General features: G+C 40.8%; 6 protein-coding genes and 1 long non-coding RNA gene across 22 annotated transcripts in view; 5 read left to right on the top strand and 2 right to left on the bottom strand.

Annotated features, from left to right (window-relative positions):
- The window catches only part of BMPR2 (bone morphogenetic protein receptor type 2), a 104,144-nt gene extending 35,540 nt beyond the window's left edge, over positions 1–68,604 (top strand). For both annotated transcript variants that reach the window (XM_014249468.2, XM_088058721.1), the window contains exons 2-13: positions 15,730–15,903; positions 17,163–17,342; positions 43,484–43,594; positions 44,116–44,207; positions 46,231–46,461; positions 49,143–49,257; positions 50,860–51,020; positions 52,105–52,252; positions 53,195–53,331; positions 56,919–57,091; positions 58,175–59,436; positions 61,123–68,604. In XM_014249468.2, coding sequence (XP_014104943.1) covers positions 15,730–15,903; positions 17,163–17,342; positions 43,484–43,594; positions 44,116–44,207; positions 46,231–46,461; positions 49,143–49,257; positions 50,860–51,020; positions 52,105–52,252; positions 53,195–53,331; positions 56,919–57,091; positions 58,175–59,436; positions 61,123–61,373 — 3,035 coding nt within the window. In that variant the 3' untranslated portion in view covers positions 61,374–68,604. The remainder of the gene's footprint in view (positions 1–15,729; positions 15,904–17,162; positions 17,343–43,483; positions 43,595–44,115; positions 44,208–46,230; positions 46,462–49,142; positions 49,258–50,859; positions 51,021–52,104; positions 52,253–53,194; positions 53,332–56,918; positions 57,092–58,174; positions 59,437–61,122) is intronic.
- A 10,134-nt stretch (positions 68,605–78,738) lies between these two features.
- FAM117B (family with sequence similarity 117 member B) lies at positions 78,739–107,326 on the top strand. Its single transcript, XM_005520022.3, has 8 exons — positions 78,739–79,421; positions 86,285–86,433; positions 91,086–91,178; positions 91,708–91,821; positions 96,872–97,015; positions 98,013–98,238; positions 99,038–99,158; positions 101,397–107,326. Exons 1-8 carry the CDS (start codon positions 78,890–78,892, stop codon positions 101,713–101,715), a joined length of 1,698 nt encoding a protein of 565 aa, XP_005520079.3. The 5' UTR covers positions 78,739–78,889; the 3' UTR covers positions 101,716–107,326.
- Positions 107,327–126,664: 19,338 nt separating this feature from the next.
- Positions 126,665–136,452, bottom strand: WDR12 (WD repeat domain 12). The gene is made up of 13 exons (XM_005519894.3): positions 136,327–136,452; positions 136,151–136,245; positions 135,019–135,113; positions 134,259–134,365; positions 133,295–133,410; positions 132,749–132,903; positions 132,029–132,074; positions 131,748–131,833; positions 131,421–131,561; positions 131,201–131,306; positions 128,482–128,614; positions 127,851–127,923; positions 126,665–127,125 (listed from the first exon to the last, which is right to left on the bottom strand). The coding sequence occupies exons 1-13, from the start codon at positions 136,365–136,367 to the stop codon at positions 127,048–127,050; spliced, it is 1,272 nt and encodes a 423-aa protein (XP_005519951.1). The 5' UTR covers positions 136,368–136,452; the 3' UTR covers positions 126,665–127,047.
- Positions 136,453–136,506: 54 nt separating this feature from the next.
- CARF (calcium responsive transcription factor) lies at positions 136,507–173,182 on the top strand. Of its 11 annotated transcripts, XM_088059298.1 has the most exons (18): positions 136,507–136,595; positions 140,252–140,373; positions 141,943–142,164; positions 143,158–143,278; positions 145,881–146,010; positions 146,391–146,475; positions 150,377–150,566; positions 152,721–152,841; positions 153,721–153,864; positions 154,313–154,546; positions 154,905–155,067; positions 156,039–156,114; positions 159,711–159,841; positions 160,861–161,227; positions 161,697–162,400; positions 165,936–166,766; positions 168,600–168,653; positions 169,709–169,843. In XM_088059298.1, exons 1-15 carry the CDS (start codon positions 136,565–136,567, stop codon positions 161,813–161,815), a joined length of 2,256 nt encoding a protein of 751 aa, XP_087915424.1. In that variant the 5' UTR covers positions 136,507–136,564; the 3' UTR covers positions 161,816–162,400; positions 165,936–166,766; positions 168,600–168,653; positions 169,709–169,843. The 11 variants fall into 11 exon arrangements, with proteins under 11 accessions (XP_087915424.1, XP_014104834.1, XP_014104833.1 ...); XM_014249359.2 differs by lacking the exons at positions 136,507–136,595; positions 140,252–140,373 and having other exon boundaries at positions 141,948–142,164; positions 165,936–166,103; positions 166,724–166,766; XM_014249358.2 differs by lacking the exons at positions 136,507–136,595; positions 140,252–140,373 and having other exon boundaries at positions 141,948–142,164; positions 166,724–166,766.
- Positions 171,083–185,982, bottom strand: LOC106628047 (uncharacterized). The gene is made up of 3 exons (XR_015773178.1): positions 185,853–185,982; positions 174,541–174,593; positions 171,083–171,218 (listed from the first exon to the last, which is right to left on the bottom strand). It is a non-coding gene; the product is annotated as an uncharacterized LOC106628047 (long non-coding RNA).
- Positions 185,365–279,407, top strand: PLEKHM3 (pleckstrin homology domain containing M3). 5 transcript variants are annotated; one of them, XR_015773177.1, is made up of 10 exons: positions 185,365–185,457; positions 194,189–195,045; positions 201,426–202,364; positions 214,433–214,578; positions 219,257–219,450; positions 230,920–230,983; positions 247,608–247,765; positions 264,953–265,081; positions 277,063–277,243; positions 279,169–279,407. XR_015773177.1 is itself a non-coding variant. In XM_005519893.3 (8 exons), the coding sequence occupies exons 2-8, from the start codon at positions 194,388–194,390 to the stop codon at positions 257,884–257,886; spliced, it is 2,337 nt and encodes a 778-aa protein (XP_005519950.2). In that variant the 5' UTR covers positions 185,365–185,457; positions 194,189–194,387; the 3' UTR covers positions 257,887–264,113. The 5 variants fall into 5 exon arrangements, 3 of the variants coding, with proteins under 3 accessions (XP_005519950.2, XP_014104826.1, XP_087915421.1); XR_015773176.1 differs by lacking the exons at positions 264,953–265,081; positions 277,063–277,243; positions 279,169–279,407 and adding exons at positions 247,859–247,971; positions 248,355–248,396; XM_005519893.3 differs by lacking the exons at positions 264,953–265,081; positions 277,063–277,243; positions 279,169–279,407 and adding an exon at positions 257,709–264,113.
- A 395-nt stretch (positions 279,408–279,802) lies between these two features.
- FZD5 (frizzled class receptor 5) lies at positions 279,803–284,353 on the top strand. Its single transcript, XM_014249637.2, has one exon. The coding sequence runs from the start codon at positions 279,844–279,846 to the stop codon at positions 281,572–281,574; it is 1,731 nt and encodes a 576-aa protein (XP_014105112.1). The 5' UTR covers positions 279,803–279,843; the 3' UTR covers positions 281,575–284,353.
- Positions 284,354–287,388: the final 3,035 nt, after the last annotated feature.

Raw genomic sequence — 287,388 nt, 5'->3', positions numbered from 1 at the left:
TTACTCTCCCATCCCTCAGATTCTGGAGTTACGTATGTTATCCCATAAAATGAGAGAACAAATTGCTTCTCCTGAATAGGGACTTCAGTAAGAACTTTGTGGTAACAGGCAACATGATAGTAACCAGGATGGATTTTATCTTTATTTTAATGTTTTTGATATGTATGTGGATGAAAGCCTGAGTTGGATCATGTCTCAGTTTATTAATAATCAGAATAAAGACACAGTGAAATGACTCAGGGCAAAAAATACTGAAGTGTGAAGGCCAGGTCACAGGCTGAAGAATGCCAGAGACAGTCACAATGGAGCCATGTGTCATGTCAGCTTAATACATCTGTTAGTATGGGGGTTTTGCTGATACTTTTTTAATGGTTTAGAAAATAAACTAATTTCTTTGTTGTGTACTTACATTGTGGTAGAAATTAATATCCGCAGAAGCTTGGATAAAATTAGGTGAGAGTGATGGTGACTTGGCAGCTGCTCAGAGGAACTGTGCTGTATCTATAGAGTGACCTAGAAAAGGTGTAGTGGTGCTTAAGAGAGAAACTGGCATCTGCTATCAAATGCACCAGGGGAGAAGCAGGCACAAAAATGATAAGCAGATTGGAAAAAAAAAAAATCAGTGGGGGACTGAATGTGGTGGGACTTTGAAAGGTAAGGTACAATGAGGTTAAGCATCAAGGGGAGGAATAGCAAGAGAGAGAACCTTACTGCTTCAGGGGTGTAACAGGGAGGGGGAAAGGTACATAATAATGACTGCTGTGGTGGTGTAAAACCTATCTGGAACTTTAAATGTTGTGGGACAGATTCTGCACTCACTGTTTCAGTAGCTTTTAAAGTCCAAGTACTAGTGTTATAATGATGGCATTTTATGAGGAAGCTACTCAGTGTGTTCAGAGATTGCTGAATTTTATGGTACTTATCTTGTCTGTATTTTCAGTTACAAGTTAGTATTTTAGGAAAGCTTGATAATTGTCATGTCCTGTTAATATTTTTCTGTAGTGTTGAAAATACCCTGAAGCTTGATTCTCATGTACAGAAAAAAACCAATTATTTTTGTTTAGAACTTTATTTAAATTTGTAAATAAATTCCTCTTTTTTTTGATCCATGGAATGCTCCTTTTCCTCTGTAACTGGTGGTAACTGGTTTATTGTCAGATGGTAACAGTTGCACATTTCCTTTGTTGGAGTTTCTTAATTTTCCTTTGTTATTATTCTGCAAAGATGACTTGGCTGGGACTTTTGTGTTCTGCTCTCCTCTTCACAGAGAAGATTATTTGCCAATAATTATTAATTATATTTTTATATATTATTTGCCAATGTTTTCATTATTTTACTTTCAATTTAGCGTTGATACCTGTGTTGTACATCCTTATGGTCCCATGTTCTCAGAGAGCACTTACAACATACTAATTAAAGGCAGGGGGCCAGGGAGAAAGGATTAAGGAAGCTGAGCATGAGCTTCTTTTATATTTCCTCTGTGAGATCCAGCAGATTCTGTTGTTGGGATCTTCTTCACTTTAATTTCTGTTAGTGTTTTCTGGTCCCTGAATACTACAGTGACTGAGTAACATTAAATCCCACATCAATCAAAGTATTTCCTGTTTTCTCATCCTGGTTGTCCTCAATGATGTGGAACTGTGATTTAGAAAAAAAGGTGTAATGGAAAATATAGCTTTTAAAAATAAAGAAAACAAAGGCAGTGTGGATGAACTTGTGTTTAGACCTTCTTAGACACCTTTGTTTGGATGAATGGATAGGGAGGTGGATTTCAAGAGATTTTATGTAAGAGTGAAAAAAGCTTGCAAATCTGAGAGGTTTACCTTTCAGTATTATGGGATAGAGACAGCAAGCAAGATCTGGAGAGGAACCATGTTGTAAACAAAGAAGCTGAGGATAAAACTATGGTAAGCTGCTTTTCTTTAACTACTCTGCCTCGTTCAGACAGAGCATTTAAAAACTGAATGGCTGTTGTTTCATCTTATCTCTGACACAGGATGTTCAAAGACCTTTAAATCTCCAGAAGGTGAGGGAGAAAAGACAAACTAGAGAAGAAGCAAGTAGGAAGGAATAATCTATTTAATCTGAAAGCTTTCTGGAAAGCTGTGCTTTGAATAACTGGTGCATATTTATATTATTGAAGTTCCCCCTAGGCAGTCTGTCCTCTTTTGACTGGCTGTGAAATTCTGACTTTGGCTTCCTCTTCTGAGATATAGAAGCACTATCAATACCTACATACTGTGATCAAGATGATCCTGTTTTTCTCCCTGTACAGGAATCTTAGGATTTAATATAAAATTCCAAATTACAGAGACTAAAGCCAGTGATAGTCAAAGTTAATCATACATAGCAAAACAAAAAGAATGCCATGTCCATACTTCGGATAGAGCTACACAGCTGTACTCTGCTAACATTATTTTTTTTACCAACTACCTGAGGGATGAAGTAAGTTGGTTACTGGTGTCAGCAGAAGGCTAAAGACTCTTCCTTTTTTGTTGTTGTTGTTGTTTTTTTTGAAAGCAATGCTGTGAACAGATCAGTGTCTTTTTAAATATGCTGAGTTCTGCTGCTTTCCTGTTTGGTAGTAGCTCAGTCTCCACTAAGAACAATAATTCTTTCTCATAGCCTTAGGGGGAGAATTTGGGCATAACAAACTATTAGAGAACTATTTAATAACAAGGATTTTTATTTTATTGAGTGCTCTTGGAAGTTTCTATTTCACAGTTTTTTCCTGCATGTGAACTGAAAAGATACTTGACAATGTTTTGAAGGTAAGCCTGCAACTTCCAAATTGTTCCATTTTTTCTCTTTCCGTGATTTTATTCTAGCATGTGTAAGGTAATAAGGTCTCATGATAAGATGAATTTTGGCATTGGTTTAGTTTTTAGTGCGATTGGGGCAGAAGGCTGAAAAGTCAAACCTTCACTGCATGACATCCTTAGCTCTGAATGGCTAAGTGTTTAGTAAGCCCCCAGTTCTTCATTTTGTCAGGTTTTACTGTAAATGTAGTTTATAACAAGATTTTCTAAAACCTCATGCAATTCCTATTACATAAGTTCCATTTTTATATATAATAAACAAAATAATGAGTTATTGTCACATTATCCTTCTATACTCTTCTCTCTGACAACAATGGAGTATTCCTGAAAGCACTTTCCAAGTAAGCTAGCTGTCTACAGTCTATGATAATCAGCTGTAATGGCACATAGGCAGCTGGTTTGCTAATCCTTTGATTGCAGTATTAGTTTGTCTCAGAGATTCTAAAAACCTGTCTGATCCTGTAAATGTGTTTAGTGAATATTATGGAATAAATTATATCTTGCCTTAAGACTCTAAAACACATATTCAGGTTATGAGTTGTGTATTTTCTGGGTTTTTCCCTTTTCTGATACTTATGTTTAAAGGGGAAAAAAAGACATGTCTGTCCTAAAACTGCTTAGCAAAATATTGAACTTAAATTCATTTAACACTGGAAGGATTTGTATTTTAATCATCAGAAATTGTCCTTATCTGGCTTATCACCCTGTCAAGCAATTCAGGATCAGATCAGGATCTCTTATTTACAGAGAGATTGCAAGTAAGTTTTCCTTTATACAAATCTGTTAAGAACAGAAAACCTACTTTGTAGGTACATATGGATTACTTAAAATATGCAGTAATCTGTGCAACAATGTATTTTTTATTAAAAAAACATTAATATGTGTGCAAACATGAGTGGGTTTTTTTAATGTTACACTTTAATTTTCATAAATTAGAGCCAGTTTGCTAGGAAATAAGTACATGAGTTAATAAACCTGATCTGACTTTATGTAAAGCTGTTATTTAAGTGTTTCAAGTTATATTGTTTTGTCAAATATCTAGTTCAAAATAAAGAGAAACATGTATCAGTTCATGGAATCATAGGATTGTTAAGGTTGGAAAAGGCCTCTAAGGTTAAGGAGTCTAAGCATTAACCCAGCACCTCCTTGTTCACTGCTAAATTAATTATGTCCTCAGTCATAAGTGAAAATGTTCTTAGTAGAGGCTAATGAAGTGTTTGATCACAGTTTTGTTTCAAAAGACACCAACTAAGTAATATTTGTTCAGTGTCCCTGTAATAAAGATATGTAACACTTTGTGGTGTTGAAAGACTAAAGTCTTTCAAAAAAAGTGAAAAGAGAAGAAACCACCTCTTTACTGGTAAATTCTAGTATTGTAAAGCCTCTATGCTCTTGCGGTTTTTTTGGTTGTCATAATGAGATTTGGCATTGTTCCTTCCTAACTAGTCCCAAATGCCAAGATGGCGTTTGTGCTTATTTCCTGCCCTTTAAGTAGGTCTGAATCAGAAAAAGTTCAAACTGTTCTGAACTGAAATGCTGCTGATCTCATGTCTGTGGCAGAGAGCTGCAGTGTGTGTGGGGGAGTCCCCGCACAGCCTGGCTCTGCGCTCACCCCTGCAGCAGCTGCTTGGTGGATTAGGCTACCTTGGGACCTGCAGAACCTGATGTTTCCTACTCACACTTCTGCTGTGTTTTGTGAGATGTTTTAACCTGTGCTACCTGAGTATATGTATAGGGTGAGGAGGTCAGATGGGTCTTTTGAGCATAGCTCTAGCCATCATCCTCAGGTGTGCAGTGCAAAATGTTAAGCAAGTTGATTACATTCTTTTCCTCAAGCTTCTATTTTGGGAGTGCCCTTTTCCATGTTTCCTGTCATTAGCATCAACAAAGATAATTAAAAACAATCTTATAATGTTTAAAATTTTTTTTTGTTTCCTTGTCCCCAGAAGTTTGTTTCCTTGGTGTGATGTACCATACTTCAGTACGTGAAAGCCAGTCCTTGAAACAAGTGTGTTCAGTAACCTGGGCTTGTCTGCATGTACCAACCATGCCCTTTTTAACTGCATAAATTTAGAAATCAGAAGTTAATGAAGAGCTTGTCTTGACTAGACACCGATTTTTTATTTTTTTTCTGACTATACAAAGTCTGCAAAAGTTTGCCTCTGTTGCCTTCTTAGCCAGTTTCAGTTGGTTTTGGTACAACAAAGATTTAAATGGAAAAGAATAAATTCATAAAGAAAATGTATGAGTTGATTTTAAATAATTCATTGCTGTACCCATAAATTTCTAACGATTTAAACACTGTAACATCAAGAAATACATGAACAGTGACCTCTGTGTTCAATGGGCTGATAACCTTGAAGTCTAACAGAAGCAAAAGTCAATATTTTCTGGTTTTGACCAGTTCAACAAACACCATAAATACCTTTAGCTGACAATTCTTTCCATTCCTGCTCTCAGTTAAGGAACATAGAGTAGGAGTGTTTGAAGTAAAGTCCCAAGTTCCTGTAGCAGCCCACAATCTCTTACAGGTCCTTGATAGTTTGTCCTCTGCATGAGCGGCTTTCACTTTGCGCTGGCTGTGTTAAGGTGCCTGGGGAGCTGTTGTGTTGACCATGCTCTTGACTCAAGATAACAATGGTTTGTGGGGTATTCTGTGGCATACTAACAAATGTCTTGAAGAAAAAGATTTGAGATGTTTTTGAAATTAAACATATATTCTGTGAAGAATTCTGGAAAGGTGAGAAGCTTCAAACCCTCATGAAGCATGTCAGGGTAGAAGCTAGTTTCTGCCTTTTGCTGCTCTTGTCATTTTCTTCAGGGTTTAAGATTTCAAAGCCAAATAGATTATGCTTCTGTCTGAGGGCAAAATATGATTCTGGAGCTTAATTTCCTTGTAGCTTCAGGTTGAAGAATGTTTGCCAGTTTTTGAATGTTTCAGTATATTCACGGTAGTGTAAGCGTCCTGAAAATGTTTATAGGAAAATAATTTTGTAATATGCTGTAAGAGACAGGCTGTATGGGTTCTGTCTTTTCCCAGATTTAAGGTACTGAAAAGTTCTCCAGAAAGTGTTTCAGTAATATCTGCAGTCGAAATGGCATCCCTGCTAGGTAGGAAAGAGTGAGTACATTACATGTGTTTGGGGTTTACAAAGTAGCAGATCTTTTTCAGAGGGAATGTAAAGCAGACTCTGATACAAGCAATTTTGCTGTGGGAAGTCTGTTATATCTGAGTTTGGAGGATAAATACCACATCATTATTTTGCTTTACTGTTGCTTTAGTTGCAGAGTTTCCTGTGTTACTCCATGCAGATACTTTACTTTGACAGCCCAGATAAACAAAAGCCAGACACTCATACCCAGGAAAAAAACCCCTGAACTCCAGACTAGGGCAAAGATAAAGAATTCAGGCTTTTTCAGTTCCATGAATAGACACTGGCCACTGGAAAAGATTATGTGTGACTAAGGCTGTGGTGATTTCTGTTCTGACATAATTGCTAAACAGCAACATGAAATTACTTGTTTTTTCTTTGAATGGAGACAGAGTCATTTAGGAAGTGAAAAATATATTAAAAAAAAAAATTGAAAAATGCTAGACCTGTTTAAATCCTGTAATTTAGCCACTCTTTCAGATTAAATGTAGACTGGGATTTTTCCAGGAGACCTTGAGAAGTTGCATGTCTAAAATCTTGCTGAGTCAGTGAAGGCCAGCTACTCCCTTCCCTGTGCTTTTCCAGAAATCTGGGTTTAAATGATCTTTAGTGCATGTTGGACTAAGTGGAAGGTATACTTAAAACTAGCTTGCAAAATACTTCTCGTTGAAAATTTTTTTTGCTCTACATTGTGAGTCTTTGAGTAGATTCTATCTGAGGTAATTTGGCTATGTGTAAAGACTGGAATTCCTGTTTGCTCATGGAGTAAAATAAGCAAAAATCATTTAATCTTGAGACGAGAGGACAGTGCAAACTAGTCAATGTGATTTGAAACCACAAAGATGCTTTTTACCATGCTCATTCTCACAGAAAATCATCTTCAACTTCATTAATTTAATGGAAGCTCTAAGATTATTTTAAAATAAAGACAAGCATTTGGAGTTGAGGGTAATTTTTTTATGCTTTGTCCTCCACTAATGTATTTACTTTAGTAGATTATGTTCTCCTTTAAGTGTTAAACATATGCTATCATCTGACACTTTTATGGTATTTAATGGTTTAGTCATGTTTTATGCTAAGTTGCTTCTACTTTTGAGAATTTGAGATTAACAGCATTTTCAGAAGACTTTTTGTATGTGCTTGGACCCTTGTGTTTGTGTAGGACACACTGACTGGATTTTGCTTTAATATGAAATGAAAAGTTTTTGGAAATTGCTGTAAGCTGAAGTTTGATGACAAAGATGGGTGTTTTAAAGCTTAATGAAGTGCATGCTAAAATGCCACTACATCTTACTGTTTCTACAACATCAAGAAACCTGCTGTAGTCTCTTGCTATGAAGCATTTAACTGTTTAAATGCCAAGTTGTGTGATAAAATGCCATCAGTCCTGTGTAATTACTGAACTAAGGTACTGTTACAGTTTTTTAACATACCAGAGGGGTTTTTTCACAGCTAGAAGATGATACATTGAGGAATTTCATATTGGTCAGATTGATAACCTTTTTCCACTACCTTTTTCTTACGTGTCTTTTGTTTTAATTTTGTCTTGTTAAAAATCAATGGGAATTTAGCAGAGGGGGAAAAAGATGAAGGAAGAAACCTGCTGCACTAGGCAGACTTATACAATAGAAACAAATGTTCTAAGTGTGTACCTGCTGAACACAGCTATACAACAATGTTAAGGAGAATGCTGAATCACTGTGAGAAGTAGATTCTTTTTCTTGTTTAGTTGTATACATTGTGGAGGAGATATTGTAAGGTGGGGGAAGCTCTGGTTAGTGGCCCAGGTAGTCAGAGGCCAACTTGTTATGGCTGTGGTTGAGGCTTCGGGACACTTGAGTTCAATTCTGCAGTTTATCCTTCTCTGACCCTAATATCCTCATTACAGATTCAGCTCGAATCTCTCCGCATATCAGCTGAAAAATGCTCAACCTCTTGATGTAAAGCAGTATTAACTGTTCCAATTCACTTGACATTCTTGAATTTTGACCCAAAACACAGGTGTTGCTAGCTTTCTTGCCACCATGTCTTGTGCTCTTACTAGATGGATAAAGTTTTGCATCTGTGGTAATGTCTGGTTCGCATGAAGTTTGCACAGCAAGGTGGTCGGGTGGTCCTCAGAAACATTTAGAAAGCTGTACAAGTAAGGCAGTGACATGGTTTATTGGCAGTAAACTCAGGTGTTTTTTCATAAAATCTGGCAGTGTTTGGGAACTACATAATTCGTCAGCTGCTAGCAATAAATCTCTGCCATCTTGGTTCTTAGCTGTGTGGCTTCTCTTGCGTAAGCTGGGTTCTTCTAAGGCAAAACTTCCTTTGAGAGTAAATTTGGGTAAAAGGAGAACATGGCCTTCAGTACAGAATTCGAGTTGATGATTTACTTTTTGGCCTCTCCATACATTGCTATTTACATGAATTCCAATTAGTGAAATTCCTGGTATGGTCAGAGGTATAGAATACTAATGTAAGACCGCAAGGGGGGCATATGTTGGTAGCTGCGAGCCAGTGAGATTGTGCCAGCAGGGTCAGCCGGTCCCAGAGGAAGCCATGGACTGTGTACCGAAGCAGTCTGAGACAGCAGTGCCTGAGTGGAAAGAAAAATGTGAACCTTTTGCACAGCATGACTCAATACAGCTGCCACATGATCTGGCTCTGTTGCACTTATTTAGTGCTAGCAGACCACTGGTTCTTCAGAATAAAGCTGAAACATCAAGATACCTATGGACTGTTAAAGAAAACTCAACAGGAAAAGGCTCCACCAGTGTCTCCATTGCTGCTGGTAGCCTTGGTCAACCCACAACACTGTGTTAGAAAGTGAGCAAGGAAAGAAAACAGATTTCATATTTACTTGCTTGCTTGAAGGCTAGACTGAGGAGAGGGAAAGACCATGTACAGAAAAAAACCACTTGAATTTTCTAGTCTGTTTTGAGGGCAAAAGACCTTGTAGTGAGCATAAGTTATCTTGTCATCTGCATGTGCAGTCAATCACTTTGAAATGGGTAGCAGTACTAGCATTCATTTTAGTTTTGGCACTAGTTCTCAATCAAAGCTTGGCTCTGTGTAATTGCCAGCATTTGAAACTGTGATGTTAGTCAGCAAAAGCAGACAAAACCAAAATAACTTGCATCAACGAAGGCTAAGGACATGCAGTACTGTGAACAGATCATTCCAGATTTTAACACTGAGTATAAACTGTAAAGGGTTTATTGTCAAAATATATATTACAGTATATCTTGAGGTACGTATTTTGTCCTGTAAAATAGGTAATGATTATGATGGGTTTTATTTCCCCTCTTTTTCTTAGAAGGAGGGGAAAATATGTGAATTTACCACAGATGTAAATTTCTGAAGCATTTTTCTTTATTTTCCTGCCTCCTTCCCAGAAATTCTGCTGTATTGTGCAAATTTCCATTATTTCATCTTCATGTCTTTAAAATATTAATCCAGTGGTTGTGTTTTGGAGCCCATCTGGAGGACTTCTGATATGGAAGTTTGCTGTAAAGCAATAGGCTGTGCAGCCTGCCTGACCAAACATTCCCTGGCTTTGTGTTCCACTGTGCTGCTCCTGACCTCCTGCTCAGAAAGTCTTCAGGCCATTTCAGGTTGGTTTAGACCTTCCTTAGGCATGTTCTCATGCCTAATCCTTAGGCAGACAATTTATTTGTTTTTCTGAGCAGTCAGTGCAGAGCCCTGGTCAAACATTCTACAAAATAGAATACTGGAAGTAGAAATATGTGAAAGATTACCAGTAGTTTAGCTTTTTTCCTCCCACTCTAAGTTGCTATTGAGGATGGTCTGTCTTGGAGGAGCATGACTTCCTTCAAAAGACATCTGCTTGTGATATATTTTAATATAAATCAATACACATTTAGAAATAATTGTAATTAAAGCCTCTGAGGAGAAAAAGATAAGAAAAGCAACATTAGAGTTTTTGCTAAGTGATGATTTCTTCAAGATTCTGTTTCTCTCTACATCACAACAGAATTCAGCTATCAGAATTTGAAAAGATATACTCAGAGGAACTTCCTGATGTATACCTTCCTTATAATAGCATGTGTCTTCATAACACAAGCTGTCTTGAGGGCAAAGATGTTTTCCCCTATTGTGTAAATAAAGAGCTCCACAGAAAGCTGACAGGGCCAAAATAAAACAGATTTTGTGTCTATGGCTGTTCTGATGAAAATCTTTCTAATTGAAAGGACAAGTTACAGAAAAAAACCTCGATCTTTGAAAACAAATCTGTTGCAGCCTACTGAGATTCCCAGCTGAATGTGTAGTGGCCTGTATTTAAAGAAATCACTTTACAGGCAAACAAATGCTCAGAAACCTTTTTCTTTTTTTGTCTTTCTAAGTTGTCACCTATATGAACTTAAGTGCAATTGGAGTGATTACCAACATGGTACCCTGCGTGTGGTCTGTGATGCCAGAGGGTCTGTTCATGTAGATTGTGTGCAGGTTTGTCTTCAGACTGTTCTCATGTTCTTTCATTTGTGACTGTTGAGTCACAAAATGTTTTGCCTGGCATTAATCATAAAGTGACAAGTGTTTTCTTTATTATCTTTAATCCCAATGATTAGACCATGGAGTAGCATTTGAGTAACATTTGAGATTTTTTTTTTCCCCCCTCACTTTGCACTTGATGTGATTTCTATGTACTGCATTGAATAGATGCAAGGTCAGGAAGCATCAGTTAAGTACTAATGGAAGTGACTTCCGATGCTATTAGTGAAAACATGACTCATGTTCTAAGGATTTGCAGTTGGATTCCTGTAACTTTTGGTATTTCTCTTTCATTGTTTTCAGTAGTTGTTTTCCTAGAACACACAGTGATTGTGAAAGAATTACTATATTAAAAACAATAGTGACATTTTCATTTGTTTAAACTCATCCTAGCATGGATGAATTTTGTGTTAGTAACATACAGCATTTCTGACATAGTAGATGCACTTGTTATATTTTTCTGATCTTTGCTGTTCAGAAATATCTTTAGTGGGGAAAAAAGGCAAATACTCAAATAGTAAACATCTCAGGGTATTTTACGTAGTGAACAGACAGAATTCACTTATCAGTGTGAATCAGTTCTCTGTTTCTGAGCAGCTGGAAATAACATCATGATTACAGAGAGAAAATATTGAGAACATCTATATAGCATTTTTTCCGTGATAATGTTCAGATTCTCTTTGTTGACAGTAGAACTGACAAATTGTAGGATGGTAAATCACATAAAAACCTGAGCTGTATGCCAAAAGGGAATTTCTGAAGCCCTGGTCTTCTTTCTCAGGGCTGTATGGTGTTATGGGGATGAGCTCTGTGCCCCCAGACCACTGCAGCAGTAAGCATCAGCCACAGGACAGACTTGGGAAACAATGGGCAATTCCCAGTTCCTTTGTGATTCCAGGAGAGTAATTTATTGTAGTCTGTTTACCCATTTTCCACTTGGAATATGACAATAAGTTTTCACAGTTTGATTCAAGTAAAGTGTGTTACAAGCACGTGTGGTGATCAGACTCACCGGTAGTGGCATAGTGGCAGCCGGGCAGAAAGCTGAGGACATTTACTCTTTCTTAGATGACTGCTTGGAGCACCCATATTCCATTTGAATGCCGCTCATGTTTGTTTCTGAAACTGTGTATAAAATATAAAAGCGTTTTTTGGTATACATAGAGGTGTAAAATGTTGCTGGAGAGCAACAAAACTTATTTTGAGGTTTGGGGTTTTTTTCTGGTTTGAAAAGGTTTGGCATTGAAGAGCTTGTTGTGCTCCTGTTGGTTTTTCCCTTGGTAAAACTTGAGGGAATGGTGCCTTCCCCTCTTATCTTTGTTAGAAATCTCTGTAGGATGAGAGAACAGAAGTTGGAGTTCATTTTATTATTTCTATTGGATTATTTTGACATTGTTTGGACTGGTATGCAATACAAGAGGAATGGAAAATTGACATTTCATTACAATTCCTTCATAATTTGTTGTGCAAGTTTTACTTTCTGTCCTCTTCTGTCAGCCTATCTGTTGCTTCTACAGTTTCTCCAGTAGCAAATTTTTCAGTGATGTATGACATGTAGGCATTCACTTGCCATTTATTTATTTCAAAATCTCTCATGAAATTTCATTAAAGGATTAATTAGAAAAGATCTGAATGTCTAATGAGTTCTATGGGATGAAAAAACAGAGTTTACTCAGAAATTTGCCTTATAAAGGTAAATTCAGGGTTTTAAAGGATGACTTCAGCCATTCAGCAGACATCCTATAAATCTGTGCTGCCACTTACTTAAGTGCTAGGTCTTGGTTGTGTTTGTATGCTGGGACGTTTCATGTCTGGGCATGATAAACTGCATAGCTTGATCTGTAAATGGCTTCTGCATTTTGCTGATTTCAGAATACATTGTTAGTGCATGTTGGGTCTGTGAAATCTGTAAGGAAAAGAGCACTGTACAGTGAACTGCTCACAGCTCCCTAGTATCTGGTGAGCACACATGTCTGCAGGGACTTTGCCCTTCATGTTTCTGACAGGTAGCAAATGAACTGGATGTATTCAAATAGGGCAGTTCAGGAGCCTCAGTCTTCATAGGATAAGTTATTTATTTTAATTGCTCTTGTTGTTTAATGAAGATCTTAACATTAAGGTATTTCCTTCGGTCTATTTGGATCTATTTGAACTGAAGACAAACAAGAGAATCCAGTAGTTCTAGTCTTGCCTTACCATCTCACTTGCCTTGGAGACAAAAAAGAGCGAAGTAGCCCAGCTGAGAAATAATTTTTGTGTCTTGTTTGCTGCACATTGGGTACTTGGAGACATGCAAGAATTGCAGAATGGTTGAGGTTGAGAGGGACCTCTGAAGGTCATCTCGTCCAACTTGTTGCTGAGGCAGGGTCACCTGGAGCCAGCTGCCTGGCACCATATGTAGACAGTTTTTGAATATCTCCAAGGATGGAAAAGCAGCTTTGGAATTGTTTCTAGCTAAGCTGCTACAAAGAGTGTGAGTGGCTGCCCTCAAACATTGCAGGGACTCAGCTCCCACAGGACAGGGGATGTGTTTCCACTCTGAATGCACCCTGCATACCTATTGGCTTCCATGATGACTGAAAACTGACAAACATCATCCATTTGGAAATCCAAATGAGCAACAGTATTTTACTTTGAAGAGTAAGATTTCTGTTGAAATAGGTCAACTTTATAAAGAGGCACTCTGGCACTTTGGTGTGGTTTTTGTAGTAGTATTTTGTAGTACTTCTTTTGGGCAAAGTTTAAGGCATACAAGCATACTCACCTAGGCTAGAGGCTGCTTTCAAGACCTGACCTAGAAGTATTCCAGTACTAAAAGTTTTTAAATCTGACTAGTTTCCACTGCCTGGAAGAAAGAAATCCCAGAGCAGGAATGGACTGAAATCATGAGCAGTAACCCATCTATTCTGTTGTTCTGCAAGACGGTTTCTGTACATCTGAATGCCCTACCCAATTTTCTTCGGCATTACAACTTCAACAATGAACATACAGAGGCCACAGAGAAAAATAAAGTAGCTTTTGTTCCATGTCCCCTGTTCTCCAGATGTTCTGTTCCATGGGGGAAGGGGCAGGGGTCAGCAGAGTATTGCAGAGGGTACTGCTCCCACAGGGGCTGTGCTTCTCCAAGTTGTAATTGAAGCAGGAATGTGCAGTGATCAGCATGAAAACTCTAGTTGTTGGATGAGTAACCTTTATTTTTTGTCGGAAAAGTTTCCCACTGAGATAATCTGACATTAAATTGTGTCAAGTTAACTCGTATTTTTATTACTTTGCAAGAAAATTGATGGACACTCAGGTTGCTAGCTCTATGTTGTATTTTCTCATGCTTGCCTAATCCTTCCCTCCACAGGTATTCTTATAAATTTTAAATCAGAAAAGCCTTTGGTAGTTACTTTAACTTTCTGTAGTATATGTATGGTTGGACAGCATCTAGCATGACTCTTAATAACTTCTCTTTTTTTGAGTATCTTCTCATATTCTTACCTCTCAACCTTGATCCTAGGATTTTTATAGAAAGATTAAGAGACCTCAAAAGGAAGCAACTAAAGTTGCCTCAGTTGGTGGAGCACAGACATGATACATGTCATTATTTGTTTTCTGAGTCCAAGGCAAACTCAAAAGGTTTTGGTTTGTTTTGGTCGTTTTTCTTCTTCTCTTAGTTCATGGGTTCAAAGATTTTTTTTTTTGTTTAAACATATTGAGGTATTATTAAAGTAGACTTTCCTAGAATTACTTTTATTTTTAAATAAGGAAACCAGATTTGTGTGGCAGTTTCATAAATTCTGTTATTTTAAATTAACTTTTCACAAAGGCAATTTATGAAAGGGCTTATCTTGCAGCAGTTTGAGCATTTTGTAAACAACCAGATCTTGGATGGCCTTAGCCCCACTCAGATATCATATGCAATAGGTTTTAAAACCTTCCTACTGTCCCTCTGCAGATATGTCCTATTTCACAAGGCTGTATACTTTGGTCCCATTGTGTCTTGAAAATTGTAGTTCTGTGATAGTTTTTTCTTCTTTGAATTTTCAAAAAGTTAGTGAGATCCAGTTCCCTTACAGCAGTGGGGTCCTGTCCTTTTCATACATTGTTTCTTGGCCAGTCCCATGTCACGGAGCAGAGAATGCAGGACAGATGCTTCACGCCTGGCATACTCAGCTGTTCTGAGAATAAAACTGCAGCACGCAACTGGCAAGTTCTGCTGGAGGCAGCATGTGCTGGCTGTTAATGTGTGACCTTTTTGTACTCAGTAACTTGACTAGCTCTGCTCAGAGAGATTTAAAAAAAAAAAAAATGGATATGAAATTTAGGTGACTGACTTTCTGAATATCCAGTAAGTCACTGCTTCATAATAAATGTATTTATCACTGCAGAACTTACAGAAGTTAAGTGTTAATAGTGCACTGACCAGAGTTCAGAGAGGTGGGTGAGCAGCATGGACTGCCAGCCAGGTTCTTGGAGCGTGTGGGGCTGCAAGTGATTGGATTACAGTGGTTTAAGAAGTTCCTGTCTCCTCAGCTGAGAGTTTTACCGCCACTGAGCTGACACGCAGCTCAACTGATCGCACACGCTCTATCAGACCAGTAGAAAAATCAGCTAAGTTGTGCTATTTTAGTTGCTGCCACAGAATAAACTGGGAAAAACTGATAGAATGCTGGCCTGAATAGAGCAGCAATTTATGGTTGCCTCAGCATAAAAGAATTACAAATTTTTGACTCCTAATGAATAGTAATAACCTTAAAAGTGAGATGCATGTATCCCAGTCTCTTGTTTTTTCTTACCCCATATCCCGTGCTGGTGACACATGAAGTAGTGTTTTTGCAGTAAGTCTGCCTTGCTGAAACATGGCTTCTTTGGGGCCACTGCTGAAGAATGATCAAAGAAATAAACCATGTGTGAGGACATATTTTATACAGAACCTTTAATAATTTACAATTACATATGCTATAATTTTACTTTAAGTTCAAAATCTGTTTTTCCCAAAAGACCAATTTACTTCGTCTTACATGTTTTTGCTGCCAGTGCTTTGATGGGAGTTAAAGAACTGGATGAAATCTAGTTGTTGAAATACGTAGTACAAATTCTTACTGTGATTGGATGTTTGCTGAGCTGTACTTCTGAGTAGTATCTAAGTGCCTTGTAGTTACACATCTAGCTTTTTTTGAATGTATCTTTTCAGAAGACCTTAATCATCTTTTTATTAAAGTTAATATTTCATGCACAGAATCAAAAATTATTTTTTCTTTCTTTGGCTAAAGCTACACAGAGTGAGGAGCGGCTGTGTGCATTTAAAGACCCGTATCAGCAGGACCATGGAATCAGTGAGAGCCGAATCTCCCAGGAGAATGGCACAATTTTGTGCATGAAAGGTAGTACCTGCTATGGACTTTGGGAAAAAACACGAGAAGGAGACATACATCTTGTAAAACAAGGTATGTAACAATTCAGTTTAAGTGCAGTAGTTTTCTTATTTACTTCCTTTCTTTGTGATCTAGCAAGCTGATACAAAGCTGCACAACTGCAAAACTAGACTTCTTGCACACTGTACAAATGCATACTTTTAAACTTCCCATTTAACATTTTTAAGTGTGAACAGAAAGTTTGTTTGAAATGAATGACTTCTAAAAGACATCAATGCACAGCTGAAAAAAAAAATTTAAATTTCTTGTTACTTACAAGGTCCAGAGGAAGATGGCTTTCTTGAATTTCAGTTTATGTATCGATAAATTTAATAGTAAGTGTCGTATTAAGTAAAAAGTGTATATTCATATTGATTAGATGTTTGTTTACAAAGGAAATTGCAGCTATAGTTCACATATCTACTGTAATTCAGTGCTGTTCTGTGGGGAGGATGAAGATAGGAGGGGTGAAGGGAGTTGTTGCAGTTTCTGGAGGCATGTTTTGATGACCATTCTCAGGGACTCTGCTCTTTTTTTCTTGGATGCAAGTTAATGTAGTGTAAGGCTGAATGACAATGCAGCTGGTATTTACAAATAGCCTGTGGAGCTGTAGTCCATGATTGCTGTTTGATCTTGCAATCTGCTGAAGGGAGCAGCCTGACTGCTCACCTCTGCCTCTTTCCCTTCCAGGTATTTGTAGATAAGTGACATTTAACTGCTGTTGACCATACTTGGGAACAAACAGTTGCTGCAGGGACAAAGGACCTGGTATTAATCAGGCAATAAGTTGTGATCCTGTAGAAAAGTCCAGTGATGCTGACAATGAGGAAGGGCAGAATTTTGAAACTTATGTAAGAAGCACCAAGCTGTAGATGCAGTCCTGTGGCCTAAGGAAGGGACTAAGTCACAATTCATTTACACTGTGGACCAGAGAGTGGTGATATGGTCTGTGGTATCAGAGCGATGAGGAATGGCATACTTCTGCTTAGAAGGCTCAGGAATTCAGGTTTTATCATATTTAGGCAATAGCTAGACACTTCTGATGTTGGCCTTCATCCCTGCACACATTTTCTTCTCCTTGGCTATGGGGAGTTCTAAAAGAAATTCTTCAGGTTTTGGTTTAAAAGGTGGTAGTAAAGTCAGACAAGCAAGTTATGTTAACTGTTTTCACCCCAGTCTGTAATGTTTAATTAGGTAATGTATGGATTTATGTAGGTGTGTTTATCCAGTCGGTAGAACTAATTTTATGCTTAATTTAAAAAAAAAAATCTGTCATTTGCTTCTTTTTACAGGTTGCTGGTCTCATATAGGAGACCCACAGGAGTGTCACTTTGAAGAGTGTATAGTTACGACCACCCCTTCCTTGATTCAGAATGGAACATACCGCTTCTGCTGCTGTAGTACAGACTTGTGTAATGTCAACTTCACAGAAAACTTCCCTCCTCCTGACCCTACTGATACAACACCTTACAGTAAGTCAGATGTTTGTGTCTCTGTCATTTCATGGTATAAAGATTTTAGGGAAAGAGCCTTCTTTTGTGGTACTGTTAAATGTGAAACCTGTGACCTTTCTGTGTCACAGAGATGGCAAATAGCACAGAGCTTTCCCTTGGGTAGTTTGTTACTCTCATATTCCACATTGCTCCACAAAGAATGAGCTAAATGCTTACACAAGAGGATTGTTTGTATAGGCAACTTATGAATGCAGCTTATATTTTTCATAATGGTCTCTAATCTTGTGTGTTTTGGTATTTGGATGCCCAGCTTCATAAGCCTGTGGAGGTATGCAGAAGATTCATGACTTCTGTTGAGAACAGGCCAGTGGTTTCTTTAAAGCTACAGTACCTTTGGAAAGTTTGGCCTGTCTGGTCAGTCATGAATCACAGGTAGTTTTGAGTGGTAGAACCAGTCTTGTATCAGACTGCTGAAGTTCTCTCCAACAGCCTCTGAAATCTGACTTCTTTCTTTTGCATATCTCTGGTAAGGGCTAACATTGACATAAAGTTCAAAGAATACTAGTTTGAGTCATTTTCTGTTCAGTTGTTTATTATAAAATCAGCCTAACATACAGACCAAATCAAGGGATCAGACCCCTTAACCTGGTATGACAGAAGCAAGATCATAACTAGCAGGTGCACTCTTATATTGTTCCAAAAGTTAAGAACCTGTAAAGAAGTTGAGTTAGTGGCCTAATCTGAACATTTGGATAGCCTTTTCTAAATAGGAGTTGTGAAGGGGAAGTTGAATAAAGTTAGGTATGTAAATGCAGGCATAACTGTTCTGTATGTCAAGAGTTCTTTATCAGTGGAAAGTATTTTGTGAAATGAAGGTGTATAATTGGATAGCATTTACGGCTGTGGAATGCAAAAAGAAGTTTTTGTTTAGGAATGATAGTATTGAAATTAACTTCAGTGTGTAGATACTGATCACGGCTGCTTTCAAAAATGGCTCTAAGGCCTAATATTTGTAAGGAAGTTGGATCAAAATGAGGGTTTGGCATTAAAAACCAGCAGTCTTTAACTCGGAAAATGTGCACAGTATGAATGGGTAAAAAAAGTTGGTAGAACATGTTGCCTTTTGGTTGACAGTACTGTTTGTAGAACCAGTGAACAATCACCATTTGGAATCAGTGTCACTGTGCAGTGCAGAACAGACTCTGCTTGACTTTGGTAAAAGTCATCAGATTCGGCTTCCCAAATGTGACTGGAGTTAGTGTTGTGCAGGAAAATTAGACAGGAGGAAAACCAGGTGTAAGGGTAATTCCTTGTCTCTTTCTGTCCCCCCCAAAACAGGAAGACCAGGTTCTTACAAAATGATTTGTGCTTGTTCTTCTCAAAGGATAAAAATTACAAGCTGAATTAATTCAGTTGTTGAGTGATAAGATCTTCAAATAGTTTTAAATGGAATTTTTGATAGCGGAAGATCTATCTTAACTTGCAGAGTGGGTGGGTGTTGCGGCTGGGTCTGGGAGGCAGCTTTGTCTTATCTTAGGGGGCAGATCTCCAGGGATCTGTCAGAGGACTGGGCTTCCTCCACAGGTGGGGGAGAGAATTAAATCTGTAAAACAGTCCTTAATTCACCCAGCTGTAATTGAGTGCTGCAGCGTACATATCTACTGACTCCAAACAGTTTTGTGTTATTGTGTCACCTTCCATTTTCATAACAGGCAAATTTGGCTTTAGGCATAAGCACAAGCAAAGTAGGTTGCTTCAGAGCACAGTTGTCTGTCTGCTTTGACTGGGTTAAGAGATGGAGATGGGCCATTCCAGCAGCAAGGATGGCCTCATTTGCCACTTTGTGTTTTATTTATAAAGCTCTACCATTGCTGCATCCGACAGAGACGGGGGCTGCTCCTGGCTGTTCATATCCACCACTCTGCTAGCACTGTGTGGAGGTACAGGATACTTGAGAGAGCTGGAGGGGTGAAAAAGCAGGAAGGCTGCAGCACAGAGACCACTGTGATGTTACATTTCCAGTGGTGGAGTGTTCACGGTTTGTCAGCTCCTTCCAGAACCCATTCTGGTGCTGTAAGATTATATTTTGGCACATTAAGTACAGAATTTTTGGCTTTGGCAAGGTTTGAGTTTTTATAGAGTTGTTGGGAAGGTTTGTATTAGCTACTGGATACCTTTCTTGGGCACTCTTCCAGCCTTTCTGTTAGATTTGACAGAATGCTGTAAGGACATTAGCAAGGTTAGCTGCACAGGCTGTGGCAATCTGTGTTACCATACCTTTTAGATTATTAAATTGAACAGGTCACAGTCACATGGGAAATCTTCTGCAGAAGATTATTTCACTATAGCCTGTGAACCATAAGAGCGCTAGTTTTCATCTATATTTTTGATAAATAGTTCTTGAATGGCCCACAGTAAAGTATGAGAGCTCCTAGACCCATACTTAGTATCCTGGAAATTTTGAAGTGGAGGTGACTGGTGCACAAGTATGTGAAGCCTGATGAATTCAGCCAACAGTTAACTAAGTATTCATAAATGTTTTTCTTCTTATTTTGAGTAAAATCACACAGAATAAAAAGTTCCTGGAATGACAAGTAGAAATTCAGCTGTAGTTTAAAAACTAATGGAGCCTGAACACCATGCTGATGACCCTAATCAATTTAAAGCTTAATTTTTAAGGAAAATGGCAGTTGTTCTTTTAAAGATGCTTTCTTACAGCTATATGAAAGATCTGTGGAAACAGTAGAATACCGTTAGGCCCTTGAACTAAATCCATCCAGAAAAATAGTGGAGAATTATAAAAATTACTTCAACTTTAAATCTTTTAGCTACAATTTTTCTATGATGCTTAACAGCAGTGTGTTGAAAGATACAGCTAGACTATAAATGATTCAAGAAGACAAAATTAAGATCTAAACACATGTTAGATATATCAAATTATCATTGTCATAACATATAGCAATTAGAAAAATTAAGTGTAATATTTAAGATAATGTCAATATTGTTTTTAGGATGTCAAAACATTTATCTCGCAACTGTATCTGTGTAGAACAGAACAGCTTGCTTTTTCTTTTTTTAAATTCATGTTTGATTAGGGTGTAAATACATGTAGCCCAACCTGTCTTGTAACAAAATTTTTATGAAAATGAAAAATAACATTGAGGACAAGCAGGTTCTTGAAGCCTGAAATTTAATCCTTATTGCTTGTTAATGTGCAGCTGGTAATTTGAAACAATCGTACATCTGAGTAGTCATAATATTCATCTCTTCTATCTTAAAGATAATCCAGGCAGATTTGAGTAGCTGTTGGTTGCTAATCCCTCCAGGTAGAATTTTGCAAATGCTGTAGGATGGGTGATAGTCTAGAACCCACAGTCTTGGGAGGTATTAAAAAGGCAGAGATTAAGATAGCTGTTTCCTGATGCCAGGAGAAGTAGTGGTTGGAGAATGGTGTTTATTTCTGATTTCAGGATTTGCCTGTGGAGTTTGGAGCTACTCAAATGCAGAGTTTCAGAAGCAATCACTCATCCTTTATCTTTAACTCGCACTTTTGGGGGAAGATATACTTTCTTCTTCTGTGATAAATCACTCATGGAGAGATTCACCGTTTTTCCATTTCTTATTTTCACAAAAAATTGACCAAAAATATTCCATCTCAGCTTCAGCCAGTATATTCATATACCACGTAACCCTATCTAAAAAGTGCCAGCTGTGGCTTCCTGAGTCAGTGTTTTGAAATGTGTTCACTTTGTTAGCTTTGTCATATATTTAGTCAGACTTGCTAAATATCTGCCAGTTATGAGTACAGAATGCTTCCTAAATTCTGACACTGTTTTGAAGGCAAATTCAGTAGTTCCTCAATCATTCATAATAGCTAGTTAAATAGAAATTAAGTAGCTAAAGACTTAAATGATCTCCCTTGTTGGTCACAGATATATTTCTGTAATGAAACATTCATGTTAAGATAACATCAAGATGAAAGAGCAATTTTTAATTTTTTTTCCCCTCAAGGCTGCTTCCTGCTGCTGCAAATAAATTAATGTAGCAGCAAATGAGTGTGAAGAATGTATTTTTCTATGACAGGTGGTGTATTTGTGTGATATGTAGAAAAAACTCCTGGCAGCAACAGTTGAGCAGTTACTGATACATGCAGTTGAAAATTACATAGGGTTTTCATCTCATAACAGCAAATGGTGGCTGCAGTTTTTAGAGGATGTAGGGAACCTCTGTTGAATAAGAGCACTGAATTGTGGATAGAAAGAGACCACCTCACACAGTCAAGGGAATTATTTCTCACTCTGAAACACTGATGACGGGCTATCTTTCCAGTGTAACATTCTTGCCTCTCTTTGCCAGCCTTCTTGCTACCTATATAAAATAGGTATGTAAAAGTCTGTCTTGAAGTGCTCATGGAATTGTGTGGAAACCTTGACAAAAGCTACCATTAAAAAAAAAAAGAAGTCATTACTAATGTATGTGCCTGGGACTGGTTAATTATGATAGTAATGAGACAGTTTTCATTTAACTATTGTTTTTGAGAGGCAGCAGTTAGACTCATGTAGCTGTGGGCACGTGGCCCAATCTAACTCCCACTGAGGAGGAATTAGATCATGTCAGGCTTTTTTTGGAAAGCTGTGGCCCTGCTCACTCTCAGCTGTCTTGAATGGCTTTTTCTGAAGAACATCATCTGATATTAATTTATAACTGAAATACATTTGCTTCAGCTGGGTTCCAGCACCTGGTCAGCTAAGTTTGTAACGATGTTTAAGCTGGTCTTTGATTTCTGATCTGCCTAATCTAAAAAAAAACACTCTAAATAAGCTTTTTCCTTCATGTGTATTATTCTTTTTGTTTTCAGGTGATTTAGATATAAAGAGGAAATTGCAAACCTTTGCAAGGTGGCAAAAAGGTTTTAAAAGATGAAGGTGGAAGTGATCTACACTGATTTAGGATTGAAGCTTGTACCCTGGAAATGATTTGGAGTCAGGCACCTCTTCCTTCAGTGAGGGGACAAGGCATTGTGTGTTGTTAATGTACCTTCACTGTGTTATAAGGCTGGGGAGGAGATATTAAGACAGTGATTAAGGGCCTTAAGATCTCCTAAAAAAAGAAGTTTTCTTTGAGACAGCTAAGCATTTGATGCAAGAGGATGATACCGTGCCTCTGAGGAAGTTGCTTTAGGGCGCTGTAGAAAATGAAGATGCTGAGCTGCTAAAGGAGATACTGGTCAATGTGCAAGGAGATTTTTTCATGGAGATCGTATGTGGAGTAGCTGACAGAGGGGGAAAATTAACTGTAGGGCTTTTTTAAAAAGAATTCTTTAATATGCTGGCTTCATTATGAAATATTTGGATTTTTAGCCAGCTGTTGACAAAGCTGTATTTTCCTGAACCTTCAGTTGCCTTTCTGTCTTAAATTTAGTGCTTAGTGGGGCGTTTTTTGCTGTTTATTTGGTTACAGTAAGTTAATTAACTGCAAAGGGGGCTGTGACACGGGGTACACATTGCTACAAGTGCTTAGTGATAAGATTTTGGAAATGTGGGCTAATTAAGACTATATCTTGTGCCCTTGGAACTGAGGGAAAAGTGATGGTGTTGTGGATTAGTGCAGGGGAGAAAGAATAGAAGTGAAAGTTATTGAAGCAGTTGCAATAGAAGGTTATTTTGAAATCCAATTGAAAGCCTTAACTTCTGTAGAAGCAGTGGAATGTTTTGCAAGTCTCTCAAGATAACTGGTAATGCTTGTCAAGTAACTTCAGTTTCCCATTAAAACTGAATCTGTGAAAAGCAGAGTCTCTTAAAGATTGTTGGTAGCAGCACTTACTGTTTCAACTTCTAAGACATCATAGTCTCCTGAGATTAAATTTGAATCTTTACTGAATTTAAAAGTAAAGCTTTGATGTGAAATTGGAGTCTTGCATATGAAATGTTAGCTGTGAAGGCAAAACCTCCTTAGGCAGAAAGCTATATGTGTAAACTTTTTTCTGTTACAGAAACATTTAATCAGGAAGATGAAATTGAAGTGTTTTACTTGCACTGACATTTAAATGTTTTGGAAATGTTTTTAAATTTCTGCTATGCACCAAACCCACAAAATGCTGCAAACCATGTTAAAAGAGCAAACATGTTTGTTGGAAAAAGCAGAAACGTTTCAAATATTATTTTTACAAAAAAACCAATAACCCAAACCCTCTTTTTTTTTTTCCCTTTTACGAGTACATTCCTTATTGCTTTGTCACACTCCTGTTGGAGCACACTTGATAGGAAAGGTAACTGAAGGAATTAGTAGCGACCTGGAGGACCGAGAGCAAGGATCTTTGCAAAGTTCTCTTAAAAATGTGCAGGAATCTAAAAAGGGGTTTTTCTGGATGCAAGGTGGGATTTTTTCTGTATTGTGACACTGCAATACCGTGTGTTTGTGATGTGCTAGAGCTATATTTGTGCTGTGTTTCAGAGGGCTACATCTATTTTTCTTGAGTCCTTAGAGATTTCAATTCCTCAAGTACCTGTGAGCATAACTTTCAGCTTATTTGTTGAATACAATTGTCTGATCGGCATCTTTATCGTCCTTGAAGTAGCCTGCTTGTTTCTAGTACTCCACAGTGACTATTTTATTCACATTTAAGATCTACAATTAAGAAAGAAAATACTTTTTTTTTGTAATGTAATCACTGATTTTGCCACCTTCAGTATTAGTGAAAATTTGCATTTTAAGTTAACCAGTATCTGTAAAAAAGTGATTCACAGTCTTGTATCATGTGCAGTTCCTGAGGCACTAATTTGCATCTCAGCTGGAAATTACTTGCTTATGTTTTATGCACTTCTAAGAGTTTAAAGATCTGCAAATATCTTTGGGTAATACAAATATAGTAAAGATACTGTTTCCATTTGGTGGGAATGCTGACTACTGTCAGACCTTTATGTTGTTTAATAATACATTCAGTGTCATCATTAGCTGATACCTTTTGTGACTGTGCATTGGGGCTTTATTGTGAGCACCTTATAGACACAAGGTGCAAGTAGATAAGGCTCCCAAGAATGATACTCTTTCAGAATGCATTAGTGGAAAGCTGGACTTTATTTAAACAATAGAGGTTGCATATAAGGAATTGTTTTGCCTCAAGGCAAAGTGGAGAAGAGACAAGGGTGCTATACTTTTTATGTCTTTATTCACATTCTGCAATATGCAGTGTAATACATATATGCAATATCATCATTTTTCTAAACAAATCCTACACTGCTACTTAATGTAAATCACTTGAGAAATAGGTAGGAGCTCTTTGGATGGCAGATTGATGTACCAGTGCACTTCTGGGTGACATTATAGATCAACAGGCTTTCTGATGGTGATAGCCTTCAGTGACTATTCTTCAAATATTTTAAGACTGGGTAGACTTAAGCATTTCAGTGGGATTTTAGACTACAGCTCTGTGGAAGCATTTCTCCTTTAAAGGCTTGTGAATTTTGTTTAGGTGACTCTGCTCAACAAAGTATACTGACTGAATTAGCCAAGATAGTGTACATTGAAGTCATTGCCAAGCAAAATGGAAACACTGTTTATGTTTTGTGGATGTTCTGCTTGTCTATGTCCCTGTGCTTTTTCAAATGTTTATTTTCACGTTGGCTGTGTTCATCTCCTGCTTTCCCTTGTCTTGTCATGCTAGAGGCTCCTTGCAGTGAGCTGGAATGGCAGAAATGGCTGTGCACAGGCTGCTCGGCGGCTCCAGCTCCTGACAGAGGGCATTAGCTTCAAAATACTGCAGTTGTATCTCCCTTGGCAGCCTGGAGATGCTGGGCTTGCTGTGAGTGCTGTTTCCTGTAACCCACTTTGTTCTGCCATGTTACCCACAGAGCATTCCTCAGGATTTTTAGCATGGCTCTGCTCTGGTTTTCTTGAACAATTTTGCAGTGAATGGAGTTAAGATTAAAAAGCAAGAGCTCTGTGAAGTTTGGTTATAAAGCACTGCTAGGTGTTGCCAGCTACTACTAATAAATTCCTACCCTGTGCCCAGCACAGTAATAGTCTTTGTCCTCAGACTACTGGCATAGTAAGAGGCAGACTTGGGACTGGAGCTGTCAAGTGCAAAACAGAAGATCACTTATAAATACTGGGTTATTTGCTGTTTGGTGCTATTAGACTCATCTGTGTAGAACAGTGTTTACATCATAGAAAACCTTTCATGTTTTTTTTTTTTTTTTGCTTCTTATTTAGACATTTTCAGTAAGCCTCACTTGTTTCTGTCCTGTGTGCTAGTTTGCTGACAGAAATCTGATTCTCTGTCATGGTTTTGAGATGGATACAATTTAAAAAGAAAGCTTTAGGTTCTTGGCATTTGACTTACTCTTAGAATAGCCTGTTAGCCCAGCTTCTTTGCAGTCTTACCTGAGCTGCAGCTATAGCTCAGCACAGTACCTCAGAGGAGACTGAAAGTCCAGACAGACACTTAAAATATGTTGGCCCTTCAAAGTTGGTCATTAATTACATTTCCTTGTTGAGTTGTTTCTGATAATTTTTTTCTTTATCTGAAAAATAACGTGGTCCAGAAAATCCAATACACCACTTAACAGTGATTTCTGGCTCCGTTCCTTATGATACAGCATTCAGTGTCTCTTCAGAGAGGGTGCTGTCTGGAGGTAGAATGCTAATGACCTTTCAGTCTGGCACAATCCTAGGAGCTCTAGGGAAATAAAGCATTTGTTTTTTAACGGTGTGAGGTTGTTTATAAGGACACTTGAATTACTTTTAGGCAAAAGAGCTGGAATTATGTAGGTTAGCTGCCAGGTGGCTTCTGTAGAGCAGAGCAGGCTGTGAGTGGAGATGGCAGCATTGCCCCCAAATCAGGGAGCAGAGGCTGCAGGCAGCACCGTGCTTGAATCTGGCTTGCAGGTGCTGCAGCCAAAGCCTGAACTTGAGACTATGTGTGCTTATCTTTGTATATATGCACTAAGTGACTCTTCTTTGTGTGATTTGATTGCTTTCACAACTGTGCTGGTGGACCATCTTTTGTCAGGAGTATAAAAAAGGTTAGCAGCTATACTTGATAGAAGCTATGGATTGTCTCTTTCCCTTCATCCTTTCATCATATTAGACAAAATCTTTGCATGTGGATTCATATTAGGGATCAGTGTTTTAAATTAGTTTTCCTTACAAGGAAAGGCTCATGTCCTTCTTATTAAAAGAGTGACTGGAAAATTCAGCTAAGTGCCTTAAGTGTTTGGATTGTGAACTCGTGACTAACTCTGGAATTCTGAATGTGAAGTTTGGTAACTGGCCATCTAGCTCCTGACATATGTCATCCTGGCTATAGATATCTCCATTATTTCTGAAGAACTGAAGTGTCATGGTTGTTTTGAAGTTGCCTGAAGTGATCTTTTGGCTTTCTTGCTAACAGAACACACGTGCTTGAAAAACAGAGTTCATAGAGCATCCAGGGGAGCCAGTCCAACCCAGGAAGCACCGCATCAGTGTGCTCCTGGTCATGTTATCCCTGATTATACACCAACTGGAGGTTTTTCCAAAGCTGTAATTTTCAATATGGAATGACTCCTATTGTTGCAGTCCAAGTGGAAGATGATGGCAGTGTATTCACTAAAATCTTGGTGAAGATTCCTGTGAATATAATTGTACTTAAACAGGGATTCAAGTTGGTACCAAAAGTCTGTTTACATTTGAGTTGATTGTATGATGAAGAAAGCTTACAGTGGCTAATAGGTCAGACTGGGATGTGATGAGTTCCTGAGAAAGTTATAAGGAGACCTAAATGAAGTTATGAAGAATAGAGTTCCTCAGTCCATAACTAGGTTTGTATACCCATACTGAATATTTCTTTGTGTCTTTTTATCTCGGTATTTTGTGGTGTTAGTCTTCTTAGTCATGCTGCAGTTTTGTTCTCTTTCTGTGATAGCTTTGGAAATGTTCCTTCCTTCCTTAGTGTATTGAATTAGCTATCGTTGATGTATACTATCCACTATTACTATTTTTGCTGGTTTGTATTTAATAAATAAAATAAATGGTGAGGTGTTGCTATGGACACTAATACACGAGCATTAGAGTTGGTACACCAAGTGTTGTGTCTATTTTTGTGTGTGACAGAGACCTTTTTTCCCTTATTGCAATTCTCATTAGGACTGAATTTTGTGGTAGGAGATCTGATTTTTCATGTTAGCTGTTAGAGGTCTGCAGATTTTTGTTGTTGTTTTTTAGTATCCATGTTTTCAATATCAGAATAGATATTGATCTTTTGAAAAACTGAACATCAGATTTATTTAGACAGTCCATACATTTCTTTCCCAGAAGTCTTGGTTTGTTTTGTTTTTGGGATACTAAGATGTTTTATTCTGTAACACTTTTCTTAATTTCAAAGAAATCAATATATTAGTTAGCCTTAAAATATGATTTACTGAGTTTCACCCTGTTTCAGTTTATTTGTGTAGTATATTTCCATGCAGAATAAATTAGTGGAAAAACATTTGCTGTATAGATATGTCCTCAGGGGGAGAAGTTAGCAATTCAATCTTTAAGGGCAAGGAATGTACTGAAAGATGGAAGTATGAAGATTTTCTATCAACTTAGCCTTTTTTTTTTTTTTTAATTGTGCTTTAGCTTTTTTCTCTTATTTTGAAGTAGAAAGACAGATTAGTAATTTTCTTAGAGATGTGAGAAAAGACTTCTTTTCTAAGACATTGATATCAAGCTGCAGTGAGATAGGAGTTTGTGATCCAGTTCTTTTAAATTCCTTTGAAGATTCCAGTGAGGTAGACTCAAATGTTTAATCACTACAATTTTATGCATTTATTTGAAAGATTGAGCCTAAAAATACTGTGTATATGTTTCTTTGCATTATTATTTCCCAAAAGTTTCTGGAGTACCTGTGAATGATATTATGCAGCTTTTGACTTTGGCCTGGATTTTTGCCTTCTCTCAGACTGGTGGCATGAGGCTCATTTAGAATTGGCATGCAGGCCTGTAAGTATTTTCTGAGACTAGCAAAAAATTCCTTGTTTCAGACATTGATATTGACTTAAAACTATATATAGTTTGAGCAAGGGTGTAAGGTACCCTTGCATCCTGTGTGAAAATAGGAAAACTTGCTTAATGCTAGAAGGGGAAATACAAGTGTTGGAGCTGTAGCAGTGAAAGTGATTTTTTTTTCCCCCTGTGCCAAATAATTTTTTTTTAATCTTATTTCTTTTTATCTTTGAATCATGGTTCAGTGCCTTGTCTATTGATTTGTTCACAAATTGGGTGTGTCTGTCTGAAGGAATACACTGTGATCATTTTGCTTGATTGTAGTTCTGTTTCTCCTATTAAAGCATTAACCTGCTCTAAAAGCATGTAGAAATAGAACTTTAAACCCCAATAAATTAGTACTAGTGTTATAAAACAGAAGCACAGTTTTTATGTATGTATTCCTTTGACCTGGGGGGTTTTATTCTTTAAAAAAACTAAAACCAAAATAATACACACATAAAAACTTCAAAAAGAAGCAAAACCCAAATCCACCCCCTCCTCCCCAATAGAGAAACCAGACAAAATAACCCCCAAGCATGGAGAAAATACCCACATTCACACCAAAATGAACTCCTGACAGGGTAGGTACTCAAACTGCAGTAAATACAAATTGGTTGTATTTGAACTGTGGTTCTGTTTTTCTCCATTTCATTTTTCTCTGAGGATATAATTGCAGTGACTAAGGCAAAATGGATGATGCTGAGCCACAGTGAATTGCACTGAGCAGTGTTCTTCCTTTGGATTCAGGTCCAGACACTGTTGTTCCACAGTGCTATGGGAAAGCAGAGAGAACTTGCTGAAAACTTACTGCAATTAAGGCATGGAAAGCCAGAGAAATCAGTGACAGATGAACATTTGGAAAATGTTTTAACTGTCTTTTTGAGAAGTTTTTTTTTAAATTAGTCTGAATATGAGCTTCTCTGCCTTTGTGAGCAGATGGATCCTGCCCTTGTTACCTGCAGCGAGGCTGGGCCGCACCCCCACCGTGGGTTTGGGTGAGCAGAGCACTGAGACACTCCCAGCTGCAGAGCCATTCATAGCATCTCTGGAGCAAACTAAAACTGTGTGTGGGTGAAATAAGTACAGACTGCAGCCCAGCAGCATTACACATCTCTGAGCGCTGTGCCAGGTGTCTGGGGGTGCTGTCCCCAGGCCCTGCCAGCACTGTTCTGGCTGGCACAGGGAGACAGAGCCAAGGGAGGTGCAGGCTGTTCTTGCCCAGCTTTGGAGGGTTAAATGGGAGACTTCTGTCTGGCACTAAGAGAATAGTGAGCAGGAGCAGTGGGAGGGAATGCATCAAGGAAAAGGTTTGAAACTAATTTGAGGTTTCAGTGTGTAGCTCAGCTGCACTAACACTACTTTTTTTTTTTTTCATAATAGTCTTGGAGTGTTAGATACCTGTGCTGAAGACAATAATAATTAAAAATTGCTAATGGGGGGAAAATTCATGAATTGAGAATCCTTGATTTCACTGGATACTACAGAACAGACAAGTGAAATAAGGCACTAAAGATATCAGTCTGAACAGGTTCTCCCAACTCTGCTGAGCTTGTTCCTACACAGAGCTGGTATGTGAAATTATCTGTAGTAGACTACTCAGAGCAGGGAGTGAGCACAGTCCAACATTTAAGAAGACTCTGGCTGTGTAGTCACTGTGCCATGATTGCTGTGGAGCAGAAGTTTCCTGTTGTATAAGGGAACACAGCACAAAGTATTTGATTAGTTGAGATCATGTGTCACCTAAATGTTCATCAAGGACATGTTTATTTTATGCCTGCACACTTACATGTGAGTTTATGAGTTGGTAGGCGGACATAAACAGGTAAATTAAGAGCTTTTTCTCATTTTCTCTACCTGTATAAGAATTTAAATTGTCACTTTTTAGGCATTTATAATGCTTAAGCCAAACCTGATGAGTGGCCTAGCACATCTGATGGCAGAAGCATGACATGAATTTCTTCCAATGCCTTAAGGTCTTTGTAATCATTGTAATGGGTTATGTCTTATTCCCAAAAGTGCTATTGGCACAGTGCCAGCTCAGTTATGATAGAGCCCTTGAAATGAAATTGGAAGGCAAGCTTTTCCATTCTTTCTAGATGATTATGGAATGAAAACAGTTACCAGATAGGTGCAGGTTTTTCTGAGATGCAAATACATTCTTGCAAATGCCATCAGCTTACACCTGTAATGGAGCTATGTTTTGATTGTTTGGTAGAAATGTGGTCAAGTACTTGATAACTTCATATATTTTTGCAGTGAGCTGGGCTCCTGACAGACCTTTCCAGGTGTTGAAACATTTCAGGAAATGGTAGTTTAGAAAGAAAAATAGAAAGTGTGTTGTGTAAGTATCATGTAACTAATGGAACTCACTTGGATTTACTTTTTTAAAGAATAGACTTGGAACCAGAACTCTTGTCTAAAACAATAATAGGACAATATTTGCTCGGAGGCATAACTAGTGTGATTACCTGTGAGTTGTTAGAAGGAATAAGCAAGGAAAGCAAGGGGGAAAAAACCAAACTATGAAACCAGAGTTAAGGCTGAAAGCATGAAGTTGAATTGCAATCATAAATCCTCATTTTTGTCCTGGTTATACATTTTCACTTTGATGAAGCTTATGGAGTTGCATATTCCTAAATCTAGACTACTGATTGAGGGTGTCTTAAATTTTGAGTGACCAAACAAGGATGTGTTAAAAGGGTCTTCAGTGAAGTGTAGGAATGCTTTGATGGTGACCAGTTGGGAACCAGAAGAACCATTTGAAAATCTTGCCTGTGACTGCATATATTTTGTGATGTGTTAAAGTGGGAACACCTGTCAGAAAAGAGTCTGTCTCAAGTTTAGTTTTGATTTTTTGTTTTGCAAAAAAAGATTTCTACTTGCTTAATGGGACTTGAAGCTTTTGCCTTTCATTTAATAGGATTTCATGGTATGGTCAGGATTTGAGTAAATTAGATTGACAGAAGACTTCTTTATATTCATTTTTTTAAAAGGCTCCTTTTTCTATTCTAATTTCTACAGTATCTGTGTAAATAAGTGTCTTATGAAGGTATCAGTTTTAGATTTACAGTTTAATTGTACAGCATGATTAAAACAGCTGAAACCAATACTCAGGACTGTGACCAGTTCAGGGATTGATTTAGGAAAGTTTTTATTACATGGAAAATATGTTTAAAGTAGAAGAGTTACAGAAGCCATAGCATATGTAAGTGACATTCATCTAGCAATCATGCAGATTCCAACATCATTTGCGAGGAATTTCCATAGGATTATGAAATGTCCCCTCATGACCTATTCAGATTTGTGCTGAAATATTTACTCCTGGTTTGAAACAAGTTTGTTACTGTAGGGCAGACAGAACATGTTATACAAGTGAAGTCAGCTGTAACACGAATTGATAGCTTTGATGCCAGCCTTTGTACTTGATTGATGTATATTTATTTTGGCAGGGATGTTGCCTTAGATATGGTCCTTCCTCCCATCCCATGGGCTCCCCGTTGGCTTCCGCAGCCCGCTCCCAGCTCAGCACAGCCGTGGTTGTGCAGCACAGCTGTCGGGCACTGCTGGGCTGGAGCAGCACCTGGGAGTAGGAGGCTGGGGATGCCTGAGCTGGCACTTGTGCTGCAAGAGCTGAACATCAAACGATGTCTGTATTTCATCTGAAATCAAGTACTTAGATCTGTAGAGGGATTTTGCATAAGTGCAAACTAAGGATTACTATTTATCATTATTGCCTTTTTCATCTTCACGCTATTTTAAAGTAATCAGAATAACCTTTGAAGTTAGGGGAGGTACTGTTTTTCCCATTATATAACTAGCTAACATAAAGCACTAAGAAGCAAAGTAACCTACCTAAGATCAGGCTGTTCTGTCGGAGCCAGAAACACAATCTGAGTTTCTCTTTGTTTTATATTTGGAGTTCTGAAGTTTTTTTCTTTCCTTTAGGAAAAGAAAATGCTTTTGCACATATCTAACATGCACTTGTGTGCCCTCACATAAGATGCAGACTTTTTTTCTTTTTTTCTGTTTGAAGAAGGTCACTCCAGCTGGTGCCTTGGAAACAGAAGCTGTATGCTACAGGAGACTATTGATTTTGCTGGGGTGCTCATGAGGTTAAAACCTTTCTCCTCTCTGGGCCTCTCACTGTATCAGCTCTTGCCCTGCCAAGTGCTGGCCCTGCCACTGCCTCTCCTCCTCATGGGCCTTGTCAGGTTCCCACAGCCTGTTCTGTCCTTTATTTCCTTCTGCTTGAGGATGTCCCCAAATAGCTGCATCTCCTGTCTGTGAAGTATCTTTGTGAGAGAGGTTCTTCCTGCCCAGAAACCATCTGAACCTCCATTTAAGCAAGGACAGTAGAGGGAAACAGCCCTTGCTAAGGTGTCTCAGCTGGGAAGGAGAGGCGGCTTTCAGCAGGAACCAGGAGAGGTTCAGCTGCCCCGCCACCCTTCTCGGCTCTCTGGCACGGACACAGGGGCGAGCAGTGTCCTCAGTGATGGCTGTGCTGGATGGGACCCGGTGAGGAGCAGGAGTGAGACTCAGACACTCTTGATGCAGACTGAACGAGACTGGTCTTGAGGAAGAGAAGGGGAGATGCTGTTCACTGCATTCCTCAGACACCCTGGAGCGAGATAGGAGGGGGAATTCTGTCTGGTCCCAACTTCCCACTTCATCACTTGTTTCCTCCTAATAACCATTTCACCTGGGAAATACCTGTTAAGACCAACTAGTACAATGTTAGAGCATAGAGAAATGTAATGTTTATTTTCATCTTAAAATTACAGAAGACTTCTAAAATATTTTTGAAGTCCTAGAAAAACCATTTGCTGAAGTAAGAAATTATATGGCCACGTAGAGAAGATGATTGCGGAGAAGAAGAGATTAGGTAGGATTAATGGGAAAACGTGATGTGGACATTCATGTTATTCTCTCCTTCTAAACCATGATAGCAAGAGCTAGAGCAGATGTACCTTTTGGAGCACTACAGGCATTGTCTGAATTTGCATTAGCCAGACAAACATGATCTTTTACTAACTGGGAATGTTTCTAAAATATCAGACAGGTTTAACTCACAACTCTGTATTGTAGGACTGCAAATTTAAAATCACAAAACCTGTTCTGTACAAGAATGTATGCTATACAGAGTTGTACTAGAAATATAGAAATATGTTCTTGAATTAAAGAGCATAGGAAAAGTTAAGTTTTAGTACTAAAATACTTGCTACACTTGAGGATTACACTTGAGGATTACAATATTAAGCTGATTTAGGGTATTACATCTGAAATACTAGGACATAAACCAAACATGTAAGGAAAGATTTTGTCAGAACTCGTTCTTGCCCTGTTTGTATTGATCTTGGACTTCTACTTGAAACAGGCTGGCTGCCTAAAATTCTGCTGTAATTCAGATTTCATTGCATGCTTGGGGAAATGTTTTGGAATAAACACCCAGTACAATCATGTCCTTTAAATTAGTTCATTCTCCATTGCCTGTTGCTAAGGTTGACAAGAAAAAACAACTATTCCTGAAAGTCAGAGCGAGGTGTGCAGCTCTCCTGACAGGACACGAGTGCTCTGCATTCCTGCCCACGTGGGAGCAGCACCGCATCTCTGGGCCGTGGCTGTGAACAGAGGCACCGCCACTCCTTCAGGTGTGCCCAGCAGGAACTGCTGGGACAGGCCCAGACATCCCACACTGCTTGGGCTTGGCTCGCCTTCCCACCGAGGAAATGGCTGGCAAGGGGAGGCCCGGGTTTCTGTAGGAGCAAGGGGAGCGTGACTGACTGGTAGACAGCATTCCTGGGCTTCAGCACTCTTGAAGACATGAAAAATGCAGCACATGGGATCAGAGCTGCCTTTTGTGAAGGATCTGAGGGTTGGTTTTAGCTCACCCGTATAAAAACAGGCATTTCAGTGTTTTGATGTAATTTTTGGGCTCTATTTTTAGTGCCTGGGAACATTACAGACACGGAATATATAGCTATTGAGCCTGTTGGAATTAAAATAACTTCAAATATCTTTAAAGAGTTAGATTTCTGAAGCGCTCATTTTTTTCCATTGCAGCACATGTAGCTTTTGATCAAGTGCATTACAGAGGCTGGAAGTGTGCCATTATGTTAAAGCTGGTGTTACCATTTGTTTTAATAAGCAGGAAGTCCTTTTGGTCCAAGATGAATATAAGGGGATAGTGTAAATGTTGCTTTCAGCCTTTTTATTAAAAAACATTTTTCTGACTTTTATTTCAATACAAAAGATGTCCCAAATGTGTTGTTAAGTGCTCAAATTAGCTTTCTATTTAGCTTGAAGGTAAGGTTGAGGTGTACTCAAAACCAGTTTGACTATTGAAGCAAGATACTTCTTTTATCTCTCTAGTAATCAAATATTTATTGGTATATAGAGAACTTCAGAAAGAACAACCTAAATTTAGTTCTGTGTTAGGATTGCTATTTATTTTACATACATCATTATTATAAGGTTCTATTCAGTAGTGTTAGAAATATACTAAAGATGCCTGAACTCCCAGAAGAAAAGGCAGAAAGAGAGGTTTTGTTGGGTTTTTATGAACTCATTAATTTCTTCTGCACATATGTGTATAACTGCTAATTCACCTCTCTGTATCTAGTCATCAAATAAGGAGTAGTTAGGGATTTCATAACCCACTCTCCTGCCAAAGACATTACCACTCATGCTTCATTTTTGAGTTTCATGTATCACTGTAACCTTTAGCATTCAAAATTAACAAAAGAGACCAATCTGAACACCCCAGCCTGGCTCCAGATTTGGGTGCTTGGTGGCAGCCAGTACACCACAGAAGGACAGAGGAGGGGAGTTCTGCTGAAGGGATTCCACCTCTGGGATTGCCTGGCTGCAGGGACAGCAAGGGACCTCTTTTGGAGACAAAGCTCAAATCCAAATTGTGTTTTCCAGCAGCAGATTTTTGAAGCGCTATCTACCCACTGAAACTCTGCTATCATGGATGGCTGACTTCTAGATATACCAGGATTCCTCTGGAGCACATTATGGGAATTAAATTTTACAGCCTGAGCTATATGATGTTTTGAGGCATTCACTGAGAAGGCAGATGGGATCTGTGATGCATGAGTGCCAGGTTTTGATGTTACTGCAAGTCTCATGAGAGTCTGGTGTGTTCTGACAGTCCAGGTTCCAGACAGTGATGCGATTATATGAAAAGTGCATTAAAATTTTAGCTCTCCTGCTGTGGAGAAAAATATAAAAGATGTGTCATAAAGGGCATCTTACGACAATAAGTATATAAAATTTTACATAAAAAGTTAAAATCAGTCAAATATGATGATGCTGAGTGCAAAGTGGAAACATATTGGTGACTGTTTAAATCTTTTCATCAAACACTGGAATGATTAGAATCAAGTGCAAATTATCTGTTTCATCTAAGCCAATAGACTGGAAACCAGAGACTTGCTGTTAAGTCCAGGGAAAACATCCATTTTGAGTTATGAAAGAAAACTGCCTTAGGGTTATGGATTGGCAGGATTATTCTGTTAAGGAACGTTGCACCATCTCCCACAAAAAACACAGTCCCCATTGTGTTTTCCATCTGCATGTGCACTGTGCTCAGTCCTCTTCCATAGAAGTTGCCTTGCTAACTTCATTTTGCCTTCAAGTGCCTCCAAAAATTTTATGTGAAAGAGTGGTTCCCCTACCTTAACTTTGGTTTAAGTATTGAAGATGGTCACTTTGATAACATTTTGTAGTCCAACTACAAAATTTTGACATGGATCTTAATCTTATTAATAAATTGTCAAATGCTTACAGAAACACGCAACCCTACCTTTTATACATTGGTTCATGAAACAGAATTAGGGTAGTAGTTGTCTGAAAACATGGACCTGTAAAAGCTTAGGTCCGTAGCAGAAGTTGTTAAGAAATGCTATTTTTTCCTTTCATCATTCTCAAATATACATAGATTTAATAGAAAATTTGGAACAGCTCCTGCTGGAGTTCGCTGTAAATGTAGAACATAATTTAAAGGTATTCCAACCTTGTGGCTCTAACTTAACTAAAAATACAGGTTTAAGTGCTTTTAATTAAATTGGTGTAGATAGGATTCTTGATTTCATTGTATGACCTATGTTTCTGGTATCTAAAAGGCTACTAACTTTTTTTTTTTGTTAGAATTCTCTACATATTTTTTTTCCTTACATATTTTGTACCCTGCACTGAATGAATTTAGGATTTTATTTAATAAAATAGTTTGGGTTGTTCTGGCATAGTGTTTATCTCAGAGGTTTTCTTGTCATTTGCTCTAATGTGATGAAGACTGTATTCTCTCACTGAAGGACAGGGGATCAGGAATGAAGCAGTGGTCACTTGGTTGGAAAGAAACATCAATTACTGTCCTGAAAGGAGGAGAGGAAAAAAACCCTTATGAGGTGTTCTGGTTTGGTTGGAATGTGCTGCTAGAATGCAGAAAGGGATGCATATTTTACTAGTTGTGGAGGATTCTGAGGACATTTTTGATACAAGCTTTGTGTAGACAAAACAGATAAACAGATTATGATTGGGTTTGTGGGCCTTTGGAAAAGATTGCTAAATTGTATGCTTTTTCAAAGGACCGAGATCTTATCACTGTCATTAAAATTGTGCAGGGCTACCGTGAAAAGAAATGTGACTTTAAAAGCAAGTTGAATTAAATACATTTGAAAGGCCTCTTTCTGATCTGCAGAGCACATTTGCAGTTATCTGCAGCTGAAGGCCACATTGCTCCCACACTGCAGCCTTCCATCTCATGCTGCATTGGTGACACAACCAAAAGCTCTTTCTCTTCCTTTTGATCTCATCCTCGGTATCACTGAGATTCCTTAATGGAAGAGCAACTTCTGCACCAGATTGGCTATGAACATATTGAATCTATCACATCAAAGAAATAGTTGTAGGATGGCGTGAAGACTCTGCTTCTTTTTAAAGTTATCTGTATGGGCAGATCTTTTGAATCCCTGTGTAATTTTACTGACTTTGATCAGAATCCATACAGCTGTAGTTGTTTTGAAGAATCGGATGTTAACTGTTGTGTTGTGAAGGTTAAAGCATGGTGTGTCCCTTATTTGTTTAAGACTAATGTCACTACTTATGTGTCTTATAGCAAATTAAATAAATGATAATATTTTGGTATTTATCAGCTTTAAGATCACTTGGCTTTTGATACATAGCTACCAGAAAATCTGTGGGAACATAGGTAATTACTTTTAAAACTGATTTTGATTATATAGAATAATTATATGTTTGTCTAAAATGTTTTTATACAATGCTTCTCTAAACTTAAATACACACATATATTTTCTGGAATTATTTACTACTGTGTGGCAGATACACAGCTGTGAGTCATTTACATAAAGAGCAGGCAGATTTCAGAAAATGGAGTGAAAAGCTTTAATAGCAATATAGAGATCTGGTGGAAATTTCTGTGCAAATGCCCTTTATTATATGATCACCACCACATATATAGCATAATATATAAATATGTAGCATTGAAACAACATTCCAAAGCCCCAAGGTTTGATATTTAAATATTAGAAGGAAACAATGTCATTGCTTGCACAGATTCAAGGCCATATCCTTTTATGTGTTTGTGTTGGGATACAGCCTTCAATTACACAATCAAATTTTCCCCCTTGGGAGTCCTAGTTTTTCAGCTTGGTTAACACTTAGTGTCTTTTCTCACGGCTGTCTTAAGATGTCTCATCACAACAGTGACCTCCCTGGTGTCCCAGGGAGCTCTCTGGCCATGGTGGTGCAGCACCTTTGGTGTAGGGATAGAGAGAAGTTTTCTGGAGAGTTTTCAGCTTCCACGGGGAGGAGACCTTCCTTGACTTCATTTCCCATTCCATTTGCTTCATACCCGCTCATTTCAGTAATAGTATTGGGGAAACAAAGTGTTGAATGGTGAAGTAGGAAATAAGAGAATTCTGCCTGGGTTCCTCACAGTTCATCATCCAGACTGGAATATTTTACCTCCAAGAGCACAGACCTGGGTGCTTGAACTGATGCTGGGACGTTGCCGGTGCTGGGTTAGTTGGTGCTTTATCCAGAGCAGCCTCTCCTGTCTGCAGGTCCCACAGTATTTGCTGAAGGGGAAGGAAGAGAGAAGAATGGTGCGTCCCCTAACTAGCTCCCAGGAAGGAGTTCTGTATGTTTTCAGACTCATTTGCCGTTGGCTGTTGTTACCTGGCTTTGTCTGAGTTTTCTCTGATTTCTCACAACATTCTTTGGTCATAGGATAAATACTAATTTTGAAGTATGGAAACAGGAAGCCTATGAAAGAGGCTTTGATTTTTGAAAGTTAAATAAGAGAGAAATAAAAAGCTTTTTCAGCAGAGGCTCAGATTGAAATACTTTTGCATTAATTAATATTACAAGTTTATGTTTATAGTGGAAAAGTTACTTTGAAGAAAAAACATTGTCCTTCTTGATGCCATTAGCACTGGCAGTATTCTTTTCTGTGTCGTTCCTGGGGAAGGTTAGGAAGGCAGCAGTTTGACAACTTCCATGTGCAGCTTAATCCAAAAACCTGATTCATCAAAGATGTTGTATAAGTGCTTGGAAACTGTTGTGGCAGCAATGCCTGAGAAAAGGGAGAAAAATGCTTAATGTGGTAGAAGTGCCTGCAGGGAGTGTCCCAAGTGCAGGGCTGGGTTCAGCCAGATGACTCACTTCTAACTGAATACTAGAAGCATTCCTCTTCATGGTTTGCTCTGAAATACATTCCCAGTCATTTGTGTGTACCTTCTCCACACACAGGAGCTGTTGTACTCGGGTTTTTGGAACCTGAAAAGAAGCCCTTTATTGATGATGAGGTCAGGACGCTTCTGGGAATGGCGGCTTGTTGGTTACCAGCTGCTCCCCAACCAGAAGGAGGTTGTCCTGTTTTAATGAGTTGTGCTTTGTTTCTTTTTCTTACTTCAAAAAAAAAAAAAATGACACTGTTTGCTGTGATATTTCTTTGTCTTGGGATTGGTAGACTTGAGTAAACTGCTGACTACTATCAGGATTACTGGCAAAATGTTTCAAGACGGCGGTGTGTACATGCTAGGTGTCTTCCACATGGCATCTTTGCACTGCTGCTTGTAGAGTCAGTAGACCTGTGAGCAATGCTCTCCTACCCATTCAAGTGGGATAAGAAATTGGCTTTTAAGGTTGTTTGGGCCTTACAGCAGTTTCTGCTGGTATTAATTTTTTGTTGTGGCACATTTTGTTGCAGATCAGGGAGCCTAAGTTGAAGCTGGAAATAAAAGCCTCACTTCTACATAGCAGTGAAGCAAGCACCTTCACTAGCCTTCCTTTCAGTTACAGTAGCATAAATTACGCTCTGACAAGATCTTCTGTGTACAGCTGTAGATAGAATTTAGCTCAACAGCCAACTCCATAATCATTAGATTTTCTAGAGTCTGCAGCTAATTCTGCTCTTTATGGTATTGCTTTTTTTATGCAATACGTTGGTTTGGGAATAATACTGAGATACTGGCACTCCCAGTCTGAGATTTGAAAACACTGTTCTTAAATTAGTTGGTATTTGTCACTAAGTACCCAAATATTGGTAATGATTCCAAAAACTCAAATGAGATTGTTGTGTGGTTTTTAGGCATGTTTAAAGTCAGTTTGTACAATGACATGATGAAAAAATACTCAAGCTGTAGGGCACATGTCTGGTCCTCACAAATAAACTTGAAAAGCTGAGTCCACTGATATGAAGGAGGGATTGTTAACAGCTGAAGACCAACCAAGTCTCAGCTCAGTAAAATGTAATATCAGATCATAGCTTTCATAATGAATGTCCTAATCATGATGAATCATGGTTGTTTTGAACCAGACTGTAAGTTCATGGAAGAAAGCAAGAACAGAGGCTTGTACACATGTGCATTTTACATCCTTATTTTAAAAGTGCCTTGCTTAAAAGTAAGTGATTACTTTTATTGGCCTACACTGATGTGTCTTTTGGTGAGCTAGTTAAAACACATCTCCAGATAAAATCGAGAGAAATATGGCTCTTGCACGTATTTATATTAAAAACTTGAATTAATTACTTAGAAGTAGATAAAAGAGCAAATGTGAACATCTGCATAGGCCTTGAGAGGTTCTCTCTGTGTGGTTCTTAGCTAGGCATTTAAAAGTGAATATGGTGTAAAAAACTAAAGATTAAATCTATCCAGAGAAGGATTTACAAAATTAGGGAGTTAATAAGAGTTTTGTTAAGTTTTGGAAGGTTTTTAAACTGGGTTGATAAGTGTCATATCCTTTTGGTTTTGTTTAAGAAAGATTGATAATCTGACAACATTCAAAATTACTGTTTTATGAAGCAGATAGGGGGTTGACAGAAATAACACTTTTTGGGGGGAGGGAAGGATTGGAGCTGTCTGGGCCTTTTGTCATTGAGGGGGTTTTGTGCTTTCCTTTTAGAGTAGATTTACAAGCAAAAGATAGTAAAGCTGTCCTTGCTGGGAAATGACTGGCTGTCACACACAGCATTTTACTCATGCTGTTTTGAGCTGCATGTTATCACTCCATTGAGATGCTCACTTTACTAAGAAATTTGTATTTATTCTTAAATTTATAAATATTGCTCATCACCCTGACAGTAGTAACTTGCACTGTAGGACTGATTTGGCTGTTGGAATGTTGACAGTGTTGTTTTAAAATATTTATAAGAATTGAAAATTAGTTCAAGATAAGCCAGTCTAAAATTCTTATGAAACAACTCCACTTAAAAAGAAATTAAAACTTCTTTCCTTGTGAAGGTCAGGGCGGTCTGTGGAGTTACCTGCTGGCTGCAAAGCTACCCACTAAACAGAAGAAGCCCCCAGAGGGGATGGTCCATCAAGGATGGAGAGAGAAATGATCCTTTCTCTCTGCATGTTTTTCAGCTGCTGATGGGAAAGAAATGTTATCTTGAGATTTTCTGGTATCTCTTCAGCCTGCAGAATGTCACCATTCACAGGCTTCTGAGTGGAGTGTGCCAAGGGAGCCAGAGCTGTGGAGGAACGTGTTGCTCAGGATGGCCTTTGACAGCAAAATCCCATTCCAGGGCAGAGGGCCCTCCTGATGGAGGCATGTTGTTAAGCCTTTGATTATACAGAAAACTGAAGAAGAGCAGTCAGTCTCAGGCATCAGATATCATTTGGCAAACCGTGGTGGAAATGATTGCTGGTTATTTGGCGATGGGAAGGTGGCAAATGGCTGCACTCTAGTTGTGCAGTCAAGGAAAATACAGCTGGGATTACAACCAAAGGGGGTCAGTCTCTCAAAACCTGTTAGTCCTTGGTACATGCTAAGCACTGTCTTGAACTGATGCAAAACCCACCACATTTAATATGTATTTTAAAGGATAACCCAATAAAATGTAAATTCCATTCATAAAAATATGAAAGTCAAAACTACCATTCTTCTGCCAGCAATTACTCATCTGCTTACACTTGTGTCATGTTTCATATAGCTTTGTATGATGTAACAGTTTCCTTTATGATGTTGTGGGTTTCAATATATATGTATGTCTGTGTTTTGAATTCATAATTTAGATGACATCTATAATGTGTATCTTTTAATCTTCTCACTATGGAAGTCACAGCTCATATTCCACATTAGTGTTCTATGGCAGGAACTTATTTTCATTGTGAAAGTTATTTTACCAAAATCATTAGTGATGGTATTTCTTTTGACAGAACAAAATTAAATTTGATGGTATTGTGATCATCACAAGCTCTTTTTTATTTAAAGGGAGTATCAGATATGAGCTGCCTGTTGGTTTTGAAAGGTGATTTTTCACATACTTCTGTCACAGCTGAAATTGTCTCTGGCATTCTGTTGTACCAGCTTTTCATTATTTCCCCTTACCATTATGGTTATGTAAAAATGTCAGTTGTCACCTTTTAAATTTGCTTTTCCTTCTTATCTGTTTCTCTTGTGTTTGTCCATACTGGGAATTTGAAGTAGTGAATCATGTTGAATTTCTTTTAAATGAAATTCAAGAAAAGCAAATTTGTCAGTTTATTCAGCTAGAATAGACTGGGATAAATTGTATTTCAGTCTCACCTAAAAGTTTATCCAATGTTTAAGTCTTGTGTGCATTTTATATTTTGTGGTTTTAGCATAGTTAGGACTCATTACAGTCTTTAAAGGAGTACTTTTTGCAGTATATAAGACATGTTTAAACATAGTTCCCAAACTTGGTTTTGAAGCCAAAGTAAATGAGGTCTTGTAGCGCCACATTCCAGTGATTCTGACATCAGAGGAGTATCTGCACTAATAATTTTTTGTATTAAAGTGGCTGGATTTTTATATGCCTGCAAGAAGCAAGACTGGAGTATGACATGGAGAAGCATTTCAAGGTGCTAACAAATGTTTTCATGAAATCTTTTCTCCTTTCTGGCAAACTTAAAAACTCAACCAAGAAAACTTGATAAAACCTGATAACCAAGAAAAATAAGATACTCATTTTGACAAAAAGCCAAATGCTATTTACAACAGATTTAATAAAAGTAGTTTTATTTAATTTTGTTTAGTGTTTTATTCTTGTTTTGGGTTTTCTGCTTCAGTCTGTAGAGATACTTCTGTCTTTTTGTGTATTAAGAACTAAGAATTATACCAAAAATTACCTGAGCACCTGACACAAAACAAATCAAAAGTCCAAAGTATTTTGAAATATTTGCTTAAATGGACTTGTGTATGTTTTAGGTATTTGAGTGTGAAGCATTCAATTTTCATCATATTTGCAACCCGATTTGCAAGCTCATGAGATTCCTGGGAAAAACAACAAAAGAACCTTGTAAATGTGACAAACCTGATTCATACCAGGAAACTGGATTAAGGCACAGATAACAGAGGAAGGCTGCATCAACTTGGCCTTGTATGGCTGTGCTAAACTTTGCCAGATAGAAAGAAGAGTCATTTTCTGCAGTCAGTGCCTCTCACTACAAGGCAAGCGAAGGCTGGGAAAAGCTGTCAATGGTTTTGAGCTGATAGGCTCTTTTGCCATCCATAGATTTTGAGAGGAAAAGGAGTTCAGGGGGATGTTTGACAATCCAGAGTACAATTTTCTTATTGTTGTAATAACAATTACGTATTTTATAGTGTTGATTCTTTCAAATTTACAAGTTAAGAGTCCTCATTTTGTTTGCTTTCAGATTCTTCTCATTCTTTTCATCGAGATGAGACCATCGTTATTGCCCTGGCATCTGTGTCTGTACTGGCTGTTCTGATAGCTGCTCTGTTCTTTGGATACAGGATGCTTGCAGGTAGAGATTGATGATCTTTTTGGCTTTGCATTTTTCAACTGTTCATTTGGTTATTGCTCAAAGTTATACTTAAGTCTTCTGTTCTCCCCCGTCCCTGTTATACTCTTGTAAAAAATGTTGCTCCCCTTTGTCCTCTCTGACATTTTATGGTGATATCCCTCTCATAACAGTTTGGAGAGAGTGATGACTTCTCTAAGCTGGCATTTTGGGACCCGTTTTTCTTCCATAAATCCTCTGCTCAGCACAGCTTAAGTGAGGTGGTCAGCATGCCTTATAGTTACTGCCAGTGACTTTTGAATTATCAAAATAGTTGTGTAGTAGGTGTCCGTAGTTTGTAGCTTATCAGCACCTTCACTGCTCATTTTGCTGACTTTGAGAAGATTTTACAGGACTTCTTTTTACTTGTTGCATCCTTGCCTACAATATGTAATTCTTCCAGCTGCCAGGTAGGTTGCATTTTTTTCACTTGGAGCATGTCCAGAAAGGAAACTGGCTAATTTCCTCTTCACCCTCTTCCCCAGGAGACCGTAAACAAGGTTTGCACAGTATGAACATGATGGAGGCAGCAGCATCAGAGCCCTCATTGGATCTGGATAATCTAAAGCTGTTAGAGGTAAATATTCAACTCAGTTATTAACCTTTATTTTTACTCAATATAATAGTGTGGTCATATCCCAGGCATAGTTACAGAACTGAATGTATCCACGCTCATGTAATGCTTTTTTTTAAATCACAGTTTCAAGAAGAAATTGAAATAAAAAAGGGATTATTGCAGGTACGTTTTGTCAATTTTGTTAGTAATATTGTTGGTATTAGGTAGAAAGTGTTTTACCTTGAGAACAAAAAAAAGAAACACCGGGAGGTAGTGGGGGAAATTAGAGTGTGCTGTATTTCAGCATTGCATCAAAAGATCCATCTTTTTTACTTGACATTGCTTGCTTTTTAATGCAGTGTCCTACTATAGGAATTTGAAATTCTTTAGTAACACTCTTGGAAAATAGAATGTACTGCAGATAGGGCAGTATATTTCAGTAGTGGTGCATTTATGTGTAGTCATTCTTCAGTGTGGGGCCCTATCTAGCTCCATGGCAACTAGAGGCCAACCAGAACTTTCTGCTCAGCTTGGTGTTAGATGTATCATCACAAAACTGCAAAATGTCATGCTTCTAGTTGGTATGCTCGATGGAACATATGGAATTTTTAAAAGCTTTTAGCCAGGAAAAAAAATGAGTAGAATGACTGAGATGCAGACTGGTGCTATTCTTTTTCCTAGTACCAACCCCACCTAGAGATGCAGACTGCAGACATGGAGTGTGAGTTGCTCTAGGGGTGACAGCAGGCTGTTCAGCAAAGAACCTTGGGTGTCTTCTGCCACCCTAAAAGTACTTGATGCACAGTTTACAAGAGTCTAACAAGGGGTATTGTAGAGGTGCACGAAGCACCAGATGCAAGCACTTGTACTGATAATGCAGTCTTGGAGAAAACAGTGACTTTCTCCAAGTCTGAAAGTTGGTAGAGAGATCTGCTATGGTGCCTTCTGTCCTGCTTTTTGTATCTGAAGGAGCTGGCCCTCTACCCCCAGTCACAGGGTGTTGCAGGACAAATGTTTTAACCTGTGCTTGCCTTTTGACATCTCTGTGGGTAGATTACATTTCAGGTTTGTACCTTGAAATGACTTGCTGCTGCATTGCAACCCAGTGATATAAAAGAACTGAGAAACAGGAAGTCTTTCCATTAAATGATACTTTATTTTTTAAAACTTTCCTGTAAGATGATTTTATCATCTTTAGAATCGTTATTTTTGTTATGCCTTCTGTTTTCTCTTCCTCCTTCATTTGTAAGTATTTCAAAATGGCTAATGAAATCTTTACAGTTTCATGTATGAGGCTTCCTGAAAATTATTTTAATAGGGGCTTAAATTCTTATGTAGTTTGAATTTTTTGAGCTTTAGAAATTAGGGCTCTTCCTGGAGGTGTTTCTGCATTTTGGTTAAGAGTAGAGATCACATCTTTCTTCTGCAGTTACTATGGAGATGTGAAAGGCCATTCTTGAAGACAGTCTAACATAGTGGGGGCTAGATTAAAGACTCACAGGTAGTCAGGAATTAATTTCTTCCTTCTATTAAAATCTGTTTACCTCTCTTGGCATCTATTTTGCACTACAAATGTGTATTTTTGTTGCCACTGACCTGAAAGGTACAGCTTATAAACTGTCCTAAACCTTAATGTTTCACTTAATGTCTGTGATTTCTCAAGTGAAATTAAATTGATCACATAAAAACTATAAATCTTTAGTAGGCAAAAGTTAGTAAGAGAATTAGCAGCACAAAACATGTATTTTATTGATTCTGTATATATATAAAAGTACTGAATAGATTATTTATGCTATCTTTACTGGACATTCAGACTATAAATCAATTTAGTAAGACCTATGCTGGCTTATGCTGAGGTTTTCAGCTCCAGAATAGCCTCTATGAAAGCATTCTAATTCGGGTTTTCATTACTAAATACTATCTTCACTGTTCTTATGCTATAAGTCAGGGTGAAAGTTGAAATACAATTCTTGTAAGGGTGAAAACTTGGGTTTTGTCTTCATCTATTATTCTGTGAACTAATTATTTATGTTTGCATTTGCAGTTGATTGGCCGGGGACGATATGGAGCAGTGTATAAAGGTTCCCTAGATGAACGCCCAGTTGCTGTGAAAGTATTTTCTTTTGCTAATCGTCAGAACTTTGTCAATGAGAGGAACATTTACAGGATTCCACTGATGGAACATGATAACATCGCCCGCTTCATTGTGGGGGATGAGAGATTCACTGCAGACGGCCGGATGGAATATTTATTGGTGATGGAATATTACCCCAATGTAAGTGCTTCAAAGAAATCAATTGGGTTGGTTAAGAATCCTGAGAACAGCCAAGTGAAAAGGATGTACTTTAGGTTTTGGTGGTGCTTCTTGCACAGTAATGTAAAAATAATCCATATAAATGACAATTTTAATGGACCTTATTGTGCGTAACTGAAATACCCTTTTAGATTTCCTAGTTAGTGCTACCAGACATAGTTTTACAAATTCCTAGCTCTGGAGTACTTTTAGTCAGTTTTTAGAGGGTTTTTTAGTCAATTCTGTCCTTATTCAATGACAGAATCTGAAGAGTTGTTTTTACTTAAAAATATTACCTAATAAATTTAAAACTTCTTAATATTAAGACATTATTTCTGTCTTATGACCTCGCTCAATAGCTGTAAAAAGTGCAGATTTTTACAGTGAAATGTAATAGATACAAGATGTCAATCTAGTTTGTGGTACTATAAATCGTGGTGCTTTTTTTATCCTGTTAGCTTCTTTAAAGCCTTCTGTGGCATATACAGATGATGTAGGACATGTCTTAAGAAGGCAGCCTTACTTTCCAGAACCATATCTTCAACTCTCCTCAGCTAACTGAATGCTTGTATTTCTCAAATTCATGGATTGGTGTACTTAATGTTCTGTGTGTGTACACACATATACAGAAACAGAAACATTTAAAAAATATGCAGTATGAATGTGAATAGCTTTCCTCAAAAGTCATAAAATGTACATGGGGGTTATATATATGAAAAAGCAAAAAATGATGTCACAATTTATCTTGGGGAGATTTTTTTGCCGGTGTATGGAAAAGAACTTTAGTTACTCAGTTAAATATTTTCTTTTAACAAGCTTTTTGGTCTCAAGTAAGCAAACTCGTATTTCCTGCAGGCTGTGAAGGGGATGACTGAAGCCTGATATTTTATGGAGGCAGTAGGATAAAAGCTGCTTATTTGAATAGCAAAAAGGAGCATAAAAGTGCTAAGTAGCAGTAATGATGGCCTGTCTTAGGGGTTTTTAGGCTCTGTGTATATGCTTGTATTCAAAGTTAAATGCACCCATGTAAATACATACCTTAAACATAGGTATGTATTTACACATATGTACACTATATACAGACTTAAGGCAACAAAGCATAGATGTAAAAAGTGTCTTAACTGAAACTTTTACATGAGAACACACTCGATCATGTCAGCTTGTAAGACAGGCATCTAAGAAGAGATTGCAGAAACTAGAAGTGACCATGAAAAAGGTCAGTTGTGCCCATACCAGGTGGACAGTGGCAAGGCTTGTGATTCTGACAAAACTGGTGTATTTTCCTGTAATGAAATGAAAGTTAAGTAAAATCAAATGAGTATTCTACTCCTGGAAGGGCATAGCATAACTGTCTTCACAGGTGATCTGGTTTTGCTGTTTTCTTGAATGAAAGGATTTTCAGTTGAAATGCAATTTGACTGAAAATTGTGTCTTGTTGCTTAGGTAAGCAGGCTCTGTTAATGACTTGATTAAATGTACAGATGAAGCTTATGACATCATATTATCAGATTCCTTCCAATTGTGGTATTAAGAACAGCAAGATTAGTCTAAAATCAATCCACTGGTTGTTTGGAAGTCATTGGAAAAAGTGCACAGCAGGTGTAATTAATGCACAGTGTGATCTGTAATTCAGTGAGCAGATGTTCTGCTGTATGTGGAGTTAACAGCAGAAAAGGAAGCCTGCTGTGGCAGCCCTGCTAGAAGGGAATTGCAGTGTCACCCTGGAGCCATAAATCTGATTTCAGTAAGGACTAACCAATACAAGATGTGCAGGTGAACTGTTATCCCATGTAAAACATCATTCTCCCTCAAAATACTTTCCTTCGTGGAAATAAGAACACACAAACCAGGGCATTTTTACACAGAAAATTGTTCTTGGTGTTACTTCGGTGAAAGAAGACAGATAGGTTTGACCCAGGTTGTGTTTTTATCCAAACATGCCTTCAGACTGAAGGAAATAGGCAAGTAAAAGGAATGATATGTGTATTTATCAATCAACTTGCTGCTCTGATGAGACTCTGAGGTGTAGTAGGTCAGTATGGGGGTCACTTGTGATGACATAATAGCCACAGAATTATTGCCCCAGTAGTCAGACACTCTTGTCCCTTTAGAACAACATAAAAATTGTTCTAAATCACACATAGACTCTTTGATTGTTAAAATATCAGTTTTATCAAAAGTTATAGTCAGAACAAATATCCTCAATTTAGCATGTAACTCATGACTCTGAAAAGATAGTCTTAATTACAAATACATATACATATCTAAATCTTGACTAAAGCTTTCCCTGGTTATCGTTTTAACTTCACTAAAAGCATAAAATTACAGCCTTTAGCTAGCTTAAAAATTATCTGGTGGTGGGCAGGCTCTGCAGCAGAAAGATCATGAAGCTGGTTTAATACAGTGAATATTTCCCAGTCACATCATGACAACAGTCCTGTGGCCTCCAGTAGAATGGGCTGGAATCTCAACCCACTAAGCCAAGAAAAAAAAAAACCAAGCTGATGACATTTGGAGGCTAATAAGAGGGATTGTTCTTAAAAATCTGTAAACAACAAGAAAAAACATGAAATGCCTTTATTTCTCCAAAAGATTTTGAGTTATTCTACTGGACAATGATTTTAATCCATGTTTTTTGTCTTTTTTTGGGGGGCTCTTTTTAGGGTTCTTTGTGTAAATATTTGAGTCTCCACACAAGTGACTGGGTGAGCTCTTGTCGTTTGGCTCACTCTATAACTCGGGGCTTGGCATACCTGCACACGGAGCTGCCTCGAGGAGGTAAGGCCAGGAACGGATACAAAGATCTCCAGTATATTCTTATTTCTATCAGGTAGTAGATTCCAGCATTTCTTTTATCCTACTGTGATGAATGCAAATAGAGATTGCTCAGAACTTCTGATTAGTTCCCTCCTTCTGAACAGCCCTGTTCTGTGGGCTCTGTAACCCTTGTGTGAAAACAGAGTGCAAGGTGGGAGAGCCCCAGAGAGGGGCAGGAGGAGGCAGAGATGTGCAGTGCTGCTGTATCATGGCAACAGATTACTGAAGACCTGAAGCACTGGCTGCCTCTCCAGCAGAGGGCAAACAGATGAGGTGTTGTGTCTGTTTTTGCAGTTCAGAAACAAATCACCAAAGTAATTTTTAGTTTGTGTGTGAAATGTGTACTATAAAATTAAATCTTCTAACCCCACTGTAATTTTATTTATCACGTCTCTGGATTTTTGTCTGAGGGTTTGGGCTAGTTTTTGCTGTGTACAAACAATACTGCTGGACTTCTGGTACTTTATTAGAGTATTGGCTGTGACAGTATATTGATTTGGATCTTTCTGCATGCATGCTTCAGTCAATATTTCAGCAGCTAAAGTGTCGTAATTATAAAGTAGATATTCTGAGATCTGTGATCTCAGATTTGTGGTACAATATTCTGTATCAGGCTGCAGAATATGGCCGGGCACTGAAAGGTTAGGGTTTTGGCAGGAAATAAAAGGCTGGTTTCATTTTATCTACATTAAGGTGCTAATGTTTGGATTAAAATTTCAAACTGTGTATCTCAAATGTTAAGCATGAGCATTAGCAAAGAATGACAACTAAAGATACTATTAAAAGTGCTGAAAATACCCAAATCAGTATTCCTTTGTGCCACTGAAACTGCAGCTATCATCTTAACTTCATCATTTTGAGATGTGCAGACAGGTGTGCCCATTAGCAGCCAGAAAATGTGTAAGTGTTCCATCATAAAGGAGAGACAGTCACTGTCTGTGAATGCTAGGAAGGAATACATGGAATAGAATAAATTCCACAGTAAAACAAGCTCTGTACTGCTGGCTGCTTTACTAACAAAATAATAAAAACTAGGAACAAGCAAGATTATTCTTTGGAAAAGATCAGATCCCTTGCAAGATGAATATGTTCAGGCTCTGGAATAATATTGTCTGCATATCTTCTGAATAAGTGCCAGCAGTAATTCCAATTATAATGTAAATAATTGGTGCTGCATTTGACGCAGGAGTGTGGAAATGACAGAGAGCATTTGGAATGGTTATTAGGTTATAACGGCAGCAGATCTGTGTTTAAGTATACCGTGTCTTCACTGCCAAAATCATGCTGAAATATCCAGTGGGAGGAAGACTGTTGGTGAACATTAGAGCTGTATAAGGTGGTAGCCTAATATATCATATATATCCAGTGAAACTCTGGATGCCAGTCAGTTTTCTCTAGATAGCCTCCTCTGGAGCTCATTGTAAAAAAGCAAAAACGTTAGCTTCCTAAAAAATAAGTTGATTCTCTGTTTATAATAGCAGAGCAGACATAATGAGGTTCTCTCATTTTGCCAAACAGTAGAATTGCTCAAATAGTAACAAGCACTTCTGTGTGTCCAAATAGACCATTACAAACCTGCAATATCCCATCGTGACTTGAACAGCCGCAATGTACTGGTAAAGAATGATGGAACATGTGTAATCAGTGACTTTGGACTCTCCATGAAATTAACTGGGAACAGACTGGTACGACCAGGTGAGGAAGACAATGCAGCCATTAGTGAGGTAAGTACAAATGGTTGGATGAATGTTCAGGTGGTCCAGTTTCTGTAATGGGAAATGACTGCAGTATGGGTGAGAAGTGGCTGAAGCCTCCATAGAAAGAAACAGGTTTTGTTCTCAAAGTACTCATCACAAACCTGCCATTTTGAAAGGTGATAGATTGGCAGACTGAAGTTTCTGTGTGAGATGTGAGAAGACACAAGGTAGGTTTGGTTACCATCTTCTCTTGCATTATGTGGTACAGGTTCCTTCAGTCTTGTACTTGTAACTGAAGACCAAACATTCTTTGGTTTTGGTGTTAATTTTTCTGAAATGGTGACATACCACATTCTGCATCTTCTGCTTGACATCTAATCCACGCTACTGAAATACAGTGAGACTGTTTTAAACAAAGAATGCCTAATAGTTCAGTGTAGTTATTGTCTGTGCTTTTACAGAAAAACTTCATTTATCATTCAAAGAACATGCTACACAGTGTTAATCACCCTCCCTTAGAAAGCAAGTGCTAAATTGAAAATAGCTAGTGCAGGAGAGCTCAATCTAGATCTTCTCATACTGAACAGAGAAACTGCTGGTTAAAATGCAGGGATGGGGAATAATCCTTTGACGAAATTCTGTCCTACAAGTACTGATGACTAAGTGCTCTGATCTAAAACATGTCCTAGTGAAAATGAATAGGTATCTTCCAAGACTGTTAATAACCTTTGACTATAGAAGATGTATGGTGGCACCTTGCTTGTGACAGTCCAGGAATAGAGAACAAGTTTCCTATTCAGCAGGATCCTTTTCCATTATGATGCATACCTTGGTGTTTAACAGAATAATTTCAGGAAAAAGAAACACTTCTACTATATCATATTTCATATGAGAACATTAAGGGACGAAATAGTTTTGTTTTGGTACATACAAAAAAGTGACAGAGTAGGGAAAGGGTTTTGTTATGACTAGACGGGTAAGCTGAGTACATTGATTTGGAACAAGCTGTGCTTTCCTTGTAAAAAATACCAAGCAGAATAGGGCATTTAAGAACTCACTTGAATTTGGAAACCACTTCCTGATGTGAAGCTTTGATTTGATGTTTTCCCAGGTCGGTACGATCCGCTATATGGCCCCAGAAGTGCTTGAAGGAGCAGTGAACTTGAGGGACTGTGAATCTGCTTTGAAACAAGTAGATATGTATGCACTGGGCCTTATCTACTGGGAGATCTTCATGAGATGTACAGACCTCTTCCCAGGTAAGAAAAAGAACTGAGGAAAACCGTAATGTAGGAAGTGGCACCAGCAGCCAAAGCTACTTCAGAGCCTGAGCTCTTGGAAGTGGGGAAGGGAAGCAGTTTCCTCAATTGCTTCTGCCATTAAGTCGGTGCCATCTAGTGTTCGAGGTGGTGCTTGTCAGGACGGTGCATCTGAGGGCGAGGCGTGGTTCCTGCTGAAAGGCACCTGTTCAGTGCCACTTGAGTGTTATTATTGTTGTTGTTGTTATTATTGTCCAGAGTTTAAAAATGCTGGGAGTTGGGCTGGTGGCAAAGGCAGTGTTTTCAGTTCTGAGAACTGATAGAAGTGCCTGAAGTGTCTTTCAGACTTTTCATCATGAGAACATGCTGTGACTTAATAAAGCCTTTAGTTAGTTGTACTTTTATTTATGATAGGACGTTGAAAATTCCCTAAATTGAAAAATCCTCTCTACCCATAACATTAGCCAAAAGGAAGTAGACTTAAAATTTACACATGAGATTGTGCCACATCCACCATTTTCTTCTCAAGCTACAGCATGTAGAATGAATCTAAGATGCAGCATACTCTCTACAGTTCCCCAGCTGTACTTTATGTGCCGAGGCTTGTAATCTTGCTGGGCTTACTCCCGAACGAAATACATGAATATAATCAGGCAGTGGCATTTCACAGAAAGTAGGTGTCACCTTCAGGCTCCAAGACATTCCAAATGTGCCACCGAACCAGCAAAGTCTGAGGATGCTATCCTTTGAAAGGTTGCTGAACAGCACTTAATTCATTTGCAGTTAATTCCGCTTTTTTTGGAAGTTAGACTTTGGGGAAAGTGGGGAACATCTCGATAGACAGCAACTTTGATAATTTGATAATGCCTTTCATCAACTGAAAGCCTTTGCCTTTTAATCTATGATTGATTTTTTTTTTTCCTTTCTTTCTTTTGCTAACAGGGGAATCTGTGCCAGAGTACCAGATGGCTTTCCAGACTGAAGTCGGAAACCATCCCACTTTTGAAGATATGCAAGTCTTGGTGTCTAGAGAGAAGCAAAGACCAAAATTCCCAGAAGCATGGAAGGAGAACAGCCTGGTGAGAGAGAATATTTTCAAAGAAACAGTGATTTAACCAGCTTTAGGGTGTATTCATTTCTTAAAAGCAATTTTTTAGGTTTTGGGGTTTTTTTCTTCTTTGTTAGTATTTAAGGATTGGGAGCTGTGTCTCTGCCTGGAATTCTTAAATATTGAATTGAGTTTTTAAAAGTTATTGATGTGAAAACTAAATTTCTTTTAAGGACAAATACTACTGTTGTTGTTGTTGCATGCTGCAATGTGATATACAGAAGATAACCTGTTACATTAATTTTAGACACTATCTGTAGTATTATGCATGAAGTGCCCATGTGTTCTCTGTGTGCTGAATGAGAAACATGAAGCCATTTTTTGCCTTTTGACAACTTATAAACTAATAAAACTGAACTAAAATATCAACTGAAATAGCTGGCAAAAACATCAATATACTCTACCAAAACTAAAATTGGTAAACATTGTAATAAACTTTTTTGAACTTGTATAGTCCTCAGGACTTGCAGAGGCTAAAGCTCCTAACAATCATTTCATTATAACTACATAAAAATTTTTATATCACTTCATTTGACCTGCAGTTTTTATTTTCAAGACTATGAACATCATAATATTGTTTGTTGTTTTGAATGAGTGTTGCTATGGCTTAGTGCCTTGCTTCTGCAGGCCAGTAAGTTAGAGCAAGTCAGGTGAGAGTCTGTGCTTGCTTTCATCTGCAGCAAAGGTCAGGTAATGTGAATCCCCTTCGCTTAGAGGGGGCTGTTTGTCTTTTATTACAATCACAGTGCAATGCAAACAGTTACTGGGTTCCATCTGATACAGGGTAATACAGCTTAATTGCAGGGATGAAAATGGCATTTTCGACTGTCACTTAAAAAGATACTTCTTGTTATTCCCTTATTGAAATGACTCACATCTTCAGAGACTTTGGTGGTTGATAAGTTTGTAGCTACTGTGCAGACGAGGAGGAGCCCAGGGCTCACCTGTGCTGGTACTTGCAATTATGTAGGAGCCTGCTTTCAGAGAGGAGCATAGCCTGTAGTAAAACGTGTTGTAACCGAGCTGAGAGCTTCCAAGAGAGGTGATTTATTAAACACTTTTGGCCAGCCAGTTTCGGGGGCAAAGGGGGAAGAACTAAAAAGGAGAAATCAGCACCCAAAGTATAAGGGAAATCAAACAACAGCTGTTTTAACTATAGCCGTGTTGGCAAATGCATCATTGGAAGAACCAAGCTTGACAGCTGTTTCTGAAGACCGTTAAAACTGAAACAGTTCAAGGTTCGTTTTGTTTTGTTTTGTTGACGATCATTTTAAAAGTTAATTATGTTCTAGCAAGCTGATAGACTCCAGCATTATTAGATGATCTCCATATTTAAAGTGCCTAACATTCTTCGTGTTGCTGCTAATTTCTTTTTCTCAATAATAAAAATGGTGATGATAACTCCAGCTCTAAGAATTGATCTACACCATTGCTTTAAGAGAAAAGAATAATCACAGGTGTCAAACAACTTCTTCTATCCTATGCCAGTCTATGATAATATCTGAATGAGCACTCTAGGGCAGATAGTGTAGAAAATTAAGCTCCAGACAACCTCACTCTGGAGCCAGGTCCTATCCTCCTGCATCTAATGCATGGGATAAAAGACTTTTTCCCATTATTTAAAGCTCTGCTGACATGTTGGGTTGTAACACCTTCATGCAAAGTCACCGATGAAACAAATGAATTTGTCCTTTTCTTTTGTGAAATACAAATAAAAATGTTTTCTTTTTTAATCATAAAATTAAGGTACTCAGAAGATGTGGGATCCTGATTTGTGGTTGTCTGTGCAGTCTTGGTCTGCTTCTGGAACCATCTATGTTATGTGACAGACCTTGCAGCATTGTTTTTCACAGCATTGTTTTTCACAGTATAAAGAAATAGCCTGAGCAATTTGAAGGCTATAAACTGTGGTGACATGTTATGGTATTCTTGTCTCACTTGCCAAAGTGGGATCTATGCTTGACTTCAGAGGTCAGCACTGACGGATATTAACAGAATAATGGAGATTTCTGGTCCCTTCTATCTTTTTGATGAGTGCTAGTACTTGTAAATAGTTCATTTTAGCATAGTTGTCTTTGAACCTGAAATTAATAGAAAACACGTAATTGTGGTAAATGTGGTGCTAAGGAACTTGAGTTTTGATCACTCTCTATGCAGTCAGTACTGTGTTCCTTTAATGATCCTTAACACATCCAAAGGAGAGGATCTGCTGGGGGACAGACAGTACTAAATTAAACTCTGGTTGAATTTGCTGCTGGTGAAACCTTTAGGAGAGAGTCTTGCAAAGAGGCAAGGCAGGAGATTAGGGTGTCCACTGACTTAGTCTAAATTGTGATGAAATCAAGTCCTAAAAACTGAATGAAGGCATTTTGTTGTGGGAGAGAAAATGGATCCAGCACCCTACCTTGTCTTTATCCCTGAGGGTGCTTTTAGATGTCCCTCAGCTAAGGAGAGGGTATTGGCTTATCCCCTCTCTGATCTGCTGTGGGAGGGGAGATGGAATGTTTGCTTGTGTGGGAGGTCGTCCCCACCTGTACAGCCAGAGCTGCCTCACTGAGCAGCAGTGATTGCCAGATGCAAGCGATGCCAGGAGCCCACTCCGTGGGTGAGGAGCTCTTGGCTCATGCTCAGAGCTAGTCCTGGCTTCCACTGCCAGAAGGGCACAAGGCAGTTCTGGCACAGACAGTCAGCAGGACCCACTGAATGCATTAGTGCCCAGATGGGATTATACTCAGCCCTCAGTGCTGGAGAGGTTAAAGCTGGGCTGTAGATGTGAGTTGTGCTGGCAAACCAGCTCCTCTCCATGGGCATAGACTGGCAGCAGGGGCCCATAAATGTCTACCTGGCTTTTGTACTCCAGATGGAGTGGAAGAAGTGTTCAGTGCTTGTAATTTCAGTTGTTTCCTCTCCAGTTCCCTGAACATATGGCAGCATGTTTTGGAGGTCTTGAGCTCTAATCCTGACTGTACAGTTCGTCCCGCAGTGTGGTGCCAGGAACACGTGTGTGTTTCTGTTTCTACACCTGTAAAACAAGTGCAACAAAAATCTCCTCCCATGGAGCAGACAAATTCATTGATACTTGCGAGACATTTGGATGTCACTGTGGAACCAGAAGAAGACAAGGATGATGAAGTGAGCATGGCTGTTATTTGCATGCGGTGCAGGGGAGCGAGGTAGTGAACATTAGCAGAACTATGAGGATAACCATGGCAGCATTTCCAAAATATCAGCAATCCTACAAAGCTCTCATAAGGCAGGGAGAGTGAGCAGAGCACACATCCATCAGAGGGCTGGCTGAAGGCTATATGGACATTGGTGAATGTAGCTTTCCCTAAGTGTCTTCCCAGTTGGTGTGTGTGTGTGTGAGGTGTGATACTATTAGACTTGCATATTGCTATTATTAGGTTAAATTAGCTTTGGATGAAATTGTGTATCTTCTGTTTCTCTCTTTCACCAGCTTGTGACTGTTTTCAGGCATGCAGAATGTTGCCGTAAAACAGTAAACTAGAAGCACAATATAAAGGTAAAATAACTTAAAGGGGTTTTGTCTCCTGGCAGGCTGTGAGGTCACTTAAAGAAACAATTGAAGACTGTTGGGATCAAGATGCAGAAGCTCGACTGACAGCACAGTGTGCTGAGGAGAGAATGGCAGAACTCATGATGATTTGGGAGAGAAATAAATCAGTTAGTCCAACAGTCAACCCTATGTCAACTGCCATGCAAAATGAGAGGTAAGAAGAGAACACATTTGGGTTTAGTCAGCAGGAAATGCCCAACGCAGTGCTCAGCTCACTCCAGGACAGAAGCTACAGCTTGCTGCACCCATTAAGGGGTGTGTGTTACATGACCTACTCTGCATATGGGTATTGCATGACATAATCCCAACTGCTTGTGTTCTTAAGATCTCCTGCGTGTCCCCAGAGTTCAGGCACCTTTTACGTACACAACTGTATTTCTCACAGAGGAGCTTTTGAAACTGAGCTCAGGCAAACTGTCTCAGCAGGCTTGCCATGATATGAAGTGACAAAGTGAATTGTCTTTAAGTACACTTGTTAAATGATGCATAAAACTTCTGTTTAAAGTGTTCTGCTAAAAACTGAATTTGCAGTCGATATGAGTTCAGGAAATTGCCAAGTCTCAAACCTGTAATTTTTCAAAACTACAAAGAGTTTTGTAACAAACTGCAGGGCCATTGTTTAAGTCATTGTTACTCTGACCCCAGCAAGAGAAGTGATGCATGTTCTCTGCTCGTATGTGATCCAGAGGGAATGAGAATTTGCAGACTCAAAGTGCCTTTAATAGTATACTCTAGAAATCCAGTTTTGAGAAAAGAATAATGTTGCTGTATATGACAGTGTTTATTGTCATGAAAAAATATTATGTTTAAATAATAGAATATCTAAATTGTCAAAGTAGCAGTTTTCATGGTTCTTTAGGACCTTATGACATTTTCCCAGCATCACTTTCTTGATCTTGTCTTTTGGGTTTTTGTTGACCTTCTTCAGCATCACTTTTCTGCATCTAAAAAAGAACCTTATCAGTACTTTGCCAACTGGACAAGCAGCACATTGGACAAATAGTGGATTACTGTTCTCTTAGGAAATTAAATCCTTGATGAAATTTTGCCCTAGTAAAACAAATTTTCTTATCCTCAGCACTTTTCAGTGAAGTGGCTGGAATACATCAGTTTGTGCTGTATCTATCCTTAGTTTTAGCATGAAAAGAAAGATATTCAGCTCTCTTAAATGAGAGGCATTACAGTATGAGGTGATATTTACACATATGATCTTAATACCACTTATTTTTTCTTAAAGGAATCTGTCGCATCATAGACGCGTATCAAAGATAAGGCCATATCCCGATTATTCTTCCTCTTCCTACATTGAAGATTCAATCCACCACACCGACAGCATAGTGAAGAACATTTCTTCTGAACATTCAATGTCCACTACACCATTGACTTCAGGGGAAAAGAATAGAAATTCCATTAACTACGAGCGGCAACAAGCACAAGCTCGCATCCCCAGTCCTGAGACAAGCGTCACCAGTTTGTCCACCACTAATACAACTGGCCTCACTCCTAGCACTGGCATGACCACCATATCCGAAATGCCTTATTCGGATGAAACAAACTTACACACCACAAATGTCATGCAGCCAGGTGGGCCCACCCCTGTTTGTCTGCAGCTAACAGAGGAGGACTTGGAGACAAATAAATTGGATCCAAAAGAAGTGGATAAGAACCTGAAAGAAAGCTCTGATGAGAATCTGATGGAACATTCACTTAAGCAGTTTAGCGGGCCAGATCCACTCAGCAGCACTAGTTCCAGCCTGCTTTATCCACTGATAAAACTTGCAGTAGAGGTGACAGGACAGCAGGACTTCACACAAGCTACCAATGGTCAGGCGTGTTTGATTCCGGATGTCCCATCTGCTCAGGTCTATCCTCTGCCCAAGCAACAGAACCTTCCGAAGAGGCCTACCAGCCTCCCTCTAAACACCAAAAATTCAACAAAAGAGCCACGGTTAAAGTTTGGTGGTAAGCACAAATCAAATTTGAAGCAAGTGGAAACAGGCGTTGCCAAGATGAACACTATCAATGCTGCAGAACCTCATGTCGTGACAGTAACCATGAACGGAGTGGCTGGAAGGAGCCATGGTATGAACTCCCATGCTGGCACAAACCAGTATGTCAATGGCACGCTGCCCTCCGGCCAGACCGGCGGTTCGGTAGCACAGAGGGCCCAGGAAATGCTTCAGAACCAGTTCAGTGGGGAGGACAGTCGGCTGAATATCAATTCCAGTCCCGATGAGCACGAGCCCTTGCTGAGGCGGGAGCAGCAGGTTGGCCACGATGAAGGTGTTCTGGACCGCCTGGTGGACAGGAGGGAGCGACCACTGGATAACGGGCGAACAAACGCCAACAACAACAACAGCAATCCATGCGCAGACACAGCTGCAGCCAGTGTCCAGAATGTAGTGAGAAATCCTGGGCAGACCCAGACTAGAAGAGCACAGAGGCCTAATTCTCTGGACCTGTCAGCCACAAGTAGTTTGGATAGCAGTAGTATGCCGTGTAAGTGCCTGCAGGACTGATGTTTCCCTGACACCTTTCTACCTAATAACTGCATATATCTGCTTGAATAGAAATTATTTCCGTCTCTCCTGTCTCTCCTCAAAGCATAGTTATTAAATCTCATATAAATGTAATTTGTCTCAGCGTGATTTCAGCCTTTTTGATGAAGTCCTGTCTCCATAATTTCCCGTATATTAGATCACTATTGTCCCTCCACATACACAGAATAAATCTGTCTCTTTCTAACCCATCCATTCTGACTCTAGGTTAACTTCCATTATTCCTTGCAAATGCCTTTGGTAGCTGCAAAGCATATTGAAGAAGTGTCCCATTTTTTTTTCTGCAGGGGCACATTAGGTCTTCTTTTCCCTCATTCTTCTTTCCCTCATTCTCTAAAGAGTAGCTGTTTCTAAGATGCATTGATTAAAATTATTTATTATAATAACTACTTATATGCTTCATGATTTTAAAGCAACTAATTTTACTGTATTAGCCCAGCCTAAATGGAGGAGGCATTTTCTATTTTGCTGTCCTAGCTCCAATAATTAGAGCAGTTCTTCATCAGTTTGCCATGTGCATTTAACATTAAACCAAGTAATTAGAGAAGGAATTTATTTTAATAGTTTATTTCAGGATAACTTCCTCAAGGTTTTATGTCCAGAGGTCCAAGAGATTAAAATGGGGTTCACCCTTTTACGTTAAAAATGTAATCATGTAGTTATAGTTAAATTAGGTACATCCTCTAGATTTGAGCCTGTTTGAGCTATTGGAAAGACCTCCTGGTGTGCATTTTAAAGAAAATATATTTCCAGAAGTCACTGTAGTCTTGAAAGGTGCTTGCAAATCTCGTGACTGTGTTTAGGAAGATGCTGTGATAATAGTGGAGTAAAGTGGGATGCCAGGCATCTTTGGAAATAAAAGGTTTAAAACCAAGCGAGAACATATCTTTCAAGAAATGTAGTTGAATATTCAGCAATAGAATGCTTAAGCCTTCCTTTTAAGTAAGAATACTTAATTTTTGTCTTAACCTGTTGATGTGAGTTGAAATCTTACCGAAATAAAGAAAAAATATTATTGCAGTCACTTTCTTTAATTGAAGGTTAAGTTAAAAGAAGGGATTGTGTAAAATTTTTTAGCAATCAGATTTCTACTGTTGAAGTTTTATCATGGTTAAAGTTGGTTTTGCAATCCAGCATTCCAAATCCTGACTTAATATCTTAACAGAGAATGGACTATTTTGTTTTCAGGTGAAATGCTTTGCTAGGTGGAATAGGATTAGGGGACCTAATATTGCACTATTTAAATTTTAGCCTTCGCTGTCCTGTAGTAGCAATGTTCTTTTGTACCTCCCATTACAGGTAATGTAAGATACTATGATTGCAAAAGCCCCTCAAATGTCAAATGCTGATTCTCCTGTTTGATGCCATTGTGCGTTCCAGGTAACACAAATTACTTCACTGAAGTAATTTCTGACAGAAATCCAACCCTTTGTTTTAGTGGCAGCTGTTGTAGTTGATAGACCTGTCATGCCTCTGCCACACAGTTGCTTCTGTGTTTAAAGGTTTTATTCTTTTGTTCTGTTTCACATAAGTAGCAACCCCGGACTCCGATCTAATCTTACCTTCCTCATAATGCTATTTTCTGTTCTGTTCTTTTGTTTTGGTTTGTTTTTTTCTTTTCCTTCAGTGGGTGACTCTTCACAGGATGGCAAATCAGGCTCAGGAGAGAAGATCAAGAAACGCGTGAAAACTCCATACTCTCTCAAGCGGTGGCGTCCGTCAACGTGGGTCATTTCCACAGAGCCGCTGCACTGCGAGGTCAACAACAACGGCAGTGAGCAGGTAGTGCCCCCTAAATCCAGCACTGCTGTGTACCTTGCAGAGGGGGGCACTGCCACCACTATGGTCTCTAAGGACGCAGGGGTGAACTGCCTGTGAAACACTTCAAAAGCCGACAAATGACCTTTTTTTTGCATTATTTGAAACAAACGTGCAGAAGACATTTTAAAAAACTGCTTTCTCCTCCTGTCAGCAAAACCCCTACCAAGGACTCGCTTTAAATAGATTTCAGCTATGCAGAAAATTTTTAGCTTATGCTTCCATATTTTTTTATTTTGTTTTATTTTTTGAACGTTTTTGCACTTTTATTTAGTATCGCTAAAGTTAAGTCTGTCTGTTTTGACCACGGAATATATATATGTGTATCAAAGATGTGGTCTCAAAATATTTTTTTAAAAAAAAAGTAACAAAAAAAAGTATTGCTGATAATCAGTTTGGACCAGTTTCTTAAGGTCACTAAGATCATAAGCAGACTATAAGACAGGTTTGACTGCAGTGGTGTCTTGTAACCATGTTTTGATTTCTGTGCACAAGCTAGTCTGTATATTTCTATGTTACAAAGTGTATTCTCTTTTGAGCCCCTTATTTTCCTTGTGTCATGTTGAAATGTGCAATAGTCTATAGTTCACAGTAGGCTTTATTGAAAAGTGTGTTTCTGAAACTGCCACATGTTCCCATTTTTGTATTTGTTAATTTTTCCTTGACAGTTGAGCAGTCAGCCAGTCATGACAGTGAACTTTGCACATCGTAGCCAGCTTGAAGCAGCTGCCAATATCACATTGTGCTCAGAGGTGACAATGCATGGATTTTCCCCAACTTGAAAGGGCTTTAAAAAAGGAACAAAAAAAAAAAAAAAATCTGAGCTCCGTACCTTTCCTTTGATCCTCCCAAATCAAAATGTGTTTCCTTTATAGTAGTAGATGCCAGCCTGTGAAGTTGAGTAACAAAATGTTGAACAAATGTAAGGAAACAGTTCCAGCCATTTTTTCCATTTTATTTTGTGTGCAGTTGCACTCCCTGTATTTATGTAAAACCTTATTTAGATCACTAATGATGTACATTGAAAAATACATCTTATTCAGAAATATTAATGATTGTCATACTTAAAAGCTTGAGTGAAGATAGGTTGTGAACGTATTTTGTTTACACAGAGAAAAAAAATGATGAATCTTACTTGGCACAAAGCAGTTTTGTGATGAGTCACAAGTCTTTCCTGATTTACCTCCTTACGGACAGTATGGGGTAAAAATCAGCCTGATTACTTATGCAGGTAGGTGCATCCTAATTGATTGTTGTTGCCAAGTAGAGTTGAAACACTCGTCCTCCCTTCAGAGTTCTTAGAGGCCCTCATTCATCTTGTTAAAATTTATTGCATGCTTTTGAAATTCATGGGTGTTTGTGGGGGAAGGTTGGGGACTTTTTTCCCCCCCTGCTTAGTCCCTTCTTTCAGTTTGTATGCACATTGATTTTAGCTGTCAGTGAATGTGAATGTAATATGTATTGAGATAAATTGTTTTTTCACTATCTCAAGTAAACCTTTCCTTTTTTTGGAATTATTGGATTTAGTGGCTACTGAAAGAAAATTAATTTTTTTATTAGTTAGAACCTCCTTTCACCTAAGAAATAGCCTTCCACCTGAGAAACATTCTTTCCAATTGAAAACACTTCAGTAAAAACTATTTGGGTATAAAAAGGTGTAACACATCAGTCTGTGGTAACAAGCAAAGATTTATCACTTCATCTGAAAATGGGTGATGTTCAAAGAAAGAAAATCAATTCAGTCAGCCTGCCAGACTCCTGTGGCAGGATACTGGCAGCAAACAATTGCCTCCCCCAGCCTGTCTCCTTTCCTGACTGAAGCAGATGCTCTCTGCTTTTAAGCTCATTTGTTTCCTTGCCGTTTTACCATTTTTTTCCCCCTGAGGTAAACTTTGCCAACCCTGTTCTTCTCTATCTGTTGATACAACTAACCTAATACATGCCTTGCTTACATCTGGTTCTTGCTGTTCCCCAAAATCCCTTGCTTGTGCTTGATTGCTATGATTTTCTCTTGTAATGCTTCTTAACATTTCATAGATTCTCCTAGATATCTCCAAGAGATAGCACTATAAATCCAGACTTTTATTAAGTGTAGCTGTAGAAATACAAGCCACGAGGCACATTTTGAGCTCCCTGTGTTCTTTAAGCACCAGTTCAAATAGTACCTCTTGTCTCTGAGGCATTATTACGTTTTCCCTCTGTATAATACAGTTATATCTCTCCTTTTTAAAAATACAGCCTTCTTCTGGTTTGACTTTTAATTCACTCTCTGGCTTCCCATCTGCTGCAGTCTCACATCCCAGATGTTGAAAACCTGCCAATTGCTCAGCTGGGTTTCAAGACCTGAATCAGAATTTCTGGCATTCTGTTCATATTGCTCACTGTGGCTGTCTTCTCTTCTGGCCTCCTGTGAGTCTCCGTTTGGAGTGCACGGTGATGTTTTTTGGTGAGCACCTTATCGTGGTGTTGAGGATTCTTCACTCCTTTCCCAATGACTTTTGCTTTGCCTTGCATGTATCATCCATCAGCATTTCAGAATGTGGGCTGAAAACAATATTTAGGACTCTCACTAACAACTCAGACTGCTCTGGGGAGAGAAAAATTACTTCTCTGACTGCTGCTTCTTTCTGCTGAGACAGAATTGCACCAGTCTTTTAGCCTTTCTTTGCAGGCCATGCCTTTGTAAGAAATCCAGCCTTTTTGTGATCAATGCAATCAATTTTAATACCAGATGAAAATGTTGTTCTGCAGTTCTCCTTCAACATTCTTAAACAATACTTTATTTCTTTCCTTTGTCTATTTTTATTAGCTGCTGGAGGGCCTTTGGAATGAATTATAATTAGTAGCAATATTGGCTGTGCAATCTACCATGGATAAATACAATTTGTAACATGATAGAAAAACGTAGTTTATCATGAAATACCCTATAGGTTAAATAGATAAAAATCTATTATTTTTTAAAGGTCAGTCAAAGCAAACTCTTAAGTAGGTACCAAAATACTGTAATTTTGCCCAGCTAGATGAAATCAGACTAGGAGTTTGGTTTTAATGTTTAATTTAGTAATGCCATTTTTTTTTCTCACAGCACATAATCCATTGTCCATAGAATACTTTCTCTGTAAGTTAAATGATACTGAATTTTATCTCATGCCACAGGGAATCATTCTTAACCAAACAAAATACATTTAAGAAAAGGAATTTTATAAATCAAACACAGGGATAGTTGATACTGTACAATAAACAAAGAAGACAAATGTGATTTATTTCTGTGTGAGTTATGATTTTTCTAATTTTATTTGGTTTAAAAAAACAAATGAAAGTTGATAATTTTCTGTCAGTTTCTTGTGTATATTGCAGACAAGATAAAATATGGCAAAATTAAAATAGAATGGTGGTGTAAATACCTGTTAGTTGTGCCACTGACAAATAGGCAACAGTAGAATATTTGTTATGGTAATTTACAATGGATAATTCAAGTAAAATGATAGAGGAAACATTTTTTATGTTTTTATGTATGAGACAAAATGCAAAATTTTGCTGAGAATAGAAAATGGCTTACCAGTAGAAGCCAGGAGAGTTGCTTAGGGTAATGCATTGCCTCTTGTTCTGTCTCCTGTAATAGTGATACCAACAGAACATGGTTTTTAGAATGTGAGGTCTAACCCTTTGAACAGACATGCCTCATAGTCTTCTAAAATTGGTATTTTCAGGTCAGATTATCTGCAGCACTTCTCTGAATTTGTTTATACTGCTTTACAGCTTCATACACTAGCCAGTTCCTGTTACCAAGGCCTTTCTGGAAACTCCAAGATGCACTTACACTGCACAGCTAAATTAAAGGTATTCCTAATTTAAAAGAAAACCCATCAGATAGTATCAGAATATTTTCAGAAACAACATTTCCGTTCTTGTTTTGCTTTCTTAGTGGCACTTGTTTGTCTCTTGTTTTCATATAGAAAATTACCTTATTTTCAAAGGCAACACATTTTGATTTTTTTTCAGTGCACTGGGCACAAAACAATGCAAGATAGATGCTTGTTTTTCAGGCAATTTTCAGGAAATAAGCAACAAAAAAAGTCCACCTCATAAATATGTTCAGAAAGTTCATATCTTACTACCTGTCAGCTTTCTCTAAAAGAAATCTGGAATCCTACCTGCTTCAGAGAGGAGAATAGGGAAGTTCTTGAATTGTATGGAATAAATTATTGCCCCAAACTTAATAGTCATTAATTATTACTAAAATATATATAAGTATACACTGTATATGCCCTAGTCCCAGTATTCAGTGCATTTTGCTCTAATGATATTCCTTTTTTAAATGTTAAAAAAAATCCACTAATATAACATTACTGTGTCTAAGTTCAGATTACAATTTTCTTTAATGAAAAATACAAAAGTCTATAGCCATTTTGCCATTGAAATGTTACTGTGAACATTTTTTGCCTAATTAGGGAGAATGTTAAAATGGACATATTTAGTCTATACATTAGAAATTAATTATGCTGTAATTTTTACTTGTATAAAAATGATGGCTGGTCCCATTGCTGAAATAGGCTGGGTTTAAGCCATAAAAATAATAATTGCCAAGCACAGTAGCATATAAATGACCTGATGTCTAATTGGAGGATTTGTAGCAGCTCATCAAAGTAAATTGAAATTGGATTGACCAGTCTTTGAAAGTTGAATCATAGACTGGACAACTTAGTATTTTGCATAAATTTGGATTATTTGAACTTCCCTCTCTGATCTCCCAGTACTCATTTTAACAGGTAAATGTATTGAACTTCTTTTTAAAATGTGCTCACTATTTTTTGTTCAACCTCAAGCCTTTCTTCAGTGAAAAAACTATACATATTGCAGTGAAGCCAGATATATATATATATATTTTTACGTAAACTCTTTGTGTATTTAGATGCATATGTATGTTGTGTGTAAGTTCCAGGATTAAATTCTGTGAGTTACAGCATCAGATGGTAGCACTGGTAGAAAGTATGGGGTGGGGGGGAGGGTTTCATATGCCATTTAAAATTGTCTGTAGTGCATCACAGTAAAGCTGGGATCAGACTGTGACACGTAGTCCAGTAGTCCAAGATCTCCTGTGACAGACAGATGAAGTCACTGATTGTTTGGGTGGAATGGATTTATGAGAGAGAAACCTGGGCATGCACATGGCAAGCTTTATCTGAAGCTGAGTAATTTAAAATACCTCTCTCAAAGATCAAAAAATAACCCAAAACACTTAACACATGATAATTTTTACGAGGCTTTTTTATGTAGTAGCTATAGTTATATATGTGGTTGCCATTTAAACGTAGTATTTTAGTCCATTGAATCCAATTACATTTTAGGCTCCTATATTGTCATATGAAACTGTAGCTATAGAAATACATCCCTTTTTGATCTCACCCACCCCCCAAGTAGGTTCAGTTTTGACATGGAAGTGTAACAAATCAGATTTCTCATTTCGGGTTTCTTCTGTACTGAGTAAAATTGGAGGCAGAACTTCCATTTCTGCAATAACTCCTGCAAATCCAAATGGATGCCATGTTCAGCACCTGTGTTTCTGAGGGAATGCATGCCTCATCAGCACACACTGAGCGCTTGGAATCCAACAGGAGTCTGCCTTGGACTGTGGGCAAAAGAGTGTTGGGTTCTGCTGGCTCTGGTGTTAAAATGTTTCTGGGGAGGATTAGCTTTAGGAAAGCTGATGTGGAATGTGGGACTGCAGGGGCAGCCCTGGCTCCTGAGCTTTGCTGGGTGGTGCTGATGAGGGATTCAGGCTGTGGAGTTGGGTCAGCACAGGGCAGCTGTGGCTTTGTCAAGAAGTGGAACTGCATTGGGGGAGTAGGAGGGTTCAAGATAAATCCCCATTTACACCAAGGCCCTTTAATGTTTATCTGGGCTCCATGTAGGTCTGTGTTAACAGTGCGTTATTAATACAAATTACTTCTTCTGGCCATTTCTGTTTATTTCACTGTGGTTTAACATACACGTGTGCATAATAAGCAGGAACTGGTTGGAGTTATGCTAATTCATAGCGTAATCATCAGCTGTTTTTCAAAGCCTATTGCTGTTTCCATCAGCAATTGTTTGAATTTTCAAATCGTTCAGTTGGTTAACTTCAATGCATACACCATGCTTTCACAGCACAGGAAGGAAGGATTTCTTCCCAATCCTTGCAGGCTTCTGCAGATGTATCACTGGAGTGTGTCTGTCGAGGCGCAGCATCTCGCCTGGTAACTATTTTAAAGTAGAAATAATTAGCCTTATTTCCAAGGTCTCCCAAACCTCCACTTTTGTAGCCCATTCACTTGTTTTTAAGACAGCAAACGTGTGAGGTTTATTTCTAGAGCACTTGATTCACTTTTTTTTTGTGCTTCAGAACTGTATCATGAAGTTTCACACTTCAGTCTAGTTTATTCAGAAAATAGTCCATGTTTCTGGTCTTTGTAAGAAGTCACAAGAACAAACAGGCAAGTCCAAGTTATAGCTGACTCATTTGTCACTTTTGAATTTCCTGATTGGTGACTCTTCTCTCTCTTTCATACTGTTGAAACGTATTTAAAACGGTTTGTATGTATATGTTTCTTGTCTGCTTTTTGTCTCTAGAGGAAAGTGTGCTCTGTTCACATTTATATAAGCTGGAATCACATTTTACAATCGCTGTTAATTATTTTCCCCCAAAATGCAGTATAAGAGGAAAATAAATATGGCAAGAATGAATTCTAGGGTTTGGTCTTCTGTAAAGGCTAAAATAAGATGTGAAACTGCCATTTTCCTTATGAAAGACTGTAAAGAGAGCATTACTTTCTGAGCGAGCTTTTCTGGGGGAAGAGGGGGAGAAATCCTAGAATATGGAGTCTCATCAGAACCCTTTTGTTAACGGGTATTTTTGGTTTTCCTCTCAAATGACTGAGGAAATATCATGTATGAATTTATAAATAATTGCTTTCAGTTATTTCTTTTGTATAAGCTGCCCAATACCCTTGCTATGCTGTATAAGTTGTGTTTCATGGAACAGTGTGAGTATGAAATAAAAAGCTAATTTTTGGTTTTTAAACATCTGTGGATGCCACTATGAAAGCTGACATTGTTAAAGCCACTACAGAGTTTTCTATGAATACTTGTAAGAATTGCTTTGTTATATATAAACCTAAATAAAGAGATTGTATTGATACAGAGACATTGGATAAGAACATTTAAAAGGCTATTCTTTAGGCCTGAGAGAAAAGGCTTGCTGTAAAAATCGTGCATTATTCCATTTATTAAAGATCATATTAATGACAAAAAAGCATGGTCTTTTGTTGGTGGTTCATGTACTAACATGCTCCAGGAATGGGAGGAAGAGGAAACCCCCATTGCAGCTGTGTTGATTTGGTAGGAGGATGAGGAATTCCTTGATCACTAAGGGCTGAATAGGACTTCCAGACACTTTCAGCATGAGCAGGTCCCACCCTGCCTTGTTCCCAGGTGGTCCTGTGCATTAGGAATCATTGGGGTTTGCTGGAGTGGTGCGGTGCCTCTGCTTCCTTCTGCCCCTTTCTCCCTGGCCAGCCAGGTTGGGTGCTTGTGTTGGAACTGAACACGGTTTTACAGGCAGTGCAGAGCAGCAGGTCTTGCATGACCTCTTTTCACACTTTATCTGCTTTTTAAGTGTAAATGCAGAAAAAGAAAACAGAAGGAGGTATTAAACTAAATACTTTTCTCCTTCAGTTTTGGTTGGCACTTGGGGAGAGCACAGGATTGATGGCAACCAGGCATGTGGAGAACACAGCAAGCAACAACCTCTGCAGCTGGGACAGGAATTAGAAGAGCAGCCCCTTACCCTTTCCACACAAACTATTGCACTTTACCCTCCCCATGGAGAGGCGACATCCTGGCATTCTGAAAAGCAGAAGCTTTCCCAGCCAGGAGCTACTGTCCTATCCAGCAGAACTGAGAAAAAAATTGATTCAGTTATAGCAAAGGATGCTGCAAATTTCCACTGACTGACACTTTTCTACTGTACACAGATTGGTGGCATCCATCCTGCAGCTCGGTTGCTTTGTTGGTTTTGTCTCATCAATTATTGTTAATTTATTTTTCTGTATCCACAGTGATGATTTTTGCAAGCAAATAAGTGGTGCAAGTCTCTGGCCAAAGAACTAGCTCCAAAATTCAAAGAAAGAAGGGAGAAAGAATGAGGAGCTTCATTTCTTGCTGTCATAAATAAGGAGGAAGCAACAAACTGAGGCAAGTAGTGTATGATTGAGTATTTGCCTGTATGGCAAATCATCTCAGCCCCACAAGTGAACCTAGAAACCTTTGGCTATGGGAAGGGACTATGGCAGGCCTTGCTTTCCCTGGAAGCAGGAAGTACACTGGGAGCAGGGGCTGGCATTACAAAGGTAGCTGTGTCTCCAGAAGCAGTTCTCATTCTTGGCTTGTAAGACAGTAAGAGCAGCCAAGTCCTGCCCTACCCCAGCAGGTGTGGCTGAGCCATATCCTCAGGGCATCTGAGAAGCCTGACTCAGCCCTGCAGGAACAGAGTGTGAATGGTGAATTTTGCTGATAGATTTTTTTGGGTTGCATCAACTACTCGAGTTTAAGAAAGTCTCCTCATAATTTCGCTGTGTGACCTCATACACTCACCTCTGCCAGCTCTCCCCTGCAGAAATAACAACCACTTCTATTTGCTTTTTCTTTCCTAATGGGAAATGAAAGTAAAACAGCAATAATTACATTCCCCTTTGTTCCAGAGCAGTGATGCAGCTGCAGGACGTACTTCGTGGAACAGAGCCATGTCAGTCTTCCATTTGTTTCCATTCAGTTTTTTTTCCCCTATTTACTTCTTGCTAATTCTGATGTTATGGAAATTCTCCACGTGTGGGAGATTATAGACATCTGCTCACTGCCATGACCCAAAACACATTCTGCTGGATAAGAAGGTTAATTTTTCACAGGCAGGAAAACTCAACTATACCAAAATATTTGTATAAATTCAGCTTTCATGTTTACCTGAAACATTGTCATTCTCCATCCAGTGAAGAGTTGAAATGTTTTGATTCCTGGAATTTAAATGGCACACTTGGGTATTTTGCTTTTATGTCAGGGGATCTGCTTTCAGTTCTTAGTACCACAGGGAAAGTCTGTGAGAAATCCACAAATGGTGATCTGAGCTGAAGTCATGCTTTGGGGATCACTGATGCCTCTTTTACAAAGACAACAAATAAGGCTGCCTGAGGACAGCTGGTCTGTGGGAGGTGATTAAGGAAAGCAAGTCTGTGTTTACTATGCAGCGTCTGAGCAAATGGCATTTCTAGACAGGGCTCACATGAGCCCTGGAAAAATGTTAAGGATGTAGATATTGAGAAATGTTGCAAACAGCTGTTCCAGGTGCACTTCAATTCACAGGACAGGAGCTTTCCAGCACCCTCTATCATGGTCCATCAAGTCCTTTTGAGAACAAGGACATACAGTCAGTAGAGAGCAGGCAGGTGGTTTGGGCAGATAATGGACAAAAGCCATGGGCAGCACCTTAAGTACACTAGGTGGATTTGAGGAAGGAGAAATCATGTAGGGAGGCTAGGGAGGTTTGTTTCAGGCATCAGCAGCACTGTAGAGCTCAGCATTTGTCTTTGGCCCAATTTCTTTGTTGTTGCTGCCAAGTGCTAACAGGAAAGGATAGTGTAGGGCATTGTGATAAAGAGGGTACAGAGGTTGTACAGCTCGTTTTACCTGTGCCACTGCATGTAACAGACCTGCAAGCAGCTCCTAGGAAAGGTACAGGTCTGTTTGCTTTCCCCTGTCACCTATTACAGCCTTTGCATGGGAGAAGTTCATGCCACAAGCCATCAGATTTCCTAATCAGAGTGACTAGAAATACAGTTTTCATAGGGTACTTTCATGCATGTGGGACTGTGTGCATGGGGAGCAAAACTGGCTTGTGCTCTGTTCCTGGTTTTGTTCCTGACAGTCTGTGCTTTGCAGTGACTGGTATTTTGCCAGTCTGCTGTAATATTGAAATTATACCTGTATTCTCCATCTCTCCCTTTCTTTCCCTTTGTCCCCCTCCCCCTTTCCTCTTATTGGAAAGGTAATAATTGATCCCTGCAGATGTGTTGTAAAGAGTAACTTCTAGCACCTCCAGGTCTCTGGATTAGTTAAAAAATCAGATCTGGCACAAGTCACTGCAGCAGGGTATAGGTCTGACTAGCCCAGGAGGTAGGCATTGCTGATGCACACGTCAGCTGTACTGGTATAGACAATGTGTGTATGGGTGACCAGGGAATTTCCTGCAGGATTGGTCTCTGCTGAGGTGGAAATACTTTATTGGGAACCTATACTTCTGTTGCCATTCCAATAATTTTCTTGCAGTTCCACTAAGAATTCTGAATCAGGCCTCAGAAACGGCTGGCTTAAAATCACTATTATGCAGGCTAACTTTATTTGTTTGGTTCTGGAAAACCAGAATGCAATTAAAGCATGTGTTTGAGCTTCACCCTGTGATCATGAGGGATGGGAATGTGCTTTTAAGGCACAGACAAGAAGTTCCCATCTATTTACATAAGCTGTGAACTGAGACTGAAAGTGACACAAGAAGTATTTGCAGCCAGGCAGAAGCAAGCAACAGTGTCAAGAAGACTTGATCTGGGCACTGTGTCAACCCCAGCTCAGCAGCCTCAATGGGAAGGGCTCACAGATTGTCCTGTGGCAAACCAACAGGAGCCTCGGGAATCCTTCCCCTGTCCTGAGTTGAGGTGCAGGAGGCAGGCAGAGGAACTGGACTCTGCTGGGGAAGTAGGGGAGGGAAGCAGGAGGAAGGGCAGGGTTGTTTCAGGATGAGCCCCTGGTGGGATGCCAGCTGGAAGAGCTGTGGCTCCGTGCTGGCGTGTGGCAGAGCTGAGAACAGCTCTTGCAGGCTGAGTTCTTGCTCAGTATGCAGCCATGAGGCAGGTGGCCCTCCTCGGGGGAGGTGGGACAGCCCAGCACGCAGCTCGGGGTGGACCGCAAGAAGAGACACCCACCGGGCTCACCATGATGAAACACCAGCTTAGCCATGCCAGCCACAGCTGCTGGAGATGTCTGCCTGCTCCTGCTGAGCAGAATCAGCCTGACACCTTGTCTGAGCACTTGGCTGAAAAACAGCAGCAGGGCTTGGGGCTTTGCCCGCCTTCACTTTCTTCCTCTCCAAGATGACATCTTCTCTCTCTCTCAGTGATGGCTCTCTGGCTCTCCTGGAGGCAGCCAGGCTGAATGGGAGGTACATGAGGACAGGATGGTACCATGGAGACAAATTGATGTCTGGTTCAGATGTGACCAAACAAGTTAAAACCTCCCCTGCTGCCCTTGGCTGAGTGCAAGGGAGGATTCAGAACTCTGGTTGATCCATTCTTTCCCAGTAAGTGTCTTCCCAAATTGGAGAATCACATGCTCATGCTTCATCACACACTCTGCTCAAGTTAATTAGTTTAACTACAGAGCTAGTATGTGTCTGTGGAGAGAGAAAAAAAATAATTTTGTCACTGCCTCTCAGTGCATGAATAAGCCATGCCAGCATGCTTTCCACCAACTCTTTACCTTTTCTAAATGTTATATGAACAAGTAGAAGCAAAACAAGATTTTAGGCCTGAATCAGGAAGACTGAACTCTCTTCTCTGCTCTCTTAAGTCTCTGTAGTTACACGCCTATTCATCACACAGAATGTTTATCATCCTACAACATGGTCATAAAATCTACATTACTGAAATATTGTCACTTACCAAATAAATTTATAATGTCAACATTTGAAACAAATATTTTATAGTATGTAATTCCATTGTACTTATAGTACTGAAATTGTGCTGGTACCTTGCCAGAGCAGTGTTTAAGGTTTGTAAATGAAGAATTTCCTTCTGTAATTTGCACATGTTCTTCTAACATGAAGCTAGAAATATATTACATATCTAAACACAACACAAATATAGACAAATCTATTACATTTGCAAGCTTTGTAAATATGAGCTAAAAATTCTAAGTTTTTGAAAGATAAATTCCTTGCTTCCTAAAAGGTAGGAAAGTTTTATTATTAAATGGGAGGAATCATGTACAAATTATCACTCAGTATTTTGCAGGATGCCTGGGGGAGATTGTACTGTTTCTTGTTTAAGTGAGCTAGGCCACTTGTCCCAGTGTTACTGAAAAAAAAGATTCTGGAATGTGGTGGACAATGTGCTTTTCCTGCTGCCCTTTCTCCTCCCTCATCCCAATTCAAGAACAGTTTCAGGTCCCATTGCTGAAGAAAGTGGGACTCCAGTTGCTCCTTCAGCAGCTGGACACTCACCGCAGGGTTACTGCTCAGTGCTGCTGCTGACATTGAAGTCCAGCTCAGAAAGAAGGTCTGTATCTGTGGAAAAACATGTCACATGTAGATGAGCTTAGCACTGGCTTCTAAGGAAATTAACCTTGTGCTTCTTCCTGGTAATTAATTATGTGTGCCAGGAATGTGGAGTGGGAGCATCTCCCAAGCCTGCATGTAAGTGTTGCATTGAGAACTGAGATTCTTTGTCAAAAATGTGTTATCTTAATGCCAGTGAGGCACTGTAGCCTCTGAATGTTATTTCTATGACAACTTTTCTTGAAGATTGTACCTTATAAAATGTGACAGCAGTGCATTTTGCATTTTTCTTATTGCATGGAGTTTGATTTATGTCCAAGGTCCCATCTGTTGTTTTTTATTGTTTTAATCTTAATACCTTATTTCAATCTGTTTGCCTTCTCAAATCCCCACAGATATGCTGGAATATTAACTAGGCTCTTACAGGTTTTGTGTGAAGCAAATTCTATTATATTTGTCCTATTTTTTAAATGTATTTTTCTCCAGTTGATGTTCAACACCCACATAAACAGGCAAAACAAACTCACTCTGCAGGGGAGAGATGAGAAATGCAGTGAAATATCCTGAGGCATAATCTAATGTTTAGATTAGACTCCCAGAATCTGTAGTCTTTCAACCTTCAATATTGCTTACATTAACTGTAAGTAAAAAAAAAACCACAATTTCAGGCAGTAGATTGCTCCTCTACATGTGCTGCTTTGCATTTATTTAAGTTTAGAATAAGACAATAGTGTGTTTGAAGCTGCTTGAAGTACAGTCATTTTCTGTAAGATTTACTATAGTACAATTATTTTAACAGAACATTTTTCATATATATTACTGTGAGCAGTGAGCAGTACTACTCACACATTTTCAGCCTGTAGTACCAGAAAACTCCCTAAGTATTATCTGTTTTATTGGCTGTACAGTGGGATTTGGGCCTCTCAGTTTAGTTAAACCTCTCTGACCCTTGTTTCTCTGCTTTTCATTTGATGTTAGCAGTTGACCAGTTCCCTGTCTTGTTTACATCCCTGCTTTCAGCAGGTTCCAGATTTGTTCATGCAGCTCTGTGTGTTTGATCAGTCTGCCCTTGAGGGCATTTGATATGCTTCAGCCTTTGGATTGATTTGTTTGTATCTGCAGCATTTACCACACACTGTATTTTAAGTAAGAGACAACAGCTTGCACACAAGGGGCCGGCTGCCATACCTAGGCTTCATCTCCCAGCACTGAGTACAGAGCAGCACATTTTGGCAGGACTCTGGATGGGAGCCGAGGGCCTCCAAGCCAGTGGGATGTGGGAGTGCTTACCACCTCCTGGAGTGGCACTTTAGCCTGGTGTGTGAGCACATCAGTGTCTGCTGAGCTCCCAGGGCCAATGGGTTGTTAAAAATTCCGGGCAGAGAGGAGCTGGAGACATGGAGACGGACCCTGTGCACATGGGGAGCACGTGTGACTCCAGGGCATTTGGAGTCACTAAAGTGACTGTGGTGACTAAAGGCAGATTCACATGCTACTGGTAGAAGACTCACCATCTCTGTGGTGATGAGGAGTTTCGTTCCCATTTTTTGGACCTCTGTTGGCACAATTACATTCCATGTTATGGCCAGAGTAAGAGTGCCACAGAGTTGAAGAAACCCCAGCCTAGAGGTTCTGCATGAAACCATATGAAATGTGTTGTTCAGAGGTGGTCTGGACAGCATTTGGCAAAGTGTGCAGGCAGAAAGGAAAGTGACAGCTGAAAAAAATCCAGAGCCTGAGAGGTGTGAATTGCAAGGAGAGTCTGGGGGATCTGTTATCCCAGTTCCAAGTTATTTGGGGCTGGGGTTTTGTTTTGAGGATTTGGATTATTTTGCAATAGAAAAAGACTTTCAAAACTATTTTCAAGTTCATAATCCTGCTTTAGCTCTTTCCATTATTTCCATAAGGTGTAGGAGTAAGATCCTGTTGTAACACATTTGTTACAGTTTAAACAAATGAACGTGAGAAGTACACCGTGTTTGAGTAGGTCTGAGTACATGACTTTACATGTTGAGCTCTCACGTCTGCTGCGTGCAAAGCAACACAACTGATGGTGAGCAGTGCACATATATGCTTTGCTTTCTATTCTCACAGCTACTCTGTGTAGCAGTGTCATCTCTGCAGTGTGACAATAGTGTGGGAAGTACTATAATTGTCACAGGTATCTTCTGCAATCAAAGTCGTGACTTGGCTCCATAGCATGCAGCATGAAAATAAATACGAATCAGTACCTGTCATGTCTGGCCTCTTCAAAACAGTAACAGGAATAAGAATGCATTCAGAATATTTTGTGCTTTAGAAGTATCTTTATGGCACACTGCTTGCAAGTATTGGGAAATACTGCTCCCCAGTATTTCTGGTGAGGATAAACTGGGATGAAAGTCTGCTGCACAACTGTACAGGCGCTGGGAGTGGGTGCTGTGACAGCAGGAAGAACTGCGTCTTCTGCTCTGACTGAAAATTACAGCAAAGAAGTGAAACAAATGCTGCATAAATTAACCTTCTTTAGGATAACTGCACTGTTCTGGGCTGCTGTTGTGGTTTAACCTGTCAGGCAGCTGTGGGTAGCCCCACACAGCTGCTCTCTCTCTTGCTTTTTCCCAGTGGGTGTGGGAAGTGAACTGGGGGGGGAAAAAGTAAAATTTTTGGGTTGAGATACAGAGAGTTTAATAGGGTATATGATGATGATGATAATAGATATTAATATAGTAGATATTATAGAGATATAAAATATATCTATATTACATATAGATAACAATAGTAGAAGAATACAGAAAGCAAGTGATGCATACTGCAATTGCTCACCACCTGCCAACCAAAGCCCAGCCAGTCCCTGAGGCAGCCTCCAGCAAGCTGTCTCCCTCATTCACGTGCTGGGCTTGCTGCTGTGTGGTGCAAAACATCCCTTTGGCCCACCAGGGTCAGCTGTCCTGCCTGTGTTCCCCCAGCTTCTTGTGCCACTCAGCCTCCTTGCTGGTGGGACTGGGTGAGAAGCTGAAAAGTCCATGTTTCCCCTGGTGCTTTCTGCCAGCAATTCCAGGTCGGGCTGTTCTCTAGCTGTGGTGTTTTAGTTGGTGAAAATGTGGCTGTTATTTATTGACTGCATCCCTTGGGATCTGACAATGTTATCTTGCCATTTAGTTCCTAAAAACTTATTCTACTTGTCCATTGACCTTACTTTGTGTTATGGCAAAACTGCCTTTCGGAAGGATTCAGATTATTTTCTTTTCCTTGTCAAAAAATTTATTTTGTGTTGCCCCACAGATGAGTCACAGAAACTGCTGAAGGACAAAGCAGCAGACAGATTCCATTTATTTCTCTGGACATGCTGGGTTTTCTACCTCCTGGGTGTTTACCTGTGGAGAGCTTTAAAGCTAATGTCTCTTTTTCAATATATACATGGAGTCACTGAGGGAACTATGAGATCCCTTTATCTTCAATGACAGCAGTACACAGCTTATACTGTTCTCTGTCTCTCAGCGATTCCCAGTGAGGAGAGCGCTGTCTCCCAAATATTTCATTAATTATGGGTTATCTGAGATTTTGATGCCTTGCCACATTGTACCAGCAGTGTTTGTGGTGGCTGCAGGAAAATGACTGGGTAGTGTCCCTATGTGTAATTCATAAGGTAACAAGTAAACTGCTCAGTTGAGGGAAGGGATACAATAGGGCTAATACTGCCTTCCCTTGGCAGCCACTTTCAGGGGTAGCACAGGGTAATTCTTGAGACTGGGCACAGCCTCTTGCAGTAAGTTTTGATTGACCCATGCAGCTCTCCTTCAGGCCATATTACTAGCATTTATGATACCTGTGAGAGCATAATGCCTTTCAAAGTAAATGTAATTAATTCAGAATGCAAGAGCTTACTTCACAACAACATCATCTGTCCTGTTCTCTTTTCCCAGTCTGATTCCTCAGAAAAAGCTCTCAACTCTGACGAGTTTTACCCTTCAAGGCTTTAGCTAGGCCAGTATCGAGGCATCCTTAAGAAGGTCACACAGTCTTGCTTTTCAGGTTCATTTAACTTGCCAGCCACAAGGATGGAGCTCTTCAAAGGGGAATTACGGATTCTTAAGTGAAGTGGGCTTCAATCAGAAACGGCAAAGGAGAGAGGGAAAAAAACAAACCCAAGCACAACCAAGATGAGCGGAGAGCAGTATGTAAATTGCTGTCACACCATTAGTGTCATAGCAATGCTGTTCAATTGCAACATGCAAGTTGTAGAGCAGTGTTGAAAGAATTTGTGTAAGTTCTGTTAGCTCAGAAGGCATTTGCAATACAGAAGAAAGAATCAATAAACCTTTCTTGGGTTGAGGGTACTAACATGTGTTTGCCTTGTTTACCTACATGACCGAACACATGAACTAAGGCCTGTTTCCATGCACGTATTCACTGCTCTGATGTATAAATTTGCTTAAGAGGATACCAGCAGTTAACAAATATTATTAAAAGATTACAATGAAGATGCAACTAATCTGACCTAACGGAGGAGAGTAAACACAGCAGTTAAGGGAAAAGGGGGTCAAGTCTGCCTGGATATTGCCAGCGTCTCTGGTGCCATCATCAGTAACACCGAGCTGGTGGCAAAGCGATTGGATAAACCGCTGTGGAGCCCCGTGCCCTCCTGGAGAGCGCCACTGGCTAGGAATGATGGAGTGGGGATAATGGTCCTTTAGAGCGGGACCGAGAGGCGGGTGAGCGGCCGCCGGCTCGCAGCTCTGCCCGTGGTGGCGGCGGCCCGGCGTGAGGGGGAGCCGTGAGGGGGAGGCGGGAGCGCGCCCCGTTCCCGCCGGGGCTGTCCCGCCGCACGTGCCGGGGGCAGCGCGCGGCCCCGCCACCGCCCGCGTGCGGCTCTTTAAGCGCTGCCCCCGCCCCGCGCCCCCCCGCGCCCCCCGAGCGGGCTCGGCCACTCAGGCGCGCGCCCCGCAGCCAATGGGCGCTCCGTAGCTGCGCGAGCCGAGCGGCGCCGCGCCCAATGGGAGGGCGCGGTGGGCGGGGCGTGCGGCCGGGGCACTATTGTTGATGAGGCGCACGGCGGCTGCGGGCGCAGCGGCGCGGAGGGGACGGGACCGGGAACCAGAACCAGGACCAGGACGGGGCTGCGGCTGCCGCCGCCGCCGCCTGAGGCGTTGGACCTCGTGAGGTGCGGCCCGTGCCTCGCATTCTTCCCTCCCTTCCCCGCCTCAGGCCGCCTTCCGCGAGCCCCGGCTCCCGACGGACAATGTCCCACCAGCGCGTGAGGCGCGGCGGTTCCCCGACCCCCGCCACCTCCCTGGCGGGGGGAGGCGGCGCGGCGGCGGCGGGCGGCGGAGCAGCGGGAGCGAGCAGCCGCCTCCAGCCCATGCGGGCCACGGTGCCCTTCCAGCTCAAGCAGCAGCAGCAGCAACAACATGGCAGCCCCACGAGGAGCAGTGGCGGCCCGGGAGCGGGGCCCCCACGCGCGGCGCCCCCCGGCGCCGGCGGGCGCGGCGGCTCCGCCACGGCCCCGCCGGGGGGAGCGGGGAGCGGCGGCGGCGCCGCCTCCTCGCGGGGCAGCCCCACGCGTGGCCATGGCGGAGCCCGGGGCAGCCCCCCGCGGCACCACCACCTGCCGCCGCCGCCCCCGCCGCCGCCGGGCTGCGGGCCCTCGCCCTGCTCCTCGCCGGTACCTCCGCTGCCGGAGGGCAGGGTCCGGCACCACCACCGGCGGCAGTCGCCGGAGCCGGGCAGGAGCTCCCCAGAAAGGAAGAGTCCCAGCTCCCCTGTCTGCAAAGGTGAGCGCCGGGGGGTCCGGGCCAGCGGCAAAAGGCACGTTCCGGGCGGCCGGGTCAGGCGCGGGGTGCAGGGCTGGGGCCGGCGGTGCCTTCGAGCGCGCCGTGCCCCGGGGCAGAGGTAGGGACAGGGCTGTGCCCGGGCTGGTGCTCGCCCTGCCCCTTCTCTGGCCGGCGGCAGGGCTTGCCGGGTGTGTGTGCGTGGAAGGGCGCGTTGCTTTTGTTGCTGCTCTGTTGCGCCCTGGCTTTCAGGACAGGAACAGAGAGCCAAGCGTGCCATGTGGGGGTTGTGACCGCTTCTGTAGTACCGCGAGTACTGCCTCGGGTTGGCAGATGAAATGAGTTCAGGAGGGTAGGTGTACTTAAGGTGCTTGGGCACAAACTTGAGGTGAATTTGGTGTTTGGGGGCTGCTGTGAAGCCTTCACATCTCCCCTTTCTGCACACCTCGTGCCAGATGGTGTATGTGGTTGTGATCCAAACAGTGTCCCTAAGCTTGCAATTAAAGAACTAACTAGTGCTGTAGGCATGGCACATAGCTGTAGAACAAAAGTATTCAATATCTCTCTTAGTAGTTGCTTTCAATTCAACATGAGCCTTGCAGAAGAATGTGTGTGCTTGAAAGTGATGAATAGTTTGTGCCACAGCGAAGATAGAAAATAGCGTGGCGATAGCATACATTTTGTAACAAACTGCTTTTTAACTTTTTGAATAATTAAATCTTACTGAGAATGCTGGAATGTAAGTAAGATACGGCATTATCCTCCGGCTGAGGATAATAAAGGTTGACATATGTAAGTCCTTTTTCTTCTTGGGTTAAAAATTTACTCAAAAATGCATCAGTGAGGCTTTGTGTTCATGTCCTCAAATCTAGGAAAAAATGTTACTTTTAAGATATAAAAGCTTGCAGTTACTCATTTCCATGAAATTGCCTGTGGTAATCTAAAGAGTTAAGTTGACCAATATGCAGAAGTGTACATGCGGAAATTTAGGACTAGCCCTCCCTTTAACGCTTCTGCTTCTCCTAGTTCTCTTCCCCCTTTCTAAAATAATGATTGTAACCACACTACCACGTTGGGTTTTTTTCTCTTTTTTCAATCCTGGTTCTTGAGGAATGGTACTGCCAAATGAGACAGTCATAACCAGTTGGTACAAGATGACTGTGTGCCTCCTAGTCTGCTAGTGTAAGAGAAAGACTGATAAGGTTCTGAGTTAGATTTTCCACTTTCCAGATAAGAGTAATGAGGGTTTTATGAAGGCTGTACTATATTAAAGGCTTTGGATTGAGGAATGTGTGTATTCTTCATTTGAGATTCTTGTTAATCAGTAATCTGGGAGACTTTATACACATCACAAAATCCTGTCTTCTTCCTGTGAACTTCATGGAACTCTTGCCTAAGGTGCAATCTGCTGGCCTGGAGAATGAGGAAGGAAGAGCGTGGTTAGCCTTGAGGTCCAGGTTCAAATACTGTTGGTAAAGGCGTGCATCAGATCACTTAGAGTGGAAAAATTGCACTGTCTTTTAGTCACTGTAGAGCCTGCTGCAACCGTGCTGGCCTTTTTATTACTTTGAAGAAATAACATATAGAAGGAATCAAGTCATTTGATCACTCTACTGTGTTAAGATATTTCCACTAGCTTTTTACAAGAAACAGAAAACAGGAGAGTCGTGTCCATTTAATCACTTCCACGCGTTCCAGTTTCTGAGCAATACTTCTACTGGCCCCAAATGCAAGCTAAACATCTTAAATATTGCTTAACATTTGTATTGTGTAGTCCAGTGCTTGATAGAGCCTGAGTTAACTTGAGTTTTTTTCTTCATCTAAATGAGTAAACAGTGTTAACTGAGAACATGGAGGTGGAACTTATTTTGCTAACAAGGCAATGGTTGTGCAAACACACAGGACACTTGAGAGTATTGGTCAGAATCTCCTGCAGAATAACTTGGGTTTTTCTGTTTCTTGCTTTCAGTTAATGATGGCTTTTGTTCATTCTTACAGCTGCAGATGTATTTTTTTAGATAGAAATGAACCTTGAGGTTAGACAAATGATAGCTTTTTCTAAGCTTAGATACTGATTGTATCTATTCAGACTCAGTTTAATGTTTTTCATATTTTCTTTCATGGGAGACAGTTGAATAGTTTTGAACTTAGTTTTCATGAACCTGCTTTACACTTGGGAACCCAAACTTGTGAATTACAAATGTGACTTTTGTTGGTTTTGGGTGTGGTTTTTGGAGATTTTCTGATCTGAATTGCAATTAAATATTGGAAATACTCAACTGAATTTTGTATTGGCTATGGGATAATTACAAATAGAAGGTTCTGTCATACAACTTCCTATTTTCCATGCTTTTCTTGCCACTTATCTCCCTGCCTCTTAAATATGACCAGGAACCTAGATCTTGCTACCACCTGTTTTTCATCTTTTACTTTCCTTTTCTGCAGTCTCTAGCACTTACTTCCTAGAATTCAGCTTCCAATTGCCTGTTAATATGGTCTGCCCTTCCCATCACTGGTCTCATTTGTACAGTGCAATATCTGTCCTGCAATCTCCAGTTTGGGTTCAGTTTTCCCATATGCCTCTTCAGTGGTCTGCAGACCACCCATTAGAGGCCATTTTCTATGACCTACTAGTACACTGTTGCAACATGAGATAGAACATACACATTTCTCTATCTTCATTGGTTTTGCCTTGGTTTATTCACTGAGTAAAGATCTAATGGCATCTTGTTATTTGTGTTCTTATATAAAACACATCTTAGAGGAGTTGAACTGCTCAGCTGCAAGAATGTTACAGTGTACTAGGCTGAGTAAACAAGAAGGTCAAGACCAGAGCCATAGCAGTTGTTTATTTTTGGGTGCCTTGAGGTATTAAGAGAGTTCTCTACTGGGTGCTGGACTTTCTGGTATATTCCAGCTGACTGTATTGAACATCTAAACTCATTCTGAAAATTAAGGAGAAAAATTGGTTAGTTTTATTTGGAAGAAAACTTAATTGTTTTGTCTATAAAGGGTAATATTAAAGCCTACTTGTGTGAATGGAAATGATGAAAATATTATATGAAGTCTTAAAGAAGTCAAATGTGAACCTTTCCTTGGAGGTAGAGAAGAAGAAATGGAACTCCATTACACTCTTAAATTTCACCATGGATTTATTTATTTTAATAATCTGCTGAGTGACACAATAATAGCTGCAGACCTGTAAACCTTAACCAAAGTTTTGCAGTAGTTTTGAAAGATATTACTATAGGATAAGAGAGAAGGCTTTGTGTACCATTACATTCCTGCTCTGCTTACTTAAGCTGTTTAACAAGTTGTAGATGTAAAGAAGGTGAATTCATTTTTGCAGTAACTGTACATTTCTTGTGGCCAGCACTTCAGGGAAATTTATTTGGATTAAAAATATTTTCATTTACTAGAGTTAAGTAGCTTGAACATCTTGGTCTTTCTGAGGTTTGGTTTTATGAAACACCACTAATTTAGTCATTCTTCTACAGTGATGACAACTTTGAATTACCAGTGAATAGTTCTCTTTAAATTTATGTGAGGATGATAGGTAGGATTATCTTCCAAAGGGAGTATACACAGTTGGGTGGTGAGTCTGTTCCTAGTGCACTGAAAGGAAGGTGAAGCCCCAGAGATCAGTTGTAGTTTTGGAAAAGATCGTTGTGCCAGCTGTGTATGGGAGAGATCCCATGAATGTCCTTTGTGGGGGAAAGCCTGACCAAAACAGGACAAAAAGGTCAGCTGTATGCCTTGATGCCAGAGGAGCTAGTTGGGTCTCACCCCTTCTCACCACTTTGGATAGCCCACTTGTATAAAAAAAGCCTCAAGTGGAACTGTCAGGGAATTTTGTGAGTTCAGTGGAATCCTAGGCATTCTGCTGCTTGTTTTCTCACAGTATGTATTAGATGGTGTTACTCTGCTTTCTTTCATGCATTTTAGTTAGTTATTGGTAAGCATCTATATTTGTTCAGTTTTGCTCTTCAGTCCCGCTGCTACAGTGCCTGAACTTATCCTGCCTTTGGAGGTGCCTTTACTCCAAAGTGGTGTGTGTGATACCAGGTCACCTGTAGCAACTTCTGTTGGTCACCTGTGCAGCAATGACTGGTGAACATGTGGCGGATTGCTTGTTACTTCCCCACATTATGGACTTCATTGTTTTGTGTTGTGTATGTTCTCTTTGGTTTTGTTCTATTACTTTGCTTTGTTTGAGGCTGGATTGCAGAAAGACTTTCATTTCTAAATAAATTTATACTAGTGGTGGATGGATAGGGGGGTTGATATTTATCACAAATACTGGTTTAGAGAGATAATCAGGCCAATTAAAAAAGATCTAATATTTAAGAAGCGTCTATTTGATGAAACAGCTCCATTGTTTTTCATCAGCCACAGCTGTTGTAACTGTTATCTCTATGGAGGCAGATCTCTTGTTATGTAGGTCACATCAAGGAAAAATAGCAGCTGAATACTTGCTTCAAGTATTGTAGGGGAAAGTGCAATGAAAACATTGTATATGTTCCCATTGAAATGTTTTGAAACGGTAAGAATTGGGTAGTAGACTTTGCTAATTTGTATAAAGACAAGTTGTGAAGGTAGGAAAGTAAAAACATATCCAAACATCATTCCCCCATCTAAATATAAGTAATTTGAAAACAGAATTTCTTAAATTAATTTTTCAATGAGAGGAAAAGAGAGTATTTACAGGCTTTGTGCCTTGAAATGAACAGCTTCCCTTGAACTTAAATATTATACAGGCTCTTCATTCTCTCTGTTCACCAAAATAGTCTTTCTAGTTGTTTTTTGCTTTGTTTTGTTTTGTTTGTGGCAGAGAGGAGAGAGTAATAGATTCTGCTTCTCCAGTTTGGAAGCTCTCTGCTGCAGTGGCTTTGCAGATGATGTGGCTGACTACGTACACTTCCTGATTTATAATTTTTTTCACATCCTTTCTGTTTCCCTTTGGTAAGAAGAGAGAAGCTTCTTGAAGAGGAAGAATAATAACTGAGAAGAAAAACAGGGAGGATATGGCAGCTAATTCTAAGACAAATAACATGTTTGATTTAACTTTGGAAGCCAGCATAATTTTTAAGGAATGACATGTTGTATTAGCATGCCAAATTGTCCTGTAGTAGACACAAGGGGAATTGTTTTGAAATCATCTGATACAAACGAACCCTTCAGTGTGCTGTGTGGTGGTAGTAATAGTCAGAGATTTTCTTTGATACAGGAATCTTAAGTGCAAACTCTGAAATATATTTGCTGCGACACCCTGAGAGCAAATCTGCTATGAGCTCAGTAGTAAGGTTGTATCATTGTTGGTACTTGTAGAAATAATAAAGCAGATGAGGTTTCCTGACTGCTTTTTGTGAGTGTGGCTGATTATAGTGCTAATAGTTTCCCTGTAATCAAACCACATTTTTACTGTGTACATTTCTAATAAATTTGCATTAGGGTGTTTAGTGTAGAATGTCACTAGACTTAGGTTCTGTCCACTCAATTGAAATCTGTACCTAACAGGTTTTATTAGTATTTATCATATGCATTCTTAGTAGATTGCAACAGCTTAGAAATTGGATTTTGGACTTTTGGTTTCAGTGGTTTTATTTTCTGATTAGCAGTCAGACACAAATCAGGCACAATTTCCTTTGCCTGTAGATGAGTTTGTGTGTAACGCAAATTACTGTGTTATTGTTCCTTTAAGTGCAGAATTCATCCTAAGGCACAGCGAGAGAGGACATGACTGAGTTTTTCCAGTGCCCTTTTATAAAGCTTCCATCTGATTTCTGAATCATGTTTGCTGTGTTGTAGCCATGTATTTTAGGACTTTCTATTCATTATAGGTAAGATTAATGCACAATTCCTTCAAGTATAAAATTCCTTTTGTGGGGAGTAGATGAGATGGTAATAAACTTAGATCATTGTGATCGCAGGATTTGAGTTTTTCATCTCAAAATGTGTGAGCATGTATGTATATCTAAATCCTGTGTCTTTGCTGCTTATCAGTCTCCTAAATTTACCAACCTTAGCTGCTTTTTTGAGGAAACTTTCTTCGGTGTTTATTCTTCATAGCTTGTGGTGTAGTCTTTTACTGCTGTTTTACTTAAGACATTGACAGATAAGATAGATACAAATTTTTATTTTTAACAATATTCTTCTTCTCATATTCGTTCAATGGTTGTTATATTTAACCTTTGTTAGTAAGGATTCCTCTTAGTATCTAAATTGTTCTGAAATAGGATGCCAATATATACACTACAAATGAGGTGCAGAAGATACAGCACCAGGCAAACATGAATGTAGTTACTGAGCAGCCTGTAAAAGGAGGGAGATGTCTCAATTAGCTTGTTAAATGTAAATCATTACCTTATCAAAGTTAATTTCTGATTCTAAGTGTTATGCCATATGTCATGTGCTAGGTGATTAAAACATGCAGGTTTGTAGTGTTCCTTGAAGTAGGTAAAGGACTAGAGGGATGAACTGTAAGTTCAGTTATTAAACTGAAAAAGTTCCACACAGTTTTTCTTCCTTAACCTTTATTTGTATGTAAACATAGCTATTTTTATTTCTTCTACACCTTCATAATTTAAGAGTCAAATGACTGTTAGACTTTTAAAGGAGTAAACTGGTGCGTAAGCACTATTGCAACCATTGTGACATAAGGATGCTTTTAAGGAAACCATAAAAACAGGTTTTAAGCTTATTCAAACAGAATAGAGCCTGGAAAAGCAAACTTAATTTCCATATTAAAAGTATCTTGTGTACTTAATAACATAGTTCAAATTTGGTATGATTTCTTGTAGACTATTAAAATTAATAAGCTCTCTCTTGTTTGATTTCTTTGTAATCAAATGTTCTTGCTCTAACAGACAAATCAAGACCACCTTCATCAAGCCCTTCCAGTATTGTTCGCCGGACATCTTCACTGGATACGCTTGCTGCTCCATACCTTGCTGGGCAGTGGCCTCGGGATAATCATGGACAAGCTGCTCCCTGTATGAGAGACAAAGCCACACAGGTAGGACAGAGTTTTTTGTCTTTCCAGTACTTAAGTGTGAAGACAGGATTTAAATGTAAGAAGCTTTTCCCTTGAGAACATTCACTTTAGCTTTCTTGCTTACAAGTTCCTATTCACTCTCAGATTGCCAGAATCCTACCTTTGCTACTGCATGTAGTAATGCAATTATTTGCATTCCTTAAGTAAAGGCTGAGAACTGTAGTATCTTTTAGGTGTTCCACTTCCTTCTTGCCTCAGGAAAACACTAGTGCATTGTACATCTGTGTTCTTATTGTTCTTACAGTACACTAGATAGCACTGGAATTAAGTACTGTTTGCTTTAGATTTATACAGAGATGTATCTTAGTAGATGTAACTTAGTGATGTATCCTTATATGTATGTCTGTCTTCATCCTCTGTAAAAGCCCCATAATGTACACTTGAGTTTTATTCACCAAGTATAAAATTATATGCATTGAAGAATGCCTCATTGAACTGTGAATGATGTTGAAATCTAGCTCAACTGGAAAGTATTAAAAAAATACATTATTTGCCAATAAACATGAACTGCTTAACAAGATTTCACAAGCTTTAAAGGTTCAGTTACCTGTAAAAATGGAAGCAACAAACAATTGAATGAAGCTTGCGTTACCTGATGGTTGTTGTGGCATTCCCCTTTAAAGGGAGTGTTGTTATATGTTATCCTCTCTGTATGCAGAAGTGGTTCAAGATTAATTGTTCCTATGAAAATATCCTAGTGCTTCATTTCTCCTTCTGTAGGTGCAGTCTGGCAGTGGCTTTCTCTAATGTGTAGAGTGAAAGAAAGGGGCAAATATATCAGATTTAAATCCCTATTCCTGGAACATGGTTTCAGCAAGAAGTCTCTACTAATTCCAAAGACCATAAGCAGAATGCGTTTAGAAGAGGACCTTGTAGCATGACCTTAAGCATCATCCTTGTGCTTGAACCTCTGTTATGTTTGGTAACAGTAAAAAAAATATGTCCACATAGTTTTCAGTGTGTAAGAACATGTAGGGTGTTGAGCAGATGAAGTCTGCAGTGTTACTCTGGGGCCTTTTTGAGATTCATGGCCTTTTGTGGGACAGACCACAATTCAAAGAGCAGATCAGTAGAGAAGGAAGGTGTTTTGTAGGGAAATATGCTCATGTGGTTAAGGTGGAATTAGGAGCTGGTGAAGAAGAAAGGACAGCTGAGGAACAAGTTCCTGTGCAGGAAAATGAATTGGAAAAATGGTTAGCAGACAGAGTGAAATAAGTAAGCAAATTGAAGTAAGAGGAGGAGGATGAAGGAAGATATGTGATATCCAAGGAGCGGCTGTTCATGCCTAGCTATTAAAAGGCATCATTAAAGGGCAGAACTAAACCTGCATGTGTGTCATTTTTATTTTCATAAAAATAAATTTATTTTCATATTTTATTTCTTAGAATAATGCTTTTTTCCAAATAATTATATTTCTGTACTGCTGCCAGAGTATTTGCTATGTTCAGTTGATCTCATTCAGCCTAGTTTTGATATAATCTGAATCATGGTTGGGCTTTTATAATCTTGTATTTGCCAGATATTGTCCTTTTTGGCTTGCATTTTGCTTTTGGCTTTTTCTTCCAATTCTGACACATCTAACTGCTGTGATAGTGGGCTTTTGTAGAGGAAATGTACTTGAAAGGTTAATGGGAAGACTGGAAAGGGCATTAGATATTTCTGCAGAATGAGTACACTTACTGGTGATTTATGGTAGTGTATTTCTGAGAGAACTAGAATGATCTGCTTGCAGTTCCTAATTTAAAATTTATCAAACCAGTGGAAAATTTAGGGCTATGGACATACATATGTATGACCAAAGCTCATGTTGATGTGACACTGATGAGATATTATTGCTTTTAATCTTCCAGTGGGCCTGAGAGCAGCCACTGGAGCTAGGGACAAGTTTAAAATGTGACTTACAATGATTAGTTTCCCAAGATAATACAGGCTGCCCATTTGTATTGTTCAGCTTTTCTGAAGATGACATATTTGGATGAAGTTTCACTTGTGAGATACTCTGGTTCCAGTGTGTAATTTCAGATTTCACAAAGTCTGACATGAAATGTATGTGTTCTGATTCCAAGCCTTTAGAGAACAGGAATTGGATTTGCAAAGTTACAAAAGGTTTCAAGTTGAGTAAGCAGGGTGTCTTAATTGTGTGGAGTTATGTCACAGGGAGTAGAGTCATTCAGGAAGCAGACTGGGAAGAGACAGCAATTAGTGGCACACTTCAGCTTGCAGGTCTCTCGAGAGATGCCCATGGGTCAGAGCTGAGAGTTGTGTAAGAGACCCCAGGTCATGCAGAGACTCTCTCTATCAGACTCCTCCTGCAGCTGAGTATTTTGATGAAACCTGCCTATAAAATTAGACTGAATTATGTACATGAAGAATATTTGTTGGATGATGAATAGGTGTATTAATGAGCATTCAAGGGTCTGGCTAGAATTCATACCTGCACATGTTGTTTTAAGTGCTCATAAAACAGGTGTTAATAATCTTGTCTTTTTTGCTTGGAATGAAACATGTTTGTCTTACAAGTTAAAATGAGACAATTACATTGTAATTTTTTAATTCTTAAATAATTCATTTTGACTGGAAAGTTTTTGTCTCTTAGACTTTTTTTTCTGAAGCATTCTGCTGTCTGCAATAAATTTATTCTTAAACTGATTTCTTTGTAATTCTAGAAAGGGGGGAGGATGTTATGCATGGTAACAACTAATAAGCAAGTAGTAATACTTTAAGAACCTAGAGAAATATAAATCCCACTTTACCTATTGGTTATTTGGTCTATTTCTTGATAATAAGTATTATAAATAAAATTTGGGGAATAAATAGGAGACTTGCTAAAAAAGTGTTGCATTTCTGTTTTGATCTGAAAGGTTTTCTAACCATTTGTTTTGAGGATAAGCATCAAAGCAACTTTAGTGCTTTAAAATGAATCAAATATTAATTTATTAAATAATTATTGAATCTTGAGTCAAAGTCTTAAATATAAATTAAAGGGAAAAACTAATTAAGAGTGTTAATTATTCTCCTGTAGGCAAGTGCAATGGTTGTGCTGAGTTGGGAAGCTAGAATTAGTAGTTAAAGCTTACTGTTCCAGGAGCTAGAGGATAGGATGATACTCCTGATTGACATTTGAGAATTGACTAGACAAAATTGGTACGTGGGAACGGGGGTTATCAATTATTCTATCTTATGATAAAGATCAGTGAGTGCTTTTCTAGAGAAACAGATTGTAATGGATTCTGATTTTGCTATGAAATAGGAATTTCAAAGCAACCCTATTAACTATTATTCAGATTTATCCTAGTTAGTTTTTGATTTGGAATGATGAAGATTAAAAAGTACTGTTAATGAAGGTTTCATTTATATGAAACTTGTGTCTGTAACTGAAACTGGTGGGGTTACAACCTGTATATTTGGAGTTAAGGCTCCATATTCCCTGCAAAATAGGGATTAATACCACAAAAGACTTGAGTTTCTCTGATACAAGTGCAGCTGAGGTATGAAAGGTCAGCATGTGGCTTCTGCAAGCTGTTAGTCTCATGTGTAAGAACAACCAAGGCACACTGTATATGTGAAGACTTTGAGGCAATCAAAGTTCTTTTCTATAGGAGAAAGTGAGATATCCAAGAAAATGAGGTTAGCTTAGCTGTGTGCTAAGAACTGCATAGTGGCAAGAATAAATTTTAAGGAATTTGCTGTCTCTTTCAGTGTGTAAAATGCTTCCAGAAATTCTTCCCCTTGCTTCATAAGGTGTATTTCCTGCGACTGCTCAGAGATTCCTGATAGATGCTACTGTCTGTCTTCTTAGAGCCTTTACAGTTCACTGCTTTTGAAGACATTCCTGGAGGCGGCTAGGTGGAAATACAAACTGCTCATAAAGCTTGCAGCATTATCACAGGCTTGCCTGTGCATTTTCTTACCTGAAATACAGTGTGTCTGAACAATATGTTGCATTTCTCAGAACTCCCTCACCATAAGAAGTTCGTGAGTTTTTTTTTATTAAACACTAATGGTTCTCTTGGCTTACTGAAACCAGCTTAGTATTATCTGTGTTGCTTTCTGCTTGGTCTGGGTCAACTGTGAACCTGGAGCCCTTTGAGGAATTAATAAATTTATTACCTACTTTGCAATAGCTCTAGTGGTGCTTAAATGCCTTGCTTTCCATTTTCTCATTCTTGAGAGCAAGAACATGATTTTGAAGCTGTGCTGGTGCAGGCTTTCACAGTGCTTACACCAAGCTCCCCTTGCTAATTCTTCAGCAATAACAAGGTCAGCATCTGTGCAGGAAATGAAATGTACCATCTCCCCCCAGTTCTGCACCCTCACACTGGTTCTTCAGAGCTCTGTAGCAGCCCCTGGTACATCTGGCTGTGAGTAGTGCCTTATGCTCAGTCATTTGGAAGGGAACCAGCACATCCCTATATTACACTAGGTCTGAAAGTTGTGGGTTTGGTGTTTTTTTGTACTTCACCTTTGAGAAAGGCTTCTAGTTGGTTACTGTTCACTTTCAGTTCTGAATCTAGTGTATCTTAAATGTTCTCTTTCCTAATTTGTCTGAAAAATATTCTGCCAGAAAGTAGCAATTACCTTTTTTAATTAATCCTGTAATCATCTTCCTACAGACAGAAAGTGCCTGGGCTGAAGAATATTTAGAAAAGAAGAGAAGCTCACACAAACGTTCATCATCATGGGGCAGCAATGAACAACTAAAGGAGGTCAGAAATGCCATTACTTGAGATAATTTTGGAGTAAATGTTTTTTTTTGGTATGCATCAATACCATGATGCTTCAGGAAGACAGGAGTATTTTACTACTTTGTTTAATTGTACAGATGGTGGGTAAAAATATGAAATAGTTGTTCATTTGATATTGATTTAATATAACAATGCAGGTCAATTAATATTTATATTTAATATTTAAATATTTAAACGTGTGGGAAAGAAAATGTTAAATGCAGGTGACATTTTTTCATCAAAGAAGGAGATAACAGCAGTGACCTCACTACTTTCAACTTCATGTATTACAAGTTTTTTCACTAAATCCCCAGAGGTGTCTTCTGAGCATCAGCTGAACTGATAGCTAACTTACTAGGTCTGCAAGAACTTGAGTATAATCTAGTGCTGGCAATAATTATGAATGTTACGGTAGTAAATAATTTTAACTAAGTGATGGAATAAATGGATGAAATTACCTGTGTACCTGAATACACCTGTTGAAATCTGATGTGAATTTTTCTTTCATTAGATTGCAAAATTGCGTCAACAGCTGCAGAGAAGCAAACACAGCAGCAGGCACCATCGGGACAAGGAAAGACAGTCTCCTTTTCATGGCAACCATGCAGCCATTAACCACAGTCAGGTAAGGCTGTGTGCTTTTCAGCCATGTTGGGTATCTAATACTACCTGTAGGTCCTTTCAAGGCTGTGATTTGTCTTAGCGGGAACTTGGAAATACCACAGACTGCTAATTATGTCATAGCTATAGGTGAGTTCTATGAAGTAGAGCTCTTTTGGCTGCTTTAGTGAGTGGGGGCCCAGATCTTTTTGTTACTTGAGTGAGCTGGCTTTGAACTCCCACTTTCAAATAATTTCAGGTAATTAAATACATCCTTAAAGCAAGGTTTTTAAAGTGAATTCTGCAGGTTCCACAAAAGGATGACAGATAAAATTTAAAACTATAGACCATCATCTTCATTACATATTGCTGTAACAATTATGACTTTGCATGTAGACTATGGCATGGAGCAAACTGCTGGTAAAAATGTATGCTCAGATAAAAGGTAGTTCTGAGCACATTTTGTCTTGCCAAAGACTCCTCTAACACTGTGATGAGATTTAGAGATCTTACATGACAAAAGGCTGTTCCATGGAATTATTTAAGTGTTTACACACTTCATAACTTCATTCAGCCTTTTTAAGATTTTCTCTTTTTCCCCTGTCACCTGTTATGCCTTGAGACTTAAAGTAATAATCCCTTCTACAAAAACTGTGATGGTTAGGCCACCACATGTTCCGTGTGCAGTTTCAGTTTTATTTCAAGGCTTCTAATGAGGTCAGGTTGACAGAGGTGTAATATTTTTAGCTCAATTGATAGCAGGTGTAAAAAAATTATAGGCTTCTAGAAACACAGATCCTCTTTCAAGTGTATTTTTGTTGAATAACTTTAAGAAAACCAGTTGAAAAACTTGGTCATTCTTTCAAAGTCAGGTACCTTGAATGTGTTCTACTTCAAGAATGAAAATAAGAAAATAGTGTTTTGAATTTCTTTTGCTCTGTTCTTCTTATCTCCTACTTTGTATAAAACTCATTAGCACTTTTTGTCTCAGACCCTAACTTCTTATCCCTGCTGTAGGACATTTAATTAGGAATCATGACTTTTCAGGATTTGTGTGCCTCTTGAATTCAATTTGTCAGTAGTTTGAACTTGCTGCTACTGGAAATATTTAGGAAATTTTTTTTAGAATTACATTTTTTGACATAGGAATTTAAGCATTACTGAAATGTGGGTGCAGTATATTGTGCTGCTGGTTTAAGTGACTGCTTGAGTCGAAACAGTCCAAAATTCTGAATGAAGAAAGACAAATAAATGACCTAGGGGGTTCTGAGAAAGTTAATGAAAATCAACATACAAAATGTGTCAAACTGTTGGTTAAAAAAAGCAAACGAAAACAAAAACAGATCAATGTACTTGATTAAGGTGTTTCATCTGAATTTGTAGAACCTGAGGACATTTTCAGCCAAAGGTATACTGAGGACCTTTTGATGTAGGCCCTTTACTGCACTGGAAAATTACATGCATTTTAACAAGTTTGCTTGGCATTCTACAAACTTGTGAGTTTCTGAATGCAAAGGTATTACCACCTTAGCACAGATCATCTTAGTGAGTTTTAATTTCAAAAATGAACAACAATGCTGCTATTATGAAAAATATCTCCCCAAATTATGTATATAGCTTTTTAAGAATCATAATTATTTTGTTATTTTGCTTCTGGTATGGATGTCTTTACATTCTGCCCAAATTTATAGTATGTGAATAAAATATTATGCAATGGATAATTAGTTTTTGGGCTTGTGAAACAAACTATAAAATATAAATTGAAGCAAAGCAGCTTTTCCAGGATTGTGTTACAAAACAAAACATTGTTTTTCTTGGTGAATTTCGTGCCAGATGTGTCAAGCTACTTGTGAAGGGGAGAAGTTAAAGGAGGATTCAAAGAGTAAGTGAAGAGTTTAGATTAATGACGTTTAGCAGCTGTTCTTTAACTCAGAGTGAAAATCTGTAACTGTTGTCATCAAGGGCAAAGTTCCTGGGTTTTCTCATTCTTTTTTTGAGGACTGCTAAACTAGAATTTCTGGCAGTAGCTCTGTTCCTTCAGGATTTGTGGGAAGGACTATGTGGAAACCAGAATTTAGTAATTAGAATATTTTGAAATTTTTATATCACATTCCTAGCTTGAAGGAAACTTTTGTGTTTGTTGACTCTAAAGGGTAAAGATTTCCGAGCTGAAGGAGTTGGATTCCTGACAAGATGAGAAAAAGCATTAGGAAATTGTGTCAGTAGTTCCTTCACAGACACTGGGTAAACTCTGTTTAACATTTCGAAAATGACATGCTCTTCTAGTTAAATCTAGTTACATTTTAGTGAATTCATTTCCTACTTTTCTTCCTTACTTAAACTTTACCACAGTTCTTGAATTATAGAAAAAAATTCTGTGGTTCTTGCCAACTAAGCTTCTAATTTGTTTACTTGTGCTTCTTTCCAATAGGATTTTTGTGTGAAGAAAGAAACCCACACAATTTCTATAGAATAAGCTTGTTAGCTGTTCCTGACCCTCTGCTCACAATCAGGAAATAGTTGGGGAGGACCTTGATCAAGTCCTTGCTATTTTTTTTTCAGAGCAAATGAATGTTTTTTGTTTGTGTGTTTTTTTCATTATGCCAGAAATATTCCTTTCCATCTCAACTGAGAGAAGAGTTTGCAGAAAGGTCATAGCCTGCTCAGGTGATCTCAGGATGCTTCTGAGAACATTTTGAATTAATTGCATGGTACTATAAACAGGAGCCAAAACAATGGGATCTTTCTATATTCTCAGTGTTGGTATAATGGAGGTACTAGAATTGAGGCCAGAACTGAAACCAGTTGGAAGAACAAATGGATTATTTTTTTCCAACATGCTTTTTTCCTCAGTGCACTTGGCTGATACTACATCTTTATTTGACACTCTGAACCATCAAGGCCCCTGTGCCTTTCATTTTCCTGGGAACTATGCGTTCCTATTGTCTGACCAATTTATTTGTACTGAGATCAACTGCATGCACTTTACAGTGTTGGGGGTTTGGGTCTTTTTGGTGTCACTCTTACTACCTCAGTAGGTGGAACACTTCATTTTTAGAGTAGAGTTACCATGATCCATTCAACCTAGAGGCGGCTTGATGTAAAAGCATCACAAGTCCTGGGATCCTGTTTAAAGTTTTGTTACTTGTCAAAAATTGGAAAAGCTTAGAGCATTTTTCCTGAAAAGCATGTGAAAAATTTAGATTTGTCATCACCCCTTTTTCCTACCTTGTGAGTTTATGCCATACCTGTAAGTTTCAGAACTGAAAACTCTGTGCCAATGTGTTAATGTATGAGCACAGGAGTTATTATCCTGTGCTTGGCACCTTGCCTTGTGGTGAGCATTCCCAGGTATTCAGATGAGTGGTCAAAGGTTGGTAGCCTATTCCTGCATGACCTCTGTGAAGGCAGTATTTCTAATAAGAAGTCTCTTATTTTGAGGCTGATTGTTCTACCCATGTCACGATACCTCCTTATGTTTCCACTCTCTGGCACCCTGGGCTAAGAAATCATCCTCAGTCATGTAAAGAATATTCTTTTTCTTGCAAGTGAAACATGCTGTACTGAACTATATTGAACTCCCCTGAACCTACTGTGAGTTCTTCAAATAGTAGCATGAACCTAAGAGTTTTTGTGGTAAGCAATCACATTTAAAAGGTGAAGAGTTGCCACATTTTGCTAATGGCTGCTGAAATCTTTAAGTGTACTTGTGTACTACTTTTAACAAGCTCAGTTTGTTCTAAGAATGCATATATTGAATAACTGGGTGCATAAATAATCTTTAGAGCCTGAACTTGTGCTGATATATCTATATTGTGACTGAATATCAACCTGTATTAATTTACTGAATCGTTGATCCAAGGCTGTGCTTGGAACAGAATTAGCAGGGTTGCTCTCTCAGTCTTTTGTGTTCTTCTCCAGTGTTTTTTTTCATCTTTAGGCAAGACTTTAGAAACTCTTTACAAGTTTGGCCACTATGAGAATATTTAGTTTTTGTTGACAGAAACAGAGTAACAAGCATTTCCTGAACAGAAGCTTTCGTAGTTCTTGTGCATGTCTTTTTTGAGTTGTTTGGTTTTTTTATGGCTAATCTAATATTTCAGGAAAGCAGAACCAATATAATTCATGAGTTTTGCTGCTGCAGAGATTTGTGATTGTGACAAGAAGTCTCCATTATGTTCTGTGCTTAAAATATCTTGTTTACATTAATTTTTCTGAGGTGGGTTTTCTGCCAGACAAGCTTTTTGTGGTTTGAGAATGTACACAGGAAATTAAAATGCTTCGGTGTCTGTCTATGTAGTCTTGTTACTTAAAGGAAAAATTAAAATAAAAACTCCTCACAAAAATACATTTTGAAGACCAGATAATGCTGGCCCTTCAGTCAGTAGAGGAGTTGCTCTCAATCATAGCACACTAGGCCATAGCATCCAGAACTTTTACACGGGAATTCTACTGTGACTTAAGGGTGTTGTGCTGTTCTTTCAGTTGAACTAAATGTTTGCAGGAAGTATTACATTACATTACCTGTAGTACACCCCTGCTTAAGGAGTGCAGAATCTTCTCGTATTCTGGTACAGAGACTTTTAACATAGTGCAGTCTTGCATTTTGTGGAATAATTTTCCTTCTGCATGTGTCATGTTATTGCAGGTGGTCACAGATTTCCGTTAAAATACAGTTTTAATGTGGTTACAATCCAACAAGTGATGTGACATTGTGGTATAGCTCACTTTAGGAGAAATGTGAATGTATTTTAAAGGCTTCAAAATTACTTACATTTACATGTTTGCTGTTTCATTCATTGTAAAGCCATGTCAAGCCAGAGGCAGATCATATCAGGGGAGATTTTGAGACTAGGTTATATAGCTTTTCCTGCTAGAAATTTGATTTGAAACAAAATTCAGGATGTCTGTCTTCAGTTCAAGCATCCATTTGAACACAATCATTATGGTTTCGTGTTAATCCTTGACACTGAAGTGTAGATTTGTTCTGTTTCAAGGGTCACTTTTGGGTAGAAATAGTAACTTTGTTTTGTAGATAAATCTACATTGTTTTCTTATTGTCTCTGGTTCTTTAGGCTCCCATCCCAAAGAGTGCTCTTGTTCCTGTGATTCCTATTACCAAATCAACGGGGTCACGATTCCGAAACAGTGTAGAAGGATTGAATCAGGAGATTGAGATAATAATAAAGGAGACAGGAGACAAAGAGGAACAACTTGTTGTATGTATCTGCCACCAATTGCTCTATATAATTATTTTGGTTTTGCTTTGAGATCAAGTCATAAACTTTATTTTGCACCATTTTTAAATTTGTCTGGAATTGATTTTATTTATATTTGTATTGATTGTTTTCTCATAAATAAAAAGTCTCTTGGAAAGCAAAAGGAGTGGAAGAGTTTAAGCTTGAATCTAAACCTTGTCCTCTAAATAAGAAATCTCAGTAGAATGGGAAAAAGCAAAATGTCTGTTTTGAGTTTTTGTAGTAACTCTTTTTTGCTCATGCTGAACTGTCCCCATCCTAGGTGAACCATAATTTTCCCATTTTTAATGTTCAATTTATTTTAGTGGTTTTTAGAGGTAAATTTAGTAATAAGGTATCATAAATACAGGCTGTGAAGATGATTAAGGAAGCAGAATGTCTGGTGTGAAGAAAAGCTGAGAGAGATGGGAGTGTTCAGCCTTAAAGAGAGACAGCTCCAGGGATCTTATCAATGTGCATAAATATGTGCAGAAATGGAGGGAGCTGGTCTCTTCTCAGTAGTGCCCAGTGATGGTGCAAGGGACAGTGGGCATAAATTTAAAAATGTTAGGGTTTTGGTTTTGGTTTTTTTTTAATGTGTGAGGGTGTGCAAAATGCAGAGCAAGTTGCCCAGAGAAGTTGTGGAATCATTGTCTGTGGAGATATTAAAAACTGGACTAGACAGGGTCCTGGACACACTGTTCTACCTGAGTCCGCTTGAGCAGAGATGTTAAACTTGATAACTTCAAGAGGTTCCTTCCAGCCTCAGCAATTCTGTGACGATGTGAAATCTGTTTGTCCTTAGTTTCTGAGCCATTTTAGTTTCTGACATTTTAGTTTATTTTGGAGTTGCATGTAACAAATAAAATTTTCTACCTCAAATGGTTTTATGAAACCCAAAAAGACCTTCACCATTACTGCATTTAAAGAAATTGCTACCCAGACAGAGCAGCTGTGTGATACCTTTAATTTTTAACAGCCTCAAGATATTCCAGATGGGCACCGTGCTCCACCCCCATTGGTGCAGCGCAGCAGCAGCACTCGCAGCATTGATACCCAAACACCCGGTGGAGCAGACAAGGGCAGTAACAACAGCAGCCGCTCCCAGTCAGTATCTCCAACCTCATTTCTCACCATCTGTAATGAAGGCAGTGAGGAAAGTCCATGTTCTGCAGATGATCTGCTTGGTGATTCCAGAGATAAAGGTACCGTGTCACTTTAAAAGTTCAACAATGCTGAACTTACGTGATGTCCATAACTACATAGGTAAAATAGAGGGTTGCTCCCTGCGTAGAGAACTGGTAGAATGTGGGTTTTTTTGCATGTGTTCTGTTTTTTTCCAAATTGTTCTAAATACTGTGTGTGCACGTATTAATTAAAGCTGGATAGATGTGACTGAGGAATGTGCTTCCATAAAAGCTTTTCTTTTAAATAATAGATTATTTGAGTATTTTAAGCAGGTTGAAGAAGCAAGAATGTACAGTATCAGGTGAAACAGCATAGTAGTCCTGTTGCTTATGTCAGGTATTTTTTATGATCTTGGCCAAAATCTGCAATCTTGTGGCATTTCATACACACACCCATAAAAGTTTTTGTTCAGGGTTTATTTAATTATTGTTTATTTTTATCTGAAATCTTTTGACAGATCCTATGGGAATTTTATAGTTCAACATAAACCTATTTCATTTTTTTAAAGAATATGGCTTCTGACTATTTCTTTTGACAGCACAGAACCATAGACTTAGGTTTGCAGTTGCAAACTGAAAGTGTCCAGGAATGATCAGAGATTTCAGAGGAGCCTGAAAGTCTTATAAGGAGAAATAGAAAGAAGGAAAGGAATTGAGATAAGAAAGCTTATTTGCAAATGAAGGCTTTGAAGGCCAAAATGTTTTTGAATTTAATTGTTAATGAAGTGGCTTTAAATTCAGGGGGCATTTAAAGGTAGCTCTTGTGGCTTTTTTATAGTGTGTCACATATAAGTAATGAGAAACTCTGTTCCTGCAGAAAATGGGAATAATTCTCCCTTGCCAAAATACGCTACCTCGCCAAAACCCAACAACAGCTACATGTTCAAGCGTGAACCTCCTGAGGGCTGTGAAAAGGTGAAAGTCTTTGAGGAAAACTTGTAAGTTGATTTTTTCTACATAAGAAAAAATATCTAACAATCAGATTAATTATTGCTTTGTTGATTTTGTGTCAGATAGAAGTTATTAGTCCAGTTGCTAAAGCCATGCTAACAGCCTGATCTCTGTTTTTTGATGTGACTATATACTGGCATATCTGTATGTATTTCCTGAAATTTATATATTATAAACATATTTGTATTATATTATTTTTATATACATATCTGTATGTATACTGCTGGAATTTAATGTGAAAATGTTGACTGATGTTTTTTTAAAAACCAGCATAATTTGAGAGGAGTGTCTTACCTGGCATTTAGTGGGAGAACTCAAATAATCGGGTAATAACAGGCTGTAGTGCAGGTGCATCATCTGATGTATGTCGCAGATTTACAGGCACATCTACTACACAAGACCATATTCTTTTCAGCTCAATCCATGTAGTTGTGAACCTTCTAGTGACAGGAGTGAGCTTGACCCAGAGTATTTGATGCTTTGTTTATTCTGAATAAGATAACTTCTGTCATTTGGGAATATTCTGGGAGGTTATGTTTTATTATTATTTCAGAGGAGTTTTTATAGCCATATGTCACTTGTATGCAAGAATCTTAGCCTGCAGTTAAAACCTTCATCTCGTCACACAAGGAGTATAGATTGGTTACAATTCTCTTATGCCTCTACTATCTTAAGAGTGCCATCTAGTATACATGTTAGTTTAAAAAAAATGAGCTTGGCTGACCTGTGCAAATGGATTTTGAGAGGTCTCTACAGCTGTCCCATAGCAGTGTGGGAAGCGTTACAGTAACTGAAGTCACCTTTCTCTATTTTAGTGTGTAAACTGTGTTGCCAACAGATAGTTAGTATTCACTTGCTACAGGAACATGCTCTATTGCAGTTTGACTTATATTTGCCTTCCTTTTTGGAAGTCCTCTCTATGTAACTGTTCTGCTGTAGAGTGAAACAGGCTTCTACAGAAGTTTCGACCTGGCTATGGCAGTCCTCAGACACTTCAGTCTCATGAAAAACATCTTTTCTGTTACTTGAATTCCATGTGCAAGTGGAATAGATGAGTGCAACTATTTAAAGCTCAACCTTTGTTTAACATAATTTCTGTTTTATAATTCCCTACACAATTTTCATTTGGGAAAAAAATTTACAGGAGGGGTTGAATTTTCTGGACATTTGGGAGAATCGGCTAGCATGGAAATGTACCCTATTTCTTTAACAGAATTACTTTTTAGAATGAAGTATCTCTACAAGAATACACTGGAAGATTGGCTTGCTTGGCTTAGTGAAACAAAGAAGTGAACATAGCTCTTTTACAAACACAAGGAAGGGAGGAAGAGCTTATAGGCTAAAGGACAATGCTGGCAACAGCAAAAAGTGAATAAAAATTTCTGATGGCTATTTTCAAGCAGTAAAGAGACTTTAAAGCAAATTTCTATAGGTCCATCTTTGGCTAAAGTAGATTTACATTGCAGCATTAGAACACAGAAGTGAACACAGAAGGCATTCTGAAGCTATCCATGATTTTCATTCCAGCTCTGTTTTTCTTAAAGCATGTATTAGGCTGAGTTCTATGATGAGATGGCAAAACTGCAAGTCAGGATCTAAATATATGTTCCAAACTTCCTTCTCAGTTTATAAGTACTTGATCATGAAAACTACATTTTACTCTATGCATTGAGTTTTTTAGTAAGATTGGGGTCATCTTCTGAGGTGAGTCAGGGCACACTCATGTGGACATGCAAAGAAGGCAAAAGTATAGAAAAGGGGATTCCCTGATGATCATGAACCCCTTTGAGATATGCAATATTAGGATCATTGCTGTGCCAGCTTTCTTTTACAGGGCTTGCTGTATAAATAGTGTCTGTATGTGAGGCAGAACTGGTTGGGTTGTGAAAGTTTCTGGAGAACACTATTGAAAATACTTTCTCATATAATGAATGTGCTAACTCATGGATAGGGTTTATAATCAAGCATGAAGTTGGTTGGGTTCCTTAGGTTTGGAAACAACCTGCCCTAAGAACATGCTGCTGCCTTGCAGCACAGGGAAACAAGCAGTTTAAACCATCTTGTCATTTGCTGTATGCTGTGAGTGTCATTAAGGCATTATTGAGTAGCTGAAATACTTCAGATGGAAATCTCAACTTGTTTCTGATGATGTGTTCAGCAATACATCCCTGCCATTGGCAGAATTTGATTGTTCCATAAAACTATTGTGTGTATTTTATTTCTAGGCCAAAGCCATTGCATGAAATTCCGGCCTTCTATTGCCCTGACAAGAACAAAGTGAATTTCATTCCGAAAAGTGGCTCTGCTTTCTGTCTTGTCAGCATCCTCAAGCCACTTCTTCCTACACAGGATCTCACACTTAAGGGCACTACACACAGCCTGACTGTCTCCTCCAGCATGACGCCTGGTTTGTTACAGCCCATTTCTATGGCCTCCTTGACTACAAACACAGATCAAGACAGGATCTCTCGGGGAACAAGTACAGTAATACCACAGACCTCTCTGCTCCAGCAGTCAGGATGTATTGAGGAAGCTGAAGAATAATTTAGATTGTCTTGACATTTTTCTGGGCAACTACTGGGGAAAAATGGAACCAATTGACTGGACCTTTCTGATCACACACATGCATTGTTTTAACAATTATGGCACTGCCATAATCAAACTGTTTGTATAATTGACAGTTTGGTAGCACATTGAGAAGTTCAGGAGAATGCAGCAGCTGATAGGCTGTTGTACATTCTGCTTTTGAAGACTCTGGTTTTGTTTCTCTCCTGCTTTTTTTAAACACTGGTGAAAACAAAGACTGTCATAATCCTTATCCATTTAAAGGACCAGTTGTTGTGATGGTGTGTGTCCTCTGACTTTTTTTTCCCCATTAAAACAAGTCTCAAGACCAGCCAGCTGATCCCATTTACCATTGTGATCTGCAGAGGGAGGGGCAATCAGATGGTTTTGCAAGATGTCTTTTGTATGAAAATGTGTATTTTGTAACAAAATTTTGCCTTTTCTGGTTTGTAGCAGATGGTGTTTCCTGGTGATGATCCCCCTACCCTTTCTTTTCCTTTTTTTTTTTTTATTTTTCTTTTCTTTTTTTCCTTTGGTAGGGAAGGTTCTTTTATACTTGGCTGGCTTACAGCTGATGGGACCAAAGGATTGCTGGACTATTACAGCAGTCTTGAATTATGTGACCTTGCTGAACAGCCTCAGACCTAAACAAAGCAAGACAAGTTAATGCGTTTGAAACTTCTAAAACAGAAGAGTATGCAAAAACAGTGTTAGTATATTGTGTACTTTTTTTTTTATATAAAAAATTTGTGCTTCTGGTAAGTCACAATCTTAAAACTCCTTCCTTCACGGAATTCCTACTAGTGTTGGTTTATTGGCTGGAAAATCACATTTTAAAGCACTTGCCCTGGTATTGTTCTATTTGTCCACAGAATTTTTGTGCAGATGTAGGGAAAAAACATATTATCTTCTTACTCAGTATTCTTCCTTTCAGAAAATACTTGGTTCTTACAGGCTTGCTTAGGTCTTTATGAGTCAGCCTGAATCATTAATCACTCTTGGTACAAATTTGCTCTGACGTGACTCATCACTGTATTATAGACCGTGGCCACATAATACTGAAATACCTGTGCATGGTTCCCTCCCTTTTGTCCTAGTGGTGCTTGTGTGTCCGTTGAAGGTGATGGTTTGTCAGGCATGATATCTGTTATGCAGAAGTTTACAGCAGCAGATATGTTCTCTCTTTTTGACTAGCAGCTTAGGCTGGCATGTAAAACAGGATTTTTTTGATACTTGGTTTGTCCTGATAATGTGGCAGTTAACGGTTGCTTTGAAATTACAATAAAAGAAATGGGGGGGAAAGGCAACTGCAAACAGCAACTGTTCAGGAACTTCACTGAGGTTTCTCGTGTTCCTGGAGTGCATTACTTGGGTTTGAGTTCATAGAATTAAAGATATGCAGAAAACTGCAATGACCTGAATACCAGTGTTGTAGTCACTTACAAAACAAGTTGATCTTGTACCTCTTTAACAGATTCAGTAATTTCAAAGTTAGTGTCATTGTGGGCAGTGTCTGGGTCTGAATATTGGTCTGTTACACACAAACAGGTCTCACTGGCTTGCATATACACAACCTGTATTTACATAGCTTCCATGGATCAGTTGTATTCTCAGGTCTCCTCATAATGGCAACTATTTAAAGACGATACTGCAAATATAGCAGTCTTGTTCAGTGCTTAATATGATGAATTTGCTTGCAAACATTTCATTTGAGAGAACGAACCCCCTGCATATGTGTGCAGATAATAATCATAATTTTGATGCATATTTGCTGTTCCTTTAAATCCTTTATTAGTAACTACAATTGCATGTACTTTATTCAGCAAGTAAGTGTAAATCATACTAGAATGTGCAGGTTCTCTATTTATAGTATTCTGAAAACATAATGCAAAAAAAAAATCAATAAATTAAAATTGTACCAGGAGGTATGAAAAGTATTTCACCTATTAAATTAGCAAATAAGTGTAATTTGGTTTACTATCTATCTTCCCATGAAAATGGACAGGATTGTTTTGAAGTAACAGTTTTGATTTGCACCTGACATTATCAGTCATCTGGAGTTGTTGAGGAACAGAGTTTTAAAAATAAGCAGCTTTGTGCATCAAACTTGTGTAATTTTGCCAGTTGATAGTTCTTTTCTAAGCTTTGTGGATATTAATTTGTTTCTTCTGAAACACTACAGTGCAATTTGAAGTCTAAAATTAACTGCTTTAGATAGGTTTGTTTAAACCTGGTGTGACTGAATCCAGATCATATTCAGGTGAAGGAAGTGCTTTTAAGTCTGTTTTCTATTTCTGTAACGGTAGCATGTAAAGAACTTCATTGTTGCCAAACTGCCTAGTGCTTTATTAGGAGATCTTAACTGAATGGTTAAGAGCCATTAAGAAGGGCTAAAGTTAACAAATAGCCTTTATTACAGCCTTGACACTTAACTGACTTCACCAAAATGCATTCTGATGTTTGTTTTCATCACAGTGTGACTCTCCCAAACAGCAGTGGGCTTTCTTACCTTAGGACTTTCTTTTGCACCTGTTGTTGTAGTACTTCGAGTATCTCTCTGGTAGTTTACCTTGTATGTTGTTGGACAATGTACTGTACAAATTAGTGAGCTGCTCTGCTAAAAACCAAATGTAAATGTGTGAAGTTTTTGCTTTTTATAAAAAAAACTGCATTCAGGACAACATTCAGTCTTTTTTATATGCAGGACAACTCTACTATTGCTGTGGCAGCTCAAGTTTATTATGAATCCACACTAAAAACTCAGAGTTAAGAAAATATGACAGCTCTTGTTCTGAGACCAGCTTTGACGTGTGCAGACAAAAATTAGCCTTAAATTTTTTATGTGCTGTCTTGTGCCATCACATAGCTGTTAGCTAAAGTATTTAAATCTATTTGCAAATAGCTTTGAGAGTGCATGAAGCTTTTTAAAGATTCTTTTATGTATAGAGTGGGATGTTCATTTGTTGGGGGAGCTGGCCTGTGCATTACACAAGCACAGTTTTACTGAAAGAGTTCAAATTCTTTTGGCTTACTGAAAATCCTAACTATGCATAGACCTAGTCAGTTCCTTGATTGCCTACTTTGTAGCTTAAGAAAAAGTAAAGGTCTATTTTTATGCACAACTTGACACATTTGATATTCTTGTTTTCTTGATGTTCTGCACTTCTAGCCACACTGAAAGGCTAGTGGTTGTGTTCAACACTGGCAGTTGATCTTGAGATATACTAAATGATGTTTCTCCAGTTGTAAGTTCTACTTAAATCACAAGGAGGGAGTTCATTATAATGAAGTCCATGGTGACAATTGTGATTATTAGAATTGTTTTTTTTAAAAAAAAATAAAGGCAGAGGAGAAGAGGGGTCCTTTGGTAAAGTTTGACCTGCATCAGCTATTCTTTCCTTGCTTGGTGCCATAATCCTGTAGTATATAAGTACTTGGCAAAGTAACTGACAATGCTTAAGTACATATATCTTGGAAAGAAATTCTTGGTTTCAGGTACATATCCCAAGTGAGGGGAAAAAAGGAATGAAAATTAAATATTGCTTACTGTGGAAGTAAATGATTGTTGTGTTTGATTTACGTAAAGCAATAGCAGCTCTTATAAAGTATGTTTAGTCTCAGGGCTATTTTTTGATTTGTTCTAAAATACAATTTCCTGGAATTCAGACTCTGAGACTGTTGAAAAACACTGAGGCTGAGCTTTTTGGGAAGAAGGAAGCAAAGTCATATCCATTAACCTTTTCCTCTGCCTCAGGCTGAACTTCTTGTTGCTGATTAAGAGAATTCAGTAGTGCCACAGTAATTCCTTGGTGAATTCTGTGAAACCTTCTCTCTTTGCCATCTCTAAAATGCTGACTGATATCTTCACAGAAACCCAGTGATGTCCATATTTCCTTGCTAAATGTTTCCGTGCTGAGTACTTGACAGCTTCTTCATCAAACTGTGAGGGCAGCGGATGTGTAGGCAGTTGCCAGAGACTTGCAGTTAGAGAGATTGTTCCTGCAGGGTGACTTCTTGGGTCTTGATTTCCATTTGACTCATGGTGTGCGTGCACACATACAGTCTGGATAGGTCTGCTTCTTTTATCTGTGTACTTGGAGGCAAAGCTGGTATTTTTGAGAACCTTTTACTATTTTTTTCCTATGTACAGACTTGCAGAGCTGTTCCCTTCCAGAACTGATGCGTACTTAGAGGCATCTCTAAAGCAAAGATTGTGTGTTGGTCTTACTTGTCCTCATGAGATTAATATAAGCTGCAAAAAGGAAATAAAATCACCCAAACACTTGACAACATCAGGACTTTGCTTTCTCCATGTAATTCCGTAGTTCAGGTCTGTGCTCTTCATTAGATGACTTAGACCTGAGCCATGTTGATATATGTTAAACCAACAATGTTTGCTCTTAGGAAAGACAATAGAAGTTAAGCCCTTCATAACCTAGGGAGGTGAAAAGCACTGGGGAACAATTGGTTTTACTCTGATCAAAGAATTCTTGTGGAATTGTTTTTCTGAATATGGGTATACAGGAAAATGAAGTGACTAATCACTGCAAGATGTACCTGTGTATTTCCTTGATGTGAGTTTGTGAGCATTCAGAAACTCTGAAAATCAGTTCCGCTCTTAGTGTTCTGTTTATACAAAGAATTACTTAGATGCATTGTTTGGAAACTGTTACTTTGTAGGTCAAGTGGGGAGAGAATGTTAACCATTCACAAATTTTCAGTGAAATTCCAGTCCTGTACCCCAGCTGAACCACAATGGGCTCTTTCTGAATGCTTCAAACGTAAATGGAATCCTATTACTGCTTGCTTGGTTTCATTGCATGTCATCAGTAAATACTTAAGGTATGGTCTTTGTTTAATAGCTGTTCATTGGGATTTGTATTTGACTACAGAGACTTCTGTAGTGTTGACAGGTCTATCTGAATAGCAGAAGAGGACTTGGCCTGATAACACTGCAAATTAACATTTATTACACAAACTCTTCAAACAACTCCCTTTGGAAAATCTACTAAGCTAAAAAAAGAAAACAACCCCCTTCTGAACACATCATCCATCCTAATTGTCAATGTACTGATAGTTAAGAACATAGCTTGGCTTCATTCTAAGTTATTTCCTATCTTGAAATGTGCAATTTGAGAGGGCAGCAGTCAAGGGATGTTCAAAACTGCCATTAGATTTGCCTTTGTATGAAATTGGCTGACATGTTTTCCTCTGTTACACTGTGATAACTTGTGGAGATGTTCTTGCTTATGTTGTACTGATAGGTTACTTGTTGCATGTAAAGCAATTTTTGTAAGCAAGGGGAATTCCAGGGATGTTCTGCAAAAAAGGGCCTATTCCGAGGTGATGTACACTGTTGTAAAACTGGAGCAGCTCAACTAATTTCAGTGGAATTCTTGATTTACACTAGTCTTTTTGCTATGTGTAGTTATGCCAGTACAATTTTGCACAATGTTATTTGAATATTGCATTCTGATTTGTAAACTGTTTCTACTGAAAACAGTGAAAATTTTACAAACTGCAATAGCGGAATGTTTTGGCCTTTTTTTTTTTTTTTGTTTTTGCCTAAAATAAAAAGTTGTCACTTCAAGCTATGGGCTCATCTTGGATTTATTTTTAGTAGCAAGGGGTTTTTATGTTCTCACAGTCTGGAGGTCTGCCTGAGCATTTACCCTGAGGGTAGTGGGCATTTACTACGAATAAAATAAGTGCTTTTTAAACTCATTTGGAAAAAATTAATCAGGATGGAACTCTTTGTTTAATTCATACCCTTATTCCTCCAGTGCATCCTGCAGAATAGTCCTGAAAATTATGCCTTTCTCTGTCTTCATCTTCAGTAAGTTTAGTCAGTTCCTGAGGACACTACAATTCCATTAGGGGAAGGTGCATAAAGTCCTGGATTTTGGAAACAGAAGGATTCAGCATGTGTTGTCCTGGAGTGAAGGTATGAGAACAGGACTGAGAGAAAGCCCTGGATTCCTGGTAGGTTCATTCTGCTGTTTAGTAGAATGCAACTACTGAAGCCTTCCTGAGGAGGCACTTAGGTTGATTATTGAAATAGTCTCATGTTATATATCTGTTTGTTTATTCAAAACAAGCATCTTTCTTCATGAGCAGAATTTGGAGCCAAGACTTCTTTAAACTAGAAGTGGTAAACTAGATAAATTATTTGGTTTGGGGTTTTTTGCTAGCTCTTATATTAAATTTGGGTCTAATTTGTCTAAAGACTTGGAGCAATTCCCCTTCTGGAAAATCACTGTCAGCTATATTTCATTTCAGAATGGAGAGATAGATTTATTGGAAGCTTGAAGAATTGAAGGATTACCAATGTGTGTTCCTCAAGGCAGGACTAGCTTGTGATTTTCCAGTGGTGGAAAAGTTTGGGCCAAGAAATATGGCATCAGCATCCTGTTCCCAATATTGTGCATTTCACAGCCAGAGACCATGGGTCAATTTGCTTTCAAATAGGAAACTGCTTGGTTGAAATGCAAAAGAGGAATTCACAGCCAATGAAGTTTAGAGTATTTGATGCTTTCTCACATTTTAGTCTTTCTTACTTGTTCAGTTGTCTGTGGAGGCTTTCCTGTCTCCAGATGAACAGGATCTGATTCTTTATTAAATAGGCTGTGACTTCATTCTCCATTAAACTAGTTCTTCACCACTGATTGCAAATCTAGTATTTATGTTTTCATGCATGTAAGGATGATTTTAGTGTAAATATATCTGGTGTTCAACATACCTTCACACCTTGCATTACATATAGGAGCACTTCCAAAGACATCAAGATGCTGATGAAGATCATCTATGAAGACAAAGAGAATGGAAAGAGCATCTCTGTGGTGAGCAATGGCAGTCTTCCAACTCTTGATTCACAGTTTTCATTATAAGCAGTTATGTTCCTCAGTTAAATACCTGCTCTTTTTTTTTTCTTTCTTCAGGTTGTAAGAGATAATCAGGCAGGAGCCTGCTAGGAAGATTTCTCAGGTATCTCAGTTTTTCCTTGGTGTTAAATCTGACTGCATAGCAAACTACTATAGAAGTTGTAAGCCAAGGCTTCTTGTGTTTCGTCATATTTGTTTGTTGTCCTTTTCCTGGCTCTTCACTCATCAATTGGATATTGTATAAGATAGTCGTCCCACTCAGACTTCAAAACTTTTGAAGTACTGCTGTCTAACACTATTTCATCTGTATACAGCATTTACAGAAGCACTGTTCATTGCCAGACATGTCCTGGTTAAGTGCTGTGTAGTGCAGACATAAGTTAGAATAGGGTGGAGGAGATAATTTAGGTGAAGTTCTCCCATACTTGAAATAGGCTGGATTCATCACCACTGCACATACCATTTTTTCAAGTCTTACTCCTGCCAAACAAGCCTGATTCATCTCCTCCTGCACTGCCTGTTTACAGAACACTTGCTTCATGTAACCTGGGCCATGGCCTTTTAACTGATGCTTGCATTGACGTAGGAGCATGTCTGTGGTCAATAGCAATTTCACACTGTGGTGACATTGCTTGTAGTAAAGAAAAGATTCACTAGTAGATTGAAACCTCATTACTGCAAGCAAAGTAGAACACTGTTCATTAATTCCTACACTTATGAGCATGAGGATGTAACTGCTGTGATTAAGCTGTTGATTAAGAGACTGTTTGCTCAGTTTGTTGTGGCTGCCTTTTCCAACAACAGACGTGTAGCTGACCTCTGTAAACACTAATTTCACTGTTGATGGAAATGGCTGTTAGGGAGGTTTCTCTGTTTCCTGCCAGTGGGTGTCCACTGCAAGTAGCTGAACAGTGAGCACTGCCAGAATTAATCCGGCTGTGTGTGTCAGGCAGGCAGCACATAAGAATGTGTTCTCTTTGCCCTTCATATTTCCAAATCTCTGAAGTTAATTACAAGTTGGGCCAGAACCTGACCTACAACGTCTTGTGCTGGACAAATTAACAAAGAAGGTACATCCTGGCCTAGCCCAAATCTTTTGTGTGGCTTTTACAAGATTTTAATCATGTCTGAAAACTATTTTTCTGTATACAGAATTCATAAAAGTGCTGCTCAGCTGCAAGATGTAGTCAGGTGCTGTGTAGAAAGACAAAGGGCTACAGAAAAATTCGGTTTATGATGTGCAGTTTTGCAAAATTACCTGTATTTGCTGTAGTGAGTGCAATTAACATCAGCTGGGACACCACAAACTAGGCTGAGCAGCCAGATAATTGAGTTACTTCTCTCTTGGGATTAAGTTTTTGTTTCTATTTCCTGTTTAAATAGAGCCATTTGGTCTAGGGTTGTTCTGGGGCTTTTTTTAGACATTCTCAACCTTTTGTGAATTGTAGATATTTAATTCCTCATTAAGACTTGTTTTATAGCATATTCCTGCAGTTTCAATGGAACAATTTCCTTTCCTCACACAGAAAATTATCTTTTTGTGATGACTTTTGATTCAAGTTGTAAGCAATGTCTTCAGCCCATAAAGTTATTTTCAGGTTTTGGGGAGATGTTTGCTAGGTTCCAAAAATTTCTTGCAAGAGAACTGCAGGGAGCTGTCCTTGCTCCAAGAGTAGGATGGATGGCAACATTCTGCAGGTGTGTGACAGCTGTCATCCCAAATCACCCATATCCATCCACACAGTAAGAATGGGGAAGCAGCAGGTCCCTGAGCTCGAGTCAGAGGTTGATTCTGATCTTCAGCTGTGATCTCTGGATGGCATCAAATGCAGCCACTTGAAAAACATAGTTTCACAAGTTTTTCACAAGTGGGTTCAGTTGCATTGCTTGTTTAAAGCTGTATTGCCTACGTATCTCTTCTTTTCTTCCACAGCACTTTCAGTGGTTCCATAAATCTCTTTTTAGAGCCACAACCCCAGTCAAAACAGCTTTTAAAACCCACTGCTGTGCAGTCAGAAGTAACAGGATCAGAAATGCAAGAGCAGCTAGTCTGCATAAAAAAAAAAATCTTCGAACTCTATCCTGCAGTGTAATTCTCCATGGCCTTGGGCATACTGGAACCCACAGAGATTGATGCTGGTTTTGGTGCTGCAAGAATTTAATTGCAAGTTAAAGCAGAAGCATTTCATGGGCAAATTCATAAAAGGGCTACATCCTGGCCTAGTCTGGATGGGTGTTTCATGTGTTTCTTTGGCAATATCAAGATTTCAACCATGCCTTGTTTTTGGTGTTCTGCATCTGCGTTCTAACTGCAGAAGAAACAATGGAGAGCCTGTGCACAATCTCACCTTTGTTGCCAAAGAAGGTCCTGTGAAATTTCAGACAGCAGAACAATTCTAAGGCTTTCAAAGTGCCTAGAGAAGTTGTGGATGCCCCATTCCTTGAGCAGCCTTGTCTAGTGAAAGGTGTCCCTGCCCACTGCAGGGGAACAAGATGATCTTTAAGGTCCCTTCCAACCCAAGCTGTTATATGATTCTATGAAAAACCAAAATTCATGGCTTTCTCAGGGTTGGGAAATGATACCATGATCAGATACACTTTTATGTCCCAAATACAGTTTTGCTGTCTCAGGTGTGAGTCATAAGTATGTGATTTCCTTGAAGATAGAACAATTAAAAAGAATCCTTTGTATGCCCTGGAGTATTTTCCTGGAACTACTATTTGCCTGGCAGCCCCAGGGATTTTATTTTTAGAAGGTCACGGGATAAAAAATAATTAGTTAGATCTAGTTCCTCCCCTTTTTATCCTCTGTGATACATCATAAATCAAATCTTATCTGCATTGAACCATACCAGCTCAATAGGCTTTGAAACAGCTCCAAAATATCCCAAACCCAAGGTGTTAGAGACCAATTCTTTTAAAAGTCATAGTAGGATCCTTTAATGCTGTTCTTCTTGGAACTTAAATGTTCACCATCATGCCAGATGATGGTGTGTGTCTGTAGCAGGATGGTAAACCCTTTTATAATAATAAAATGAAATGAGTCTGTTTTAAACATCACTGTAATAAAATGCTGTCAATATCTGCCCACAGGATAACTACCTGAACATTAAGCAGTTCAGCTGCTGAATAGCCAGTGTCGTCTGGATTTGAAAGGAGACAGATCTGCAAAAAAACTGAGCTATGTTGGTATGTTTTGATATTATTCTAGACAGCTAGAAGAAAAGATAAGATAATGTTTGTTGTTAAATACAGTAAGACCTTTTTAAATAATCAAATATTTAAATTGACCTCAGGATGTAGCTATAGACAAATAAAAAAAAGTAACTGAAGTATGTTCTTGTCTCAACAAACTAGAAGCGCTGGCCTAACTTGAATTGATTGATCCATGCAATGGAATTGTAGATTGAGCTGCTTCACATGCTGAATGCAACTCAAAGAATGTTTCAGATCACCTAGAACTGGGGTTTTAATAAAGTACAAACTCGGCATTTCTTACAAAAAGTATTTCATAATCCAATAGAACACAATCTGCTTGAACGTTTTCTCCATCCTTCAACCTGAGTTCCATTACATGAGACTGGGTACAGCCACTGTCAAATGTTGTTTGATAGGAGTGTTTATGTTACTTTTTTCCCCTTCTCTTACTGGTACATTTTCTGGCAGTAGTGGGACTTAAAGCATACAAAGCAAAGAACAAATCCTCTCCCTGAGCCAAGAGTGTGGTACTGCTGGCTAACATTGTAGTGTAGTGTTTGCACTGAGAAGTGCCAATTGTGGTTGACCTCTGAAAGAGAGGAAAATGAATTTGTGGGAGCCTAAAAGATTTGTAGAACAAGAGGTCATATATTGCGTCATTTTTCCATTGCAAATTCAGATGTTACCACTTCTGCTAATAACTTTTTGGGAAGTAGTGAACTGGATGTCAACTACAAGATTAAGATGCTGTAAAATATGAGCTATTAGATCCAGCAGAAGGCACAGGCTACCCTGTGGTGACTCAGTTATTATGAATTAGTACTTATTCCAGTTGCTTGAATGTTGTCTTTCCTTTGAGCAGCCCCAATAGATACTATTAACTGCATCAGCTATTATCTGATTTTACTGTAGTGGAACACTACATATTTTACATTATAAAACATGCTTTACAAGACCTAGGATTATTGTGAGAATTAGAGATGGTGGTTCTTACTTTTTTTTGGTTGAAGTACTGATACATACTTGAGGAACACTAGAACTACATTTATTGAATACAAGACAATTACACCAAAATTTTAAAATGAGAAAATTTTTAGTGGATTTATTGGAAAGTCTACAAGAATTCAGTTTAATCTACTCAGTCCAAGCCAATTTCTGATTCTTATTTTCTTTGTCTAGCAAAAGCAACTCGGCTGAGTATTTTAAAATGTATGTTTAAAGAGTGTGCATTCAAACTATAAAATTCTGAACCCAATACTTAATGTATTTTCACTTTGCTGGCTAATCTCTTCAATGCTGAAAGAATCAGGACTTAGTTAGGGATCCAGATTCCCAGAATATTATCCTGATATATTGGGAACTGACTAATTGTATTCTTTCAATTTTCTAGTTGGCAAAACATAACAGAATTTTACTTCCTTCAGTTTTCTAGTTGTCTTCTCTCCTGCAAAACTTAGCAATGTGTAAAGTAGGACAGGTAATGTCTTTGTGTAAACTTACTCAGATAACAGTATCATAACCTACTTTCAAGAAGAAAAATTAATTTCTATAAGTAGTGAAGTTTTCATTTGGTTACTGCTAGATTTCAATTGGCATTTCTTAAATGAGTGCATGTTCTCATTTGAAAGTCTGGGGTCTGCAGAAATTTTTTCATGCTTTGGAGTAACCGATCTTGCAGATAGCATAGAAATTCGTTGGCCACTGTAAGAGGGCAGAGCAAAGCTTTTCCTCTGTAGATGTGTGCCTGCCCCTCCTCTTCACCTCACAGTGAAGTTGTGACTGCCATGAGGTCTCCCCCCAGCTGCTTCTCCTCCAGCTGGACAGACCAAGTGACCCCAAACCAGTGATACTTCTGCAGATACTTCTAGGTGCTGTCTAGATCAGCCCTAGGGTATATATTAAGGTTGATCTCATGGAAAAGATGTTCTACCTAACCTCTCTTCTGCAGAATAATAGTAAGAAATGTCAAAAAGTAATTTTGAGTACAGGCAATTTTTCTTGTTTGTTCTTTTCTTTTTTTAACCATTTTCTGGGCTTAAATCTGAAAATCTTAAGGCTTGCTTATTTGCATATTGTTTCTTCATTGAACTTCTGTATTCTAAACTCCTGGAATAACTCCTGAAATAAGAGTAGGCCTGAGATTTTCAGCTTTTTCAATACCGCCAGAAGGGCTGAAAATTAAAGCCAGGAGGCCAGAAGAAATTCTCATATATGTAGGCATGGGTGGGTCAGCTCCATCATAATTTGTTAAATAATTATATAGAAGTTAGATGACAAAGTATTTGGAGTAGTATTGTTTAAAGGTTACATCATTCTTGCAAAAATTGGGTGTTGTATTTCAGAAAGTTCCTTTTAAAAGGATAGACATTTGACTTTGAGACTCCATTGTTTGTAATATCCTCTTTCAGCATGAAAATATTTTCTGTTCCCATCAGCTTTGTTGGTTTTTTTAATTTGGCAAACATGAATATTTTTCCTGAACTGTGAGTTGAATGAAAAATTGTTATTTTTGTTGGCTTGCAGACTTTGTAGCTTCCCTTCCAATAAGACTGGCAATTTTATTTTTAGAGTTCTTATCCCAGTACTTCTTATACAGTTATTTAGTGAAAGTAGATTAGACAAGCCTAAAGAATAGGTTTAGCTTAGGCCTTGCTTGCAAGATTTGATGGTGATCTGTATGTGACACAGAATGGGTTCTTTCTGTCTGTGAATATGCAGTAGGTTTTACTCCATGGTTACACAGCTATCCACTCAGTTCTCTTGGCTGTCTCTATCTCCCTCTAATCCAGCTCCAAAGGGACTACTTCTGACATTCCAAACTGCTGAGCAGCTTTCCGACAGCTGCTATTGAAATCTGAATAAAAACAACTGTTTTCTTTGCCTTCCTCCCAAATGGGGATCAGGTGAAAACAGAGCCAATTTCTCATGTGTGCCAACTCTACCCCAGTGCTGCATCACCACTGCTGGGGTAGTCACCTGTGATACGCTTCAAAGACAGCCTGAGAGTTGGGGTTGCACTTAGAGGGGACAAACAAGAAATTCTAAGGGCTGGAGATGTGAGCCGTGTGTACAGAGGGACCTGCTTGGCACTGTGGGTGAGGTGGCCCAAGATAAAGAGCAGTCATTCGTGATCCCATCACCATGGTCCTGGACCTTTGAACTCTAACATTCAATCTACAGGAAAACTATCTTAGGTGTTTCAAGAGTTTAACAAGCTAAGTGTTAACTTTCCTGTTCCTGGCAATTCAGTTAGCCGAGTAAAATATTGGACACACTGTAAAAATGTGTGTTTAGAAAAGGAAAAAGAAATTAAATCAAAGATTGCAAGTTGAAGATCAGAAATTTGTCTTTTTTTAGTTGAGGGGTTTTTTCCAAGAGTTCTGGGAAGCAGCTATTTCCTTTCTAATGAAACATGTACAGCATGTTTATGGTTCTTCTAGAGTGCAGTTTATTTTTTGTGCTTGTTGCTTACTGATATTTCTGGAAATGTCATCTTTCTCCTCTCCACATTCTTTACTGGGGTTGCTTAAGGAAGACTTCTGTAATGGCTAGGAAAAAATCTTCCTTGAGAAAGAAAGAACACATTGGCTTCTTCTTCCATCTCTCCAATTTATTGATTACTCCAGCGCACAGTGTGTACTGATGATGTTCTCTCAAGTTTCTGCTTGTAAAAATACTTTCAATAATAAGTTTAGAAACTGTTACAGAAATTCTGGTTATACTTCATAACACTGGGACTGTTTGTATTTCCTCAGGAAGATGATAGTATGCCAAAATTTCGGTCACACTTACGAAGATTCCATTTTCTACATTACAATGCTTTCCAGCCATGTACTAACTTCACTGGATTTCTTAATTCCATAAAAATACTTTTATAGATGGAATTTTAATAAACAATATGGCCAGAGATATTTAAAAGAGGAAAAAGTGATGGTGAAGGAGAATAAATGTTCTGCATTTCTGTATACATTGGCAGATGCTCATGGGGAATGACCTTGAATGTGCTGAATTCATCAGTCTCCTTTTCTGAAGCTTTGTATCTGTAAGAAAGCCACTCAATTAGTATAAAATAAATTTGCCTGTCGCCCTGAAAACTCAGCTTCTGAGCTTGCTAACATAGTTTTCTAAGGACTTTCCCAGGACAGTAACTGTAAACATAGATATGTGTACATTCTTTCTGTTACACATCTTGTGATGGGCATCTCTCATGGCCAGTGCAGTGAGAAAGTGTTATCCTGACCATCCAATCCCTGGCTGTGGTCAGGAGCCTATAAATCCTGGGGGGAAAAATAAACTCTGCTTTTTCTTTTACCACACCTCGACCTGTGTCCGCGTGATCTATTCATCTTCAGCGGTAACATTTGCCTGCTTGCAACAGAATGATACAGATGAGAGTCCACAGGCTGTTCAAGGGCTTTGGACATGAGCCAAACTAGTTTACAGAATCCCAGGCTAAGAATTCATTGAACTAGTTTAAAGCTGGCTGCTATTTGCATTTTGTTTAACTGTCTGGTTCTATTCTACAGTATGTGGATCTCAAACAGTTGGCTTCCTATTCAATAAATTTGAAAAAAAGCTGCATCCCAAGCTTGAAAAATACAATCCAATCTTACAGCCACTTCTTCATAAAGCTTCACATGTTCTAAAATTGAAAAACTCACTACTGAGCATGCAGGTCTCTTGTCCAGGTACTTGTGCATGTAGTTTTTGGATAGAAGGATAATTGGAATATTCAGGGGTGAATGAGCTGTACAGAAACTATTTGCTTGGAGGAAGACAAGGAATTCGGGCTTAGCATTTCCCTATGTTGCTTCCCAGGAGGCTCTGCAGAATTCTTCATATTTTATTTTTTAAGTTGAAAATGAATTTTTAAATACCAAAGTTACATTTGCTCTCTTTCATTGAAAAGGATGAGTGAACTGTGCAAGACTGCAGTTCAGGAGAGGTCATTCCCACAGGCAGGCAAAAGCATCAGGTCCATACCTACCATGGGAAGATGCACACTCAGATCATGGGGAATTGGCAAGGGCAGGTGAGCAGGGGGAATCTGGATAGAGCAGGTCTGAGCAGACTGACAGGGAATGTGACAGCAGATACAGTGGCTGCCTTAAAACAGGCCCACCTTCCAGCCTGCACCCCTTCAGCTTCTCAAACTCAGATTTGGTAACCCTTCCTTCCATCTGCATCTAAACCTCTGGAAGTTGGAACATGCAAAGGCAAAAGAAGATCAGTTTTTGACTCCTACTGTGCAGTATACTCCCTGCAAAAGTTCCTGTTTAGAGAATCTATGAATTTAAACAAGTCCCAGTCCTACAGATTTCTATTGTTGCAAAGTTTTTTGTGCTTATATGATGTAATTATGTCTATTCCACAGACATTGACCATCTATTGGAGAAAAAAATAGAAATACTGAATAGTAATTATAACCTCTTCACTTTCTAAAAGTGAAAACTGAGGAGTGAAGGTTATCTTTTGCAGTAACCTAGCAGTAGATGTGCAGTTTTGGCTTAGATCTATTTTATTTTGCAGAATCTTAACCGTGCACTTTGCATATAATTATGCTGTCATCCTGGAAGAGAGTGATTCAGGCAGAAAAGAGAAAGAAGTTCTCCTTCACCCTTTTGTTTGCTCAGAAAAAGCACTTAAAAGAGTAACTGCTGGAGAGACAGAAGATGGAGGAGAGGCTTTTGGAAGGCAGTTGTCTAAATGAGTAAGAAAATTCTTGCAACGTTTCTCTTATGGTGACTTGTTCTTGGTGATAAGCACATTCTTCAGTTTTAACAAATACAGAGAACAACAGGGGTTTGTTCTCCAGCTGTGGAGGGGATTAGTTTAGTTCTATTTTGTTTGCTGAGCTCACCCTTGAGATCCAATAAATATGTTAGTATGTACTTTAGCTACTGATGACATGTCTTTGCATCCACTTAAATCACAGTGAACTTGTTGGCATCCAGTGCTTCCTGCAGTGTAGATGGTACTTGTATGGATGAGTGAATATTTACTTTTTTGGAATTCCCCATTTTGCTTGTTCTTGTCAGGAATACAACTTCATCTTTCATCCTCATCATTGCTTCTTTCTACTTTGTGCCAGAAGTCATCAAATATTGTAGTTTTATGGCAGAATGTTGGTAGTTCCTGCCAAAGGTGAAATAAAGGCCAATGTAAATATAAAAGAATTAAAAATATACAAATATGCAAGAGTGCAAGTGAGCAGAATGTTTTGAAGAAACGTGGAAGAAATGGACTGTAGCTACAAAATAGTAAAAATTAAGATTTTAGTCTTCATGTTTTTCAGCTTTCACACACAGGCTGTCCCTCACTGCTTTTTCACCACATGGCAAGAACAATAATAAATGCTAAAGCTAGAAGGTGGTGCATAAAGTTGATTTTCTGCCATTCTATGCCCCAAAGTGTAAAAGTACCAGAGATGCATGTTCCATAAATGCAGCTCAGAATTTACAGCAAAAACAAGAACATGTTTGCCTGCTTGTGGACAGCTTTGCATCAAAACACGGCAAAAACCAGCTTATTTTCTTCTCAGATATGGCTATAAAGAAAAAGTAATTGAAAAATAACATCTGTGGCAATTCCATTTTATTGACAATTTTTATCATGAGAACTTCTGAGGGTGGCAGAAGCCCAGCACATTGTTCCAAATTGCTAAGGTGCATAAGACAACTTTCAGATTCTGACAACTTTTGCAGTTAGATGTGGGGTACCTGGGGGTGGGAGAAGAGTGAACTAAAAAAGTAAATCACTACTGGACATGTCAGACTTCATATGGAACAATGGTGGCATGCTAGGCATTGGGAAGAAAAAATGTTTAAGGGGTGTATAGGCATGATACAAAGGAAGATAAATGTAAATATTTTACCATATTATTAAACATGCTGTGCTTAGTTGGGTTTGTACTAAAATGTCTTTAAGTGAACTCTGGGATTTAAGAAGAAGTTTCCAGTAATGCTTCCAGGAATTTTATAAGGTAAAATTTCTGTTCTTTTTCTTGAGACTTACAGAAGCTTAGAAAAAAATGATAATATCTAAATAAATTTATATGTAAATTATAATATATATGTAAATTATAATATATATCTAAATAATTCCTAAAATAACACAAAATTCAAAAAGCTAAAAAAATGGGAAACCACTTGTGTATATGATTATAAGTATATGTTAAACATTTTAAGATAATTCTGATTAACATTTTTTAAATGCTCATTGCAAACAGCAGTTTAAAAGGCTGTGCAGTTGTAATGTAATTTTAAATATTAGTTTCCAACACATTTCCCATAAATATTTGTAAGATATTTGTAAAATATTGATTTTACTATCCCAAGGTGATTTTTGTGGTGTGGTGGTGTTTTTTTAAGTACTAAGAGGTAAAGGTGCAATAGAGGGGGAATTTCTTTTCAATAGTCTTTCCATGTTAGTTGTCATTTTACACTGTATGATTTCTAAAGAATAGCACATGAGCGATGACATATTATTATGCTGGCATTTAATTTTTTAATTGGAAAGACAAAATCTTCTTTAATCCATAATTACTATTTTTCAGTATAATGTGCTATTGAAGTTTTCAAGCACTATAAAATTCTTTCTTCATTACAATTACAGCTTTGGTAATAGGCCTTGCAAAGTATAATTAGATTGAATATTTAACAGAGGACTTTTTTATTCTTTTAGTTGTGAAAATGCAGCATTAATGTATTTTTAATGAAATCTCAAACCTAATCTCTGTGGTCAATCCCAAGTGGTGAGTCCCTCAGGAGACCATAAATGTTTTAATGTACCCAGATGTTATATACTATATAAATATATATCTAGAGAGAGATAGATATTGTATATCCCTAATGTTACATATTCAGTACTTATTTAAATAACAAGAATGCTGAAAAGAAGGAGAAAAGAAAGAACAACCTGAAAATAGTATATGCTGTATATTGTCCCATAAAGTCCCCATCAGTATTCTGCTACTCTATAGTAGATATCTGTACAGGCCATTTGAATGGAAAAGCATTTAAAAAATAACACTTTTTAGAAGGAAATTGTTGATTTATTATTTTGTGGACATAATCAGCTCAACTATTAATTATATAAGCATGTAAATGAGCAGTATGAATGTAAAACTGGAAAGTTTAAAATACAGAAGCAGTCTTCTATCTCATACCAATCAAGCTTCCCAGCAACACGAATAACGGAAACAAGAGTGGAACTTCACTACTGACAAATGCTCAGTGCTACTTGTAGACATTTTATGAAGTGTAACCAAGACAAAAGTCATAGAAGGGTGGTGATCCAAGCTCCTTGTGCCTTTCACCAAGAGTGAAAGGGATTAGAAATTAGCGTAGGAAGAGAAATATGGTGACATGGCATTGGGAACCCAGAGTGTCTGCTATACTGGAGTGTTAGCCTAAAGGTCTATTTAAAAAGAGGAAGATTTACCATCTTGATGCTCCTGTGAGGAATAAGAAACTAGATACTTCTCTAATAAATCAGGGAGTGGGTAGCAAAATAAGGAGAGTAAACATCAAGAAGATACTGCTGCAGGGGGAAACGAAAACTTTTCAATTTTTTTTAAATAGCAGCCCTGCAAACTTTTGTATTACAACAAATTACAAAAATTACAATTACAAAAAATAAATACAGAAAGATGGTAGGAAATGGCAAAAGCAATACTTGAGCTAGCTAAGCAAAATTACTACCTTCAAATATGTCAGCCAAAATACAAGAGATTACAATTGAGACATCCCAGAAGTTAAAGTATTTTTCAGTTGCTGCAGTGTACTGCAGCAGACTGAGAAAATATTAGAAATAGAGATTTCTTCCATTAAGACAGACTTCTCTGGTATGTAGTATAATGTTGTTATTCTCAACAATGATCTCTGGTCAGATTTGTCTCATAATCCTCTGTTTACATGGAGGAGGCAATACCTATAGATACTGCAGAGGTTCAGAGGGATGGGATGGTGCCCAGCTTGGAAACTGCTCTCCTGGCAAAAGTCATGGCTGCTTTTTAACAGGACCATTTGGACTTGCACATTTAAATTCACAACAGTCTAGAGACTGGAAAGCTGAAATAGAGAAACTGTAGTTTCCTCATCTTCGGTGAGTTCATGCCGGATTCTGTGGCGCCAGTACCATACTAAACATCTGTTGTTTTGATTCCTCTGTTTAAATAGATTGGATTAGAAGGGGAGAAAAACCATCATCTCCTCCCCCTCACCATTCTGTCCAAAGCTTAGTTACTATGAAGACAAATCTTATTTATTTCCTGTCAGAAACGACTTCACTGACTTGGAGTATTTGATTTTTTGGAGACTGATTCTGACTCAGTTTTCAGCCACATTAAGACAGAAGATCTAATTACTGTAAATTGCATGCAGGTAGGCTGCATGTAAGCTCCTCTGTAAATCTGTATTAATGCCATTGATTTGGGTAGGCTTTGCTGTATTAACTGATATGCTGTGGAATTAGAGCAGGTTAACTGAAACCAGGATCTGTTTAAATTTGTGCTATTTAGATCTGGGAAGCACTTTGTTTAGTATTGTAGCTGCAGGGGGTAAGTACTGTTTTCTGAGAAGCAACAGAGAACATCCATTGAAGGTCTCTGTATACTCTTAAACCTAAAGGCAATACATTATGATGGTTAAATCCATTATTCTTTCATATCCTATGCTTATATTGAAAGGACCATTTACATGTTGATGTAAGATGGAAACAAGATCTTTTGTGTAACATCAAAAGCAGTCTTGATTTCTACTCCAAGTATTAAAAATCTACTGCCAGTGAATTCTAACACCTCATCCTATGCTCAGAATCCACCAAAATAACAAACTACCAATCTGAGACCTGAGAGATGAGATCTTCCCAGTGGAACTTGGGGAAATTCTGTCAAATTTTGACTTTTTTTTTTTTTTTTAATCAAAAATGCTTTGCAAATTTGCACAAACCTTTGCACAGTTGGGCTAAAGTTTATGCAAAAACTGAGAGGAAAAGAATGAGAGAGAGATGGAAATTTGTGTTCTTTAAATTAGAAAATGAATTACTGGCTTTAATGGGGGACATTAGAAAATGTGTTTGTTAGGAATCCCAAGCATTCTAGTATGAACAACACTTCCCACTAATGCACTGCCATGCCACACCTTTCAGACCTTGGTTCAGTCTGTGTTTTGAGCAGATGGCTCTGGGTGTCCACATCCACTGTTCAATCAGCAGTGTGCCTAAGGCTTGGAATCACACAAATAAGGAATCTATGTCACCTGGTAGCCTTCAATGCTGCAGGTATTTTAAAAAAGGAGACTGTAGCTTATTTGTTGTCATCCTCCTGATCCCCAAACAAGCCCACATGACAAAGAAATCCCAGCCTAGCTGCCAGACTCTGTGGTCACACTTTGGTTACTGCAGCAAACAGACCTGCCAAGCTGCTCCACCAAATGTAAGCATGGGCAGGGATGTGTGCACAGATATGGTGGTGACACCACTGAGAGGGGAAAATAGCTTGTATTCCTCTCTGGTGCTGAGCAGCTTCAGAAAACAATAATGCCATTCTAACACTTGATAACATTTTTTTGGCTTTCCTACAGGCAACTGAGGATGCCCTGCTGAAAGTAACTAATACTTGTTATTGGCAGGGAGAATGAGTAATTTTCAAGGATTCGTATTCTTGCTATCAATTCATGCTGACTCTCCTCATAGTCCATAGGTTTATCACTAACTTGGCATCCAGCTCTGCATCAGATGTTACCACATTGTCATCTCCATTCTTTGGTGAATGTTTCAATTTCCAGTATTTCTTCTGTGCTTTGTCAGTTGTTTTTTTGACCTGTCTTGGGAGCAGAAATCCATGGGAGATTTCTGGTTTGTGCGTGTGTGTATAACAGACTTGAATAATTTTCAGGAACTGGAATAGAGAGAGAGTCAAAGGAGAGGAATTAATTCACTGAGCATTTCCTGAAGGCTCTTCCAAGTGATTTCAGCTGTCTTTCACATGCAGTTTAGAGCAGCTGTGGTCTGACTGAAGAGCTATACTTCCCTAGTCTAAATTTATAGCCCATAGACAGTAGGAAGTGTGATGGGGGTAACTCTTTTGGATAAGCAATAAAGATTATTGGGTTATTTTGCTATAGCTGGCTTATCATGTTTCTCCATACAGCTTTTTGTGAGTTCTGGTTTGCATCCAGAGGTCATTTCAAACATCTAAAGAAATTTCTTTGCTTAAATTAGACATTATAGGCTGAAAGTGTAAGCACTAATCATAGATAATTTATTTCAATGTTTATTTAGTTCTACAGTGTTTTTCTACCAAGATCCCCTCTTGGTCACAGGCTGCTATTTGTCCAATGGAATAGATTGCAAAGACATGGAAAATCAACATTTTGCAGTTTTGAGTATGAATATTGAAATTGCTACAGAAATTTACATTTTTGTGGTTTGAGTTATGCTTTCAGCATTCCCTGCAGTACATGTCTTGATTTGGATGGCTCGATAGACTCATCCAGACTGAGCAGCTGTCTGTCCTACACCAGACTTGGCCAGCGTCTCACTGGCAGCTGAAAAGCCACTTATTCCATGCAATTTACAGAACAATTTAAATTGGTTTTCATGACAATTAATTTCAACCCAAGTTTTGCCTGTAATTTGAGATCTCTGCCAATGAGCTTACATCAAACAAAATTGGTGATTCAAACTTGATTGGACTTTTTTTGGCATATAAATTGCAACGTAAGATACTACAATTTGTTGTTAGCCAATGAAGCATTTGTGCAGGTCACTGTAGCCTTGTGCTTCTCAAATTCAAGCAGGGTGTTAATCCATAAACCACACTGGACTGGGTGTGTCAGGGCCAGCTTGGCAGCCCCATTCTGACAAAGCAGAAATCTGAAGTGTGTTAACCTAGTTCTAATCAAGTTTTATTCTGATAAAACCTTTTCCCTTCCCCACAGCAAGGGAAAAGAGCACATGCTGAAATTTTAGAGGATGTGGAACAGATCAGCCTAAATCACATCCATGGCTTGTTTGGGAGTTTTGTTTGTTTGTTGTTGTTTGGAGGGGTTGTTTGCTTTTTTGAGAATCACGTTTATCATCACACAATTTTGGAGATAATTTGTACCCTCCATTAATTCAGTAATGAGAAAAACCTTAAAAATTCTGGAATTCTTCAAGTTATATCCACATTTAAGTACTAAGTTGATAATTAACAAGATTTAAATCAACCTAAGAGTGTAAAAATAATTGTATTTTTCTTTTGGGGAATCTGTGCATGTGCCAATCTCTAGCGCTTTCTGTTGCAGAAACGTCAGAAAATTCAGGAGAAAACCTCATATCTCAGGAATTTTCATTAGAAGTGTATCCTTTTATCTTTGTGTTTCCTTCTGGTATCTGTAAAACAGTTTTGTTTAAATTGTAGAAGTCACTTAAAGCATATGTTGTTAGATCTGTTTCCAAAGGTATGCGGGCTAAAATCTAGAAGAGTATATCCTGGAGTTTATCCTGGAAATTTATCAACATATACAAAACCATTTAAAACTTCATTAAGTTAATCTTCTCTAAACACAAACCTCACCCTGGGCTCTAGACTGCAGGTTGAAAGGAACAGGCAGAGCAGCACTGGCTGGAGATCTGCATTGTTGGCCCAAACTCATATGTCCACATTATCCACACACACCTGTTTGGGTTGTGTGTCACTGGAGTATTTACTGTTTCCTTCCCCCTTCCCTTATTTTTAATTCAATCTCCCATCTGAGAGAAGACTGAGATTTAAAAAATTAACCAAATGCCAGCAAGAGAAAAAGCAGTGTTCTGCCAGGGCTGGCTGTAGGGAAGGGATGGCAACCATCCAGAAGTGAAGACGAAATTCTCAAAGCAAGAAGAAAGCTGAAAGAACCAGCTGGGTAAAACGAAACACATGAACAGAAAAAGCAAGTGTGACATTAAGCCAGGGACCAAGCAGGTGAACCCTTGTCTCAAACTAATGCTTTTTAGTGTGTGCCTTAATGCCTGGTGGTGTTTGAACTGTGCTCAGAGGCAGCACATGTTGGTGGGGTGGACAGTTTATGTCAGGTGTCAGTGCAGAATGAAAAGCTAGAAACAGAACAATGTGTACAGCGTCTCACAAATAAACCCCCCCTCCCATTGATTAAAAAAAACAAATGTAAGTCAATCTTGCAGTAGCTGGTTATTGTCTTTATTCCCCTCACTTGTAGTATCACTTTTATGTTGAAACAAAATTGGCAATTAGTACATAAAAATTCTTTGCTGTTTTATATTATGCTACTAGTAGCACTAGACTACATGCAGAAATGGTTTTTAGGGGAGGAAAAAAAGTATTTTTTGTTAGTAGAGTCACTATCAGCACCTTGATTCTGGATTACCATGTTTTTCATTCAGCTCTTCTGCAATTTTAAGATCAACTCACGTTGACCATTGTGATTTCACATGATTATTTTAAATGGAAGGACTGCATGTTTAAAAGTAGTCTTATTAAAACATTTTATTTAAGATTATCCAAAGAACTGTCAGCCAAGTGTAAAAAGTATTGGTTTCAGGATAATTTATGAACAGTGGTAATAAAGATATATTCCAAAAATGTGTTGTACTTACACTGGTATCACTTCATGTTCATACTGTTTACAGTTCTTTCATTGTTTCTTTGCCATGGTACTTTTCTAGACAAGAGGAGGGTATAAAAATGCTCCTGCTTTTCACTGTGGTCCACCAAAACTGACCTTTTTAGATACATCTTGTGTATTTTTTTACAGGTGATAGTAGATCTGATCTGACTCACTGTTGGAAACTGAAACAACTGATGTCAGTTGGGTTTTCCTGACTCTAAATAATTTAGTCTAAGATAAACTGACCCCTCAGGTGACATGATATTTTTAAAAAGTGTTTTGTAAATCTTTCTGGAAAGGCAAGAAAACCATATTAAGGTTACTTACCTTGCATTCATGAGCCTTTAGACATAGGCATGTAAGTTGTTAGTAGCAGTACTTCACTTGCACAGCAAAGGGATCAGAGATCCCTCCCGTCCTTTGCCATTTGCACCAGTTTTGCTCTTTGATATTTCTTAAAACTCCTTACTCAGAACTATATATGTAGTGGATTTATTATATATATATAAATACACACACACACACATATGTAGTCTATATAAAATTATATATAATACATATATGTCTATATTATAAACCTGGAGGTCAGAGTTCTCACTCTTCAAGAATTATTAATTTAAGCACTTGACTTGTTAGTGCTGTACAGGTGTTACACTGATTGAAAGCCAAGACATTGGTGAGGATATTCAAGTGTGGTCTCCACATAGTTTAAGAGTGTGCTGGTTTTACATCACATGTTATGTAATCCAACAAATCCAACAAGCTCCAGTAATAGCATTTTCGTTTGAATGCTGAACTCAAAGCAAAACCACCAGCAGAGAAATTGAGCATGTTTCAATAGTGCTTATCCTTTACCAACCTAAACAACTCTTTGTATCTGTTCTTTCTAAGAAAAAATTCTACTCCTGCCTTTTCTGTGTGATCCACCATTGTTTCTACATACCTGCTTTTAGGACCACACTGGTTGTACTGCAACACAACAGGTACTGTGGTACAAGGCTGGCTTTCTTATAACCTACAGCCCTAATTTATGAGCTACCAAAATATGGAATATTTCATCTGCCAGTAAATCTGTCAAGTTCCTCTATATCATGCTATTTCTACTGCACACATACCAAGTCTTCATCCTAGAAAGAAGCCTGGACTCTTAATTAAGGACCAAATCATAAGAACTACCAACAACCAGATTGAGAGGAGAGCTGAGATGTCATTTTTATCTGAAATGACACATTAAACCAATTAACTGTTGATAAAAGCTTTATTTTTTTTTTTCAATGGAAAGCAGATAAACTGAAAAAATAATTTAGTGAGTAGTTTTTCTGTAAGTATCAGCAAACAGTTTTCTTCTTATTAAAAGGGCTACACAAATAGTAATTAAAAAGATATTAATCCAAAGTCATCAAAAAGGAAGGAAATTACCTTTGCTTTCACATGAATCCCATTTGGACTTTGATATTTTTGTGGCAAATATGGACATAGGTTACTGATACAAAACCAGGAATAGCTCTGAACAGCAAATAGCTCCTCCTTTCCTTGGAAGTTGATTGTGTAGAGATGCTAAGAGAGAGCAACTGCTGCAAAAATCTTTGTTTTTAAAAAAAAAGTCTTCTGGCTGTTGACATTCATGCCCCAACATCAGAGGCTGTAGCTGGGTATCTGTAGCAGTATAGTTTGTTGTCTGCTCCTCCACTCAGTAACAACTGATGAGAGAAGGAAATTGATTAATATCAGAACTAAGCAAAATAAGTACACAAAAATGAAGGACTCAATTCCTTTACTTTTTAAGAAGTAGGAGTGAGTAATGAACTGTTCGTACAAGACTAAACTCAGAATCAAAGTGCAGAAGCAACTTTGTTTCTTACTCTCCTCCTAAAATTAGAAGTGAAACTTGTATAGGAAAGTTGCTAAAGCTTTTCCTGATTTTTACAGTGAACAGGAGCCGCACTGAGAAACCAAACATTCACAGAATGGGGGCTTTTGGTACTTTTAAATATGCGTGTACCAGTAGAGTAGCAGAGCAGCTTGCTATAGAGGATTATACAATTTCCCCCTTCTACATGTACTGACTTCCATGCCCCAGCTTTACTTCATGCTGCTGCTTTAGTCCCAGTGGCAGAAGACTACCTTGGAACATGTGTTTTCTGAGAAAGGTGAAGTGCTGTTCTCATCTTTCCTTGTTTGGAATATCACTATAATGCTCAGTTAAAGCCACAGAGCTTCTGCCCCCACCCTTCTCCTTTGCAGAGTGTGGGGACATGCTGCAGTGCCTGTGACAGCAGCACCCAGACTTCAAACACAGAACAACTACAACTTGTGCCTGTTCTTTTCTAGCTTTAAGCATAAGGAAGTAACAGTCCATAACTCTTTTAGCTCTCTTCTTAAACATCATTAGTAGAAACCAAGTAACTTGCTATTCAGATCTTACCCCTGCTTCTGTCCAGTCCACACACAAAACCTTGTCTTCGTGAGCAGCCAAGTCATACAGAGGAGCTTTGCAGCTAGTGAAAAACAGGTTTGAAGTTATGTGAGCAATCACAGACAACAACTGGTCCCAGGGAGAAATGCTATCCCAATGCTATCAAACAGATGTGATCAATCAATCAGTTATAAACACTTTGAGAGAGTACAGATATCGACCATCTGCGACGCTTCCTCTGCTTTCCCCAGAGCCAATCACATTAATATTATCCTCTCCTACATCCCCAAAGAGAAAAATAGCAACATTTTTCATCTGCTTGCTAACAACTTTCAGACTGAAATTCAATCACTTGTTAGGAAGAATTTAGTAGTTTCCCTCTTCCATGTGTAGATGCTGCTCAACAGTGTTATGTTTTCCAGCCCTGTGGTAGACTACAAGTATTTTTCTCCCTTTTATTATATGGTTGACTTCCAAATTATTATATGGTTAACTTCCAAAACCTAGAGGGTTTTCACAAATGCCACAGGTGTTTCCACTGAATGCCTCTGACTGCTTTTGCTATTTCATGAGGAGTACCTCCCCTGTAAAAAATAAAAGCTTATGCCTTTGAACAGCAACAAACACAGATTTATTTTACCTCCTTGTGTCCCAGAGCTTCACAATGTTGTCCAGAGAACCAGAGATTAGCTGATGCTCGTGGGTAGGTGACCACTTTACAGATGTAACCCAGCCTGTGTGAGAAGTCAGAGACAGGAGAACCAAGGAGCCATCTGAACAGAAAGAGGAAAAAACACAGACATCAGCAGATGCTAAAAGCAGTACTTTGAAGATGTGTCCAGAATCGAGTGTGATTGTGTGCTGGTTTTGCATTAATTGATATTTAGTGAGAAGGCAAGAAGCCACTCACAGAAATTATTTTTCTGGGAGGAGCTGCTAAAAGCTTCCTCTGTGCCAAAACCAATAGCTGGCTAGCTCTGAAAACTGACAACCTATTAAACCATTTAGAAGCTGGGTCTGCCTCTGTGAAATTCACATTTTAAAGATGGGCAAGCCTAGGAAATCTCTCTCTTGCTTCCAACTTTTGCAAGAGTAACTGGCCAACCTGGCCTGACACATCCCAGCTGAGATTTTCTGCCTGCTGAGGGGTGGTGAGCGAGCTGCTGAGCCCTCACCGGAGTCCAGTGGCTCCATCCTGGTGGAGTCCTTTGCTGGGCCTTGCTGGCCAGAGCCTCCATTGGAACTGGGAGCAGCCCCGATGCTGGGAATGGCTGGGAGCTGGGAGCGGCCATGTGGACTGCGGGGCCAAAAAATCAGTGTGACAACAGCACACGGCTGTGGTTGCCTCAGCACAGCTCACAATGAACTCTGTTTGTTCAGCTGCTTTGAGCCAGCCATGCTGTGGTCAGAAGGACAAAAATGGCAGCAGAAGCTTTTCTTGTTTCCCGCACTCCACATGAAGAAATGTGCTGAGTGGAGCTGGTGGCCGGCACAGTTCACACAGTGTTGACAGAGACCGCATGAACAGCAGTGAGAAGCATGGTGAATAATCTCCCTGATGCACAGCCTGGATGAGAGCTACTTTTCAGTGCTGCAGAACTCTATTATAAAACTGTTTCAGTTGATAAAGCTTGAGAACAAATGAACCTATAAATAGCAGTTCTCTCCCAAGTCAGGAAAAGGTGAAGACATGTAAGGAAAAAAACATGGGACACTGAGGTCAGTAAAGAAAGAGTCAAATTCTAGTTAGGAGGAGACTGAGGAGATACCTTGGTCCTGGGCTGAAATTCTCTTTGTAAGGCTATGGTGAAGATATATTTTTGATATATCAGCCTTTTTTTTCCCCCTGTAATTCATGAAGTGCATGGGGGGATGCAGCATTCACCCACAGCACAAGAGAAAAGGGCACCGTGCTGGAGCATGTGGATGCCAAAAAGCTGCGATCCAATGAGAAGCTTGAACAGAGAGAGATGAGAAACTTTGCACATGGGATACAAGAAGAAAAGCCCCTGTTACCAGAGAGAGAAAAAAAAGAACTTTTAGGTTTTTTACACTGGAACAACTCGTCCTCAAAATAGCACCCCATAAGTTGACACAGCCCATGAAAGCAGCTTTGGGAAAGCTGTAAAACATAGGAGGGACTTTCACACTGTGACCAGATTTTCCTTTCCTGGGTGGCTGATTCACTGTGACATTGAAGCCACAGGAGAACTGTTTCTTGTGGAGAAGTCTCCATGGCATAGCAAGAGAAACTCCTCTCTCCCTGCAAGAACTAATGGAAGACTGTTATAGAGGTGGTAACTGAAAATCCCAAGTTTTGTTCTCTCCATAGGAAAGAAGTTGGGGGGATGGGAGAAGTGTTCTGAAGGTTTTATTCTGATTCCTTTTAAGTTTTGAGCCTGCTTTACCCTCCTTCTGATTCATATCTCACAGCAAGAAATAAGTGAATAATTCCAGTAAGTGAACTAGTGATTTTAGCCAGCACTGAACCCACTACAGATTGCAGTTCAAGTGTTTATTGAACTTTATTTAAAGTGAACAAAAATGTAAGCCACACAAGTTCTGGGAAAGGAAAAAAACCCAAAGAAACAAAATAAACAAAACAAAACCAACCTGAAACCCCTCAAAATGTTTTTTCTTGTCATTAAACTTCCTTTTCAAATATTTTTTTGAAAGCAAACAGAAAAATATTGCTTTTATTAACAACATGTAATATGCTAGTGAACTTTGGATTAGATTTACAAAAGCTAAACAAGTAAATGTTATTTACTATTTGTGGCCTTCCAGTACCTGAACAGAACCTACAAAAAGATGTGCTCAAGGCCAAGCTGGGTAGGAGTCTGAGAAATCTGCTCTGGTGGAAGGAGTCCCTGCCTAGGGCAGGAGGGCTGGAACTAGATGATCTTTAAGGTCCCTTCCAACCCAGACCATTCTATGAGAAGAGTCTAAGAAAATAAATCTGTAGGCTCAGTCCTAATATCTGTAATTCCATTTGTTTATGAAATATAGTACCATGTCCCAGTGACTGCTGTTTCACTTTAATGATTATCAGACCAGCCTCAATCTGAATCTTACCAAAAAAAATCCATTCTGCAACTGCAAAGTTGAACATTCATTAGTAAGTTTTTTTTTAAAAAAAGGAATAATTTCTAAATTATTAGGTAAGAATTTAAAACGAGCTTTGCATCAGAATACAGAAAATAGATGCAAGCTTTGTATTTAATGAAAGCCCCCAAAATGGCTGGTTTCAAGCCACATTCCACTCCCAGAGGGACCAGAAAAGTTTGTGAGATGACTCTGAACAGGACAAAGTTCTGATTTTGAAGAACATCTTTGAGACCATGCATGTTTAAACTCACCTTTGCTGCGAGGATCCCACAGCCTGATATGTCTGTCAGTGCTCCCTGATGCAAGACGTCGACACAGGGGTGAGTAGGAGACAGAATTAAACACTTTGTTTCCTGTCTGTCAGTAAAGAAAATAATAACTTTAACACAGGAGCTACTATTTTACACAGCTTTTTCTTTCTCTCTGAGCTGGGCTTCAGCTGAACCTACAGCCAGAGTATAATGATCTCACCAAAGTTGATTTGAGATCTCCAGTCTCAGCATCCCAGAGTTTAATGGTGTGGTCCCATGATGCGCTGCAAATTTCTTCAGCATCTGACCACAGCACAGAGGAGATGGCTTCTGTGTGGCCAGAGAGGGTTGACAGGGGAGTCTAGAATTTAATGGTGACAGATTTGAGTAAGTTCTCAAAAAAAATCTATTATTTCAACAAATAAAAAGTCTGATTATCCTAACACATACCAACAGAAGTTTTAAAGTCACCTTTAGCAAAGAGAAATTATTTTTCCTGGCTACACTCCTAAAGAAAAATCCTGGAAAAACCCAGAGCTCATCTTACCCTTGTTAGCCCCAGCTGTTCAGTTTTCTGCTTTTTCCGTGGTCTGTTAGCTGCTTCTTCCATTTCATCCTCTTCATCTGTAGGTACTGGGACAGAAGACAGGCAGAGTTGAGCTACAGGTTTTTAATTCCATCTTCATGTAAGTAATGAAGCAAATACCCATATTTATGGCACCTGCAACCATCATGCAGGTGTTAACAAGATCTGAAATTGTATCATTAACCAAACCAGTAACTCAGCATAGTTATAGTTATGGATAGCTTTACAAACTTACATCTTACCTGCAGACCAGATCTTTAACATCTTATCCCAGGATCCACTGCAGAACTGTATGAACAGAAACATTTTGTTAAATGATCCAGACAGTCCCTGAATGAGAGACCTGCTTGAAAAACTAATCAATGGGTTATAACATACAAGTAACAGTGCTAGCTAGGCTCCTAAAATTCCCCCAAAAATGTTTGGCATACATCAAATTATTCTTTTTACTTCCTTTGCAAGAAAAATACCTAAAAAACACCTATTTCCTTCAGCACCAAAAAGCTTGACTTCAATCTGTCTGATATTAAGTCAAGCTGGGAGCAATGACTCCACCTTTGGTGGTGCTCATGACTGTTGAATTCCTGGATGAAGGGAAAGAACCTCTTTACCACCTGCTTTTTCCAAGAACTCTGGAATTTTTTTTCCCATCAAATCCACTGTGAAAATTTAGGTCAAATTTGAAAATAGTTTATTATTGCACAAAATTCTCATGCATTTAAAGTAAAATACACTTTAAAATTTAACTTGTTTTCTAAACTAAATGATTTTGTGATTCTATGGCTTAGCATTGATGTAACACTCCTAATTCTCAATAACCACCACTTACAACAAGACTGGAAAATTACCACTGTGTCATAAAATCATGATGATGAATACCCATGCAAGGACAAACCCGGGATTTTTGAGGTATAGGCTGCTAAATCCCAAACCACAAAGGTTTCTTTCCAGAAGTCACTCACTTTGGTTCTTGTACAATCAACAGCCACAGACTCGACACTGCCAGCGTGTCCCCTGCAGCAGTGAAGGGCTTTCACTTTGTTTTTCTCCACGTTCCACTCCCAGAGCAGGACAGTTTGGTCCATGGAAGCGCTGAGTAACAGGCATGATAAACTATCTGAGGAAGAAAAAAGTTACACTCACGTCAACTCAACTTTCCAAAGTCTTTGTAAATAATTATTCTAATCCTAGAAGAAACAGTAGATAGACAGAAACTCATGTGTGTTTCAGTTTATGTCATGTTACCCTGCAAGCACAATTAATGTAACTACATATACACCAGGATTTGCTAATGGAGACTGCAAAGTGGACAGACAATCATAAAGTAACTATATTCATTACTGTCAAAGGAATATTTTAGGCATACCATTACTTCATTTCTTACACCACTGACAGAGATTGAAGTAATTACATTTAGATAATTTAGATACATTTATATAGTTAAGGAATGCTAACATTTCTTCCCCAGTAAATCAAACTACTACTATTCCCCTGCTATATACACTGACCTTGCTTCACCCATGCCACATCCTTCACTACTTCTGTGTGCCCAGGTATTGTCATGATGGATTTTCCTTCCACAGACCAGATCCGAGCAGTCTGATCGTAGCAACCAGTTAGTATCCTACAGGGTACAGCATTGGAAACATCATTGTCTTTAAGACCAACAAACCTTTTTATGAAATAAAGCCTCAACCAGAAACTTGGAGAACTATTAGCACAGTAACTGGTTTAAAAGAAATAGCTTGAAAGATGAATAAATATATTTTTTTTCTATAGAGCAAAGCTTCATTAAAATCTGGTAACTGGGAGGCCAAGAGTACAAGCTAGAAAGACAAGCAGTAAGAGTACGGCATGTTCTGGTTGGTGGGACTTAAGATCCCTTATATAATTTACATAATTCAAAACTTAATTGTTAGTTTTAGTATGTTGCTGGAGGTTCTCAAAACATTTTCAAATCTCTACTTAATATATAAACATTATTTAGTTGACTGGGAAACGAATGTGAAAATACAGTAAAAAAAAGCAATTATTCATTTTTGGCTTTTTTTTTCAGAAAAATATCTGCAGAAAGATATGCTATTCTATTTGTTGCTAATGGGTATCACATTGGAAGTCAAGGGTTTAAGTGAAAAAGAGAGATGAGGAAAACTTCCTTTCCTTTAAGAAAAAGGATACTAAACAGCATTTGTTTTGTTCATTTATATATGCAGTATCTTCTGTTCAGTTCAGTGTCTCTAGCTGTTTGCTACCTGTGTTAAATTCACTGTCACATGACAGTGTAACCAGTGAACTGCTTACAAAAGCAAGTAGTTGACTTACTTGACAGGTTAAAAAAAAAAAAAGAAAAATGAAGCCAAGGGGGAAAAAAACCCACGCAAGGGATTATTAAAGAGAGAATACTGCTCTATCTGATACCATGGAGGAACATGAATAAGCATGACAAAACTTAGAACTGGCTTAGTGTGGTACCATTCTTCAGTGGCTTGAACAGAACTGATCCAGTCATCATGGAAGATGCATTCTTCTGGCTGAGGGGCCATGTACTTCTCCACATACTCTATTTCCACCACTTCTTCCTGAGCTCACAGACAAAACACTTATTTAGTAATGCAGTGTGGTTTTGGTTTTTTTTAATCACTATCAGTAAAATTTAACTGTACTGTGGCACAAATATACAAGTTTATTGAGCAAAGGTCTTGATATCCAAGTCCTTTGCCACATCAGTAGAACTAAAGTATGAAGAAAAAAAGTGTGAATTACATTGCTTTCTATAGTCTTATCAAATTACTATTATTAGCAAGCTGGAAGCAAAAGCAAGTTATTTCACTCTTCTTACATTCCTCTTCTTCTATATATGCTAATACAAAACCAGTGTCTAAAATACTTTGCAACATTTTCTAGAGGTAATACTAAACATCTCCCTTATCCCCCACCATAAGAGACAAAAATGTATTAATGATGAACTGAATAAGAGAAGAATTTCCCCTCTGAACTGTACACAGACAACAGATTGGATAACATTCCTTGCACTGCTCTGTCTGTAGTCTCTAATCGCTGCAGTTCATAATGGATTTAAAAATACAGGGAATTCTCCTGGGAAAGTCAGGAAATAAATGAAACTGAGCAAGGAAATCTACCTAGCTAACAGTGTAATATCTAAATCAGATTGAAGTAAACTGTCTAAGTCTGTTCTGCTGTCCAAGAAGGGGAGACATTGAGTATGACTTACTGTGGAAATATTTTCCATTTCCATGTGGGTGACCAGCGGCAATCGCAAGAACTGGCCATTGATAAGGAAGTCAAATTCCACATACTTGTGATCCGCTGAAACATATTGGGAAAAATCAATGTTCAGGTATCACTATTTATTTGATACCATGAAGAATGGCATCATTTTGTGACTGGTTCAGGGAAATGGAGCCAGGAAGAGTTTAAAAAAAGACCCAAACATAAACAACCTCCTCAAAACCAAACCAAAACCCCAAAACAAATGACAACAAAAACAAAACCCCCAACCAATTAGTTTCTTCTCCCAGTTTTAAGTGGGCAGCCCATTACTTCCACAGGATTATTTAAATTAAGAGGAAGGAAAATTTGCTGTTGTTTGCCTTTTATTGTATTTTCTCTGTAGCAATGTGTAATCAAACCCCAGCAGTGCTTCCTGACTGTTCTGGATAGATCTTGCCACTTGTTACCACCTGCTAGAGCCCTGTAATTGTGGCAGCAGCAGGAAAACCCTAAGAACTTTTTTCTCTCTTTGTAATGGCATAAATGACAAAGGCTCTGCATTTTGGCAGAAGCACTGCAATGTGCACTAGTTTTCTGTTCAAGATTGTTTGCAATGTCACGGGGTCAAAAGCAACTCGAAAAAGGCTCAAGAAGCACGGTATACCACTGAGCCAGTTTCTTACAGAAAATGAGATTTTCCAACAACATTGGACAGCTCAATAATAGATAATAATAGATAATAATAATAATAGATAAAAAAATAGATAAGCTTTCAAGTCACTCGGCTCATTTCAGCACTGACAGAATAGCTGAGATTTTCTTAAAGGCTGCCACAAAAACCAAAACTCTGGTTTTATTAGTTCTTGTGCCAGGTTTTGGGCATTCCCTGCATTCCCATCTGCTGTGGCAGCCTGGCCTGTGGCGCCGGGCACACACAGTGTTCCAGCCCTTGGTCCATTTCTCCTGGGAATGCCCAGCAGCCCCGGTACCCTTCAGAGGCAGTTCCAGGAGTGCCTCACCGCCGGCAGCCAGGCCAAAGCGGCGGGGCAGGCCCGGCTGTGACAGCCCGCGCGGGGCCGGGCCGGGCCCGGGGACACGAGGGCTGCCGGGCTCCGACCCGCCGCGGGACCTACCATGCGCTGCCGCCAGCAGCTTGTTGATGAGGTGGCTGAGGTCGGTGGTCTCGGAGGCCGCGGGCACCGAGAAGGGCACATCCTCCACGGCGAACCTGCGGGCACAGCGCTCCGTTACCGCCTCTGCGTCACCCGCTCCCGAACCCGCCCCCGGCCCGGGAGGGGAGGCCGCTCACCTGCGGTTCTCGGTGCGGAACCGCGCCGTGAGCTGCGCCATCGCCGCCGCCGATCGGGCACCGAGCACGTGTCGCGCGCGCCCCGGCCGAGCCCCCCGCGGGACCGCGCACCGCCCGCGTGCCGCGCGCCCGCCGCGCTCCCGAGAGGCCGCGCGCCGCCGCCTTCCCGGCGCCCCCCGCGCGCTCCCGCCCCGCTCCGTGCTGAGGGCGGGCGCGCGTGCGCGGAGCGGAGGCGCGTATGGCGGCGGGGCTGCGGGAGCCGAGCCCAGGTGGAGTAACGCGCCTCCGGCATTTCCCCCCGGGCCGCCGCGAAGGGGCCCCGGCCGGCGCCTTCCGCCGCCCCCGCCGCGGGGCTGTGGTGCCGAGGGGTGCGACGGGCGCGGGCTGAGGGGCTGAGGCGCCCTCCGCGCTCCTCAGGGCTGGGGCGCGGGGGACGCGTTCCGGGGTCCCTGGCAGGGGCGGGAGCGGCTCCCGCGGCCGGGCTGTGCCCGGGCTGTGCCCGGCAGGGGCAGAGCCCAGTGTGGCGCCCAGGGTCGCTGGAGCGGTGGGCTGTGCTTGGAGTCACTCGGGTTGTGTTTCTCTGCATGTCAAGCGACACACCCACAATAAAGTGCCTGCTAAGCGCAGCGCGCGGTGGACTTAAAAAGAAGCTGTAAGTGAGTTTGGTGTTTTGGGAGAAGGCTGCTTGTGTGAGGACATTCTGTGTGCTTGCGTTGTGCGTAAATTTTTTTTCCTCCACCTTTTTGACAGTCCTTCGTGGCCTCTGGGGAGCAGCTGGGATTTCCCTGAGTGGGGACTCCGGTTTTGGTGACTCCGCTTGTTGGAGCGGGCGGGTGTTGAGTGTTTGCTGTTTCGTGAGACTCTGAAAGCTCATTTATTTCTTTAGCATACTTCAAAGATCTAACGTTGTTTGTCAGCGAAATTGACACAGGTGTATTTTCCAGTTTTTGGTGTTGTCTACAAAAAACTGACTTGAGAAACCTTTTACGTGTGAGTCACCCGATCTTCTCTGTATTCTTAGCAGCTTCTTCCTCCTCTTCCATGATAGAGATAATGCTAAATTTCAAACCTGGTACAGGCTGACAAAGCTAATTGTAACTCCTTTCCTGGGGAATATCACTATGCCCTAATTTCCTCCCTGATATGTTTTACTGTAATTCATCCCCTTGTGAATTTGTGCCACTGTGAATGGTAGTAGAGAAATGCCCTCAGAGGGAGCTTTTTCAGACAGCGTATTTTGAATGCTGTAAGCTATGCAGTTATCTAAAGTCTTCTTATAAAACCTCTGCAACGTTTTTCAGAAAACCCAAAAGAGATTGATGGTGAAGCATTCAACTGTAGGTATTTTCTGTTAGGTATAACCGACACCCTGCATACAGTGCTCATGATGGTTATCATGTCTGCCTCTGCTAGCAGTTTGTGTGGTTACTTGCTCTCTTTGTAGAGAGGAGCCAGGGGCAACAATGGCCATAGATTTCCCTTTACTTGAGAAAAGTGCTTCCCAAATGGAAGCAGGGGGAAGGAAATAGACCTCTGGCGTTAAAGTACACTAACCCATGTGTTGGAACCAGGAGTGCTGGATTTGGGGAACAGCCTATAAAGTGGTGGGGGTGGAGTTGTGTTAAAGCTAAAGCTGAGGCATAGAGAACTGCTTGTGTGATTTGAGGATTTAGATCTTGCTCCCACTGTACACTAACATTAAACTTCCACATTTCTCCTTCAGCTGACTGTGAAATGTGTGATACAGTGGTGTTACAGTGGGAATTTTTTGTGGTGGTCACTTAATGCTTATGAAGTGATGCCTACGTGTTATTTACAAGTTCATGACAAAATATCTGTACATATACATAAATATACAAGATTTAACTCTCCTGTCTGTGGAATTGGTCAGCAATATTTATACGACTGTAAGATCTGTTAACTGTGTATATACTTGTACACCTCTGTAGAAGCATATTTCTTTTAAGACAAAAAAGAATAATCTTTATTTGTGGTTGCACACAAGCACTTATGTTAATGAAACCTGGATGGTTAAACCATGAAGTTGATTTTCCAAGTGGTGTATGTGCCAGTGGTTTGCCTGGGTTACAACAGTGATTAGACAAAATCATGGGGCAAAATTTTACCATGGGGATTATTTTAAACACAAATGTAAAACTTCATGTATTTCTGGGCTGCTTTTGAAAGGAAGCTGGATAAATATCACTGTGTATTTACCCTACTGCTGGATTTTCTCCTGAGCTTTGTCATTAACTATTGTTGGATACAGGATGTTGGGCTGGCTGGGGCATTGGTCTGTCCCTACAGAGCTGTCCTTGTGTTCTTTTGTTGGGTTCCAGCATGCTCTGAGTACGTGTCATCAGTATCTCTAGAACAAACTCAGTTTATCTCAAAGAACTAAATGTGCTGCTTTCGCAAAACTGCTGTGGCTTCTTTACATCTTTGAGCTGAGAGGAAATGGTTGAGTGATGATGAAATCTAGTTTTCTGGTTTTTTTTTTTTCATTTGCTGCTAAGATGCTTCAGACATTGTAACTGAAACATCTTATAATGGTTCTCGGATCCAAAGCTCAAAAATATTTGGTAAACATGAGGCAACTTCATTTGGAACTTGGTCTGAAGTGTCATCACTTGAAAATTGAATGGAAAAATAAATCTGCTTTAGATTAAAGTATTAATATGTTGAGCCATATGAGCAGCTTAACTTCTCAATGTTGTTTGTATCAGCAGGATGCTTTATTCAGCTTCAAAAGCCAAGGAGATGTGGATTTACTTTGCCTTTGTCCTTTATACCTTTGTGAAGCAGAATAAATCTGTGCTTTAAGAGTTGTACTGTTCTTTTGAAGTCACTCTCTAGCCTGTTACAGTCTCCTCATAAAAGCTGTAAACACTTGAAATACCACAGCCAAGAAGGTCTGTCTTGAGGAGTTCACTTGCATGGTGTGGTGAAGAAGATACAGCTGGTAGGAGTCATGTGCTAATATAATGCAGCCTGTCTTTAAATAAATACTGAAGGGAAAAATCGTGACCACCCTTCCCCCTCCTTCACCCCAAACTACAGAAGTTTTCTTCTATTCAGTTGGGTATGTTATGTCTGTAGTCTTATATATGTATACTCTTGTTAGGTAGGGGCTAAGTTAATTGTCATTTTGTCCTTTTGCTTGTGAATGTTTGGGATTGGTCGCTGCTATAAAGAGTGTGCTGTGTGCATGAGAGCATTATCCTATGGACGTGGCAATTCACTGTCCATTATTATCTATCTGTTTGAAGGTTTTTAATGGCCAGCTGAGTATCTTCAAGCTTTCTTTAGGATAGGAGGTAGATCTCTGAAGTGCTGGGAGCTCTGTCTTTTTGTCTTTCACTGCGTGATTAATGCCAAATTTTACTTTTCTGGTGTTTTTTTCTGCCCAAAGCATACCACTGTAGACTAGCAATAATAATTTTATATGCTGTCTTATAAGCCTTTAAAACAAATTGATTTACTTTAAGATGTCTGCATGACAGACTTGTATAATGCAAATTCAGTCTGGTGATTATGGAAGAAGGTGACTAATGTATTTTTAAAGCACTGCTGGCATGTGCTTAAATATCAAGTGTTCTCTAGATGTGTGTGGTTGTTACTTCAGTGCTTTTGGACATATTCAGATGAATGTGGTGGGAGGGTGTATGTGTTTTGTATCTGTGTATGCAATGACAAATCAAGCAAATTGTCTCATATAAAAGGCTAAGCTGTACTCCTGGAGCAACATGCTGGAATTTTTCTGCAGTGAGTAATAAAGTGATAAGGAGGCAAGGATTTCTTGAGAACTTTGCTATTATCTTGCAACAGCATTAGAACTTGTAACACTAAATTTGTAAGATCTAAGGGCAATACCTGCAGCAATCTCCTGACAGAAGGCTAAAATGAACTTTTATAACCTTTTCAGGTCACCTTGTAATGGAAGAAGGTGGAGCTGACCATGATATTGCTATGGAAGGATCTAATGATTTGTTCATAGGCAGCTGTAATGGTACAGGAGAGTCAGAACCAAATTATCAGGTTTTTCAGGTGAGATATGAATGCTTTGTCCTTGTAGATGCTTCCTTTACATCCACTCTGATGAGTTTAAAATATGCTATTTCATCATTGCAGGGTTTTTTTGTTGCCTTTAGAATAATACATTTTGTCTTTTAAGAATGTACATCCTTCCCTTGGATTCCTGTGCCCTTCAGGTTTGAATTGATAACTATCCAGATGTTACATGTAATGAGAACCTTCAGTAATTATGTCCTGCTACAATGCTGAAGAAAAGCATGCTTTATTTTGTTAACCCTTTAAAAAAAGAGTACTTTATGATGTTTTGAAATAGGAGAGGTTTAAAACAGGTGAAAATGAGGTGACATTACTTAGTGACCAAATGTGACAAATAAAGAGTCCAGGGTCACAAGACACATGTGTATGTAGTGAGGGAGAGGAGTCTTTCATGTCTTTTTTTATCAGATATTGCCAGATCTTCTTATTTGTGGAGATTTCTGTGCATGAATGCTTCTTTGTTTAAATGTTATTCAGGTAGTGATTTACTTGTGTGCACATGGTCTCTGCACAATGTCTTTAACAAAACAGGTGCCATTTGTTTGTTGCTGCTTTTCTGGTAGTTCACACTAGACAGTTTCAACACAGAAGATTTATACCTGCAGAATTTTTAATGAGGTTATTTAGATCAAATCTGACTTTTACATAAAATTTAGAAACTCATTCTTTGATTTGTAGTATATTAATTTTTGTCGCAAAAACATCAGAGTTGTTTGTGTAGTTGCTGCAAGAGATACACCAAATTGCAGCCCTTCTGGCATTGGTCAAGTGACAGCTTGACACTTTATTGTACACAAGGACTGCCTGTTTTTTCCATTATTTTTACATACTTAATGTTTGTGTTGTTGGAGTTTCAACAAGCTTCTACAAATAGTTGTGCCTATGCACTTAAATTTAATGAAAACAGGATGTACTCTAAGACTTCAGTTCTGCAAATATGATAAAGATATATTGTTTTTTTAAGATTTTGAAAATCTGATCCTTGCCTTGTGCTGCACAATTCTTGGCTTTGAATTGAAGGTTGTGTTGCTTGTGTTTCTTCTCTGGTAAAGAATTTTAAAAGTGTTTAGTGATTTTTTTTCTTCATAGCTAAATGCATGTATGGAAAGGCCAAATGTAATAGTATCTAGGATTTCTTCTGAAGTCAAATCAAGTTGGTGAATATTTTACAGTTTTGTTTTTGGTATAAGTCTTCTCAGTTTCTGGGCAGACTTGAGATGCTTTAAAGTGCTAAGTAGTTTCGGGGAGCAGATTTTGAGCAAAGGAGATTTTCTTTTGCCTTAGTAGAGAGACTTAATTCTAAGAAGTGGAAGATGAATGCTTTTCCAGCATGAAAATAGAAAACAAAAGTAGAACTGCTAGTGTTAGCCTCTTGATCCAGAAGGACAAGAGCTCCTCTAAGTATACAGTATAGCACTGGTTTTAAATGTTCTTTTCTCTCTCTTTTTTTTTTAATTTGTTGTTTTTGTTTTGTTTTTTGTTTTTTTCTTTTCTTTGTAGAAGTTGCTACTCAAAGTACATTTTACTGTTTTTCCTCTGTGAAAGCAACTAATGTGCATGGATTCCAGGGATCCATTGTTTGGCCAGAGCGACTCTCCCCCAGCCCTGGCCATCACAGTCCCCCTCTCGGGCAGTCCTCCAGCATCGGCTGTACCGGCGCGGCCTCCCCAGCCACATTCCCACTCTGCAGAGGAGTTGCACTTGGCAGAGCAGCCCAGGCAGCCCCTGTGTGAGCTGCAGCCCCTGGGAGGGCCCAGTGCACCCATGGTGAGTGTGTCTGCAGACGGGGCTGGGGCTGTGCTCACAGGTGAGGGAGCTCTGTGAAGAACTCTCTTACGTGCGGTTTGTTGTAGCAACAGCTGATTCAGACTTTATCTCTAGCAACAAGGTGGAACTTTTCAGTGGTACAGTTCATGCTCCAGTTGCCCTTCTTCAGGTAGGCAAATCCTGTCTGCAGCCATTACTAATTTTATTAAACAACAACTGATGTCTTCTGTCAGTATCTAGCATGGATACTGTAGTGTGATAAGATCTTGTATTTCTACTGCTGCTGCTTTCTCTATATTCCCTGGATAAATCTCTCTGTGTTTTTTGGGAGGAATCAGAACATTAGTAGTAAGCTAAATCATTGTCTCACCTTTTTCCCAGCCCTCAATTAATTTTCTTAAAATGTTGCTTTGTCATTTGTAACATCTATTTAGTAAAAAATGTAACCCAGAGTCCTTTGTAATTATGGAAAAATAGACCATAAAGAGTTGTTCAAGTTTTTCAGAGTCCCAGGTGAATTAACTTGTATTGGTTTTTTAAGCCCTGGACCTTTTCTTCTCTCTGCTTTTGCATGAAATGCTGCCCACAGAGGTCAGTTTCTTAGAAGTCAAGGTCACAATTTTCCTGTTACTATTAGTTCTGCTGGTCATTAATGGAGTTGCAGTGAATCCAGCTATGAATGGCTTTCAGGTGTTTGAGAGCTTTAATAATAGAGTTGTCAGTTTCAAATAAATGTGTCATTCATTGTAGAATCAGGTAAAGTAGTGGGTTGGTTTTTTTATTCCTTAATGGAAGGCCTATTTTAAAAGGGGAAAGTAATTTTAAGAACTTGACAATAAAGTGACAGTTTTCTTATTATGTAAAGTCAAGTAAATATACAGGCCCTAACTCTAAGCAGAAGATTTCTTGTTCTGGTAATAATCAAACCCAGTTGTGCTGCATGATTACCATACAAACTGGAGCCATTCATGCTTCTGTGTGACTGCCTTACAGATGATTGTTGCCAGCCAGTCAGAAAATGGACAGGTGCTGCATGTCATTCCTTCTACCCAGCCAGGAGTGACCCAATTGATTATTCCTCCAGGTCAGCTTCTGGATGTGACCAGCACTCAGGGTGAGTTTAACCTGTGGGACCTGAGGGTTTGTGCTCCTGTGACTAAGCTCATCCTCCATGGTCTTTTTTAAGCACCTTGTTTCCTTTCCGTAATCAGTTATAAGACAAAATATGCAGTGAATCTGCTTTCTGATTGCGAGTCTGGAGCCTCACACAACACATTTTCTGTTGGGCAAAAACCTTATGAAAACTTATGAGAGCTATTATGCTCCCTTTCTGAAGGGTATGTGATGAGTAGATTGACATACCAAGCACAGAGTTTTTTCTTACCTTATTTCCCTTTGATAAGGGTATTTGTGCCATCAGCTGTACTATCAGCTCCAAATTTTTAGTATTTTTTTACTTCAGTGTGAATGAAGTAGTTAATTCCTGTAGTGAAGACAGGCCAGAAGAACATTAAATCCTCTGTTCCAGAGATCACTGATGATGATGTATCTTTTGTAAAGCCAGGAATTAATCACTTATGTAGAAATTCAGTTCCCAGTCAAGGAAAATAAGATGTAACTTTCCATTCATTGGAATGTGTTAGTTGTCATATTTTAAGCATGTGCTGGGATACACAAGTAGAAGCATGAATTTTAAGGTTTTCTCTAGAAAATGGACATACTGAAATCTGAAAGCATTGATTATTTATCTGCAATCCTTGCTGGATGGCAAAACACTGTGTACCAGTTTGCATTCACAGAGTGAGACTGAGAATGAGCTGGTCACATTTTGTTAAACTCTCAGATGTTTTTTAAATTGTTTTTTCATTCTCTCTATAAAATTCTCAAGATGTGAGCACTGGTTAAGTGTTCCTGTGGAATGACAGCTCAGAGGAAGAATAGAGTCCTGGTGCTGGGTGGATAGAAGAAGGATTTGGGATTCAAGTAATGATCTAGCCCTTTTCACTTAGGGTTGCAATATGGTTTCCTGACCTTGCATTGAAAGACTTGCTTCTACCCTAATGATCAACCTTTCCTCCCTCTCCAGCTCTTGCAGGGGTAAAATCAGGTTTGGTGACAGCAGAGTCTTAGATTACTTTAAAGCCGACTGGGAACCTTTAGTTACAAAATAATTGCTGCTATTCTTTGTATGCACTAAGTTGAAACAGTAAATAGTAGTTTTGTATTTACATTTTTCATTCAACATGGGGCTCAGTGTCATAGTATTTGAATATATGTTTTACAACAGTGCTGCAGGTGTCATTTGTGGGGGTTTCTTTGTTTTGTTTTTTTCTAGAGACTTAGTGTGTAAAAGACTCTGTAGAGATTTGGTCTTTAAAAGACAGTTGAGGAGATTTGTCAGCAGTTTACTGTGGAGGTGAAAGAGAAAGGAGAATGGCCTGTCAGCTCCTGAGTTTCACTTGTCTGTACGTGGTGGTAATGTGTGGAATGGTGCAGACTTCAGAGTAGCCTGTACTGTCTTAAGGGCACATTTCTGTAGGAGGAACCAGTGCTTTGAGCCAGAGTGGTGTTAATCCAAGTGCACACTTATGAATCTTCTTATGGAGCTTTGTGTGGATCCATTTCTGTACTGTGTCTATAGCTTACCACTCTCTCTGGGTGAGGGAAAGAAGCTTTCATAACTGAAGGGCAAAAGTCCCTCATCTGAAGAGACCTTGCGTGTTTATGTTGAGACCAAAATATTGAACGTCTGCTTTCACAGTTTTCCATTACGTTTTTGTTTAACTGTACACACAGACTTCAATCTAAGAGCAATTTTTGGCTTGTGGATTGCTCCCTATTACCAAGAAAGGCTAAAACATTTGTTCTAACAGCATGTCAGATTCAATTACAAGAGACCTGTTTTTCTTGTTTAAGTGTTCTAAGTACAAAGCAGTACAACAGTACAAAGCAGTATCATTACCTCATCTCTTCTTGTTTTAAAAGTAACCAGTACGTGACTTGCAGCTGAACAAAACACTTGTGCAATCCTAGATGGATTCCTGGAAGCAGAGTAACTTGCAAGTTGTTCTGATTATTTGCCTTGTTGTGGAAGGATTCATAAGCAGTAGCACAATTACCAAAGTCCTTAAATATAAGCAGCTTTATCAAGTGTACCTTCATATGTGTGCCAGGAGTTTGAGCACTGATTCACAACGCTTAGACTATGAAATAATCCTCCCTTTGCCCCCCGAAGTAATCCTGGCTAGCTCCGTCGAGGGGGGGGGGTCAGGGAGGTTCTGACGACCAAGAAAAAGACCAAAAAGGGCTGCTTCTCCCTCTGGGGTAACGGAGGATGTTTATTTCTGGCTGGCTTCCAGAGTGGAGAAGAGGCCGGGTATCTCTTTCCCAGGCTCTTTCAAACCGCGGGACAGGGGCGGGGAGACATATAACACCAACCAATGGGATAACACTTCAGGGACAGGGAGGGGAGGGGGAAAAACACGTCACAGCTGCAGGGAGGGTTTACACAGAAACTAGGTAACTCCCAGAAATACGCACTACCACAAGACTACTTTATAATCTATAAAACTTCTTTCCTATGTCAAAAGGCTTGTTTTAACAGCACACAAAGTTTAATCATAGCTTTTTTTTCTCCATTCTACATTCAGTTATAAACCAAGAAGCTGCTTTTTATTTTTTTTTTTTTATTATTATTTTTCTTTTTTTGTGTAAAGATATTTCGGAAGAAAAGCGTAGTGATGGGAACCTGCAGACTGTGGTGGTGGCTTCTCTAGCAGACAGTGCAAGCAGTTACATTCTACATCCACAGGCATCTCTTACCATATCGAAAAAAGCAGCCACCAGGTAGGTCAGGGGTTAAATGGATGAGCAGTCACTTCAATTCACTGTTAGCACTGCCTTTTTTTCTTGCAGTTTGTTTTTGCAATGGTTATCACAAAATTACCGTGGAACAGAGGTTATGAATGCACACTGCACTGAATATTTGGAGGACTTGAATGTAGAAACCAGTGGGGCTTTATTCACTGTAAATTATTTTAACAATGAAATAGAACATGAAGAAAATTAACCACAGGTTTTTAAGTCATCTTGATACAATACCCATAGCTTGATCATATGCTCTAGGGTTATACATAATACACTGATTTGATCTTACCTGTAGTTCAGACTAAGTTGTTGCTTTTCTGAATGTCTGTATAGACTTCTATTATATTTTTTTTTTTCAGGGTAGTGGAAGACTCTTTTCCCATCCCTCTTCAGCCATTGCCACTAAATACACCTGCATGGGCACGCCGTCTCAGGAACTGTGAGGTAGGCCACAAAGAATTCTGACTTAATGCTTTATCATCTAGCTCTGAAATAGCATTCCTGTTCCTTGAAAGGAATAATTCATAGCTGTAGAAGCATTCAAGCTTCCTGGTATATAGCACTGGTACTGCTATCACAGTTAAACACATGAAATGCTATGAAATCCCTTTCTATTTTGAGAATTTTAGAATACCTGACCATCAACAGCTCCTGAAGTAAAAGAAGTGCTGCTGAAAACTTGCTACCTTGTAGTGCTGGGAAGAGCCATTGTGTGCCATGTTGGACTTTGCTGTTGAACAGCAGTGCAAACTTTGTTGACTTCTGCGACTGTTCATGTGGTTTATGTTACCACATAGACATCAAAATGCATGTGATTGGCCAGTGTCAAGTCTGGGACTTTACGCACCCTAATATCAATATTTCACTAAGGATTCATATTTTGGATATTCTTGCTGATTTTTTTTTTTTTTTTTTGTCCCAGCAAGTTAGGTTACTTGTGCTTGTTTTCTCTTTAGTTAAAAAATACTCTGTCTTTATGTTCTGTGGTGGCTTTTGACCTAAATGGAACTCTTCCTTTTTTGGATTTTGTTAGATGTTTGCAGAACTGTCCTGATGACTAGGATTCTATCAGTAGCTAGAATGCATCATAAGTCCCTTGACAGGAAGGGAGGGGAGACAAGAAGTTTCTTGAGAGATCAACTACCCCTTCCTCCTGCTGCCAGATTCTTCCTGATAGATGATGATTTTATTTTTTCTTAATATTTTTCATAAGGAAAAATCAAACTTTGTAGCTGCCTAATCTCTTTAGATATCTCTACCACTTCTTTTTTTTTTTTCTTCCTATTGGCTTGTCCACTGATAACTAGAAGCTGCAGTTTGAGGGACATAGAAATTGAATTTCATTCTGTATCTGCTTAGAAACAATTTTTAAATTAAATATATTCATCTGTTCCTTTTGTGTTATGCCATTTATTTAATACAAATAGTACCACCCACTCTTACATCCACATAAATGTTAACAAGTCAGAAAATTAATAGCATGAATGGTGGAATTAATAGCTCTTCCATGGTGGAGATACAATTTTTATAGAATCAGTCACTTAATTTAGTTGGCCAGTTAGTTCATAGAGTTCACTGTGTTTTTAGCACTGTGTGGTACATTCTTTCCTGTCTTAACATCCATGTGGCTTACCTGAATCATTTCTGATTGGTATCATATTACTGGAGGACTTAGGATCTGCTTTGTCTCTCTGTTACAATAAATTTCACCTGCTGTATTTAAAATTCACAGTGGCATTTATAGAAAAATTCTTATTTTTAAAGAAAAGGAAATAGAAATAATTTCTTTTTAATTATGTTCTGAGGACACAAACATCTCCCTCTGCTGCTCAGCAGAACTGTTGCCTGTATGCATTAATCCTCCCTGATCCTCCGGAGAGTGCTAGGATGTATTATGCCGTTTTTTGGGGGGCACACACTAGAGAGATTGGGATTTTGAGGTGTCATTTATCTTTCAGGTGTCAAATATTTTGTTACTATTAACAGAACTGAAGGGTCCTGCCGAAATTTGGAGATCCAGTTTGGAGAGATGCTAGTAAATATGTCAGCTCACAACTCCACTCTTTCTGTTGTCTGCCAGAATTGAAACAAAACAGTGTTGTGGTGTCTGTGACTCGCGCAAGGTGTCAGGAGGTGCTCCAAAGGGCAGTGACTCCTTTGGCAATTGGTACTGTGGGAAAACACAGACCAGTAAAAGCTGACTGCCTTGAAATGTTCAGCTTACATTTGCTGTGTCTGGACTGCAAAATGCCTCTGGTACCCTGCTGCTGTGAGTTTCCTCAAGGAAAACTGCAGTCTTGGTGTGTGTACTTTTAGGGTAAGCTTTTATGTACTTTGCTGAGGCAAGGCCAGGGGAGAAAGAAGGAATTGCACAATTTTTGGCTTGAACCTTGGAGTTAAAGGGCTGGAGAGTATGTAATTACTTCAAGGTAATTACATTGTTAGAGAGTTAATTTTAAAACAGTTCCTTTCAGTAACTTACATTTAGTTTTCAGTGGTCTGATCAGAATGCATTTCCTGCATGTATCAGCCTACTGAAATAAAATGTAATTGAAAACTGCATTAATTAAATGTACAAAATTATTTGTCTGAAGAATGCAGTCTCATTTATCCATTTTTTCCTACTTCTGAAGCCTGTTGAAAGCAGGGATATTATATGCTGTATGGTTTTCTTCTTGTCCTCCTCCTTCCCTTCCATCAATTTATGGAAAATGATCTAACTTATACAAAAATAAAGCCAGAATAGGAGAGACTACCCTAACATTTTTTGCTACTCTTCTGGCACAACAGTTTTATCAGTCTTCTCATCTGTCTAGAATAAGGTCAATGACCTATATTTAGTGACATATATAAGGTATGGGAAAAAAAACCCAGCTGGTTTTGCAGTATTTATTATGTGCAGTGGTGCTGTAATCCCTCTTCTGAAAGGCAGCATCCCAGGTTTATGGAAAGAAAGAAGCACTTCTCAGGTCACTTTGCTTCTGAATTTTTCAGATCAAGTTTTGTTCAGAAGTATTATTTATAACTTCTAGTTAAATAATTGCCAATGTCTCTTGCTCTGTGTGAGTGCAGCCTGTGCAGACTTGGTTAGGTGCTGTAGCAGTGCCTGCAGAGCAGTGAGCTCTGAGGTGTGAACAGCTCATGTCTCAGTGACTCACACCCAGTGCACACACAACCCTCTGTGTCTGGCCCTGCACTAGCAGCAGCATTGCGCTGGCCCAGTTCATTCACAAGCTCTTAACTGGTTCATTGTTGACTTGCTTACCACAGACATTCTGTTTTGCTTAGATGAATGTGAGGTAGGTTTTACGCAGTTATTCCTAAGTTATCTGTGTGATAATTTTGGAAAGACACTGTTGCTCTTTTGCTGTCAGTATTATTTAAATGCTGTTCTGTCACTGCAGGTGGCAAAACAAATCTAACAGACCTTAGTACTCATTCACTATGTGTCTGTCCCAGCTTTAAGACTAAGCTGGCAAACTACTCTGGCTGTTACAGCTGGTTGGCCAGCCTGACCCTGAGCTGCACATGAGCAGACGCAAGTGTTTCATTCTGAGTTTGGATGAAGACTTCTTCCCTGTCCCAGTAATTTTGTTGCTTAATGGCTGGTCTTTGCAGACCAGCACTAAACCAACTGTGTTGGCACTGAGTAGCTGGATAACTACTTTGAGTCAAGTTAGATGCAGTTTTTGTGGAATTGCCCAGACATTAGCAGAGTTCATTGAAACCATCATCATTTTGTGCATGGCAAATCTGGTATAGCATGTTTCTGTGTAATGCTGAGTATCAAGAGTGCCTCGAATGTTGGGAGGGATGCTGTGTGACATTCAGTTCAGTTAGTGCACTAAGTAGGTGAGACAGTTACTGCTGGTATGGGCAGGTGCATTCTGCTCCAGCTCAGTGCAGCATGTGTTGCAGTAGATGCAGAGACAATTATTAGTGATTCAGAGATTTCTCTATAGCAGGCAAGTGAAAAACTTCATCTAATACTAATTTGTCTAGTCAGTGACTGCAACTGAAGTGTGTGTTGGGGGTAAAGCACAGGAGTGAAGTTGTCCTCTGGAAACAGAGTTGGCAGCGACTGTAACCTTTTCAGTGATTCTTGATGTTCTTAGGGTCTTGGATGGCTGACAAACTCCTAACCTCACTGGGGACTGCTCTTCTATTAGATCCTGTGATAAATCTCTTTATGAGGATACTACTGGGGGGACAAAAAACAAGGAATGCCAAAAACCTGGGCCTATGTTCTCACCTGCCGGAGTCCCTGACTGCTTTTATTTTCTTGTGTAATGTTCAGCAATCAGATGGGTGAATAATCCTATTATTTCCCATCCTTTCCATGCAGAGAATTGGGGACTCGTACCGCGGCTATTGTGTGAGCGAGACAGAGTTAGAGAGCATTCTCACGCTACACAAGCAGCAAACACAGAGTGTGTGGGGGACGCGCCAGTCTCCAAGCCCAGCCAAACCCGCCACACGGTTGATGTGGAAATCTCAGTATGTCCCATATGATGGGATCCCCTTTGTCAATGCAGGTAACTAACTTTTATTTTAATAACTACTTTCAGAATTTCAACATCAGCTCCCAACTGGCCATAAAGAAGAAGATTCTGTATGTTGTTCCTTAGTTTTGATAAGGTCAAGACACAAACATAAAAAAAGGAGCAGCTTGCAGGCTGCTGTGAGAGTCTGAAGGAACTTGTTTCCTTTTTTATGTTTTGCTGTGATTATTCCCTTTTGTCCTTTAGAGATTAGCTAAGTACTGTTTGATGGGGGTTCTTGTGATGAGGGCTTTAGGTGGAGGTCCCATCTGCTCTATTAGGACTTGAAAGTTTTCGTAAGGGTAAGAGCTTGTTCGATTATTCTTGCCTAACTTGCAGATCTTTAGAAGAGTTTGTTCCACAGGAGTCAATAAACTATTTCAATTACAAACATTAAAGTAATAAAGAAATAAATTCAAAACACCAAACAAGCAATCTAAACATCTACACACCTCAGCAGAGAGATTTTTGATGTCTGGGGTTCTTTTTGAAATGCACATGCAGACTTCACAGCTTGGTAATTACATATTTAGCTCATGCACAACATACATGGAATTACCAAGAGTTTAATTTGGACATAAAATGAACGGGCTTTACTTGCTACATAGAGAAAATGAGTGACAGGAGTGTAGGTTATGTTTGGGGTTTTTTCCCTGAAAGTTGCTGAAAAAGGGAAATGTTAGCACCATTTTTAAAGCTTCAGCCATAAACTGTGAGATAAAAGAAAACTAAGAATAAAATCAAAGCAACTTGCCCTTTTTTCCCCAGCGTGAGACATCTTTAATTTCATCTAAATGATTTGGTATCTTATGGAAACAAATTATGTTGCTGTTACAAAGTTTCTGGGTATATCACTTGTGGCATAGGCAGCTCCTTGCCTGTGTACTAGAGTACATGAAGTATAAATAAAAGATAACTAAATGTGATGTGGAAGAAATTTGGAAGATGTTCCTTTCTTGACCACTTTAATGCTTTGCTTGTCAATCCCTTTTGTTAGAGGTCTGACTGGAAGAAGTCACTTAGTTTGAGTTTAGAGCAAAGCAATATTTGTTTGAGCCTGTCTGGTTTTGTGTGGGTGTGCTGTGCTGAAACTGTGTTATTTAGCAGTTAAGATTTCTGAACTACAAGGCTGAGCTTTTATGGGACAGCATGGTCTGTTTTTGATTTAAGCCAGGAGGGTGGAAATGGCTGCTGACCTTGTCTCATGGTTTGACCCCAGCTGGAAATCACCACAGAGCTGCTCACTCATTCCCCCAGTGGGATGGGGGAGAGAATCAGGAAGGTGAAAGTGAGAAAACTCATGGGCTGAGATAGGAGTTGTTTAAAAGATAAGGGAAATTCCACACGCACAAGCAAAGCAAAGTAAGGAATTCATTCCCCTTCCCATCCCCAGGACAGCAAGACACCATCATTTGTAACAGTTACTTAGGAAGACAAACACTGTAACTTTCAATGTGCCTCCCCCCTTCTTCCTACTTCCCACAGCTCTGTATGCTGCACATGATGCCATATGACATGGAATATGGCTTTGGTAATTTTGGGACAGCTGTCCCAGCTGTGTCCCCTTCCAGTTTCTTGTGTCCCTCAGCTTCCTCATTGGTGGGGTGGGGTTAGAGGCAGAAAAGACCTTGACTCTGTGTAAGCCCTGCTCTGCAGTAACTAAACATCCCCGTGTTAGCAGCACAACACAGCCTCGCACTGGCTACTGTGAAGAAAGTTAACTCTATCCCAGCCAAAACCATCACACTTTTGATTTCAGCTGGAGATTTTCTTAGTTGTTTTGGGGGTTCTGCTTTTTATGTTTATTACCAGTATTTTGCTCCTTTGGTAGCTTGCAAGACCTCTCATCTTGTAAAGTATTATTGGCGCTCACCAGAATGAAGTCCAATTCTTTGCCTTCTCATATGCTGAGGAGTGCTGTGATGTGTAATAAGTTTGAGAAATGGTTTAAAGTGCTCATCTTACATGCTGGGAGAGAAGTGTTTGCATTGTATTTGCTTGCTATACCAGAGGGTTCTGCCTTCTCAAGAGTCTGAAGGCAAACATATATAACTGCTTCAGAACTCTCTGAATCTCTTCTATAGTTAGTATTTCACTGTAATAAATTCAGTGATTGCTTGAACATAGTGCATTACTTTCTGTTTCCAGGAAGCAGAGCCATTGTAATGGAGTGCCAGTATGGGCCGAGGAGGAAAGGATTTCAGCCCAAAAAATCTGGTGAGCAGGAAAGCACCTCTGGCCAGCTGTACAAAGCTACTTGTCCAGCAAGGTAAGAATTATAGATAAAGCTGTAAGAGTGACTGAGCATTCTAAGAAAGCATTCTCTCTGGGAGCCATGACAAAGCACTGGTTCGGGGTGGTAGCTCATATCCACTGTCACTCTTAGCTTTATCTCCTTGATAGGTTGAGGTTGATACTCATTTAGAAGTAAGGAGGAGATGCTGTCCTGTTTGAATAAGGCTGAAATTTGATGTGCAAGGTAGCAGTACATCACTCTGCAAAATACAAGTGGGATTCATTATCTACCTGAGCTTTCACAAATTATTGTGGTGTCCTTTAGTGACTATTTCTGCTCCTAAAACTTTGTCATCTTATATGTTGTTTCTTCTTCAGGCTTTTAATTGCACTGATATCAGTCAATCATCCTAGTTTAGCACATCCTGTGTGCTGAAGGAGTTACAGTTTTTCCTGTTCACTGGGGATTTTCTCCTTCTTCAACACTAATGGTTTTTTTCCTCACCCTTGAACATTCTACTGGGTGCTTGTCCAGTTTTTACTGAGCTTAGAGTTTGTCTGATGAATAGTTGCAGCCAGGTCTGTAGGTGCTCGATTCTGCATAGCTGGGTGAACTGCAGCACGATTGGTGTTGTGCTTTTACTATTCTGAGGGACAAGGGCTTTTATTGAGGAGTAAAATCACTCTGCCTGAGTGCTTCCAGCTCAGAACAGAAGTGTGTCTGTCTGCATCCATATCTATTAATGTATCCTTAAGAATTTTACAGTTCTTTTAGAGACTTCTCACACTCTACATCACTCTGCTTGAACTTTTTCTATATTAATGCCTGATATGAAATAAGTGGGATTTTTGCCTTTCCCTTCCCAAGGATAAAGTATACTGATGGAGAATTTTTTTTATTCCTCCTTGGAAGGATCTATATTAAAAAGGTTCAAAAGTTTCCAGAATACAGGGTTCCTACTGACCCTAAAATTGACAAGAAAATCATAAGAATGGAGCAGGAGAAAGCATTCAACATGCTGAAGAAGAACTTGATAGATGCTGGTGGTGTCCTCAGGTGAAACTTCCACTTTTTTCTTTATTTTCACATATGAAATGGAAAAGAGCAGTATTTTACTTGGTCTTTTTGGTTTTGTTTTTTTTTTTTTTACTTGGTCACTTATTAATAGTAAAAAAATCCACAATGTCAGTAAGACAGTAAGACTCCTATGGCACTGAAGTATTAATTTGGTAAATATGTTAAACACTAAGCTATGGAATTCTAGTGGGTGTTTCCATGCAGGGTATCGATAGAGATAGTTGTACTGTTTTAGGTTTCATATAGTTCATTTTGAATTGAAAGGTGTGAGAGGGCCCTGAGTTCTGAAAGACATCTTGTTGCTCAGGGGCTGTAAGGACTTATCACACTGAGTAGGTTGTTGATAGTTGTCATACTGTTCCCCCAAGACACTAATTTTTTGCCTTTGCTTGAGAATTGTGTGTACAAACTCTCTCCTCCTTGCTAGGTGGTATGTACAGTTACCTACTCAGCAAGCCCACCAATATCATGAAATGGAAACTTCCTGCCTCCCTCCTTCACCATCCCATCTTTCTATGTCTTCTCCTGAGGACGAGGAGGAAGTCATTAGAGATGAGAACAGTACTCTGCCTTCTCGACTTCATCCTCAAGTGGCAGACAAGATCCGAGAACTGGTGTCTCAGGGAATAGAGCAGGTCTATGCAGTGAGGAAGCAACTAAGGTAAAGAACTGTCTGCAGTGCTCTCAGTCTATAGTGCTATATCTACTTTTGTATTCAATTAATTTGGTTTGCAGCTAAAGGGCAGTGCTGGTGCATTACTGAATGTAATCCTCAGATGTCATGAGTCTGTTTTTACCAGCTTTTGACATCCTTTCATATCGTTGTAGATAGCCACTAAGAGCTGCTGTACTCTTTGATGTTGTAGCAGATGCACAAAGAACTGGCTTAGAAGATCATCTAGCTTGCTTTTGTCTTGTCATTGCAACAAGGGAAGGGAGAAGATTGCAGTGTCTCTTTACAGCGGGAAATAGCGGAATATATTTAGGTATGGTATTAAATGTCCTTTTACATATGACAGGAAGTATGTGGAAAGAGAATTGTTCACACCTGATGAAGTGCCAGAAAGACATAACCTGTCCTTCTTCCCCACTGTGAATGACATCAAGAACCACATTCATGAAGTGCAGAAGTCCCTAAGAAATGGAGAGATGGTGTATAATTCAGAAAGTATCCCAGCAACGGTATGTTGGCTTTTGTGTATCTTTTTGATTTTTGGAGTTAAATACTGGAAATCTTAATTTTTACCACTTAGCTGTATTTCATCCAAAATTCTCTGTGACTTTGTATTTCCAGCAGCAATATTTTCAGTGGAATCTCTGGCTGAGCAAGATTGGATTAAATGTGTATAAAACCTTCTGACCATATTCAGTATTTATCTCATCAGCATTAGACTGCTGATAGTTGATTGACAAATTACACAGTATTAGCACTTCTTGATGACTGCATGGACTGGAAGACATTGGTGTAGAAAAACTTACATGTGACATAAAATTTTATTCATGGTTTTGTCACTGTCTATGTTTAGAAGTTCTTACTGCTTTTCTGTAGCCGAAAAAAATGGGGATGAAGTCTCAGATGCAGTCTAGATTAGGACTTAAACATTTTGAATGTATAAATAGTAATAAATGCACTTTATAGTAAGTGCAGTGAGCTTGGAGTTGAATTTTCCAAATGCTCAGTAACTCTTAAATCTTGTTCCTTAATTTTCTTCCATGTATTGAGTAATAAAGGGTACACAGTGACCCTGGTTTTGAGACTAAGAAATGGCTGATTTAAAATCAGCTTTGACAAAGAGTACTGTTAAATCATGCTGTGTCATTAAGCTTTTCCCTCTCCCTACACTGATACAGCCCAGGTGAGTGAGTGTGCTTGTTAGTTAGCCAATTGGTTTGACTATTTCCTATTTTAAAGTCATTAAACTGTCATGAACAGATAAAGCAGATAACCTTCCTCATACGCAGTGCATGTTTAAAAATCTTTTACAGTACTTTTTTTTTGTGAATCAAGCGGTCCTAAAATGCGTAATTATGAAAAAGTAAGAAAATGTAGTTTTAGATGCTGTTTTCTTATATTTCTTATATTATGTGTTGAGCCTGTGTTCCTGTAGACAAGCTTGCACCCTTTCTGAGAACTGAGTTCTTTTTCCTTTCAGCTGCAATGGACCACAGACAGTGGGAATGTCCTCACAGAAACAGTGACTGTTGCATTTGCCTCACCACCTTCAGATGGTAGGACTGCATGTATAACCAGTCTGTCTCCAAATGAGTTTTATTAGCTATGTCACAGAAGTTCAGTTTCTTTACAGGGAGGTTGCTGTCATGTCCTGTCACTCAGGTGAACTTAAGAAGGATTATTTTGCTATAACTATTTCAGTTAACTTTTTTTTTCCTATTTGACTGCATATGTGGAAAAAATATGCATAGTCATGATGTTCTTGGCAGAAGTATTAAAATTATAAATTTGGCTTTTCTTTAGCATCTTCAAACAAAAAAAAAAATTTAATAGCATGGTTTAATAGCATGTCTGGAAAGAACATTTTATCTTGGATGAAGGTGCTAATAATACCTGTTTAGAGAGAATTAAGTTACTACTGAACAGATATGTCTGCCAGGGGACACAGTACTCAGGATCCAGCAGGATATTTGATAGTTCCAGGTGGTTTCTGCTTCACATGTTCAAACATTTTGCTGAAAAGGACTTCATTGCACATTGAGACACTCCTGCTTCTCAGAAGTCATTGGCCTGATGAATTCCAGTGCCCGGATCAGGCACTGAACAGCAAGCATTGTATTTCTGTTATTGGAACTGAGAGCAATATTTTCCATTTTTCCTTGATGCTTAGAACAGAACTAGAAACACGAGTGTTAAGTGGTAGCAAGGCTGAGAGATGTGTTTCTTCAGATCTTTGTGATGTAACTTCTTTACTAATGTGGCACCCAAGTATCATCTCTTCCCAGTAATTGTTGAGCCACAATGTGATAAACTTCTTCCCAGTCTGCTGGAAAACTAGAGTGTAGATATGATATATTTTTATATAATCTTACTTTTATGCATTCTTGGTCAAAGGACTGGTTTTTTTGAAGATGATATGCTGTTTTTCCATTGTTGAAAGTGGGTTTCTACTACTATTACTTCAACTTCAAAACATGTACTAAGACAAAATACAGGTGTTTGTAACTAGATCTACTTGCTCCCCACATAGATAGAATTACACATAGGCTAAGATGTTCTGTTGCATTATAGTGGCTGGTAATAAATTTAAAATTAGATTATTCTTCCCTTCCCATCCTTGTTTCAAGAATGTTTTGTCTAGTGTGACACCAGAAGAACCTTTCCTCATGTTTGTTGATGTTTTCCCCATCCTTTGTTTAATAGGTTTGATGTGAAACTCATCAGAATTATCTCTGGCTTTTAGCAGGGATATGATTGAAGCGAGGTGGAAAAGCCTAATTGTTTGCACAGGTTTAGATCATGCTGCAGACTTTGCAGATGTTTTTAACCTCAGCAGCAGAGCCAGCTGGTTTCCCCATTTAATCAAAATGTGGTGATTTGGTACATTTTGTTCTAGACAGCTGGTGGAGAAGTCTGCAGGGACCAAACGGGTACTGCCACAGATGTCCTGTTCAGGATTTACTTGTGTCAACAGTTATCCTGTGGTTCTTGCCTGAAGAAGTCCTGATGTGTTTGTGTCCCTTTCCCCTTAGGTCAGGGAGTGACGTGGGCCAATTGCTTATTTGTTGTAGCAGGAAATATAAACCCTCAGGGGTTTGGCTCACTGCATGAGTTCTCAACAACTTGGTGAACCTGATTTATGTGAATCAGTTCCATGTACACCAGTGCATTTACTGTTAAAAAAAGGCAAAGGTTGGACACTGTTTCTTTTGGGATTTTTTAACTTATTTTGGTGGCTGCTGCTGCAATGGATTAATTTGAACTGAAAATTGTTAGGTATGCTTGATGCTTTTAGGCAAGAATTACAGTGTTTTACAATTGTGAGAGAAGAAGAGGTTAATTTTTAGACTCAGCTTGAACAGTGTCTCTCTTTTTTAAGGAAGTCTTGTTTTATAGGAAAAAAAGAAATTTGCAACGTGAACAGACTTACTGTGCTTAAGCTTGCATGCCTATGAGTATTGCCATTACTGTGTTTTTATGGAGAGATACAGAATAGTTGTGCCTTCAACAGCTGTGGTAGAGCTCAGCAGGGATGACTTTTATACGAACTGAGTGCTGGAGAACACTCAGAAAGAGACCAATTCTTGCTTTATTTGTTTTACACAGATAATCTTTTAAGACAAAGTAGCCTATCAAATGTGTAAACATCCACCCAGTGACACACTGAATTTTACAGGAAGCAAAAGTATGGGTTTTGTTTCATTTTCTGCACACGTGAGCCAGCTCAGTGAATATAAGCAGAAACTCTAATTGCAGCATGTCTCATCTCCCCTTATATGTGTTTGTACACATTTCAACACGTTTATAATTGTATTACAAAAAAGAAGTCTGACTTCCTAAAAATGAACTTTCATTAATGTTTGCGAAGTGGTAGCAAGGGACAACAGCATTGACTTTTTAGACTATTCTTTGTATAAATATTTTTTTTAAATTTCAGCTTTTGCCAAATGGAGACAACTGTACATTTAAGAAATCAGGCAGTAACAGAACTTGTTTGTGCAGAACTCCCTATCTCCATGTGATATAACTTCCTTTATAGCAAGTAGAGGAGGAGTTGAACTATTACCTTTTTTCCCAGGTATTGCTGTAGAATACACCCCAGGGAGAGAGCTACTATCTCTTCCTTCATGTGAATATTCACATATGCATATGTGATCTCTGTATAATATTCAAAAGAGTCTAAATATTTGAAGTACTTGTGTTCAAGATTCACAGATTTGTATGTATCTTCCAATCAGTTACAGCAGTTAAGAGTCTGCAGATCATTATATATGTTGAAAAATCTACCTCCACTCAGATTGCTGGAAGCTTTTCCAATGATTTTCTGGTAGAAAATGTTTTGCAATTGACCATTCTCAATTTTTTTTACATTCACCAGATTAATCTGCATTCACAGGGCAAGTTCCTCTTTTACCTCCATAAAAGTGGAACTGAGAAATAAGATGAGCAATGTCTGCTTGTATAAAGCTTAACCAAAATGTTCTGGGTGTCTCCAACAGGAAATGGAATGATCTCATGAGAAGTTTTCTTGCAGAAATTGTTATAAGTGAATCTCAGTTTTCACAAAACTTCAGGAAATGAAGTCCATCATTCTTGCATTAAATAAGAATTTTGAGGATATGATATCATTTGTAGGCTGAAAGGCCTCCAGATAAATGGACTTTGGATGATATTGCATAGAAGTTATACTGATTTCACAAAGATGGGAAGGGAGTGGTGAAACATAGAAAATTTCCTGTGTAGATTTTTATTTTGAAAGGCAACCTTTTCTTTTGATACCTGTGTGTTTGTAAGTCCTTGCTGAGGTATAGATATCTTAAATTATTTGCCGCTTTGTTAGAAGTGTTTCAGCTTTTATGTTATAACTACAAATTCAAAGGACAATGTAGGGTGCTCTCAGGAACAGATTTATTGGTGCCTCTGGTTTTTGCTCTGTACAGATACATGCAGACTTCCTGCAGTATTGCCTTTGTCACACCAAGTCTTCTTTCTTTAGTCCAAGTTCTGCAAAGAGAACTGCATCTATGTATGTATATATACATCTTCTGTATATCTGTAATTGAGATTGAAGGGAGTTTGGTTCACAGGGAAGGCTTTTATTAAACAGAAGAGATTTTTCATAACTGTCTGCTTCTTCACTTTGGTACCATAGGGATCTCAGGAGTGGAGTCAGTCATCACCAAAGCAGAATCCAACCAGAGTGGGGAGTCCTTGATACCTGAAACATCTCAGCTGTTGTCTTCACTCTCTTCACTTCAGCCCAAGATATTTGCACAACTTCAGGTACAGCCAAGTAATTTACAGAACATCAAACATGCTGTGCTGGAAGTGCTGAAGGCAAGCTGAGAACAGCAAGTTCCCTCTCAGCTGATCCAAATCGTAGCTGGGAAACACAGACTTTGAAGTAGCTGTCAGCTCTTACTCTGGCTGCTCTTGCACGTCACATTTAGCATATAGCTGTGGTGCAGGGGATCCCACTACTATCTTTTGACACATTGAAGTTAGGGTCTCTTGTGAAGTTTTCTCTTGAAAACCAAGAGGATAAAGGCAGTGGGTTTCTACCTCAAACCAACTACCTATTCATTTTCCACACGCTCCAGTCATTTCATAATGAAAATGCTGCAAAACTGCAGGGAGATAAGACAGTCTTGTTTATTCCTTTTAAATCCTTTGCCAGCCTCTTAAGAAAATATCTTAAAATCCTGAAACTGTTCCTAGCTCAGAGCTGTAAACTTGCAGGTTGAAAGGCTGAAGAGGGAGGGATAAGAATGTTATGGTAAAAGAGCTTCTAAAGCTCATCTCCCTTCAAAGCTGCCTCTCTTATCCTTCTTACTTAACTACTTTGAAAATGTGCCTTCATATTTCCTGAACCCAAATGAAATGCATGATCTTTTCCCTAGAAATACAATTTGTAGCAAGATTCTGTTCTATTTGCTGTTTCCTGTCTTTCTGCAGAAACCTGGTGAAGCCTGGCTCCACCTCATATAATTTTATTTTATGCAGTGTGCTTAGCTTGTAGTACCTGCCTCTTGTGGGAATGAACAGTACTGGGGAATGATCTGAAACTGAATGTCAATCCAAAATTAGATCTTTATGGTTCTAAGCAGTCTTCTAAATGCTGCTGGATTCCATTGTCCTAATTGTTTTGAAGTATATTTTGAGCCTAGAGTTGCTGGGATTGAGTGTTCAGAAGAGTTAATGTGTAGGAAGTCAGAAGCTATCTAGACAATACATGGTGTTAAATGCAAACTCCTTCTGCTATAAATACTGTTATGTTGGTACTTCTGCCTTCTCTTTCACAGGGATTACAGCTGCAGTCAACATGTACCTCGACAAATGGATCAACAGCCCTGCTAGCTGTAAATAACCATTCCCCTCCCAGCCCTTTGAGTCTCCTGGATTCCCTGGGGAATGCAATAAGCAGCCGTTCTCTAGCACTCAGTCAGAGCCACAGTCTGCAAGCAAGTGCTGGCCTAACACAGGACAGTGCTGCTGTGCCTGCTTTTGGGGCTCTGCCTGGCCCTGATCAGAGTCTGGTTGCCGTGGGCCAGCTGGTACCAGCTGAAGGGGTGGATGACTCCAGAAGCCTGGAAGGAGGAGAGCATCAGATTCTCTTGGGAGATGTGCAGACTATTCCAGTACAGATTGTGGACAGCCAGCCAGCACTTAGTAAGTTGCAGTTTTCTCAATAATATGTGAATATTTGTTCACATATTATTTTGTTCTGTGTGTCTTGAAGAAAGGAGACAAATGTGTTGATAGTGGGAAACTCCAAGACAAACTTCTTTCAGCCAATTCTAATTAGTTTTTTTATTTTTCCATGGAAAAGAGGAAAGACGTTTTGTGTGAAAGTGATTTTATATCTCCAAACATTTTATTATTTTTTATAAATAGGTTTAAATATTTTTATTTGAGGGGAGCCTTACTGAAGTAAGTTTATGTCAACTTGCAGAGTTTTAGAGCACAGTAGGTGACATAACTAACTGGCTATCAAGCTAAAAAGCAGTAAACTTCATATATACCTTAACTGTTAGCTTGAGTTACTGAAATATTTTTCTTTTAAATGCACAGTTATTGGGGCTGAAGCATTGTCAATGGAGTTTGAACTTCAGTGTTTGATTTTTGTTTTGTTTTTAAGCTGAAGAAAATACAGAGGGTGTTGTTACCTGTGTGAGCCAAGTTAAACAAGAGCCAAGAGAAAAAGCATTGTCTATGGAGACAGATAAAATCAGAGACTGCCACAGTTCCTCACCATAGTTCTTCACCTTCACCTGAAGCCTGGAAGGATTTTTCAAATTGGAGAACTCTAAATGTCTTGGAAGGAAAGGCAGGTGCTCTCAAAGTACTGCCAAAATTTTTTAATTGTATTATGACATTTGGACTAAGCGTTTTTTAGAGTAGTTATGACAGAAAGCTGTTTTGGTTTGACTGATGTGGCTCACTGCCAACTCCAGGTCGTTCAGTTGCCCCATGAAACACCACCTCTCTCTTCTGTTTCAAGTTTTGAGTAATTTGGATTCTATCCAAATGGCCTATTTTGTTCATTGTTTCTGAAGGTCTTCCACAATTTAATTCCTTAGCTTTAGAATGTGGATCACAATGCTGGGTTTGCATTTTCTTCTTGAGACCCTTGACTCTTATTGCACTACAGAGACCATAGAATCTGTCAGCTCCAAGATCACAGAATCCAACAGCAAAGCGATCAGTATGACAATGGTTTTGTGACAAAAGGAAGGTCCAGGTTGCTAAACTTCAAAGTGATAAAGGACATGGATGCTTAAGAAAATGCAGCTTTGACCTGATCATAATGTTAATGGTGTGAAGATCAAGGAGAGGAGAAAGGTGAGGTTGCCAGGTGAACATAAAGTTGTATGATAAAGCAAAGTGTATGAATTCTAATGGTGAATTTTTTTGACTTTGACATCTTTGAACTTAAGTTCTGGCTTTATAATGAGGTTCATTGATGCATGCAGCCTTCCTTTGCAGTGCTACTGTATTTGCAGTTGGTCATAACAACTAAATGCAGGAGTCTTTCTCATGGAAAATGATTGATGCTGCCATTTCAGCTTATCTACCTCTTGCTTTGTGCGCTTAAAGCTATCAGCTCAGACAAATGTGATTTAACCTGCTGCTGTTTGTGATGTAGGGCTTGTGCATACATTCCTAACAAAGAAAAGCCCAAGAAAACAAAGGAAGTAATCAAAGCAATGTCCAAGTGTTCTTCACCTTAACATTCAGAAAACAAACTCACCTTTCTCAATAGTGACATATTCTAAGACTTAAGTGGTCCATACAATTAAAATATAATTACCATGAATCTTTAGAAAATTGAATGTGTTAAAAATTATTGTTTAGTAATATTTGAGTTAAAGCCATAGTAAGTGACAAAGCAATTACTGAGCTGTGTAATCTGTGACAGCTGTTTCCTTAAGAAAAAAATCACAGCTACAAATAACTTGGAATCATTTTAAAGCTGTAAATGAAATGAAACTGATGCCAACATAGATATCAAGTTAAGAAATTGCATTTTTTGCAATTCAGATGTTGAATTATTAAAGCAAAATTCAGAGTAGTTTGTATACAGCAATGGGAGCCTTTCTATTATTAGTTCCTACTAAGTAGTTGAGAACTTGATCATAAAATAGGGGGTTTTTTTCTGCATGCTGTGGAAGAATTCAGTGTGAGGATTTTTCTCTTTTTTGGACTTGAAAACAAACCAACAAAGAACCCCAGAAAAACTATTTCATTTATGTAGAGAAGAAAGTGTTGCGAATATTATATGAACCAAAATATTGACATTTTAAAATTGTTACTTTACCTTACATTCAAGCATTCACAAACATCTTCTAAGCAATGGCCATTTAATTTTATTTTTTTTTTCATTTTCTTTTGAGTATTTAAAACTAAAACTTTTGAAAGCCTTACATTGAACTTGTGTTCCAAATGCCTTTATGTGCAAAATCTGTTAGGTGCTATATCATAGTCTTAATATATATTAACTTCTCTGAGGTTAACTAGCATTGTAAACATTATTTGTTTAAAGCTAATTTTTATGGGTTAGGTCCCATTAGGATTTTCCAACAGGATCATGCTCTTATTAAATAAGAGCCAGTAGTTTATGATGCAAATGCATTTAAAAATCTCCAGTTTTTTGGAGCCTCTCATATTTAGTGTCTACACTGATTTGTTTTATGGTATGCTGTACTTATTTCTGGCTAAGAAAAATCCCCCAAGATTCACCTGTGGGGTATTTTATTTAGTTGCGTATTTTTAGTTTTTTTGTTTTGTTTTGTTTGTTGTTGGTTTTTTGGTAGGTTGTTTTGCTAATTGTCAAAGTATCTCCCAAATGGATGTTCTCTGCTGCAGTCTTAGTTCTGGAGCACTCAGCCAGCAGTCCCCTTCTCTTTTCCAACTCAAAAACTGCATACCAGAATTGGTACCTCCTTCCATGCTGCTGTATTCAATAATCCATCACCATCAGTTTTTCTTAAACTAATGCATTCCAAACCATATTCTCTTTCCCTTTCTCTTTTTCTTGAGAATTTTTCCTCATTTTTGAGAATGCTTCTTTTCAAAAGAATAAATTACAGCTAAAGATCACCAGCAAGAGGTTATTTCCATTTTAGTTCTCTTCAAAGCAGACAATACATTTGTGATTGAAATAAAAGCTTAAAGTAAGATGAGTTCCATTTCCATCAGCTCTTGCTTAGTTCCCTCATTAACAGTTCTGGTTTTAACATGGTTCTTTCCACCATGAGCTATAGTCTCATCCTGTGCTGCACGGTATTTCTGACAGTGTTTCTGGTTTTGACCTAGTGCTTACAACTGGAGGAAACACTCTTTTAGTCCATCTTGAATTGCAGGTTCTGAAATGAATTTTATATTCTATCCTGATTTGCATGGTACTCTGAAAACAACAGAAGTAAAAGTTGGAAAAATTTTAAAGAAGCAATAAAGAATAAGTTGTTTTCAAAAGCTGAGGATTAGACTTGCAATTCTGTTTATTGGAAAATTTATTTTAAATTATTCTTCACTCAATACTCACATTTTTGTCTTCAGTTTTCTTCATTTTTGCTGAATTTAATTTCTTTGTCTTCCAAATATATAATTTGTCTTATTACTGTGTTATTTTTTTTAAGGTAATGTAATCTTTCTTTTTCGAAGTATGTGTTTTACATTTATTTTGTGCATATTGCTAAAGGAGGAACATGAATTCGTCTCCATGTCCAGTCTCTGTATTTGATTTAATGCCTTTGTTCACTAATAGCCACCTACATTTTATAGAGAAGACTGTTAAGTATCTGAAAAAAATCAAAGTAAATGCTGCCATGTTCAATGGTTAAAATTGCTTAAATAGAATACTCAAGGCTGATTTTTCAGAGTAATCTGTGTAGCTTGATGCAAAGTAGTTGGTTATTATTTTGTGTTGGAACTGTAGATGTTTTTCTGATGCTTACTTTGTTTTCTTGTGGTTGTTGTGTGCAAGCACTTACTTTGCAAACCTAGAATTCTTGGCCTTCAACACTAGTGTAAATGAACAGCTGATTCTCCAGTTATCCTTGTTGGTTGTCTGTAAGAGTGATTGGTTGCTTTACAAGAAGAGATGTGCTTCTGTATGTGCATGCAAAAATAACCTTTTGGTAAAATGTAGAGAAATTGTAAAATGGTATACATCCATAGCTCTTCTTCAAGGCTGGAGGCCTCTTGGATGGAAACCAGTACTAGAAATGATTGCTGTTTGTTGGTACAAAATTATTGCAGTTTCTACAAAATTTAGAGGCACAAATGTCTGTATATATATGTGTGTGTGTATATATATTTTCTATAGTAACTTATTGTATAATATTTATATTCAAATGTAAGCTACTTGTTCTTTTGAAGTAATAGTCTATTTTGTGGCTATGGGGGCTCATGGAGAGAAATGCAAGAGCACTTTCAGGGCAGTGGATTTTAGAGATGATGGACCAAAAGTAGGAGAGCTCCAGAGAGACCAGGTGGAAGAAGTTCCTGAAAAGCAAGGATCCTGCTTGGAGGACTGATGGGAGTTGTGCTTGGAGGGTTCTGGGGCTGAGAGCCCAAAGGCTCAGTGCAGCTCCTGATTCTGTCTATAATCCTCTCTATGCCAGTAGTGGATAGTGTGAGTTCATGGTAGGAAATTAAAGGTATGGAAAAAAAGGGAATCCTGCCCTGCCCTTAAAAGCAGAGAAGCTGCTGGAGTTTTGATGAGTATGAGAGGCAGATAAATGACTCCCCATAGTCTGAGATGCCCATTCTTAGCTTCTAATATGAAGAAGAAGCTCCTCTTGGAGCTTCAGCCCAGGGCTGTAGACTCTTTTTCTTTACCTGTTACCGAGGAAAACAAACCTTTTCTTCCCAGCTGAATTAACCTGCTGCTTTCCTCATCCCACTGACTGCAGTTCAGTATCTGCCCAAATGTGTCTCCATACTTATTAAGGCTTCCACAGAAATCCCATGCCCTCAGGCCCTCCAATTCTCACTGTTTCACTGTTGGACTGTTGAAGGAGCTGCTGAGTTCACTGCACAGGTAAACACTGGTGAGCTTTGCCCCATCAGTTTTTCTCCCTCCTTCCCCACGATCATAAGTACATATGTTCCTTTAAATTGCATTAAGTTTTTTTACTTGCTTGCTTAAGGGTTTATCATCATTACTGGGATGCATATGAGGGAGCACCATTTCACAGACCATTTACATTCACAGCAACTGAAAATATTTGATAAAACAGGAAGGAAAGAATGGTTTCTGCCAGCTGTTAGGGCTGGCCTCTTTCATACCACTTGAATTGATGATTCTGGCTGTGGATAGTAGCTGCCCGTTAAGTTGTCTGTCTGTTGGCAAAAGTGCAATTTTCTCCCTTAAGCCTATTCAAGCACATGCCTTCTCAGATGTTTAGGTAGTAAGAATCTGTTCCATTAGGAATAGCAAGTATGATATAGCTGAGCATGCTGCTGGGAAAAGTTACTGTTCTTTATGGGTCTCTGATGAGAAAATAATCTTTGATCTGCATTGCCTTTCTGAACAAAGCTTTTGTAGGAATAGACTTCAGAGCCTATCCTATCAGTAACAATTATCTTCTCCCAGCAACAGTGCACTGCATTAATGAATTAAATAAACCTTGTGTAAAACAGATGGTGTTAATTTTTTAGGTCAGAAGCTATCCAGTTGGTCTACCCAACAACAGCAGCTAAGGTACGATTTGGGGGGGAAAGGAGAGGAGCAAATAAGAGGAGTGTATGTGCATGCATTTTTTTTTTCCAATACAAGCTCTTACATCTGAGTATCCCATTCAATTTCTGGTGCACATGGCAAATGACGTGTAGGGATTTGAAGTGTTTTCTGGAGAGTCTTCAAACGAGCAATCAGAGATAGTACTGCTGTATCATACAAACTACTAGTACATGTTTGTCAACTAGGACTCCATTCTGTTCTTGTACAGAAGGGGTTTTAAAAGCATGGGAAGCTTTACAAGGACAAGCACCGAGTGTCCTTATCCTAAGGAGTCTTCTCTGGACAGGAAAATAGGAGCTGTGGGAGTAATTCTCATCAGTAGCCTGTTAGTCTCTGATAGATAGAGGAAGCCTTGCAAAAAGCATGTATATGACAGCCCCTTATTGCAAATTACCTTTGGACACTTAATAGTTGTACAATACATACGATACATATATAGATGTATGTATCTTAAAATAAAATGGAGACATGACTATAGTTGTTTGCACATAATTCTTTAATACCATTTTAATTACACTTATCTGTGGTTAAATTATGTAGATATTTTAGGGCACATGTAATCAGATCTTTTAATGTGGATAATTGGAATTCATGTTTTTACTACAACCATCCTTTGCTCTCTGCAGCACAGCTCAGTTGGTCATTTGGCATGTACTGGCTTCTGTTAATGACATTCTGCCTGTTTAAACAAGAGCATGCTGTTCTAAGCAAATTAAATTTCTCACTCTTCCTGATCTTTTTTCTAATAAGGATTGATAAGGCTCATCATGAAAATCTGTTTGTAATATAGTGCTTTCATAACAGTTGATTTCTGGAAGGAGCTAGATACTGTTGGATCTGTCCATTTGAACATTTGTCTAATGTACTTGGATTTCTATAGCAGGACAGTGTCAGTACAGCATAAGCTGCCACTAAAATACTGTAAAAATTTCAACTCTCTCCCTTGGTCAAATGTTGACAGTTCAGTGGCTCCAGGAAAGATCACAGGAATACTTAGGCTCTTTGGAGAACAGTTTCTGTCTGTAGATACTATTTAAAACATAATTAGGTGTGGCAATCAAATGGCAGTAGGAGAGTCAGAAACAGAGAGGTGTGTGTTGGCAGGTCAGTGAGAGCAGGAGAAGTTCAGTCCCAGTGTCCTTGTGCCAGACTAACATTCTCTGTGCTAGTCCTGAAAGCACCCTTGAGAAACAGTGATTGTCTGTGTGCTGACGTAGCTGTTCTTTCTACTTGCCCACTCAAGAAGTTCTACAAGCCTTCAAGAGATGTGGAGAGCATGAAAGTGTGTAAGATCTTATGAGAGGACCTGCAGGAATGAAACAGAGGAGGTTAAAGTTTGATGATGTGACTTCTATATAATGCACTTTCTTTGGTGGGAGGAAGAGGATTTTCCAATAGAGAATAAAAGTAAATCTTCTTTTTCAGAATATTAGTATTATTGCTGACTCTCTCTGGTCTGCTCGACAAGATGCCTAGTGTTTGGACAGGTGTCAATGTTTTATGAGTGTGTCCCAAAATGTTAATGAATACTCATTCATGCATTGCTATCCTTGCATGTCCTACTGAAACTGTAAGCCAGTGGCACCTCCTGATCTTTTTATTGTCTCTGTGCATTTTCATAAAGTAAATGAAAGCTTCTTTTTATAAAGAAATAGCAGAGAGCTTTTATCCAGAGTCCTTTCAGATATATACTTTTTTACAGAGTAAGCTTTAACTTAATAATGTCGTATATTTCTAGCCCTTTAATAACCTAAAATAGCCAAAGCCTTTTCACATTTTTTTCTTTTTATCCAGAACATGAAGCATTTCAAACTACCCCTCAAAACCACCATGCTCAGAGCCTGAAAGGTTTGGCACTTTTCTTCCTGGTGATCTTCCATCTGTGCTGTGTTGTGTCTTGCATGTAACACCAGAATCCATAGTTAATACCTATCCCATCACATTAAAGCACTTTCTCATTTGCAGAATCTACCTGGTCACTTGACAGCATATCAATGACAATATCTGCAAACCAGTTTGTTGATTAACATCTGTCACATCAGTTCTAGATGTGGCCAATTTTCTTTGTGCATGGAATTTCCATTGGTTTAGTGAAACTAGTGATGTCAAAAATGGTCAAGTCTTATGAACTGAGTGCCTTCTGTTGTGAATTTGATCTTAGTCTGAGTTCTGTCTGAGCTAGGAACAAATTCTGAGGCTGTGTTCTGCCTCTGTTGCCCCTGTGTTCTGCAGTGCTTGTTGAGCAGAAGAAAAACCTTCCAGCTCCTAAGAACAGGTGCACTTGTGTTTTTGCCTGATGCAAAGCTGCTCATATTAATCTCTTGAGGGATGGCTCATGGAATTCTGCTTTCCAGCTTAAGAGAAGATAAAGTCTCTGTATATGAAAACTTGGTGGAAAATGTACAGAGGGTTGGGAGCATCTAGAAGAGTCACCCTCAAGTGTATTTAATTTAGGAATAGGAGCTGGTAGAAGGAATAAACAACTGAAGAGTATAATGGTAAAAGTAGGCACTCTTACTCTTTACATAGCATTGCCCTTACACAATACCTTTTCTTAAATATGTTCCTTGACAAACACTGGTCAGCAGTGAGAAGGAAACAAATCTCAATTTCTTCCCACTGCCAGCTTAAAGTTTAACAGTGCTTCTGCAAATTAATCACAAGTTGGGCCTAAAAGTCTCTCCTAGATCTGAGTTCAGTTTTGCTTTGTCAGGTCACTGTTAAGTTACATAAATTTAACTTTTTCACATAGCTGTTTCTTTTAAAGCTAAAATTAAATGTGAGAAAGAATTGGAAATTTTGTTTCTTATAGAGGACACTTCAGTTCTCTGAAGTGTGCAGGTGTTTCCCCCTTGTCTTCCACTTTTATCTCTTAGTTCAATATGTATTGGCTGTTTTCTCAGGATCACTTACCTCTGAGAGCACTCCAGATAACTGTCAAGAAGCCAGAGCAGAGAACAGAAGAGGAAAAGAAGTTTGCAAAAAGCTGCTTTCAGGAGATAGAAAGCTCTCAAACTTACAGCTGAAGACTGCAATTTCTTATGGCTGAAATGGCTCACTTTAGATGGTAAATATTTTTTTAATATACTACTTTTTAATTGTTCATTTTGTTGCTGCTTATGCTTTGAGCTCACATCTAATAAAAGCTAGAATGGTAACTGTGTATTTTGCTTTTATCTTCAGTGGACTAATTATCTTCTGAATGTAAACTGGTCTGATAACTCCATGTTTTTGGCTGTTGACAAAGCTGTTATCGCATCTGAGGTGTTCTGTACATCGGAGATGGAGGAAGTGGGAACCTTCTTGACCTTATTTCTACTGAGAACAGATGATCTGTGGAAAGAGGGCTTTACCAGTTTAAAATCAATATCCTCACAATAATTTGGTGCGTGTACATGTTTTTCGTGTCAGGTGCTAGTGCATGTCTAACTTTGTACATAATAGAAGCCATAAAATTACCTCTCACTGGCCTAGCCATATTTTTTATTGTCTCCTACCACTGTACTCATTGTTTTTTGGGAGTGGGACAATCGTTTTAACATATTCTCGTTTTCTACTTTTCTGCCTTTCTCCTGTTGCCTCTTTCTCATACCCAGAGCAGCACAGAAACAAATTTCTCACTTTAAAAAAACTTCTCCATCCTCAGTTTCCCATGTTTTAGGGTTTTCTCTTTGCTTTATTGTACTGGACTTTGATTTCTTACATGACTGAAATGTAAGATATCATTGCATTTTGCTTAAGGAGTGGGAAATACTGGGGTGGGCTCCACTGCCCCCTTCACTCTAGAAGTCCTCAGAGGAATTACCTACCACAGGTTCTGCTCCTGCACCTGCATCTCCACACAGGCCAGCACAATCACAGAACTGTGCTGATGACAGCAGTGTCTTGCCCTTTGTGTACCAGCATGTTATCAGTACAGAGTTATTGCTGTGAATCCAGATCAGTCTGTGGGTCTGCCCCACTGTGTCCTCACAAATGACCCTTTGGGCACAAGTTGAAAGAGAGCACAGGAGACAGCCAAAAAGTTTTTAATGTTCAGCTTTTAATTTGTGGTTCTGTATTGAGTTCAGGTGCCCTGGTGTGGGTTGTCCTGTGCAGGACACAGCTGGTTCCAGAGAGCTCAGCAACAGCCCCGCCATGGGACACAGCTGAGCACATCGGTGAAGCTGGGGCACCTCTGTGGCAGTGTCTGTAAGAAAGGGCAAAATGCTGCATGGCAGAGAGGAGTGAGGAAGAAGGTGAAACAGTTCTCTGAGCACCCAAGTCAGAGAAGAAGAGGGAGGAATTGCTTCTGGTGCTGGAAATTCAGACCACAGAGGATCACATGCCAGAGCAGGTGCAGATTTTTCTGAAGGAACTGCAGTCTGTGGAGAGGAGCCATGGCAGAACAGGCTTCTGCTGAAGGACTGCAGCCTGTGGAGAGAGCCCATGATGGAGTGACAGAAAGAAGCTGTTACAGACTGACTGCAACACCCATGTTCCACTTTGCCCTGTGCTGCCTTGGACAAGGGGAGACAGAGAAGTTGGGGGTTCAAAGTGTAAAAGAGGGCAACAGAATGGAATGTGATATTTTAATTTGCTTTTGTTTCTTAGTGATTTAATCTATTTTAATTGGCAATAAATTAAATTAGCTTTCCTCATATTGATTCAAATATTGAAATTTACATCTGGATGCCAGTTATGGTGGAAAGTCCTGATTTCTGTTTGATCACTGCAAGTCATTATTGCCTTTAATTTTTAAGTAATCAAATTTTAATTTTTAAGGATTCATTCTATGTGAAGAAAGTAGTGTACCTTGTCTGAATCAGGAATTACATTTCTGGATGTATTCTGGTTAGGCCTTTCAAGTTCAGTGTACTCACCTCTTCACTAGAGTAGATCTAAGTGGCGAATTAACTCAGGAACATGTCTAATCCATTACATTTCAGCTGGAAAATAATACCAGCCATATTTTTACAGGTTGGAGCATGGGAGAGGCATTCTGAGGAGACGATGCTGCAGCATTATTTACTTTGGTAAAGCTGTTCTTACAGGTGTTAAGGGTGTGGCATCTTCCCAGTGTTATGTCTAGCAGTGCTTCAGAATGGGGCAAAGTTTGTGGTGAGTGGCATCTTCAGTGAAAGTGCTGTTAACTTTGGGCAAAGAAATAAGCAGAGTTTGGGAATGGGATTTATACTCTTGTGCTTTTCAGAGGTTATTTAGAAAACTAATAAAAGTAATAAGAATAATAAGTAATAGTAAAGTAATAAGTAAAATAATAAGTAATAAGAATAAGAAGGGAACTTCCTTTAGAGGATAAGTTTTATATGTATGTTCTTACACCACCTTTGGAAAATACCTGGCACTGGACACCAAGGGTATCTAGGCGGGGTACTAGGTGACATGACACACTTACTGGTTTATAATGGGAGCACTGGAATACAAACTTGATGGATAGCTTCCTAACATTAGCTAAATTAATCTTCATTTTTTTGTCCTCTCTCTTCACATTTCACTATAAAGGGAAGAGTTTCTGTTAAAGGGAACATGGTGAATTATCTGTCCATAAAACTGTTTGTGAACAGTTGGATGAAAAGGACTTCTTTGATAATGAATTAGATGAGCTTTGGAAAGAATTGCACTGTCACTGTAACTTCAAGTATTTTCTTCCAAAGATATTGCTCACTATTGATTATTGTCTTACTGTTTATTTGCTGTATAATTTATTTGTTAAGCTTTTCTGGCCTTTTCAGGGCCATAGAAGTAATACATATGGCAGTTCTCTTTTCCTTTGAAGTTTTATAAAAGGGGAAAGAATTCTTCATTTTGCATTTAGGCACCAGCTGCTCTGGAAAAGTCCATGATTATCTGTGTTCCATAGCTACCAAAAAATACCAAAAAGGTATTCCATAAACTTGTGATTTTTCCTTCGATCAGGCAAAGTGAGTTTGACATCTTTAAAAAAAAAAAAAGGCAGACTACGCTAGAACCAAATTTAGCATCTTCAGGAGCTGACCTAGGGTTCATCAGTTGCAATTGTAAAGATTGATGTTTTCATAGTGAAATGTTTTCATTAATCTAATTTAATCTATGAACAGAAGTATCTTCATTCCTCTTATTTCAGACTTCTGAACTCCTTTGCAAAATGAGAGATTGCTAGTGAGATTAGCTAATAACTGCAAAAATGGAAAAGTTTCACTGAGAACAGGTGTGGTAACAAAATGTACCATAAAGTCAGCCAGCATAATTAACATTAGTAAGGTAAGATCTTTCAGAGGTTAACTACAGGCTAATACTTTTGGTGGGACACTGATGTTTATTCTGATCTTGCAAACAAAAATAATGTTTATGAGCCATTGCAGAAAGAACTGGGAAATAAAGCACTTTGTAAAATGCCAGTCTGTGGTGGTTTTGGTTTCTGTTGATTTTGTCAGGCTTTTACTTGGTGTTCATTCCTGTGTATATCTATTGCAGGGTCTGTTTTATCTGATCTCTTACACAGAGTAAGTTAAAATAAGTTAGTTGTTAATACTTAGAGCATAAGACCCAAGTACTTCAAGGCAAGATATGATATGCCATATATTTGCTAACAAATAATAGAAGTTGAATATTCTTGATAATTTTCAGAAGACATGTGCCAGAAAGGAGTGCTCATAATGCCTTAAAGCACTAGGACAAAAAATACCTTTCTTTTGGAATTTTTAGTTAGTTTTATTTTTAAATTTTCTACCTATATTTATGTGAGCTGATATTTTAATATATTATATAAGGAAAGCAGGCAAATTTTTTTTGTGATGGTTTGTTGTCATTGCTAATGCACATCTTGATGTTCTGATCCACATTTATAACCTTATTACTTATACAGGGAGAAGCAGTGTCAGTCAACAGAGAATTAGCACAGAATAGGGCATCCAAAACTACTTCTGCTGGCTTTTATCAATTTTTTGTTTGTTTTGAGTGGCAGTACATAACTGACAATAATCATTTAGGGCCCACTCTTTCCTTGGAAGGTCTGTGCCCTGCTGTGTACTTTTTGTCATCTCCAGGATTAAGCAGAAGAGATAACCCGAAAGTTCTGCTGTTTGGAAAACAATGGTTGCAGAGTTATTGGGTGTGGGCAGGGGACACAGTCACCATCCTTACATCCAGCAGATGAGAGAACAAGGAATGAAATAGAAGATGGATGTTTTTCTTCTGGTGTTACCATGTTAGACCAAAAGATTTCTAGGGGAATTAATGAGCAGCACTGCAAGAGAAAGCAGAGGTAGGAGCTTGGTGATAGCATCTGGTTGAACTCCACTAAGTCATTCAGCTACTTCTGTAGCATTGGAAGCAAGAGAATACTTTCCCATTCCTCCTTCAGATTGTTTGGAAGGAATATGTTCTATCCCAGGCTATCCATTCCCTAGCCCTTGACTTTGGGAGGGATGATGCCAGTTAGGCCAACAGGTTATTCTGGAGCATCAACACTGATAGATATGTGGTTATCTCAGCCTGGCCTGACCTGGTTTTCCACATCAGCTGATTTCCCTGGACTTCACCCTTTGTGCCTTTTCTCCCTGCCCTGGCAGTAGGGAGGTATGGCAGAGGGTGCTCGGCACAATGCTGTTCTTTTCCTAAGAAAAGACACAGCAGATCTGTTTTGTGTATGGGTCACTGGGACTCTCTGGCCACAACATGAGTGTGTGAAGTTAAAGCATCTCAGATGCTGTATGAAGGGAGAAGGAGAGGTTCCTGGACCTTCAGTGCTACTTACTCTGGAACTTGCAACGTGGAATGAAGTCTGTGATCCTCCCAGCAAGACTGGACCTGTTTGGATTTAACAGAGAGACAGATTCTTCTTATGTTAACAGCCTCTTCAAAACTGAAGCCTCATAGGGAGTTCAATTAGGTGCTTGACCTTTATTGAATATTGGTAGCACTGATGGGCATGTGATGTATATGAAGGACAAGATTTGGATGTCAAAGACAGGACAGCAGACACTAGTGCAGAGTCATTGGGAATGTCACAAACAACTGAAATCTGCAGTGTCTCTCTGGACTACAGAATTGTGACTTTCTTGGACATGGGAGAAGGAGCTCTCTGAACTACTGAGCACTGGTGTAAAGGTTGGTGTTGCTTCTATGTACTGGTTTGGCTTGCAATTTTGGCCAGCAACTGTGTGTAGCAGTAAATCCGTTTGAACTCTCCTATCTTTTCAGGAGTTTTGCCTCACTCTGACATTCTTTGCTCTCTGTGCTTTGAGAGAATTGCTGTGCCATAGAGAGAGGCTTCCTGGGCCCCAGGCACGACAGAAATACCGTAGTCAATGGAGCAGAGACATAGAGGCTTTAGCATGTTTCTGCTTGTCACCTCTAAAACCACTCTCAAATGCCACCAAAAAAGATGTTAGCTACATGTCTTCTTTTTTCCCTGGGTCTGGGAAGGGAAACATGCCAACACAGTCTGGAAGATTTAAACTGTAGCCCATCGATGCAGTTCTCACTCACATGATTTACTCAAGTAACACCATTTAGGTACTCCTGGGGTAGGGGAGTGCTAACACCACTGAAGCAATCCTGTTTTGCTCCCAAATGCTATAAAAGAGAAGGAAAGACTAGAGAATCTCTAAATGCCCAACTTGAGTATTGTTGTCTGAGGTACTCTAAAGGATTATTTCACCTGCTTATTATCCAAGTTCACTCTTGGATCATATTCACATTCATTCTTGGTTCATATTTCTTTTCTGGTGACAATGCTTGTCTGAACAATGAGCAGATCTTCAAAGCCAGAACCATCATCTTGCCAGTTTATATTGGCCTCCTGAGAAAGCTGATAACCAGAGTGGACTTGGACAATCTGTACCTGTATTTCATGGATTGGATGTAAACTAAGATCTTGCATTTGCCTGTCCTGTGTGTTTGCTGCATCATTCTTAGGGTGACAGTGTTTAGCTATGTGCATGTAGCTAGCTCAGAGGATTTTGGTTTGTGTTTTTGTTTTGTGGTTGGTTGGTTTTGGGTTTTTTGTCAAAAAAGAAGAAAATGGTCAGACTTCCTTCATCTTACTGAAATTTCCTTATATTTGCTCTCTTTCCCTTTAGGATGACAAAGGTACCAACTGCATTAATCCTTTTGGATGCTAGAGGGAGCTCATGTCTTGAGCAGTCAGAATGAATCATGATACCTTGCACAATTCTTGAGGAAACACAGATGGAAAGTAAAGTGCTATTGATGACTATAATGCACCTTTTTCCATCACTGGCAAAATAGAAGGGCTGAATGTATCTGGTTAGGAAATTACACATGGCTTTCAGAGACACTCAGATAATTAAATGCTGTAGCTGCAGTTTCTTCTATATCTGAGCACCTTGCTGTTTTGACTGGATTTATCTTCCCAATTGCCTCTGAGGAAATAAATTGTCTCTCATATCCCTATGAATACACGGGAAGTGTGACACCAGGAGCACTCATGTTACTATGTGTGTGTATATACATACACAAAGTAGTAGTCCAAGCAAAATTCTCCAAAGCACTCAGAAGGAGGCTTGAAAACACAAGATAACATCATGAAACATATTGACTGACTCTTTTGCCATTTCCTCATTCTTCACTAGGGATCTGTAACAGTGCAGTTGATAGCATATTAGCAACCAGAATTCAGGGTCTTTGGAGGCTGAAATGCAGCCACACTTGAACTAGCCTAGCTTAAATACATTAGCTAAGATAACTTTCCATAATCAGAACAAATTTTAATTTACATTACACCCATTTCATCATTCAGAGTTCTTGTCATGTGGACCTCTAATCCTAGTGAGCACCACCTCTAATCTGTTTAGTTATATTTCAGCAAATCTTTACTCCTTCAGAAGAAGCTCAGCTGTCACTGTAATGCTCGGTGAGGTTACTTTAGGTGTCAGGGTAAGAGCAAATCGACAATCATACTGCTCCAGTGCCTGAGGCAAAGCAACCTTGCTGCGCAGAGCTTTGGCAAGCCGGGCTTGGCGTTTGTGCTGGGGCAGCTCTGCCCAGGAGAGGGCAATGATGCTTGGCCATGTGCTCCAGTAGAGTAGCCATGGTGGGGAAAATGTAATATATTGGATAGGAAGGTCCATATAGACAGGTGGATATGAGATATGACACAAAATAATCACTCAAATGCAAGTCACGGTATTTCAGTGGCATGTTACTGCCAGAAACATGCTGTCCTGGTGGATACAGATCCTGTTAAAGAAGCCAGACAAGGAGGCTCTTGCAAAGGGCTGAAGATGGGAAGGCATTGCCAATGGCATTGACTTCGTAGATACCTATGCTTAAGTACTGCAGTTTTGATTTACAGCTGAGACTGATTTCTGGAATAGAAGATACTTCAGCCCTCTTCAAGGTACACTCAGAGTGCCTAAGCCTTTCTCCTTGGTATCTTGTGACACAGTTGTCTAAAGCCTGGTTGCTTGGGCTTTACTCTTACAGGATGCAGTAAATACTAAAAACTGTTACTCTCCTATAGGTGACACTGTAGAGACTCCTCTGCCCAAGGCAAACTTATGTTCCTTTACCACATAAGAGGTTCACCTGCATGAACACCAACACATATTTTTATTTACTTGGATTCCCTGTTAATTCTATCAGCCTTTTCCCCTTCTTTTTATTTCTGCCCTAGATTTAAAAGTTAAAATGAAAAAGGCTGAGACTATTATAACACATACTATTGAGGCTGTCCATATTCTTAGATGTACTTTGAACATGAGTACCATGATGGATAGATGGAGTAAAGAGGATTTTAGTTCTCAGGATAGTATTTATATAGCAGTTGTAGCTATGGGGAAATTATACCTGTGGGCCATATTTATGGTCTTGAGAGCTCTAGTCCTTATACCAGAGAGAAAAAGAGCCCTGAGACTGCTCTAGCTTCCATGGAACTGCAGCTGCACCTGAAAGGCAAAAACATCTGCAAGAGTTCCCTGCTTTGCTACTTGCTAATTAAATTAGCATTAAGGTGAAGAGTCACTGTAGAGAAATATAGAGGCAGACTCTGAATGTCTGGCTGTAACTTCATAGGAGAAAATAAAAACAACTTGCTAGCAGCAACAATTATAAGCGGTCAGTTGTAAACTTTTTTTTAAGGTAGAGTCAACAGATTATTTGTGAAAGCTTTGGCATCTCAGACTTCTTTTAGATGGGGTCTGGGTCAGGGCTGTCTATCCAAACCTTTCCTAGGGGATTGGGGTGGAAGATATTGCTGTGTAACATCTGTTCACTCATCTCACTCCAGCTTCAGTATTTCCTACCCACAGCATTTGCATCCCAGCAAGGAGCTCATATAGGCTCTGTTCACACTGAATGCAAGCATTGTCTTGTGAGACATCCCTGAATTGGCTGGAGGCTCCAGATGGTTGTGCTGCTATGCAGAGGGACTGGCTCAAGCTCTGGGTACAGGATGGCTGCTCACAGGGCCCCACAGGTAGGTGAGTGAAGTGTTGCACAGCACTGAGGTGTCAGTGTTCCTCCCAGTCCCAAAGCTGGCAGGATTGGTGCTGAATAGGGGAGTTGCTGCACTGAGCTGCCTCCCATGGTATAGATGTTCCTCTCTTCTGCTGTATTAAATGCCTCACAGGACGAGTGAGCAATGTCCTGACACCAGAATAAGGTCAGTGCCCATGACTGGGAAACTGGAAAAACCATGGGCTGCACCAAAATAGGCCACAAAAGGCCAAGACACTGGGTGGGGTCAGGACAAGGAGAGAGAGATGGGCTTGGAGCAAAGGCAGGCAGGGAGAGTTCATAGGCAGGTAGAGCAGAGCAGAAGACATGTCATGAAACAAAGAGTACTGAACATTCAGCTGTATCCCTTAAGGCTGCCTATACCCCCATAAGATGGGGAGGCCAAACATGGTTCAGGAACACAGAAGTCACTCCTGGTCAGGACAGGAGTTCATAAAAACTTGATTTCTCAGTCCCTATCAGTGTAGAGTTTAAGTGTTCTCAAATGTACCCTTGCAGCAGCATTCCCCTTTCTGGACAGGGAAATGGAGATGTGGAGGCTAAAGCAGCTTGCTTAAACTCACACAGGAAGCCCATGGCATACCAGAGTAAAGGAAGAAAGTCACCACCCTAATCTGACATTCCTGCCTGTAAACCTTTCCAAATGGGGCTACATGGGCAGGCAAAAATGTCACACAGTTGCTACTGTCCCCCCTATTCTAGTGGACCCTTGATTTACCAGGCTGCTGAGTGAGTGAGTGCTTCTCTGTATCACTCCTGTTATCCTGGAGAATGGCCTACAGGAATGAAAAGGAGGTGCAGGAAACACCAGTTGAGGGCATTAGAGGGACAGGATTTTGCTAAGCTGGCAGAACAAGACCTGTTTAGTAGAGAAATAAGAGTTCTAAGGATACAGAGACAAAGCAGGGAAGTTGCATTGAACTAAACCAGGATGGCACTTGCAGAGATTAATAGCTGCTTCCTGTCCCATATAATGTCTTCTCCTTGCAAACATACACAAAGGATTTTCTGGAAATGCATACTTCTTCTCACTCCAGTTCAGTTTCCCCTGGGTTTCAAGACACAGGTGCAATTGAATAAATGGGTCAAGTCTACATTAAATGAGATCAAACACAATTCGGGGCACAATCCAAAACTATACAGCCAATGAAGGCCTTTTCATTGTTTTAGTAGGATTAAAATCAGTTCTCGGTTAGATATTTTATTTAAAGTGGAACAGGATAACAGCAGTAGAGTGAAATAAAACAACCTGGAGAAATCCACTTACGCTCATTGTGTGTTCGCTTCAAATGCCAGTAGAATTATTAATAATAATATAAATAAATAAAGGGGGAGGGTGGTGAGAGAATATCTCTGTACTAAACTATAGGTGTTAATGAGCAAGTCTAAATAGAACTGGCTTGATGAGATCTGATGTAATCATTCTCTGCTCACTACAGGAACTAGATCTGGAGGAGAATAAATTGGACAAAGATTTGCAGACAAGATGGTGGCTCTTAGACCGAAGCTTTGCTTCCAAGACCTTACTTGCTGAGTTTCCATCTCTTTTGTACCTGATGCCTCACCTTCAGTTGTCCTAGTCTGGCTAAAGTTCCACAGTCTCTCACTGCCTATCCTATCTCTGTCACTAGGAGATAAGATACTGTGAGCTCTCCTACTTTCTAAAGGACCATGTCATTTCAGCCTGCCATTCACGAGGTGCTCACTGAGATTTCTTTCATGCAGGGTCTCAAGACTTCCCTTCTCATGACAAACCACTGCCTTGACCATCCCTTCTTTACATGCTGCAATTACTTTTTTGTGGTATCTATATCTCCTAAGCTGTAAACCAACCAATTTTTTTTCACCTTTCTGTTAATTTCCCCTTGCTTTGGATATCAATGAGATTTCAATTCTTCCCTCTGAGTCACTGCTTTGTTTTTGTTCAAATATTGTCTTTATTTGCAACAAAGCTGGCAGTATTATCTGTTAGTGGAACAGACACTAAAGTGCTAAAGACACTTATAAAGCAAAACTCATGCTAGAGGTCAGGTCCTGTGCTACTAGTAATCATTGCTTTATGTATGTTTAATGATTATTCTTTTAAGAAGAAGAAGAAATAATCTAAACAGAAACTGATTAACATGAATAATGAAATGCTGAAAACAGGATGGATTTTCTGTATCAGGAGTATGATCCTGAAATGTGATTCAAAAGAGGGTGAAGGAATACCAGTGATCTTCATACACTGCAATAAGATTCTGGAGAAAGAACTGTATCGACTTCCTAGCTCTGCCATGGTAAGATGACCTCAGGTATTATTCAATTTCACCGAGGCTTAGCTCTCTGTGTGTAAAGGGCGATTGTTCTTTCTTTGACTTTCAAGATTGTTCTGAGATGTTTTGATCCTATAGAGATGGTGTTCAGAGCACCTCCAAGAAGTTTCTTTTGTTAGAAGAGATACAGTTACTGGTGAAATGTTGAAAAGGCCAAAATCTTGAAAATTTCAAAACTACCAAGCCCTGAGGAAACAAGAGTAAACTCCTTTGTGGAGGCTGTTTCTTCAAACCAGAGTCATGTGGTTTAAGTGAGGAGTCTGTCCCCACATATCTTTCTTCCTCTGTTTGTGATAAGCCTTTAGCACCAGGATATTTGCCTAAGTGGACAGGACTGCCTGTGCAGAGAATTTTGTCATTCCATACCTCAGCTGAATGAAATAATTTACCATAACAAAAGAGGCCCAGCTGTGAGGTTCCCAAGAGTGCTAAAGGAACTCTTCATGCCTACAGGCACAAAGGCAGTGCTTTGTCTCTGCAGTCCATGGACTGGTTGTACAGTACAACCATCTAATTGAAGGTGAGATAGAGTAGTACAGCGTCCATAGCTTGGCTTCAGTAAAAGATCTTCCCAGGTAGTGGGGGAATAATTTCCTTTTATTGTTCTTGAGATTCCTCACTGGTTAAAAATTAATCTAGAAGTTCTCAACCTTGTATCCACAACACCTTGGAACAGGCTGTATTGTTCAATATTCTTATCTGTGTGTACCATTGCAGTTCTCTCTTTCAATGCTGTTTTTTGCAGAGACCTTCTGAGATCTCTTGGCCCCAATTCACCATTTCAGTGACCAGCATGCAGCTGACCCTGTAATATTTCAAATTGCCTCAAAAACTGGCTGGCCCCTTACAGCTGGTGGTTGAAGATGGGGACAGTTTTTCAGAGCTCTCAGAAGAATTTTAGCTGCATGCTCCCAAAAGTGGCTCTGAAGAATGCTGGGATCGATGTTCATGCTTGTTTTTGCCTCAGTCCTTCTCTTCATCACCAGAGAACTGCCCACAGCCAGAAGGTGGGAGACATTGGTCCATGCTAAAAGCCAGCCCGCCGTCTCTGGCAGTGTGGGAAGGGGAGGCTGCTCCAGTCGTGCATTCCCAGCAGCATCTCCCAGTCACAGCTGCTGGATAATGGACAGCAGCCCCAGGTTCTGCTGCGAGAACTTAATCTGCACTGTCGTCCCTCATTACTGCCACTCAGTGCCGTCGTGTCCAGCCATGAAGGGTCACAAGATGACATGAGAGAGGTCGGGCAGGGGGTCTACAAAAGGGTCTGGCGAGCATCGGGAAACATGGAAAGGCTAAAAAGAGAACAGCTACCCAAACGATGCTCCAAGCAGCTCGGTGGGGATGGAGCTGAATGCGGCTGGGTTCACACTAAGTTTTCCCGAAGGTCACTCTGCAATATGGTAACTCCCAGCCCGGCTGTCAGTGCCCATAAAGGCAGCTCTCCTCACGGTGCGGGGGTGGGGAAGGGAAGGAGGTTTGTTTAGAAGCATTAGTGAGCCCCTCCCCCGGCCCCATTAGTGGCCCTTATTAAACCAACACAGACAAAGAGCAAAGATGCCCTCGTTAATGGAGAGTCTTCGATAATTACTCTGCTCTGCCGCTTCTTTTGGGGCCTGAATAGCCTTTGAATAATGTTTCTCTTGCTGTGGTTGCAGACAATACCCTCGCAGACTGCTTTAAGCGGTGCCAATCCCATTAGCAGAAGAATAGCAGAGCTTTCTGGTTGTGTGGGTGTGTGTGCTCACGGGAGGACAGCGGGCTCGCAGTGGGAACAGACTACGCTGCCCACTGCTTCGCTCTCCTCCTCTCCCCCTGCCCTTCAGGGCCCAAGGAGGCAAAGCAGGCAAGCACTGGGCGAAACTCCATTTGGGAAACCATCTCCCTATTTAAGCAGCCCCCGTGCCAGGGGGCTTGTGAGAGCCGTGCTGCTACTCACTGCAGGAGCGCAGAGACGGGCATGGCTACTCACAGAAGGGGAGGGAAGAGCTGAGAAGCAGAAACCCCGCAGGACTGGGGTGCCTCCAGCCTTTCCTCATGCTCCCCAGGCACAGCTCTCTTTGTGCCCACACAAAATTCTAAGAGGACGGAGGCCCAATAGCCCCCAAAATCAGAATCAGGCAGAGCTGCTGCTTTACAGAGGAGATTCTGCATGCAGTTGATTACAGAGCATGAAAATGGCTATACCAGCCAATTTTGGGAGGGTTAATTTTGAGCCGCACACCCCAAGCAGGAAGCTAATTAGTGTGTTCAATGGGTAGCTGTCAGCCAAACTTGGAAGAGTTGGAATAATTCTACCTGAGCCTTTCTCTTTGATCTCCTCTTCTGCATGATAAGTGAAAATAGTGTATAGCTGGGCTGGCTGTGGTGTTTAATTTAATCATCTGATGATATTTATTTTCACAAACATGAACTCAAGCAACTATTATCAGAAAGGCTTCATCTTGTGCTGAACGCTCCAGTTAAGGGCCTTTCTGTGAGGAAATAGCTTCTATGTAGGGAGTGAGTAATTAAAACGTGTGAAAAAAGGCCACTTTTTCAGAGGCAGTGGAAGACTGGTGGGTCTAATGCTCAGCTGGTATGAGCTGTCAAGTCAGTCAATGGCCAAAATAAATGGGCATTGCTCTTTCCACATTATGCCAGCAAAGGATGTGCCCAGAGAGTTGCTGAGTTTCCCAGTTTGAGAAGGAGGTTTGGATTCTTGTCAACAGGAGCCAAACTGAGGAACACATGGTGCAATGATCTGGTCTTTGAAAGATGATTCTGGAATACTCATAGACGATGTTCAGACTGAAGGAGCACTTGGTCCAGCAAACTCTTCCAAAAGGAAAGCATCTAAGTTTCTAGTATAACTAAAGAGAGGCATTTTTTCCCTCTTTGAACACAGTCTTGAAACTAAGGAGAAAAATGACATTTGACACATTCCAAGTAGAAGGAAGATGAATCCATGTGTCCCAGGTCAGTGTCTTTGTCATATGGACAAATAATGTACAATTATTTTACTCATACATGTAACCACCATATGGCTCCATGCACAGTTCAGTGTTAGGCCATGTGCTGATGGCTGGTGAGCAACTAGGACAAAGCTGGAAGTCAAGCTGTGTGGAAGGTTCTGATAAACAGCCACCACTATGTCTTTAACCAGTATATCTTATTGGAAACAGCTTGTAATTTCATGTTGGGGGACAATGATATTCTTAAACAATGAAAATCGCAAAATCTGAAGCTTGCATTCTGAGATATATATATATAGTAAAAACAAAAAAAAATTTCAAAGGTTCCTATTTCTTCAGAACTGAGAGTGTTTGACTGGAGCTTTGAAACATAATGTAGATAATTGGGGTGGTTTTTTCCGTCTCCATTGGCACACAGACTGCAGGAAGAAAAATCTCTACTAGAGAAATCGACTAGAGGAATCAGAAGCAAGGAAGAGTTGTTTTTTGGTTTTTTTTTTTGGTTTTTTTTTTTACAGTGCACACTACCTGCTTTTCTCCCCTGAAAGCTGTGTCCCCACAGGTAGTGGACCAGCACATCCTGTGTACGATTTGGTTGGGCCTGAAAAGAAACTTTTAGTTTGTACCTGGAAGAGAGGCAAAGTTCTGAAACACTGTCAGACACAGGAGTCCTAGAGAGTTTCTTTCCTTCTGAGGAGCCCAAGAGATGTCTAAGTACCATTTGAGAAAAGGCTGGATAGTGATAAACAACATGGCAGGTAATGATACTGCATTGTCCTTTGTGGGATCTAGGTGGATACAGCTGGATTGGAATAAAAAAGATCAATCTTTGACTGTTACCTTCTTTACAAAACAGTGAAGGATCATTCATCTTTGGGAGCAGGACTTGGAATGTATGGTGGTCTAGTAATATGTTATTTTTGAAGGCTGAGATTAATTAATTTTCAGCCAGATTAACTGGTATTTTATATGCCAAAGGCTCTCATTTACTCTTGCTGTCACTGAAGTGAGATAACCCATTCAAATACCAGTTTGTTAATTGTGCCAGTTGCGTTTTACAGTATACATAAATGGTTGATATGTGAGGAGATGAAAGCTGGTGGAAGCTGACCTAACGCCTGCCTTTTGCTGTGGATCGTGAATCCACTTGATGGATTCAATTCAGCACCACATCTTGTGGTTCCACTTCAGCACTAACCCGATCTCTGCAGCTCAGCACAGCACCACCAACTCCCCTGCGGCACAGCCAGCGAGACACCACCGCGCCCAGGAGCTTGGACCTGTGCATGGTGCTAGTGAGAGGTGGTCTGTGTACACGGCACATCAAAATCCACGTGCACCCCTAATCCAGACGCGGCTATTTCTTGCCGTGAGGTTATTTTTGCAGGACCAGTATCGCCGTGTGGGTTGCCATGTTACCTGAAACAAGCCATTTGTAATTGTCTTGTAACTCTTTGTTTTCCACGGGTAACAGGTTCTGCTAGGGCTCTTTTTGTTGCCCCGTGGCACTATGGACTCATGCACCACGCTGCTGCTCCCTGCAGCCTTCGCGCCTAGGTAAGCGATCTCGCACTTGGGACTGTGAAAATCCCGCTAGGATTTTGCGTTTCCCATCTCTCCTGAAGCCAAGCGCCAGCTCCCTGAGAATCTCGGCCGCTTTAAACTTGGAAAGGTGCAACTTTACCCTTGATGTTTATATAGGAAAACCTGTGGTTTTTCCAGTTCTGTATTTTTAAGGGAAGTGAGAGTGGCGGGTTTCCCCCACGCTCGGCGGGCGCTGGCGGCGGCAGGAACCTTGGTGCGGCGGAGCCGTTTCCCGCGGCGGCCGGGACGGCTTTGCGGCAGGACGCGGCGGCAGGAGGGGCCGCCGGGCAGGGCCAGCGCGGGCCCCTCCCGGAGCGCGGGCACAGCGCGGCCCGGCCGCAGGTAAATAAATCCTCCCTTTGGTCCGCGGGCGGGGCGGCGCCGGAGGGGCTGCGAGGCTCCCCGGCCCCTCCGGGGCGGGCGGCCGGGCTGGGCTTCCCGCAGCCTTCGCCGCGCTGCCTGCCCGCCCGAGCGTGCGGGGCTGTGGGCGAGGGCCCGGGCGCGGCCGCGTTTGCATTTACAGCACGAACACGCCTGTAGTCATGTGCTCATCTGCAAGGACATGTTCCCCTCTGCATAAAAAGGCCCCGCGCTCTCGTTTTCCCCACCCGGCTCACGGTCTCGCTAGGAATTTGGGTGCTCCTCGAGTCAGACTCCAGTATGTGTAGGCACGGGGTGCTGACGCCCCTCTCTATTTCAATAGCCCAGAGCGTGACATATTGCCGTGGTCTTCTTACCTTGCAGTAAAAATGCTTCTTCTAAGGAGCAGGCACCCAGACACAGCCAGTGGAGTTATACGTTCTGGAATCAAATAGGCCTGACAGGAGAGTCTGTGTTGTGTGGGAATGAATGTGTGCTGGCTGGAGTATCAGCAGAAATGTGGGCTCACTGGCCGTGCGAGGTGAGGTAAGGGAAGAAACTCGAGCCTACTCGAGTTTTTGTAGGGCACCATGACTTGCTCCTGACCTGTTCTGCAAATATGCACAAATGGCCCTCATCCTGCAAAGCTTTACAGACAAATCTCACTTTCAGCCCTGCATACCCTACTAACTTGACTACAAAAACTCGCAGTAAGAATAAGAAGGCATCTGAATCTTAGTTGGTCTAATGCCCATACACTTTAAGCAACTGTAATTTTCATCTTGCCACTTTAATGTCTTAATTATTGAAAATTAATGAATTTGGGAGTTAAATCAGAAATCTAAAATGTGAAACAGAGCACTGTAGTAGCTAGGTACATTGTTCCTGCAGGACCTTATCCAACTGAAGTCAGATTATTGTTAGCATTTCAATATCATCAGATGCTTTGAGATTTCTACAGGGTTTCTGCTAAGATTTTCTGTAATGAAGATGTAGTTCAGTTTGGAAAAGACCGTGCTGGGTAGTCACGGAACTCTGTGGTGGTGCCTGTGGTTACAGCCATCCCGCAGGGTCAGCTGTTGTGGCAGGGCTGCCAGGACCTGAGCATTTGGGTTGCTGTGGTATGTTGTTGAACTTAAGCATTATGTGGATCATTGCTTCTTTTCCTTCTCCTGCCTTATGTGACAATGCACTGGGGTTCTGGCTGTTTGAAAAACAAGAGAAGAGCTTAGTTGGAGGTCTGAAATGAGGTTGTGATTAAGCTTTTTTGTGATTGTATTTTCCTCAATGTCAGCACACAACCACTAACAGTTCTGGGAAATCCAGGTCTCACTGTAGAATGGCTTGTACTGTCCCAGCTGATTGTTTAGGTACTACAGTTGGAGAGAGGAGTTAGCTCCGGCTGCAGGTCAGGACTACTCAGAAACCTGTACAGTACAGATTTGGATATCAAGTGTGTTTCTTACAGCTGTGCTGGGACCTCAGGGGGGAATTGGTCTCCTGTGTTTTGTTCATTCTCTTGTGGGAGATGGTTTCTTATCTTCTTTTGGGCCTCTGGGGAAATGCAAGCTGTTATTCCCAGCTTTGCTTTTTACTTCTGTTTGCAGCTCAACAAGGGCAAATTGAAAATGTTTTAATTTCTGAACTTTAAAAAAAAAATGTCAAACATTTAAAGGACTGACTGTCTTTCCTCTTCAACCTAGTCCTAGAAAATGTGGAGTGAGGAGATACTTAAAAAATTTCAGTTTGCATTAAGTAGAAATGTTTCTTCTTTTTTTTAAGAGAAGTTTTATTCACCTGACATATACCAAGTTGTTCCACATCCTAGCAGGAGCGAAGCTGCTCCATAGAGGCAGATACCATTAGAAGTATTAGACCGAGTCATGTTGTTTGTCGTTTACTGCTTGTCTAGTTCAATCATGCTTTCTCTTGTACTGGAGGAGTTTGTATTACCCCTCTTGGATACCCTGTTCCTTGACAATTTCTGTACTCTGTGCTGAATTCAGGAGGCGACAAGCTTCTTTTGTGGTGTCTGTGTGCTTGACAGAACAGGCAGTGTTCTTGTGGACAAGGACAGCATATAAAATCCCAGTTATACAACTTGGACAAAACTGGAATGTAAGCACAGAAATAATTTACTCTCTCAGGTTTTTATTTGAGACTACAGGTGTGTTTAAAATCACAGATCCATGTCTTGGGCCAAATTATTGCACTGCTTTGTTCTTTTTGTCCCTGTGGATTTTGCGAGGTCAGGCAGCCACCAGGCAGCATGCAGAGGGGGTGGTCTGGGCTCCAGTCTCATGTGACCTAAGAAAGTGCCCATGATGCATTTGGCTGGCTGCAGCCTGGGCTATGTGTCACCACCAGCTGCTCCCCTGTGGTCAGTCTGCTTGGCTTTTTGTTCCTTTCCTTGTTAAAGTCCTTCATCCTTCATCCCAGCCCAGCTGCTGAGATTTTAAATGGTTGGTTATCCCCAGGAAGTGACACAGCCCTTCATTACTTGGTGGTGCTCCCCAGACAGGAGGGATGTGTGTCAGATGGCTGCGAGGCAAACGAGTCAGCTATAACGATCTTGGGACAGCTGTCCAGCAGTCAGTTTCTGGAAAAGAAATCCTTCTGGTGGTTTGTCTTCCTACACTCCTGGGTGCTCCTCAGCCTCTGGCCCCACTTTGTTCTAGTGCAGGCTGTTGTGCTCTTTGCAGCTTAGTGTTTCTTGTGTTTTAATCACTGTTTACAAATGACAGTTAAAATTAAAGGTAATGTATACTGTAAGCAGTGTTTATTGTGCATTGCTGTGTGCTCACCACTGGATGAGCTGTTCTGGAGCTGTGATCTCTTAGCTCTCCACATGGGGAAGATGCTTGGCATGGATGTTAGAGGCACTGGGTGAGATCAGCAGTTGAAGAAAATCCGTGCTTCACAGATCCAGACTCATGTGACGTTGCTAAGGGTCTGCTTCCCCTCACCGAACATGGCATTCTTCTTCCTCCCTGGGTTCACTTCTTTCTTCATCTTTTTGCAGTGGTTTATTTTTGTTTTGTTTTCTGTAGAGTAGAAAATATCACCACTGTCTTTTAGCTTGACTGTAATTAGGCCTCAAGTTAATTGCAGCTGTTCCTGCTGTTTGCCTCTCCCTGGGTCTAGCAGACAGGATGTGGGAGCTCTTCTTCAGTGATAAATGTTGGCAGTTAATTTCATCCTTAAGGGCAATGAGACTGGCAAACAGGTGGGTTTGCAACATGGAAATGGTTATGCTTACATTCAGCTACCCTCTCTTGACCCTGTAGCCAAGCATTCCTGACCAGGGAGTCTCTTTCTCCAGTTTTTGTGAGTTTTTCCTGAGTATTGCCAGTGGGTTTGTGCAGGAATATCAGTCAAAATATATTTTTGTGAGACATTTTAAAATTGGGATAATCTGAAAAATTTAAGCAATTAATTTCTCAGTTTGTCTGTCCAGGAAAGAGGCCTTTTGGAGAGAGGTTTTAAAAATGTGTTCTAAGGGCAATTGCCCAGGTGATGTTGAACCAACCATTAACTGTCATATGGCAACCTTTTGAAACTGTGGTTCGCTGTATATGAAAAGTTTCTTGTAGTTTTCTCTTCTTTGTAAGGCACCGTAAATTTCCTCCAGCCATTGAAATGGTGAATTTAACAAGTTTATGTGCTTTGTCTCACTTGATGACCCAGTAGGTCACCTGGGGTTTTGGAATCACTTGGGAAAAGGCTTGCCTTGTGCCATGGGAACGAAATACAGCCAGGATCCAAGAGAATGTGATGTTTGCACAGAGACAGTGTCCCAGCTGATGCTCACTCTCTACAGTTATTCCTTGTGAAATTCCGCCTTATCAGTTGCCTCTCCAAGATGAGTACAGGCAAGCAGGAGTACAGCCTTCAGCAGCTGCTCAGAGAGCTGGCCACTGCATTGCCTGGGGGTCATAACCACTCAGAAGGAAGTGTCTTGAGCCAGGACTCTTGCAGGATTCTTCACCTCCTTGTACAAGCACTTTGTGCAGAACTTCACGAGCAATGATGAAGGCTGTGTGTGCGACACATCTGTGCATCCTCTTCCATCCACTCAGGTGTGCCCACCTGATAAAGACAGCTCAGCTTCTTAACTATCAGGTAGCACCTGAGTCATCAGCTTCATAGCTTTTTCCAGGGGTTCTGCACAGCAGAGCCTGGTTGTCAAGGGCTATCATTGACCTAAGTGTGTCCTGTTCAGATTCAGGGCAATACTTGTCTGATGTGACTTACAGAGCAGGTCAGAAATCCTTGTAGCAGCAAAACCTGTAGGTTGTGATTGTTTCAGGTACCACTGGAAGACATTCAGGTAACAGTCTGAGGTTGCTCAGACTGACAGGTAGAAGAGCTCAATAGGTACTTAGCTATGCCAGCTCCAGTGGATTTTATTCAAAGGGACAGTGCATCCACCTCTTCTTCAGATGACCTGTTGTTCAGACCAGGTTTGTCTGAACAACACATAGCCCATAAACTGGACTGTAGTCATCCAGGCCTACAGAATAGCAGAAATAAAAGTCCCTAGGCTGCTTGAATTTGCTCTGCTACCCAGTTGTTACCCAACTGAAAGAATCTCTCTCTGTTTTCCTTCTCGGCTTTGGAGTTTCAGCCCACAGTTGTAATGCAGCGTGAGATAAGCACAGCTGGTTTCCACAGAAGGTTCCAGTGTGTTGAGAACGGGATAGGGCAAGCTTCCCAGTGCTTGAGGCACCCCTGCTCTCTTGTTTGAGTACAGCTAGCTTGTAAAACTCCTCTTGTGCTCTTGAGATAAAATTCTAAGAAACCCTAATCTTTGCCAGGAATTTGAGCCTAAGAGTCATTAAGAATCAATGAGACTTGTGGGACTTTTAATTTTACCTGTCTTTTGCTACCTTCTACTGACTGAGAGCTCCTGTAATTTATGCATTACCTCTTGAACATCATTAATAGTTCCTTTCTAATTCTCTCTCCAAGTACAAGAGGAAAGGGGAAGTCTCTATCTGTTATCACTTGTGTTAAGCATCTCTATTGCCTGGAATAGAGGTACCAAGTCCCCTGAGCACCAAAACCAACAAGATTGCTTATCAAGTTGTGTGAGATCTCCTATTCTTCCTTTATTCTTTTCTCCTCTGCTTCACAGCATTTTCTGTGCTTTTTAAATTTTGCCATGCAATGCTTGGATAATTTCCGTGACCCACGAGGATCCAGAAAATGTATCAGGAAGCTAAATGATCTCTTCTGGTGTATATTCCTTGGTGTTTGTCATTCATGATTTTTCTCTGCTGTCAGACTGTGCTGTTACCCAAGTTAAATCCATGTGGCTTCTCCAAGGGAGGTAATCTTTACTAAACTAAACTTCAGTGTCTCATGTGCTATGACCAGTAATCCTTGCTGTTTACCTTAGCCATGTGAATGATGAGGCCACTATAAACTTGTGATAGTAAAGACTACTCATGTTGTAAGTGCACGTTAATTATCTGACAGCTGCATGTTCATGCTGGGCAGATATACAGGAAACTGTTTTTCAGCTGCTGCAATCCCTGTGTACAGCAGTTTTTGCTGAGTACAATGCAGCATATTCTTTCATCCTTTTTTTCACTAAGTTTAGTTCCTAGGGGCCTAGATGAGCACAAATCCAAGCTTATAGTTGCCCATAGCTTCATCAGTCTGTAATAGTTTGGGCTGATGCTTCTTTCTTCCTCTCATATTCACTGCCTTAGACTGAATGTCTTTGGAAAATGTAAGGTGTTTCAAGAAACAATACATAATGCATTTTATAGTGACTTAAAAGAAGTTTAACATATCCCATTGTTTGCCTTTTTTTTACCCCGCCCATTAAGGAAGTGATTTTTACTGCTTTCTCCCCTGGAGGAGATTCTGATGAAACTATTTACTGCCATGTCAGAGTTTGCTTTCAGTTGGCACCAAATCCATGCAGACATCTGAACTAAATTTTTGTTGAGTGCTACTGTCAGAAGGTGCCTAATTGCATTTATGGAGGATATATAATTGCAGGATCCTGGTGCTAGTGGGAATTACTGGCACAACTCTTTTGGTGGTGTAGGAAAGGATGAGCCTGCCACCACTGATGCCACCTTTCACGTCTTTATTGAGCTGGGCAAACAGACTAGTTGGGAAGGTATGAGTGCTGCAGTTTGTGAACCATGTGATACAGGGGCCTGTCATCTTCTCATGACCATGTGATTCAGCATCCTACTGGAGATGAGGTCAGTTTGTAGTTTGGCATCACCACACTTGGCTGGGTGGTTCTGGATAGCTCCAGTCTCACAGGATCCAGAGAAACGTTGAGCTGCTTGAAGCCTCCGTCATTTAAAAATGAACTTGTTAAATGTAAGTGTCAATTTTTATCCCTTGCTTTCCACCTTTCCTAGTGGCTTAAAATAAAGAACAGGCCAGTATTGTATCTGCTATCACTAGAATGCTGCAGTGGCATGTCACAAGCCCTTCTGGAGTGATTGCTGCTCCAGTTGCATGAGGGAGTGAAAGGCTGCAATCTCTGCCAATCCCCATGAGGCAGAGTGAATGGACCAGGCTGTAGCCTTCGCTGCAGGCCTGTGATTCTGTTAGTGCTAGTTTTGTTCAAGTGAATGCCTCTTGGCTATTTGCAACTTCAAAATACCATTCTTGCTGTAAAAATATGCTACAGAAGGATGTAAAGTGGACAGGCTGCACAACATTATGTCCCTTAGGCTGTTCCTTGAGCTTCCAAGCTCTGTGGTACCAGGGAGCAGGACACTCTTCTGGGGCTGCTGGCAGGAATGAGCTTCAAGAGTAAACTCCACGCTGCATTAAGTTGACAATGCAGATGTGCCCAGGATGACTTAATTTCCCACTGCTGTCAACTGGTGCAGTTTCACAGCTTTGCAAAGAGTCTGCTCCCTTACTGTTCTGATTTGAAGTAACACCAGGTGTGTTTTGTTCAGCCCTCTGCTTGTGGTTTTGTCTCTATCTTCAGTGTCTTTATATTAATATAATTGAAGCTGATCCTCCCCTGGTTCACTATGAGGTTAGCAAAGTGAATTCTTGCAAAAAGTTGGGGAGAGAAAGATGTCAGTGTAGAGGCTTGATGTTCCAGAGTTGTGTATGTGATTGGAAGTTACTTAGTTGGAGTGTCTTTGTGGACATCATAGTCTGAGCTGCAGATCTACTAGGAGGGTGAGCTGCTGCTTTTGAGCACAACTGTGTCATGGCTGGCTACAGCCGGAGCTGGGGTAGGAGGAAGCCATTGGGGGATTGTGGAGGAGATTGGTTTGTGCTACAGAATTCTGTGCTCCCTTCTTGGGGGTTTGTTGACCACCTTCCTCTCTCCCTCTGGCTTGCTATAGTAAAGGGTGCCTATTTAAGCAGCTTTCCTAATAGAAGTCAGTCTAATAGACTGTTCAGGATTTTAAAAAACCCACCTTAAATAGAAGTATTATCTGATTGGTTTTGATGCTGTTTAATAGATGTTTTTTCCTGCTTAGTGTAAATCTTCATGGGTCCTGGTAGCACTTCAGCAGCATTTGCAAGCTAATGAGCTGCTAATTATAGGCCCACCCCAGCTAATTAGTTTTGTTAAGAGTGTATTAATCTAGGCAGAGCTCTGAGCTAATGCAGCTTTGCTGCTTCTAGGACTTGAGCTGATGTGTTCAAAACTCTGACTTTAAGCTGTTCTGCATGTACAGGCTCTGGGTACTGCTGTTCTCCTGCCAGTACAAATGCCCAGTCTCCCAGTCCCAAGAACTCTGACATTTGACAAGTTAATCCCAATTTAAACATACCTACTGTGCATTTCCCTTCAGCAAGGCAGCACTGTGGATGGTGCTTCAAGACTGAGAAGTTAGACAGCAGCAGACTTGGTGTGGCAGGAGTCAGCAGTGGGACATCCCCTTACTCCACCATAGGGAATAGAAACTCCCTTTCCTTCCTCCTCACAGGTGTAGGCTCAGGTGATCGATACAGCTATCAATAGTTCTAGCCTTAAAGCTCCTTGCTGGTCTTATATTTTGCCCAGTTAGTCAGCAGTTTGGAAGTAAAGATCTGCAGATTGGCACAGTGCAGGATATAGTATATTCTGTTTTGCTGTTAGGATGCATTGTCTCTGGGGCTTAGGTTGCTACATGGTTTCACTTAGGTTTACAGTGATATTCTAGAAAGAAACTGTGTGGAGTTTGCTGCAGCAGCCTCATAGAATTTATTTATTTGGCAAGTGTCACAGTTCTGTTTATACAGACAGGTAGGCAAGGTAGCCACTTTAAAACCCGTGTTGGTTTCCATAAAATTGTGAGTTCAAGCAATCTTGGACAAAAAGGCAAACAATTTGAGGCTGGTTAGCCTATTTTATGACCCTGTAGTATATCAACTTTTTCTTAGAACCCTAAGAGAAGCTCTATGAAGCATTCCTTAGGTGGCTACCTATCAATGCAGCTTTCCAAAGCTTGGTTAACAAATGGTATCACTTTGGTTTCCTGTCATCTGGTGCCTCATCTTGCTCTTTCAGTTCAGAAAGGAATTATACAGAGTCCATACAGAGTGAACAACAGAAACGACGAAGGGTTTCTTCATACACAGCAATATTGGTGCCACTTGAAGGAGAAAGTTAAATGAAGGGGATTATTGTGAAAGGAATGATGTGATTAAACATATTTAATATGTATGGGTTAGATATCTATGGGAATAAACTCCTACTGATGTGATGTTGTGCTTTTCTTTACAGGTACTCTTCATCACTATGGACTTGTTTCACACAGGGACCATAGCCCACTTGGCCTGTGAGTGTTAGATCTTCCCCCCAAAGACAGATTGAGTTGGTTACTTCTACCACTATGGGTTGGGCCTAGTGACTGTTTGCCCACCACGTTTGAGTTAATGGTGTGCCAGGGACAGATGTGAAGCAGGTCCTTAACTCCACATTGATGTGGTATCTTCTTAACGCCTCGCAACGCCTTGAGCCCACAGCAGCACAGGATATGGAGGCTCTTGAAGTGGATGACATTAGCCCTGCCTTGGAAGTGACTGAAGACTTTTTCAATAGTTTTGATACTAAGCTCGAAAAGATTGTGCAGCCCTCTGAGGTGTACGGTGTGCAGGAGGTCCCTGAACTGGTTGGGCATGAGGTATTTGATCAGATAACAGAGAGCAGGAACCTGAGGAACGTCGCCTCTTTAGCCAAAAGTAGCCTCATCTGGGATCACTGCAAAAATGGCCTCTTGGAAACCAAAGCTCAGACAGCGTTCCCTGCCAAAGAGCAACGCATGGTGCAGAGAGGAACAGCTGCTGACAATGTTGCTTGGGCAGGGGAAGGGGGGACCACAGCTTTTAATATTTTCAAGATCTGCCAGCGGCGGAGAGATAGGCCTCGTTCAGTGAATGACATCCTGGTGCAGAATGAGGAAGCCTCCATGTTCAAACCAGGGCACAACAGGTCACGCTCTGATATCAGCCATGTAAACTGGAGAGTGGTCTTCACAGGCACCTCCCTACAGCAGCCACCTGCACCTGGTCAGGACAATAACTGTGCTTTGCTTTCCTACTTGGCATTAACCAAGGGAGAGGACATCCAAGGAAACACAGGTTTGTGCTGGTGCTTTGTTTATGTTTATATGAGGAGTTTCCTATTTAGTTTTAATATCTGTCTTGAAAGAGGAGCTGGATGTTAAAAAACACACTCAAAACCCAACTGTGACATCTCTCTTAAAAGAAGAGAAATCAGTATGGCTCTTTTGTCTTTGAGGTGGTCTCTGTGTGTTTGCCTGCTTAAGGATCATTTTTTAAACTTACCTTGATTTCTGTTCTTTTTATGGTTTAAAAACAAAGTTTGTTTTACTTTTTGCTTCTTATGCAGTTTGACTCAGGAAAAAATAATTTATTTGCTGTGTATTTCTGATCATTTCCTTGAATGATTTCCCCAGACTTAAAAAAAGCTTTGAATGCTAAAGCTATTAGGAGAATGGCAAATGCAAACAAAAGCACTTTTCATAAAGTGAAAGTATTGCCATTAGCAAGAGGGTGTACAGAGCTTTACTGTAAGGCCCAAGATGTCTGCTCTCTTTCTTTAAATAATGACTCTTCAGTCCATAAACAATTAACAGAAATTAAAGCATTCAATTTGTCAATATTAATCTAAACATGTAGGTTATTGTGTTATATTGTTATATAGTTGCTGTATCCCAAAGAAGGGTGTTCTGGGTTGACAAAGGCAAGTATACTTGCTGTTATTTTTGTTTAGGGGGATATATTGCTTCTTGTAGAGTGAGGTCTCTGTTCTACATCCTTGCTTTTGGAAAGGATGCAGAGCAGAAATGCACCCACAAGTCTGGAGACAAAGCTCTTTGTTTTCGTCAGCTGTATTTTGGGCATCTCCTGACTTGTGTAAAAACTTACACATTGACTTGATATGTAAAAACTTCATATGCTCACAGAAACTCCGCTGAAATGTAGCCACTGAAGATCCCTACGTGTCCCTCCTAGTGTTTTAAGCTTAATCTATGATACGAAATTCCCATGGACCCACTTCTCCAGGTTGTCAGTGCTTGCTGTGTGCCCTCCAAGAGCCTTTCTGTATGGAATGTTGGAAGGCTGGGATACCTTCTTTGAGGAAGGAGAGCTTCTGTGCTCTGAAAATATACTTTTTAAACCTGTTTCCTTTACCTGTTCTGTTCAGCTGCTGTGCAGGTTTTTCAAGGTAGCCATGCTGTTTCTTCCCTCTGTGTTTACAAGAGTGCCTCACAAAGAGTTTGCTGCTACTGTGAGCTGAGCTGAAAAGAGAAGCGCAAAAGCAAGAAAGTAGGATTTGCAGATGTGTATCTGTGGCTACAAATTATTCTCCAGAAAAGATTGAAGAATGTATTTGGAGGTTGGATAAAACCTGCTGCAGTTGTTAAAGGGGTTATAGTGGTTGCATCCTTCGAAGACATCCCTTTTCAGGGTTTCAATCCAAATTAAATTAATGCATTAGAATTAATGAATTAAATGAATGAAGTGAGATACAGAGAGGACCTTCAGCAACTCCTGTCAGTCCTCACTGCTGTAAAGGACTTCCCTCTGGAGCCTGCAGAGGTCTCCCAGTCCTCCAAAGCTGTCCCAGTTACTGCATAGAGGAACTCTTCACTTTTTTTTTTCCTTACCGTCATAGTACACCAATTACTGTGAGCTTATCTGTTCTTGCTGCTTGCTCTTTTATTGAATCATAGAATCATTTAGGTTGGAAAAAACCTTTATCTACTCCAGCTGTTAACCCAGCACTGCCAATTCTACCACTAAATCATAACACAAATAATATGACACTGAATCCTTTCCATGTGCTAAGAAAGAAAAGGACCTGAAAAGAAGCTGTGCTTTTTGGGGCAGTATCCTAGGCCTGCTGGTAAAAGAGCTCATGTGCTGGAAATAAACCCTGTTTGTGCTATGGGGCACAAGCAGGAAGCAGAGCTAGCAGAGACAGAAGTTGTAAGCAAATTCAAGGCAGGCTTTTGTATTTCTGGGCACGTGGCCTGGCAAATAAAGAGAGAATACTGCTTCTGTAACATACAGTGAAGCTTGGCTTGGATTTTTAAAACACAGTGCTTTAAACACAGCATGGCTTGATGGTCATTCAAATACCACCACTCCTGACAGTGTGGATACTACAGTACTTTTTCCAGGTAGCTGATTTGTTTGCCTGTGAGCTTGGAGAACTCCAGAGCTGTCACTGTGTTGAGCATCTACACACTGAAAAATTGAAAGATACATATCTGCAGACTCAGGTGGGAAGAAAAGACTGTATTTTTAAGTAGGAAGGTAGTAGTTATTGTAGATATGAGGCACAGTTTTCCCCTGATCTAGCAAATCCCTCCAAGAAGGTGACTAGCCCAACCCAAAAGGGTCCCAAACGTAAGTTTTGCAAAAATGCTCAGTTTTGTAAAAATCTGAGAGAAAAACTAGTGACAAAAACTCTCTAACTTACACTCATCACTTACTAAGCATTAGAGAATTCAGAGAGGAGTGCCCCCTCAAGATGCAAACTCCTCACAAGCTAGGCATCTCTGCTTCTGCTCTTTTCCAAGTTACTTGGAATGACTGTTGTCAGAAATGCTTCAGTGGTGGAAAACAGAGTAAGCTTTCCTGCCATACAGGAAAAGGATTAAAACCCTGAAAAGGATCCTGAGATGCAAGTACAGTCAGTTGTTCCGGAGTGCGTGTCTTCTGGACATTCTGGTACAACATTTGGTCTCTCTCCAGAGGTTGCAGCAGCTGCCCCAAGTGTGGTGAGTGGTAGGTGGGTGCTAGGCTGTCCTGGTTTCAGTGCTGTGTGCAGGGCTCCTAGCTGGGATGAGGGGCAGTTCCCAAAGGAGAGGAGAGATGCTGAGGAAGATATTACTCTGTCCTCAGCTGCTGAGTCTCTTTGTTTTCCTCTGCCTTCTTCCACCTCTTTCCTTGAAATTATAACTCCAAATGGCTCAGATGTGGGCCATTTACTGTGATTATTTCAGGTTTTTTTTCTCTTCCTCAATTTACTCTGCCTGTCTCTGTAAGGAGGAAAAGAGATGCACTTTCTGTTTGGAAGGTGGATAGAGAGATGGTACCATTTGCTCTGTGAGTAAAAAGGTATTATCTGGCACGGTGCATGTGGAGGAAATAAAGGAGCAGAGCTGTTAATATGTGTGTGTATGTGCAGCATGTGGATTCAACCTGTCTCTGCCAGCATCTGTTGCCCTGACCTAAACAATACGAGGCATTTGAATGTTAATCAAGGTGGCTGCTGGTTCTGTCCCAGTTTGAGCGAGAGCCATTGGAGCCAATTTCACAGAGCTTGAAGGGAAGGAGCGGGGTGAAGGAGGGAGAGGGGTTGCCCCTGTGAAAGACAGGGAGAGATAGCCTTTCTCTAACTTAACAAAAGACAAGCAAACCTGTGTGCAGAGGAAGGAGGGGTGGCTGGGGGAAGGTTATGAGTTGTCTTATTATGGAGAAGCTTGGACGGTCATCTGTACTTGATGGAAGCGAGAGAGATTGCAGTTGGAGCTGCAGAAGTGCTGCCTCCCTGATTGGATTAATAGAAAGGGAAGATGACTCTAGAATGGCTGTCCATTATCTACACTACAAAGGGATTAGTGTGGGTTTCAGAGAAATTAATGGCTTTTGAGTTAGTGCAGAAATACTAATGAATGTCAGGGCCAGAGATGTACAGTGAACAAAATTGGCTCTCTTTTAGTGTGTCCATGTGTGTGCACATCTATCCATCTGGGCTATCAAAGAGTGCTTTTTCTCTACCATTTTGGGTTATAGATTAGGTTTTCAGTTTTCATATTTAGCTGAAATACTCTTGAGTACTTTATTGATATGCAAGGTATAGTTATACTGACCCTTTTAGACCTAGTGCCAAAATAGCAATTTTTAAAATGGTTGTTACGGTTTTAGCCACATCTGCAGGAAATCTCTGTAGATGGAGTGCTTTGAGCATGGTGTTAAAAGCAGGCTCCATTCTGAGTATGTGGGTGAATGGGGAAGCTGAAGCTGAGCTGTCAAGACGAAACCTAAGTGCCTCCTTTTTGTTAAGGTGGCTGCAAGGTAGCATCCTTCCTCCATTTTTAACCCCCATGAAATTTCCATTCCAACATTACGTACATCAAACAATTACTTTTCATATATGTTCATTAAGTTTAACTGGAGCTTGTCACCTTAATCCTTATAAATCCTTAAAAGTTGATCTTTGCTGAAGAGCTGGCAAAACCTTTTACACTTGCTGCTATTCTGATTCTTTGTCCTGCCCACAGAAGAAACTGAGAATTACCAACAAGCATACTTCCAGCCAAAGGCAAGAGCATCTTCTTAGAATGAAGGTTACAGCCCAAGGTTGCCTCAGTTGGTATCAGAAGCTCCTGGACAGTAACTAAGTTCTTCAAATACTCAAGAGTCCCTGACTCTCCTTGTGCTCTGGGAGGATAGACAGACTCACCCTTTAGCCAGCAGTGGTGAGAGCAGTTTGGCCAACAATCTTGGCTGTATTAGCTGGGAAGGCCAGTACAGCTGGGGATGTAGTTTCTGTACAGGCCTGGTTTTGTTTCCAAGCTTCATCTAGTCTAGATATTTCTGTTCTCTTAGTTCTGTGTTGCAGACATCCTCAGTGTACTCAGAGTTGATGTCTAAAGCTTGTTAGAGTGTGGCTTGTTAACACGAGTGTAACTGGTTAAGCTGAGATGCTGAAAATGTTTTATGCCTCCAGCTATCCCTGTTCCAAAGGCTGTCAGCCCTAGGGTGGAAATCTGGAGTAGGCCAGGTCTTGTATTGCTGTGGTCTGTAATACTGTGTGTTAAGGTCAATTAATGCTGATTTTGTTGTGACCTAATTATGGTGGGTCGTGGATGAGGAGCTGTTTCCCGGTGGCTACCTTGCCAGGAATAGCAGACTCCAAGGGAGATAGATAATCGGAGGCAGAAACCTTTACTTGTGTCTGCTAATTCTCTCACTGTTTGTAAGTAAAGTCCCAGCGCAGGTACCCTTACTGGAAGGGTGAAGTAGAACTCATATGGGGTAAGAGTTTGTTCCTTAGGCCTGGGTTGTTTTGGGGTGCCAAGGGTTACAGTTGGTATTACGGTGTAAAAGTGAATGCTTCTGAATTTATACAGGGACCAACAAGAATTGTCTAGAGCCACATGCTTAACCCAAGGTGAAAATATGAATCTTGCCTGTGGTGGCTGAAGTGGTGCAAATCAGATTGGAACAAATTTTGTATGTAAACTCTTATTTAAATATAAGAAATGCTTTAGATAAGTCCTTTTATCATGGATGAAGAAAATTCCCCTTGACTTTGCTTTGGGTTGGGGTTTGTGGTCTGCTCCAAAGCACCTGAAGTGCTGAGATGCTCAGGTGTGTGTGTTTGAATCCCTCTGGGCAGCCTCTCACTTTTCATTCTTGGTTGTGTCTGCTACTCCTGAGCCTGATTCTCATAAATCAGCAAAACTCTGGAGTAAACAGAGCTGCACAAAATGTTCTGGTCCCAGACTGTTCTGAAATGTAAGAGATTGCTGTGTTGGGCACAGTTCTGCATTCGCCAGGTCAGCCCAGGTGCCAGGTGCTGTACCCAGTGCTGGCAGCAGGGTTTTCCAGCAGTCCCTCCACAGGACACAGCTGTGCCCATCAGCCACAGAGGGCAGAGTGCATCTCGGCAAGGGCACAGCACTGGCAGCTGTGTCAAGAGCAGCTGAGGGTCAGAGGGATGAGAATGTGCTCCAGCCCTTGGGGAGAATGTGGTGGATGGAGCAAGATCTCCCTGGAGGCCCATGTGGGACCCCATGCTGGACAATGTGGAGATTTCGTGAAGGAACTCTGGCCACAGAGAGCTCATGCAGGAATAGATTTAACCTGAAGGACTGCAGACCCTGGAGAGGATCATGCTGGAGCAGGGGAAAGGTGTGAGAAGGAGGGAGCAGCAGAGAGGAGCTGACCAGATACCACTATTCCTTTTCCCTCTGAGCTGTTTAAGATGGGGGAGGCAGAGGTGGTGTGTGTGAAAACACGAAGTTGAGCCTGGGAAGAAGCAGGAAAGAGAGGGTAAGGTGTTTTAAATTCTATGTGTTTATTACTGTCAAAGTGTATTTTAGCTAGCAATAGATTTCTTGATAGTATTGTCCACTTCTGGACTAGGTTCTGGGAGACCTGCAGTGTTTTGTTGCTCTGCCATTGTTGTTCTGGCTATCTCAGGAAAATTGCTGTGCTTCTCTGTCCCTCTGTTTCTTTGTTCCCTTTTTGTAAGGTGTTTTGGTACCTCTGGGTAAAAAGTGCTGTATTCTTGATGGCTCAAATACAGAGTTAGTGCTTGTGTTTGATAATTATAACCTATTAGATGAAAATTCTCTCTGTCATCCTATCTTCAGATATGCCGTGTATGGGTAGGAGGGATGTAGCAGCCAGAATGATGTAGTAATTTGAGACAATTAAAAAAAAAAATTGTAACATTCTTATTTTTTTTTCTCCAGAACACAAGACAGTGTTCCCAAATCTTCTGAAGAAGGGATACTTGGAAGTTAGAAGAGACAATGACAGCTACTGGCAAACCTGTTACGCTGAGCTCTCCCAGTACAAACTGTACCTGTATTGCTTGGACAGCAGTGGCAACCAGACTCTTCCCACCGTGTATCCACTCATGCGTTTTCAAAGGGTCACTGTTACTGGGGGCATTGAAACCAAGGTGGTGGACACTGTCCTGTCAGACAGCTCACAGCTACAGCTGAAGGCAGAGTCCTCATGGGAGACTTTGGACTGGGGACAGAAACTTTGGGAAGCGGTGCGTGCTTCTGTGCCTGCATTTACAAGACAGCAGGAGAAACTGGAGAATGTGCCAAAGCCGGAAAAAAATAACAGTGACCTTTCTCAAACTAATGGGTTATTAGAGAAGCCTATGGAGCTCTTCCTATCCGTGAATTTGACTGAAAACACTAAAGAGTACCAAAATATTCTGAAATCAGGGACTCTTTACAGGTTAACTGTCCAGAATAACTGGAAGGCATTTACTTTTGTCTTGAACAGGTCTTATCTCATGGCATTTCAACCTGGTAGGCTTGATGAAGATCCCCTGCTGAGCTACAATGTCGATGTGTGCCTGTCGGTCCAGACAGATACTCAGGATGACTGTGACTCTTGCTTTCAGGTCATTTTTCCCCAAGACGTGCTGCGCCTGCGCGCAGAGACCCGTCAGAGGGCCCAGGAGTGGATGGAGGCACTGAAATCAGCAGCCAATGCTACTCGAAGTTTAACTCAAAACCCACAGGTGACGCTTAGGAACAAACCTGGAGATCGGCCCCTTGGAAATGATCTCAGAAAGACCAAGCGCCAGTCTGTGACCACCAGCTTCTTGAGCATCCTGACCACATTGTCTCTAGAGAGAGGGCTCACAGTTCAGAGCTTCAAGTGTGCAGGTGAGCAGCCAGGTTGCAGCATCTGCACCCACACCCCCTCTGCAGGAAAAGAAAATTACTTGAAAGAGCATGTGTGTGTTTTAGCAGCGCAGCTGTTCTCTGCCTCTCACTGTGGCTGTGGTTAGCCTTTCTCTCTGTCAAATGTGGAGAAAAACCTATGGGATATTAAGAGGTTCATCTGATTTTGATGAGCAGTGCTGAAACATTAGATCCTGTGCCTACAGCACTACATGGGCCAGGGCTACCCTTCAGGGTGGCTGAGCTGTTTTCTTGATTCAGGATGCTGTAAAGGTGGTCCAGAATCAAAGGGGTTTGAATTAATTTGTTGTCTGACTCTAGTCCTATAGGCAAGATCATGTTTTTACCCAGTTTGGGAATGTATTGAATATAGAGAGGACCTGTGTGAATGCAGTTCATTGTCATTTTGCTTTAGCAAGGGCACCTATCTGGAGCAAATTTGGGCACCGTATGCCTAAACTGCAGTCTCTGACTTGCTTTAGTTACACTCAGAAATTGTCAGCTCAAGCAGAAACAGCTCTTTTGGAGACTTTTTCTCTTGTATTATGGGAGCTGTGATGGTCCTGCCTCCTCCCCATGCTGCTTTGGGGTGTGGTTCTCATGTTGCTCTGGAACCACACGTGACTCTGGGGACTATCTGTGTGGGCCCAGAACATACTGGCTGGCCTGAATCCCTTCCATTGGAGACCTGGGTCCTAGAAGTACTGGTCTGTCTTCAAAATGGACTGTGGGTGCAGTTGAGTTTGTCCTTCTCTGGTAGTCACTTGCGGGTCATGTTCCTGCTCATCACTCCACAGTGCATGGCACTCACCTGGCAGCATCATGATGAGGGTTGACATCATTGCACTTACTGATTTGGTCACAGTATTTGGGCTTCTGCCTGAATTCAGCTCTGTTCTTGGCCACATTTTTATGATTTTATGTAATTTGTTTTATATTTTGCTTCATCCTCTGACTGAGGTTCATGAGAGTTTCAAGTGAAATTTTTCAATGACCTCCTCTAAAATAGGATCAGGCCCTGGGATGGCAGCAAAATACACGTCTCCAATGTGAAACAGGTTTTAGTCTTGCTTTATGTAGTATGGGAGCAGACTTTTCTCTGGGAAAGGGTGTTCATCCCGAACATGGGATAATTCACGTCCATTCACTCATGTATTCCCTGTAAAAATAAGGTGCTCTGACCAGGGCTGCATGATGTCTTTTCCTGATACACCTGAGATATTCCCAATACTCCTGTGGTGTCCTTTTAGTCTGCCAAACTGAACAAATGTTCTCGTGCAGAGAAACTTCTCTTGAGTTGTGGAGGGTCTGTGGGAAGCTGCTCGCGGGGATCCTCTGTCCCCGAGGATGGGGGCTCACAACACTTTCTGTAGGAGCGAGTCCTTTGCCACTCCTGAGACCCTTAGAGCCGGCTGGAATTTGGAGCTGTTACCATGGTGCAAAGAAATAAATTATTTTAGTTATAACTGGGAGAAACTGGGGAAACTTGTTTGGTTCAGGAAAGTTCGTGCAGAGGAGGCACACGGGCAAGCCGAGCCTCTGTCCTTGTTCCTTGCTCCCTTCGGGCAGTTGTGCCGTTCCGGCCGTGGGCTGCTGTTTAACCTGAGGGGCCTGCTGTTGGTAATTACAGCGTGCAGGCATTGAGAGCCTTCTCCCCAGGGCTGCTGGGAGGGGTAAGCTTGGAGAAAGATGAGGAGGGGGGAGGAAGAAAAGTTTTGCTGTGAATTCTTCAGCCATTTAGTGCAAATTCCTGTAATTACCGTCTTTGTGTCCTGTCCCAATGGCACATAATACAGCAGAAGCCTTTCCTAATTGAGACCTTACAGGAGGTACAAATCCCTCCTTTGTTCAGCCTGACAAATTAGTGCCAGAAAGCGGCAAGGTCCGAGTGGGAATCAAAGGCAAGCAACACAAAGATGGAACTTACGGCTACAGTAATAACCCTCTCTAGTCCTGCAGGGGTGGGAGGGAAGGAAAAGTAATGACCAATGAAAAATGAAGGGTTTTTTGTTATAAATTCCCTTGACATGACAGCACCTCAGGGCTGCTTTATTTATTTAGGAAAAGCGATTAAATAGTAATACAACAGGGCAGACCATTGTCTCTCGAGCTACCCCCCTTCCTACAGACCCCTGCTGCCTTGGCTAATTGATTGACAATGAACCTCTGATAAAGAAGGTTGCTGGGAGGACCTGATGAAGACAGGCTTTTTAAAATTTATTTTCTCTTTGCAGTCTTTGTGGGGTTCCCTTCCCCGTTTTTGTTTTTTTTTTCCTGTTTGAAATGCTCCTTGCATCCCTCTTTCCTTTTCTCCATCAGTAAAAGCTTTTCAAGGAATTGGTCCCAGACAAACAGCTGATATTCACAAGCAGGTAGGGAAGAATGTGAATGTCTGTGCCTCGCTATTGACAGGTTTGTCGTGGAGTCTGACTAGCACTTTTCAACTCGTGATATATGTCAGGGCAGTGGTGTCAGATGTAGTCATGGGGCAGGGAGGACAAACTATTGATACCCTGGAGTCAGAACAGCAGTTTGAAAAAAAAAAAATTGTCTTTTGCTTGATCAGCAGATACAAAAGCTTTTCTCCACATTTCTAACTCTGTTTTACTACAGAGGGCAGGGCATTATTTGTTGTAATTTGAAAAAAAATGAGTGAACAGGCCACTGATTAGCAGTGGAGAGGCAGGGAGTTGATAAACCCTTTTAATTTTGTGCCCATTATTTATATTTTTGGCTTAGAGGAAGGCTTCTAGGGAAAGGTAGGCATTTCTCGTGCATGAGTTCTCCTGGAAGTCTGTAAGGAGCAAATATCGCCAGGTGCCCTTCACTATCTTTATTTCTTTGTCATGTGGCATCAATTTTCCATAGATGGGGAAGACAAATGGCCTTTGCCCTTGCCTCCAGTTTTTGCATAGCTCCTGTTCTTTTGATGACTCTCTTCTATTTCACCTTTTGTTTTCTTTCCGCCTGTCCTTTATTAAAACAGACATTTTTTCCAGAGAAGTCAGTCGTATCTGCCAAGAACTCTTGTTACTTAGACAGCAAGTCCTAATGCATGTGGGAATTTCTGCCTTCTGTAAAAAGTGCTCTGCACCCTTTCATTTGTCTGTGTGGCTTTCCTTGCTCCTCTTCTGGGGCACCTCCTGTCTTTTCCTCCTTGCTTTCTCCATGTCTCCTCACTTGCCAAAACGATAAATGCTGCTATTAGGGCTTGAATGACTTGGCTGGCTGAGCTGAAGACTAGGTGCAGAAAAGCCAAGGTTAGTAAATGTGCTATTTCCTGAGCTTGCAGGCTTGTCAAATGAAGCAGCAGGTGGAGAGCTGTTGTCTTTCAAGGAATCATTCTGCACCTAGTGCTGTGATCATGTGTGTAGCTGGGGGACAGCCCAGTGCAACATGCCTGGGTCATGCAACTTCTGCTCTATCTCAGCCCCTTGGTCTGGAATCAGTAAAAATTTTACTGCAGTAAAAGTAAAATATCTTTTTTTTCCCACCTCTTAATGAAAAGAAAGTATTTCCTAGTAGCTTGTAAGCCAGCAAGTGTGATTTAAGAACAAAACAAAATAGTTATGTGCTATGTCAACTTTGTTCAACTTCTGAAAAAGCCTTACAGTTGAAAATTCTCAAATACAGGTAGTTGAGAAGCATCCTTGAATTTAGCAAATACTTGGTGAACTGTCATTACACCCAGCACTTACTTTTAGCATGTCACTGAAATAAAAATGCTAGAGGATAAACCCTAGAAAATGCAGCACAATAATATAATACCATAAGGTCCTTTGGAAGGTTTTCAGCACTCTTGTCACATTTTAGTTCTGAATAACCATTGTTCTCACCTGTCCAGGGCTTTTAGGATTGTGCTTTTTCTAAGTGCTGTATTTGTTTTGTGCTTGGTTTCATTTCAGTTGATCTCTTTCTTCTAGGGCTTCAGCAGCTTTTTACCTTCCCTGTATTTGAGACTCTGTAAAATCCCCTAGGAATGTTTTGCACTGTAAAGGTTTTATTGTTTAGGTATCTTCACTTTAGGTTTTAGTCTTCTAGTCTTGTATGTGACTTTCAGGCCCTATTGCTATTCTTTTAAAACTAAAACTTCCACTGCTAGCAGTGGGATTTCTAAACCAGTTGAGCAGAAAAAAAACATGTCTAAGTTAGTGTTTGGAAAATACACCATGTTTAATTAAGGTCACTGACTTGTAGGGAGGAGTGGGGGGGAGTGTTTCCAAACAAGGGTGACTGGAATTTGCGTAGCAGGGAGCACTTTATTTGCAGTGGACCTACATGTTTCAAAACACGAGGTTGCTGGGCCACAGTGCTTTGCCATATGATAGCTTGTTTTGGAAAAAGATGGGAAGATACCACGTGCCTGGGGTGATTATACCTGTTTATCTGTGATCAGTTATGATCACAGAGGCCATTTAATCTTCATTGATGAGTTCTTCAGTGCAGTTCTAGGATGGCATGACTAGAAGTGACAGTGAAAATTATCAGCTTTGTCTGGTAGAAGTTGGATCCTTCAGCCTCCTGGGATTTTGCTGGAACCTTCACAGAGTGAGATTTTCGTCTTCATGAGATTCGGTTTGGAGTTGACCTGCTGCTGCCTGGAAGTGCAGTTTAGATAAGTGCTTGATCAGTTCAGTGCCTATTCTGTGCCCTGATGTGCACTTTGCAATCGGCTGGTGTTTAAGTGACTTCTTTGTCTCAGCCCTGCAAGAGGAACTGCTGATAAAACTGTCTTGGCTGAGGAATATATGTATTTCTCCTGGCAACCTTGAAGGGAGCCTTTTCTGCCTGTATGGGGATAGGTGACCCCATTGCTCTAATCTGCCCCATCAACAACTCTGCAGGTTTTCAGTACGTTCTTGTGCTAATTTTTTTTACTGTTGTGAGCTCAGTTCTTCTGAGTGTGAGCATGTCTCTGCTGTAAGCATAGGCTGTTCTTGGCTATGCCTTGTTTCTTCCTAGCTTGTAGATTTAGGTATGAGTTCCACTGCCCCCAAAAAACTCTTGGTTGTCTGGGGACCTTTTTGGTCCATTTCTTGTATGAACCTAGTCTTGAGGGATCTTCTGGCATAGAGTGCAAAGAAAAGAATGCCCAATCCAGGGAGTCTAAATGTCCAAGTCTCACCTTTGTTGAGATGGAAAAAAGCTACATCCAGACAAAAGGAAGTATTTTTCAGACATGAAAACCCCAACACTTATCCACCACCCCCACAGTTCCTCTCTGGAGAACCCAGAGGTTCTTCATTAATTGTGTGCAAGAGAGAGCTTTATTTGTTGGGCTAGCATCTTTTATATCAGTCAAGCCAGCTTTTGCTACTAAAGGCCTTGGCTTCCCAGAAGGGCATAGGCATCTGCACTTTTTCTGCAGTTGCAGTTTATACCTGGTTCCTGAGTTGTTTTTGGCCACATCTGTTAATTTAGTTGCCTAAGAAAGCAAAGTTTATGTTCCAATGCTGTTTGCTCAGTTTTATTCTTGCCTCATAAAATTTGGATCTACCTGACTGTCCTAACAAATTTTGACAGAGATTTGGCAGATGTGTGTGAAACTCAGAGGTGTCACAGAAGCCAGCATCACAGGGAGTCAGTCCCTCCTAATGCTGCTCTGGATTAAATTCCTGTGAAGTGCTCTGTGCATTTGTTCGGCATCAGAGTGTCCTTGCAGATGTACAGCCTTGAGGGACAAACACTGAAAGAAAATGGCTGCTTTAGGGTCCACTACTGCAGAACTGGGACATCTGTGTGTGCTCTGGCAAGGCTCTCCCTTTTCTGTTGCATGCCAAAGCAGTGTATTATTGCAAAACTATTACATGTGGATCAAATCAGGGGCAATGTAAAAGAAACTACAGAACAAACCAGAGGCCAGCTGGCAGGAAGGACTTAGGTTCTCAGTCTGGCCTTCTGCAACATCTGTAATCTCTGATATGTACCTGTGCTGTGTAAATCTGAATAGTTCATATGCCCAAGGCAGTGGTAATGATGTGTGAGCAAGAAGAAATTCAGCCAAATAGCATTGGTAAAAAAATGTAACCACATTTACTGCACAGTTTTCCTTCTGTTAAAAGGAGATACAAAGCCAGTTGTGTATTCAAACAGAGACAGATCTGGTTATTTCTAGGTATGCTAATGCTGTATCAAATAAATGAAACTTGGCAAATCAGGTAGTCTTCAGTGTAAGTCAAGGAGTGAGCAGTGCAGGGATCTTCAAACTAACTGCAGAGCAGAAATGAAAACTGGGCTAAATAGAGACTCATTTTACTAAATGGCATAGCTGAGTGTGCTGTCACCAGTGTTTGTTCTGATCACACAAATGGCTGGCCTGCTCTTTGCTCTGTTTTCTGGTCTTCCTTCTCAGTATGTAGAACCAAGCATGAATGTAATCAACTCTACAAATAGGAATGCCATTATTAATTATGCTTGCATTGTCTCCTTACTTCTAGCTGTCAGGCAGGCTTCAAGAGCTGGCCCAGAGAGTGTGTTCAGTTCACATTCCTGACCAAAGAGTGGTGAATTACTGAATCCTACCAATAAGTCATTCCATGGTGGATCCCATTTCCTTCTGTCAGGGAGCACTTCAGAGTCTCAGCAAAGCACCAGATACTGCAGAGAATAATCCTATAAGGGCATGGGAAAAAGAATATCAGATTAGTTTGAGGTGTATGGTGTTACTCCTCAGCACTGTTTTCCTGCAAACACAGGGAAGGGATTTGAAAATGTGCAATAGGAGAATGCAAAGTGGCCATGTGTTAAAAGGGTCACAAAGAACAGCTTATGTGAAAAGCATGTCTTCAAAGCTGTTTGTAATTTCCTCCTCTGTGAAAAATATAACTTTGCCACCTCTTAGAATTTGACACTAAAGGTAAAAGAACCTGTCTTCTGATGAAACTCAAGCAGGGAAATCCAAGCACATAAAAAACTAGTTTCCAAATGTATGGTTTTGTTGCTTGTCATTTGACACAGATAGGGTTTTTAGTTCTCATTTAGTGATGAAATGTTATTCTTGACTTATATATGTGAAAAGCAAGCTTATACTTCAACTTTTAAGTTTTGGTGTTATAGTTGCAGGCTTAACTACTATTAGGTTTACTGGGAAGGCAGAATTTAGCTGTGTAAGCTGTAGCATGCCTGTATGCTGTCTTCTACAAAGGACATATATAATAGAGGTGTATGCATCCATATGTGCTATCACCAACTTGTTTCCAATATGGGTTATTTTTTCTTGATTGTTCATCTTCACAGGGAAAGTCACAGCTCTGTGCATTCAGCATGACTGATGTAGAGGGTTTTATTCACTTCACCTACCCCCAGCCATCTAAATATTGGATGTCAACACCAATCCAGTCTTTGCTGATTGGAAGAAAGACTGGGTGCCTAGGTAATAATTAATCTCACGTGCCTTGGAGAGCTGAGCTGCTCTGAAGCTGAGTGCCTATGAGACATCTCCAGTAGGGTGGGATGGATCATTGTCTGGAGTGTCCAGTCTCCCCAGCCCAGAGCCACCAAGCCTATACAGCTAAATCAGCTGAGCTGGAATATGTAAGACAGGAAAGAGGCCTATGCACTGTACGTACAGATGGTGCGAAGATGGATGATCTGTTATTTTAGCACTTAGTCCTAAGCTACAGCTCAGGATAGTTGAGATTTCCATTGACTTGAAACAGTTTGGCCACCATTTGGAGTCAAATAGGAATGCTTGCACCTTTCCTTATTTCTGGAGAGGCTGATCTAGTTTATAGTTAAAGTGGGATGTGTACATTGCCGACATGAGTTTTATATGTTGCTTGATAGGGTCAAACTCACATGGATTCAACACAGATTTTTTAATTTTTACTTTAATCTGTTAAGGTTTTGTTGTCTTTTTTTAAAGTTCTTAAGATACTCACAGAAAATGTAGGCAAGGAGAGTAGTGTGTCAGACTTTACTTGCAGGTTTATAAGTTTTTAATTATTTATTTAAAATAAAATTGCTCTGGAAAGTAATGGTGGGAAAAGGACAAAGTGTAATGCAAACCTGGGTAACCTGCATAAGAGAGAACTGAATCGGATTGTTAGTGTGTCTTCCTTGTGAATTTGAGTTTTCCCATGATGGAGTGAATTGGAATAGATGCACAGGAATAAAAGAAAGCAACTGAAGTTATTCTCACCTTATTTCTGTTTGTGCTGAGCTGATAGAGCAATGTTGTCTGACCTAACACTGAAAATTTGTTGCTGTGCTCCTGCTTAGTCTTCTTTATGCCTTTATAAATCTGAAAGCCTTTTGAAGTCTATGGATCATTTTCTTTTCTTTGTATTGTATGTTGTTTCTAAATGAATTAGCTTCTAAGCTAATCTGTCACAGATTTAATTATGGCACACAATCACAAGGGACTTGCTTTTTCCTGTTACTGAGCAAGGAACTTTATTGAATAAGGAAAACAGTTGTGTACTTGATTCTAATTTGGTCTTTCACTTTCTCTGTTTCACTGTGGAGCTACTCCAGTCTTTTCTTGTTAAAAGATTAAAGAGAAAGGTATCTGGATAAAAAGGATAGTTGTGTGTGTCTTCCTTGACCACAAGAGTATGCAGCAACCTGAAAGTGGTGTTTTCTGTGCTTCAGAGAAGAGGAATTGTGTTCAGATGTCTTGGATTCCTCCTCTATACTAGACCACCACCTTAAGTGAAGGAGAGTTTTGTTACAACTTTTTAACCTCACCTTCTGTACTACTTTCTTCCTGAAGTCTTCGCACTTGGACATGAGCTTCTTGATGGTGATGCTCCTGCTCTGTTCACAGACATGTTGTTGAGAGAGATTCATCTGTGCCCAACAGCACTTTCTTACTGCTATTTTTTCTAACCCCTATTTTCTTTCCTTGATTCCAAGGTTGTTTTATTGTATTTTCTGTGATGAAAGGTTTGGGATGATTCCTTCCCTCTCTTTGCTAACAGTGTACCTTACAGCTACATTTCTTCCCTCTGTAGCTTGCTCTATAACATTCTTTAGGGAGGGATGATTTTAGGTGCTAGCAAATACTGTGGTATTCTCTTTGCATTAGTCTCCAGGTTTGCCAGACCTTTGTACAGATGTTGTGTAGATAATATTCTCTGTGAGCATTAGGAATAGGTGAGAGAGGTTTGGTGAAAGTTGTGCTGCTTTTTTTTCCCATCCTGTGCAAGGTGCTTTCTCTAGTTATGTAGGCAATTAAGTGTTTTCTCTGCAAACATGGTCCCTTCCCAAACCCTAAACTTTGTTGAATTGTGTTATCAATCTTGGAGGTGGTCAGCTACATCTGATTGTCCTGCTGAGAGAGGTGCTCAAGAGTTTCAAGCCAGGGATCAGTACTAGCTATGCTTCTGGTAAACATCATGGCAGGTTGATATACCTGAATACCCAGGTGCAGGATTTCCAAGGTCATTTAGCCAATGGCTATTCCTTCTTCCTCTTCTTTCTCATTCTTGATCTATTTTTTCCCACCTTAAAAAAAACAAAGTAGCATAAGTGGTCTATGCCACAGAAATATGTTTGTCACACTACACCACTTTGAACTGCATAACATCAAAGAAAATCAGTGCTTTGATAACTTGATTTGAAAGGGTTGTAGAAATAGCCATCATTATGAATCACAACAGAGAGGAATGGAAAAGATGGTGATTTTCAAACAGCAAAGCTTGTAAAGTAGGGGAAAATGTAATGTGGATGCCAGCACCACATTATCATCTAACAAACCCCAGCTACACAACTGTTATGTAGCTTTGCAGAGCATATTTTCTTGAGGATATGAAGAGGGATGAAGAACACTAGGTGTAAAGAGAAACAACGAAACAAATGTGGGCTCAGGAAAGAGTTGAAAGGAGGAAAGCAATGCATGCTGCTTGGGTACTAGTTTCTTCCTCCTCTTCATAAAACTGCCCTTCCAGAAGATGAAGGGTATCCAAGATTGCTTGCTGAGACTCTCCTCACCCCAGAGAACTTATGGCTGGACATAGGGAAGAGGAGAGAAGCCCACCAGCATTTCTGTGCTTTGTCACCCCTCTCCCGAGGACTCCTCTCTCTGTGGACTGGAATGAGTTTCTGGCTCTAGGAGGCTTCAAGAAATTAAGTCTTAAAGTGGTAAATTCTCAACTGCAAATGTTGAATTTTGGCAGCTTGAATTGGACTTCAGCTTATTCTTGCCTTTGGTCTAACAGACAGGAGTTAGGGCATTAAGACAAGGTAGCAGCCAGTGGAGTGGCAGGGGATGCATGGTGCTAGTTAGGTGAAATCAGTATGTCCTGTCCCATCCTCATCTCCAGACAAGTAAGTGTTGACTAGTGGGGAGTGTTTATAAGGTTTAAATGACATTGAGTTAGGAGACTATTTGCATTCAGACACAGCTTTACCACTAGAACTTCATTAATACTTATGCTCTGGTCTTATGAAGTAAAGGAGAAGACATGAACATAATTATCTCTTTTATCAACTGACCTGTTTATCTGTTTATTTTTACCAAGAAACTGCATGTCCTTTCTTCAGAAAACAAAAAAATGGTCAGGGGAAGAGGGAGATGGAAACAGGATATGTCCCATACTGATTTACTTGGTACTGTGTATTGCAGAGAATCAGTGGCCAAATGGCTCTGGAGTGTGAAAGTGGAGGAAGTGAGCTAATTGTGTTGGTTAGGTTATTCTAATGATTTTTGTTAGAGCGGAGGGGGATATGGTGACATGTGGGGAAGGAGGAGCTCAATTTATGCCTAGAGTAGCTGACCTGCAATCTTTCCTCAAATCAGTGTAACTTATACTGGGAGAAGTCACATAATTACACTAAATGTAATTAATTATATTGACAAAAGCAATTGATCAGTGGACTTCTACCTGAAAAAACTCTCTTTAATGAATGCTTTTGCAGCAAAAGTGATGTACAAGGATTCTGCTACTCAGTGTTTCTAACCAGCTGCAGCAGAGACCATCTGAACATGCAGCGCATAACAGAGTGGAGCTCTGGTGCTGTGGCTGAACCTATAAATGTCATATGGGGACACTGGCATTTGAAGGAAAAGCAGAAATACTGTCATGTGTGCTGTGTCTAGAGGTGCTCTTAACAGCCACAGACATCTTGGTGTATCTTGCCCAAACATTTTTCGCCTCACTTCCTGAGCACATTTTTTAATGTGACTGTGCTGTCTGTCTTCAGTCATCCAGTCTAATATTATATTAACCTTTTGGCTCATTTTTGTCACTATTGAAAGGCAGAAGTGTCAAATATGTTGAGTTTTTATGTGTTTTGTGAGAACAGGTGGTCAGGTGAAGGAGATCTCGCATTAGTTCTTTCCAACTAAAGCAGCAGCTTTTGAATACATTGTTTTACCCCAGGGACTCCACACAAGAGGGCATGGGAAGAGGCAAGGGATCTAGCTGTGAATAAAGCGTCCAGCAGACCTCAGACCTTGTAAGACACAGAGTAATGCAATTGTAAGGAAAAAAAACAACTCTGCTGGAAACTGAGCTGTGTCACTACTGCTAGTCAAGAACTACTCATTCTCAGTGTGACTGCTGCTCAGTTATTATTCATGATCTGACTGTGGTTTGCCTTGGCTGTACTAATTCTGTGGCTGAGTCTTACCTGCCAAGTCAGCATCCCTTCTGGCTGTCAGTGGGAGCTGCCTTGCACTCCTGCAGGCAGGCAATGCTGGCCCATTCTTTTGTGGGGAAAATGGGAGCTCTCTGGAGCAAGCATACAGTAGAATGTGGCCTGTCTAAGCTTCAGGCCATGGTTTTCAGATGGCCATGGCTTTTAAATGCCCAGTGTCTCACAAGCAAGTCTTCTGCCATTGTTTCTTGAGAAGTGCTAAGTATCTTTTGACTGCTCTCTGAACTCCTTGTCACAGACACCAGAGTTAACGTGTGCTTTTTCAGTGCTTGTCCAAGAATACTGATATTGATTTTTCAATTTTTTATGGAATAAGAAATATCTCTTGGGTAAAATAAATAAAATATTAAAAGAATCTCAAATGGAGGAATACATTTCTGCCTCCATCCTGAATGTGTATCTCTGGCTTGGTGTACAAACCCAGATTTTTGCCCCTCTCTTTTGTCTAGGCTGTCAGCGCTCCATAGGTTTGTCCAATGGGAAAGCCAAGGTGTGTAGCTACAGTGGATGGTATTACTGCAGCACCTGCCATGTGGATGACAACTTCCTTATCCCTGCACGGCTGGTTCACAACTGGGACACTTCCAAATACAAGGTAATCTCCCTGCAGGTTGGAGTGCTAGCAAGGGAATGGAATTCCTGACAGAAACACAACAGCCCAAATGTTGTGGGCATTGACTGCTGACTGCTAATACTGTCTTCTTTGTCCCTCTTGACAAAATGAGCCATGCTTTCTCAACAAGACATGTTTTCATCACAGTTTCCTTGGCCAGATCTAAGGTGTTCCCCCACAGGAGCAGCTATGCTCTTCCTTCTTGGTCCATCTTTTTCATCATTGCTTATCTGGCTGTTCAAGGGACAGGGAGAGGTAGCACACAACAAACTGTCTTTGTGCTCTAATCCTTGCAGTTACTGGGCCCTTGAGGAGTACCCATTTCATGACCACCAGGGACTAAGGATTGGCACTGCTTGGTAATGGATGCTAAATTGTGGAAATGCCTATAGGAAACTGGCCTACCAAATGCAATGTTTGTGAGGCCCAGTATGTCCTGTCTCTTGGCATGAGCATCTGAGGGCACTAGAAGGACATTGTACTTGATTGAACCAGACAGATGAAAGCAATGTAACAAGAAAATTCTACAGTTTTTCAGTTGCCACACAAGAGCTTTTCTAAAACTTTTATAATCTGCTATTTGCTGCTGCCTCGGTGGCTGGTTGCTAGATAGGGGCACTGATTACCTACCTCAAAGCATTGTACCAACAAATACGGTAACAGTGACAGTGTTGTTTTGCTGTCTCAGGCAGTATATGCTGAAAGAATAACAAACTCATAAAGAATCCAGACCATGCTAGAACTTCAGACCTAGCAGCCACTGTGTGGAGAGGCTGTTTGATGTTTTGTGTCTGCGTATATTATTATTATGTGCTATTTGAAAATGAAAAAAATAACTAGTAAATGCCCTATTAGAGGAAAAGCAGGTCTCTTGAAGAAATTTTTTCAAATGGGGAGATTATTAAAAGGTAGCTACAGCCTGCCATCAGGAAAATGATAGTCTTGCTCTGTGAAATGCAAGATTCTTCAAAGTTGCAAAGCTCCAAGGTGTGGAGACTAAAAGCCCTCCCATGCCTAGAAGTTAGGAATATTTAAAAGTTCTTTTTTTGGATGCTTTTACCAAGGACTAAACCTGCCAGCATATGGTAGTATAAGCAGATCTGATATGGGGCTAGTGGATTGTAGGGCAAAGACCTAATATCAAGCTGTCAGTAATACTGCCAAAATTAACTGGGTTTTTTTTTTCTAAACCTGCAGCATAGAAACTATGCTCTAGTCTGTTTTCTGAGGTATAGGCAGCTGAGAAAAGAGAAAGAAACGGGGTTAAAGCTTAAGCATTCGCTGCAAAATTAGTCTATTGTCATCTCACTGTAATAGTGAGAAATTTAGTTTTGCACTTTTTGTAGACAGAATGGTATGAGGTGCCTTGGAAAAAGCAAATTCTGTGTAGCTGCTTTACAGGAAAGTGCTCAGAGAGGTGAATTTAAGAAAGGAACACAACATTTCTTAAGGTTTCTTCAGGTAGGAAAAATACAGCATCATCCCCAGCTATTAGAGCAGGAGCTAAGGTAGGGAGGGAAGGTGAAGATAAGCACACTGCCCTGCTCCTTGTAGGTAGCACAGAGCTGGCCTGGAAGTGGAGCTTCTGCAGAAGAGCACATGCTGACTGCACACCCCAAAGAAGGTCCTGCAGGAAGTAAGCACATCCCACATTTGATGGTCAGGACTGAGAAAGAGGGCTCCAGGATTCTAAAACTTAAATGTGCCTGTCAGTCCACCAAATTGGAAGCAAAATGGAATGAAGATTTTGCAAACTGGCACTCCTTTCCACTGCTCACCTCTTCCCCACCTCCTCAGGGGTTTCTGGGGTCTGTCCTGTTTCCGGTAAAGCAAGCACCAAAAGGTACTGTAGGACATGAGCTGTTACAGTGTAACTGGGCATGTTTCTCTTTTTATGTTTCATGAGTTCAACATCCGAGCAGCAGCTATAAAATAAGCTGTAGCATCAATTAAGTTTGGAAATTGAGAGGTTCTTGTCTGCTTTTGGCAAGACAGGTCATGAAAAACATAAACAATTAACCTCTCTAGAGCTGTCTGTTCCCATACCCAGGATCCTGAAAAACAGCAATGCAAATAACATCTGGTAGCAGATGGGTAGGAAAAGAGAAATCCTCTTGGCTGCAATAGAAGCTCTTTGAAAGGACTCTGCAGTTAGACACATTTCTTCTATCAGAACCAAAGCTGCAGCTCAGCCCCAAGGTTTGCTTTTTTCCCTATGTCTCCTACTGGTTTCATATTTGTATTTCTCATGTATTTGCATGAAGGCAAAAGAAAAGAGGCAGTTTTGTGAACATGCTTCTTCCTTTTGCTTAGGCCAAGTGTTTTCCCTGTTTGTATGCAGAGCCCACCAAATATTGCAGTTGGTTTCAGGTGGCTTTCAGCCTGCACAAAATGCCAGACACAGTAGGAAATGAACTGCCAGTCCCAGAAGGTTTCAAGAGAAGCTGACTTATGCTAAACTGAATCTTGAACTGTAAGTTTGCTGACTCTAGAACAGAAAGGTCTGGAAATCTTAGCATCCATCCTTGTATGGCATTTAAAGCTGAAACCCTACTGCACTTTGCATCTTCTCACTCCTTCTGGCTGATCTAATAGGATTGTTTTACTGCCCAGTAAAGTTGGGGGACTGTGAATATGCTAGGATATGTACTAAAATATTGAATTAATGTGACTGCCCAGCCCTTCCCATTTTGAGACTGTGTTTCAGCCTTTTGTAACATTGTTGTGTTTGTCAATGTGAGTTAATGTTTTACAAGAACTGTGTGCCTGTGTCAGTCATGCAGAGTGGACTGACACCTCTCTGTCAGCCAGTGATGCTGGGCAAAGCTGTTTTCCTGCAACCAGTGCTCCATGAGTGCATTGTATGGGCAAGGAGAGGGAAAGGTTTGCTTTGCTCCTCTCTCCTCAAAGGCTGCATTCAGACCATGCAGCACCTGTGCTGTGCAGTAATACTTGGTCATCATCGTGCATGCATATGGCAGAGTCACTCAGGGCACCTCAGCTGTGGCATCTCTTTGTTTCTATGCTCTTAATGCCTCAGGAGAGATGCCCAACACAGGGCACAGGTGTGCAAAGGTGGGAGTGTAGTATTCTGACAGGAACCACCCTTCCAGTTCCCAAGACAGCAGGGCAGGTGGATGAGGAGCCCATCACTTCAACAGAGGCTTAAAGCAAGGAGATAGACCAAGACAGCGCTGAGCACCTGGTCCTCCTGGTGGCCACACACACCTCCTAGGGAATCATGGAATATGTGCTTTAATTTGCTAATTGATGGAAGAGGACTAATAAGTAGTATAGATATAGAAGTTGCTAGGAGATTGATGAGATATTGCAGTCAGATGGGTAATGATTGTAAAAGCAGGTTGTTTAACTGCAGTTTTTAGTGCACTGCAATAAGCATAATAAAATACCAACATTGCTAGTGTTAAAAAACTTGACAAGTTTGGAGTTTATAAAATTTTGTACTACAAAATCAAGGGTGCTTGTGTTGCAGTGTTAGCTCTGATTCCACTCAGATGGCACGGTCCTTTGTACATGCAGGGTATTTAAAAAAAAAGAAAAATTCAGTTAGTGGGGTGTTTAATGTTAATAGGTGGGATATTTAATACAGCTTCAGGGCCTGGGAAAACTCTGGAGTTGCGGTCTGCTGTATTTAAAATTGCACATCTTGTTTTCTGTGTAGTTATTGGTAGGAAAGCTGGTCTTGGCATATTTCTTAAATTTGTATTAAATGTTGTGAAAAGGTTACATACGGGGCTAGCTTCCCCTGTCAGTAGCTAGTTACTCATGCTGGTTTTGGAAGTGGTGCTATTTATAAGGATGTGTATTTTACTTTCCTACAGCACCAGAAGGGAAAAAGCTTCCTAAATCTCAAAAGGCTGTGGCATGTATGCCCTTTCTACTTTTGTTAGCCTAACTCATCCCTCCCTTGTCTCAGTGTAAACATTGACTTAGAGGTCCTGGAGGATTAATTGAATTGTGGAACCAGTAATATTTCTGTAGCAGAGTTTCAGGTGATTTGCAGCTCGTTTCATGTAATCCCATCTTCTCTTTTCCAGCTGTGATAAAATGCAGAAATCAGGAATGAGAGAGAATTTGGCCTTTTTACTTAAGGAACAGGAGTATCTTTTCTACTGGAACATGAGTCCCATTCATTTATTGAGATTACAGTAGCTTTTTGCAGATAAAACAGAGCACTGTCATGAAAAATGAATGAAAATCTTCTTGCAGATGGAACTTTGGGAGTAATACCAGGAAGATTCATTTTTATTTATATGTATTTTAAAAAGCACAACAGCTTGCTTTTTGCCATAAAGAAAGCAGTTAACAAACAGAAAAATATTAACAGGGAAGAAACTGGTCATTCAGATTTTGGATTTTAAAAAAATCTAGTAAACTATGTTAATCCACAGCAAAAGCATATGTGACTGCAAATATGGTAGTTTGGGTAAGTAGCTATCTCATACATTCAGTTTTGAAGAGCTAGATGAAGTTTGATTTGGCTAGAAACAGAGAAAATTTGGATCTCTCTCAACTCTGTCTCCATTTGTAATTGGTAACAAAGTTTTCAGATGCATGGAACAGCTGAGAGATCACAGAGGGGGAGATCTGCTTAAAAAGAGTTGGGAGAAGAGCCTAACTAAACTGCTTTTCTTTTTAGGTATCAAAGCAAGCCAAAGAGTTCCTGGAATATGTTTATGAGGAGCCATTAATTGATATCCAGCAGGAAAATCCCATGTTGTACAATCATGTTGAACCTCTGGCAACTGTTGTCCGCCTGAGACAGCAGCTAAAATCTCTGCGAGCCTACTTGTTCAGCTGCAGAGCAGCAGTGGCTGAAGATCTGCGGAGAAGGTAAGAACCACAGCCAACCTACAGCATGAAGATGGAGCTTCCTTAGTGTGTTGCCTCTCCTGCTGCCTGTTTTGATTTTTCTCACACTCTGGTTCTGAAGGCATTGCCCATTTAGAAGGATGTTGTGTGTGCATCTGACTTTTCTGGGAAGCTGGGTTATCCTCTGCTGAAGAAAATTATTTTATAAGGTTTGAATCTCTTAAGTTGTTCTTGACAGCTGTTAGCCCTGGGGCATCACACATTGTGATGAGCACCTTTTACTCCTCCTCAGGCTTTCTGGCTGTGTGTATTTTCAGTCGGATCTGCTCCCACAAGCCCCCTGCCATGGCATCACAGTGAGGTAGCCACTGCTGGGACCTCTGAAACACCTCACAGTGTGACAAAGCATGAGGGGATCCAGAATCAACCCCCTTTCCAGCATTTCTGCTCTCCTCTGTGATATGACCTCAGCCAAAGGCAGAGGTCAGATGTAGTCCCTTGGCACGTGACCCAGCATATGATTTATGCTGGTCACTTGCTCAGCCAGTATCCATGACATGGCTGTGCTGAATGTTTTGTTTATTGGCAAGTACATGGCCACAGCACAGCAAAAGGTGTTTCATGTTGAGTTTACTGTGGTGAAAACAGGAGTTCTATAAAAAGTGAAGTTAATTTTAGAAGTGCTGTACCATAGTCCATTCAGCTGCTGCTGCATTTTTCTAACAAGCTAAAAATGAACTATTTTCTTAAAACTGTCAAGCCACAGTTGTGATCTTAAAAAGGCCAAGTAGTTTTTGGTGTGGATCTCCAAGAGATGGGAAGATGTCTCTGCCCATGCCATACTGTGAGGTGAGTGGATCTGGGCATATGCAGCTGACCTGATGCATCTGTAAGCATTTGTATACCCCAGTTTTTAAGACAAGACTGGAAGTAGGAAAGCCACTACTTTGAAATTGTGAGTTGCCGAAGGGCAAAGCAGCAGGTGACTTCAGTGACTATTTTGAGCATGGTGTTCTAGGGATCTGAATTCTTTGGAAGGGAGAGGAGGCTGCACCAGTGTCTTTATGCTAGGTAAGGAGAGCTGGTCTGCTGTTTGGTACATGACCTATATCATTGCTTTGATGAACTACATAGAACAAGTAGGAGAAAGTAAGCATTTAAAAAATTAGGATGGTTTTCTTTTATTCCAGAGGATGGTATTTTCTTGCAGAGCTGGTTTTCTATGCCATTGTCTTTAATAAAACTGAAAGGAAAATAAGATTTTGGAAGGTTGTTCAGAAAAAGTAGCAGAAAGGAAATTATGCTTTCTGATTAGTATTGAAAAAAGTAATTATCTTATTAAAATAGACAGAAGGAGGTAAGGAACTCAACAGACTTCTTGGGTAAGACAGCAAAAGAAGAGAGTTCAAAGGAGGCCTAGCATAGCAATCAATTGACTAGAGGTAAAATAAGGGATGAGGGAAAGCCGGGAGAAGGAGTTTCAAATAAGAAGAAATCCCGGGAAACTGAGTTAATGAAGAAACCAGGACAAAAGAGGAGCAACCCAAAAGCTGCCTTCAAAATAGAGAGATGACAATTGCTAAGGAAAGAGAAGAGAGAATGGACAAAATTTAGCACAGAAATGTGAGCATGCTCGTTTCTTGAAGCAGAGAGGAGAGAGAAAACATCCCTGTGTCAAAGTGAAACATCCAGAAGGGTAGAAGGAGAAACTGGGAATCAATACTCCTAATGCTCCTTTTTCTTATCTAAGAATTTCTTCACACCATCTCCAGTTAAAGCTGTGTGATGGAGAGAAGGACCCCAGCCCAAGAAGGGTTTGGTTTTGTATTAAGGAACATCTCCAGTTCGATAGGACTTGCTACAAGTGTAAAAGCCACTGAAGGAACGTACAATACATGCCTTAGAATCCAGCGCCTTCTTGGTTTGTAATGTCTCCGGTGAGGTGACTTTGGTGCTCAGTTGTTCCCTCAGATGTCCCCCAAGAGGTTTGCAGAGATGAGAACAAGGGAGTTCTTTTCCTGTAAGGATTTATTCCTTGCTCAAAATGCTTCCAATGGCTTTACTGCCTTCGTCTAGTATCCCAGTGTGAAGATGTTCACTACCAATGTGATGACTTTATAGAGCGCAGCTGAAAAGTAAACAAAGAAAATACGTGATTTAAATTTTCCTTTGGCTCATCACAGGGGCAAGTTGCAAGAAAAGGAGGAGTTTAAACACTATGGTAAGGCAGCATTCCTAAATTTAGTGCTGTTTCCTAATTAAAAGTGAAAGATGGAGAGACAATTGAGTTATCTGTCCTGCTCTAAAAACATTCTTTTTCTGCTTGGTCTTCACCTTAGTATGTGACCAGCTATTAATCACAAGAGAGTGAACACAGCATCTTGAAGACCTGTCAGACCCATATAAACAGACTGAAACAAACTGTTAATATTGCTGTCTACAGAGAACTAAAAACAGACTGATTAATTGTATTGGCACCTTGCTGCCTCTGCGACACTGATAGAGCCTGCCTTATTAGGGAAAAGCAGATCACTCTGAGGTTTCTTTTATTAATATTATTTGCATTATCATCTACTTTAAATCTATACCTCGCTCTTCAACCCAGATCACAAAATGAAGATGGTAATGAAGTTGGAAACTCTTGGTGTCCTTTGTGAAGACAAAACTGTTTAAAATGCTTACAGTCACTTTTTCTGAAGAATTCCAGATGGCTATAAACCAGGTTAGCTCAGGATCCAGTTAGCTTAAATGTGGAAATGTTGTTTATAATGTTTGGTGTGCCTAGATATAGGTACTCTGAGAACTTTGAAACCTGGCATCTAGCAGGGAACTCAGGACTGAAACCGCATTGAATACCCAAGTGACAAAGTAGAAAGGAAGAAAAAAAGGAAGGAAGGAAAAGACAGAAGAAATCCTTAATGTAGCTAGACGGCTCACAGTAAAAATGGTCTTTGTCTGTTATAGTGATTTATTCTCACCTATTGCTCCATTGAATTCTATGCTTTTCTGTTTGCTGGGGGGAAAAAGATAAGGATCATGGACTTGGCTGGGAAGTGAAATAAGGCCCTCCACCAGCACGTATCAGCAGTGTTCCTCTGATATTAGCCAGAACAGATTTGCAGTCTGTTGTGCTCCCTGTTTTACAAGGGGTGTTGTTATGCCTGGTTAGCTGTAACTGTCACCTCAGTATTGCAACACATCATTTGCCTCAAATGTCTTTACTGAACAAGTTCTCGCTTGTTTTTGTTGCCTTGCTCATGTGGATGCTGTCCAGGCAGAGGCATACAGGACTGAAACCTAGAGCAAACACAGAATTAGTACAAGTGGAGCTGTACAGATCCCACCACTGCCTGCAGATGGTGATTGAATGGCCCAGATGAACCAAGATGGAGTCAATAAAATGGATGGCTGGGAAGGAAAAGAATCTCTGGGTCCATTAAATAGTGAGGATATTCTATGAAATTATGCTAAATTATGCAAGTTCTGTTCTGGATTTGCTTTGTTCTTGTCATGACTGAAGATTCTTTAGGTGAAGGAACTGTCAGAATGATTTTTGGGGTAGTGTTCAGATGCCTGCATATCTACTGTCAGGTAGGGTAACCTAGGCCAACCTTGGAGCTCCATCTGGGGAGCCCTCTGGGCTCTGTTCTCCCAGCTGTACATTTAAACTTGCAGTTCAGGTGCTGCTAGCCCAGATACTTTAGACAGATGACAGTGATAGCAAAGTGTTTTGCAGCACATTCCCCCATGCATTAGTGCTTGTTGTAGTGCCCTTGTTCTGTCAGTAAATCTGAATGGTGGTGAGAAACTATATGGAAAAACTTGCTTCTTGTTACTCATCTCTGTTGGATACCATTTGTCTGTCAGCTCCAGAACAACAATACATCAGTTTTACCCTATCAAAACTCCAGTGCTAGATACATCACTTAGCAGGCTCTAGCTTGGTGTTCCTGTGTAGCAGCAGGAGGTTAAAGGTACACCTCTGGTGCTGCAGACGTGTGCTCCTGGCTGAGCCTGCTGGTCTGTCAGCACAAGGTGAAACAAGCCCAAATTCAGTTATACTGAACAATAGAGTCCTGTCACTTCCTACAGTGAGGTCTTAGACATATCACTTCTGACACAGGAGTAGATTACTCTCAAAATATTTGTGTGGCAATTGGAGAACCTGTCTAAACACATCGCAGGAATCCTGATTGATCTAATGCAATCACTATACCTCCAAATACCTCATGTATGTGAAGCTGGGGCTATGTCATCTTTCAGACCAAGGACAACAGAAGGTCATTAAGTCATCTCCAGACTGTCAAAGGAGACTCTTCATTTTCTTTGCAATGTTTAGGCCATTTGGGGAGTGGAAAATTCCAAAGCAGGAGAATAAAGATACGGGTTCTGAAAGCAGTAAACTGCAAAAAGAAAGTCTGAGCAGGGAAGAAACAGAAGGATGTAGTTTCGGGGCTCTGAGATAATGGCAAGGTGAACAGAAAAAGAAAACTTGTTGCATGGGTGGTTGGAAAGAAACTCATTCAGAGAAGCTATCTATATAACCTGAGAGGAATCAGTATTAAGACCAAACAACAACCCAAAGTGAGGAAAGGTGAGAAAATAAATGCAGAGAAGTATGCACAAGTCATTTGTTGTTTTATTTAGATCCTGCATGCCTGTAGTCATTGCAGTAGCTGAAATAAAGTTGCCTGTTGATGGAGCTCATACAAACAGACTACCTTCACCTCTTCAACTCATCTCTCTTTTGGAAGAAGTAACCACACATGCAGGATCTTTGCAAATTAGCATCTTAAAAAGTGTTTGGCTAAAACTGAAGGGATGGTGTTAAGGTGGAATTTGTGCTTTCATTTCAACTAGAGGTAACAAATAGCTGAAGCATTGTGATGTGTGCCAGAGCAGCCAGGGTGGAGGCATTGCTGCTGTCTGTTCATGTTAAGGGAAGGTCAGAAGCACAAGCTGATGTTCTACCATGGTAAGCATCCAGCTGAGGAACCTGCCAGAGCTTTCCATGGTAAATCTTCCAGAAGACAGGTGAGTCTTTCAGTTCATGTTAGCATTTTATGGTCCAGGGGGCACACCTGTATCTCCTTGTCAAAGAGATGAGTAATATTACATCTCTTTCACAATGGTAATTTCCATTCACCTTTTGAGACCAGGTTGCTTTCAAGAAAAACAATGATCTAAAGACAAGTTCCTGTTAGATGTGGGCATCATGTTAAATATGACTTGTGCCATTTTTATCCCTGTGTTTTTATATCAGAACTTCCAGCAGCAAAGTGCAAAGGTTCAAGAGTGCCTGACAAAAGCAAAGACCATTTTCTTATTCTTAATTCCAAGTTAACTGGGGATCTAAACTATTTTGATTTTAAAATGAAACTGTCTCTAGTTCTCTCTTCTGCTTTTGGTAACTGTGGTACTTAATTCATGAGTTAGATGTGTAGTAATTCCTGTCTTTCACAATGTTACCGTAACCTTGCTCAAGGAACCACAAAGTAGAGTTGATGTTGAGAGGTACTGCATTTTAGTAGGAAGTTTATAAACTGGTTCAAGATTGCTGATGGGTGATAAGAGTAACTGTTTCAACATAGAGATGCTTGTGGGGAATTTCATAACAACTTGAAATAATACCTTACCTGGACATGCTTGCTAATAAATCTAGCACTTAGTGTGGGCTGAAGATATGTGGGAGTGACTGTTCCCAGAACATAACCAGAAGTGTTCGTACCTCATGAATGTGAAATTATTCACAAATGCTTTTTTGCATAAATTCATAGAATTAGAAAAAATGAATTAATCTGGCAGAGTACCACAAGAATGAAATGAACAAGTAGTGTTTTGGTTTGGTTTAAATTAATTTGTTTATTTTTACCTTTTGACTTCAAAATCACTAATTTTTGCAAGCCCCTGCTTTTCTGAACAACCTTTTTTGGCTGGAAATTTGGGTTCTTCTCTCCCAGCAAACTTCCAGGAGCTAAGATTTCCAAGGAAATACAAAATCAAAAGCCTGAAGAAAATGAGAATGATCAACACTGGGAAAAATCCTACTTTTTCCCCTCACCTCTGATGCCATTCTCTTCCTTGAATTGACAGTGTCCATTTCAAATGAATTGCAAGAGAAAATCCAGCAAGAAATGTTATTTACCTTGCCTTATATATTTGAGATAACTGGCAATTGTTTGATACCCCTCTGTACTTACAGAATAGTAACTGAAAAATTGGAGCTGCTCTCAGTGAGATCAGAGTGCACACAGGTCCTGACCGTCTGCTTCACACGTGGCTGCAGCTGGTGCAGGTGTATGGCTGCAGGGACAGGACCAGAGAGAGCTCTTGCCTCTTGTTCAGGGCCAAAGAAATATGGAAAGAGTAATAATTAGTAATTTGCATGTGCTGGCCTTGTGCTGCTTTAGTTTGCAGTGTGGTGCAGTAGCTCTAAAGGTGTATGTTGCAGTGCCAGGTATGAGCTGGATGAGGAAGCGGACTTGGTACCCTGGTGTTGTGCCAGCTGTGGGTGTAGCAGCTTCCTGCAGAGGGGTGGAGAGGAGGCTGAATGCAGCGCTGTCCTGGACCGGGTCATCTGCGTCCCCTGTGAGTCACAGCTCAGTCATACAGTTCTCAGCCTGGTCAAACGAGCCACTCCTGGCTGGCACATGAAATCGTGGTGCCAGCTTCCCCTCTCTTCACCCCTCACATCCTAGGTTTTAAGAGTCTTTTTGGTATAGAGGAGACTTGGTTGTGCCCACCTGCCAGCTAACTTGATTTCTTTTGATTGCACTGTAAAAAGAAGAGTTCTCCCTGCTTATCAAGTTTGTACTTTGGTTATAGTGTCAGGCATAGGCAGATTAATTGGTTATAGCTTTAGCAGAGCTGTCAGGGTATTTAACCCTGTGAAGAAAAATTACCTGTGCTGGTGATAAACAGGCTTTAAATGCAGAGCAATTACTTAGTGCTAAAAAAGCACCATGACTACACACTTTATCCAAATGCAAAAAGCAAACTCTTATCAGTGGTTCTGTTTGCAGGAGGACACTAAAAGATAACCTTTGTTTGTGCAAATACTTACCTGATAAGATCATCCGAGAAGGAACAGATGAAATTTCTGTCTTGCCTGAATACTATACTTCAGATTACAAAGTATCAAGCAAAAAAGAATAATAATCAGAAACTGAGGATGCTCACTTCTTTTGATCCAACTAAAAGTCTTGGATGGTGTGTTTCTTTTCTGCTTGCATTGATTATGTTTATATCTAGGATATAACAATAAAGCAATTTAGAGACCTTTAACCAGTAGGACTTTGGATTTCATTGTTCACAGTAACTGGCAAAGCTAGAGGCTGCTCAGCATTGAACTTGGTTTGTTCATTGCAGGCTAAACCCTGACTGGTAGCCAGGGTTTACAGCACAGCAGTCCTGTGACTCATAAATGGTGAAACTGGTTCGGGAGTTTCCAAACTCCCATGAAAGCTTAGGAGGTGCTTTTAGTGGGACGTGCACTTGATACCATTTGCCTCTCAAGGGTCACAGGTCACATTCTGAAGCTGCAGAGGTTTTGAGTTTTTATTGTGAAGAGTCTTAACATCTTGCGTTTGACCTCTGTCTAGTTCACTCCAGTTTCTTTTCTGTGTTAAGATTTGACTGAAAGGCTGCTGTTTATTGAATGCTTTTAATTGACCAACTTTAAAAAAAAATCTAGTTAGTTGTAGCACATCAATCAAAAGATTTACAAAACTGACATCTTTTATTTTGCTTTCAAATGACTAATCAGAGATTTCCCATTTGGTGTTCATAAAGAACCTTTATATTAAGGGGAAAGTAATATTCAAGCATGTTTTGGTCTTTTTGTATCAAGGCCTTGTATTAATCCAAGCATGCTCAAAGTTCCTGATGCAACCTCGTGTAGAGAAACTAAATACATATTTTCTAGTGAAGTGTTCCTAATTATCATTATCTTAGCCTGCTCTGGGTCTCTGTGAGATTTTTGGACATGAGTGTGATTTTAGGTTTATCTGGATGCCTTGCAGTACTTTGGATGCTAATGCTGTGGTGCGGTGTTTGTGTGAGCCCCATCTTGCCTGCTGCTCTCTACTGACTTTGGTTTCCTTTGAACAGTTTCAGTTGCAGATGGCAGAGGGACAGAGATAGCATAGACACTACTTTGCTATTAGTTACATGAGAGGAGGCATCCATGTTGGGAAGCAAGAGGCTCTGAATTATTCCTGTGTGCCTCCTACTGAAAAGGACTTTATATAAGCCATGACTTCATTAGGCTCAGAGAACCTGTGCAGGCAAAGCAAACTGTCGGAAACTGGCCGTCAGACATTCTCTTGCTCACTGGAGTATTCGGTCTGTATGGATTTCGTGCCCCAACTGATTTGATTGCATTTATGATGAGTTATTTTGAAAATGTGTTTGGGTTTGGTATTTTGGTGCCCATTGTACTCTTGTTCCCCACCCACCAGAGGCTGACAAAAACCGGCGAACAGACCCATTTCTGAGAGGTGGCTTCGTCACTTACATTCAGTGTGAGCTTTGGGTTTTTCTTTCCAAACTGAACTAACAGAAATTTTCTGGAGGTGAACTTAATTGCAGATATGCAGCGCAGCAAGACCTGTTTTTGAAGCAGTTGCTCATCTTGCCACAGGCGTGGTGAAAACATTTCATTTATACGAGTGGGGCTGAGCTGCCTCCTTCTAGGCAATTTCAGGGTTTCACAGCCATGGGGCTGCATGGTTTCCACCTTTGGTGGTGTGAGCAAATGTTGAAGGAGTGTTTTGCACCTCTGCATTTATTGGGAGTTACACAGGGACTGGCCCAGTTGCTTCATGACTTCTGTAAATGCTGTTGCATTTGCAAGTTTTGGCTGCCTGGCTGTTTCTCTGTGGCCTACCACAGAGAATCAGTTTTAATTTTTCAAGTCAATAGAACGACTGTGAATCTGAAGCTGGACCAGCCTTACTTTCTGAGGGGTTTTTTATTCCTCAGTTTCTGTAGCAATGAAAATAATCACTCCCCTCACTTGAGTGCTGAGTGTGTGTGTATATATGTGTGTGTGTGTGTGTGTTTTACATAAAACTGGGAGGGCAGCGCCTACTTTTTTTTCCTGTAAATAGGTTTGGAAGGGAGGAGGTGCGTTGGATACCAGCTCTGCAGAGCTGTTGCTGCAAATGGAACATGTTTTAAAGAAGGGAACAGGTACAGGGATAAGATTTGTCACCAGGGCATGTGCTGGCTGAGACTTGTCAGATAAAGGAATTCAGTTGATCGTGAGTTTGCTTTTCACCTGCACACTTATTACTAGGAGTTAGAACTTGCAGGAAACGAGGAAATAAAATGTCATCCTTGTAGGCAGGGGAATGTGATGTTAGTCATCAATACTAGTCATTTACAGTTTTTGCATTATGGGCTATTCAGGCTATTTCCTGAAAAAGGAAATGTTTCATTAGCTAATTGTTTTCCTTAGCAATGCTGTAAGGGCATCAGCATTGCATCAGCAAAAATAATGTTTTTGGGAAAGCTGCTTAGTGCCTGCCTATGTGAGCGGAGTGAATGATGGGTGATTTTTAATGAAAGAAATTCTGTCTGAGCTGAAAAAATACTAATGCTTCAAAATGCTGTTCAGAGTTCACTCTTTGTCTTTTAATAAGTCTGCTATGCACAAATGACCAATTCCAGTGTCATATGTTGTCTGATGTCTAGATTTTGACTGTTTTCCGGTGGTCTTTGACGTTGTGCCAAATGTATTATGAAGTCATGATGCAGCAGAGCCACTGCAACATAGTCCCCTGAAAAAGGAGCAATAGTATAGCCTACAGAGCTGAAGGGGGAAAATGGCAGTGCCCTAGTGAGATTGCAGCTGAGAATTGGGTGGGTAGAGTGGATTTGCTTGGTAAGTGAGGAGAGCAGTGGCACAGTCCAGCTCCAGAAGAGTGCCATAAGATCAGTGGTGTGCAGTTGTCAGTGCCTTGCTTGCAAAACTCTTCTCCTACCCCAGTAAATCTTAGGGTTTTTTTCAAAATTATAAAAGGAATTACAAATTATTTGTGCTGTGCACCTTAGCAGCAGTGAGATGTCCTAGTCCCTTCAGTACATACAGCATTGAAAACTGTCAATATAAGGTTGTTCTTTAAGACACCTAATGGAATATCAGAAATAAAACGTTTTTTCATTACTTCTTAGAATCCGTGTTCTGTGGAAAGATTGCCTTGGTAGTCTTGTTTTCTTGATCTATGGTTTACCTGGTTATGTTGTTGCAGCTTCTAAAACTGAGCTACTGTGTGCTTTCTCAATAGTCTCATATCAAAATATCATGGAAATTCATATTGGCCTTTTGCTACCTTTGGGGTATTTTTGAACATCTGTGTTTACTGCCATTCAGCTCTACCATTACAAACCAGTCTTTGCCAGAGCTTTGTTCATGCATTTAATAATATAAAGAGTTTTGTTTCTATATTACCTTAAAACAGTGTGATTGAGATTTAGGAACTGGGTTTATAATTTCTACTCCAGAAGAGAACATATTGTGGGAAATAGTTCCACTTCTTAAGATACTTGGTTGCTTTTTTGCGAGAGTAATATGCAAGATTAATTTCCCCAGGAGACCTGAGTGTGGTAGTGGATTTGTTCTGTGTGGATGGACAGCAAAGCCAGTCAGATTGTTGGTTTCTCTGTGCCATCTTTGCACACAAAGTTGGATGTACTTTTTCTGTTTCTGACATTTTTATAGCAGATACATAGGTTTTCATAAACTTTTTTTATTTAATAGCCACTTAACGTTCCAGTGTCCTTTTTTTCATCTGTGATGTTATATTAACCCAGTTTTTCATTGTACTGTCAATCAGTCTAGTTAGGGCATCTCTTCTCTGTTCAGTTTCCTGTAATTTAGCTTTACTTATCAGGTCTGTCAGCACATAAGCAATGGTCTTGCCTGAAATTTTGGCTTATATAAGGTAAATACTCCTTTCTTAAGTAAGTCATTATAGAGTCTATACCAATACATATAGTTCTGCATGGAAGGGGGAATTGATATCAGTCAACTTTATGTTGGAAGAATAGTATCTGCATGGCCTTTTTCCCAATACAGTTATTTCAGTTACAAAACCATAAATCACATCTGAAACTTAAGTGTTACAACTTTGTAGCAGACCAAGAATCTTGTCTCAGACCCTAAGAAATACTTCTAATGTGTAGTTTGCATTATTTGTTTTTATTGCTGCATTAATTGTTTAAAGAAACATTGTCTGTGGTCAGAAAGAGCTTTCAATGGCTGTAAATGTCTCAGTATAGGACCTGACACTGGCACAGAAATTATTCTTATTGTGGGACTGTTGTGCCCATGCAGAAAGCTGTAAAAATAGCTGGTGCTTAGAGGGAGATATAATTCTAGTTTCTTTCTCTCTAACATCTCTGTCCTGCTGTTGTTTGATGGGGAGAGGAAGCTTTTGAGTTTCCCAGTCAAAAAGGTGTGATACATATCCATCTTTCTCTTTTCAGGATCTTTCCCAGAGAGTATCTTCTTCAGCAAATCCATCTTTATTCTCTGGCAGACCTTCAGCAGGTGAGTTACACGTGGTGCCTGTTTTCACCTTCAGAGCTAATTGTACATTTCCCTTCTAGCTATTCATAGCATAAATACTTTTACTTCCAAGTTGTGTCTGTGGTTTATAGTTTAGTGTAAGAATGGGTTAACAGTGGCAATGATTAGGGATGAAAGCCTAGAGCATCAGGGTTCAAATAGGGATGGAAAGAGACTGTGAAAGAAAACTGTAGTCTGCAAAGAGAACTTTGCTACAAGAAATTGTTCATCTGCTCCATAAATTCTCATTAAAGTCTCAGTCTACATGTGACAAGTAGTATTTATTTCTTTGCTTGAAAGAGTAGCTTTTCAGGAATTTTGAAGTTTGTAAAGTCCCTAGTGCAACATGATTATTTACAAAGTCTGCTGAGCATTGCCACAAGGAGGGGGTGGGGGGGAACCTAACCCTCATCCTCCCACCCCTCCTTCCCCCCCAAACCTCAGCCAGCCTGCTACACAAAGCTGAGCCATGCAGTGTTACCATGATAAATGTGACCATGGAAGAGGTAAAGTGCCAGCAGAATTTGTCTTTGCATTAATACTGATTCAACTAAGCAAGAACCTTGAAGTACATTTACCTGAACAGCAGAATTTTATTATGTAACAGATTACAAAAGAAGAATTTGGAAAAAATAGCTGAAAAGGGAGGATGGTGAATCTAAGGTGAGTGTGCTGCAATGCTCAGGTGCACAGTGGAGGAAGCAATGAGGTGAGGTGTGCTGGCTGACCTGGGCACCTGTGTGTTCACACTAATGCTGTTGCCAGTGGTGTGTAAAACACAGTATTTTAATCTTCTTTCACCTATGTTTCCCTTCTCTAGTGGTGCCTTTTTTGCAGGGTAAGGGTAGCATAGTCAATTCGGGATGTTCAGCTGACACATGTAGTTGAGGTAGTTCAGATGCCCCTCAGAGCTGGAGACTACAGAACAACAGGAAACGTGTTTTTTGTTGGCTGGTGAAATCACAGGGTAGAAATGATTCCATATATAAAATTAAAAGGCCAGTTGCCTGAGGTATGAAACTGTTTCCACATCTTTTCAGCATGTTCTGCTATCTCATCTTTAATAATCAAGCCATGAAAGAGCGAACTACTTAACTCCAGAGCTGCAGTCTCCCTGGTGGTTCTGTCTGTTAGCCCCCAGTGCTTTGTAAGCTGCTTAATCAGTTCCTAACATTGGTAGCAGGTATTTTAGAAGCAATCAGCAGCTTATCAAGCACCCTGGGGGAGAGAAGGAGGGTAGAAGTCATAATTCATGCATTGATTTACCACTTTCCTTTAACATGTTTCTTTGTGTTTGTGTTTGCAAGACACCTTCTCTTCCCCTGAGGGCCCCAGTCCCAAACTTATCATATTTAGAGGCAATATAATTTGATTACCATTTCTGCTGGGGTGGGTTATATTACATTTACCTTTTAATCTAGCTATAGCCTTGTTGTCAGCATGGAGAGGGTTTTCCACATGTAAGAGACTCCAAGTTTGAAATTGGATTGCCTGTTTTTGTCAAAGTGGATCCATAGTGGAAAAGAGAGGAGGGCCCCATTGAGAGAATGAATCCAATGGTCAGATAAATACTAATACCCTTAACAGCCCCTCCCTCCTGCCTGTTTTGCCCCTTACTGCTGCTTTCTCCCAGTTGCTCATCATTTTCCACTGACCTGCAGTTTGGGTAGTTTTAATCCTGAAAGTTTTTCCTCCTTTTGATTCCTCTGCTGCCTATTTCCTCGTATCCATGGACTGCTTTTGCACTGTATCCTGCTGTCATGTAGATTGCATGTGTTTGGGGAATTAACTAAAAGGTTTATTAAAGATTAATGGAAAGATAAGACATGGTGAGTGAATTAGAAAAGCAGAGAGGGGTAATCTGCAGATATAAGCAACCTTTACCCTGGTTAGTCCCAGCTCAATTCTGATTTGTTTCCTGGCCAAGTTCCTTTTAGAGGTCCTAGAAAACATGGTTGTTTCCTACCAAGCAGCTGATTTTCGAAAATGGGGTTTGAGGGTCTGTTCTTAGTTGCAAAAAGGTTGAAATGCCTGTTTGCCAGTAGGTGAAGCAGCTTATAATACTATTCTAAAGTAAAACCCAATATAAATCTCTTTCCAAGCTTAACAGGGCCTAGATATTATGAATCTAGCAGAGTATATACTTGGGCTATCTGGTGGTCTGGGGATGGTTGTTGCTTGGATCCGTTTGGATAGGGTTCTGGTGGGGAAGACCTTACTGTGAGGTTAAAGCAGAGTAAAATAAAAAAATGGAAATGTCCCAAATCCTGGTGAGGCAGTGGTTTTTGCTAGTACTTGGGTCGTTAACAAATGCTCGTAGTGCAGATGTGAGTAACCGGAAGGTTTTGCTGCAGACCAAGGCCCCAGGGACTGCATTAAAGTTTACAGAAGTCTATCTGTGGGCATTCCTGGGAGGTATATGTTCTTAGAATCCTGGTGTCATTGGAGGTGTCAGCAGACGAGATAACTGATTAGGTGTGTTCAGACTGAGCAGGCAGAAACACCAAGTGTGATTTAACAGGCACAAACACCACCACAGCTTGCCTGTTCTGCCTCATTGGCTACACTTGCTTGTCTTTGCAACCTCATGTCTTAACTAACCTATCTGTCCTGCATCACCCATAGCCCTCTGCATCTCTGTTAGGCAGTTTATCCAGGGTTATTCCAGTCAATTAAAGCTTTCAAGAGGGAGATCTCCACTTGTTAGGAAGCAAGTATTCACTCCTGAATTTGCTGGTTTTACTCTCCATTGAGATTTCACAGATGTGATTATGGGGTTGCTTTTATTGAAACCGACAATTTTTACACTGTTAAATGTTGATTTGGACCAAAGTTCGCTCAGACAAGAGTCTTGAATTTTTTATGAAAAGTAACTCTTGCGACTTACTCTACATAACATGTTAATGGGAGCTTTTGAAGTAAAAGACTAGAAGGGGCTGTTGTGGTGATTTCCAAATTCAGAGTTAACCAGTGTCTTGCCTCTCTTTTATGTTAAATAGCAAGATATACAAGTGTACAAAGATGAATGCAGTGATGCACAGGAAGTTCCACCTGAACGTGAGGAAGAACTTTACTGTGCAATGACCATGCATGCGTAGCAATTGCCCAGAGGTTGTGGAGTTTTTCCTTTCTGGAGATATTCAAGAACTGGCTAGACACAGTTCTGTGCCACATGCACACAGGGATAACCCTGCTTGAGCAGGGAGGTTGGGCCAGATGATCCACTATGGGCCCTTTCAGCCTTACCCATTCTGTGATTCTGTGATGCTCTTTACTGTAGAAACTCTCTTAATCTTGGCAATTATTTCATCCTTGTTATACCAACTCTAAAAGATAGAGTAAAATGAAAAGGATCCACATAAGGGCAGAAATTACTGGATGTCCAGGATGGAAATTGTGAGCAAAATGGGAGATTAAAAAGATGATAATTTGAAGACTTGTTTATACAGGAACACTCAGGGAAAAATAATGAAATGACAAAATACGGGAATTTAAAAAGAAGAGTTGAATTACTCTGAATCACTGTATAAATACTGTTACTCAAAATATAAGTGATTTTCATTTGGTTTGTCTCCATTTGCTTTGAAAGCAAAGTGACATAAATTGTATTAAGGCCAGTTTCATTCTGAATGTGTATGTCCATGCAGGGATTTAATGTAGTATAATTTATCCATTTTAACATTGTAGTTAAACTAATCTGTTGAAATTTAGTTAAAATATTATTGACTTCAGATCAACTTTCCTGACTACCTGTAGATGAACCTACAAATAATGTGAAGAACAATGCAGAGAAAGGATGAACAGGAGAGCCCTGTTCTCACAATGATATGGCACAGATCATACAATGAGTATGAGGGACACATAAAAATCCTTAATGGAAATGCTCTTTGCAGAACACAGTGAGTATGAGGAGTTTAATGCCACAGTAGTGTCACTGAGGCCAAAATGTATCATCTTTGAGAGGATTAAGTATCCATAATGAGAATATCCACAGTTTCAGTACATAAAATAAAAGGATTATAAGATTTCAGACTAGACATACTATATTGAAGGGATTAGGAGGATATCTCCCCTGCTGACTGACAGATCAATGATTTCATCTTCCTCTGACGTTTGTAACAGTGATTACATACAGCACTGATTACAGCTCCTGGGAGCATTTTGGGCATGCTGGACTGTTAGTCTCACAGAAGCAGTCCTCACTGGGAAATCTTAATGTTTATGGTCAAGCATTTTTGCATATAAAGCTCCCTAACAAGAGTATGGGGAATAAAAATGAACTTCAATGAAACAAAAGATCTACCTAATTTGAGCCTAATATATTGTTAGATTAGGATTAGAAAGTCTTAGAAGAGCAAAGAAATCATTAGGTCTCCTTCACTTCTCCAGGCTTTTAACCCATGCTGTACTTTCATTGCACCTCCTGGACAGAAGTGAAGGAGGAGGTTGGAGATGCTCTTTCTACTATTTTTATATATGCAAAGCTTTAGGTTGAATTAAACAAGTTGTTTTTTCAGTCCCAACAACAGCAAAGAATGCAAGATGTGGACTTCTTTTGCCTTTTACTTGCTGTTTTTTTCAGAAGTAAAACTTTTTTTCTGCTAACTCAGTCCTGGTACAATTGCTGGTAGATACTTAGTATAGATTTGTAACATACAGCCTGAAGAATCCCAAGCCCATCAGTGGTGGTGTCCCTGCCCAGCAGTTCGTTTTAATTCATGCAGTAAAAGGATGGGATGTAGCATCTCACCCACATAGAGCCTCTACATGTGGCTGTATTGATTGAAGAAAATGGGGTTTGGCTAACATACTTTGGGCTTGCTCTAGTTTTAGAAGTATTACTGAACTAGGTACATGACAAATACCCTCCTGCTCTTAGTGTATGCAGCTGAGCCTCAGAAATCATGAGTGCAAACTCAGTTATATCAGTGAGAAAGTCTGTTGGTGTCATTTGTGTCATTCGGTGATTCAATATAAGCTGTATCATCTTAAATTTCTATTTACCAAAGGGGTTTACCTATATAGGTGTATCAGCAGATTCTTTTAATTTTAGGCAGGCCCTTTTTCTGCTTGAGGGGCAGGAGGTGGAAAATGAGAAGGAGAATTAGGTTTTGGGCAGGCTTGGCTATGCTGAGATGACTGAAGATTTGTCTGTCACAGTTCTCTGTGGGAATTGACTGTGCTTAACAAGGGACAGAGGTGCAAGTCCTGCAGTGTGTTACTACCAGTGTAATAATACCACAGTTCTCTACATGTACTATGTAAAGATGCATCTTGGGCCACAATGGCATAATGCTAATAGCTGTCTTTATGACATCCTTTTATGACCTGTGCCTGATTGACAGTGTTCTAAAGTAACTATAGTTCTAAAGTATGTTAGTAGAGGAATATGAAAATAGTCCTAGGATGAGAAAAACATACAATATACATCTTCATAAATATTAAAAGATACTATTGCAAAGCAGCAGTTAAACAGCTCATCTGCTTTCCTGTGGCTGTGTCCTTTATCACAGAATCACAGAACGAGTGAGGTTGGAAACACCAGGGTTTGTCATCAGGTCCAACCTCCCTGCTCAAGCAGGGTCATCCTAAAGCACCTGGCACATCATTTATTTCTGTCACTCCCTGGAGTTTGCCAGCACTGAGCTGCCTTTCAACACAACAGGAAGGTTCAGGTTAGCTGATACTCCCGGTGTGTGTGTGTAATTCCCCAGAGTGCTGACAGCTCTGGTTACAATTAGTGGTAGTGGCAATAGTCTTACTGGTTTCCTTTTTACCTCAGCTCTTCTGAGGAAGGGAGTTGCTGTCATTCAGAGTGGCTCATGGTCAGAGAGCATGGCAGAGCCAGCCAGGCTTGGGGGTGAAGAGCTGCTTAGAAGCATTTTGGTAGGTGGCTGTCAGGAAGACAAGTTCATATGAGTTAGGTATTGCAGGCAAAGTCCAGAGATCTAGCAATATTGTTAGTAGATATTTTTAATAGTAGGACTGGTTCTAGCACTGTATGGAACCAGAATTTTTAACAGGCTCTATTAAATACTTGTAGTCCTTTTACATGTGAATATGTAATCTAGGCCACATGGGGTAAGTGTGGCATTTTAGAATGAAACTGTTTAAAATGACCCAGTAGTGGTGCCAGTGATTTACAGGAGCTTTTGAGTAGAGATCTCCAGACGTATTTTAATTTTTTTCAGCCTGTAGAAGCAGCAGCAGTAATATAAGTTACCTCTTTTCTACTGCCTTGTGCTAAACAGATTTCTTCTGTTATTTTCTGCTGTGCAGAATGAAAAGCTCAGTACTGGAGATGCAGGTTAGCAGTGTGCAAGATTGGGCTCTGAACGCATTGCTCTGCTTCACATAAAATGATGATTTGGAAGAGCCAGCTGGATGTTCCTTCAGGGCTAACATCCTGAGAATTCAGATTTCCCAAGAAATAAAATACTGTCTCAGGGCTACCTGCTTGGATGAGAGAAGAAGATTTTTTTTTAGATTTTTCTTTTAAATACGATTTGTACTCACAGAGGCTTTTTTCAGAGTAGCCAAAGCCATTTTCTTGGTATGTTGCTTTCTTGTTCTAAAATCCCTCAGAGGACTTCTCCTTAAAATGCCCAGTTCCAGTCCTATGCAAGGCAGGAAAGTTTCTAATTTTGTGCTATCACTCATGAAATAACATCTTGCTCAGTGGGCATGTAGAGTCTGTTAATATCTCTGCATGCAATTGCCTGCTTAACCTTAAAAAAAAAAAAAGTATACATACTCTCTGCCTGAAAGAATATTTGCTTCTGTATTTAGAGTCACGTATGTTTTTAAGCTAAGTAAAGTGCTTTCTGTTTTCTACCAGACAAATCCCTGGTACTCTTTCAACCTTGTTTGATTAAAAGAACCTTTAGCCTTTGCTTGAATACCTTTTTCTTAAAACAACCTATAATTCATCCCTGCAACAAGATCAGGAGAACTTGGGGTGTGACAAAATTGACATGTAGCTGCCTGGAAACCTTGAGGGAAGGAGAAAGGAGGAAAGACGATTGAAACACAGTGAGTGTGAGTCTTGTTGCAGAGCTAGCAGGGGAGCTGGCACAGGTGATTTCCAGGCATGTTGTTTATACTGAGACAATTCCATCTCCTCTTCACTTGTGTCAGCTTGCATCCAGAGACCTGCTGAAATTTCTGGCATTTCTTCCTTTCAAGAAGAGTGGGGGAGGGCTTGGAGGAACCTTGTCATCCTCTCTGTCTCCTGCTATAAATTGACTTGAACTGTCACCAGTTTGTTTTTCCTCTCCCCCAGCCAATGTAAAACTCCATCTTCACCTTGCCCCCTGCCTGTGTGTGCTTGTCAGAGATTAGCAGTGTTTGCTCTTGACCTTGTATTTCTTCCCCTTCCCAGTGCCTGTTTTAGTTAGGGGCTAATTTGTTTAATACTAAATTAAAGTGAAACATATTCAGGGGTTTACTCCGGAAGGACCGTGAACAGCAAATGGCTCTGCCATCAGTGCAGACTGCCTGATGCAAACAAGTCAAAGGGGGCTTCTGATTTCTGCTTATTCAAATCTCACTCATTTAGTTTGCTTGGCTTTAGTTTGATTTATTTGGCAGCTGGTTTTGTAGGGTTTTTTTTTTTTTTTGGGTTTTTTTGTTCTTTGCAGTGTTTATTGCAAGGTTTCCTTTTGGGTTGCTCTCTGCCCTGTGTGGGTGATGAGTTAGCACAGCACAGTGTGCACTGGTGTCAGCAGTGGATGAACAGAGTCCCTGGCCTTGCCTGTTCCTGCCCACCCTGCTGTCACCTGTACCACAGGCTGAACAGGCTTTTGGGACAGTGAGGGACCTGTGGAGGGTGTAAAGGGAAGAGGAGGGACAGGGTGGGGTGGTATCACTCTTGCTGTTGGAAGCTGGGATTGTGGCCCATAGCATGCCTGTCGCAACCAGAGATGGAGCTCTTCTAAAGTTACTGCTGAATTATTTTTTAATTTGTTTCATAGAAGTGCACAGCAACTGATTCTCATGTGCATGCACACAAATAGTAAGAGATCATTCTTCTCTTAAATCACCTGTAATTTAAACAAACAAGACAGGCAGTCTGAAAGAGATGACTGGGAGTCAAAATGGAGCAAGGAAAGCCAGCTGACTTGTATATTGCACAAAAGATGGGGCCTCAGATCTGATATCTGCCCCTCTGCGACATTTACCTCATGATCATCCTTCCTTCTTCCATTTCCTTTTCCTCTAACTGAAGATTAATTGTGCATTGAAATCATAACAAGAATATGTGGTGTTAAGAATCTGGCCAACGGAAGAGAAAAAATCCTCAAGGAAATTAGCAGTCCATGAGCATTGTCTCTTCCCTAGATATAAATGACTGGGAACTTCCCAGCCAGGGAATGTTTGCCCTTTATTTTCTCTGCAACTTGCATTATCCTTAGCTAAGCATATTGTAGCACGCTTGTTTCCAAGTCCATGTTTTTATCACAGAAGTCCTGACCCCACTGAAATCATTGTGGGGCAGAGATTGCATTTACCATTTCAGCTTTAATGCCCAACTTCCATGTTTAATGAATGCAGAAAATATTGTTTTCCAGTAAATAAATAGATAAAGGCAATCATTGTATTGTTCCTGCACCCACAGTCCACTTTTGCTTGTCCTGGCTTGTGACAAAAATTACCTGTGACAGACAAGAGAATTTGTCAGAAAATGGTTTCTGAAATAGATGCTGCAATGTAAGGATAGGAGGTAGAGTTTAAAGTAAAGATAGCTGACTGCAGCAAAAGAGAACTGAGGCAGGCATTAGAAACAACTTTCCAGTTTTTCTGAGCACTGGACTGTTGTGGTATCGCTCTGGTGGGAAGTTTTTAAGTAAGTCAGTCATTTTGGTTGTGCTAGAGGATGAGGAACAAACTGGACGTTCCTAAAGGTGTTTCTAGACATGTTTTCTTGTATCATTGGTAGTTCCTTTAAAAGCATATTTCTCATCTGTCCTGGAGGTGAAGAAAGATTATTGAATGTTTAGTAGTCCTCCACAAAGCTTCCACTGGTGGAATTTGGAGGGTAGTGGGCATCCAAGTGGTGAATTGAAGACTGTCTGTTAAAGTTAATTGTATCTACCCTTTCATTCAGTCCAGAAAGCATATTCTCTGTGGTGCTTTAAAGTCTAGGCAAAGCTGGAGGTTACCTCTGAATTTGTTAGGAAAAGGCATGATTCAGACTAGTTGTTTCTGGAGAGGCTGAAAGAAAACAACCAATGGGGGCAGAAGCCTTTTCTGTAGAGGATGGTGGAAAGCTGTGCACAGTTGCTGACTGCTCCTTCAGGTAGCTTCCTTCTGCCAGACATGCCTGTGACATTATTCCCGTGAATTAAAGTACTTTCTATCTCTTCAATTTACATAATTTGGGATCATGAATGAGTTTCATGTCCACCACCCCTTCTGTTTTCTAAGTGCCTCTTGGCCTTTCATGTCTCTTCTGCATTGCGTCAGTGCCTCCTGGCAAATTCTGTCTATGTCTGTCTCTCCGATAGAGCCAAGTGTGCGTCTGGCCTTGAGAAATAATCATAAATTTTGTTCTGTCAGGAGGAGAGGCCAGAACAATCCAGTTTAGATTTGAACCTGTAGTTCAAGGTGTTTTAGGGATTTCATATCACTTAACCCATACCCTCCAGGCATCACTTGTGTCTGACATGTAGATCAGACTGGAGGAGTAAGAGGAACAGATTGCTCAGTGCTCCAAAAGAAGGTTATGAAGCAAACCTGTGCCTTTAAAGAGAGTGCCTTCTAATAAATGTTATCTGCAGAGAAACACACCAGCCCCTGCAAAAGTAGTTAATGTTACTGCTTTAGTGTTGGCTCATAAAACAACTTTATCGCCTCTATGATGATAATGATTAACAAGCTGATTTACAAGGGTGGGGTCACAAAGCCATTTGGCAAATTTAGCTTGTCTCACAGTGGCAGGAATAGAGAACCTGAGTTTTATAGTATGTTTACCACTTTACCTGGAATACTTAACACTGGTGTCCAGGCTCTTGTGCAGAGCAGTAGCAACAGGTTCTCCTTTATGAGGATAATAACCAGAGTTTCTTCCAGTGCTTTTGATACCTGAAATAATTGCAGGTCTTGATCTGAGGACTCGGAGCACTGGGGAAGTTTCACAAGTTGTCATTTCAGTGTTTATTCCCTGATCACTTAGCCACAGTGAAGTGACAGTGTTTACAGACACACTGTTACATGATGCCCCTGGTTGATTGCCCCTTGTGCCAGAGCTGGCAGAATATCTGTCCAAAGATGTGTGTAGATTTATCTTCCTGCTCTTAGATTCTGGATAGCTTCTGTTAAAATATCTTTCATCTGTTGAGTCTCCATTATCTTGGATCTTAGTAAAGGATTTTTTTGTTTAGACTGTGTCAGATTTTACTTTTATTATCATATGGTAGGAATTACTCAGAGAAGCAAATTTAATTTTAAAATTATTTTAATCTAGAAATGCTTTTTGTGGTTGTAATATACAATGACATTCACCATTGAGAATCTAGACTTCTTAACCTTGGCAGCTCCTCACATTGAGCAGAACAGTGTATCTGAAAGCTCAGCAAGCTATATTCCTTTTACTGTCTGTTCTGACAGTCCTAGTGTAGGTGATCAAAGGTATTTATGATCTCCATGCTATGTAAACATCTACTGCACTTTTAGAAGTTGGTAAAAACGCACAGACAGGGTAGGAGTTTTGATGACTCTCACTCAAATTCACAGCATAGACTCCTGCAGGGATGGAGATCTTACTCAGTACCTTTTGCTTCTTATCTAACATAGCTGACAGGAGTCCTGCCCTCAAAATAAAACACTCACTGCCCTCAGAAATGTCTGAAAACTGTGCTGTTTTTTTCTTTCCTGTCCAGAAAGTTCATCATGTCTGATAGACTTCAATACTGATTTATGTGGCCATGATGCAAAGTTTGGTTATTTCTGTGGCCCTGATCTAATAGGTGGGTGGAAGGCTATTGCAGGTGTTACTTGAAGTACCTAGTGGATTACAGCTAATTCATTTGTCCTTCTGTTTCTACATACCTCTCCTAGTTCTTGATAAAGTTGTTGGGATATTACCTCTATGGAAATGATACAGACTGAGTTAGGAGGGATCTTCCATGCTTGCTTTGTCTAATCAATATTTTATTGCTTTTCAGTTAGTCCCAGCCAGAGGCTTCTATTAATGTCTTTTGTAATTTGAACAGCTCTCAGGAACTGGAACAAACTCTAATTCTGTAATAAGGTTTATTTATGCCTAGTTTTTGGTCTTACTCTGTTTCCTAAACAGAAAGTTACTACAAGTCATGAGTTTAGGTCGCCATCTCTCTGGGCTAAAACTCTTAACAGACTTGAGAAGTTCTGCCACTGTTCCTTTGACCACTTTTCTAGTTTGGTTTTTAATATGAAAACATATATTGCAACACCATGTTCTCTACATTACTCTCCCATGGGACTGGTTTGTGCAACCCTCCTTCATGCTGGTAAGTAGGTTCTCATACAAGGAGTTTTTGTTGACTGAGCAGGGAAGACAGAATGACTTGACTTCTCTGCTGTGTGTAATGGGGGCTCGTGCTACATAGAGGCACAGCTGGGTCTGGGCAGTGGGGCCTCAGAGGTGGACCTCTGGCACCGCTGTGCTTGGCCCAGGCAGCCGGGAGGAGGGATGGGGTCAGGACAGAGCTGGAAGTCAGGGTGTGTCAGAGATGAGGGGACTGCCTCTCCTCCAGTGCAGGGCACTGCTGTGGGCTCACAAATGTGTTGTGAAGGTCAGACACAGGGACACTGGTCACAGGCCCCTGGGAAACACCTGCTGCTTCTGAAAGTTGTCTGTGAAGAAGAGCCCTGTTGTGTACACAGTGGGCTACTGTGGAGGGTTTCTCTGGCTTGGTGGGTGCTCTGGTCTATAGCCTTTGCAGTTCTTGTTCTTTGGGGACAGATGGCTGCCCATTTATTTGTGAAAACATCACCTCGATAGATCAAGGGAACCGTGAGTAACTTCCAGCCTTTGACTAGAAGGATCAGGAAACCTCTGAGGGTGAGCAGCCCTCCTGACAAATGGTTTAACTTTGACTGATCACACAATGCCCTCATAATCATATAAATGTGTATCCAAAGGGACTTGTACCATAGCCACTGCTGCCTTTTATCTTCTGTCTTCCTGGTGCATCAGGAAACACATAACCTAGTGCATGTGTCCTGTCTTCCCACTGCACAAGACTCTCACAGTCTTTGCCAACACTGGCTTGTCTGCTGGTGTTTGGCAGTCCCTGTATTTTCCCCTCACCTCACTTATTCTGAGCAATTGTTTCTTCAGAATTATACTGCTCCCCAACTGAACACAAAGATATACCAAGAAGAAAATTTGATTTACCTTTATTCATATATAATATATATTGTATATATATTATATATACACACACACATATTATACATTGACTTGTATGTGAAGCCTCTGTTTCAGAAATCATCTAAAATAATTGTGCCACCACCCTTTCAGCACATGTTCAGATACTTGTACCCCTTCTGTTTCTACCATTGCTGCAAACAAGTCTCTTGCCTTCCCCTCTTGCTCTTCAGTACAGCTTGAGCTTTCCCAAGCCATGTGCAGGAGGCTGGGCAGTGGGGCAGGTAGCTGCTCTTGCTGGATTTCCTGGTTTCTTCTCTCTTCTTGACAGCCCTGGCCCCTGCAGCCAATCTCTGGCCAGAGGGATGCTCTGCAGTGTGGGCAGGGAACCTGTATGGGAGGCTCCTCCAAAACATAGCTTGTCACATTTCAGGTGGGAGATATGTGGCAGTTACTGTAAAAAGCAGTGTTTGCTTTGCTGGTTTAAATTGTAAGTGCTTTGAGGGCAGGGCCTGTCTTTTATGTATGTACATGTGGGTGTGTATTTTTATACAGTTCTTACCCCAGTAAGGGAGTTGCTGTGTGCAAAGCCATGGCTTTCTGTCTTGTGGAAGTTTAGAGAAATGTTTTTCCTGATCCAGAGAGATGAATAGTGATTCTGATCTGAATACTGGGGCTGTTCAGAGACATAGCTTGCTTTGGACTTCTGGACACAACTGGTTTTTTTTTTGTTGTCACCAAGTAGTGTACCCCAATGTATTCTGGGTACAGCAGTGATAAGCATAGCCTGTGTCCAAAGTGATGTTGGAATGGACTCCTTGACCAGTTAAGGAAGAAAAAGCTGCATTGTACCCTCTGTCAATTGCTGGCTGGGATGCCATCATTAATCACCTTTCACCCATAGTTTTGACCAATTGAACAACTGCTTGCTCTACAAAGAGTTTGGATTAGAAACAGACCTTGCTCTTTATGTGTGCTGTCAGTGGAAGAGAATCTGATCTCAGCAAAATTTTAATTTAAGCTTGATGCTTTTTTATTTTTAAGAGACAGACATATATTTTTAAGCCTTTGCCAGGTGTGTGCTGAGACATGCCCTATGTTAAAGAGAGGGTGAAAATTTTGGTTTCTCTTCCTTTGGCATACTCTTAACGTAGTTTTGTGCTAAATTGCCACACTTCTGAAACATGATGTACTTTACTGCAGCTTGTAGTGTGTGATTTCAGTTTCTCTATTTTGTAAACTTATTTTGTAAACTGAAATGTTCTTAGGAAAGGTTCAGGTCAAAGCTTGGGAGTGACTCCAGCAGTGAGAAAGGACGTGTGTTGGATTAGACTGCATGGGGGCTGTGAAGTCTCCGTCACTGAAAGGCTTTAGGAACAGATACAGCTGTAAGGAGTGATATAAGTATTAGTGGCTCTGCCAAGACAGCCTCTTGAGGCCTTGCTTTTCCTCCCATAATTTCCATGTACCTGGATAATGCATTACATTTGACTATCACACTTCTATTATTTAATCACTTGTTTTTCCTTGAAACTCAAAATCAGATTCTAGTAACAACTGGGAGAAGATCCTGGGACTCTTCCATTACGGTTCTGGGATGTCTAAACTGACAGACTCTGGACCTCTGGCAGTCACAGGAGAAGTTTAAAAACCTTTGATGACATGTTCTGTGCTCCTTTTCCCAAGCCATAAAACACTCACTGCGAAACTGTTACCACAAAACAGTGAGTAGACAGCAAGTAGACATGGGAGAGCAAGTAGAAATCTTCCTTTCTGCTTGCCTAGCATAAATGGAGATGATGATTTTATTCTTACTAGCTACAAACAAGAATGAGAAAAGGCTGCAAGGAAAAATCATCCTGTGCACAGCCTTGAGGTCTCTGATGAAACAAAATAACACAAAATTTACAGATGCTAAAACCAGTGATAACGTCGATTTGATGCTGCTTTTTGTCTTCCTTCTATAATACAGTAAAATGGCCTGTAATTCACATTGCAAAATTGGCATGCATGGCTCTTTGAAGATATCATCTTCCTTGTATGTCTGTGGTGGCCAGAGTAACAAGCCCACCCACTATAGTGCTACAGCAAACCATACAAATAAATAAATAAAGAGGGACAAATTACACCATCTCCTCAGGGCAGCTGCCCACTCATTGTGTCTTGCTTAGGTTGTGAACTCTTCAGCACAGGAAAGCTTTTGTTCCTTGTAGTTTTAAATTCACCCCCAGTGCATAGGAAGGCAGCAGATTATGATAATTGTGTTTATTACATTATAAAAAATGTTAATTCAATTCGGAGATTTAACTTCTACATTGTTGTTGACAGTGACATTAGTTTAGATTTAGAGTTTGTTTGTAGTCTTTAGACTGGCATTTTGAGCTGGGCATTTGTGGCCTGAGGTGACTACTATAGCATGAACATTCTCTGGAAAATTTGTATGCATTGTGGTCTTTATTATTTTGTACGTGTATTTCATCTATTAGTGCCTAAATGGGTTTTTTGAGACTGATTGTAGCTTTTTCACTAGCTGGGTGGCTTCACTGTTTCTTTCTTTCTGTTTATTGAATATTGTCAACTTCCGTGTCTTTCCCCTGCTCCCTGAAAGCCCCTTGTTTGGCTTTCAGACCCACTCTGTAACTGTGCAAAATATTTCTTCCTTCAAAATGAAAAACAAACCCCAGCCTAGGGGAGCTAAATTAGCTTCTGACCATCTGTTTAGAAGGTTAGAAGTATCACTGCCTTGAACTATGGCTTCATTTTTGTAGTTCATGCAGCAGCTTCTCTGCATTGTTTATGTTGTGGTTGAAGGGGATCTTCCTATACCAGGATGCAATAGGAACGTCATTTTTCCTCTGACATGAGCAGATGTCCTATCTGCAGTAGTAGCAATAACATTGCTGCTTCCTGTTGTTGCAGGTGTTGTTAGCTGGAGCTGAAGGCAAAGAAGGGGCACATTTCAGCCTGTGCCATCAACACCAGCACTCCCCATGCACCTTCTTTTCTAGGTGTGCTTGTTAGTAGTGGCTTTCTTGGTTATTAGGCAGAAAGTTGCCCTGGAAGACAAATTTGTTTCCTTACTACCTGGCATTTTCTTCCAGACCCTCTGTTGTTCTTCTTTGCCTTGATATCTCTGCTTTCTCTAGATTTGTTTACACTAAACCCAAATTACCAGTGGTGTATTACCATATTTAGGGAACTGAGTCTGACACTCATTTAAGTGTAAAACTCCCCACTCTTGGGTTCCAGGGCATAGCCCCATGCAAATCTTCAGTCAGCAATTACTGCATTCTTCTTCCTTTTTGCAGGAGGTTGCTATCAAATCCCATGACACATTTCTATCACTAATCTGGCAAGCTGCCATTCAGACCACAGGAAGCCCAGGAGAGAAGAATATGCACTTCGGGCCTTATTCCATCTTCATTATTCCCTACAGCCGCAGAATTCCTTAAAGTCTCTAGAAGTTTGATCTGAATGGAAAGTATTTTGCCTGAATAGCACCCCTTATTGAGGCATTCTCTCCAAGTCACAAATTTAGATGAGTGTTGTGGTTAGCAGCTTAAGGTATATGGCCTAGTCATTTTTTCCACACCAATATGAGGAGTGCTAATCACTTCTAATGATCTAGCAAGATTCTCTGGGCCTTCTTGATTTGAGAGCTGGATACTAAAGGGAAAAAAAAAACAACAACCCAACAAATACCTCTTCAAGACTTTACCTAAGAAGTTATTCATTTTGGCAAAGAGCAGAACATTATATTTGAATAGTTTTCAGTGGGAAACACAGTCCTACTAAAGGACTAAAACTAGGACTCTGTTCACAAAATACATGCAAAAACTTGTACTTTGAAGGTAAAGAAACAAAACCAAAACTGTGATAGGTGCATAAAAAGTAAGAAGTGAAAATTGTAAGGCAGTATTCATAGCTGTCAGGGATAATGTGGAAGCCTTAAACTCGTTTCCTATTTACTACTTTGTGCCTTATTGTATGACTGCATTGTTGCACTTAAAATAACTACTAATATTTTGTTATTGCTGTGTAGAGACTTAGAAAGAGATACTAAGTTAGTTTTCATGTTCAATTCATTGCTGCTTCATTGACTACTATTATCACTTGTGTTTTCATGGATCTATAATTGTTGGGAAGTAACTCTCCTATTGTTTTAACCAACAGCATGTATTTCTGTAGTAATAATGCCTTAGGGCATTCTGGTTGTTTCTGGGGGGTTCATTCAATATTGCCTTCTCATTCCAGGTTATTGAAGGAAAGCTGGCTCCTTTCTTGGGGAAGGTGATCAAGTTTGCCACCTCTCATGTGTACAGCTGCAGCCTTTGTAGCCAAAAGGGTTTCATCTGTGAGATTTGCAACAATGGAGAGATCCTTTACCCCTTTGAGGACATTTCTACAAGCAGGTACTCCAATGTGGTAATGTCAGTCATATATTTGATTTGAGTGTTAAAGCCTTGAGGACTCTCAGCCTCATGACCTTTCATTTAAATAATTAGGGACTGGATTCCAGTAATGCACGTTTCTGAGCAGCTACTGTAGATCATTGCTCCAGGGAAGCCACCATGAGCAAGTGTGGAAACAAATGAGAAGTGCTACTTGCCAAAGCCCTGTAAGTCTCAGAACAGATGTTCAAAAGGGGAAGAGCCCCCAGTATCATCACACAGTGTGATTTATCCAAAGCTCTTCTGAGTTTGCAAAGTGTCCTGAAAAGCCAAATTACTTTTCTGGAGTGATCACAGACATCTTTCTGTTCTCTGGTATCACTGGGCCCATAATGTACAGCAGTCATCCATTATAAAACAATAACCATCCATTCTGAAGTGTCTTCCCAATGAAATGTTATGGCTAGTTCTCTGCTCTTTGTCTGCTTATTCCTCTGTTCCTGTATATGGAAGATTTTATATTTTTTAACAATATTGCTATTCTCAGGTGGCAACAAAGTACGTATAAGTGTATGCGAGTCCTGAACTAAACAATAAAACTTTATTTCAGATCACGTAGAGTACTGGATGCCAGATCAGGGACAAGAGTCACATGGAAAACCTAGAAGCAAAATGCAGGAAACCAAAGCAGACTTGGCAACACAGCAGTGTTACTACTTTTTTTCAGTAGTGTCTTGAAACTTGTAGTGTCTTGAAAGTGTTCCTCCTTGAATAAAGGAGATACATTTTTTTCCATCCTTAACAGAAAGACAGTAAATGTGACAGCACAGCATTCCTCCACAGATAAGTATTTTTTTGGGCTGTTTCAAATACAGTCATTGTAGTTTGTTCTCCAAAGTGTTAATTTGAAAGGGAAAAAAACCAAGGACCCACCTTTGGAAACAATCAGGACCAGCCTGTTAAAAAGGTTTGTTAAGAATCTGGTTTCCTTGCATGCACAAAGATGTTAAATTGCAAGTAACCAAGCACTGCTCTTAAGGGATTTTCAGTCTGATCTCAGTTTCAAAGGTTGTTTGCACATTGTTTTTCCAGAGTCTTATTCTAAAAAATGTATTGACAAAGCAGTGGATAAAAGCTAAACAAAGTGTGTGGCTGAGTTCTATAAATGGTTTTTAAGAAAGAATGCATCTAGGGTGCATGGTGAGGTAGGCCGAGTTAAAAAGAAAGACTAGGATGGCATAAAACATTAGATGTCTCTTGAGACAGTATAAAAGGTGATTGAAGATATTCCCTAAAGATAAATGAGAATGTGAAGGAACATTTGGGAATACAAGTTTACATTAAAAATTGATTTGTCTGGGGGATTTTTGGTCACAAAAACATTATTGGGTGTATATTGTTTCCCTGCCCTTCAGCTGAGATCAGACATACCTTGCAATTACAGAGTTCAAAACCCTCTGGAATTGAATAGAATTTGTCAGCAGTTCAAGCCAACAGAAGCTGCTCTAGCTCCTGTGTTTATGTGAGTTAGAAGCCAGAAAGGAGTTGTGTTCATGTTTAACAAATGTGAAGTTATGGTTGATGTCATGCCAAAGATAGCAGTCTTTGTTAGTGGTTTTAATTAAAACACAATAAGCATGAAAGGTTCTCTGATATTTCTCTTCCTTATTTCTTCATTCTGCTTACTCCTTTTGTATTCCTTATAACTTAACTTTGTTTTTATCCCCAGCATTTTCTGTTTCCCTTCCTAGTTAGTTTTCTCATCTCATTACCACGCAGGCACCTATGTGGAACTAACCAGATTATTTCAGTTCCATATTTTTGCTCTGGAGGCAAGTTATGCCAACAGAGGAGCTTGTACACTTTACTGTGCAGCTCCATCAGCTCCAAAGCAGTGCAGGAAAAGCCACTGGAAGGATTTTGTGTTTGTTTCCATCTCTTGAAGATGAGAGAGATTTCTAAAGCAGGTGTAGTGACCACTAATAAGACCAATTCAAGGTGAGTAGGCTAGTTAGAAATAGGGAGATGTGCAGAGCAACCTGTGGAAAATGGAATGGCAAGTCCTAAAACATACATGTGAAGACTTGCAATGATACCTGAAAATTCTGATTATGTGTTCAGCTTTCCTTGTCAGTTGTCATACAGAGCTCTGAGTAAACAGCTCAGATTTGTGCTTTAGTTGTACTATCTTGAGTCCACAGTGTACAGAGATAATTGGCTACAACTCCCTTTTCTCCATCCTGGTTTTCTGGAATTGCTATCTACAGCATAGTATTCATATTTTGTACACAATACTAGACTGCCAGGTACCCTGGCTGAAGCTGGTGAGTCGAGGAGGAAAGAGCTGCTGAACTCTGAAGACCATGTTTTTCTTTTTGCATTTGAATGTTTGTTCACTCTTGAGCTATTAATTCGACCCTCAAACTGGGCTGTTAATTTAGAAATATTCAAAAGTGGGTGCATGACATCTTTTGCAGACTTCAGCTCTTTGCTGCTTGCTTGAAAAGTGAAGCCTGCTTTTTTTTGTGTGTGTATGTATATATGTATATGTGTGTTGAGCTCGCATTTGGTTTTTTGGCAACCTCCATGACCTTTCTTGCTCTTTAAGAGTGACAGCTGTCAGAGTGGCCATTACAATTCCAAGGTGATTCTCAGTTGGCTGTTCACTTTCCATCCTCATGGTCTCATAGGTCAGCTTTGAGGTGAAGAGATTCTCTCCAAAATATTTTCAGCAGTTTTTGGCACAAAGTTCAGCAGGAATTTATGAAGGATGGGTATTCTTTAGATAGATACAGCTGAGAGAAAAGGAGGGCCCCTCTTGAGGGCTGGAGTTTCTCTTTGGTCTGGTTATTTGCTTGAGAGTCATTTTTGTCAATCCTTGGGCAAACAGAGTGAATACCTGGGTTATGCGCTCCCCAGGGTTTGAATACACATATATTACATACCCTTCTCTCACTAATCAGTGTGACACATTCCTTTGTTGGCAAACGGTTCCAAAACAAACACAATCAGTTCACTTAATTAGCGGGTCTGTGGGCTGTGCTTGGCAGGCTCTTTACATCCCGCTCAACAATACAGTGCAACAGTTTGCTGCCTTGAATGTAAGGGTGGGCTCACAAAGTCATAAGCTTTCTAATGATACATCCTTTCTCTGGCTTTTCTTGGGAGGTGGCCATTCTGCACAGATCTTAATGAAAGCTGTGATTCAGCAGTTAAACAATTTATTGAAAATTGTCCCATCCTTTTGATGCCTCTTCCAGTCAGTTTGATTTTTTCTGTCCCTTATTTCTCTCTTTTCTGTCTTACCCATATTTATATAACATTTAGTCAGGGTTCCTTCAGAATTTCACAATTTCACCTTGTTTTTGAAGGCCTTTAAATCATGAGAACTATTTAAAGCCTCTTGAATTAATTGCACATTTCATGGACCAAATTTTCAGCTCATGTAAACTCTCAGAGCTCTGCTTTTGCTGGAGTTCTGGCAACTTAAACGAACTGCGCATCTACCTCCTATTTTATTTCTTGGACTATAATTGCCCTGGGCTTAAATTTAGTGAGTGAACATATAAAATTATCATATTATATCACTTATTTTATATTTACATGTGTTGTGCAATGGCTTTAAATATCCTTGGCAGTAATAGCTTGTTAGAGCTATCCTTGCCTATTAGCAAGCAGGCACCTCCCTTCAAGTTGCTCTGATTTTGCTTGTTCTTCACTAATGTGGGGAAAAGGTTTTGTGTCTTTCTCCTAAAATTAAAAAAAGACCAACAATCAAACAACAGAAGTGAAGTCTGTGTAGTGGCACTGTTGTCTATAGTAGTGGCTGTATTTGTTTTATAACTTAAACCAATTTTTAACGATTTTAAAATCTTAAGGAATACTGAGAAAATTACCTTTGGAATGAGAATAGAATTCATTAAAACATGTTTTCTGTCACATCAGACAATTTAGCAATCATGGTTATGATTAAGATTGTTTTATGTTACCCAGTTAATAAAGTTTTGGTCTTGCCTGTCATCATCCTAGTGATTACTTTCACAGGCAATTAAATTTGTTGTGTTTTGCTGGTAAAGTTACTTGACTGTTAAGAACAATTTAGTCCATTCCTTTCCTTTTATGTGCTGACTGTAGATGTATGTGAACCATGGAGAGTTGCTCTTTTGTGTTCATATTCATTTATCAAGGCTAAACTGTTTTCACGTTGCTAAGTTAATTTGTTCTGCTGATCAGTTAAGACATGTAGACCTTTTAAGATACAAACCAGAAGGCCCAAGTTTAAAATAGATGTGCCACAGAACAGGCTTGACTATATCAACCAGCTTGGATGCCTCCATAATCTTTGGCCACCATCCTGATAAGACCTGTGAATGTACTTTGCACATAGTGACAAGTCTTACTGAAGGCTCTGGGGCTGTGCATGCCAAAGTCTCTGCAAAGTTAGAGCTTACAGTGTTATGGATGCTGTGTCACTGGACAAATGCAACTTTGAGCATTTGGGAGAATGTTAAAGATAGATGTTAGGTAGAGACTGAAATCGTAGTATACAACATTTGCAGGAAATGCCTTGGCACAGGTCAAAGGCATCACTCAAAGTACATAATTTTCCCTCTTGGTTTGATTGGTTTGTCTTATGCTAGAAAGCCTTTTCCCAGGCCTGGCTCACCTGAGTTGTGCCAGCAGTTTAGTACCTAATTTTTGAAGTAGCTTAGCTTATCGGATGTTGATAGCTAGTTCAAACAGCTCTGAAGTGATCTGCTCAGCACTTCTTTGAGGAAGTGTAGGCACCTAAGTAGATGTTAAGTTCTCTTGGTAATTTAATTTCACCTGAATCTATCAAAACTGATCAAAATCTTCTGGCCCAGATTGTCTTGTTTTCATTTGTGCAGGGTAGCACAGTAATATTATCTGGAATATGTAAACAGAAAACAATAAAGTATACCAGCTTTTTCATCAAGTGTTGTCTTTTGCAACTTAACTAGCTTTAGAGGTTGGTTTTACTTGCCTTATATTTTAACTAGAATGTTCAGTCAATGTCATATTAGTGCCAACTTCCTTGCATTCGTTTACTGTGTGGGCATCCCTCACTAGGCAGGCTACTTGCATTGGTTCCTAGGCAACTGGAATAATATTGCTGCACGCGTGTGTCAGGCATTGATTGCCTTCAGGGCTTTTTTTGTGTTGTAAGTGAACACAGGCTAGTTGTTTTTCCTTTTCTTTGTGTTCTGCTAAAGGCTCAGAGTTTGAAGGGCCTGCCTGTGATATTCACAGCTGAGCAATTCAGAAATGCTTGCAGACAGGCACATGTGCATAGTGTGGGATGGTGATCATGCTGGAATCCCCAGGCAAGGCTTACTTCAACCAGTGTGGTTTGCTCTGTGGGGTTTTTTAATAGGCAAGTCACAGGTGGTTTAGTGGTTTGGATGCTTGGGGAATGTTTAGCATCATCTAAGGAAAACATAAGGAGTAACTCCATTGTATCCTGCTTTTACTCTGCATGGCAAGAAAGAAGAAACTGAAGTTTACTCAGTGAAGGGTTCAGCCCTAAATCAAATCCTTGCTGAAATTTGTTTCAAGGGATTATTCACTTGACCAAATGTGTGCAAGGTCTGGCACAAAGGAAGTGAGTTTTTTAAATGAAAAGCTAATAGGTAAAATTAAAAAAGAAAGGGTGGTGGGTGAATATGGCACTGCAGTGAAACAGGGGAGCTCTTTGCCCTTCTCAGCTCTGCTAGGGACCCCTGGCTGGCCTTGAGCGAGCCGGTTCACCTCTGGCTCCCTGTTATGAGGTGGGAATGATGGTACATCTGGTACAGCCAACCCATGTGCATGGCACTGAAGGTATCCTGATAAACCCTGTTGGTTCCAGCAGCTTCATCCCACTTTTGTACCAGTCACATTTGTGAGTCTGTCAACCAGTAGGGTTCCTACAAGACAAAAACCCTGTCTTTCAGATGACATCCTGGGCCACCTGTTGATCATCTCTGCTTCATTTTGTCCATTTAAAGTGAAAGGTCTTTGAGGTCTCTTTGTGTTGTACCTCCCACTTCGGGCACCTGATTCCGCTCAGGGGCACTTAATGGTGGTGCAGTATGGAGGAGAAATATGAGCATAATCAATGGGTTGTGCAGGATCTAGAATTACTTGAGCTATGATCCTGGGAAAAATAGATGGGAAACATGAAAAGAACGTGCCAGAATTTACCATTTACTAAATATTGATATGTTATAAATGCCCAGACTTAATGGGAGATACTAACATTGGCATTTCCTCAGCATACAGTGAATGATTATATACTTTTAATGTAGAAAGACTTTTCTTTTGTAACTAGTAATGATAATAATAAGAGCATTATAATGCCTGTCTGGCTGTGGAGAGCTTTCCAGTGTAATAGAAATTATTTAGAGGATTGAATAATTCTCTGCGGGTTTTTTACTCCATACAAGTAAAACATCCTTAAAACATAAAACACCCCCCAAAGTCTCAACAGAAATTGGGTTAGGTCAGGAAAGAGGGGAAAAAAAAAAGAGAAAACACCAAAATAGAGAGGAAGCTATTTCAGCTGCCTTCTTAGAAGACTGCAAGTCTGTGTGAAAACAACATGCAATGTTCACTAAGTCTTCAAATACTGTTTGAAAAATAGCAAGATGCTATTAATGTGCAGTGTCACAATATCATTCATTAAAGAAGGAAACATGAAAGGCCTGAATGGCTATGGGCTCATCAGCTTATTATCAGTGGTGAATAGCATTCTCACAAAGGATGTAGGGACTTTTTGGCCTGCAGACAAAGAATAAGTCAGAATTCAGAAATAGCACCTGAACTGTGAATTACCTATGACAACGACAAGGGTTAAGGGAAAGATAAGTAAGTGTAGTGAACTATTAAGTGAGCCTCTTAAAGGCTACAAAATATATTTTATTTCTGCAGAGAAATAAAATCATTTTGATATTCTGAGGCTTGAAAACAACAAAAAACCCTATGAAATTCACATGTGGAGATAAAATCAGATCTCAGGATTAACTAGGAAGCAATCTGCTTGTAATATTCTATAAAGGAAGATAATGTTGGTGGAGTTTTCAGTTTCACTGGAGAATCTCTCACAGTGAGGTTAGAAATGCTCAACCAGTCAGCATTCCAGGGCCAGTTAAGACTGACTGTATTTGATGTGAGGAAAAGCAAAGCTGTGTAGGTAGCTTGGGGTAGTATAGCTCCACCACTTTAAAAGGAGTAACTTGCCAGTTGCACGAAGGCAGAGCAAGATCAGCATTGCCCCCCTGCCCTGGTGACTTTCTTTGTCAGTGAGGGGGACACAAGCATGCAGTGAAGGCTGATACTTGTGTCCTCCCTTGTTCCTGTGCAGAGCTTGAGGCAGCTTTGTTCTCCAACTCAGAGCACCCTTCCTTCGGCTGCTGCTGCTTTGTTGTCATCTGCACCCCTTGGCTGGGCTCAACATTGACCAGAGAAGGCAGAAAATAGATCTTCAGAGCAGCAGTCAGGGGTGGGGGCACCAGAATGGACCAACGATGGCAGCAGTGGGTGCGCATGCAGTGACTGTGAGATCAGGACTGGCTGTTTGCTCTGCCTCTGCTTAGTGCCTGACACTGTGGGGTCCTGGGCAGGGATTCAGCTACTGCACCAGCTCTAATGAATAACAGTTCAGACAGATTTTCTCTCTGTTTTGATTCTGAGTGATGGGGAAAAAGATTTGTTAATCTTTTCCACTGACCTTATTTCTGAAAAATGAGTTCATATTAATTTGAACACCATAAGTCTTTGTGTGCTCTGCTGATTGCCTTTGACTTGAGAGAGCAGGTGTGCTGGCTTCTCTCTCATCGTGCTCAATCCATTTCAGTAGCAATTTCTGGTAGATTTTGTCATTTCCATGCATGCTGTAGAGAAATATTGGACTAGCAGGGCTAGCATAGGGAGTTGCGACTGAGAGCACAAAATTACACTCCTCATCAATCATTACCCTCTGGCAACTTCCAGGGCACTGTAAACTGCTGACTAACAAGGTAGAATTAACTTGATAAAATCACCATTAGTGTCAGTTCAGAGTGGTGTCAAGTTTTAAAGACACTGCCTTCTTCTGTCTCTTCTTTGCCCATTAGCATGTCTGTTTGTGGAGATCCCAACCCAGCAAATCACGTAAGCACACTTAATGGAAGGCAGATCAGTAATCCCAAAGAGATCAGTGGGATATGAGTCCTAAGCATGTGTGCATGTGCTTCAGTGGATAAGGGCAATAACACACTCTGTGAGCACAGAAGTTGTAAATATCTCTGTATGAGCCAGTTTCTTGATTCAAAACCAGATTTAGACTGTAGCTGGACTGAGCAATCCAACAGTCAAGTTTTACTGCAAGAGAGCATGGAAGCATACTGCTTTATACTTAGTCTTGTTCATCTGCCTTTTCTTACTCATATTTGAGTTTTATCAGTTTATGCTAGTTAGAAATGTGCCTACACATCTCTACACAACCTTCTCAAAGCTCTGCAATTATTCAAATTTAGGCCATGTTTGGACCCATGCACAAAACTTCAAGTGCAGCCTTCAACTTCATAGTGCAAATTTCAAGTGCAGGAACAGTTTTTTTAAAAGTTACAGATGAGATGCAGCCAATATAGCTAACAGGTTGTGTTAGCTTATGGACTTCTCTCAGTATTGTCAGACCACATGCCTTATGGCTTCTCACTTTTTAGGGGTTACTTTCTTCATGTTTTCAATTTCCTTCACAGTCTTGAAGACAAGAACCTTTTTTCTATGAAAAAGAGGTTCAAAGCAAACCAACAAAAAACCCCACTAAAGTTATAACAATGGGCACTTTAATTCTTTTATAGTCATTTGACTACAATAGCTGCAAGAAAGGAAAAAAAAAAGTGCAAGGCATTTCAAGATGTCCTACAGAATCACCAAGGGTGACCAACACCCATTGTTTGTATTTCATGTTTTGTTGCTTTTATTATTTGATTATCCAACTGAAATCTTTTTACCTCCGACAGTCCTCCTTTTACTTTTTCCTTTACAAAGCTGTAGTGACAACTTATCACTACAGATAGTTATTTGCACTGAAAGGCTGAGAATGCCCAACTGTTCAGCTGTAGCCCACTCACGATCACCAAATGTTTCATTGCTCAGCATCTGTCTGCAGCTGGGGCTTGATCTGCTGTGACATTAAGTTCATTGCCTCACAATGCCCCAAAAGTAAACCAGTCATCTTGTTTGAGCAGTTGATTTGTTTGAAGTCTTAATGTTGCATTTGAGAACAGAACAACACAGCTTTGAATGCCAGAATCATAGCTCAGAGCAATGTGTTGATCAATTGATCAACATAGATCAATTGTGTTCATCTAGTCTAGTCTTCCACAGGACACAGGGCAGACAATATCACCTCTGTTTCATTTTACTTTTGAAATGATGACTTCTCCTGCTGTTGAAGTGGACTGTTCTTTACTCTTTCCAGAACATCCGGCCAGTGGTGCTTCAATGAGAAATATGTCATAACATGGCTGTTGAAATTCACAGAATCTGTTTCTGCATATGCTGAAATATACCTTATTGGAAAACAATATCGTCACTCCTCATTTACAAACAAAGCAAGACTTGCCTTTCATAAAACAAAGTTAATGTCTTTTCAGTGGTATACCTGAATACTAGTTACTAAAAAGATATGTATTAATCCTTCTAAAAACTTGTCTCTGAATCAGAAGTGCTGGGACAGATATTCAGCAACTGCAAAATTAATGCAAGTCAATTTATTTTAATGCTCCTGAGTAGCTTTACACCAGCAGAGTTGTGGCCATACCAGTTTCTTTTCCAGCACTACTCTAATGAAGCATAATGCTCTTTGAGCTCCCAGAATCGTGTCAAGGAACACATACTGCCCACAGCCCACGTGAAGCCTGTTGCATGCTCTGGTCCTATTTTATGTTTCAATTTTGACACTAATTTGTGTTTGCAGGTGTGAAAGCTGTGGTGCTGTCTTCCACTCTGAGTGCAAAGTGAAGGCTGTACCATGCCCCAGGTGTGTGCGTAAAGAATTGCAGAAGAAGCAGAAATCCTTCTGGAGGCAGCTGAATATGGACGAGAACTTCGAAGAGTCTTGCAACATGTTTGAATTGTCATATCAGAACACATGAGTTCCTTAAGGCAGTGCCCAGCCTGAAGAGAATCCCTCTCCCAGCTGCCAGCTCAAGCAAATTCTTGGCTTAGACAGGCAGAAATTTTTTTAAAAAATATTATCTGACCTTCTTCATCTGTGAATAAGAGCTGCCAAAGTGGCCATAAAGCCTTGTTGGCTTTGAAATGCCAATGGCTAAACTGCATTGGAGTCCAGACATTAGCTCTCATACAAAATGTGGTTTATGAGAAATACTTTAGGTCTAGCTAATTAAGTACCCAAATTTCTTTCCCACCTCTGGAGAAGACTTTATCTCAAGGCAGAAAATATTTGCTGCCATGACTGCATTATTTTTTGTGTTGTTCATTTAGAATTGATGAATCATCTACTTATTTATGTGTATTATTTATTTATTAGTAGCCTTGGCATGGTGCGGTATTTCACAGAACACAATAGAGCAGGAATTATTTTAAATCCACTGTCTCCTCCTGATATGAACATGTGGTTCCATTTCCTCATGTTTTCAGAGAACTATCTCAAAGGATCAGTGCATTTACATTTTAAAAGGATTTCCTTGCCAAGGAAAGAAAAGGATCTCCCATTAAACCTTATTTGGGATTGGTAAGACGCAGAATAATTCCTTCAGTTATGTTTATATATTTATAACCACCCCAGTGAAGTACTCCATATTGAGATAAGCATGGGACTTGCTACTCTTTTGGTTCAGGCTGGGAATATCAGTTAAGCTCTGTCACTGAAGTCCTTTGAGATTTGTGCTGGTTACTCTTGATTTATGGGAGGCTATGTCCTTTTCTGTAGTAACATAATGTTGGTTCTCCTTCCAGTTTGAAACTTTAGGGCATTTTAAGTGTTCATAATGGTTTTCTTTCTATTTCATGAAGTTTACTTCAAATGTTTTTCTAATCTGAACCTGTTAAACTGGTAGTCAGGAAAGTGGTCTTGCCCATTTTCATTAGCAAATACCTCCGAAATTGTGAAACACTAGTTTGCTGTTTACATATACAACTTGTGTCCTGCATTCTTTTTGAGCTCCAAGGCATTTATGGTTCTGTAATGACTTCAGTGGTGGACAGTGAAGTTCCTCAACGTATGATTCTGCTCCATGCACCTGGAACACAGGGAAGCATTAAACACAGTGAATTATTTTGTAAAGGGAAGTACATGATGGATTTAACTGGGGAAGTGTGTGTCATTACTAGCAGTATGTTTAATTCATTCACCTCCAATGAGCAGTTAGATTGTCTTCCCCCCATTTCACATTCCTGGCTCTTTTCCACACCCTGCAGTGAAATGTGTATTACATACCTATGAAAGCATTCGTATATATATACACATACACACACACATCTGTATACAGAAAGCAAATATGGTTTCAGGAGAATGCAAATTGCATGTGTATTTTTCCTCTCTTCTCATACAGCTTTGTGAAAATACAGAATACTGATTTTTGCTTCCTATATAATCTACAGACTGTTGTATTCAAGGCAGAAAGCAGTTTTGATTGTTGAAGCATCTCACTAATTGCTGAAGTATTTTAAGTAAAAGAGCAGGGTACATCATGCTTACATTAAAAGGTAAAATGCTACAATGAGTTGCATTGTACTGGAATATAAGTGGTTACCTTTTCCAGCCTCCAGTCAAAGAAAAAGTAGCTTTCTCAAATTTGAGTGCAACTACAATATATATAGAAGCATGTTTATATCTGTAGACATTAGACAACCAGTGCCTTTCTTTTCCAAAAATCCTTCTTCCATTGGGATTCTGTAGAAGGAAGTGAGGGATTTTCCATGTTCTTGGCAAAGTGCTGTAGGGATTCCCATACTTAATAAACCTGGTGAATCATGCACCTTTGTCACTAGAATTAATACTTCCCATACACAATGGTGTCTCTGTCTCAGCTCACTGTTCCTCATGTGGAATGAATTGCTTTTGGCTATCACCCTTAAAGGTATAATGTTCCTTGCAAATCCATTCCCATGCAAAGAATTCCCTGTGTGTTCACAAATGCAAACACTGGGGAAGTATTGTGAAATTAGTCAGGCAAACAGGAACTGCACTGGTACTGGCTGAATAAACAGAGCGCTCCCATGTTTTTCAGCTTGTGTCACTACAATTACTCCTGTAGCAAAGCCAGTAGCTCTGAACTGTCAGCATCTGGCAGGTACTATTTTGAATTATCTGTAGACATAATATTAGGTCATTAAAGAAAAAATGGTGGTGTTTTTCTTATCATCATGCTCTGGTACTTATGATACCTCACAGTGCTGGTTCATGTCTGGCTCAGTTTAGAAAAGGCTGCTTGAGTGCACTGTCAAAAACCATACGGAGTCAAGGAATCAAGGTTCAGCCATTGCAAAATGTTAGTTACTTTGACAGATGTCCTGCCTCCAAGGTACCAGTTATGTGGGTGGTTAGATATTGGAGTTGAATTCTGGAGTAACAGCAGAGACAGCAGTGGACTTGCTCTGGGTTTCTACAGATATTACAGAACAGTTTCTTTGCTAACAGAGGTTTAAACGATAAAAGAGTATGATGTTGGCAAAACTGCTGAAATTAGTCATGGGTCTGAAACCACTGCCATTACCAATGACATAGAGCAAGATCATGTTATGATATTCTGTCAGTGCCCAGAGCTTTATGTAAAAGGATACTGTACAACAGAGATCATGTTATTTGCTTTAAAATCCAGTGGTGTTGTAAACCAGCTAGTTCCTAAAATGAATAGACATTAATTTCTACTTTGGAAAAGTGATGCAGCTTCACAGTAGCTCTAGGAGCAGGCTGTAATGTGGAAGATGATGTCCTCTCAGGGATGCCTAGCTCCTATCCAAAAAAGTTATTCCTTATAAATGGATAAGATAAAGCATTCTGTCACCAATTTTTGTAAGCATAATGAAAGGCTTAATCCTGCCCTCAGTCGACTTTCTTGCAGGAGGCTCAGCCTGGGCTTCTGCAGGTGGTTTGGGTTTCAGACAGCACTGTAACCTTGCATGGCTGTCTCTGCTGGATTAACAGCGCTCGGTGCTGGTCCCCACTGCTTCTCTCTGGCCATTCTGCAGCCCACAGCCTGCATGTGGCTCTGCTCTGCAGACTTCTGGATGAGCATCAGCTGGTAAAGTTCCTGGGGGCTTTGCAGATTGCACGGCTCTGCCTGCACACTCCCCCCATCCCAGGTGAAATTATGTGTTAGTACTTCAGTCTTGTCCTGCCCACGCATGAAATAAATTTGAACAATGCCATTTCATTGTGAATCAAGAATAAAATATGCTTTTTGTCTTCTTCAAAGAGAAGATGCTTTCATAGCTGACTGAGAAGGAATTGATCTGTAATCCAGTTCCTGCTTTTGCTTTGTACAGAGCTTGTTATCAGTGTAAAAATAGGATGCTTAACTGCAGTGGACCATAGCCTCACTCTCTACAGGTACTTATAGGATAGTCTGGTATTATTTTAATCTAAGACACTATCCAAGATGCTTATTCAAGTCTCTTTTCCTCTTTAACCTAACCATCTACCTTTCCATCAAGGCAAAGATGGGCCTACCTAGGGGATGCAAACTGCAGCTCTTTTTGTATTATCAATCTATAAAAAGAGAAATTTGTATTTCTTGTGTAGGAATCCTCCTATTGCATTTCTTGTTTTTTGTCTGTCTTACGTGGTAGAAAATGATGGGTTTGTGGTGTGACGAAATATCCTGGCTGGCACATACCAATATGAGCTGATTGCTGGGATCAATAGGAATTAGCAGGTGTGAGGGAAGATACTTTTTTGAGAGGAAATTAAGTTATTCACGGTACTGCACAGGCTCTGATGGCCCTTGTAGGAGTGAATCATCCTAGTATCTCTAGAGCTCTTTTTGTCAAGGCTTCTCTTATTATTAGGATAGTGTGTGTATATTACAATAGACTGATGATAATGTCTTGAAAGATTTTTAGAAGGAGCAGAGGATATCTGTTTACAATGAAACGGGGAAGCTGCCCAGTTGAATTTTGCTTTTTCCCTGTAGCAACAGAAGCCACCGAGTTTCCTAGGCTCCCCAAAAGTCACTGCCTGCATTGCAGCTGACTGTTGATATGTATAAAAGAAATCAATTGAATAATCATCTTAATCTTCTAATTTATTTTTCTGCTGCTCAGTTGCCAGCCAGTCTCCCCTCTCTCTCTTCTGTCTCTGCCCATGTCCTTACTCACAGTACTGAGCCTATAGCCAGGCTTGGACCTTCATAGCTCATTGTGTTGCTTTTGAACCAGTTGAGTCCAATCATTCTCTCCTTCGTAATTTGCCTTCCAATTTTCCCTTCCCAGTAGGAGTGCCTTACAGTACTGTATATTAGTGTCTCTCTTCCTGTTTTGGATTTTCTGATTGCATCTGCTGTTTTATTAACTTGTAGACTTAAACTGAAACTCTCATGTGGTTGTGCCTGCTCTTTTGCAGGAGCAGCTGAGTAAATCAGTTTGCTTGTTCTGCCCTCATGAAGTGAGCTCTATAGGCTTATATACCAGCTCTGAAGACACCAAGCTGTGTGGGAACTCCTCGCTTTTGCTCATTTTGGTGCCTTAAACTTTGAGAAGTGAATAATTTTTTTAGAAATGCTCTGCCATGATGCAATGTGTTTGGCATTGGAGCTTGAAACCCTTGCTCATGACAGTTTCCATCTTGCTAGAAATGGTAACCATAACATTTGTTTACTGCCTATGCTTTGTGAGGGCATTATGAGAGAGGATAGTGTGGAGATGGTATTGGTTCTTACTATGTATATTTTTGAGACTAGCTGGGCTGCTTAGCCTGAGATGCAGTTGTGCAAGACCTTCAGAAGCCGTGCTTATATAATAATGTCAGCTACAGAGAATTCAAACTGGGTCAGGTCACGTGCAGTTTTGCTCCTCCTGGAACCCCTGGTCAGTCCACACAACATGGCCAGGGAGTCCCATACAGAGCTCCCTGCTCACTTGCACAGCTGGGTCCAGTCCTGTGGGAATGAAGATGTTTCCTCAAAGCTCAATTATAATGCAGCCTGGCTCCCTGAAGGCTGACCCTGTGTGGGTTTAGTCAGCCTTACCTTAGAGAGAGGGTTGACCCCTTGAAAGTTTAGGATTATTTACTTAAGTATGTGGCATGTGTCAGCCTGGGGCACTTGTCCTTACTAACTGTGATTTTATAAGTCCACATTTGACACCAGTAGCAGGAGTCCCATTTGTCAGTGGCAGTGCTGTTACTGCATTTTAGCAGTACAGTGAGGAGACAGCCTGGATAATAATGTGCAAAGTCCTTCTTTACTTGAAAACCCTGGTGTGGCCGTGATGGCTTGAGTCATATCTTAAAATGCCAATTTCACCCAAATTTCTTAGGGTGGCCATTAATCCAAATTGCAGAGATGCCACTTGTGGTCAGTATCAGAGATATCTAGGTCTGGAGAGCTATCAGCTGTCTAGGACTGAAGTGTATTAGACTTTGTGCACAAGTGTTGGTGGCTCTGTTTATTTATTTATTTATTTATTCCTATCTAATCCACATGTTAAACCATTATAAATCCTTGAATACACAGCATTGTTTTGGTGGAAAAAGGTTCTTTTCAGATTTGCTTGTGCACTTGTCTACCAAGTTGATTTTGCTTAAACTAAGCTGTGCTTTCACGCTGATTTTTAATTAATACCTGTGATACCAAGTTACCTTATATGAGTCCCTGCTATACTTGAGGTAATCAAAAGTAAATTCACGAGCAAAATGGGTGTTTCATAGGTATTAAGTGATAAGGGCAGCTTCCAAATCAACCTTAGTTCAGTCAAGGCAATTAAAAGCCAGGGAAAGCCAGGTGTGAGCCACAAAACCCAGTGGCTGATGTGGTCCCTGGAAGCCTGGGATTTCTTTCCTGCCAGAGCACCAGCTCACCTGCACCACTTACAGTGAATTTTAGCATTGCTGGCAGTGCACCCTGAGTTTTTGGAATACTGTTATGTGTGTGTGCAACTCTGTTAACTTATTTGCAACATTGTTACATGTGTTTCATTGTTCTTGTGCTTCCCTTGTTGGTTTGTTTTTTTTACATTTGACAAGGTTTTTTGTTTTTTTTTTTTTAATTGTCTGCAACTACTGGGCAATAGTCTTAATTTATTATTGATGTGTAATGAAGTTATAATTTAAATCCATTGAGTTGAATTGCTTGTTGACACTTGAGCAGGGTTTATTTGGGTTCACTTGTGACTGCATCAGAGCACCAGTCCCTCCTGTATAAAGGCAACCCTCAATAAACACTAAAAAATTGTTACTTGTCCTTTTTAATTTGCCTTCTGGTGAGTACTGTACCATGGGTAGGGCAAGCTTTGAAAGAGTGATGTTTTTCTTAAAAATGCTTTTCTTCTGGTTAAAGTCTTCTGAAATAAGAAAATATGATACTTACTGTTCCCAGATCTCAGACAGGAGGGCCTCTGGAAGTACTGTTGATGTCTGCATTAGGCTGTGGGGCTTTGGATTCCCAGTTAAATCTTGTGTTTTTGGAAAGCCACAAATTCCTAGATTTTTAATGATGCTGACCCCCGCCACAAGCTCCCAGGGGAGCTTACTGTGGTTTTGAGGCTCCCTTGGATACAGAGCTCCTGGGAGGCTTGCAGGAGACAGCTGCTTACTGTGTGGTTGCCACATTGACCTCTGCCAGAAGGGTCCAAGGTCAGGGCCTTGAATTCTGAGTAAGGGAGGCATCTCCTGGGGGGACTGAGGGTACCACTGAGGGGCTGGAAGGGCAGGATTTTGCCCATGTTACAAGGGTTCTCACACCTATGGATGTAGGAGCAGGCTAGATTCTTGTTCTTGGTTTATTCTTCTAGTGCACCAGCTAAGGAGCTTCTGCAGCTCCTTGAATCTGGATTTGATGACTAAAGATCGCAGCACAGAGCTGTGGTGGAGCTCATGGGCCCAAACCCCCTGCCTGAGACTCCCCAGAGCATTCCACATCCAGCCCTATGCTCTTGCAGCTTTCAAAGAGAGGGATATATCCCCTCCTCCACTATCTTCCTGCCCCTCCTCAGAAATACCAGAAGTCCCATCAGGAATGTCAATCCTCTCTCCTGCAGGAATCTTTGGACTTCATCCCTGTGATGAAATCAGCTACAAGAAATGAGTTAATGTTTGACCAGGATCACACAAGCTGCACAAGGAAACCATGTGCAAGACCTTCTCTTCCTCCTTATTTGCTTTACAAGGTGAGCAAATTCTGTTATGATATCTCCTTCCCCTTTCACTGCCACCTCCTCTCCTCACTTCACCCTCTAAGAGATGGTTTGAAAAAGCATCCACACAGAACAGAGACCTTGGGGTCTGTGGAGCCCTGGGAAGAGCATGCCGATCCAAGCTCTAGCTCTTCTTTTAAAGTCAGGATAATTAATTTTAAAAAAGCCACCCTTCTAGCTGTCAGACCAAAATTAATAATATTTGGGTTAATATGTGAAGTCAACTGGTTTTCTGAAAGAATGGAGCTAGCAACCTTCTCTCCTTAGGGACTGAGGGGGACATTTGGTGTGCTACCATACCTTTTCAGTGAAAGCACACTGAGGGCAAATGAAAATATTCTGGGGGTGTGTGCACATAGCTCTGGACTGTCTTGGTAAAAGTTCTTGTTTAACTAAATGCACTCCAAAATAGTGGTCCCATCTAGCAGCCCGAGTATTGCCACTATGAGAAGGTGGTGAAAAGCATCTCAGATAATCAAGTGTTACAATTAAAACCAGACAAAGACTCCAAGGCAAGCAGGAGTAAATACCATCCATTTCAAGCATAGACAAATATAAAACTTGACACTGAAGCTGTAAACATGCTTTAAAAAAGTCAGTCCATTGTTTATAGTAAGACTTTCAATCTTCTATAATTTAGTTCAAGGCATTAGCATTCATTTAGGTATTAAAAATTGAGTTGTAAGGCTCATCTGGAAAGCAAGACAAGTCAGAGAAGAGCTTGTGTTAAGGGGCTGAACTTCCATTGACTTGAAAATTCTCAGGTGTTTTTCATGTAGGTACAATATGATGCATTTAGAGGTAAGTAAGAGTATTAGTAAATTTAGATACTTTTTAAAAATAAGAAAGTGCAAATTACTGAATCAGTGTAAGAAAGTAATAGATGTAATCAGCATGCATGGAGCAGTTCAGTCCAAAGTGCTTTCCTAGCATTTAAGTTTATAAATTAATCTCATTTCTGACTGACACTGCTGGCAAATATCTGAAGTGCAGCACCAAAGTAATGAAACACAAGGAGTGTGCAGTTTTGGGAACCACAGTGTAAGTAAGACATTAGACTATTAGAGAGTATCCAAGAGGTGGGCAACAAAGTTGGTGAAGAGCTTTGAGGAGAAGCTTGAGGAGGAGCAGCTGTGGTCACTTGGTCTGTTCAGCCTGGAGGAGAGGACACTGAGGGGACACCTCACTGCAATCACAATTTCCCTGTGAGGGGAAGAGGAGGGGCAGGCACTGATCTCTTCTTTCTGGTGACCAGTGACAGGACCATAGGGAATGGCCTGAAGTTGGGTCAGGGGAGCTTTAGGTTGGATATTAATGAAAGGTTCTTCACCCAGAGGGTGGCTGGGCACTGGAACAGGCTCCCCAGGGAAGCGGTCCCAGCACCAAGCCTGACAGAGCTCAGGAAGTGTTTGGGCAATGCTCTCAGGAACAGGATGTGACTCCTGGCGATGGTGCTGTGCAGGGCCAGGAGTTGAACTCCCTAGTTCTTGTGGGTCTCTTGTAACTCAGTTTATTCCATGATTCTGTCTCTCCCTCAGTTTGTATCTCCCTTACAATGATTTCTGAGAGCAGGGGTACAAATGCCTGCGAAAGCAAGGCTAGGGTGGAAGACAAATGCCAGCACCATCCTGTCATTGGACATTGTCACACAATGGCTTGTGACACTGGTGGATACTTTGTTGTGTACATACTGCAAAATGTCCTGTTCTGGCTTGGACTCTGGACTTCTGAAGGACACTTGTTTCGGATTTAACAGACAGCATGTCCAATCCTTTAAGCAGATCCAAGATCTGCTGGCTCCAATGAAAGCTGCAGTTTGTCAAAGAACCAGAGCTGAGCTCTCAGTATTTAAAGACAGGAGCTGTAGGAGTGTATAAAATTGGCAGATTCCTTGTGAAATACAAGTGCATCTAGCACAGAGTTAACCCTGGGTGATAACAGGTAAAAGAGGGCAAATACATAATAAAATACAGGTCTCTACTGTAGGTATTTACACAGTATTGACATTGTTGGCTGTGCTTAGCAATTTATGTCAAGTGTTAACTGCACTGTCATAAAACAATAAAGTACTTCTGTGAAGGGCTTAGGGCAAAGGGGAGGCAAAGAAGTCTCACTATATAAGGCCCTCCTCCTGCATCTGTGGTAATCCATGGGAATGTTTCCATAGCTGTCAGCAGGAGTTGTGGGGAGGCCTGCTAGGGGAGGGCAAGCAGAAGCACATTTACTATGTTTAGAGCAGGTAACTAATGATTTTGTCTCGGGGAGGATGTTGCCACCATCAGATTTTAGGAGCTAACATAGCTTGTAAGTCCACCTTGCAATAAGTGGGGAGACTAGGGTTCCTCCTGGCAGCAGGGATGTCCTTTGATGTCTCACAGAAATGCTGACAAGGACCCATAAAATCTGAGAGATTACAATAAGAGAACTACTGTGCTTCGGGTGGCCATGAAGTGAAAAGGGCAAGAGCCCAGTGGTTTTTACACAGTGTACCCTGGACACTGCACACTTCCAGCTCTAGGCTGTAGCAACTCTACTATTCACACTGGGCTCACAGTAGGCTTTCCTCAGCATTTTGGCTGCAGGACCAGACTTCTCAGCTGAGTTTAGTGTTTATATGTAGTGGACCAAACTGAAACGCCAGTCCCAATCAGTCAGAGCACCGGGGTGTTTAGATCCAGGCACAGTGCTTGCCTGTCAATGGGTTTGTAGCTCCAGTTTGTCCTCCCTGCTTGTGTCTGCTCTTCATGAGGTTATGGCAGGATTGCTTCTCCAAGCCATGCTGATGCATAATGCTTACTAGAAGAGTATGGCTCTTCCACTATAGATGGTTCTCATGTGGTTGTTCCCTGTTTAGATGACACTGTATGGGAAGTTGTTGTTTCTTTCCAGATGCAGGAGGCAATTCTTCTTTATCAAAACATTCAGTAGAAGTCTTCCCCCACCACAGCAGTCCCACAGCTCTCCTGAGAGGGGTAGGAGAATTACCTGTTTCCTGGCCCTGCTCTGGACAATGCTTCTCAAAGGTCAGTTGGCTTCAAATAAGATAAATGTCTTTGTCCAGAAGATATTTCAGAGCCCTTCATAAACTTGAGTATTGCTGATAGCCTGGCTTGCCTTGCTTTCTCTGGAAAGAGTGCTCCACACCTGCTGGTCTTGACTGTTCTCTGAGGGAGCTGATAGGAACTGTTTGGAAAACAGATGAGTAGGTGTTGAACACTTCAGCATCTGACCCCATGTCTGTCAACTGTCTGAATTCATTTTGAGCCAAAGCAACTGGATGTGACTTCCATACTTCTTTCTCAAAAGCATTGTCCATGCCATTTCCTGTCCCATATTTTATCTTAAAAGCTAATGAATAGAGCTGAAATCTGTCCCTCACTTGTCAGCTCCAGGGCTTCATACTGAGACAGCTTTCAAAGTCTGTGCCAAATTCCTGCCATATTTCGGTGTGAGACTGAATTAGTCCCTCCTGAGTCCTAGGTGGTGTCACAGTAAAAAAAACAGCTTCAGTCCCATGGTACCTGTTGTCCCTTTCATCCCTCCAGCCCTCAGCTTCGCTAGTGCTGGAGATGTGGGCTAGATTCATTCCCCTACTCCCAACAGCACCACAGGTTCCTACTCCACAGGACCAGCACCTACCCCAGCACGGTGCTGTGGGGTCCTTGCATCCACTGTCCTGGTGCAAAATGCAGGTATGTTAAGCTCATGATATCTTTAAAAAGAGGTAAGCAGTTTCCCCATGGGTACCCAGAGCAGAGCGCCCCAGCACCAGCGTCTTCTTGGCTGTGTGTGCGACCTTTTCCCATGAATATCTCAGTGGTGTCCTCATCACAGGAGTTCTTCAGCCTCTGGCATGGTGAGACAGCCTGGGAGGTTGAGATGACCCTTTTAGATTGCACATCTCTTACTCTGCATAGCCACGCGTTAAAATTCGTCGCATCACACTTCCATGTAGGAATACGGGGGTGGGCCTTGGAGCAAGCAGCCTGGAGAGACGCGGAGCAGAGCGTGTTTCTCGCTGCTCACACTTTTCTTTCTTTTTCTTGACCCGCCTCAGCCACTGGAAAGGACCCATGTCCCGTGTTCCACCCCCACCCCCCGGCCGGCCCCCTCCTCCTCCCCAGCCGCACAATTGTCACCGCCAATTAGTGCATTGTTAGGGCACACAATGGCGCTGTGGCCACTGGAATGGGCCGCTTTTGTGCGTCTCCAGTCGGCTGTAGGGGCAGTCAAGATTCATTTAGGGCCTTACACAACATGGACAGAAAATACTATCAGAAAAGCAAAAGGGGAAAGAAAAAGGGAGAGGTAGCGAGGAGGGGGGGGAGCCCGCTATTCAGGGGTTAGCCCAGCCGCATGAAAGGCCCAAGAAGCAGTGCCACATTGAAGACGTCCCTTGGAACACAAAAAGGAACCGGGGCTTAATAGTAATTAGTGGGCAAACTGCAAAGCGCACCGTGGCTCTCCAGTGAATTGTTCCTGCACTTACTGCCACAGCTGCCCCTTCCCCCCTCCCTGCGGTCTGGCTGGGAGGGGAGCAGCTCGGGGGTGGGAACTGGCAGCCCTCCTTTACCCACCGGCTCTAGGGAGGCCTCACCATGCTCTTCTTTGTGGCAGGTAAATTGGATTTCATTCTCTAAAGCTCGTAGCCGGTTAGAGGAGGTACTCTGCAGCCAGGGCAGGGGGGTGGTTTCAGAGTCAGCGCCGTGCCCGTGTCAAGGACCTTTAAACAGCCCTGTCCCTTCTTGCAGCCTGGCCCGACACACCTTGAGGCTGGGCTTTTTGTCTGTCGCCTGTCCCTTTTTCCCCAGCAGAGACTTGGATGCCACTGCTGTTATTCTGCTTCTGTTGTTTCCACCTTTGTTTATAAAATAATCACCTGCATGGTTTTTTTATGATCTATTTAGGGAAAGGCCTGATAGCACCTCAGACAGCTTGGTAAAGGTGAGGAATCTCCTCAGGCTGAAGACCAAACCTTGCCCATCCTTCCAAAAATCTGCACAGTGCAAGCAGCACTTGCCTCCACCTTTCTCCCCTCATATCTCTTATATCTATGCCAGCTCTCAGTCACACTAAGGCCTTCATTGGTGCATACAGAAATTCTTAAAGAACATTTTGGCCTAGCACACCTTGGGATTATTTTAGGCAGCTGCATTAGTGTGCTGCTGAATATGTTTAATCCCTACTTCTGTAGAGATCGGGTTGCTGGTATTATCAGTCTCAGCTCATTTCCTGAGCTTCTTGTACTAGGTTTAGTCTGGAGCCTATGTGTCCAACAGAGTTAGCTGTGTCTTGGAAATACACCGTATTAAAAGAGCCCCAAGGCAGGTTTGACCTTACATAAAAGTGGTTAAGTATTGAGGAGACATTCAGGGCATCTTAGCCCCGATGGAAAGTCACAGAGGCACAAAATTGAGAATCATTCCTTTTATGTTGTATGGGAATCTAAATAAAATCTATGGAAGAAAGCTGTGGGGTCTAATGGTTTGTTTGTTGACTCTTCTTAGGTAGTGGATGTATGTTTCAGCTATCCTTGAATACAGGGCTGCTGAAATAGGTGCTTATCTCAAGCACAACCACACACAGTCCCATAAATTCAAACTGGACTTTTGCAGATTAAGCTCAGCGTGGCTAGACACTGTGGTTAGAGCAGACACCAACTGACCAAATTTAGTAACTGACCAAATTTAGTAGCCTCAGCTGGAAATGTTTCCAAACTGCAGTGTGTGAGATACACACACACAGTTCTGGACCACCATCTCACTGCTGGTAGAGATTGAAAATGCCTCCCTGTTTCCTCTGGTAGCTATGAGTACAACACTCTTCTATCTCCTAGATATCCAAGCAAACCTAGAAAATACAGATGCTGCTCCAATACCAGTCTTTTTCCATGACCTGGAAGCCACAGCCACTCTGTACGTCTATACAAAATAGGTTTGGTTGTATTAGAACAGTGAAAATAAGATTTACAGCCAAGATGTTTTGTCTGTCTGAAATCCCATCAAGGGTTTCATATGAGGGCAGCACAGTGGGCATCAAGGGCTCAGCTGGTGTTGCTGGGATGGCTCCTGCAATACAAACACAATCAGGGAGCTCACAGTGTCTCACAGATAGAGCTGGTTGAAGGCACTGTCTCACAACAGAGAATGTGTCTGTCTCTCACCAGGCACAGTACATCCTCTCTCTGCTAATTAGCAACATCCTTGGCAAAGTCTCAGCTGAAAGGATTACACTGTCTTCTCACCTTGCTCTATCCCTTCCTCCCCCAAAGAGGGATGTTTAGTCCTGCCAGGATGCAGCTTGGCTGGCCCAGGTAAAAAGTCTGCCTTGTTTCTCTCCAGACTGCTTGTCTACCAGAAGACAGATTTTGTCTTCAGGACAGTAAGTCTGGCCCTGACTGAAGGGAGGTGCAGCCTCAGCCTTGCCTCTCTGCAGCAGAGAGCCAGAGGTTGTCAGTCTCGTGTGCTCTAGTGGAACAGAAACAGGGAACAGCATCTGCACCAGGAGCCAGAATGGTATTTTTCCATCTTAGGACTGTGGGGTTGATTTCACAGCTCTCTCTGGCCATAGAGACAAACCACAGACCTTTTGGGTCTGCAAAAACAAGGAGAATTACCTTTCCTTTCTCCAGTTTTTTGTGTTCCCTGTCTGCTCAGCCCAAGAGCAGTTTGAACTGCAGGTACATTCAGCACCTAGCACAGGTGGAAGCTTGCACAGGAATTTCTGTGAGTGCGCCCAGTAGAATTCCGTCTGTCTTGTGATGGTGTAATGGTTGGGGGTCTGGCAGTGCCAGTCTGTGGGAGACATGGAGAAGGGCTCGGCTTCTCCTTTGTTCCAAATAGTGGGACAGCTAATTCACCAGCATAAGGGAAATACATATCCAGCATGACTTCTCCTGCACCTGGACAGACTTTTCTGAGCAAAAAGCTGAACCAAGCCACTTCAGCGTTTTCATGCCAGAAGGAAGATGCTGACCTACGTGAGCCCCGTTTTTGTAGCAATTGTGCTACCTTTTGTGTCAGCTCGTTGCTTACACAAAATCAATTTGATTGTATCAGTTTGGGGGAAAAAAGCCTGTAAGAGGGCTACACAACCTTGTCATCAATATTTTTGGCAGCTCTATGCTAGCCCTTGTGCAATATTTTGGAGCACTTTCTTGCATCACCAGGTGATATCCCAAGCAGGATAACATCATTGCATGCTCAGTGTTGCTGTATGTGGCAGTGAGGTACAGGATTTAGAGAATGGTTTCCTTCTTTTGCCCAGCAAATTTCCCGATTTGCTCCAATTCTGTTATCATTAGTCCCTGGCCTTGTGGCCACAGAGAGCTGGGAAATCAACCACTCAGCCTTGAGCTGGAAAAAGACCATTCTGGCTCCTGCTGCAGACTCTGCTCCCTGCTTCCATTCCACTGCAGCACGTAAGGGTCACTTTCATGTGTTAATCCTTCACATCTGACTAATATGTGAATGGGAAGGTTGCTATCAACATCCTTTCCAAAATCACTTTGACCTGTGTATTATATTATGCCATGAATGACTTGCAGAAGGAAGTAATCAAAATGTGTATAGTTCTAGCTAGTGTTAATTGCCTTTTCATCTGTTTCTGGCTCTTTTTATTGTGTCCAATAAATGTTGATTATGCAGGGATTTAAATCTGTATTTCAACATCGTTTCATTCACTTGATGTGAATGACACAACTCACTAAAGCTTAGTTCCAAATATTCCTCTAGCTCTGTGCCAAGCACTTCAAGGATATCAGAAGAAGATAGGGAAAACCTGAAGTGCCTGATCTTAGCAAGAATGCCTAAAAGGTCAGGTAGAGGACATTGTTTCAGGAGGTCTCTGGCTTTGATACTTTCTGGTTCATAGAAATATGAGAACACAGCATGTGTGTATTGTACATGAATGTTCTCCTTTTAGGGTAATGTACATAAGTACACATACAGGATAAAGCTTTCAAATGCATAAATTTTGATTGCTTCTGATCTTAAGTGAGCGATATGGCATCTTGTAAAGGAGTCCAGTTTCTGGAAATAAAGGTCCCTTAAGGTTGCCCCAAGAGAGTCCAGAATCACTGCATTTAAAAAGGCTTGATCACAGCATCTTGAGAGGTTAGTGAAGAAATGCAGCCAAACTGGCTTACATGTTTGAAACCTATTTTAAGTAAATTCTATATTTTCAGGAAAAGACAGACTGAACTCAAACTATGCTGAACACAGACTGAAGTTGCTTTTAACAGCACCAATTGTTATCATATGTTTTGTATCAATTCATAGAATTTTAACGTCAGGAGAGACCACCCATAACTGCAGATGTTCATAGAGAGCAGTCTCTTTGTAAATTGTCAGTTCAGCAGAGACAGAAAATTTCTTGGAAATGTTGCTGTTTTGACTGACCAACTTTCTCTGAAAATCAGGTAAGACCTAAGAGACAAATGCTCACCAGGCCGATTCTTGCCTGAAATCTGCCCAGTTTGCCAGCAAGATCCGTCACCCTAGGATTTCTGTGTCACTCACTCCAGGTCTTCCCTCATCCTGTGTTCCTAAGGCCTTCCTGGACAGGGGGCTTCTAGGAATTCTCCATTTGCAAGGAAGCCTTCTAGCTTTTCCTGATGCTGCAGGATTGCTCAGAAGTATGAGCAGCTTGCCCTGTTTGGAACAAACTGGTGTGTTTTATATTATTTTTTACTGTTGGAATTTTCCACAAAACAGAAATTTTAAGTTATAGCCAGCTTCAGTCTAGGCTGCCTGACTGTTCTCCAGAGGACTAGCCATTACAAACTTGTATCCTAACTCTGAAATACTTGCCACAAATTTTTCAACCAGAGGGTCCTCTAACTTGTCCCTCTGTCTCTGCAGCGGTAACAGATATGTTAATTCTGGTGTAAAACAAGCAGATAGAAACAAGTCTCCAAAGGCTGCAATCTGAAGCAGGGCAGGAAAAGCATTTTGCCAAGGAACTGCTTTGAGCAGTTTCTCCCTGAAGGTCTCACACAGCAAAGGAGAGAGCAGGAAAAAGGCAGAAAAGGAAAGAGCTATTTTTGAGGTAGCACTGATCAGAACAGCATTGGTCTGAAGATAAGTCAAGCAGTAGTTAGTCTGTACTGTTGTTTCATAGAGGGACTTGCTGGCTCCCATGTATGAACTGGGGGTTTGTTTTACTCTGTGGTCAGAGTCAGAGCTGGTGTAAGCCAGCGCTGATCTTTGCTGGGCTGCAAAGCTGAGCTCCTTCAGGCCTGCTGAGGAGCCTGGACAGGGGTTTGGCTTCTCACACCTGCGTTGGTCTGCAGAAGACAACACTTGTGTTCTTGCATGCTGGCCCCCAGGAGGTTACAGGGAAGTGCTGATGGCCCCACCTCATGTGCATGTAAAGGGTTAGATGTGCTATGATGCAAACCACAGCTTCGTGGCTCTTAAGGTCACTTTTGCTGGACTTTCAGATCAGATACGGCAAAACTTGTGTGGTTCATGGGACATGCCCTGCTCTCTAAGTTAGGGAAAGGCCTGAGCTGCAAGCACTGGCCCCTTGGTTGAAAAAAAAAATCTCAGATTCCATGCTTCCAGGCTGCTCATTTTGCAGCTTTCCTGAGAGCTCGGTTCACTTACAGCTATAGGCATACAAATACATGTGCCATACAATAATCTGGCTTGGAAATCCCACTGGAGCAAAGTATTTAACTCTGAAAAATATTTGGAGTAACTTCTTTGCAATGTATAGAGCAGCAAGAGTTTAAGAAACAATCTCACTGTATTTAAACAGTCATTACTGCTTTCTGGGTAAATAACACATGTTTTTAAAATGGTCTCTATACACAATAGACGCTAACACAATAAATCCTAATTGCTCTGAAGGGCCCATTAGGCTGTATCAGGTCAATACATGGCGGAGCTTTTTTGAAAGTCACTCACCCTGTTGTTACATAAGCCACAAATTGAAAGTCCATAAATAAGTATTTGCCAAATGAAGAGTGAGGGCTTTGCCAGGGCCATACTAATTTATCATGTCAACTTCACTATAGGGACTGTTTTCTTTTCAAGGGCCCATGAGAGAAAAAGAAAAGAAAAAAAAGCATAATATGTTGTGTTTCAAAACTACATATTTGAAAAGTTTCAGATGTTTCAGGCTGCACTATACCTCCCCCCCTCCCCCACCCAGGAAAATTAGATGTAAGGAACTTCACTGCTTCCTCTTTATCTCGGTGTTGTGTGAGTCACAGCACGGAGATTTGAAGACCAGCCATGGCTGTGGCATGGCAGAGGCCCATCCTCATCACCACCAACCCCTCTGCGCCTCTGAGCCAGGGCCCTGATCCTCCTGCCTCTGCATGCTGTGGTAGTGGCACCTCAGGGCAGGAACATCCCTACAGTATTCCAGCTGTGGCTCATGGGAAGGTTCCCAGTGCCTGAGGAGACCAAAGAAAACTTATTACATACATTTTATGTGCACTTATATGTACAAGTATAGTTAATTAATAAGTGATGAGTTTGGCAGGATTAGTTTTATGTGCAGCCACTCTTCCTGATTTTACTTTGGTCTTACTCCTCTGAACTTCTGGTGGCATTTTACAAGCTGCAGCATTTGTGTTAGGTGTTGCTAAAGTCTTTGTCACTGTTAGAAATCAAGTTTTGGATTAATTCACTCAGAAGTTTTCAAGTTTCATGTAACTTTTTGGATAGAGTACAGTTTGGCATGGTTTTGTTTTCCTGCAGTATGTTAAGGTGTGTAATTGCACAGGTGTATATAAAAACAAATTGTATTGATGTAAGTTAGGATTTTTAAGGGAATTTCAGCAAGGCATGGTGAAAAGCATTCAAGTGATTTAAATCTGAATTCCTGTCCCCAGGCCACAGCCTTCAATTCATCTGGGCACATGAGAAATGTTCACCCCTGCTGCTGTTACACTTCAGTAGGATTTGGGTGCCAGGGTCCCTCTGCAGACACTGGCAGTGATTCTCTTTGCTCTGCCTGCTTGCAAAGGGCCAAGAGTCCCTCTGTCTCCCTGCCTGTCAGGTCCTTCCTGCCTGTATTGAGCAAGAGCCTTGGTCTTATTTAGGAGCCCCCCACTCCAGGTGCTGTTACACGATGTCAGTCTTGGTGCTGGGGTTTGCAGCACAGGCAGCCTGGAGCTGCTGCAGCACTTAGGTGGGAAGGCAAACACATAGCATGGGTGGAAGCAGAAGCACACCTGCCTTGGTGCAGCATGCAGCCGTGTCCTCGGTGTGGGGCAAATACCGATATCCTTTTGTACCAGTACACAGTGGTCTGCTGTGCTGGCGCTGCCAGGGGGCTGCACCATGATGCCAAAAGTGATGTCTGTTCCTGCACTCGTGACAGGCAGTAAGGCAAAGTCTTGTGCTGCTGCAAACCACCTTATGGCCCCCAGCACCCCCTCAGTCCAGCAGATTGTTATCAGGGGTCACTGCTAATTTGAGCAATGCCTGAGCCAGCACAGCCTCCAGCTGGGGTGACTGGCAGGCTGCCCACCAGCACCGGGAGACCGCCGTCACCTGCGCTGGGCCCCCACTGCTCCCTTCCTGGGAGCTGGAGACTTGTCAGCAGTGCAGACAAAACCAGGATTTGCTGCTTCAAGCAAGAGGGGTCGAGGGCCAAAGGGTGGTGTGCTGATCCTGTGACAAGAGGGGCAGAAGGTTCCTGCCCTGCTTTGGTACCGGCAAAGCCAGGAGCGACATCAGTGCTCTCTGGCTTTGTCCCTGCCCAAAGCCTGGGCTGAAAAGCTCTTTGCGAAAGTCTGCTGAGTCCTCTAACAAGGGCAAGGGCAATAGTCAGCCTTTACAAAGGAATCTCACTTAGTCCTTTTCTAAAGTCTTTTAAAAGTCATGGTATCCTTCACAAAAGCTGTTTGTCCAGGTAAACAGTGTATGCTGACAATCAGCAGTGCAAGAACCAAATACAGAAATATTTATCACCTTTTTGCTTTCTGCTTCTACCAGGAGCCACTGCATCCCAGCTGAAAACGCCTCAGTGGGTGCAAGGTGTGTCTGTGAGGACACGTATTGTCAGTCCATGCCTGTACCCTCTGGGCTGGAGCCAGGAGCAGGGATTAGATGAACTCCCAAGCAGACCTGTCTAGCATGGTGGAGATTCATGGACACTTCTGCACATGGATAAAAGGTAAAGAAACTTTTAATAATTTAAGAGTTTTTTAACTACAAAAGCATTTTCTTTGGGCCAGGAAACACTTCCTTTTTTGTCTGCAGGGTTTGATACAGTAAATTTTGTGCAGACACATCTTCTGTTACTAATAGTGCTGGATGCACATAAAGCACTCTCATACTGTACTGAAGACATGAGTAACAAACCTATCAACTGCACTTGCACTTACACCATATTTAATCCTGCTCTGGTTGTTCTGCTACATATTCATAAAAAACAAAAAAGAAACAGAAGCACAGAGCAAGCCAACAGATGCCTACCTGGCTCTTAATTGGATTTTATGTGTCCCCAGTGTAGCAAATACAGCATTATTTACAGCCAGGCTCTAAGAATTAGATATATCTGGAGGAGTGGCAAAACCTGAACCAGGCTACAAGAGTTGATAGATTAACTGAAATGAAGAGCTGCCCCATTTTTCCCTTCTTATCTTTTCCCTTCCCAGTCATGTACCCATTTCCCATTGTGTATCAAATCAAACTAAGATATTGCCCAAGAGAATGCTTATAAAAATGAAAAATGCCAACAAAAAAAAGAATTTCTGCTCTTAGGGAGCTTCATCAGCATTTTCTAATTGTACAGCAATGATGGTAATAAAAAGGCTGCCCTGTGCTCTCAGCTATAATTTGGATAATCAACTGACAGCCATAATGAAACTGTCTGTGATTGCTTTCTGCTGGGCTACTAGTTCACAGAAACTCATTGTTGGGGAGAATTAAAAGTTATGACTCCTGCTACAAGGATATGCCACTGTCTTCCAAAGGAACATGTGACTTGTAATTTTCCTCTGTGTAGCTCTATTACAGGGAAAACTTACAGCATAAAGTAAAAAGGTATAGGGATGTGAGATTTTTTTTCTTCCCTTAAAAAAAAAATGTTGTTAAGCATCAAAGTTGACAGTGCCAAGTAAAATGCATGCCTAGGCTGGGTGGATGTGGATTTCAGGGGTGGTCGTTAGGTCTCTCACCTTAAAATCCCTGATGACTTTGGTCATCAGCAGTGAGTGCTCTGCCCGTGGGTACATCAGCCACTGGCCTCAGAGCAATAAGCAAGCCAGGTTTTAATTCTGTGAGGAAGGCAGGAGCTAAGTCATGCTTTGAGTCTTTGCTTTGTGGGTTTTGGGTGCAGTTAGGGGTATTTTGGGTACTGGTGTTCCTCAGCACCAGGCCTTGAATTCAAGCTGTCTGTATCTGTGATGTGCTGTGCGTATGTCTTGACTAGTAGATCCAGGGCTGGATGCAAGTACTCTGGTCCAAAATGCCCTTCCATCCTTCTGCCTTGGCCAGAATAAGGCTCTGCCGTAGCAGCTGCAGCCTGTGACCCCCAAATCTGGCTTCTGAGGCAGGTCTGTTCCCCTGCATGCCCCGAACATTCCGTGGGCTTAAGGGCTTTCAGGGAAGCGCTTGAAAATCAGGCTGGCAATTTCAGTGTTTACGAATGCATGGGCTGGAGGATTTGAATTCCTGGCAGCTAAGCGTGACCACCTCGGTGGCCCTGGCAGGAGCCCGCGGTCCCAGGGAGCTGGGCAGAGCCCTCTGCCCCGGCACGGTCTCGTCGATGGTTCGCGCTGCGCTCCAGCGCCTGCCACCCGCCTGGTGGGTGGAAGAAAGGAGCTGTTGGAGTGGATGGCGACCGGAATCCGGGGCAGGAATGCGGCAGTGCAGCTGCCTGCACCCGGGCAGGGGCGGCTTCCCGTTCCCTTCCCGCCGAGGCTCAGCGTTCCGGGAGTCGGGAGCGCTGCCCCGCCGGGCAGCTTGGGCGCGGGCAGCGCCGGGAGACAGCGGCGGTAGATGCTACAGTGTCCCTTGTACCCGGGCTGATGTGCCATGGCCGGAGCAAGGCAAATCCGGCCAGAACCCCTTTACATCTTCGCTTCCCCTACCCAGGTTTATCCCCGTTTCGTCCCAATCCCGTTACGGCGGGAGAAGCCCCGGCCCCTTCCCGCGAAGAGGGGCTGAAGGGCCCGAGGAGGAAGGGGCGAAGCGGCAGCAGCGCCGCGGGCACCGCCTGCCCTCCTCCTCCAGCCGCTCGGCTCTTCGCGCCGGGCCGGGCAAGCCGGGCCGGGCCGTCGCGGCGCAGAGAGGGGCGGAAGGCCCCGGGTCTCAGGAGGGGCCCGGCGGGCAAGAGGGGAAGGAGATGGACAGATGCGGAGCAGTCCGTGGTTTGGCAGCACCGTCATCTTCTCACTTCGCCGCCTGCCCCCGGGCCGCCGCGGGACTCCGAGCGCCGGCGGCCGGGGGCGCTGCGGGCCGCCTGCAGCAGCGGGGCCGGGGCAGCGCGGCGTTCCGCCGCCGCGGGACTCGGCTCCCGGCGTGGGGGCGGCCGCGGGGAGCCCCGGCGGGGCGGGGCCAGCGGCGGGGGCGGGGCCGCGGGCGGCCCCGGGGCGGGCGCAGGGCGGGGCGCGGGCGCGGCGCGGAGCGGGTGCGCCCGCCCGGCCCAGAGCGCAGGTGGCGGCGGCGGCGGCGGCCCGGACCCCGCCCTCGCTCCCGGCCGGGCCCCGCTCCCGGCGCGGAGGCGGCAGGTGCCCAGGACATGCGGCGGCGGTAGGACGCGCGGCGGCGATGGGCGGCCGGGGGCTGCCGGTGCCGCTGCTGCTGGGGCTGCCGCTGCTGCTGGGGCTGCCGGCGGCGGGGCGCGCCGCCTCCAAGGCGCTGGTGTGCCAGGAGATCACGGTGCCGATGTGCAAGGGCATCGGCTACAACCTCACCTACATGCCCAACCAGTTCAACCACGACACGCAGGACGAGGCCGGGCTGGAGGTGCACCAGTTCTGGCCGCTGGTGGAGATCCAGTGCTCCCCGGACCTGCGCTTCTTCCTCTGCAGCATGTACACCCCCATCTGCCTGTCCGACTACACGAAGCCGCTGCCCCCCTGCCGCTCCGTCTGCGAGCGGGCCAAGGCCGGCTGCTCGCCCATCATGCAGCAGTACGGCTTTGCCTGGCCCGAGAGGATGAGCTGCGACAGCCTGCCGGTGCTGGGGGACACCGAAGTGCTTTGTATGGGATACAACCACACGGAAGCCACCACCCTGCCGCCTTTCTTTGGGAAGCCCACGCGCCCTGCCAAGGACATGGCCAAAAACCTGACACCACTCGATGGGCAGCGCCTCTCAGGGCTGGACTGTGGTCAGACTTGCAAGTGCAAAGCGCCCCTGATCCCCATCTCCAAGGATTCCCATCCGCTGTACAACCGCATCAGGACTGGGAAGGTACTCAACTGTGCCATCCCCTGCTACCAGCCCTACTTTACCCAGGATGAGAAGACCTTTGCTACCTTCTGGATCGGCCTCTGGTCCATCCTCTGCTTCCTCTCCACCTCAACCACCGTGGCCACCTTCCTCATTGACATGGAGCGCTTCAAGTACCCTGAGCGCCCCATCATCTTCCTCTCTGCCTGCTACCTCTTCGTCTCCATGGGCTACATTGTGCGGCTGGTGGCAGGGCACGCCAACGTGGCTTGCAACCCGGAGCACCACCACATCCATTATGAGACCACAGGCCCTGCTCTCTGCACCGTGGTTTTCCTTCTCCTCTACTTCTTCGGCATGGCCAGCTCCATCTGGTGGGTCATCCTGTCCCTCACCTGGTTCCTGGCAGCTGGCATGAAGTGGGGCAATGAGGCCATTGCTAGCTACTCGCAGTACTTCCACCTGGCTGCCTGGCTCATCCCCAGTGCCAAATCCATTGCTGTACTGGCACTGAGCTCTGTGGACGGTGACCCGGTGGCTGGGGTTTGCTATGTGGGCAACCAGAGCCTGGAGAATCTGCGGGGCTTTGTGCTGGCACCACTAGTGGTTTATCTCTTCACCGGCAGCCTCTTCCTGCTGGCTGGCTTCGTCTCGCTCTTTCGCATCCGCAGCGTGATCAAGCAGGGCGGCACCAAAACTGACAAGCTGGAGAAGCTGATGATCCGCATCGGCATCTTCACCGTGCTTTACACTGTGCCTGCCACCATCGTCATTGCCTGCTACATCTACGAGCAGCACAATCGGGAGGCCTGGGAGCAGGCACAGAACTGCTCCTGCCCGGGGGACCCTCACCGCCCCAAGCCTGACTACGCTGTCTTCATGCTCAAGTACTTCATGTGCCTTGTGGTGGGGATCACCTCCGGCGTTTGGATCTGGTCTGGAAAGACACTCGAGTCCTGGAGGCGCTTCACCACCCGCTGCTGCCGGGCCAGGAAGCCTGCGGGCGCCTCTGTGTACGGTGAGGCCAGCCCGGCACTGGTGGGCAGGACGGTACTGCCCAGTATGGCCTCCTACCACAAACAGGTCCCACTGTCCCACGTGTGACCGGAGGCAGCTGCGGTGACCTCAGCCACAGGGAGGAGAGGGTTGTGAAGACCCTGGGCCACAGAAGAGGGGGTGACAGCTGGGGCCACCCCAGCATCTTCAGCCCCACCGTGGCGGTGCTGCCTGGGACCATGAGCACGGAGCAGCTGCAGCCCCAGGCAGGGCTGGGGGAGGTGCTGCCAGCTCAGTGGGGGCAGAAGGACAGGGAGGCCTGGAGCCTGGCACTGCCATGTATGCCCCATTTGGGGTCCCACATCCTGGTTGGGGTCCTGGGATGCTGCTGCCTGTGTGCCAATCAGGTGGCAGTAGCCCTGAAGCACTGATTTGTGTCCCACACCAGGCCTCTGGGTAGGTCTTGCTGGTGCTGGGGTGAAAGGCAGAGCTGTAGCAGGCAGGGTAGATGGTGGCCCCCAACCCCAGGTGGGGGCTGGCACTGCCATTGAGCCCCTCAATAAAGCCCAGAGAGTGAGTCCGGGAGAGCTGGCAGGGGTTGCTGCCTCCCTGGGTGCCCTGGGCAGAGCAGGAGACTGCTGTCAGTGCCCCCAGAGCCCCAGGCACAGCTGCATATTGAGGAGAAGGCTGGGGGCTCTGGTGTGAGGCAGCCACTGGCCTTGCTCAGGCAGCAGCACACTGAGCAGGAGGGGAGGAGCTGCATGGGCTGGGGGCTTCAGGGGTGGTGACAGTACAGGAGGAAGGGGCTGTGGAGAGGATCTTCCCCAGGGACGGGGTCCCAGCTGTCTGCAGCGCAGGCAGGGACCGGGTGATCCGCTGTGGTCCCTTTGCCCTGGGCAAGCACATCCAGCTCCCTTCAGTGCGGGGCTCAGGACTGGGCAGGAGCTGGCTCTGGTGGGCTTGGCTGGGTGGCACTGACTGCTTGCTCTGCAATGGGCAGCCAGCTCCACTGCCCATGGAGCCACTGAGCCCAGGGAGCTGAGGGGCTGCACAAGGGGCTGTGCAGGTGGTGGAGCTGGGGTTTGCAAGGAGCCCTGGCACCGCTGGCTCTGGCACAGAGAGCGGGGCTCTCCTGAGCTGCCCTGGGCCCTGGGAAGGGTCCATGCTGCTCGTGCCTCTCGCCACTGCAGCGGGGCGAGTTCCTCGGTCTCCCTTGTCCCATGTGGGTTACGTGGGGCGAGGGAAGCAGGCCCTGTGTCCTGCCCACCAGCTGTGGTGTGTGGCACAGCAGCTGAATGTGGCACAGCAGCTGAGCGTGGCACAACCAGCCCTAGAAGGTTGGTTGTACCCCTGCAGCAAGCCAGGACTGCAGGGATGGGGTGTCCCAGCCAGGCAGCAGGCTGTCTCTCCGGAGAATCAGCTGGGATTTCCAGACAGTCGGCTTCAATACTTGTTGCTCCTTTTTTCAAATCTGTGCCTCTGCTAGAGAGACTACCAGGTTTGAGAAGGAGCAGTTAATTTAGGGAAACTTAGCAGAGCGCTCGTACTCTTTTCCTCCAACTTCCCAAGCCTTTTCACCTCCTGGGATCAGACAGCAGCTGAGCACCAACAGAACCATTGCCTACCATTAAGAAGTGGTGACAGCTGGGTTTCAGTAAGTAGAATAATGGTGGGGGGACCCTGTTGTCAGAGTCACTAAATGTAGCCAGGGCAAGGGGCTCCAGCTGTGGCATGGGATGAGGCTGGCTGCCTCTGATTTCAGGCCACTTGTGAAAGCACCCTTGTTTTAATTTTTTTTTCTCCCTGTCCTAAGCAGTGGTGATATATGTAACTACCCAGCCATTACTGGAGTGCTTTTTGCCCTCCTTCAAGTGTGGCACTGTGACCCAGCTACTCAAGCACTGGAGAACAGCTGCTGGCTTTGCTCCTGCAGGACTGCAAGGATCTGAGGTTGTTCTTAACACCCTTGGACCACTTCAGTCAAAAAAAGTTTCCACCTCATTTTAAAACCAAAACCTGGGAAGTGAGGGAACACTCAAGTGGTACATCTCTGGATAAAGGTAGTGTGAGTGTCTCTGGGGTGTCCTGGATACAGGAAACAGAGGTGCAAGGATGGAGGGCTCACCAGGGACTGTTCAGCTGCATCCATGTGCACTCTTGCAGCATGGCTCACCCCCTCCAGCATGTTGGAGTACTTTACTGTGGACAGAATTGCACCATATTGTGTTACAAACTGTAAATAATTGTATTATAGCCTAATTTGTACATACAGAAGCCGTAGTGACCTTTGATACAGGTTAGGGACAGGTGTGTTCTCAGCAGTGAGGCAGGTCAGGTGCAGAGACACTGGGTAGTCTCGTGCTGTAATCCAGGGCATTAAATTATTCCAACCTCCTCCAGTCCACACCTTGCTGGACTCCTCTCTCTCTCTCTCTAGTGCCTTTTGTAGATACAGCTAAACACACATCATGCAATACAATGAACAAAAAAACCATGTCAAAGGTGGTATTTTGCTGTTTTTGTTTTTTCCAAAGTACAGCTGACTGTAAAGAAATCCAAGATCAGCTACAAATCGTTGTCTATTGAAAAATGCAAGAGCGTTTTCATCTTTAATCTAACGGTAGGTTAATACAATCAACTCGTGTTTGAGCCTGGCTTCTCAGCAACAAGTGGCAGGAGGGGGGAAGGAGCCGTTGCCATGTGCCCTGTCTGCTGTAGCCAATTTACATGTTGGGTTTTGCCTCTTCCGTTACCAATGCTATTCAATGTTGCTTAAATAACTGTACTATATTGTGTGAAAAGCTGAAGAAATTTTATTCAAAGAGAAGTATCAACATTAGTTATTTATGAGTATATAAAAAAAAAATAGTGTGTATTGTTTTCTTTACTTCTGCTTCTGTTAGAGTATTTATTACCTTAGAAGCTTACCTGTCAGGGGGAGGGGGAGGACCATGAAGGGCTCTTATCCCTGGGGATCGTGGGGAACTGGTGAGGCAACTACACTTGTGTGGCACAGGAATAGCATGTTCCGTGTGCACGAACCCCACGCAGCGCTGCCCTTGGCACAGAGGATGCCACACATCCGTGCCCTCAGTGCCGGCGTGCCCGGGCTGGGTGGTGCAGCCAGGCTCTGCCCTGGGTTCTGTGCTCGGGGGCGGCCGTGCTGGCTGTGCCCGTGACCGCGCTGACAGCGCGTTCCCTGACAGGCCAAGGTCACGCCTCGCTGCTAAAAGAGTGTTAACTATCAGCTTTTATTGGCATTCTGCAGTTTCTGCAGTACGTGTCCCTTGCCCCGTGCTGAGATCAGGCCCTGCAGAGGTGCCCTTTGATACTCCTAAGGCCAAGCAGATGACAACTCCTAGCCAAGGGCCCATTTGGGTGGTCGTGTTGCCATCTGCTGTGCGACCTCTCTCGTTGCGAGGAGCACTTGGGGAGGGACAGCAAGGGGTTAAGGCTGGCTCCGTGGTGACTAATGGTGCAGGACTCTGCTATCTAGTTAGGTGTGTAGGCACACACCAGGTCCCACCAGATAGGATCTCTTACCTGGAAGCAGCATTCCAGCGCCCAGTGATAAACCTGACAGTCCCACAGCCTGACTCACCTGATTCTGTAGGGATCTTCCCCCCCATGCTCAAGTACAGGCAAAACACACCATTGGGGCTGATCCTATCGCCCCAATTACCCAGTTTTGGGGTGTGGAGGGGATGTGAACCATTTCAGCATCAGGTTCTTCTCAAGGAGCTGTGGACACTCACTGCCTGCTCCCAGAAGTAACTCCAGCACCTTGCTGGCAGCCTTGTTGTCATTCTTGCCTGCCAGGAAGCTGTTGTGTCCTCAGCTCCTCATAAACAGGACTTTGGCAGCACTGCCATCCACCGCCTACCTCAAGCCACTGTTTCCGAGCAAGGGAAGGGCCCTTCCTGCAGGCAGTGTGAGTCACCTGCAGGACTCTGTTCCCGTGAGCACACATGTGATCCAGCACAGCTGGCCCAATGCTTGTGCTCCTGTGCTCTCCAGGTTCCACTTGGCCGACTTAAGCCACCCTCAAGGCAGTCACCGGCTTCCCTGGGGCTGAACAGTGCAAATGCAGCACAAGTTCAGGATGGGTGGCATGGAGAATGACAGTGCCTGATGCCATGGGGGAATGTGGCTCTTCAGATAGGTTTTAATATCATAGATCTGAAGCCAAACTGGTTATTTCACCTAGAAAATGCCTTGTCTGTGAAGGCAGCCTGAGACTCTCCTAATCCTAATACAAGCAGGCTCATGCTCTGCCATTTAAGTGCTCTTTTGCCAGTCCATTGAGGGGTGGGTGTTAGTAAGGGCACTACAGTTACTCTGGTAGCACCCTGTAATTCATTCTGTGTTGCCAAACAGCTTATTTATTGCAAGGATAATTTTCCCAGGTTAACAATATGGAATGCCAGTTCTGTGTCATTGTCCTGCACTACGGTGCTGTGGGAAATCCCAGGACAGGATGGGGGCTGCAGCCTGCCCAATGCTGAGCTCTGAATGGAGCAGCTCACCCTGCCCTGAGCACTCCTGCCAACCTCCTGTGCAAGCTCTTGCCTCAATGGCTCTTCTGTCCAATTCTGCTTGCTCAGGGTATGCTTGACACTTATACTCATATCCAGGAGCAGTGGTCTTGACATTTATTCCATCCCTCAAGTGCCTGTCCTCTTAACTGCCAAACCCAAACTGAAGTAGTTCTCATAAAATTCCCTTGGAAACAAAATACACAGTCCCTGTACACAAAGGGAAGGGGCTGCTGGAACCCAAGGGCATCTTGGAGCTCACAAACACGTCCATGGCCTCCTGCCCCTGTTGACTGCTAACACACGCTGCTCCTGCTGGTCTGGCTGGTGCTCACATCACTCTTGCTGGGCCGTAACACAGCTATTGTCTCTGCAAACAGCATTTACTGCCAGATGGGGAGTGCTGCCCCGGAACTGAAAGCAGGTCACCTCAACATAGATTAAATATTACTTCAGCTGTTGGATTAAGAAAAACAAGGTACATTGATCCTATGGCCAGTTGTTTTTGCCTGGGAGCAGAGGTAGGTAACAGTCTCTGTAATTCCAGTATTCTGACCATGATTGTAATTTTTCTTTTGCCTCTTTGAGAAAAGTGTTGCCAGCATATAGAGTAGTGCAAATTGGAGGGTATTTCCCCATCACAGTTCATTGTCCAGCAGAACCACCTAAATGCAATTCCTTCAGAAACACTATTACTGTCCAGCACTTCAAAAGGGAGCTGTATTTTTATTGTTTTATTGCTTAGCTAAGAAATACAGTGGCTGTGTTTTCCAGAATCTAACTCTTTTAGAGGTACCAGAAGGGTAAATGGAATTGCTATTTTTTCCCTCTTAAGCTGAGCTGGAGGTCAGGCCTGCTTAGTATCTGCTGAACAGATCAAAATCCCACTGATAATGTGCTCTGGGCTACAGTAAAACTAAAGCCAGGTAATATTCAAAGCAAAATCAGGTTCACAGCAGCTGTATCCTGCAGGATGTATTGCAGAAGCAGCCATCAGCTTGAGATGTCATTCATCTGCCATCTAGATCAGCAGGAAGAGTCTCCATCTCATTTGGCAAAAAAAGGGAAACCAGTGCCCCTAGTCTCTGCTGAGCCGCTCACAGTGAGTGGCTGTTTTTGGAGCAGCCCCACAGCAGAGTGCACCAGACCGATCCCACAGAGCTGAAGGCACCTGGCAGAGCTGAGGGAAGCAAAGCTCGTTAGCAATTAGGTCACAAGTCAATCCAGGAGCTGGTCACTTGTAGCTTCCAATTTCGTGCTCCTCAAGGGAGGACTTAAAAACCATCAAATCGCTTCCAGAGAGACTGGCCCTATTTAAAGACCTTTGAAGTGCAAAGAAACTGTCAGTGAGTGGTCTACTTGAGCAGCCCAAGTCAGGTTCTAAATC

Source organism: Pseudopodoces humilis, chromosome 8 (genome assembly GCF_049639895.1).
Source record: "Pseudopodoces humilis isolate 2021_Gansu_Grassland_sample_001 chromosome 8, ASM4963989v1, whole genome shotgun sequence".
In the NCBI taxonomy this organism is placed as follows: Eukaryota; Metazoa; Chordata; class Aves; order Passeriformes; family Paridae; genus Pseudopodoces; species Pseudopodoces humilis.
Note: the sequence above shows the minus strand (reverse complement) of the source record. Positions and strands in the feature narration are given on the sequence as shown.

What these genes read in the sequence shown, in the direction of transcription:
- FAM117B (XM_005520022.3), top strand. Translation starts at nt 78,890, where the DNA reads ATGTCCCACCAGCGCGTGAGGCGCGGCGGTTCCCCGACCCCCGCCACC. An exon ending in TGAGAGACAAAGCCACACAG is followed by an intron (nt 86,434 to 91,085) that starts GTAGGACAGAGT and finishes ATCTTCCTACAG; the next exon opens with ACAGAAAGTGCCTGGGCTGA. An exon ending in TGGTGATTCCAGAGATAAAG is followed by an intron (nt 98,239 to 99,037) that starts GTACCGTGTCAC and finishes CTGTTCCTGCAG; the next exon opens with AAAATGGGAATAATTCTCCC.
- WDR12 (XM_005519894.3), bottom strand. Translation starts at nt 136,367, where the DNA reads ATGGCGCAGCTCACGGCGCGGTTCCGCACCGAGAACCGCAG. An exon ending in GAGATCTCAAATCAACTTTG is followed by an intron (nt 131,307 to 131,420) that starts GTGAGATCATTA and finishes CTTTACTGACAG; the next exon opens with ACAGGAAACAAAGTGTTTAA. An exon ending in GTGGGATCCTCGCAGCAAAG is followed by an intron (nt 128,615 to 131,200) that starts GTGAGTTTAAAC and finishes CTTTCTGTTCAG; the next exon opens with ATGGCTCCTTGGTTCTCCTG.
- CARF (XM_088059298.1), top strand. Translation starts at nt 136,565, where the DNA reads ATGGCGGCGGGGCTGCGGGAGCCGAGCCCAG. An exon ending in GGATGTGACCAGCACTCAGG is followed by an intron (nt 143,279 to 145,880) that starts GTGAGTTTAACC and finishes TTTTGTGTAAAG; the next exon opens with ATATTTCGGAAGAAAAGCGT. An exon ending in TGCCTCACCACCTTCAGATG is followed by an intron (nt 156,115 to 159,710) that starts GTAGGACTGCAT and finishes TTGGTACCATAG; the next exon opens with GGATCTCAGGAGTGGAGTCA.
- PLEKHM3 (XM_005519893.3), top strand. Translation starts at nt 194,388, where the DNA reads ATGTGGTATCTTCTTAACGCCTCGCAACGCCTTGAGCCCACAGCAGCA. An exon ending in TCAGAGCTTCAAGTGTGCAG is followed by an intron (nt 202,365 to 214,432) that starts GTGAGCAGCCAG and finishes TCTTTTGTCTAG; the next exon opens with GCTGTCAGCGCTCCATAGGT. An exon ending in GCTGAAGATCTGCGGAGAAG is followed by an intron (nt 219,451 to 230,919) that starts GTAAGAACCACA and finishes TTCTCTTTTCAG; the next exon opens with GATCTTTCCCAGAGAGTATC.
- FZD5 (XM_014249637.2), top strand. Translation starts at nt 279,844, where the DNA reads ATGGGCGGCCGGGGGCTGCCGGTGCCGCTGCTGCTGGGGCTGCCGCTG.